This window comes from Ahaetulla prasina, chromosome 3 (assembly GCF_028640845.1).
Source record: "Ahaetulla prasina isolate Xishuangbanna chromosome 3, ASM2864084v1, whole genome shotgun sequence".
Taxonomy (NCBI): Eukaryota; Metazoa; Chordata; class Lepidosauria; order Squamata; family Colubridae; genus Ahaetulla; species Ahaetulla prasina.
Genome location: NC_080541.1, coordinates 121,706,664 through 121,956,986, shown reverse-complemented (window position 1 = coordinate 121,956,986; position 250,323 = coordinate 121,706,664). Strand labels below are relative to the sequence as shown.

Genomic DNA, 250,323 nt, shown 5'->3' with positions numbered 1-250,323 from the left:
CACACACACACACACACACACACACACACACACACACACACACACACACACACACACACACACACACACACACACACACACACACACACACACACACACACACACACACACACACACACACACACACACACACACACACACACACACACACACACACACACACACACACACACACACACACACACACACACACACACACACACACACACACACACACACACACACACACACACACACACACACACACACACACACACACACACACACACACACACACACACACACACACACACACACACACACACACACACACACACACACACACACACACACACACACACACACACACACACACACACACACACACACACACACACACACACACACACACACACACACACACACACACACACACACACACACACACACACACACACACACACACACACACACACACACACACACACACACACACACACACACACACACACACACACACACACACACACACACACACACACACACACACACACACACACACACACACACACACACACACACACACACACACACACACACACACACACACACACACACACACACACACACACACACACACACACACACACACACACACACACACACACACACACACACACACACACACACACACACACACACACACACACACACACACACACACACACACACACACACACACACACACACACACACACACACACACACACACACACACACACACACACACACACACACACACACACACACACACACACACATACCTCTGGAGGGATGACCCAGCGGGCGCAGATATTCATGGCGCCCCCATGACGATAGCGGCTCCCTGGGGAGCCGCTCAAGAGATCAAACATTGAAATATAAAGACAAAGAAATTGTTGTGCTGAAACAAGTACCAAGAAGAATAAGAGAACTAAGAAGAGAATATCCATTCCTGTCCAAAATATTGTTGCAGAAAGGTGTGAATTATAGATGGTTGGCACCAGAGGGATTATTGTTTACATGGCAGCAGCAAAAATATAGAATAGATACAATTGACAAAGCCAAGGATTTCTATGCCAAATTTTTTAAAGAGAAAGGAAGTACAAGTGCTGATGTCTCACTGATTGAACTACAAGAGTCAGAATTACTAGCTCTCCTTGAGAAAGAAGGTGGTGCTGTGGAAGGTGAAATTGAAGTTAAACCACGTGGAGAACCTAGATCTACCAGAGCGATAAATCCTAACTACAAAGCATAGAAATAGAAAAGAGAAAATGGATATCAATAAACATAAATGGACTAAATTCGACTACTAAGAGGAGGAAAATATTTGAAAAATTGAAATTGGATATAACATGCTTGCAGGAAGTACATATTAAAAAACAACATGAACAAATATTAATTCAACCTAAATTAGGGAAAGTATTTACTTTATTACCACAATGTAAGAAAAGAGACATAGTTATATATATAAAAGAGACACTTAAGGCAAAGTTGATATAATTAGATGAGAATGGAAGAATTTTAATGCTGGAAATAATAGATGACAATACAAAAATGCTCTTAATAGCAATATATGCTCCTAACGAAAATCAAGAAGAATTTTATAAAAAATTGCACATGAAGATACTTGAAGTGGATTATGAGAATAATTGTATCCTTGGTGATTTTAATGGTGTAGTTCAGAGGTTCCCAATCTTTTTCGCCCGCGGCTCCCCTGGAAATCCGACCTGCAACTGCGCATGCGCACCAGACGCTCCAGAAATGGCGCATCAGCGCCAGACCCAGCGGGCGCAGATATTCCGCGGCGCCCCCATGACGATAGCGCGGCTCCCTGGGGAGCCGCGGCTCACACTTTGGGAATCACTGGTGTAGTTGATGTAAAAATGGACTATAAAACACAAAAAACAACCAGGCAAAATAAAAAGACGCTTCCGAGATCCTTTTTTAAAATGGTAGAGGAATTGAACTTAAAAGATGTGTGGAGAGAAAGGAACCAAGAGAATAGACAGTACACTTTTTATTCTAATAGACACTTGGCATGGTCCAGAATAGATATGATATGGATGACAACAGAAATCAATCTTAATATAAGAAAAGTAGATATAGAAACCAATATCTGGGCAGATCATAACCCCATGATGCTGATATGGAAAGGCCAAAGGAAAATATCTAGTTGGACCTTAAACACCATGATTTTAAAAGATAAAGAACTTGTACAAAGAATAGAGAAAGAATTGACCTTTTTCTTCAAAGAAAATAAAAAGGAAGGTACCTCAACTCAAAACCGTTGGGATACGATGAAAGCTTATGCAAGAGGTTTGATGATAGACTATGTAAGGAAAAGGAATCGGAAGAAACAACAATTTTTTAGAGTATTAGAAAATGATTACAGGAAAATGGAACAAGAATTACAAACTTATCCAGAGAGAAAAGAAATTAAAATGAGAATGGCTTTAGTTAAACACAAAATGGCCTTGACTGAAAAGGAAGAGTTAGCACAAAAATCAAAGGGGCAAAACAAAACTATTTTGAAAATGCCAATAAATCTGGTAGATGGCTAGCTTATAAGCTTAAAAAAGAGAAAGAAAATCATAGAATAGTTCAATTGGAAGATGACGAAGGCCAAATTCAATTTATGAATGAGGAAAAGAAAAAAATGGCTCAGAACTTCTACACGCAACTATATCAAAAAGAGGAGATTGACGAGGAAGAAGTGAAACACTATTTACATAAAGCAAATTTACCCCAGATTCCTGAAGATATCAAAAAGATGTTGGAGGGAAATATAATAATGATGGAATTAATGCAAGCCCTTAAAAAACAAAAAGTTATCAAACTGGGAGAAGATAAAGAAAAACCATTTCTTGAAAATCCCAACTTGGGTATCATCTATTGAGGCATTCTCATATTAAATAACATTTAGAAAGGAACATATTGTTAGATATAATGAATTGTTAAATGGACAGGGTGAGTTAAAAGCTAAATCAGAATTAGAGGCAGAAGGTATAATAATGAATTGGTTTTCTTACTTGCAAATATATTGGGAAAATATATACATATTGGGAAAATATATACATACATACATACATACATACATACATACATACATACATACATACATACATACATACATATTGGGAAAAAGAACCCTAACTCCAAGTACAAGCTTGATGGACATTACCTTAAGATGACCCCCACCCTGTTTAAGACCTTGGAGTTTTCATATCAAATGACCAAAGTGCCAAAGCCCACTGCAACTACATAACAAAAAAAGCTCTAAGAGTTGTAAACCTAATTTTACGCAGCTTCTTTTCCAAAAAATCTACACTACTAACCAGAGCATACAAAACATTTGCTAGACCTATTCTTGAATACAGCTCATCTGTCTGGAACCCATACCACATCTCAGACATTAATACAATTGAACGCGTCCAGAAATATTTTACAAGAAGAGTTCTCTGCTCCCCTGAAAACAACAAAATACCTTATGCCACCAGACTTGAAATCCTGTAACAGAGTTGTTAACGCTTGCAACTCACTACCTGACTCTGTGGTCTCATCTCAAAATCCCAAAATCTTTAACCAAAAACTGTCTACTATTGACCTCACCCCATTCCTAAGAGGACTTTTGTGCATAAGAGCACAAAAGTGCCTACTGTTCCTGTCCTGTTGTTCCCTTTCATTATATCAGATTAATACTTTGCTTATATATTTTCTATTTTATATATATTTTAGCCTATATATATGTTTATATGATATGTTATTGTCAATATTTGCGTATACTGTTGTGACAAAATAAAATAAAAAATACAATCCAGATATGATAAAGATGTTAAAACAGAAGGCTTTTATAATAATATAACTGCTTTTGATAAGGTTTTAACAGATTCTGATGACAATTTGATTAAGAAACTGTATGGATATTTATTAGAAGAAAAAATGGGAGAAGAACAAGTAAAAGAGATTATGATTACTTGGGGGAAGAATATTGGCCATGGGATAGATTTAGATGCCTGGCAGAAACTATGGATGTATAATTATAAAATGACAATGTCTACAGCATATAAAGAGAATTTGTATAAGATGTTTTACAGATAGCGTTTATCCCTGACAAGAATTGCAAGAATGTTTAAAGACAAATCCAAAAAATGTTGGAAGTGTCATCAGGCATCTGGATCATATTTCCATATGTGGTTGACATGCGTTGAAGCGAAAAGATATTGGACTAAGATACACACATGATTGGAGAAAATGATTAAAAAACACATAGACTTTAAGCCAGAAGTTAAGCTGAAAGAAAAAAGAAAGAAAAGAGCTTGGAACGGACCACATAATACTGTGCTACATTATGTCCTGCCAAATGACCTCACCTAATGGTTTCATCTACTGCTGGTATTAAAAAGGAGCAGCCATGAACCCTGATCCTTCAGACCATGCTATTCATGTGATTACACAATGCTTGAAGGCTGTGAATTTTGGGATAGGGAGAAATGAGGTCTACTTCAACCCTAATTCTCAATGGGGTAAGTGCTCCCTGAGACAGGTGGTGTGCAATTTGGGTTCCCTCTGGACTCACAACTGTTGCTCGAGAAGCAACTGATAGCTGTAGCTAGCTGGCTTTGCACAGAGCCATCTCCTGCATCAACTTTGCCCATTCCTAGACTGAGAGGGTTTGCTCACAGGTACTCACAATTTGATCCCTTCACAGCTGGACTCATCTAATGGGCTGTACAGCTAATCTTCTCTTGGCTATCATGCTGCATGGACTTTCAGTTTTTTTCTCAGGTTTAATACAAAGTGCTTATTATTGCTTTTCGAGCCACAAATAGCACAGGGTCAGGATACTTGCAAGACCTCTTTGGGTACAAGCCCATATGACCGAGCCAGATAGAGCGGGTGCCTCTAGGTATCCTTGCTTAGTTGTTGTCAACCAGTAAGACTTAGTTAGCGCACCTTTCCCATAGCTGCCCCTGCCAAGTGATATTCTATGAGTTCCAGCATCCTCCCTCCATCCCCTCATTGCGTGATAAGGACCCCGCAAGCAGCTGATTCTTCCTCCAATACATGGGGTAGGTTGAGACTAGAGTTCAGAAAGTGTGGAGGGAGAATGGTTTTGCTGGTACGATATGCTGTACAGTTTGTGGTTACTATAATTTTGTTGGTTTTTAAATTTTATTGTTATGCACTGACCCTCCCAGGGATGTTGCCTATAAGATGGGTCTCCTCCTCAGTCTCAGTAATCTTTGGACCACAGGACTGTTCTCTTCAGGAAGGAATGCAACAGACTGAACAAGTTTTGACACTGTGAGAACCCTTCCTTCTGAAAAGTTTGTCAACCTCTTATTCTCCACCAGGAGGGCCTGCAAATTTTATATTTGAGTTTAGGGGCACATATGCATACCTTTCCATACAAGCGCTAAAAAACCTTCATTATCCACGCTCAGAGCCTCTGAATTATTCCAAACGTATCTGGCTGTAAGAAGCTGATGACTCTGAAGGCAAAGATATCTTGCTCCCAGTTGAGGAAGAATAGAATAGAATAGAATAGAATAGAATAGAATAGAATAGAATAGAATAGAATAGAATAGAATAGAATAGAATAGAATTCTTTATTGGCCAAGTGTGATTGGACACACAAGGAATTTGTCTTGGTGCATACGTTCTCAGTGTACATAAAAGAAAAGATACACTCTTCAAGAATCATAAGGTACAACATTTAATGATAGTCACAGAGAACAAATAAGCAATCAAATCATATTAGGAAACAAGTCAATATAAATCTTAAGGATACCAGCAACAAAGTTAGTCATAAAGTCATAAGTGGAAGGAGATGGGTGATAAGAATGATGAGAAAATTAATAGTAATGCAGACTTAATAAATAGTTTGATAGTGTTGAGGGAATTATTTGTTTAGCAGAGTGATGGCGTTCGGGAAAAAACTGTTCTTGTGTCTAGTTGTCTTGGTGTGCGGTGCTCTGTAGCATCATTTTGAGGGTAGGAGTTGAAAGAGTTTATGTCCAGGATGTGAGGGGCCTGTAAATATTTTCACAGCCCTCTTTTTGACTTGTGCAGTATACAGGTCCTCCATGGCAGTCCTCAAAGGCAGTGCTAGAACCAAAGGTTTCAGCTGTTGCAAGAAAGGGCGAACATATAACTAGCAGGCAATGCGGTGTCAAGGGCTCTTGCACACTGAAACTGTAAAATTTGATAATAACGGTCTCTTGTTGAGACAGGTACTCTGCCAATGGATATGCAGAAATCTAACAGATCTCCAAAGGGAAAAGGCCAACTTGTTTAGAAGTCCCAAAAGGCATTTTATGAAAAAACCTCAGGAATGACGCCCTTCTCCGTCTTAATGAAGGCAATAGCTGAACGCGACCACAGCACAAAGGCCAACCCCAACGGATAACCAGAAATTCTAGGCCTCTGGGTGTCCGAAGGCCACGCAAACTGAGCCTAGGAAAGACTAGGGCTTTGGAAATGGAGGAGTTTGCCGATGAGAGTTCGTCCTTCCACGCAAGTCGTTGTCGTGCAAGGAAGGCGAACCCCCCCAAGAGCACCGATTCAACCGGTCTGACAGTTTGTCTCACAAGCGCGCGACACACCACCTTTCCTCGCGCAGCCCCATAGTGGTAGCGAGGCGGTTCTTCAGCGGCGCATGCCTCGTTATTAGCCCCGCCTCCGGAGTGCAGGATGTGTGTCGGTAAAGTTCGACAAGCGGCAGGCATTTCCCCGCCCCTTTTGCTTTCGGATGGGAGGTGGAGAACCAGCGTGAGTCCGGGAACCAATCAGATGCGACGTCCTGGCTTCCTGAGGCGGGACGACAGTGAGAATTTTTATTTTCTCCGTACAAGCTTTATTGTTCCTCTCTGCCCCCAGTTGGTTGGTGTTGCGGGGGGCGGGAGCGATGCATTGATTCGCGAGGAGGAAAGGCCCGTCTTCGCCGCCGTAGCTGGCCCAGACAGGCCTCGGCAATGTCCGGAAGCAGGCCGTCGCCGCAGCACCCTCCGGCCGGGCCGGGTGCTGCGGGCCCTCCCGGCTCCTCCTCGACCTCCTCGGTCACCACCTCGGCCTGCTTGGGCACCACGATGGCGACAGGCCCCGCGATGGCGTCGGGCTCTTCAGCCGTCCCCTCGCGACCCGTGTTGGTGGCGCCCGCCGTGTCCGGATCTTCCTGCAGCGGAGGCCTTTCTCGCCTGGCGGGGACCCGAGTCGGGAGCGGCAGTGGCGCAGCTGGCAGCGGCCTCAGGAAGAGGCCGCTTCTGACTCCGCTTTGCAACGGCCTTCTGAATTCCTACGAGGACAAAAGCAACGATTTCGTCTGGTGAGTGGCGCTGGACGGATGGGGAAGGTGCTGCTACTCCCGTGTGTTTGGGGGCAGGGCGGGGGGGGGTCGTGCGGTTAGGGTTAGGCTGGCGAAATCGTTAGTGTAGCTCTGGGCATCTCTCAACGTTGCTCTTCCAAGTGCAACACTCTCCCTGGTTCCTAATGCCGCCCTAAGGTTGCGCCTTATAGCTCAGGACTGTTGCTGGCTTGCTAGGAGGAGCGTTAGCTCATCTAAGTGCCTGGGAGCTGCGACCGCATCAAAGCGTTGGGCATGGAAGGGAGAAGGGAATGACCGCTCGGCGAACTCATGGCTGACGTAAGATTTAAGCTGTGCATTTGGTAGCTTGTGATTTTCTCCCACACACGTGCACACGATTTAAGAATAAGTTCTGTGGAGCTAAGGGGGGCTTACTACTGCAGTCATCCTGCAAGCTCCTGGTCAGAAAAGTAGATGGTGAGGTTTCAGCTGCCCTGCATTTGCCTGACATCAGATTATTACAAATCAACCAGGATTGAAATATCTGTGTTGGTAGCAGGAATCTGTTTTGATTACTGGGTGAAAGGAAGAAAAATTGTTTTGGGCATTTTAATTTTCCATTGTCTTTTCTGAAATCAGCATAGAAATCATGTAGTGGGTTCATAGCACTTCACCAATTAATTCAGTGTGTTTACCTTGGAGCACTATTCCAGCAGAACCAGTCAACAGGACTTCTTTAACTACCCCAGACAAAAGAGGCTTTAATCCATATTTCTTACAGAAGATGCTTGTGCAAGGAATGTGCCTCAAACTTCTATCTTTTCTTCTAAAACAGTATCTCTAAATTGGGCAATATAAATTAGATACATTCTTTTTAAAGAAGTTTTTTAATTCATGGAATAGACATTTTAATTTAGGTCCCCAAGTGCCTGATCAGCAAACATGCTTTCTGCCTTTTGGGGATTATTCAATTTCTCTTCAAGGTGCATCATTCTATGTATCTATACTATGTACTGAGCCTTCCCCCACCCCCATTTATTTTCTTCCTTGCATAGTTGCTCCACCTAGGTCTAAACAACTAAGTTGGCCCTTTCTGGATCTATTTCGACATTGTATTTTGGAAGTTGTGTAACCAAAACTGTCAACAATATTAATGTTGAATCATGGAATTATAATACGATGTTACAAAATTTATTGTAGGCTTATTTTGCAATAATCTACAAAAGAAAACATTTACATAGTAGCTGTACTGTCATCTGCATCAAGTCATCTACCACAAACCTAATATCTTTTTTCTGGTTAGTCATCACCAGATCAGACACTATCAATTTTAGAAGGTTTAAGATGTTTTGCTGTAATGTGAAAGTCTTTATCCTTACTTGCATTTCATCTTAGTTCCTGTTCCTCTAATTTGGATCTACTATTAATCACTTGACCAGCTTACCTCCAGAAGTTGTGATGCTGCATCACTGGATGTTTTTAAGAAGAGATTGGACAGCCATTTGTCTGGAATGGTATAAGGTCTCCTGCTTGAATAGCAGACTGGACTAGAAGACCCTTCCAACTCTGTTATTCTGTAATCTGGAACTCTTTGCTTATTGTTCTAAATAATTTTTGTCATGCAAATTATTGGCTGCCTTATTTTTTGCCTCTTAACATTTTAAGAATGTGGGTTTTCAAAGACCCTGTTGCTCACATATGATTTACTGTTCTTCAGACTATCAGAAAAAATCTGGCAGCACCTTTTCCAACTAACACATTTTTAAAGACATAAGCTTTGGAAACTAGTTTCAGGCTATTATGCCTGTTATCCTCCAGTGATATTCAGACAGTATCTAAACATAAGAGAATCTGCACTTCCGAGATGGTTAATTTTGCTCAAGGGCCTTTGGTATGTGAATTCTTAAGAGTCTAGTAAGAAGAAGTGAATCCTTCAGATCTAGAAAGAAGATCCCCACTTTCACATGCTTGCTGATTTTAGCAAAGAACTTTAAAACAAATGTAACTTGTTTTGCAGAAAAAAGTTTCTTCCTTAAGAAGACTTGTTATTTTATGTGTTCAGTGTGTTTAATTACTTTACATTTAGTAATGTTTTCTTCAAACTTACCTAGAAGAGATTTTAAAGCAATCAGTTATTTTTAACCTCTTTCTTCAAGCCCTTCCTTAAAGTTAAAAGTTCTTAGGCAAAGATGTCAATTTTAAGGAAAGGTTTTCTGGTTTTGATTAATGATTCCTTTCTACTTCTTTGAAGGTGTATTTATTTAAATTTATTGTTTCTGGGAAATTAAGTCATTGTTTAAGATATAACTGCTGTTCTCATTTTGTTTCAGATTAAATTTCATTTTAAATTAGATAATAACTTGTTGATTTAGTAACACAGGAAATGTGTATTTGTAGCTTCATGGTTTTTTGTCATGCTATATCGGGAGAACAAGGATCACCAACTTACCCTTCCATGTTAAAATTCTATATTTTTGTTTTCTTTGAACAATTAACCAAAGCAATATTGCAGCAATGTGTGGTTTTTAACTATTAGCTTTAATTTATTTTCTTTAATCTAAATAATTTCAATGACATCAACCTTAAAGTTATTCATAAGCTACTTTGTAAACAAAGAGGACCAGAACATTAAGCTCTGGGAAGGTAGATACTATTGAGAAGAGATTGATTCACTACTAGGGTATAAGAAGGCTGGCAGGAGAAGCACAGGCTTACAAGATTCTGTTATTACAGCCTGTCTCAATAAAGCCATCCTATAGACACTCTTTCATGATCTGGTCTACCTCAAAGGGCTGATAGGTTCGTTGTACAAATACAGTTGCTAGTTACCAGTCTTCTTCCCTCCCTGTAAAATAAATATGAAGTTTCTTATTTTTTAGATTTATATAGCTACTCATCTCAAATGCATGACTTTTTAAATATAATTAAAAGGTGCTTAATTTTATATTTCTGAAATGTATTTTTATCCAATGCTTTAAGACAATGTTCAATATAAACCTTAAATATTTTTTAAAAACAATAGTTACTTGTTCTTGAGTGTATACTTGTATATTGTCAAATTAGAAAAAATAACTGAAAAGAGACATATTTTATAAATTTAGTACAGTATGAAGTAGTAGAAACTTTTCTCTCATAAGTCTAGAATATAGTATTGCAGTATACTACCATCCAGTAAAGCTAAATTATAGGAGATTCAAAAGGTGCATGTAAGGAATGTACTATGCAACGTGGTAATGTCCATCACGTCGGAAAGCTTGAAAAGGAAAGTTCCTGTTCTAAAGTCGGGAAAATAGAGGTTAAATTCAATTACTGAAGGAGCATGTTTTATAGTTGGAAATTAATACAGAGGAAGTCCCTTTTTATTATTTGTGAGCATTGGGTCTTTGAGAATAAAGATGTCTTAAAGAAGTCTATCTATTAACTTTAAAGCCTGCTTAAGTGCATAGTTAGCTGGTAGTTCCATGACCTTATGTGAAGTTAAATCACTTTAGATCTTTAAAAACGGGTGTAGACTTTGGGGCAACATGGGACACCTGAAAGCTTTGGGTGCAATTCATAGAACCTATCTAGAAGTTAACAACAAAGTCATCACTTCTATCTCCTCTGGATTATATTTCACTTATTTCATCTAACTTATTACTAAATGCAAGCAACAGTTAAAAGATTGAATTAGTTATTTGGAACTAGATGACAAAGTATAACAATGTATTTTAAATATATTGCAGGCATCTTACTCCGTACTTCTAGGTTTCTTATCATTAGTAGTTTTATGGAGGTATTAAATGTCACAAGGACAAGATGGAACTCAGTGTTACAGCATAAACAAAAATTTTATTTATTGAACTGCAATCTCTAGCTGAATACCATCTGGCAAAAATGATCTTAACCATTGCAAAAATATCATAGTCCTTGCAAATGCCTTGTCAAAAGTACTGAATCTCTTCTAAGAGATTCAGAATAACCAGTAGAGGCATTTCTGTTGTAGGTCAGCCATAAAGGTGACCATAATAGTCTTGGTCTCATATCTTGTCCAAAAGCCCAGTTTAGATGGATTCAAATGATCAGTATGATTCAGATATGTCTGGAATTATAAAACTACTACCATCTCAAACACTGTAAGCTTTATTAGTGAATTTGAGACTTTACAATTTTCCAATCCCTTTTTTTGTTGGCAGACTTAAGGTTGCAAAGTAACTATCAAATGTTAATACAATATTTTAAAGTGTATGTTGCACTCCCAGAGTGATTGGAGGAACATTTCAGATCAAAGTCTTCTGTTGATTTTGTATCTGCAAATATTTGTGGTTTTCTATCTAGCTGGTGTGATTTGGACTTAAATTCCATCACATTTTTTCTTATATTTTTTCTTTAAATTAATTTAGAAACATGAAAAAGCCTCCAAATTAAACTGTCTGCAATTATCTGCTCAGTTTCAAATGAGATGAAATTCAAGATGAGATGTAGACCTCTAAAGTAGAGTATTCATAGTAATGTCAGAGCACTCACAGTCAAATATAGGTAAATTCTTAATTTAGAAATCAAGACAAAAAGCTGAATATCAAAAGCAAGATCCAGAAGACAAATAAAATCTTAGATCTAAGGAAAGATCAAATAAAAAAGGCACAAGATCAAGCTATTAGAAAAGTTGCTCCAGCATGTTTATATTTGTAATGAAAGGACATTATGATGTAATACAGTTAATGTATTTTGTATGGAATATATTATATTTCACACTAATGTATTTTGTAGTTTTGAGATCTAAAATAGATCTATTATATACACTTTTTATCTAAATAGTAAATTAACCGTTCAATTTATATGATTTGTGCTATTATTCAATTAATATCACTTGACCCAAGTGTTTTCAATTGAGATTTTACAGACATTCGGATTTATGCACCTGTTCCCCCCCCCCCCCCCCAAAGTCGGTTATTACTAATGAAGTAAAATCCGCAGGTAGACCTTTCTCCTACACACACACACACACACACACACACACACACACACACACACACACAGAGAGAGAGAGAGAGAGAGAGAGAGAGAGAGAGGTTTAGTCTTGATCCTTGATCACAGAAGACTGGCTGAAAGTATTTCTGGATATTTAAAAACACATGTTTAAGTTGTTGAAATTGTAAGCAAACTAAGATGTTTGGCAAAATTTAAAAGAAATACTTGTTTATATTTCTTTGAGTGGGTGTTTTTGCTGTTTCTGTACTACAGGAGAAAGTGGCCCTTGCTGTTTTATATTAGATTCTGTTTTTGTTGAATATAGCTTTGATAGAAATGCCATCTGGAGTATTTCTGGAATGTGTGAAGAAATTAAAATGAGAATTCAGGTTTTTTTTAAACTGCAATATTTTAACAATTTGTGCACTTAGAAAAAAAAAACTGTTACTCCCTTTTCAGATTTTAAAATGATAGTTCTGAAAGGAAAAAATCATCTTAAATTTTTAAAGAGGAACACATATATAAATGAGTGCTTTAGAGTTTTTCTGATTTTTCAAAATGAATTACCTCATCAAAGATTTCAACTAGTTCTTGACATTGACCTGGAAAATTGGGTTCTTTTTAGTATATTTTTATGTAGTACCATTGTTATGCAAAAGGAGTGTTGGATATGTTTTCTGCCATAATTTTAGTAATTTAATATTAAAATTAAATTTAAATAATTTAATTACTTTTAAAAAGCATCTATTTCAGGGGTAGTCAACCTTTTTATACCTACCGCCCACTTTTGTATCTCTGTTAGTAGTAAAATTTTCTAACCGCCCACCAGTTCCACAGTAATGGGCCGTTTATCGTTGTCTGCACATGCCTCTCGCACATTGTGGATTAGGTTTGGGGGGAGGGGGGTGCCGGCTACCAGCTCTACTTGTCTGTTACAGCTGGGTGGTGGTGGTGGGAGATGCGCGAGCTATTCTGGGACGAGGCTCTTTTGTTTGCGGTCGCACTATAGCGCCATTTAGTTTCACTTACGTAATTTGAACTAAACTTAAGCGCGGGCGATACAAATAGTATATTTTCAGAAATTTAAATTGTCGTGGGAAATTTTATGAAAACCTGATGAAAATGTTTTTAAATAATGCTATGAAATTTTTTTAAAAAATCAATTAAATTAAAAAAAAAGGAAAGCGCTTCAGTATTGGACAAAACCCCTTCTGCCCACCATGAAAGCTGAATAGCCGACTAGTGGGTGGTAGGGACCAGGTTTTATTTATTTATTTATTTATTTATTTAATCACATTTTTACACCGCCCTATCTCCTGAGGGACTCCCGAGGTTGACTACCACTGATCTATTTCCTCATTTTTAACCATTTCCCTATTTAAATTTTAAGTATAGTACCTGAGATAACTTCTATCAATTACTTTTTCCAGATGTATACATAAAGAAGTAACTTGGATGTATACTTGAATGTCTTTTGTATCACATCTTTTATGTCTTAACCTATTTTTCTAGATTTTTCTTTAATAATATAATAATAATAATATTTTAATTTGTATACTGCCCTTCTCCCGAAGGACTCAGGGCGGTTTACAGCCAGAATAAAAATACAGCAATACATACAATATTAAAAACAAACATTAAAAAACTTATTCAATTTGGCCTAATATTAAAATACAAGTAACACTAAAATTAATAAAAAATTAAAACCCCATAAAATCAGCTAAAAATTGAAATTAAAATTCAAGCCAGTCCAGCAAGACGAAACAAATAAGTCTTAAGTTCGCGGCGAAAGGTCCGAAGGTCAGGTATTTGTCGAAGTCCAGGGGGAAGCTCGTTCCACAGGGTAGGAGCCCCCACAGAGAAGGCTCTTCCCCTGGGGGCCGCCAGTCAACATTGTTTGGCTGACGGCACCCTAAGGAGTCCCTCTCTGTGAGAACGCACAGGTCGCTGGGAGATACAAGATGGCAGTAGGCAGTCCCGTAAATATCCCGGTCCTAAGCCATGGAGCGCTTTAAAGGTGGTAACCAGTACCTTGAAGTGCACCCGGAAGATAACAGGTAGCCAGTGCAGTCTGCGCAGGATGGGTGTTACATGGGAGCTCCGAACCGCTCCCTCTATCACCCGCGCAGCTGCATTCTGAACTAACTGGAGCCTTCGAGTGCTCTTCAAGGGGAGCCCCATGTAGAGAGCATTGCAGTAATCCAAGCGAGAAGTAACAAGAGCATGAGTGACCGTGCATAGGGCATCCAGGTCCAGGAAGGGGTGCAACTGGCGAATCAGGCGAACCTGATAAAAAGCTCTCCTGGAGACGGTCGTCAGGTGATCTTCAAACGACAGCCGCCCATCCAGGAGAACGCCCAAGTTGCGCACCCTTTCCATCGGGGCCAATGACTCACCCCCAACAGTCAGCCGCGGCTGCAGCTGACTGTACCGGGGTGCCAGCATTCACAGCCACTCCGTCTTGGAGGGATTGAGCTTGAGCCTGTTCCTCCCCTTTAAAATCTAAAATCCTTTAGATTTTAAGACTAACTTTTGGTCTTTGGGCTTTCTATTAAGATATTAACAGAGGCTTCTCAATGCTGGTGATGTAACAAGAGTTTTATCAACTATTGGGTTCATTTCCTTCTCTCTAAACAAAGCAATGGTGTTTATTTAAAAGATTCCATTGATATTTATGTGCTTTTCTTTCCCTTTCAAGCCCCATCTGCTTTGATATGATTGAAGAAGCTTATATGACAAAATGTGGACACAGTTTCTGGTAAGGTTGCTTGATAAAACTGTTTCGCAAGAGATATTTAGTTATAAAATGAAAATGTTTGAACTAAAGTTATTTTGTTAGATGCATCTTTCTAACTCAATATCTTCATTGGAGATAACCTGGGATAACATAAAACATCTTCTATTTCTGAATGGTAACACTGACATAGCTTTAAACAAATAACTATTAAAATATATGAAAACAATTTGATGGATGAAGCAGGACAGGACACATGCATCAGATGCTTATAAGTGACTATGAATTCTTCAACGCCATTAATGGTTTTCAAAGTTCTTACTCTTAAAAGCTTATTTTTTTTGAAGTGATATGTCTCATCGAAAGTTTGGATGAATACAATTCTTTCTCCACTTTTGTATGTTATAAAATATCTTTGAAGATGATAAATCGGTGTTGCAGGCAATCGTATTTTAAAACTGCCTATTAACATTCAATATTTTGTTGCTTTTTGTAACAAGGTAATATTAATTATTCCCCCCCCCAAAAAAAAATTGCCCAGAACTTAAAGATGCTTCATTGATTTGATCTGTCTTTAATACCCAACCACCTGGTACCACAGCTCCAATTCCTTAACTAACAAACAGAATGTAACGTATCATATTCAAAAGCACATCTTAATAAATTTCTGCAGTATTTTTCACTGTTCTGTTACTTTTCTTGAACAGTTACAAATGTATTCATCAAAGCCTGGAAGATAACAACAGATGTCCTAAATGTAATTATGTTGTGGATAACATTGATCATCTATATCCCAACTTTTTAGGTAAGTTATAGTGTTGAGTAATACAGTCTTCAATCATATCTTGGTAACTTTCTCAATAACTGAACATTTATTGCTAGGTGTTTATTTCTTTATTATGTTTCACATGCTTCTGTTGATTTTGTACAACATAGACTACATTCCTGGACATGTAATATCTGGATATCTATCAGGTATTCAGTGATATAAAAATCACTCTACCTTTGCAAAACAGTAAGTGATAAAGTTGAGAAAGTCTATGGTGGACCGTGATTGTGAAAGCAACACATTGAAAACTATTAGTAACCAAATAATTTAATAATTCTTAATCATATTTGATTTTGAGATGTGAAGAGAAAAGGGTGAAATCAAAATAGGCCTTATGCTAAATGAATTGTATACTTGCCATAAAATCTTCTTAAGTCATAGTGCCTATGACTCAATTCTCCTGCCAAGATAGGTTTACAAAACTTTTTCTACTCTTTTCTTGGAAATAGTGGCATTTGTATAGTGATTTGATAATAGTCTTTTCTGATCTTGGACTGTTTGCAAGTGATCTTGCAAGCTCTCAGATTGTTGATCAATAATTTATTTTAAACATTTATGTTTCATGTAATGTTAAATTGGAAGTAGGAAAAAATAAAACTGAATTAGAGTTTATTCTTCCTTTTAATTTTGTGTGAATAGGAGAGAGACATACATGAAACTAATATGGACAGTAGGAAAAAGTGCAATTATGTAATTTTGTTGTATATCGTGCGAATAAGTCCATTTAGTACATTTGACAATAGTTACAGACTTACTAAAAGAGCAATTTTAATGACCTTCTGAATATGATTGGAAAATTGTGCTTATGGTGTATATTTTAATATAGGTAATGTGGATTGGGACATATTCCTTGAAATGTGATTCATGTTCAAATGCTTAGTTTCATAAAATTAATTAGTAACATAATGAATAAGTCACACTGAGCAACTGAAGTTGTTAAAATATAAACGAGTTAACATCTGCTATAAGTAGACTGTTGTGTACAATAAAATGTAGCTTTTAATGTTCCTACATATTAGATGAGCTTCAATCTCCTCCTTGATTTACTCATATTTGTACTTGTGCTGTATTTACAACAACACATCTCTAAATGTCATTAGGGATAAATCCTGTTAAGTTTTAGCTATTGATTGTATTTTATATTACCCACTAAAAATGATTCATGTTAGTTTGCAAAAGGTAATGTCAAAAAGCAGGAAATCACAGTACTACAACAAAATCCAAATTCTAGAATAGGCATGGCTACCATATTATTAAACAGCCTTCAAGTGTTTATTAAAACAAGATTGCTTCAGTGGCCTTCTTGAAAGCTAATAATGGGGGTACCAAATACGATGGACGCCATCAAGGAAGAGGGCTGCCTTAGGGCCCATGTCTCTTTGCATATTTTTAGGGATGAGATTTTCAGCATCCTCTCCCTGTAAGTATTGAGCAGATTCTGCGGGGGGGGGGGAATGACTCCCTGGAATCAAACCACTTAGTCAAAAGCAGCACTTTGAAACCTACTGACAACCAGTGTAGTGAATAAACTGTAAGCCGCCCTGAGTCTTCGGAGAAGGGCGGGGTATAAATGTAAACAAAAAAAACAAAAACAAAAATAAAGGACAAGAGTAACATTTGCATAATAGATATCACATTCTTTATCAATGGTAGCTTTGGTATTTAAGTGAAAACTATGTAGAATGCTTACAGTAATCCAAAGTTGTGATAACAATGGCATGATTTATTTTCACCAAATATTTTTTATTTAAGTGCACTACAACTATGAAGTTTAAGTCATTAATAGGTTAGATGAGGCTGGATACCCACAAATCTGAATGCATGTAATGGTCACATTTGATGAACCCATTACAGAATGGTGAAGATGCATCTTATTTTGATGTACTTTATAGTTTGCTGAAATAAAATGAGTGACTGTGTTCATCAATACTGCTGTATAAATTAAAAATACTGTATGTACAGTATTCATATTCCAGAAAAAAAATGAAAATCTTTTTATTCTGATTGGCAAGTGAGTAATAATATTTGTTGCTCTTACTGAATTAATAAAAGTGCAGTGTTGAAGTTTACTCCTTTGATTTCCTTAGTATGCATTTATTTCTAAGATAGTTTGCCTTTCATCTCTCATCTTAAAATGTACTACTTAGATCTTTTTTGCCCTGTAGTGAATGAGCTCATCCTTAAACAGAAGCAAAGATTTGAGGAAAAGAGATTCAAATTGGACCATTCAGTGAGTAGCACCGTATGTCCCAATCTTCTTTCTTTCATTTGCTTATTTGGGGGGCGGGTTAAGGGATGGAGTACATGTATTCCTATGTTCTAAGCATTTGACAATGTCTGTTTGTTTAGCAGACAGCTCAAATAATCTTTGTAAGCGAAGTGTTATTTGGGATTTTCATTATACAGTCTAACTTTACTCTTTAATATAATAATGGTTTTGATAGATTTGTGAATATAGATCAGGGTAGATAAAAATTGATGATTTTTAAAAAAAAAAAGTCAATGATTTTTTATTTAAATTGGATTTTTTAAACTTTTTATCAAATTTATTTTAATAAAATGCTTTTGGAGTAAAAATCTATCTAAAGATAGTTTTCTATTTAAGGTACATAAATAATTTAGTTTATTCAGCATGGAACGGAGCTTAGTTATGTAGCATGAGGCTGTATATTCTGCAACATTGGGACTGTCAGTAAGTCAATAGTGGGTCAGAGGAGTAGCAGAGATGACAGTTGCTCTTTAAAAATTATGATTTAAATCCTTTTGACTAGCCTTTTTACTAGTCAATTTAAATCAAATCCACCCTGATATAGATTCAAAATGTTCTGTATTTTCCAGTGCAGTTTGTAATTATTACAAGTTATGACAATGAGATAATTGTGAAAGTTATGCTTTATAAGACTTAGATAAAAGTATTAAAACTGATACTACACTTCTCATTCACATAGTCAGATCTTTTTCTGTGAAATTCAAATTGTCTATAGGAGATTGAAGTCTTGGACTATTCCAGTTCAGATCATTATATAATATAATGGTCCATGAGTTAAATTCCTGATTAAGCTTTGGTACCCATAGGAAATATCTGGTGGTATATGCCTGAGAAGTCACATGCGGCATCATGGTGGCCAGTATAACTGCAAACATTAGTCATTATAACATGTATAAAGAGGGAAATCACATGAAACTTAATGCATGGGAACATATCATAACACAACATCTATATCTTTCTTTTGAGAACTTAGGTGAATGTGGTGTGCTTATGCCATTCCGATAGTTTTCTATTTAAGGTACATAAATAATTTAGTTTATTCAGCATGGAACGGAGCTTAGTTATGTAGCATGAGGCTGTATATTCTGCAACATTGGGACTGTCAGTAAGTCAATAGTGGGTCAGAGGAGTAGCAGAGATGACAGTTGCTCTTTAAAAATTATGATTTAAATCCTTTTGACTAGCCTTTTTACTAGTCAATTTAAATCAAATCCACCCTGATATAGATTCAAAATGTTCTGTATTTTCCAGTGCAGTTTGTAATTATTACAAGTTATGACAATGAGATAATTGTGAAAGTTATGCTTTATAAGACTTAGATAAAAGTATTAAAACTGATACTACACTTCTCATTCACATAGTCAGATCTTTTTCTGTGAAATTCAAATTGTCTACAGGAGACTGAAGTCTTGGACTATTCCAGTTCAGATCATTATATAATATAATGGTCCATGAGTTAAATTCCTGATTAAGCTTTGGTACCCATAGGAAATATCTGGTGGTATATGCCTGAGAAGTCACATGCGGCATCATGGTGGCCAGTATAACTGCAAACATTAGTCATTATAACATGTATAAAGAGGGAAATCACATGAAACTTAATGCATGGGAACATATCATAACACAACATCTATATCTTTCTTTTGAGAACTTAGGTGAATGTGGTGTGCTTATGCCATTCCGATAGATTCTAAGGTTCTTCCAGGAAACATTTATTTGTATATTTATTTAGTTTGGCCACCTATCTCACCAAGTGACTAATAATTATTAGTGACTAATGACATTAAAAAATATGTAGGAGCCAATCACTCATTATAATAACTAAATTAACCATAAAATGGGTCTGCACATACTTGGACCCCCCAGGCCTTGGCCCAGACAAAAAGCCAGCAAGGGGCCATACTGAATAAATCTGTCATGAGATCATAGCACATTGAGTATATTATTGAACTAGTTAATTCACAAATGTAAATATGGGAACAATTTTTGTTGAAATTCAGGTGATAATCATAAACAGATGCTAAATATAATTGTATAGCTATGGGCTAATGCTAACGTTACTGTATTTGGACTGTTAATATTGTATTTACACAAGAAATTGAAATAGTTTGGTTAAAAGATTTCATTTTCATATTAAAGTAAACATATATACAGTTTCTGTTAAACTTTTCTTTGGAACAAGAGACCACATTCTTTTGTTTCATGTTGAAACAGATACATTAACATTTCATCTGAAATATCACAATTTCCACTACATATCTAATTACCCGAATTAGTTACCCAAATAATCTATGGAACATTCTGCACATGCCGCTGGGCTTTCCCCCCTTCAGCATGTGGCTGTTCATGCCCATTCATCAATCTAGCTGTACCTGGGAGTTTAAGCATAGTATTTTGTATGGGATGGCAAGTGAAACTGGAGACATGAGAGAATCTGTCAGATGTGCGTGACTTTAGAGTCCTCTCTGGATCTGAATTGGATAATTGAAGCTCTAATAACAATTGAGTGTTCCAAAAATATTTTGAGGGCACGGGAGTGAAGGAAGGAGGTGGTATAAGTTTGGGATTATATTATTCAGGACTCATTGCTACAGCAAAGTGTGAGATTCTGCACAACTGCAGTAATGCTTGTCCTGACTCACCTCAAGGAGATTGGACATTGCTTCTGCAAATAGTGAAAAAGAAAAAAGTAGCCTGAAATAAGTTTATCCTTTCCTTACAATTTTTCTCAGAATGGTATGCTTCCATTGGATTACTGTGATCGCTTTATTTTATTATGAAAAGTCTAAGCTATATTGACTTAAGGCTCTGAAACATATCTTGATTATTTGTTTCCTTTTTTTTCCTCTTTAGAATGGGCACAGGTGGCAAATATTTCAAGATTTGTTGGGAACAGACCAAGACAATCTTGATTTGGCCAATGTTAACTTAATGTTGGAACTTCTGGTGCAGAAGAAAAAACAATTGGAGGCAGTGAGTTTTTTTCTAATCTCTTAGTAGATATATATTATAAAACAATATATTTCTTTTAATGAAACCTAACACCTTTTTTGCCAGAGTTTGGTTGATGTACCAATATACAGATCAGTAATTTAGTGCCTAAAGGCCCTAAAATGGCCTTTGAATACCCAGTCGATGGTCCTACCATCATCAGAATAAAATGCTTTACTTAAAAAAAAATGCATTAAGAGATTTTGATGGCTTTATGTGAGACCGTTTAAAGTAGCAGGGTGTTCTCTAGTTCATCATACAAGGTTATTACATGGCTGAGAAAAGTTAACACCCCCTTCATTATTCAGTTTTAAATGAAGACATAATATGTTGGCTTTCATAAGATATTTTAGACATGTAGTAAATGCATTATTTCACTAGGTTTCAGATGATGATAAAAATATTTGAACAAATAATTTCAAGCATATATTGTATTATCAATATCTTCAGCAGAAGGCCTCCTGTATCTATAGACCTCCAAAAATTGATGAGTGCATTCCCAGCTTTCCCATGCTGTCTGCGTTATGGTGTGTTGTACTTTAGCAAGGAATCCTGGAATGGATTCCTTGACAATATCCAAATGAATTTGTACTTGTCTGTATACGGCTTATGTTTCCCTTTTTGTTCCATAGGAGAAAAAAAAATGGTATGAAAAAAATATTATGCCATAAGTTTTATTGAAACATTTTGTAATGAATGGTATTTTCACAAAATACATTGGGTGCACAATTATTAGACAAGTTGTATTTTGGAGGATTAATTTTATTATTGAACAATGACAGTGCTCTTGGTCAATCCAAAATGTTAATAACCTCAAACTTGAATATTTAGGAAATTAAAAGTGAGGTTTTGGCTTGCTTAGGAGAGTATCAATGTGTGCACAACTATTGGGTAACTATTAGTGTGCAGAATTATTATGCAAGTAAATGAAAAATGAAAATTTGCCCATCTCATTCATTTACATCTGTTAAAAGAATAATAATCCCTCCAAGACGGAGTGGCTGTGGATGCCGGCACCCCGGTACAGTCAGCTGCAGCCAGTTGGGGGCGAGTTAGTGGCCCCAAAGGAGGTGGTTTGCAACTTGGGTGTCCTCCTGGATGGACGGCTGTCCTTTGATGAACATCTGGCGGCCGTCTCCAGGAGGGCTTTCTACCAAGTTTGCTTGGTCCGCCAGTTGCGTCCCTTCCTTGACCGGGATGCCTTATGCACAGTCACTTACACTCTGGTCACGTCTCGGTTGGATTACTGCAATGCTCTCTACATGGGGCTGCCCTTGAGGTGCACCCGGAGGCTACAGTTAGTCCAGAATGCGACTGCGCGAGTAGTAACGGGAGCCGCTCGTGGCTCCCATGTAACATCACTGCTGCGTAGTCTGCACTGGCTTCCTGTGGTCTTTAGGGTACGCTTCAAGATTTTGGTTACCACCTTCAAAGCGCTCCATGGCTTAGGACCCGGGTACTTACGAGACCGCCTGCTGTTACCCTATGCCTCCCACCGACCCGTACGCTCTCACAGAGAAGGTCTCCTCAGGGTGCCGTCTGCCAAACAATGTCGGCTGGCGGCCCCCAGAAGTAGGGCCTTCTCTGTTGGAGCATCGACGCTCTGGAATGAACTTCCCCCTGGCCTACGTCAAGTGCCTGATCTTCGGACCTTCTGTCGTGAGCTAAAAACATATTTATTTATTCAAGCGGGACTGGCATAATGGTTTTAATAGTTTTAATCTTAAATTGGGGTTTTTACTGGTTTTTTTAAATTTTTTATAATTTGAAATTTAACCTTTTAATTATCAGCCTTTTGTAATTTGCTAGGTTTTAATTGTTGGTTTTAATTGTATATGTATTGTGTTTTATCTTTGGCTGTACACCGCCCTGAGTCCTTCGGGTGAAGGGCGGTATAAAAATTCAATAAATAAATAAAATAAATAAATAAATAAGCAAACAACTCAAAATCTACAAATAAACATTTCTGATATAAAAAAAAATCCAGTGACCAATAAAGCCACCCTTCTTTTCAATAACAGTCATAAGCTTTTCATTCATGGAGTCTGTCAGTTTCTAAATCTGCTGATGATCAATTTTTTGTGCAGTGACTTCGGGCTGATGTTGCGGCGGGATCTCTGCTCTCCCGTGCCGAGTTCTTCCCATTAGTGGGCTCCAAAAGGAACCAAAGCCACCCTGTAGGGGTGGCAAAGCAAATAGGGGTGTTTGTGAGGTCATGGCGAACCGCATCTCTCCTGCCTGGCCTGTGGCTTTCTTTTCCCTCTCAGCCACGATGAGGAGAAGAGGCAGCCCAAAGATGGCTGCCATGAAGCTGGGCAGCTGACTGGTGCTGGAGCAGAGTTAATGAACAGTATCTGGAACTGGGTGAGAAGATTCTTTTTACTCAAAATCTAACCCCAAAAGGAAAAATTACTAGATTGGAACGAAAAGATCAAGGGAAGAAAACAAAAACGTTTTTAAAAATAAAGGAAATTGGATTCTGAAATTGGGAAGGTGTTTCGGGAAGGCATTTTAAAATGCTGGAACTATTTACTTCAAAAGTTAACTGCTTTTATAAATCGAATTAAAATCAAATTGGATTGGAACTGGTTCGTCACACAGTAACATTGAAATTTAAGCTGAGAGCGCCACTTGCCGATGAAAGGAAATACAGCATAAAATTTACAAGCCTGGCAAGACTTTGGATATGGAATAAACAATACTTATCTGGAGGATTGTGAAGATATTTACTGAGTTATAAACATCTACTTTATTGGAGATTTAAATGTGAGAACAAGGAATGTCTAATTAAATGACCCCTGAGTGTTATGATACCTGATTGAATTTATAAAGAAGTTTTAAAGAGACTTTGAACAACTCCCTGGACTATTTAAAGGGGATTGAGGGATTAATTTTAGGTTTGAATACATGGTTCCTGGACTACTAGGTAAGAGTGGGACTTATTAAAATAAGATGAGACTCTCCATCAGGGGAAAATGAGTGGATCTTTGGAAGATACGGCATTAATGTATCAAAGCATAAAGGACATTATAATAAGGAAACAACAAGGAGATTAAGGAAATAATGCATCACATAGAGGGAAAGCTGGACAATATAATACAAGGGGCAATGAGTAAAGATTAAGACGCCCAGGAAAGGGAGGAGCCAGCAGAAAGTACAGAGAAAAAAACAGAACAGACGAACCTGCAAATAAAAGAAGAAGATAAGGAGACAATAAAAACAACAACGACTGATGAAACAAGACAAGAAGAAAATACTTTAAGAGTTTTAAAAGGAGATTTGGAGATGCAGGAAGATATTTTTGAAAAGGAGACGGGTATGGGTAGTTACTCTGAAAAGTAGACAGTGAAAGAGGGTGAGAAGGGAGGAATATTCAGATTGAATAGTCAGGATGTGGATGCAGGCAGAAACAAAGATTTAAGAGGAATATGGGATGCAAGTCAAAAAATGAGTAAGAATTAAAATACTAATGCAGGCAAGAGATGATGGTTAGAAAGGAAATGTCTTTTAATATAAGGGTGGCATGACTAAAAGCTAGAATAGAGAGAGAAATAAGAAGATGGGGAAACATACACTTTTATATAATAAAATATAATCAATAACAAAGCAGGAAAATTGGAGATTAAATGGTGTTATTAGTATGTATGTTTAAATAATATGATTGGTATTGGAATAATACTGAAACATCAAATAAGTAATGGAAAAGCAAAATTTAATATAAATATGTCTTTTAATATTAGAACTACATTAGCTTGATGAATGCAATGAATATGATTAATATTGTTTTTTATTAAAATGAAAGTGAAAAAGAATTAAAATATTAAGCTGAATAAGAGATGAGGGGTAAAAGGAAATGTCTTTTTTTAAATATAATGGTGGCATGATTAAAAATTAGAATGGAGATAGAAATAAGAGGGAGGATTATTAATATACACATTTTTATATAATCAGATAAAAGCAATAATTAGAGGGAAGATTAAGAATTGAATAATGGAATTATCATGTAAGTGTAAACAATATTGTGATTGGCATTAGAATAATATATTGAAACATTGAAAAATTAAATAATGAAGGAGTATAATTTAATACAAATATGTGTATTAACATTATATAAGTTTGAGGATGTAACAAATGTGATTAATGTTGTTATTCTTATTTGCACCAAAACGTATGCTACTCAGGTGCCATACTGTCCACGCATTGATGTGCATATGTAAAATAAAATTAAAAAACTTGGGGGAAAAACTTTTTGTGTAGCAGCAACCATAGCTCTCAGACACTATTCAGAGAGGTGTACTGTTTTCCTTCACCATAAATCTCCCATTTAAGTAGGGCCCACAAGTTCTCAATAGGGTTTAGGTCAGGTGTGGAAGGGGGCCATGTCATTATTCTTTCATCTTTAAGGCCTTTGCTGGCTAGCCATACAGTGGGGTACTTTGATGCATGCGATGGAGCATTGTCCTGCATAAAAATCATGGTCTTCTTGAAAGATGCAGACTTTCCTGTACCATCGCTTGAAGAAAGTCTCTTCTAAAAACTGGCAGTAGGTTTCGGAGTTGATTTTGAGTCATCTTCAACTTGGAAAGGCCCAACTAGTTCATCTTCAATAATACCAACCCGTACCAGAACCTCACTTCCACCTTGCTGGCGTCTGAGTCAAAGTGGAGCTCTGTGCCAGTTACTGATCCAGCCATAGGCCCATCCATCTGGTCCATCAAGATTCACTCTCATCTCATCAGTCCATAAAACCTTTGAAAAATCTGCCTTCAGATATTTTGTGGCCCAGTCTTGTGGTTTTAGCTTATGTGTTTTGTTCAGTAGTGCTTGGGTTTGGCTATTCTTACCTTGTGTTTATGAGCACTGAACACCTTGTACTTCTGGGCACTCCAGCTAGATTGCAATTCTGGAACATGACAGCACTGGAGGATAATGGATTCATAGTAGTTTCACATTTGATTCTTCTCAAATCTTTTGACAGTTAATGTGCATCTTTTTTTCTCAACACATTTATTGTGATCCTGTTGACTATTTGCAACAAAATGTTGGATGGTTCTGTAATCATACCCCAATATTTTAGCAATTTCAAGAGTACTGTATCCCTCTGAAGACTTTTTTTTACAATTTTTGGCTTTTCAGAATCATTTAATCTCTTTTTGACTCATTTTGCCTGAGGAAAAGAAGCTGCCTAATAATTACGCACACCTTGATATAGGTGTTGAGCCTTGTTCCAGGGGTTGCCATACCTGTGTTGATCTCCTTAGGCCACACCCTCCCTCATTACACAATACACATCACCTGATATGCTTTTGTCCACTAAGTACTTCATACAGCTTGGAGGTGGAAAATATGCATAAAAAGGATGATATGGTCAAGTTACTGTCTTGCCTTATAATTGTGTATATAATGTACACAGTTTTTGGCTAGTACAGAATATTATTTTCTGTTTTGCTTGGTGTTTTTCCTTATTGCCTCTACTATTGGTAAGAACCAGTTAGGGGAATGTGAGCTTCTTCACCAGTGTTTTGAATTTCTTAGAGCAGATTCTCCACAAACATGATTTTTTCATAATACAAGGTCTGAAACTCTGATCTGAAGTGGATTTTTAAGTTGTTTTCTCAATGTCACTACAGTTAGCAGTTTGTGATTCAGATATGTATATATCTGTACTTAAATATTGTACATAGAATGCCAGTGTCTTAAATGCCTCTTTGCTTACCAATTTCCTTTTTCCACCTCTTCCCCTGTTTATTGCAACTTATTGTTACAGGAGTCCCATGCTGCCCAGCTACAGATTTTGATGGAATTCCTCAAGGTTGCCAGGAGAAATAAGAGAGAGGTAACATGACTTACTTTGCTTTATTATTATTAAAAACATCTTTCCATTACTCTCTTAAATAATACAGATTGGTTTAACACTTTTTAAGAAGTGTGGGTAGTGGCAATTTATTTCAAGCACATAAACCTGAAGAATTTTAGACCATGCCAATTAGAGGTTTTGACTTTACTTCTTTTGAATTGAATTCCATGATTGTTTTGCTTTACTTTTCATACCTTTGAGGAGAAAAGTTTGTTAAAGTTATTTGTTGGAAGTTATAACAAATTCTTGAAATAAATTGTAGCTGGCCTGAACTTTGTGTAACTTTATTTCAAAGGCCTATTGCAAATAAATATGTCTGTAGATTTTGGTGATAGAGGGGTATAATGAAATAATGATTAATCAACTGGAGGACATGCAGAATTTCCCCATAATTGTCAAAATGATTTAATGTGGGAGAAGGGATATATCTTACAAAGCACAAGTTTTATCTATTTGTATAAATGCGTAAAGAGAACCCAGCCTGGAAAAACCAGTATGAATATTTGATCTTTTTCAAACTTAACAATTGAACATAACTCAAAGAAATAGCTGTACATGGATTTACAGCCCATACTGTTACAGATTCCTTTCTTATGTTTTGTATATGAAAATTACATGTGAGTATCATAGCCTTATATTTAAACAAAATCAGTTTTATTCTTAAATGCATACAGAGCATTGAAAGATTTAAAGTTATTTTTAGAATGGCCCCTAAAATTTTGCTGCTTGGAAAAAATATGTATAATCTCAAAAGATATCTCTCCAATATTGTCCCATCAAATTTAGATTTGAAAATTAGTTTTCACATTTAGAATGGAATAAACTCTTATTTTTTTTTATTTTTTTATTATTTTGATCACATTTGTATACCGCCCTATCTCCCGAGGGACTCAGGGCGGTTAACAGGCATATAAAAAGAACATATAAATACAGATTAAAACACTAATAAAAAACTTATTCTAACCAGCCTGATTACCAAAACCAATTAAAATCAATATAAAATTTAAAATTTCAAAAATTTAAAAATCTAAAAAACCTAGTCCAGTCCTGCGCACCTAAATAAGTGTGTTTTAAGCTCACGACGGAAGGTTCTAAGGTCCGAGAGTTGGCGAAGTCCTGGGGGGAGCTCGTTCCAGAGGGCGGGAGCCCCCACAGAGAAGGCCCTTCCCCTGGGCGTCGCCAGACGGCACTGCCTAGCTGACGGCACCCTGAGGAGTCCCTCTCTGTGAGAGCGCACCGGTCGGTGAGAGGTATTCGGTAGCAGAAGGCGGTCCCGTAAATAGCCCGGCCCTATGCCATGGAGCGCTTTAAAGGTGGTCACCAACACCTTGAAGCGCACCCGGAAGGCCACAGGTAGCCAGTGCAGTCTGCGCAGGATAGGTGTCACCCGGGAGCCACGAGGGGCTCCTTCTATCACCCGCGCAGCCGCATTCTGGACTAACTGCAGTCTCCGGATGCCCTTCAAGGGGAGCCCCATGTAGAGAGCATTGCAGTAATCCAGGCGAGACGTCACGAGGGCGTGAGTGACCGTGCATAGGGCATCCCGGTCCAGAAAGGGGCGCAACTGGCGTACCAGGCGAACCTGGTAAAAAGCTCTCCTGGAGACGGCCGCCAAATGATCTTCAAAGGACAGCCGTTCGTCCAGGAGGACGCCCAAGTTACGCACCCTCTCCGTCGGGGCCAATGACTCGCCCCCAACAGTCAGCCGCGGTTGCAGCTGACTGTACCGGGATGCCGGCATCCACAGCCACTCTGTCTTGGAGGGATTGAGCTTGAGCCTGTTTCTCCCCATCCAGACCCGTACGGCTTCCAGACACCGGGACAGCACTTCAATAGCTTCATTGGGGTGGCCCGGTGTGGAAAAGTACAGCTGGGTGTCATCAGCGTACAGCTGGTACCTCACACCGAAGCCACTGATGATCTCACCCAGCGGCTTCATATAGATGTTGAACAAAAGGGGCGAGAGAATCGACCCCTGCGGCACCCCACAAGTGAGGCGCCTCGGAGCCGACCTCTGCCCCCCCGTCAACACCGTCTGCGACCGATCGGAGAGATAGGAGGAGAACCACCGATAAACGGTGCCTCCCACTCCCAATCCCTCCAACCGGCGCAGCAGGATACCATGGTCGATGGTATCCTGCTGTGGTTCTAAGATAAAATGTGGATTAATCATAGTGTTCACCTTGATATTGTTACATTTATAGTTCAGTACTATAATTTGAACTGATAATATATACACTGAGGGGCAGCTTGGAATTTTTATAACAATAAACAACAAAAGTTCAAACAAGAGGCAAGCAAATAGTGCTTTTATAATTATGTAAACCTTTCCAAGCATTTGTATTGGTGATTATATTTGCTTACATTACCATTGCTTACATTTTCCTACCAACATTTCTGCAAATAGCTTTTATGCCTGCTGAATAACGTCATCTTACTATGTAAGGCAATATACATGTATAGTATTACATATCTATGAAGGATCTTACTATTTTTTATAAATAGCTAATCAGTCGCTCAATTTAACAATCATATCTAAGCAAGTATGGTAATGCATGTTGCCTGATGATACAGTGAATATGTATAATTTTGTTTGAAATTATGTTCAGTCTAGGATCCTTGGTTGTTTATTTTCCTCACAAACCACAAATATAGGCCATGTGCAGTTTCTTAGTTTGCAGTTTCTGGAATTCAGGTTCAGACATAATGTTAAAGAAATCTTATTGGCGTCTTTGGACAATAGGAGTAGTTAAGACAAAAGAAGTATGATTAGACTTGTATCCGTACTTGACTATACTTAAGAAAACTCTCATTGAAATAAATGAACTTTAAATTAGGCATGACTAAACTGTCATTAGATCTATTCTAAGTAAGAACAGTTATACCAATTACTAATATATGTTGTACAACTAATATATGTTGTAAAGTGTTACATATGGAGCAGCAAACTCTTCATATTGCTAGATGTTTTAAATGTACAGTTGTGTATTCTAAAGTACAGAGAAATTAATCCTGGATTATAAATTCTTGCCTCATGTATTATGCTTTATATTAAGTAATAATTTCCAATTCTGCTTGCCAATTCAGTCTGTCTCAATATTTGTATTTCAGAACCTGACTATTAGGCTCTGACCTGGAACTCAGTAATACAAGTTATTAGAGACCCAGATTGTTTTTAAGAAAATTAATTAAACCATAAACTATGGTTTAAATAAATTATTTTTTCACCACTTTAATCTGATATAACCGGGAATAATCTTTGTATTACTGCAAAATGCTTTAATCTATTCTTCCCTTTACCAAGCCGTTCTTTTAAGTTTCAACTTTGGGTTACATGTTAATGAATTTGACTGGATAACACACAAACACACACCAGTCTATATAGTAGTTTAACTTTAGTAGAGATAAACTTTATCTCTACTGAAAGAATTATAGGACACTACAGAGAGATGATAAAAGCAATGAAGAATTCTTCATCATAGATTTGAAAATCATATACATATTTAAATCCAAGCAGATAAAAAAGTGTGCATTTCTTTGGGATTTATGAAGTTTATAATATAACTTCATCAGATATTTAAATAAATAGTCATATATTTTTCTGCCTCTGAGTTTCAGCAGCTGATACTATGTTCTTATAAGCACAACAATAAATATTAGATTCTACTTTAAAAATAGAGAATGAAGAATCTAAATTCTTGAGAAACAATTTAAAGATATGGAGAATTAGATGAAACCTCTTCAGTGGGAATCACACTGATTTGATAATTCATCTGATCAGCAGCTAGCAGGGTGCTTTTTCTTGTTTACTAGGCAACATGCCAATTGTGAGTCATTGAAATTATATTACAGAGTTCTGACTCTGTATTTTTTCAAAGGTATTAGGGCACGTTAATACTATCATCTTTGCTAATTCTAAAGTATCAGCATACTGTATGTATTGCTAGACAAACAATTTCAGTTGAGTTCAATTAGCTTACTAAATGTCTTAAACTAAGAAATGAATATTCAGGTGTCTCAGTACCAGTTGTTGCTCCTATCAGTGACTTCCTATTACTTGAAGTATACTTGGTTTTTAAAAAAATGACTTTTAAGAAAGGCAAAATCTGTTTATTACCATTGACCATACTTGTGTGCTGCTGGTGAGGAAATATTTTTATATGTACAATAGCAATAAAAGATGATAATATGAAGTTCCTCCACACCGTCATTCAAGAAGCACTCTTTGCTGATCACTCTGCACTCCTGGTACACAAAGACAGTGATCTACAGTTGATGCTGAACAAATTCTTGGAAGCTGCTATGCTTTTCAGCCTGATTATTAGCCTGAACAAGACTGAAGTACTTCACTAGCCTATGCCAAATAACAAGCCCATAGAACCAAAATTTACTGTTGATAACACCCAGTTGACAAATGTAAACAGATTTAAATACTTGGGAAGCATCATCTTGAGTGATGGATCTTTGCACAACGGCACTGAAGTGGTTGCATACTAGAGTGCGCAATCAACAAATTCTACAGAGCTGAGCTGTGGTTATGCCTTCCCTTCTATATGGATGTAAGTCCTGGACTCTGTACTGAAGGCATAGCAAATAACAAGAGAAATTTTGGACGCATGCGCTCCACTCCTTGGTATTCATTCACAAAATCATGTATCCAACTTGGAGAGTCTTGGATTGTGCAGAGTCCACCAGCATTGAACCCTGGTTATCAGAGCTCAGATTAGGGATGAGGGAAGGGATGTATCTCATCAGTTGCTCTACAGTACATTGGAGTCTGGGAGGAGACCTTGAGGTCGACCATACAAGCGCTACAAAGACTCTGTGAAAGAAATCCTATGCGATTCTGATATCAAGCCAAAGGAACTAGAAACTGCAGTTGCTGACAGAACCTGCTGGTAAGCCCTATGCTGTGGAGCCTAATAGAAAACCATGAGCTGTGTCATAAAGTAACACCCATAGTTACTGCGACAATGAAATTCCACTGCTGTGTGCTAGATTCTGTGCTTCCAGAGTGAACTGCAGAACCATGTCCACAGATGAACTGCAACAACAATATGTCTTCTTTAAATCCGAAGGACTGCCATATTACTTGTGTTTTTTTTAATGGCTGTTAAGCAAATTTTATTTATTAATATTAAGGATTAAGGAACATAATTTTTGATAATATTTCTTCATTTCGATACTGCTATCAGGCTACTGGTAGAATGCATACCTAAAATTATATTAGTGCATTTTGTTCTTTTACCATTTATTGTGCCCACAACCTCTTTTTTGTCACAAGTAATTTATGATAGTCCTGCCAGTATAACTTATATTTTTAAAATCTTTCTTTTAATCTACAGCAGTTAGAGCAAATCCAGAAGGAGCTGAGTGTTTTGGAAGAAGATATTAAACGAGTAGAGGTAAAGCTCTTCACAATCATTGCAACAAGCAGGTTTTTATTTTAATGTGTATCAAACTGATTGCATCATGTTTGAAGGCAAGTATAAAGGTGGAGAATTAACTTTTTATGAGTTTACCATACATCCACAAATAATGCTGTCAATTATAAAGCTTTATCTCCAGAGTTAAGTAATTGCAATTTGGGTGCTTGACATCTGGCTCATATTTATGATTGTGGCAGCATCTTGCAGTCACATCATTATAATTTGCAACCTTTCCAGCTGGCTTACGACAAGCAAAGTCAATTGGAGAAACTTAACAACCATGTGATTCACTTAGCAACCATATGATTCACTTAACTACTGCAGCAAAAACAGTTGTAAAATCAAATCTGGCATGTTATGATTTGCTTAAAACTGCATTACTTAGCAACTGAAATTCCAGTCCCAACTGTGGTCATGTGTTAAGGAATAGTTCTAAACTTATGACCATAATTGGGACTTGAACGTCTGTTGTTAAGTGATACACTGGCTAAATAAGTCATGTCATATTTGATTACTGTTGTTATTAAATGAATCATGGTCGTTAAGTGAATCATCTCATTAAACAAATCCAACTGTCCCCACTGACCTAGCTTGTTGGAAGGCCTCTGGGAAGATTGCAAATGGCAATCAAATGACCCTGAGACACTGCAGTTGTAAATACATGCTAGATGGAATTTTGATTATATGACTGGGGATGCTGCGATGGTTGTAAAATGAATGCATTAAATCAGGGCTGTCAAACTCACAGCTTGGATGCGTAACGGACTGGCCATGCCCACATCCAGTTTAGCGAAGGGGGAAAAAGTCCCAATACGTCATGTGACACTGCCATGATGACACGAGTCTGACATCCCTGCATTAAATAATCATTAGTTGAGGACAATTTGTAGTTCTAGTGGATTATCTGAAAGCTTTAAAAATGATAGCATAAATGCCTTTTGTAAAGTTATGACTTATGGCTGGTTGAATTTATGGCAGACCCACCTTTGGACTACTTACAGTCCAGATGCAAAGTTCCAATGGTTTCCCCCACCTCTGCAGCCACATGACTAAACTTCATGAGCTTAGCAAAATGGCTGCATTTATGTCCATTTTCAGTGTATCACAGTTGTGTGACCATGTTTTACAATGTTTCTGCTGAAGACTGGCACTTTCAGGTTTTGACAAAACATAGCAAGCCATTGGTTCATTTAGCAACCATCACAAAAAGGTTCGTAAGCTCAGGTTGATCACATGACTGACCAGTATTACAACTGTCACAACTTAGGACTGTGATGGGAAGGCTCCATTACAGTTGTAAGTTGAGGAGTACCTTTATGCAACCACAGTCTTCTCTATGCACCCACAATGGTATGATATTCTATCAACATTACATGACCCCATATGATTGAAACATCAAAAAGTCATAAGGTCTTAGTTGTAAAGACCTTTGTGATCGGTCTTGCACACGTGGTATGGATATCTACATACAAAACACAGTCATATAAAATTACATCACAAAAAAGTTACAATTATAGGCACACATTAAAGAGGCATGTAAATTAACTGAGGAACACTTTTTTCCTGTGAGAGAGATGTAATTTATCTAATTAAGCTTTCCTAAGTTTGTGTAGTATTTTACCTTCTCTGGAAAAAATGATGAAAATAAGAGCACTAATTCTAATTCAGGTTTTATTCAGAAATTCTTGTTTGATGACAATAGCAGAATGAGCTCTTCCATCTATAGTCTTCCATTGGGCTGAAATCTGGACTTGTATATTGGATAGTTTTAGAACAGGCTGTCTCATGGCCCACGGGCCGGATGCGTCATGGCTAGCTATGCCCACCCCCATTTTAGCAAAGGGGGAAAAAGCTGCTATACATCACATGACAACATGGCGTCGTGAGTTTGACACCCCTGTTTTAGAGTTATTTGAAAGATATACTGAGATGAACAGCAAATAAGAGAAAATAGTGTCATTGGTGTGAATTCAGTTTGTGACTCTTCCAGTGTAAGAGTGCTAAGTGTTCATTCAGTTAGGCCTAACCCTAACCCTATAAATTTCAGCAAACTAAGCAAACCTATTTATTTTCTGATAACATTTAAGTATAATTTTTGCATTAACATTAATTATAAATATATTCAAGGATTAACATTTCTGCATTTGAAATGGTACTGTCCAACTTGGTTATTTTATTGGTTTTAAACAACTCAGGTGGGAGTTTTTCTGGCCTCCTTTTCAGTAAATTCTGAAGGAAGCACAGTAATTTTCAACATTGCTTTGTTAAATATAAAAGGAGAAAATAGCTAAATATCTATGGAGATTCTCAGTTATCCAGGTCACAGTTGTCCCAAAGGTGCTTGGAGGTTTATCTGTGTTCTCAGGGTCACAGACAGCATAGACTCATCCCCAACAACCTGCGCCTCTGTTCAACAGTGAAGGAACATCTGGCAGAAAACATCCTGTACCCAAGAAGGCTCCACACCCATTTGTACTACTCAGGTAACTCTGAGGACACAGATAAACCTCTAAGTGGCCTCAGTGACTCTAAAAGAATGCAATGGCCAGCTGCCTGCAAGGAATATAAATCCTTCCATTCCACACCATCCTGTCAGAGCTGAAGAAGTTTCTTGGATGAGTAGCGTAATATCTTCAGAGAAAAACAAAGTCCAGTTGCGTCTTGAAAAAGCACCTTTGGGAAAAAATAACTGCAATAAAAATGAGTATAATGCTTTGATTTTAGAGACATCATGCAGAGACATCTGGAAAAAAGCTTTAAAGCTGGTAAGGGTAGAAGGAAAAAGAATAGCCAGGTGGAGTGCTTAAATTGTTGTGGTGAGTGGTACACCATTAGAAGACTTGAAAGGCCAGTTATCATGGAGAAAATCTATATGTGTGGTCACTGGGGTAAAAATAACTTGATGACAAGTAATAAATACTTCAATAAAAATTTAAAATTAATGAAAGGATATAAATATCAAATTGTTTATTGTGGTGTGGCTCTATATTTATTCTAGGAAATGAGTGGCTTGTATTCACCAGTCAGTGAAGATAGCACTGTGCCCCAGTTTGAAGCGCCATCTCCTTCACACAGGTAACTAAATTTCAGTTGAATTAAATGTACATACATTTTTCAAATGATTTAAAAAATGAATGCCTGCACCTCTCTGCTGTTTATTAAAACAGGCATGCAAACCTGAAAAAAGATCCTCTTGCTTTACATGTTCTTTTAATGATTTATGAGGATCCCTGACAAATGGTCGGCTGTAATGGTGAAAAGTGGTATGCTTGTGCTCAGTCCAAGTCTAAAGTAATATTTCAAACCATTTTTGAAGTTTGTACAGAATCCATAAAAAATACAGTGAAAACCACTTTACATCTTTTTCCCATCTTTCCATCCTTGTACTCCACATTAACCTGTCTTAAAGAATAGTTTATGTAGAAGCAAACATTGATAGAAATTACTTAATACAAAGGTAATAAATCTATAACACTGTAGATGTTTTAAATCTATAAAGTCTGGGATGTTTCACCATAGGCTATTCTATATGCAAAAGCTACAAGGCAGGAAATTTTGCATGAGTGAGTACTTTAATGTCATCTTTAATTTGTTTTCTTCAAAAATTAGATCACTCAGTTAAAAGGTGGGACCGGAAGTTGGTAAACGGGCTGTTTCCAGCCTCCAAAGGGCCTCCAGGGAGGTGGGGAAGGCTGTTTTCGTCCTCCCCAGGCTTCTAGAGAGGCTCTGTTGCCTGAGGAGAGCAAAAAATGGGCCTGCCGGGCCCACCATGCCATCACATGCCAAAAATGGGGGAGAGCACGGGTGGTTGCGTGCGCGGGGGCGGCTCGCATATAATTATGGGTGTGGGCACGCGCGCAACCTCCCCGCCCTGTGCTCCCCCCACTTTTGGCATGCGATGGCAAAAAAGTTAGCCATCACTGCCCTATAAGTATAAAAATAAAATAGAAAAAAAAATAAGTGGCAGATATGCCCACCTCTCCTGCAACAATTTTACTAGTTTTAATTAGTAGGACTATACAACAAGATCAGGAAAACTTAATTATTGTTATTATTATTATTATTATTATTATTTATTATATTTGTATACCGCCCATCTCCCGAAGGACTCAGGGCGGTTCACAGACAAAAAAACAACAGAAAACTTATAATAGATAAAAAACAGCTAAAGAATAGATAGTTGAATTCAATTGATGCTCTAACTTTTGAATACAAATTTAAAACCTCATTTAAACCCCTTTTTTAAAAATCCCAATTTAAAAAACTACATTCAGGCTAGTCCTGCTCTTCGAAACAGCAACGTCTTCAGCTCGCGGCGGAAGGACTTGAGATCGGGGAGTTGACGAAGCCCCAGAGGGAGCTCGTTCCAGAGGGTAGGGGCCCCCACAGAGAAAGCCCTCCCCCTAGAGGTCGCCAGCCGACATTGTTTAACTGACGGTATCCGGAGGAGTCCCTCTCTGTGAGAGCGCACTGGTCGGTGAGAGGCTAATGGTGGCAGTAGGCGGTCCCGTAAATATCCCGGCCCTCGGCCATGGAGCGTTTTAAAGGTGATGACAAGTACCTTAAAGTGAACCCGGAAGACCACTGGGAGCCAGTGCAGGTTACGCAGGAGGGGTGTTACATGGGAGCCAAAAGGTGCTCCCTCTATCACCCGCGCAGCCGCATTCTGGACCAGTTGGAGTCTCCGGGCACACTTCAAGGGGAGCCCCATGTAGAGAGCATTACAGTAGTCCAGGCGGGATGTAACAAGGAATGGATGAGTTATGAATGGATCACTAATAAATTAGGGCTTTGTAATAATACTGTCTCAGTGTTCTGACCCAGCCTTAGCAAGTAATGATAAGGTGCTTACTTGTGATTAAAACAAAACCCTTTTCAAATAGGGTAGGAACACCTTTTATTCACGTGGATAAACAAAAATGTAATTAGTCCCAAAAGATCTGGCCAAGAAATCCGAATTGCTTGCTGTATCCTAAAAGCGAATGGGTTGCCTCTGCCTCTGTCAACTGGTCACTCCCAAACCCCTACTATTTATTTCCCAGCCAGGGAGGGGCTGGCTAGCGTCCATATCTGCTTTTCCTTGACAGCCGGCTTATTGCTTTCCTTTGCTCTCCTCTCTTTTCCTCTCTGTGCATACATGTACCTGGGATGGGCCCCATCTGTTCCTCCCCCTCACTTAGCTCAGGCCCTGAAGACAGCTGCCTCTCCATCTGGGGGAGGACATAAGGCCCTGGTTCTGCCTCTGATGCTGTTTCCTTATCAGAGCCTCTGAAGCTGGCCCAGGCTCTCCCTCCACCTCCTTCTCGTCTGACTCTGCAGTTAGCTCTGCTGGCAGCTGATGAGACACAACAGTCAGCCATTTTCCAGGCCTACCTTTGTTGGAGTATTGTTTTTAATGTTTATTAAATACATTGTTTAAAAAGATAACTGTTTTTACCTACACTGAGAAAGTGATAATATTATGAGTTATAAGGTAATATTTGCAAATGGATTGATAGTGAGTAGCAGGGAGTAAGATGAACAGAACCTCCACTAGCAAAAAGACTCCATTCACTTCAGCAGCCAAATTTTGCCTCTACAAAATTACAGGTGGTTGTATTGTTCACAGTCATATTTAATAGTAACTTGATTATCTACCCTAATACCTCAGTATAGAATTGCTGTACAGGTACTCCTTGATTTGCAACCATTCATTTAGTTTACTGTTCAAAGTTACAGTGGCACCGGAAAAAGCGACTTATGACGGGGTTTCACACCTACAGCCATTGCAGCGTCCCCATGATCACGTGATCAAAATACGCACGCTTGACAACTATCGTGTTTACGACAGTTGCATTGTCCTAATGTCATGTGATCAGCATTTGTAACTTTCCCAGCCAGCTTCTGATAAGCAAAGTCATTGGAAGAAGCCAGATTCACTTAATGACCACATGATTCATTTAACAACTGCAGTGATTTTCTTGACAACTCTGGCAAAAAACTCACCTAACAACTGCCTTGCTTAGCAACAGAAATTTTGCACTCAGTTATGGTTGTAAGTTAAGGATGACCTATTATTCCAATCTCATCTCCAAAAAGACTAGCAATAGCAATAGCACTTAGACTTTTATACCCCTTCACAGTGCTTTCCAGCCCTCTCTTACAGAATCAGCATATTGCCCCCAACAATTTGGGTTCTCATTTTACCCACCTTGGAAGGCTGGAAGGCTGAGTCAACCTTGAGCCTGGTGGGATTTGAACTGCCAAATTGCAGGCATCCGGCAGTCAGCAGGAGTAGCCTGTAGTACTGCACTCTAACCATTACATCATTGCAGCTCACTAGGAAATTTTCCTCTTTAGAACTTCCAATAAAACTTTTTTTCTTAGTCATATTATTAAATAAATTAAAACTCAATTTTTTTATTGTTATTAACTGTTCATGTATATTCTGTTTTTTGTTTTTTTTTACAGTAGCATTATTGATTCTACAGAATATAGCCAACCTGGATTTAGTGGCAGTTCCCAGGTATGAGAATAATCTTCATATATGCAGATATGCTGATAAATATTGCAGATACCTTTTTGAATCTGGAATGTTCAGAATATTTTCAGTGAAAGATTTGTTCTATTTTTCAGTGATTAAATCAAAGCAGCTAAACTCTTCCAATATATACATGCTTAATTATTTGTAGACTTTTTTTTCTGTTGCTCTATGATGCAAATAATCCCTGATGGATATGTATTAGCTTCTGTCTTTTCATTGTTCATATCTTGACCAGTCAGTCTCATTTTCATTCTTGAAGAAGTTGTTTCTGCATGCCCTAAGGCCGTGATGGTGAACCTATGGCATGCATGCCACAGGTGGCAGGCTTAGCCATTTCAGCTGTTTCCTGCCTCCAGAGGGCCTCTGAGTGGTGGTGGGGAAGGCCCGTTTTTCTTTCACACCTGGCTCCAGAGCCTCTCTAGGATTCTGGGGAAGGCAAAAATGGTGTTCCTCACCCACCCACCCCCCGGAGGTCCTCCGGAGTCCGAAAACGGCCCATTTCTGGCACCTGGAGGACCTTGGGAGGGGGAGGCCATTTTGCCCTCCCCAGACTTCTAAGAGGCCCTGGAGGCTGGGGACAGCAAAAAACGGGCCTTCCCGTCCCACCGGAAGTTGGCAAACGGGCCATTTTCAGCCTCCGGAGGACCTCAGGGGCAGGGGGGAGAGGCTGTTTTTGCCCTCCCCAGACTCCTAGAGCCAGGTGAGAGAGAGAAACTAGCCTACCAGGCCATCTTGTGTCAGCAGCAGGGGGGGTATCACATGTGACTCCCCCCCCCCCCCTCTGGCAGGTGATGGCAAAAAGGTTAGCCATCACTGCCCTAAGGGTAACTGTTATCATCTTCCTGAACTCCCACCCCCATGCCATGTTTTTTAAGTCAGCATTGAAAATGGAGCAAAAAAACCTCATCTGAATTATTGTTATATGGGAGGAGTTCCTCAATTTGTTTGAATTTACTGTTTAAAAAGTTTCATTGAGATAAAAACGTAATTTACTCTCAGGAAAACTAGGAGCTTTTTGATATTAGTCTGTGAAGTAAAGACCATTCTACACTATTGAGGGTTTTGTATCAATAACATAACCTAAAACTTGCTTTTCTACAGTATTTGACCTCAAAATAAATTTGAGAGTAAAAAATACCCAGTTTTGTCAACAGCTATATAGGTAGGAGTGCATAAACAGCAAGTATATGTACATGATTCAGTTTTCTGGTATTTAAAATATTGACTGACACCCTGCAACCACCCCTCCTTCACTTGTTTCCTAAATTTGGTCCATTTGTTCCAAATACCTGAAATTTCTTTGTTAAAGAGCTGTGGTGGTGCAGTGGTTAGAATGCATTATTGCAGGCTAACTCTGCTCACAGCCAGGAGTTCAATCCTGACCGGCTCAAAGTTGACTCAGCCTTCCATCCTTCTGAGATCAGTAAAATGAGGACCCAGATTGTTGGGGGCAATATGCTGACTCTGTAAACTGCTTAGAGAGAGCTGTAAAAGCACTGTGAAGCAGTATATAAGTATAAATTCTATTGCTTTGCAAAACTTTTCAGATAATCTCCCATCAACAATAGAACCAACATGATACTTCTTTCTGGAAAGGGCTGCCAGCCTCTCAGATTGTCTTTGGTTTGCTTATAAAGAAACATATTTATTTACTCATTAAATTTGATTTACAAGTCTGTCCATTTCACCAAGGAATCCGGTGTTTTTCTATCTTTGGTTTTGAATAGGGTTCTGGCATTGCCTAGTTCAGACTTATCTAAGGGTCCTTCTGGAATCACTGCTTGAAGGGCAATGGCAGCTCTGGCCAGGGGTGTCCCCATTACTGGATCAGGAGATTTGCTAATCAGTTGCAACTTATTCCTCTCCCAATTGGCCTTTTGCAATATGGTATACCTATGGCTGTCTTTGAAAACCATCCAGAGGCTTCCTTTGGGCAAAATGCAATGGTTTAGGTAGTTTATAGGTGCTATTTGTTATGCCCATGTGGCACTACAACTCTGCAGAGTTGTGCCTTAACTCCCAATAGACTCCCTGGTGTTATGAATGGACCACTAATTAAGGGCCCAGTTACCTTCTTTAAAGCTCTACATGGCATAGAAACGGGTGACTTGTGTAACTGCCGTCTTCCAAGAACATCCACCTGCTCCACGCAATCGTAGGAGGAGCTCTCTTTTAAAGATAGACAACTTGTGTCTGAATGCATGCCTTCTTGGTGGCTCCTCCAGTTCTTTGAAATACGTTCCCACAATATATTCAACTCTGCTTGCCTTTAGAAAAGTTGTTAAGATTGGCCTTTTCCCCAGGTCCAGTTTAGTGGAGAACCCTCTTGGTTATCACATTTGGTCACCCATTTTATATTTTATGTACTGAGTTGTATGGGAGTATTTCCCCTGACAACAGACTGTAAATCTTTGGAACAAGATACATGGGTGGTGCTAATGTTTATTTTCTTAACCTGCCAGAAGATCTAGGTTCAGCATTTTTTTTAGTTTGTAGTGTCCAAACCATATTGGTGTGAGAATAACTTAAGAGAGAGTACCGTTAGTACTGTGACATTTGATTTTGTTATTGTTTTTTGAAACTTAGTTATATATATAACTGTAAATTTGGTGAACTTCTCCCTTCACCTGTACATTACATAACTTTAAAAAATGAGATAAATATCTATTTGAAATACCTTAAATACAAATTTTAAAATGACGAGTATATTCAAAATAGTTGGACTGAGTTTGATTTATGAACATAATTTTTATTTTTCCTTCATTCAGACTAAGAAACAGCCATGGTATAATAGTACTTTAGCTTCAAGGAGGAAGAGACTTACAGCTCATTTTGAAGATTTGGAACAATGCTACTTTTCTACCAGGATGACTCGTCTATCAGGTAGAATGCCTATTAGCTTCTGAATAAAGTGGTTTATCATGCCTCCCAATATCATCCTTTTGTTCTGCATCATAATTTGCTATGGTTGGGACAGGACAAGACAGGACAGGACAGGACAGGACAGGATAATAGACATCTGCAGCCATAATATTATTATATGATTCATCCTTTTCCTATATTCCTAATATTGTTTACTTCAAAATGATGTTTCTTATCTCTAAGCGACACATCCTGGTGAGAGAGAAGTTCCCTGAGGATGGGTTCCAGCACAAGTCCGAAAGCTCAGAAGACTAAACCTCTGGTCCCGGTGATAGACCCAGATTGGATCCTGAACTATGTTGCTTTTTTTCTTGCTGTTTGCTTTCTATTTTTTTCTGTATATATCTCAGGGTTTTATTTTTCTTGAATGTTGGAGTGCTTGTTCATAGGTGTTACAGGTAGTACTCGACTTACAGTCATAATTGAACTCAAAATTTCTGTTGTTAAGTGAATTTTACCCCATTTTATGACCTTTCTTGCCACATCTGTTAAGTGAATTACTACATTTGATGAGTTAATAACCTGATTATTAAATGAATAGGGCTTCCCCATTGACTTTGCTTGTCAGAAGCTGCAAAGTTCATAACTGTGAAAAATGGTCAGGTCACTTTTTTCATTGCTGTTGTAACTTTGAAGAGTCACTAAATGTACTGTTGTAAGTCGAGGACTACCTATATATGTATTATCCTGGAGACCAATGTCACATCTCAGTCCCCTTCCATATGGTTAGATTTCCACTACAGTGTAATTCAATTCTTCTGTAGCTCACATCATGGGACATTCCTCCTCAAACCACTGGACCAGGGGTCCTCAACCTTTTGGACTTCAAGGAGCACCAAGTTCATAATTTTAAATCCTGCAGACCACTAATACGAATCCAGCGCGCCGCTTGCTGAACCGCCTGGACATCCAGTGATGGGATGGGGTCCTTCAGGCACTCTCCATCCTCTCTTTCCCTCCATCTCTCTCTCTCTCTCTCCCATTCTTTCTCATTCTTTCTCTCTCCGCCCTCTCCTTTCTCTCCCATTCTTTTTCTTTCATTGTCTCTCATTTTGTCTCTCTCTCTCTCATTCTCTCTTTCATTCTGTCTCTCCTTCTCTCTCCTTCTCTCACTCTCTCTGTTTCTTTCTCTCTCCTTTCATTCTGTCTCTTTCTTTCATTTTCTGTCTCTTTCTCATTCTCTCATTCTGATTCTCTCTCACACTCTTTCTCTGTCTCATTCTCTCTTTCATTCTGTCTCTCTCTTTCATTCTCTCTTTCGTTCTCTCTCCCACCTCTCTTTCTCTCTCTCCCTGACTCTTTCTCTCTGTCCCATCTCTCTTCTCCCTTTCTCTCTCTTATCTCTGTCCCCTTTGTTTCTCTCTCTCTGTCTCTCTCTTTCATTCTCTTTCTCATTCTCTCTCTCTTTCTCTCATTCTCTTTCTCTCTGTCATCTCATGACCCAGCCAGTGTCTTGAGGCTAAGAGGAAGTCAAGCATCTCCCTGAAAGACCTAAGTATGCACTGCACCAACAAGGGCCGGAAGAAACGGCTGTGAGATCCAGCAAGAGATGAAGCTTCACTCCCACTCTGGAATATGGAGCAAATCTCCATTCCCCCCTCCCCTCCCCTTGCCAGGCAAAGAGTAAGTGTGAAGGGAGGGTGAGGGGCGGGGACAACCACTGGTGGGTTCAGCAGGATGCTACAGCAGGGGGAAGAAACAGCCCGGCGTTGCCGCCACCTGTTGCTTCAGCCCACCTGCACTGCCACCCCCCCTTGCACCATTACCTCATTCCGGCCGGCAAGGGCTGCACTGCAAAATTGCAAGTTACACGAACATCCCTCAATGGCGGAGATTTACATCCCCACCAGGAGCTGTCTGGCCAGTCCCATATTCCAGAGCTCTAGTCACAGGACTGGCCATTGATCGTCCCGGAACAGCTCCTCCACCTGGGTGTGCCGTGGACCACCAACATTTTCTTGCGGACCACCAGTTGCTGACCACTGCACTGGACAGACTACCTGTTTTTCTCAATATCCAGGAGACATTTTTCATGACCCATCTTTGTCTCTCCCTAGATCTATCATGTACAAAATAACAAGAGTTTTACACTGATTACATCCCAGCTTTGTAATAAGAAAGTGCCTTTTTAAAATATCAATTATAATATAATTTATAACATCCATTGGGATTTCTGTTCATATTATATAAATGGGTATGGAGTTATATTGCAGCAAGTTTGACGGGATGCTTTTCTCATGTCTTAAATAGTTGAAAAGTTATTTTCCCTCTCAAACTCTATTTGCTAGTTTTACTAAGATTTAGAATTAGGCAAACTAATAGAAGACTACTTTTACATTGTATGTATTTTCCACAGAAGTACTTGGTTATGCCCAAATCATGCTTGTGGGGGATGACATCTGTGTGTACCTACTATATCATCTGATAGGCGTCAGGCTGGGAAAGGATGATGAAAGATTGTATATGACTTTCAGGTATTCTGCTTAAATTCTGTATTTGCTGTGTACTGCAGAACATATTTTCAGATCTTAATGGACTACATATGTAACCATTCCTATGCTAGCCCCACAGATTAGAAAAAAAAATAGTATTTAATTGATCTGTAAATGTATAGTGGCAGTTACTGAAACTATGTTTACTATTTTTCCCTTCTTGTAAACTTTTAAACTGCATTCTTTCCTCCTTGCTTTTCTCATCTAGATGATAGTAGAACCTCAAACCAGCTGGATGAATTTCAAGAGTGCCTGTCTAAGTTTACTCGCTACAATTCTGTTCGACCTTTGGCAACACTATCTTATGCAAGTGATCTCTACAATGGATCAAGCATAGTCTCAAGGTAATAAATACCTAGTTGAGTGCTATAAATCCTGAGAATTTATAATATGACAAAACTCTTCATTTATTTGCAGACAGTTTTAATAAGAGGACTTTGTGAAGTTAGATGTTGTTTATATTATCTTAATATTTGCTTTTTAAAGCTTATTTTCATTCTTTACAATTAGCATAAGTCACTACACTAGTTTTGAAATAATTAAGAGATGAAATAATCCATCCATCATTTCTGATCTGTTGTTACAATAGTAATAATAAGTTGAATACTTTTTTTTTTTTTTACATTTATATCCCGCCCTTCTCCGAAGACTCAGGGCGGCTTACAGTGTATAAGGCAATAGTCTCATTCTATTTGTATATTTACAAAGTCAACTTATTGCCCCCCCAACAATCTGGGTCCTCATTTTACCTACCTTATAAAGGATGGAAGGCTGAGTCAACCTTGGGCCGGGCTTGAACCTGCAGTAATTGCAGGCTACTGTGTTCTAATAACAGTTCTAATAAACTAATAACAGTTTCATATCCATATTTATATAAATATATTTAACTTATTTATTACATTTAGTCTACATAAAATGGGGAGAGTCTCACAAATGCCAGTAGGAAATCATCTATTTTATAGAAGTACAACATAATATATTGAAGTCCAATACTTTCATTTCTAAAATCAGAATGGGAGAAGAGCCAGTAAAAATATTTTATTATATTGAAGCCCAGAGTGTTTTGGATAATTCTTTTATCAAAAACAGTGTGCTTACCAGCTAAAACATAGGCAAAAGAATTTTCTTCTCAGGCAAGTAAATATAGTAGTAGTAATTTACCAAACCACAAGGTGGCAACCTTAGTTTACTTTATAGGTAATGTTGGTACTAACAAGATCTGTAACTGTTCCATAAAGTAATTCATTGGCAAGATCTGTATTCCATCTATATTCACCAAAGGAACATATGAAGTATTTTCTTTATTTCTAAATGAGTGAAATTTTTCAGAACTTATGAGCCAATATTAACATTTCAAAAAGTAGAACAGCTTTTAATTTAATTTGTGTGTGTGTATTACATAGTGTTAGGATTGTGTTAGCAAACTGACCAGCAAACTTGATAAGCTAATTGTTATTTTCTCAAAATTGTGGAAAAACAGATACATCCTACATTTTACTTTTTAAAAATGTCAATACTTTCTGTCCTGTTGTTCTCAAATGTTGCCAAGTCCTTTATTTAAAAAAGTACTCTCAGTTGGAAGCACCAGACAGACAGAAACACATTTTACTACTCCAGAAATTGAGAGAATCATGTTATATGTGTGATATAACTTAAGATGAAGTCAGCTTGCAGCCTAAATTTAGTATCGCAAACGTGGCTGAATATATAGATTTCAAACGTAGACTTGTAAGAATTAAATGTGCAAACCCCTATACTTGTATGTTCGGTTTTGTGCTCTTGATATTTACATTGTTAAAGTTTTCCCTTTCAGTTATGAAGGATTCTAGATTTCTAATTAAAATTTAAAAAACAAAAATCAATTTAAATTGCCATTTTTATATATGTGTGTTGGTTTTTTATTATTATTATTATTATTATTATTATTATTATTATTATTATTATTATTATTATTATTATTATTATTATTATTATTATTTATTAGATTTCTATACCGCCCTTCTCCCGAAGGACTCAGGGCGGTGTACAGCCAAAATAAAAACAAACAATACAATATACAATTAAAACAAGAATTAAAAAACTTATTACACAATTGGCCTAAAAGTTTAAAAACGTTTAAAATTCTAAAAACCCATTAAAATTCATAATATAAATTTAAAAACCAACAAAATTTAAGCCCGCCCCACGTGAATAAATAAATGTGTTTTCAGTTCGCGGCGGAAGGTCCGAAGGTCACATATTTGGCGCAAACCAGGGGGAAGTTCATTCCAGAGGGTAGGAGCCCCCACAGAGAAGGATCTTCCCCTGGGGGCCGCCAGCCGACATTGTTTGGCGGACGACACCCTGAGAAGTCCCTCTCTGTGTGAGCGTACGGGTCGGTGGGAGGCATGAGGTAACAGTAAGCGGTCCCGTAAGTACCCAGGCCCTAAGCCATGGAGCGCTTTAAAGGTAGTAACCAGAACCTTGAAGTGCACCCGAAAGACCACAGGCAGCCAGTGCAGTCTGCGCAGGAGTGGTGTTATATGGGAGCTACGTGGAGCTCCCTCTATCACCCGCGCAGCTGCATTCTGGACTAGCTGAAGCCTCCGGGTGCACCTCAAGGGGAGCCCCATGTAGAGAGCATTACAATAATGCCTTTTTCCAGCTTTTCCCATCCTCCTTTTTTCCTTTTAAAAAGGAAATAGTTACGTATTAGTCTAGTAACCAAGAAGGCAGCAGCATTTTTATGTGATTGGATTCGCAGTTAATGAAACCAGTCCTAAAGAAGAGTGCATTTGCTTTTTTCTGAAGGTTCTTGTTCAATCATTTTTTGAGTGGCTCAGTAATCACTCCATAACAGATTATCCCTTAGCAGGAATATATAAGTTTGTTTAGTCATTATAGAGAAAAATCTTTCAAAGATTTTCAGTTTCAGTAGTGTGATGGCACCCTTTGACCTATCTGCACTAGTAGACTCAAGATGCAATTAGGAGGAATGCTTACATCATTTGGGAATCCAATTCCCAGGAACAACTTGATGGCATCAAGATGATCACCTTGACTTCCATCATATGATAGATTAATTTAAATAGTTTTAAAAACTCATATTGCAGATTCCTTGATTTTTCCCGTGGGACTTCAGTAAAGTTTCATCAACAGATATGGCAGCCTCATGTCGTAATTGTATATACCATCCTCTCAGATACATGGTATGATGTATTCCTTGATCCCATTATCTATCACAGTGGTCCCCAAACTTTGCGGCTTGGCGGCCTGGCTGGGTGGGAAAGGGGAACTGGGCCATGGTTCAACTCACGCAAGAGAGAAGAGAAGCCCGAGAAGCCTTTGGGGTGTGGTTTGACCCTCTTTCAGGCTTCTCCACACCAAAAGTTTTTGCAAAGGGACAGAAGGCCTGAAGCAGGTCAAGATCGCTTCTTCAAAGCCTTTCATCCGTTTACAAAAGCTTTTGGCGCGGAGAAGAGAAGCCTTTGGAGGTGCAGTCTCATGCTCCTTCAGACTCACCAAGGTTGCCTGATGCTCTAGAAATGGATCCGATGTCCTGCGCAGCAGCTTTTGTGAGTCAGCGAAGCTGAGCAGGGGATGCTCATCCCTCTCAGCCTCTACTCCCACCACTCTGCTTTTGGAGCATCGGGAACAGGTGGCTTGGCAGCCCAGCTGGGAGTGGAAGAGAGGGAAACGGGGCTGCATGAGTGGAGACTGACGTGTGTGTGCAGCTCCACTCATGCAACAAAGAAGCTTTTGGGCCACAGCTCGCGCAAGTGGAGCTGCACACACTGGCCCGCTTCTTGCACGGCCCGGTTCCAAATAGGTCACCTCCCGGTAATGGGCTGTGGCCTGGGAGTTGAGGATCCCTGATCTATCACATACAAATTTTCTCATTCTTCTTGTATTCATGTAGCTTTAACCATTGTGTCTTATTCCATATCATCAAGGAATTGAAGCAGACATCTTTCTACAAGCTCACCATGGTATATGTGACTTGCAGCATCATTTCATTTTTGAATGGCTGAAATACTTTAATATACTGGGAAAGAAACCATTTGATCTCTGTTCATTTGTTTTACCTCTAAACTAGGTAGATAGAGTTATAGTGGTGCTTAAAGTTTGCGAACTCTTGAACTTTCAGTATTTCTGCATAAATAAGACCTGAATGTTGTCTGTTCTCCATATGTCCCAAAACTAGATAAAGCAAACCCAAGTAAACAAATGAATCAAAAACATTATATTTGTTCGTTTATGTATAGAGGAAAATAATCCAAAGGTACATATTTGTGGCAAAAGTATGTGAATCTTTGCTTTCAGTAACTGGTCCCTCCACTCCCTCCCACCAGGCAGCAATAAGTGCAATTAAGCATTCCTGAAAACTGTTGATCAGTCCTGCAAATCAACTTGGAGGAATTTACCCCACTCCTCCTTACAGAATATCTTCAATTCAGGGACCATGTTGGGCTTCCTTAAATGAACTGCCCACTTCAGGTCCTTCCATAACATTTTTGTAGCGTTTAGGTCAGGATTTTAACTTGGCCATTCAAAAATATTAACTTTATTCTGCTTTAACCAGTCTTTGGTCATACAACTTCTGTGCTTTGGGTTGTTGCATGACTGATTTTCTCTTGAGCTTTAATTCATGGACAGATATTCTAACCTTTTCTGCTTCTAAAATTTGCTGGTACAATTCAGAAGTCATAGTTCAATCAATCAGCAAGGCAGATCCAAACTATACTTTCACTATGTTTCACAGATAAAATAAAGTTCTTATGCTGGAATGCAGTGTTTTCCTTTTACGAAACATAACACTTTTCATTCAAGACAAAAAATTCTATTTTGGTCTCATTCTTTCGATATCCTAGCTTATCCATGTGGACTTTTGCAATCCTGTAAATAGGTAGCATTGTTCTTTTTGAGAACAGTAACTTTCTCTTTGCAACCATGCCATGTACATCATTGTTGATTAGTGTTCTTTTTTTTTGTAAAAAAAAATATTTTTTAAAACATACACAGTATATTTTTTCTGAATAGAGTATTGACCGAGTCAAAATTTACAGCTTATAACATAAGTACTTTCCAAATATAATTTATGTATTTCAATTTCTGCCATATTATTTACTTTTTTATTTTTCATCTCTACTTAATATTTAATTTATAATCAATATTATCCGCCCTAACCGCCAATCTTAATCTTATTTCATTTCATTATCTTATTTCTCCATTTATCACATATATTTCTCAAAATCACACATTTGTAAATTATCATCAATTTGTTTCCTCTTATTTCCTTTTTTCTATTGAAACCCTTTAATTTAAACAGTCATTTCCGACCTCAGTTTCTATTTTTTTTAATTATAGCTTGATATTTCACATTTATCTCTTAATGTCAATTATTTTCTATGGTGGACCAATTTATCATTTCTTATTTCCCTATTAATCATTTTACCATTTTACCGAAAACAATATTTTTCTTCAGTTTTGTTTTTCACATCACTTTTTTCAAACACAAACATTATCTTAATCTCTTAATCATCTTCTTTTTCTTAATTTCTATTAATATCTTATTCAATTTCAATTTCATTTGAAGTTTCATATCTTAACCCCTTCTAAATACATGAGATCATATTCTCCCTTCTACCATTCTTTTTATATTTCACAATTTATATCATATTTCCATTTTTACAATACTGAAATTAATAAAGTTCATTTGATTCTATAAGTATATTGCATATTTTCTTCCCTCCTTTCCCTTGTTTTTCTCTATTCTACCATTCGTATTACACAATATATTTTGTATTATGCTCTCAAATATTAATAATAATAATACAGTTCACTTGTAACTATAAGTATATATAACATTACCCTTCCTCCTTTCCATTAATTACTCCTTTAATCATTTTCTCTTGGTCCATCCAGCAATCCACCTCTTAAAATTTCCTCTCTTTATCCCATTCTCTCATTTTCTTTTTTTTTCTTTTTATAATTATTATATATTTTCTTCTGTATCCTTCTTTTGACTTTTAATTCCTTTACTCATCTAATTTGCCTTAAGTTCCCATCTGATCTATTCCCCTTTTCTCCTCTCACTTTTCTTATTTCCCCACTGTTGATCTCAGTGTAATCATTAAACTTTTTTGTGCCTGGTCCTTTCCCCTTTTCTTTTCTCTTTTGTTTGTCCTATCCTCTCTATTTTTGCCACTGTTAATCCCAGTGTAATCATTAAAAATATTTTCCTCTACCCTTTTCCCCTTTCCTTTTCTTCCCTTAGTTTGCTTCTTTTTTGTAGGTTGTTTCCTCCTATCTCTTCTTTTTTTCATTGTTCCTCCCAATGTAATCATTTAATTTTTCATCATCAATGTCTTTATCTTCAGTACTGTTTTCTTGCTTCTTGTTCTTAGCCTCTTTATCCAATTGAATATGTTCTTACACAATTTCTCATTTTTTATCAAGATTAAATGAAACACGCATCATTTCAACCATCTATTATTATTATTATTATTATTATTATTATTATTATTATTATTATTATTATTATTATTATTAATCACATTTATATACCGCCCTATCTCCCGAGGGACTCAGGGCAGTTCACAGGCAAGTAAAAGACATATAAATACACACTAAAACCACATTTAAAAAACTTATTCTACAAAGCCGAATTAAAAAGCAATATAAATAATAAAACCCATTTAAAACCAATATAAATTTAAAACTAATCCAGTCCTGCAAATGAATAAGTGTGTTTTAAGCTCATGACGAAAGGTTGGAGGTCCGGAAGTTGACGGAGTCCTGGGGGAAGTGCGTTGCAGAGGGTGGGAGCCCCCACAGAGAAGGCCCTTCCCCTGGGTGCCGCCAGACGGCACTGCCTAGCTGACGGCACCCTGAGGAGACCCTCTCTGTGAGAGCGCATGGGTCGGTGAGAAGTATTCGGTAGCAGTAGGCGGTCCCGTAAAAAGCCCGGCCCTATGCCATGGGGCGCCTTAAAGATGGTCACCAAAACCTTGAAGCGCACCGGAAGGCCACAGGTAGCCAGTGCAGTCTGCGCAGGATAGGTGTCACACAGGAGCCACGAGGGCTCCTCTATCACCAGCAGCCGCATTCTGGACTAACTGAAGCCTCCGGATGCCCCTCAAGGGAGCCCCATGTAGAGAGCATTGCAGTAATCCAGGCGAGACGTCACGAGGCGTGAGTGACCGTGCATAAGGCATCCCGGTCTAGAAAGGGGCGCAACTGGCGCACCAGGCGAACCTGGTGGAAAGCTCTCCTGGAGACGGCCGCCAAATGATCTTCAAAAGACAGCCGTTCATCCAGGAGGACGCCTAAGTTACGCACCCTCTCCATCGGGGCCAATGACTCGCCCCCAACAGTCAGCCGTGGACTCAGCTGACTGTACCGGGATGCCGGCATCCACAGCCACTCTGTCTTGGAGGGATTGAGCTTGAGCCTGTTTCTCCCCATCCAGACCCGTACGGCTTCCAAACACCGGGACAGCACTTCGATAGCTTCGTTGGGGTGGCCCAGTGTGGAAAAGTACAGCTGGGTGTCATCAGCGTACAGCTGGTACCTCACACCGAAGCCACTGATGATCTCACCCAGCGGCTTCATATAGATGTTGAACAGAAGGGGCGAGAGAATCGACCCCACAAGTGAGGCGCCTCGGGGCCGACCTCTGCCCCCCTGTCAACACCGTCTGCGACCGGTCGGAGAGATAGGAGGAGAACCACCGATAAACGGTGCCTCCCACTCCCAATCCCTCCAACCGGCGCAGCAGGATACCATGGTCGATGGTATCAAAAGCCGCTGAGAGGTCTTCCTCTGAGAGGGCAGAGGAACATCCCCTATCCCTGGCCCTCCAGAGATCATCCACCAACGCGACCAAAGCCGTCTCAGTGCTGTAACCGGGCCGGAAACCGGACTGGAACGGGTCTAGATAGACAGTTTCATCCAGGTGCAGGGGAAACTGATATGCCACCATACTCTCTCTACAACCTTCGCCGCAAAGCGAAGGTTGGAGACCGGACGATAATTACCTAAAACAGCCGGGTCCAGGGAAGGCTTCTTGAGGAGGGGCCTCACCACCGCCTCTTTCAAGGCGGCCGGAAAGACTCCCTCCAACAAGGAAGCGCTCATAATCGCCTGGAGCCAGCCTCGTGTCACCTCCTGAGTGGCCAGCACCAACCAGGAGGGGCACGGGTCCAGTAAACACGTGGTGGCATTCAACCTACCCAACAACCTGTCCATGTCCTCGGGAGTCACAGGGTCAAACTCATCCCAGACAATATCACCAAGACCACCCTCAGACGCCCCATCTGAATCACCGCAATTTTGGTCCAGACCGTCCCGAAGCTGAACGATTTTATCGTATAGATAACCGTTAAACTCCTCAGCACGTCCCTGCAACGGGTCATCCCGCTCCCCCTGGTGAAGGAGGGAACGGGTCACCCGAAACAGGGCGGCTGGGCGGTTATCTGCCGACGCAATGAGGGAGGAGACGTAGCAACGCCTCGCTTCCCTCAGTGCCACTAGGTAGGTCCTAGTATAGGACCTAACTAGTGTCCGATCAGCTTCTGAACAGCTAGACCTCCAAGAACTCTCTAGGCGTCTTCTCCGGCGTTTCATCCCCTCAGCTCCTCGGAGAACCAAGGGCGGCTGGGCGGTTATCTGCCGACGCAATGAGGGAGGAGACGTAGCAACGCCTCGCTTCCCTCAGTGCCACTAGGTAGGTCCTAGTATAGGACCTAACTAGTGTCCGATCAGCTTCTGAACGGCTAGACCTCCAAGAACTCTCTAGGCGTCTTCTCCGGCGTTTCATCCCCCTCAGCTCCTCGGAGAACCAAGGAGCCGGTTGGGATCTACGCCGGGTCAGAGGCCGCAGAGGCACGACATGGTCTAAAGCCCCAGCCGCAGCCCGTTCCCAGGCTGCGGCTAGTTCCTCTGCCGTGCCGTGAGCCAGACCCTCAGGAAATGGCCCAAGCTCCGTCCGGAACCTCTCCGGGTCCATCAGGCGCCTGGGACGGAACCAACGTAGCGGTTCCGTCTCCCTACAGTGTTGGGTAGCGGTCAGAAAGTCCAGGCGAAGGAGAGAGTGATCTGACCATGACAAAGGTTCTGTGACTACATCTCTCAAGTCCAGATCCTTCAACCACAGACCAAAGATAAAAATCAGGTCCAGTGTGCCTCCCCCGATGTGAGTGGGGCCATCCACTACTTGAGTCAGGTCCAAGGCCGTCATGGAAGCCATGAACTCCCGAGCCACTGTTGATGGCGAGCCGGCAGATGGCAAGTTAAAGTCCCCCATGACTAAGAGTCTGGGGGTCTCCACTGCCACCCCAGCAAGCACCTCCAGGAGCTCGGGCAGGGCAGCTGTCACGCAGCAAGGAGCCAGGTACGCGACTAGCAAGCCCAATTAGTTCCTGCCACATTTTGACGTTCTGGTTTGTTTTTAACTCCAATTTACGGTTTTATTGTTTTCCACCTCCTTTGGTTGTCGAGATCAAACAGCTTAAAAGAAAACAAATCCTCCTTCAAACTTTTCACAGCTCTTGTAGCTCAAGGTCACTGTAATATTTTCCAGATTTCAAATTGTTCGTTGTAGTGCTTTTTTTCCGCCAGCAGATGTCTCTCTCCAGTCCACAAGTTTCAAATCAACGAAGTTGCAAAATATCCAATTTGTGTATTAACTCCGCTTATCAAATGTTTTTCTTAATTTTATATATCCCAAATTCCAGTTTAAAATCCAATTTCAAATCCAATTGAAAAATTTCCTTTACAAGGCTTTTCTATTTTGAATTTTTCTTTGTTCTTTCTTCAAAGTTCAAAACTTTTAAAATTATGTCCAATCTTGTTCAGAAACTTTTTTTTTTGGGGGGGGGGTTCTTTTTCTTATAATAATTTTAATATCTCCAAATCCAATTTCCAGTCCAAATATCAAGCTTTTCTTGGGCTTTAATGCTTTAACTTCCATTTTATTCTTCTCCCTTCATTAACATTCCAATGCCAATTAGCTGCTATTTCCTCTCCGGGACTTCTTTAAAAAATTTTAAAAATACTTCTTTTTTACCTGTGAGTTGGCCAATCACTCACCCAGTACCAATACTCCGTCCAAAACACTGCACCTGCACAAATCTTATTCCGGTTGCCCCAGCTTCATGACGGTCATAATGGCTGATGCGCCCGCCGTCGGATCAAAGAGTTTCCTCCGACCTCTGAGGAACTTGCCTGTTCCTCTTGGTTGTCCAAGGTGCCTCTCTTTCTTCACTGTCCCTACAAGACGGATTTGGTTCAAAGATCCCCTGACAGTGGATTGTCTGGCTGGATTTTCACAAGGCTCATTGGAGCCTGCTATTTTCCAGCCAGTCTCACCACAACGCTTCCAGTTCTCCCCCTTTGTTGATCAGTGTTCTGATGGTGGTTTCATGAATGCTGATATTCACAAATGCAGGAGAGGCCTTTAGTTCCTTAGGCATTACACTGCAGTTCTGTAAGATCTCCCAGAACAGGGGTCTGCAAACCTGGCTCATTTAAGACTTGTGGACTTCTTTGCTAGCTGAGGAACTCTGGGAGTTAAAGTCTACAAGTTTTAAAAGAGCCAAGTTTGCAGACCCCTGTCCCAGAGTATTAACATGCCTTGCTTTTGGCATGATCTTGGTTAGTCAATTTCTCCTGTAAGTAGTAGTAATGGTGTTGAATTGGAAGTGCTCAGAAATCTCCTTTGTTCAACCTATGAAACACTTCCATATCCTTGAGTAGTGGATCTCCAGAATTCTGTTCTTTATACAAGGCAGGACCTCCCACACACAATCAAGTATCACCTTGATTGAAACACCTTTAAAAAGGTGTTAAATTCTGCTTCAGATGAACTGATGATCCTAGAGGTTCACATACTTTTGCCACACAGAAATAAGCAGTTTTGGGTTACTTTCCTCAATAAATCAATAAGTATAATGTTTTTGACTCTTTCATTTAGCTGAATTCTCTTTTCCTCATTTTAGGAGTTATATGGAGAACAGATCACATTTTAAATATTGAAAATGCAAAAGGTTCACAAACATTTTACCACTGTAGATAAATGTTAACGAAGACATATCATTTAGAAGAGGTAGTGATAGATTTTTATTGTTAAAGGAAAAAATAGAGTTTATTTCAGACAATTATAAAACTGTTGATGGAATAGCTTTTATGCCATTTATAGTCTAAATTTTGATGCAAATTTTTGTGCAGAGAAAATGTACCTTATATTGTGAAAATGTGTGCAACAACAGTAAACAGAATTTATCTGCCCCTGTTTTTGGACTTTGTGAATTAGATACATGTACAGAGGAGCAGGCAATTTCTGAAGAAATAGAATACTTCTGTCTCAGAGAAACTGATATTGGTATTCTCCAACAGATTTGTTTAATGGAGGAGGTGGCAAGCTTTTGGTGTTATAAGGCACATTTGGAATTCTGAGAGATCTGACCATAAAATAGAATATTGGCAAAACCTGACTAGCTGTCAGGAAGGCACAGCTGTTCATGCAATATGCATGAAAAGCCAAAGACCAATATATCCTGTAAGTGGAAACCATTCCCATTTAAAAATAACTGGACTCTATAAATTCAGTAGTTGCTAATCAAGTATAAGTAATGGATTTCTTTTCTCAGAAAACTAGGTGGACAAGTAAAAGCAGGCTATATTCCCCATGTACAAGAAATTCAGCAAACTAAAATAATTAGCTTGAACCCACTTTGTTTTAACAAAATATGTGAAAGCTCTTCGTATAAGGAATAAATTTATCTGTGTAAACCGATGGATTACATTGATTAGTTGCACTGAATTGGTTCAGCTTTGGTAACTGAACAGAACTCATATCTTGACTTATAGCTATTCCAAGGACAGCAAGAGTATCCTGGGGAGGATTGGCTATTTTAATTAATTTAAAATGGCAGCATGAGATCGATAAAATCCACATTCAGTTATCTCTTTTATTCAGTTTTTCCATTGTTCTTCCCTCAGCCTTTGCAAATATCTATTTTCCTAGTTTATCATGTGCCCTGAATATGTGAGTTTCTGCTTGCTGGTCATTGCTTCAGGCTTTATTTGATTATGGACAGATTGATTTGCTCTTGCAATGCATGACACCCTTGCTAATATTTTCCAACTGCATAATTGGAAAGCATTTGGATTCTTTCTCTTTCTCAGTGTCCAGATTTAACTGCTGCGCATTATCCCTGGGAAGACCACTGTTTTAATAGTTCTGATCTTTCTTGTTGTTGAAAGGTACTTTTCTTTGATGATATTGTCTAAGATTGCCATTCCGTCCCCTAGGATTAATTTCCTCTTTACTTCTCCAGCGATCTCCATCAGAGAGAGGTTCAGAGTTGCTGTCTCTGACTCGAGGACACTGCAGACTTAAGAGCATTGCAGTGGTCTCAGGTTGCCTTTCTTCCATTTTCTTACCCTGTAGAGCCGTGATGGCGAACCTGTGGCACGCGGAACCATATTAGTGTGCACATGAGCGTTGCCCTAGCTCAGCTCCAGTGTGCATGTGCACACTGGCCAGCTGATTTTCGGGCTTTCTGTTCCCACAAGACGTTGTGAAACAGGCCATTTCTGGCCTCCAGAGGGCCTTGGGGGGGGAGGCTGTTTTTGCCCTCCCCAGACTCCTAGAAAGGCTCTGGAGCCTGGGGAGAGAGAAAAACAGGCCTACTGGGCCCACTGGTAGCCTTTTTGCTAAAAGTGGGGAAGCGTGGGGGTCCACGTGCACATGTGCAGGGGTGGGGTGCAGGGGCATTGAATTATGGGTGTGGGCACATGCTTTTGCAACCCCCCACATGCTCCCCCAGCTTTTGCTACACGACAGCAAAAAGCTTAGCCATCGCTGCTGTATAATATTATGTCACCAGCATGAGGTTCCTAAGGCTATCCCATGGGGACTAACATTTCTGTAGCATTGGCATCTTCCCCGTCAGTTTAAACATGCAGACTCCTGCCATATGGAAACCTTTGGATTTCTGTTATATTTTGTAAAAAAAAAAAACCTGGCTCAACTGTGTAAGCAAAAGGGATGTAAAAAAAAATCTCCTGATGCTCCAGCTTATTCTGGATTTTGACTATGTATACATGTGTGATACAAAAATATTGCATTGAAATATTGCTATTGGAATTTCAGTCAGCCAGAGTATTCTGGGTTTTTTTTTTGTGCTTGAGCATTTCTGAAAACCATTCATTTAAATAAAACTTACTATTCTCCCTTCTTATACAAATGAGTGGTGCTTTTTAATTGTTTAAATGAGATCCACATTTTGTGTGTGTTTGTGTTTGCTATTCGTGTGCAAATGTGGATCATGCTGATGCTTTAGTGTCAAATACCAGAATACCAAATGTAGTACAATCAAGTGAGAGAGAAACGGGGCCAAAAAAACCCCCCTCCAAAAATGAATGGTACAGATTGAAAATCTTATCTTCCAACATTTCTGGAATTAAAGCTGAGTTTTCTTATGGCAAACAAAAAGAAAATTTGGCAATCCTCCAAATAATACTAGGATCAAACAATTATAATGATTGCAATACTGAAGACTTTTTAATAAATGACCAGTCATAAGTTGAAGACTACCTATATGTTGAGCATCTTTGATTTCTTGCCAGAATCACTGCAAGCTGCTCTCCCTGGTTCTTGCTCCTGGATCTGAGAGATTCTCTGTGGATTGCTCAACCCCTGATTCATTTTGGCCAGGGTCTTAGTATCTCCATTTTGTCTGAGCTTTTGAATGGTTGTGGAATCTCACTGCAAGTGCTTATGTTGTTCATTGTTGAGTTTTAATTCTAGGCATATTTCCATATTCTGAATATGGAAATTTGCATAGTCTGAATTTGGAAAACTCAGCGAAAGTTTCTGAGTTACCAGTGGAACTTTTTGTAAAATTTAGTATTAATAAATAATGTTAAACTTCTGATATTTTAGAGATGTCATTGTAAATGTTGATGATATATCACACAAACACCTTAAACACCTCTTCAGTTAACAAATGTAGTTATTTTTATCTATGTAACAAACAAGACTGTAAGCATGCAGTATATCTGTAAAAGCAGAGAAGAAATAGCAAATTCTCAAGTTTTTTTGCTCTATAGTTGCAGATTTTTCTTTAAGAAAACATTCTATGCTAGAAGTGTGAACTAATATGAAACTAATGTGAATGCTTTATGCTCGTACAAATAAATTGTGTGTGTGTATCTTGAGAAGAATTCAGCCCAAGTATATTTTTATAAACTACTAATTCATGTGATAATAATGATAAAATGAATTGTATATTACTATTACAGTTATATATTAATACTAAAAATGTATATGACATTAACCCTTGTTTTCTGACATGCAATAGCCCTTATGGCATATATTATTTGCATAGTTTGGAAGTAAATGTGCTATCCATGACAGTCGATGCTAGTTGATGAACAGGGATTCAGTAACCTAGTATCATTAGTTTATTCCATATCAGATGGAAATGGAGGTTTTAATATGCTAATATGAGTACAGAAAAGAAAGTTTGTAATCTCTTTGAGTATTTGAAGACAGATGTGAAAAAGTGTCACCAAAAATACTAGAAAGTAAATAGCAAGACAAAAAGTAGCCCAAATTGCTTTTTTGCCTATTTAAGTGTGACAGTTTCCTAATGAAATCTTATATATATTTGATCAGTCTGAAGCAAAATATCTCTTTCAGGATCAAATTATGTTATTAAAATAAAATGCATCCAAAAAGACTAGTTTGGAGATAAATATAGAATAATATTTAATAAAATAGAAATCAGCATTGTATCCAAGTTTTTCCTTATCTCTTGTTTTGTTTTTATTTTTCTTTTATCTCAAAAAGAAAACTATTACTTGATTTCATATAATTGATCCATATAAAGATCCAGCCAAGAATCTTTTTAGAATAAAATAAGAAACTTTTGTTTGAGGAAACAGTGTATAGCTATTGAAATTGGATGTGGACAGATTATCCTCATTCTTGCTGTAATAAACTACATAACTCATTGTGCTCATTGATTTATGCTATTGCAGAGATTTGTTTTGTCCTAAGTAGCTTTTTCATACTCATAAAATAGGTTATTGATAGGGATGATGTTTCAATAGATGAATCTGGATAATACATTCTAATTTCAAAATTATATTTCTTTGTAGTGCCAGATTAGCCGAACAGGTGAGGAATTTCAAAAATTAATATTTGTCAATGTAGTAACAATGTAGTGTGATGTAAATTTAATTGTAAGGGGAAATGCAAAAAGTTACTAAAATATTTTTATATAGGTAAAATAAAAATTATGTACCTTTTACGTAGGTAAAAGTTATTTCTTTTATTAGCTTTTTGCCTTTCCCATTACAATGAAACACAAGTTGATACAGCAATTCAGTTAAGATTGTTATGGAATAAATTATTGATTGTAAAACCTTTCTTGAGACAGACCAGAAAACAGATTACGAGGCAATAAAAGTACAGTAAAATAAAAGTGCAAAGTACAGTTCTGTTTGGAAGCCTTTATGGACTATTTCTCCTGTTTAACTTTCTATAAATTGTAGTTATTTTGGTAAGATAATAATTTTTACTTCAAAAATAATACTAGACTTGTTTAGCTCACTATTTTAGAGCAAATATTTTAACTAGGGACTCGTGGACATGTAGCCCTAGAATTTTATAACTGGAATTTGATTGTCAACCATCCTGTTGGCATGAACAGCAAAAGAAACTCCTGGGGACATTTTTATTACCAAGAGTAAAACTTTACTGACAGACCCATACAGACGGAGAAGAAGCGAAGCCAGTTCTGAAGTTTTGGCATGAAGCGCAGTATAATGAAGCCCCCTTTTCCTTCCCCCAGGCCACCCAGTGTCCACTGTCCACCAAATCCAGATTAAGCATCTTATTTTGGGAAAACAATCTGCACCTTTCAAAAGTATTCAGCTCATGACCTTGGGGTTGTAAGATTTTCTCAGGCTGCAAACTGCTCACATAGAATCCTTCTCTCGCTCCCAGCTTCCCACACATTCCAATCATACCCCTCCCTGCAAGCAGAAAGAGGACTTTTGCAAGTCAACGTTGACATGGATTTTAATTTGTCTTATAACATATGAAACATAATTAGATCCATTATATTTTGGATATATTTAGTAAGTTCATATGTTTAAAAGCAGGACAATTCCAATTAGTGTAATAGATAGTGGGGCCCTATCATGTCACCTCACCCTCACATTATCTGTGAGATCCAGTAAACATGAAAAAGAAATTGATTTAGTTTCACCTTAAGATATAATAAACATGCTTAATATTCTTTAACGCCTTAATCACTGATTTGTTAATATAAACTATTCCAGTTCTTCATTAGTTGTTTACAAACAACTAATGTTGAATCATAGAATCATCCAAAATTTTAATACTGATAATATCTCAGATGTTTTAGATGCTGCTGAGCTTCTGAACCAAATGTGAAATCAAGAGATGATTAACAGTATTTATGTACTCCATTGGTACAGCCATCCATCTAACACCAGTGGGTGGAGAACAATTATAACAATTAAGGAAGTTAAAACACAGCACAAAACAGAAATTAAATACAAATAGCAGCCAAATAGCATTATAATCTGTTGATATCAACATAACCAGGAAATGAAACCCTTCACATACTTGGGACCCCAAGTCCAAACACGTAGCCAAGTCTTCAAGGCCTTCTGAAAGGCCAACAGGGTTGGGGCCCATCCTAATTTCAGGAGGCAGACTGTTCCAGAGGTCAGGCACTATGGCAGAAAAGGAGCATCTCCTGATTCCCATCAACTGACATTCCATGGCTGACAGGACTTGAAGCATGCCCATCCTGGCATACTGGATTGGTTGGGTAGAAAGTCCCTCAAGTAACCCAGGATCAAGCCATAAAGGTATTTAACGATGGCACCCAGAAACAGTGGCAGCCAATATAGCCTTTGAAACGGTGTTACATGTGTCAAATAGCCAGCACCATTTAAAAGCCACCAGCTGAAGTTTCTGAATGCTCATCAAGGGCAGCCCCATCTAGAGCGCATTGCAGTAAATATATTGCCACATACTTTAGGCAATTCAAATGCTTCCCGCAATAACCGGATATGCAATATGCAAAAGAAAGATCCATGTGGGAGCACCTGGCAATATTCATAAATAGTTGTTTTGCACATATATTTCAGTAGAGCTACCTTTCCCACATAGGTGGCAATTAAAGCAATTGCAATTGGTCACAATTTTGGGGAAAATATTCATTAAAAGGAGTCACATTAATAGTTAATTGCTGTGTTTATAAATGGGAGTCTTGTTTAAAATGATTATCAAGTGTTTGTTGTAGTCATGGTTCATCTTTGAAGCATGGCAGACTATTACTGTGCAGTCCCAGAAATAAAGCAGTAACTATATTACTGCCTATAGTAGCTGTATATGCTCTGCTAAGAATAATAAACAATCTGATGGAGAAAAGTAAATTAAGTGGATTGTAAAAGCAATAAACATAAAGTATCCATACAAAAATTCAAATATCTACAATTCAAATTCATAATAATAATACACAACCATTAATAGTCCCCATGTACATCTCAGATACATACATTCACAACATCTCACAACAACATTCACAAATGTCTGCCTAGATGCACATTTGATTGGGATAAACTCCCTTTCCAAGTTCGGTTGTTTAAGATTATATTAGTGACAGACTAATGAGAACACCATCGATGTACTTAACTTCAGATCCATTAAGATCATCGTAGTCAATCGTATATTCACTCTTATGTCAAGAGAGAGCAGGATCCCTGTGGGTTGTACATGGTCCTTACAATCATTTTTGTGATGCAAAATTCCCTAGGATTACAATATATATTACAATATATATATTACAAAATAATAACACAACGCAGGGCATTTTCTTTTATTCTTTTATCAAATGAATAGCTCTAAATATGTATGTTGTGCCTCTGGGTAAGCTTCACACTTGTTTTGAACATCACTATCCTATCTCCTTTCTTCCCAGAGGTCAGAACAAATATATGGGAATATATATGGGAAACTTTTTGAAAAATTGCCACATTTGAAATTTTACATGTTTTTTTTGGGGGGGGGGATACTGTGGAGGATCATTTAAGATTTGTCCCTCCATGGTACAATCACAGCTACTTTATGAATGAATAAAGTGGCTGTGATTGTACCATGGAGGGACAAATCTTAAATCAGGACAGGCACAGAGCCTAGAGAATGCCAACATAGAATTCAGCAGGAACCCCAGAAATAAATGAATTGTTTGCCATCTAAGCAGTATGGAAGAAGATTGGAATATAGATAAATATAGGAAATAAGTAGAGCCAGCCCTGTAATGGATTTTTAAAAGAGGATTTTGAGCATGAAATTTCAGTTGTACTTCAAAGGGCCTCTGGTGGCTCAGCAGACTAAGTCTGTCTGTTATTAACACAGCTGCTTGCAATTATTGCAAGTTCGAGTCCCACCAGGCCCAAGGTTGATTCAGCCTTCCATCCTTTATAAGATAGGTAAAATGAGGACTCAGATTGTTGGGGGCAATAAAGTTGACTTTGTATATAATATACAAATGGATGAAGACTATTGCTTAACACAATGTAAGCCGCTCTGAGTCTTCGGAGAAGGGCGGGATATAAATTCAAATAAAAAAAATGAATGGTCTAACACAGTTTGGAGGGACAGAATTCCTTACATTTAAGAGGCATAGGTATTCTGCCTAAAGTCTGTTCTTGATCTCCCCTTAAAGTTTGAAAAGTAGTAATTAAATGAAGCTGCTCAAATTGCATTTTTAGATATTGATCTTTTTAAGAACAGTATTTTACTCTCTCTACCTATAGTATTTCTAAAGATGCATTTTGGTGAGATCTTGAGTCCTTGTCTTGAAGATTAATTGGAGTATGCAAATGTATAGCTAACAAAAACAGTACAAACTTATCATCCTAAATACAGCTCAGCCCAGTTAGTTCATTCAAATGTGAAGCTACTGTTGTTTTCCCTTTATTCATCTGTTTAGTGTCCAGATAGAACACCAAATTGTTTAATTTTTGAAACACCTATGGGATCAAACTGGTTTATTAGTTTAGTTGCTTTCACAAGCTGGAGATGCATGATTCTCCAAATTTATTTCTAGTTATTTATGAGTGTCTGTATAGGGTGCCATTTTATGATACTCATCCCTGTGTCATTCTGGCTGGGTATTGTGCAAAACATGGAAGGATATAGGACTGGTGATCTTACATTTCATAATATGAACTAGTCTTTGGGTGAAACTTCCTTTCCCTTTGGATATATCTAGTTAAAACAAGAATCTTGATTTGTGTTTCTATTCATAATTGTTCAAAATAATCTAGAAAATGGATGATGCCAGTGTTTTTAATTTATTAAAATTATAGATTTATGAAGCACAAATGAAGTTAGAGATCTTTATCTTTTTTCCCCTACTGCTCTACTTGAAAATAAACTTAACTTGTCATAAGAAGATAAAGGCTTTCTCTTCTGGAAAATTTAAAAAGTATGATGTAAAATCAGAACCTGAGGGATTTCCAGAACTTTAGAGAAAATAGATGATAAATGATAATTTAATGAGAAAAAAGATTATTGTACAATGTCTAATAAAGTGTTGTGATCATTGTTCTTCTGACATAATGTAAAAATACCTTCAAAATCTGAAGCTACCACAAATTTGCCAAGTTTTAGAATTAGAATTTATTTTTTTCATGTCAGAACAACTTCTGTCATAATGGTTGATATAGTGACAGTGCAGTTTTCAAGTATGAAATTCAGCTAATTCAGCATCTGTAAAGTTCCAAGTCATGTTATACTTTTTGACCAGAATTTGGATATCAATTTGGGGGTTCTTTGATATCTTCAAAAAAATGATGTGGTGTTTTTTTTTAAAAAAAAATCTGATTAATGTGATATAGCTAAATGATACAGGCCTATATGGAGAACAGGAATTGTGATATCACAACCAACATTCCTTCCAAAGCATTCTCTTAATCTAAACCTTTGTGGTGGTGTTGTTAGTTGCAAAGTCGTGTCCGACCCATCGCGATCCCATGGACAACGTTCCTCCAGGCCTTCTTGCCCTCTACCATCCTCTGGAGTCCATTTAAGCTCACGCCTACTGCTTCAGTGACTCCATCCAGCCACCTTGTTTTCTGTCGTCCCCTTCTTCTTTTGCCCTCAATCTTTCCCAGCATTAGGCTCTTCTCCAGTGAGTCCTTCTTTCTCATTAGGTGGGCAAAGTATTTCAGTTTCATCTTCAGGATCTGGCCTTCTAAAGAGCAGTCAGGGTTGATCTCCCTAGGACTGACTTGTTTGTTCGCCTTGCAGTCCAAGGGACTCGCAGGAGTCTTCTCCAGCACCAGAGTTTAAAGGCCTATGTACTTCTCTAAATTGAGAAATGTGCAATAAATTTTATTTCTAACAAACACATGATTCTCAATGATCTGCAAGCTTTGGTCTACAAAACCCATTATAAATATAACCCAGCACTTGACTTTTCAGACTTTCCTCTTTATCACCAGTTGTGCCCTTTTATTCAGAATTCTGCTTCCTTCCCAGACAAATTTAACAAAATAAGCCCTTCTATTTTTTTTTATTTCATATAGAGCAGGAGTGGATAACTGGCCCTTTTATGACTTGTGGATTTCAACTCCCAGAATTCTCCCAAAGGTGCACAAGTCATAACAGGAACATAGTTAGCCAACTTTGATATAGATGAACCATGCCACATTCTTCCAGTCATCAAGTGTAAGTACAGTCTTCACATCTAGGTTAAATGGATCACAGAGCCTGTGCAATTGTTCCATGTTCTCATAATATTTGAGACTTCATTGTTTTCTTGGGTACTAACTTTCATAGAAATTATTTTAATTCCATTCTTTAGCATACTGCTGTCATTTTCATAGACATCTATAAAATATTTTTTCAGCATTTTCTTGCTTCAGTTGTATCCTAAGCCATTTTGTCAGTTGTATTCTTAATATATTTTGCTCTGCTAGGGACACATCTTTCAGCCCATTCTTCAGCTCCAAAATGAAATCTGGACCAGGGTGGCTGAAGCCCCTTTTGGGGTGTGTTTTTGTATTGCTGGTCAGATTTACCATCTTGTTTACAGTTTTCTGTGTGGACTGTATATTTTATATGTTGTACCGTGAATCGCCCAAAATCAATAAGGAGTCAGTCAGACAGTACTAAATCAAATAATTAATGGTTACTTCCATTAAAATCACTCAGAAAGTTCTCTGTCTTAAATTTAATTATTTTTAGTGCATTCTTTGCAAGTACGTTTTTAGGATGAATACATTACATCCCTTACTTCCCACTGTATTCCTGATAGAGAAAAGGAAAGGATAGCCAGCAATAGACAGACTCAACTTATTTTAGTAAGTAAGTCATAATTACACACTAACTCGGATTCAAAAACTGTGTACTATTCTCAGGTTTTATGGGTAAATTGTTCTCCTTGTCATTGGGATTGGTAATGTGGCAATTTGAAAGAAATAGCCAACCTGGCTCCGGTGTATTGTTTTACACAATGCTGAACAATTCAGCAAGTCCATCTTTTGCATTTAAAAAAAAATCAGGAATAATATTTACTTCCACACACGTTTTTCCTTTTAATTTCTCTTTTCTCTTGTTTTAATTCTGGATTAAATTTCCTTTCTTATGTTCATTTTATTCTACCCAGTAGAAATGAATCAACAAGACAGAACATTTAGTGAGAAGGTAGCCTTTTGCAAACTTAAAAGGTAGAAATTTTGGTATCTTAACCTGAACGTCGGAGATGGTGTTCTTCTGAAAAATAATATGCATCATCATAACAAAACAATGTTATATTCATAAGTTTGTGTCTTCTGTGTTTTTGTTTCTTAGTATTGAATTTGATCGAGATTGTGACTATTTTGCTATTGCGGGAGTCACAAAGAAGATTAAAGTCTATGAATATGGCACAGTCATCCAGGATGCAGTTGATATTCATTATCCAGAAAATGAAATGACATGTAATTCCAAAATCAGGTATGTGTTGCTTCTCTTCTTTGATTTTAAAAAGTAAGAGTGTCTTATCTCCTGTACTTCCATATTTGAGTACAGGTAGTTCTTGATTTACAATCATTCTCTTCTTTAAAAAAAACTACTTAACATTATTAAATGGTTCTGCAGAAATATTATTCAGTGACAAGATGACAGAATTTACTGTTTAAATGTTTTGGTAAACAATTTGTCATACAGAATCCAAATCTGGTTAACTATTTTTAGGACACCACTGATGATTGCTTATTCTTGGATACTAGCATTCTAGTAAGGATAGATGTATTTTACTACTACTGTAATTTGCCTTAAAATATTAATGGAAATAAAAGCAACAAAAATGAATGCCAAGACAGTATATGAATGACTTTCTGTCTAATATAAGATTCATTATTATTTTCACTTTGACCTATATACAAGTAGTAGTTTATGACCGCAATTGAGCCCAAAATTCATGTTCCTAAGTGAGAAATTTGTTAATTTGCCCCATTTTACGACTTTTTTGTCACATTTGTTAAATGAATCACTGCAACTGTTAAGTTAGTAACACGGTTGTTAAGTGAATCTGTCTTCCCCATTGACTTTGCTTGTCAGAAGGTCGCAATATATATGACCCTGGGACATAGCAGCCGTCATAAATATGAACCAGTTGCTGAGCATCTGAATTTTCATCACTTGATCATGAGGATGCTGCAATGTGCTTCTGAAGAGAAAATTCCATAGAGGATTCCTGGGACTTTAAATGCCTAAAATGGAAAAAGCAAATGGTCGAAGTCTCTCAGGCCCCTTTAGCAAGTATGTGCAGCTCAGCTGGACAGGCTACAGGAGCTGTCTATTAAACACCTGACTTTGTGCCTGTGGAATTTTTCTGTCCTGTGGAAATGGGACACCGGTAAACCTCACATCAGTGTGAAAGTTGGTCATAAGTCACTTTTTCAGTGCCATTGTAACTTTGAACGGTCATTAAGTGAACTGTTGTAAGTTAAGGACTACCTGTATTGCTAAGTTAAAGTTTGAAAGTTTTTTCCCTATAAGATCTGACATAGGACTCTTGCTTTATTTATTTAACCTAACATTTTATTTACTAAGGGTTTACTTTTTTAAAGTTGGGTTTTTGTCATGACATCTTTACAAGCATGAGTAGACAGTGACATGTTATATAAACAAAATTATTTCAACAGATGGAATGTATAACATATTCATTAATCTTTCCATTAATAACACAAGCTTCTCAGCATGCTATATGGAAACATATCTTCTAATTTTTAACTTAGAACATTTTTAGAAAATGAAGAAAATTCAATACATTATGTGACAATTCATTTTGAAATTAAAATAGAATTAAAATTTATGTTGTGAAGAAGTTTAAAGAGGCATTAATTGGATATTTAATGAGTGCAAAGTACAGGTGGCCCTGCTTGCCTGCTGTTCCATTATCCCTTGTTTCATTTATCTTAAGTTAATTTTAAAAAGCCAGACTTCGGTATCAATAGTAAAGTTTTTCATCTGTGTTTTGGGACTTGTTTTTTTTTTTTTAATCTTTTTGTTTGGTTATTTTATCTAGGTGTAAAATAGCTAGAGAGCATTTTTTTAGGGTTACACTGCAGCTGTTAGGCTAGTATTCAATATCAGCAGTCACGGTATACCATTATACCTCTTGGCTCTTGATCTTGACAGACTTGAACATTGGGCGCTATCTTAACAAAATGAAATTCAATGGTGAAAAAAGCAAGGTTCTACATTTAGGCAAGAAAAGCAAAATGCACAGGTACAGTATATGTAGTACCTTGCTCAATAGTAGTAATTGTGAGAGGGATCTTGGAGTCCTAGTGGACAACCATTTAGATATGAGCCAGCAGTGTGCAGCAACTGCTAAACAAGCCAACAGAGTTCTAGGCTGCATAAACAGAGGGATAGAATCAAGATCACGTGAAGTGTTAATACCACTTTTTAATGCCTTGGTAAGGCCACACTTTGAATACGGCATCCAGTTTTGGATTTCTGAAATGTCCTCTACACTAGGCTGTTGCCGAAGGCCAATTAGAATGCAACAGCATGAGTAATTTTAGGCGTACTTTAGTTTGCCAATGTGACAGCTCTACTTCACAGGCTGCACTGGTTTCCATTTGGCTTCCAGGTGTAATTAAAAGTGCTGGTTAGCCACTTATAGACCTTTCAAGGTTTGGGGTTTTGATGTCTAGGGCATCTCTCTGGCTTTTGTCTATCTGTTAAGATCTTGCAGGATCAGCACGCTGTTGACTCCATCTATGAAATAGTATCATCTTGGGGGGTATCCCATAAATTCTTCCTTTGTGATTGCTCCTCCCTCCTGGAAGTATGTATGGCACCAACCATGCTGGCCTTCAGAAGAGCATAAACATCTAGCTTTTCCAGTAGACCTGGGGCAGAGTCTTGTGTACCTGTTTCTTACATTAGTATATTTTTATTTATAATCCTTCTTTTCTTGTATAGTGTCTAGAGTTCATTTAGTTGAGGTAGAATCATTGTAGCATGGAGAAAAACATTTCCTTTGTGAATAGCATGAACGTAACTTCACATAGTACTCATTGGGAAAGAGAAGGCAAAACGAGTCTCTTGGTCTTTCAGTGTCTACTACCAGTAATGCTATCATCCGAAGCAGTGATGGACTTTATAGAAAAATAGACACCCCCCCCAAAAAAAAACCTACAGTGGAAAATTTTACCTTAATTTATGTGCTTGTTGAGTGAAAGTCCTTGCATTTATGAGCTATCCAAAAATTGCTGAGCTGTTGTGATATGTTTGTAAACATTCTAAGTGTTCGTAGAAGTTTAAAAGAATGTTAGTAAACCATTCTTAGAAGAAAATTATTACTTTAAAGGAGTACGATTATCATTTTCAGTAATGTAATTTATTTTCCTACAATAACAAATTTACTAAAGTAGCCGATGAAAGCATTAAAAATAGTTAAACATTTCCAAAATTTCAATTTGTCTTAAAAAAGAAAAATATTTTCTTTCTTATTTCAGCATTTCTATCCAATCTGATTCCTTCCTTTACAGGTAATCTTAGATTTACAATCACAATGGATTGGAATCTCAGTCATTAAGCAGTGCGGTCATTAAACTCACAGGACCACATGATCATTTCACTCAACAACTGCAACTCCAGCTCTCGCAGTTGCGGGTCATTAAACGAGTGCACGGATCATTAAACAAAGCACTGGGGAGAGGGTATTCTCTCCATGCTACCATGCCTGGGTCCACTTATGCCTTTTTATATAGCTGCAGCTGAACCCAGCTGATGTAAGGCACTACCTTCCTACCATGACTGCCTCATGCCATCCTGCATGCAGGCCCTACTGGTATGATACTTGGAAGGCTCTTTCTCCAAATTGTCAAGGCCTTCCAAACAATCCTGGGAATAATTGCATTTGCTAGCTGAGGAACTCTAGAAAGCTAGCAACTGCGACCATTCTGAAGGATACAAATCTTTCTAGCCTTCAGAATAATGGCATTCATTGGCGTCAGTGTTTCTTCCATGCACAGAAGAGAATGCCTCTGTGAACCCTGTTTCCACAGCCCAGCAGCTTTTTCAGTCAGCCCCCAAAGTTAGGGGAGAGTCCACTCAGCAGGTGGCAGTAGCTTGCAAACTTCCCTTCCTCATTGATTTTTTTTTTGAGAGAAGCTGGCAGAAAAGATTGCAAATGGAAATCACCTGATTGTGGGGTGCTTGGCAATCAGTCAAAACAGGTCTCCAAGCATCCAAAATGCAGCCATGTGTCTCTAGGTGGGATGGTGGTGAAATATTTTACAACAGCGAGAAGTGTTTTTTTTGTACTGTAAAGCAGAGTTCCTCAACCTTTCCAGCTTTGCGGACTGGTGGGGGAGGAAGGGGAGAGGGGTTTTTTCCCGCGTGAGTGGTGGGCACAAATGCAGTACGTGCGCACTCGCCCACTGCTCGTGCAAGTGGGGACATGTGCATGCAGTGTTATCCGCCACTTCCGCAGTCCAGTTCCAAATGGACCCCTGCTGTAAAGCATCCTTTCTGAGCCTGTTCTAACTTCAAATGATTGTCAAATGAGTAGTCATAAGTTGAGAACTGCCTGTAGATAACGAATCTAGAGGTGATCCAAAATAGCTTAAAATTTTATGCTAGGCAGGAAGTATATAGATCAGGTTTTTGCCCTTCATTGAAAACTATACGAATATGGTGGAAGCAAATACCGATTTCAAGAATAAAAAGAAACAGAGAAGTACAGTGAATTGTATTGGTGTAAACTGCATTTAGCTATATCTATTTTTTTTTTATCTCATGCCTTTAATTTTGTTGGCTTACTGCCTGTTTCTTTTTTGCTATGCTCTACATATAGTTGCTTATCTTGAAAGGGAACACAGTGATAAATACATATGTATTACATACTGTACCTTCAAGAAAGTAATGGGACATTTTATTATAGAGCATTTAGTCACTTGGATTCTAAAATCCCTTCTGCAGTGATCTGGAGTGAGTGAAATAGCAATGTAGATTAAATAACAGATAGGTTTAGCTGAGAATAAATTATTTTTGGTACATGTTAGTAAGACATGTTGAAATAGTATAGAATGGGAAAATAGATTTGGAAGGTACTAATGAATAGATTTTGTACCATACTGGTATGGGTTTTTCTGTTTTAAACTAGTTAAGACTTAGATGCCATGCTCTACATTCTGTAAGCCCTAATGACTATTCAAAACCTTGTGCTTTAGTGCAGAATAAAAAAATGTCATTAGGCCATTAAATTTGTTCTGTTGACATCTAAAACAGGAATTTATCGAATTCAATAGTTGGTTAAAATATAATGACAAATATGGCATACATTTCAAATATATTTACACTTAAGAAACAATTGATTATGTGTTGTTAAGTCATTTTCAGCTCTTTCTGACCATATAGTTAGATTTTTCTCCATGGTAAATCTATCGCTAACATGGTCTTTCAGGTCTTCCAATGTCATTGAAACCTAGTCCATCCACCTTTTTGCTGGTCATTCTCTTCTTCTCTTTCCTTCTGCCTATCCCAGCGTTAAAACCTTTCCAGAGGGCTGGGTTTTCGCTTAATGTATCAAAGTAGGATGATTTGAGTCTGGTCATTTGTTCCTTGAGTAAGAATTCTGAGTTAATTTGCTTGCTGATCTACGGTACTGCCATGGTATTGTCATGAATCGTCTCCCAGTTCCCCCACCCAAGTTCAAAAGCATTAATGATCTTCCTATCCGACTGCTTCAAAGTCCAGTTTTTGCGTCCATGGAATGCCATTTAAATATTTTTTCCTGGGTCTTTGTAGCTCTTCTACAAAGTGCTAACTTGAAATGCATTTTTGATGGCTTGTTCTTTTACTGTTGATGTTTGATGTGAAAAGGCAGAAGCTATCCCCACTTCAATATCTTCATTTGTAAATTCTAAGACTGGTTGTTCTACCTATTGTCATTGATTTGGTCTTCTTTACATTTAATTTTAGTTCCTTTTTTTCACTGTGCTTTTTGTCTTTTATTATTAAAGTTTGCAGATCCTTTGCAGTTTTGGCTATCAAGATAATATCATCAGTATAGCATAGGTTACTGATGTTTCTTCCCCCAGTTTTAAAGCAATGTTCTTCTTCCAGTCAAGCCTCCCTTAATATGTATATTCAGCATTTATGTTAAATAAATAAAAGGAGACTACGCAAATTTCTCACATTCCTTTGCCAACCTGGAACAAGTCTGTTTTACCATGTTCTGTCCCTACCGTGCTTTCTTGACCTGTATATAAGTTTCTTATGAAGACAATGTGACGTTAGGATTCCTATTTTCTGAACACATTACACATCTTGATGTAATAGACACAGTCAGGCCTTTTTATAATCAATGGAGTACAAACTGATTTCTTTTTGGTATTTTTTTAATTTTCAGTTACTCAGCATGCATCATCATACTATTCCTTAGTCTTTTCCTAAGCCAATTTGAACATCTGGCATCTTCTTTTCCATGTAGGGTTGTAATCCACGTTAGATGATCCTAAGCATTATTTTCCTAATAGGTGAAATTAAGAATATTGTATAATAGTTTGCACACTCATATTAAGTCTCTTTTTTTGTGCAGATGACCTCTTCCAGTCATTTGGATAAAGCTCTCTCTTACAACTCTAACAAAGAAAGAATACTTTCAACTTAAACTTCTTAAATATATATTTCTTGAAATAATAAAGTCTAGTGACACCAATAAATTTAGCTTTATTTAGCTTTATTCCATTTGAATTTAGAATTTTGACCTAATGTAAATTAAATACCCTTAGGCAAGGCAAGTAGGATTAAAGCAGTAGCCAGAATGCAGATTTTAGCCAATACACAAGTGTGAAGATGTTTTCTTTACCAGCTGCCCTGAGAACTGGATAAGCATGCATTCCCATTGCTATCCTCTGTTATCCTTTAGAGTGAAACAGCCCACATGGCCATCATAAACATTCGCCAAAGGTAAGGAAATCTCAGGGCGCTTTGGCTCCAGGGTATAGATTGTTGACACCTGTTGACACATGCAGTGCTAATAAATTGAATCCAAGCCCCCCCCCCCTTCTCCCATTTGAATGGCAGTATCACTTTTAGGGATCTGACACGTAAATAATAACCAGGGGTTTGGAACTAGCAAATCTGCAGGTGATGCATAATAATATAATAATAAATAGGAATATGAAAACAAACCTGCAGGTGATGCATAAAGTAGTCTGAATTATTACATTATCTAATTTACAATACCCATAGTTGTAGAATAAAATGTTTTAGCATTTCTATTACCTCTCTTTTTCAGCTGTATCAGCTGGAGTAGTTATCACAAAAACCTTTTGGCCAGCAGTGACTATGAAGGAACAGTGATCTTATGGGATGGATTCACAGGGCAACGTTCAAAGGTCTATCAGGTAAAGAAATGCTGGTTTTGTTATGGGGAATTTGATCAAAAATATTACCAAGAAATAGAGTGAAGAGAAAATGATTGCAGATGAGACAATTTGGCCTGTATGAGAAATAAATGAGTATCAGAGAATAAGTGGTGTGCATGTACATGTGTGCAAAACAGAGAGGGATGTAAAAGAAAAAATGGGTAAATATGTTCTTCTGTGTATAGGAAATGAACAAAATAGTATTATATGAATATTTGTAGGAGTGCGAACATGTTTGATGTTCGCTCTAATAATGTGTTCCTAAAATCTGAAGAGTCATAGTTGCTGCATCCCAGTTTCATTTCTTAACCCAAAGACTTGGCTCTTCTGTTATAGCAATAGCAATAGCACTTAGACTTATATACCTTATAGTATAGTGCTGTACAACCCCTCTAGGTTGTAGCTCCCATTACTTGTGCCAACCTAGCACTTCAAAAGCACGTAAAAAATGCAAGTAGAAAAATAGGGACCACCTTTGGTGGGAAGGTAACAGCGTTCTGTGCGCCTTTGGCGTTTAATCATGCCAGCCACATGACCACAGAGACCTCTTTGGACAGCGCTGGCTCTTCAGCTTTGAAATGGAGATGAGCACTGCCCCCTAGAGTTGGGAACAACTAGCACATACTGTATGTGTGAAGGGAACCTTTACCTTTACCTAGGGAATTTATAGAATCAGCATATTGCCCCCAACAATCTGGGTCCTCATTTTACCCACCTCGAAAGGATGGAAGGCTGAGTCAACCTTGAGCCGGTGAGAATTGAATTGCCAAACTGCTGGCATTCTAAATACTGCACCACATAGCTCATTGAAGATGAGTGTTTTGCATTCATCTTCAATGATTCATTGAAGATGAATCATTTGCTTTTATGGTTTGGCATTCCAGATGCCAGGACCATTGATATTTACATGTGATAAATCTGTCTAGTATGCTGCTTTCAATTGATGTCCTTTTTAACTGTTTCATCATGGATAAAATGAAAATGTATTAGCATTCTTGTTGAAAAATTCTTATTAAATTCTTGTTAAAAAGAAATCTAATGAGTCATGATTTTTAGCATTCACAAATAAAGCTTATAAATAACCACATGCTTTCAATAAATGACCTCTTGAATTGTTATTTCTGTTGCTTGACAATAAATCTACTTTGTTTCCCCGAAAATAAGATCTTATCTTATATTTTTTTGAATCCTGAAATAAGTGCTTGGCCATATTGCTATGCACTCAAAAGCCTGATTGGGCTTATTATCAGGAGAGGTCTTATTTTGGAGAAAATAGGGTAGCAGCTAGTCATTCGCACCCAGAATCACTTTCGTATCTTTCTTTTTTTTTTAAAAAAAATGGCTTAGAGAAAACAGGGTTTTTAATGGTTCTGATATTGACAGAACAGTTGCTACTAAAGTACTGAAAAAGAAAACTGCAGTGGACAAAGCATTTAGAATCAGGAATTAGTTGATGAAAAAGGAGGCTCAACAGTATAGAGCGGGATATTGTTTAGGATTATGAGGAAATTTATGTATTAATGTTTCAGTAGAATTTTTTAAATTTATTATTCAAATAAACTATTGCAATAATTTATATCCCAGTTGCCCTGCCCAGAGTTTGAAATATTTGATTCACTAAGTCAATTGGTAGTAGATTATCCAAATAAAAATATAGGAGTAAAAGACCTTGTACAAGCCAATAGGCTTGCTTCTTAGAATTCTAGCTTGGAGACAACATTCAGATTCTTATTTTCTCAAAAAGTTTTAGTTTGCTTCTAATTGAAATCTGGGTAATAGAAGTTATTAAACTGATTTTTTTTTTTAAAAAAACCCTGACTTTAAAATGTCCAATCCTAAATTAGAAACTCCAGCATATGTGGAATCACGTTTAAGGAGACTAGAGATACTGAAACGGATGTGCTAATTATAAAGTTCTTCTGAGAACTGAGTCTATAGAGAAACAAACTGCTTGTACATCCTGCTAAGTGGCTAATTTGTTTTTAGAGGTGAAATTTAGCAGTTGTCTCTTCAGAAACTATACCATTGTAAGAGTAATGTAAAGGTCTTCAAAATTTAATTTTAAAAAAATTAACTAGGTATCAAGATAGCTCTTTTTGTGTCCTTGCTGAGGCTGCTATCAAACAGTACAATCAGTTATATTGGGTAGAAGAAAAACAGTAAAGTTTTATCAATAAAATTTTAACAAAAGTTCTATGTATTTCATCATTACCCTGATTATATTGAAGAAGTAATTTTCTGTCATTCTATTTCTGTTCCACGTGACAAACAGGAGCATGAGAAAAGATGCTGGAGTGTGGACTTTAATTTGATGGATCCTAAACTCTTGGCTTCAGGTTCTGATGATGCAAAAGGTATTGCTCCCCCCCTCAATCACTATGCCACAGCCGAATTAATAGCTGCAGTTTCTACTTGTCTTTTCTTTAACTGTATGTATCTAGTTCTTAGGGGGATGAGTTTTATTTACCAGCTGGTTTGTTGCAGGACCTGACTCTGAAAGACAGTGACAAGGTCCCCCATCTGGTTTCTAGACATAAGGGAAAATTTGGATTTTACCACTTCTATTTCAGCACCTAAGCTACTACTTCACAGTGGCTTTCAATTCTATAGGGTTTTTTATTTATTAGTTATCTTATTGCAGACCCTGATGCTGATTTAGGCTGAGAAGAAGTCACTGACCCCCAGTCATCCAACTGGTTTCTATGTCTGTAGAAGGACTAGAACCTGAGTCTCTGACAACTACACAACATTGGCTCTCTAAGCACAAATATATGTGAAACCTTTTGATAATAAAATAGGTCTTCTTTAGTCCCAATGACTTCCTCTTTTTGTTTCATACTTTAATCAGCCTAATGAAAGTAGTACTAAAACAAAATTAACTATACTAGTCATCATTATGACTTTTGAAAGTTTAAATTTCAGAGGAAATAGGTTCAATGGAACTTCTTTCCCAAATATGTGTTTCAGCTTTGTGTGTGAAATTGTATTGCAGTCACAACAAAGTATCTCTTTAACTTGCTTTTTTTTGGTCTTTTTCTGAATAGAATATTGACCCGGTCAAAATTCATACAGCTTATTTCCCCCAAATTTAATTTATATAATTCAATTTCTGCCATTATATTTTTCATCTCTATTTTCTATTTAATAGATAATCAGTATTGCCATCCGCCCTAATCCTAATCTTAATCTTCTTTCATTTCATTCTTTTATTTCTCCCTTTCACATATATTTTTCAATATTTCTTTATTCTATTGAAACTCTTTAATTTACACACAATCATTTTGATATTTCACACTTATTTATGAATATCCATTGTTTTCTAAAAGTGTACCAGATTATCATATTTTATTTCCTTATTAATCATTTTACCCTTTTAACAATATATTTTTTCAATTTTATTTTCCACATCATCTTTTTAAGTAAAAATATCTTATTCCATTTCCCTTTCATTTAAGTTTCCATTTCATCTTCTAAATAAATCCCTTCTACATAAATCATTTTATATTTCACAATTTATATCATTTCCAATCATCTTCCCCTCTAAGTAAATACTTTCAAGTTATCATTTTCCATTACCTTAAATTCAATTTTTTTTCAATCCTACTAATACAATTCATTCAAATCTATACATAATAATAATACAATTATCATTTCAATTTCATTTAACTTTCCATCTTAACCTCTTTTAAATATATTATTTTATATTTCACAACCATTATTTTTCTACATTCTACCATTCATATTAAAGATTATATTTCAAGTTATTCAAACATTACAATCACCAATATTAATCATAATGCCATTATTACCATACTTGTATATCATATTCCTTTTAACCATTTTCTCCTGGTCCATCTAGCCAACCACTTCTTAGAATTCCCCTCCTTTTGTTCCATTCCCTCATTTTCTTCTTTTTATTTTCTTTATTTTTATAGTTATTATATCTTTTCCCGTTTCCTCCCTTCAGCTTTTAAGTCCATTACTCGCTTATTTTGGCCTATATTCTCATCTGATCTATTTCCCTTTTCTCTTTTTCCCCACTGTTAATCCTAGTGTAATCATTTAAATTTTTTGTCTCTAATCTTTTCCCTTTTTCTTGTTTCTTTTGTTTCTCTCTACCTTCTCTATTTTTACCACTGTTAATCCGAGTGTAATCATTAGAAATGTTTTTCTCTAATCTTTTCCTCTCTCCTTTCCTTCTCTTAATTTTCTTTTTTGTTGGTTATGCCCTCCTGATCGCTCTCTTTTTTTCATTGTTACTCCCAATATAATCATTTAATTATTCATCAGTATCTTTATCTTCAGTGCTGTTTTCTTGTTTCTCGTTGGTAGGCTGTTTCTCCAGTTGAATATATTCTTCCAAAATTCTTGATTTCTTTCTGTCCAAATCAAATGATACACGTACCATTTTAACCAACTAAATTAATTCCTGCCACACTTTGACGTTCTGCTTAGTTTTTAGTTCCAATTTAAAATGTTATTGTTTGTCACCTCTTTTAATTATCACAGTCAAAGAGCTGAAAAGAAAGTCCTCCTTAAACTTCTCACGTTGATCAGGGTCACTGTATTTTTTCCCCCAGGCTTCAAAATGTTCAGTGTAGTACTTTTTTTCCACCAGTAGATGTCTCTCTTCAATCCACAAGTTTCAAACCAACAACTTAACAAAGTATCCAATTTGTGTATTAAATCCACTTACTTAATATTTCTCTTATTTCTTCTTTCTCTTCTTAATTTTATATGTTTCAAATCCAAGTTTTACATATTCAAATCCAATTTATATCTTGTATCTTTACAAGGCTGTTTTGTTTAAGTTTTTCTTTATTCTTCCTTTAAGGTTGAATTTTTTTCTTAAAGTTTATATCCAATCCTTTACTCTTTTCTTTCAGTTTTCTTTTTCTTGTAATACTTTTAAACTCTCTAAATCCAATTTCCAAATCCAAATATCAAACTCCGTTTTGGGCTTTAGTATTTTTACTTCTGCTTTGTTCTTCTCCCTCCATTAACATTCCCCAGTGCTAATTAGCTGCTATTTCCACTCTTTTCAAAGATTTCAAATTGTTTCTTTATTATCTGTGAGTTGGCTAATCACTCACCCAGTACCAATACTCTATCCAAAAGGTCGCTTCGGCTCAATTCTTAGTCCGGTTGCCCCAGCTTCATGATGGTCGCAATGGCCGCTGCCATCGAATCAAAGAGTTTTCTCCAACTTCCCAAGGAACTTGCCTATTCCTCCTAGTCGTCCGAGATGCCTCTCCTACTTCACTGTCCCTTCAAGACAGTTCCGGTCCGAAGACCCCCGACAGCAGTTTGTCTGGCTGGATTTTTGCCAGGCTCGTCGGAGCCCACTACTTTCCAGCCAGTCTTATTGCAACGCTTCCAGTTCTCTCGTCTTTAACTTGCTTTTATACCTCCAGTTCCATTATTTCTATTTTATGACTAGTTATGGCACTAGAGCAATCACTTTCTGAATGTTCTGTTATTTATACAGTAACCATAGCATCATGCCATGTTTTTTAACTTTGAAATCTAAGCAGTAGGCAAAATAATTGGCACTATAATTGAACAACCATTTTATGAATAGTAATTAAAAGATAAATAGACTGGTTTTGTATAAAAGGGTTCTGACTATTGATTTGTGCAGGAAAATAACTTGATGTCTACCATATTGTAAAAAAAAACCTGATTGCTTTTGGAACTGTGATTGAAAAGGGTTTGGGAAAAATTTATCAAACTGTATTTTCCTTTTTTATCAGTTTAGATCAGTTAATAGGAAAGGTGACTATAAGTTTTGAGTAAACATTAAACTAAAAAAGTTTGAAGTTTGAAAGAAAACAACTTAATTCAAAAATGTTGCTAGTAGGTAATACTTTGTAGAAGAATAAAACTCAAAACTATTAAACAAAACTCAGTAGAAATTAAAAATAAGTCTCTTGTGCTTTGGTTTTATATTAAGGCCACATGTTGGTTTATTGCATTACATCCCAAGATAGTTTAGAATCTCTGGTGTTTGAGTGCTGTCTTTCTGCCCTGTCTGGAGTGCAGGGAATGTGGCTGGTGATGTCATCATGTAGTGTTTTTTTTAAGAAGTCTTGCAGAGCATTTGGAATTCCCACTAATCCATTGGGAAGATTGCATGAGATCCACATGTAAACATTGCTTCCGATTGCTATATTTCTATTTAGCAATGAAATAATAAAAGGAAAAAATATTTCATGTGAAAATCCCAGAAAAGCAATTGCAGCTTAATCTACCCATTTTGCTTGTGTTTCTTTTATCTTTCCTTAGTGAAGCTGTGGTCAACCAACCTGGACAATTCAGTAGCAAGCATTGAGGCCAAGGCAAATGTGTGTTGTGTAAAATTCAGCCCCTCATCCAGGTATCACCTTGCTTTTGGTTGTGCAGGTAGGTGAAACAATTTGCTCTTATTGTGTGGGACAAAACGAATAACTTGAAAAATAGGGTAGAATTCTTTATATGTTCATGTGTAAGTGTTTTTGGGTATCCAGCCATTTACCGTATTTTTCGGCATATAAGACGCACCAGAGTAAGACACACGTTAATTTTTTTGGGCGGGGCGGGTGGGGGAACAAGAAAGAAAGAATTTTGCCTCTACCTATCAGCATCAGGATCAGCCATTTCCAGACTTCCACTTGATTTTGATAACGAGCAGCACAGTTATCTGTTTAAAACAAACCTATAACTCTACATGCATTTAACTAGAATGAGTGGGGTGGGGGATAATTTTCTTTTTTCTTTTTTTAGAATTTAAGTTTTATTAATTAGGCAGTACAGTGATAAATTACAAATATATCTTAGCATTGCAAACATCTTTAGTCCATTATCCATTGTCAGGTCAGAATCCTAAAGTCAAATCCATATTATGAAACAAAGTGCATAGCTAAATGCAACCTCAGCACACAAAGTGCACAGATCAAACAATGTATTTGAAACTGTAGGTGTTGTCGCAAGATAGTCTTTTGCCTTTACAGCGGCCACATAGCTCTTGCCAATGGGGTCTCTTGAGGTCAATGTGCCTTTTTTTCTGGGGATAGCTGATGTGAGACAGCAGTGCCTTTAGCTGCACTCGCTTGTAAGGGTTCAAATAATCCGGCGAAGACACTGGAGGAGTTGCGGAGGGGGCTGTGAGCACCCCTCAGTAGAGATTAGAGATGCCGCTGCACTTACTTTGCTTCCAGCTTGGCTGCTTCTGCTTGGGCGGTAGCCTCGAGGCCACGTTGTGGCTTGGGGTAAAGCTGGTTTGATAAACGCTTTGGTGCCACCGCCTAAGCCCTTTCTATGGCCAGGAGCTGAGCTGAGCCGAGCGGGAGCCGTGAAACGTCCCTCCCAGCGCTGCCCATTGGCCTGATTCCCCAAGGCAAATTTCAGAGCCGCATTTTAGGCGGTGGCTAGTTCCCTTGCAATGGGCAGCGGGGAACCGGGAACCCTTTTAGATTCGAGGAGGAGATCGCAGCGCTTCTTCCTGTTGCATATTGCAGAACCACACACCCTCGTCCTCTTTCTCAGCAGACTCACCTCTTTCCCAAGGAGCACTTTTAGGCGGCAGCACTGCGATCCCCTCCTCAAATCCAAAAGGGTTCCCGGTTCCCCGCTGCCCATTGCAGGGGAACTGGCCACCGCCTGAAACACGGCTCTGAAATTTGCCTTGGGGAATCGGGCCAATGGGCAGCGATGGGAGGGACATTTCGCAGCTCCCGCTCAGCTCGGCTCGGCTCCTGGCCATAGAGAGGGCTTAGGCAGTGGCTGCAGCAGTGGCTCCTCACATTGGTGGGGAGTGAAGTCATTGCAACCATTGCCTGGCCTGAGCTGCCTGCTGGGCAGCTAGAGAGGTGACTTGCCGCGAAGCCGCGGGCAGATTCCCCCCCCCCCCACACACACAAAGTGTTCCAAAGAGGTTTGTTCATCTTCAAGACAGGCTGTGCCCCGGCCCAGATCCCCGCTGCCTGGAACTGCCGGAAAATGTTCAAAGGGTGGGGGCTGGGGGCTGGGCGGGGCTACATTTGGCATATAAGACGCACCCAGATTTTCACCCTCTTTTGGGGAGTAAAAAGTTGCGTCTTATATGCCAAAAAATACAGTAGACAATGGTTTACAATAACATAAGGCCAAGTGGTAGCTATAGTCACTTATCTAGAATTAGTCATTTTTTAAATAGGATGCCACTGAAAATGCTGGAATTCTTCTGCTTTCTGTTGCTTCAAGTAAATGCTGGAGGAATGAGAATTTCAGTTCTCCGTTGCTATCTTTTGGAAAAGAGTATTAGAAGCTTTCCAGTATTGTTAAGACATGAATTGGGCAGCAGACCAAGAAATTTATAACCAAGGAACCTATAGGCACAGTCCACATGTAATAAGTTAAATTGTTGGGAGGAAGAAGTCCTGGAGCGAAAACAACAAGAACTTGTAGGAGCTAGTCATTCTTAGAAGAGCTGATAGATATTTATCTGTAAATGTTGTATTTTGCCTTCTTTTTTAGGAGACATTTTAGATAGATAGTATTCTGAAAATAATAACTCAGTTTTACCTATTGAATCCTCAAAAGCTAAAGTAATTGCTTTCTGTCCAGGAGGCAGCTCTTTAGGGCCAATAACTCTTTCACTTAAGATGGAGTTTTCGATTTAGTTACAAGGTTTACAAATGCCTAACTCCACAGAACTCTGGATATTGGATAATAAAATACCAGAAAAATAGAAGAAGAAATTATGTACAAAACTTCCTATTATTTTAAGCCTTTCTTAGTTTTACAACCTAAAGCATTTCTGGGCCAATTAAGTTACTTTTGTAAATAAAAATGAGATACAAATTACGTAGATAAAAGTCAAAAGATGCTACCATAAAAATATAATGAAACCTATTCTTGGCATAGAAATTAATAGCAAAAATTATATGAGAAATAGCCATTTAAAGAAATAGTAATCACCACTAAATATTAATGCAAAAGAACACTTGAATATATTTTTAAATGATTAATATCAAGTTTTAATTCTTGACAAATATTAAAAATTTAGTCACTATAAAACAAAAATAATTGGGAGCTGAATTTTAGTTATAAATCATTGCAGTCATAAGTTGAGGCACCCACAGGAATGAATTTTTTTTACCATTTTCATTTCAATTGGTAACTGAATTGCACGGTTGTTAAGTGAATCCATTCACTTAACCTGAGTGAGCATCTTTTTGCTAGGAAATGACAAAAATGCAAGCTATGGATATATGAGCACAAGATATTGTGGCTGGTTATAAATGCAAAAGTGCCCTATATGTGATCATGTGACCATTTTACAGTGTCCAGTGCTTTATGAGCCATAAGGCATCCCTTTTTGAGACTGTTGTAACTGCAGAAAATCATTAAATGACTGTTGTAATTCAAGGACTATTTTTGTTACATAATTATAAAGAAATAATGGAATTATAGTGTAAGATAAATAATAACAAATATTTGTTCAATGTACTTTCCTTTTAAAAGCAAAAATGTATTTAATGTACTTAAATATCATTATTTATTTATTTATTTATTTTATTTATTTGTTCGTACTTTTATACCGCCCTATCTCCCTAGGGACTCAGGGCGGTTCACAGCCAAATAAAACATAAATATATACAGAATAAAACATTAATTTAAAAAACTTATTAAATAGGCCGAATATTTAAAAATAGACATATAAATAATAAAACCCCATTAAAACCAGATTTAAAATTTAAAAATTCTAGTCCAGTCCTGCGCAAATAAATAGATGTGTCTTAAGCTCGCAGTGGAAGGTTCGAAGGTCAGGAAGTTGGCAAAGTCCAGGGGGAAGCTCGTTCCAGAGGGTGGGCGCCCCCACAGAAAAGGCCCTTCCCCTGGGTGTCGCCAGTCGGCACTGCCTGGCCGACGGCACCCTGAGGAGTCCCTCTCTGTGAGAGTGCATGGGTCGGTGAGAGGCAATCGGTGGCAGCAGACGGTCCCGTAAGTAGCCCGGCCCTATGCCATGGAGCGCTTTGATGATAATTACCAAAAGCTTGAAGCGCACCCGGAAGGCCACAGGCAGCCAGTGCGGTCTGCGCAGGAGAGGTGTTACGTGGGAGCCACGAGGGGCTCCCTCTATCACCCGCGCAGCCGCATTCTGAACTACCTGGAGTCTCCGGGTGCTCCTCAAGGGGAGCCCCATGTAGAGAGCATTGCAGTAATCCAGACGAGATGTCACAAGAGCATGAGTGACCGTGCATAGGGCATCCCGGTCTAGAAAGGGGCGCAACTGGCGAACCAGGCGAACCTGGTAAAAAGCTCTCCTGGAGACGGCCGTCAAATGGTCTTCAAAAGACAGCTGTCCATCCAGGAGAACGCCCAAGTTGCGCACCCTCTCCATTGGGGCCAATGACTCGCCCCCAACAGTCAGCCGCAGCTGCAGCTGACTATACCGGGATGCCGGCATCCACAGCCACTCCGTCTTGGAGGGATTGAGCTTGAGCCTGTTTCTCCCCATCCAGACCCGTACGGCTTCCAGGCACCGGAACAGCACTTCGATAGCTTTGTTGGGGTGGCCCGGTGTGGAAAAGTACAGCTGAGTATCGTCAGCGTACAGTTGGTACCTCACACCGAAATCACTGATGATCTCACCCAGCGGCTTCATATAGATGTTGAACAAGAGGTGCGAGAGAATCGACCCCTGAGGCACCCCACAAGTGAGACGTCTCGGGGCCGATCTCTGCCCCCCCGTCAACACCATCTGCGACCGATCGGAGAGATAGGAGGAGAACCACCGATAAACGGTGCCTCCCACCCCCAATCCCTCCAACCGGTGCAGCAGGATACCATGGTCGATGGTATCAAAAGCCGCTGAGAGGTCTAATAGGGCCAAGGCAGAGGAATAACCCCTATCCCTGGCCCTCCAGAGATCATCCACCAACGCGACCAAAGCCGTCTCAGTGCTGTATCTGGGCCGAAAGCCGGACTGGAATGGGTCTAGATAGACGGTTTCCTCCAGGTACCGGGGAAGTTGACGTGCCACCACACTCTCTACAACCTTCGCCGCGAAGTGAAGGTTGGAGACCGGACGATAATTACTTAAAACAGCTGGGTCCAGGGAAGGCTTCTTGAGGAGAAGCCTCACCATCGCCTCTTTCAAGGCGGCCGGAAAGACCTCCTCCAACAAAGAAGCATTCGTAATCCCCTGGAGCCAGCCTCGTGTCACCTCCTGCGTGGCCAGCACCAACCAGGAGGGACACGGGTCCAGTAAACATGTGGTGGCGTTCAACCTACCCAGCAACCTGTCCACGTCCTCGGGAGCCACAGGATCAAACTCATCCCAAACAGTCTCAAAAAGACAGCTCTCTGACATCTCACCTGGATCCACCCAATTTTGGTCCAGACCATCCTGAAGCTGAATGATTTTGTCGTATAGATAACCACTAAACTCCTCGGCACGTCCCTGCAACGGGTCATCCTGCTCCCCCTGTTGAAGGAGAGAGCGAGTCACCCGAAACAGGGCGGCCGGGCGGTTATCTGCCGACGCAATGAGAGAGGAGACGTAACAACGTCTCGCTTCCCTCAGTGCCACTAGGTAGGTCCTAGTATAGGACCTAACTAATGTCCGATCAGCCTCCGAACGACTGGACCTCCAGGAACTCTCTAGGTGTCTTCTCCGGCGTTTCATCTCCCTCAGCCCCTCAGAGAACCAGGGAGCTGGTTGAGACCTACGCCGGGTCAGAGGCCGCAAAGGCACGACACGGTCTAAGGCCCCCGCCGTGGCCTGTTCCCAGGCCGCAACAAGTTCCTCAGCCGTGCCGTGAGCCAGATCCTCAGGAAACGGCCCAAGCTCCGTCTGGAACCTCTCCGGGTCCATCAGGCGCCTGGGACGGAACCAACATATTGGTTCCGTCTCCCTGCGGTGTTGAGTGGCGGTCAGAAAGTCCAGGCAAAGGAGAAAGTGATCTGACCATGACAAAGGTTCAGTGACTAAATCCCTCAAGTCCAGATCCTTCAACCACTGACCAGAGATGAAAATCAAATCCGGTGTGCCTCCCCCAATGTGAGTGGGGCCATCAACTACTTGAGTCAGGTCCAAGGCCGTCATGGAAGCCGTGAACTCCCGAGCAACTGTCGATGACATGCCGGTCGATGGCAAGTTAAAGTCCCCCATGACTATAAGTCTGGGGGTCTCCACTGCCACTCCAGCAAGCACCTCCAGGAGCTCGGGCAGGGCTGCTGTCATGCCGCAAGGAGCCAGGTACGTGACAAACAAGCCCATCTGACATTTATGACCCCACCTCACAAAGAGGGATTCACACCCGGCAATCTGAGGTACAGTGGTCTCCCTCGGCTCTAGACTCTCTCTAATAACAACCGCCACCCCCCACCCCTACCCTGGGCCCTCGGCTGATGGAATGCTTGGAAACCCGGTGGGCACATTTCAACAAGGGGCACGCCCCCTTCAGTGCCCAACCAGGTCTCCGTAACGCCCATAAGGTCCGCGGCACCCCCCTGAATAAGATCGTGTATTAGGGGGGCCTTATTGACCACGGACCGTGCGTTGCACAGCATCAGCCGAAGGCCCGGGCTCTAAGGATCTTGACCATCCGGGAAACGGGAAAAGTCAGAGGGCTCGGGGCGCGCGATCGCCTGCAAACATCGAGCGTGCGCCCCCAGAGAACGATATGAGCCCCCACTTCCGCCATATCTGCCCCTCCCACTTACCGTACAAATAGGACCACCCTCAGTACACGGAACGCGATCCTCCCCCGTAACCTTCCAACCTATTAACTCACAGCCACGAGCACACGCAGGAACTGGACCCCCTCCCGACGGGCTACCCCCAACACCCGCCCTTACCCTCCTACACCTTAAAAATGCCCTATCTAAAAAACCCCAAAGGCTCTTTATATATAACCATCTTGTTCCTCCTTCAATGATAAAGGACCATTTTTTGGAAAGAAATTTGCACCTTGTCTAGTACATCCTGAATTAATGTAGAGTCCAGCTCATGTTCTGCATTACCCAAATCAGATTACCATTTTATGATCCTGTGTTTGGACTGTACCATACCATTGTACATGGGAAATAGAATAGAATAGGAATAGAGTAGATTAGATTAGATTAGAGTAGAGTAGGTTGGGTTAGGTTAGGTTAGGTTAGGTTAGGTTAGGTTAGGTTAGGTTAGGTTAGGTTAGGTTAGGTTAGGTTAGGTTAGGTTAGGTTAGGTTTGGTTTATTGGCCAAGTGTGATAAACACACAAGGAATTTGTCTTACATTTTTTTTATTTTCAGTTGATTCAACAGCAGCTATGTTACAGTTCTCATAGGGTCTTCACAGTCGTTCAGGATTAATTCTTTGAGTGACTTCTTTCTAAGCACTTAAATCGCTACCTGATATTTTATTCAGTCAGTTAGGATTCATAGAAAACTATGTTTTGTCAGGTCCAGAACATACACTCTACTTAGGTTGGTTTATACATAGTGGAAGAGAAAATTAAAGATAAGCGGGTAACATTATTTTGTCAAGAGAAAATGTGATGTATTTACTGTACTTTTTCTTCATATGAACTTTATTGGAACGGCGGCTATAGACAGAGAGATGATCTTGTATATACTGTCTTTCAGTACTTCGCCAGCATTCTTTGGATCTTGATGTTGATCTGTATAAATAGCTGCTTCTTTTTTGTGTTGTTTAGAGGAGACATAAAAGAGACAACCGTGCAAGAAATCCAGTAAAATTGACAGCCAAAAATATACTCTGGGACTACAGAGACTATGTTACATTGAAATATATAAAGATGTTACAGGATTTCGGAAGAAAAATATTAATTTTTATGGATGCTGTCTTTAAAGTTTTGTTTTATAAGATGTTTCCAGAAATCTCATATAGCTGGATGAATCTTTAGATTCTTGTTTTTGGATTCCCCCTGCTGTTGTAGTCCACTGGCAGCCTGTGGAGCTGGCAGCGGAGTCGGACAGTGAGGAGACTGGGGAGGAACATGGGCCAGTCCTGGAGTCTGGGGAAGGCTCGAATGAGGGCTCTGCATCAGAGGCAGAGATGGGGCCAGGGCCATCTGGGAGTTATGTGTGGACTCCGGAGCCTCCAGAGTCAGACATCAGTGAGGCAGAGGATCAGGGGGAGCCTGTTCCCAATTGTTGTGACCTAGGCCTAAGTAGTTATTACCAAATACAATCAGTCCTAAACAAACGTATTTTATTAGAACAGCTGAGAATTACTTCATTCTCAGCTTAGTCCAAATTAATTCCAAAACAAATCCTTCAGAAAAAGTCCTTCGGCCTTATCACAAACCTTTGTCTTCTTTGCCACCCTGCCAAAGGCTTTTCTTGGCAAAGCCCCATGAAATTCAGAAAAAAGAGATGCTGACTAGAAACAAATGTAGCAATGTTGCTTTCCTACAAAGAGCCCAAGAGCCATTGCTGCTCTTTTAAGCCTTATAGGAGGGGGCAATCATCTCCTGGCCTTACACCCAAGTCATCCTTTTTGCTTTAGCTGCTCTTGCTTTCTGGCAGCTCTTCGCATGTGTGCACTAGGAACAGGCTCCTCCTGTTCCTCTGCCTCTCTGCTGTCCACCTCTGGAGCTTCCGAGTCCTGCATTGGTCCCAGATGGCCCTGGCCCCATCTCTGCCTCTGATGCAGAACCCTCGTCTGGGCCTTCCCCTGACTCCAGGACTGGCCCAGTGTCCTGCCCAGCCTCCTCACTGTCCGACTCCGCTGCCAGCTCCACAGGCTGCTGGTGGATCACAATACCAGTGCGCTCATGCGCAGAGCTGCCAGAAGGCAGGATCAGTTAAAACAAAAGGGATGACTCAGGAGTAGGACTTGGAGATGATTGACCCCTCCCATAAGACATAAAGGAGGAGCAAAGGCACATGAGCCCTTTGCAGGAAGCAACTGTTGTTGTGCTGGCCGGTTTCAAGACTGCAGCTCTGTGTTGACTCTGCGTTCCATGTGCAAAGTTAATTGCCAGTTAGGTCTTGGCAGCGTATCAAGGGAGATAAAGGTGGGTGTTTATCACCATTATCCCAAAGAACTGTGGCAGATTTCTGTCAGACTCTTTACAATTATTTGGGACTCCTCTGTGAATGAACAGATTGGGAATGAACAAGCACTGAATGAGCAGAATTCACAGCCATGGAAATAAAAAGAGGGTTTTGGGGACTCATTGTGTGCTTTTATTTTATAAGGAAGCCTAAGTCAGAATACCTGCCCACTCTTCTTTGCAGAACTTTTCTAACTCAGGAATGTTCTTAAGTGTCCTTGCATATGATGTCTTGGATAACAAGACAACAGTCTAAATGTATCTTCAAATCAGCTGTGATACATTTATTGGGGGGTAGGCACAGATTTTGGAATCACTTTCACACTTCTCAGAATTGAATATTATTTCTCTTTCTGCATTCCATTAAAATCAGGATGTTATATTACCTAAATTTATACTTATCCTTTCACCTGTTTCCAAATATTTCATAACATGAAATTTACCTAATGCTTTATCCATCCAAAATTAGGTTGAAATTTTAATTGTACAACCATCCACCATTCTGAAATCCCTTTATTTATTTATTTATTTATTTATTATTCGAATTTATATACCGCCCTATCTCCCAAAGGACTCAGGGCGGTTCACAGGCATATAAAACATCAATATACAAATTAAAATAATCCTTAAAAAACTTATTCTAACGCCCAAATTATTAAAAATATAAATATAAATATAAAATATAAATATTAAAATCAATTTAAAACCCCTCTAAATTTAAAATCTAAGCCAGTCCTGCACAGATGAATAAATGTGTCTTGAGCTCGTGACGGAAGGTTCGAAGGTCAGGAAGTTGACGAAGTCCTGGGGGGAGTTCGTTCCAGAGGGTGGGAGCCCCCACAGAGAAGGCCCTTCCCCTGGGCGTCGCCAAACGACACTGCCTAGCTGACGGCACCCTGAGGAGTCCCTCTCTGTGAGAGCGCACGGGTCGGTGAGAGGTATCTGGTCGCAGTAGGCGGTCCCGTAGATAACCCGGCCCTATGCCATGGAGCGCTTTAAAAGTGGTCACCAAAACCTTGAAGCGCACCCGGAAGGCCACAGGTAGCCAGTGCAGCCTGCGCAGGATGGGTGTTATGCGGGAGCCACGAGGGGCTCCCTCTATCACCCGCGCAGCCGCATTCTGGACTAACTGCAGCCTTCGGATGCCCTTCAAGGGAAGCCCCATGTAGAGAGCGTTGCAGTAATCCAGGCGAGACGTCACAAGAGCGTGAGTAAGTTACCCCAGGTCCCCTTTGACATTAGCATGTGCATAGATATTAGTTGATAGATTTAGCTCTTTATTTTTGCTTCAACATGCATCCACTTTGCAGTTGCTTACATTGAGTTCTGTTCTGCCATTATGAAGTCATTAAAGAATTTTAAGATACATTTTGAAAGAATCAATGTGTTATAAGTTCCATAAGTGCATTCATGGATTCATGAATGGTCAACCCAGTTTGAACCTTGTTTCTCCTGCCTGCTGTTTGAAATCTGAACTGAATTTTCATAGCTTTTAGGGATGCTGTTTCTGAACTTATAGACATCATTTCTTTCAAAACTTTAAAACTTCCTTCCAAGATACAGTTGTCTCAGCTAGAAAATGGGTACAGAACTCAGGCCCCTGTTTTAATCAAACGTTGCCCTTTTCACCTGTTAGAATGATTTTCCATACTTCACATTTTTATTTACTTCCAATTTAATTGTGTATAAAACTTCAATTTCTATAGTTCGTTGAGGTTTTACATTTACAGGAGAAATTGTACTGTTACAAGCCAGACATTCACATTTCTGAGGTTGCATATGGTTGTGCCTCTCTTGCTGCACTGTCTTTCTATATCAGCTAACAAAAGATCCCCAGGTCAGTCACTTCAGCTAAGAGACTGCATCATTTTGGCCCACAGTATCCATCTAGGCATTCCCAGTTGACAGTACATCCCATTCCTACAGAGGAGTCACTACATCAGTTGTTTTATTGTTGGTTTTCTCATAGCAATGATGATTGCAACCTTTTTTTCCCTGGAGGATAAAATTGAGGGTATTGAGCCTGACCTGCATCAATTCCAATACTGGTTCAGGGACACCAATATATATGATAAATTCTCTTTCGTTTGCAAAATTCATAGTGAAGTTAATGGCTGCAGCTGTGTTCAACAACTCTCACAATATTACAAAACTCTGCTGTTTCACAAGCAGATATTTAATTCTCAGTTACAGAAATTAAAATCTGTTGATTTTTGTGTACAAATTCAAACATCAGTTTTTTTCTAATCGTGAATGGCTTAAAACCATTTTAAAACAACCTTGCATTCAACCTTTTCATCTTGGCCAATTACATTTTTGAATGAGATTAGTTTTATGTTTTTGGTAGAAATATATTTAATAGAACTTCTGCAAGCCATTTCATGACAAATATATATCAATGTGAAAAAGTCCCTGATGTGTGAAGTCTGATTTCTATCACTTGATGAATGTCATCTGTAACCTCAAGCTATATGGAAGCTGTTTAATTCAAAAGTTTAAAAGCCTGCCTGGCGTTCATTTTTAGGCTACCTTTTGGTCTACCTTACAGATAAATGGTATTATTAGACATCCATTTAAAAATAATGTAGTAAAGAGCTGATGGGGTGCAGTATTGTAAGAAGTTTGATTGCAGAATCATGTCTCACATAAGATAAATAGAAGAAATTACCCATTTAAAATAGATAATAGTTTTAATACTTATAAACCAAATCTGTAGATTTTCTTGGAGGCGATCTAAAATATGTTAAGGCTGTGAAAAAGCCTTTATTCCCCTTTAGTTTCCCCTCCTTGCATTTTCACAATTTTTTCCTACTTTTTAAAAATAATGTTATTGAAGTTTTTAGTAAATGTAGCAAAAACTATTACAAATTAAACTATAAGAAAAAAGTAAAAAAAGAAACGTTTAGAAGATGTAGGGGGGGAAATGAGAAAAAAGTAACAGGGTAAAGAAAAAGAAAGCATATGGCAATAACGAAGAAGTGCCTTCCAATCTTCATCACACCGAGCATAAGCTAATATAGTAAGTTTTTCACTCTCTTTTAAAATTACAAATGAAAAATGCTTCCCATAGCTTAACCTACCTATGTGCAATCCACAAATTATCTCTTTTCAGTCCTGATTAGGGTTTACCAAAAATGTTGAATAAATATCAAATAATATAGCTTTTTATTCGTCTTTTTGCTCTTCACAATCTTGACCTTCAAACATTCCAATGGCATCACGGGATTTGATATTTCCTCAATTTTTTGACTTTCAAAAGGTGGCTTCAAAGGTTTCACAAGCCTACTATGTAAATCCTATAAAGAGGTTTGACTTCATTCAGGATTTCTTCTTGCAGCTGTTCCTTGCTCAGATCCTTTTCTTGGTTTGACTTTTGTAGTCCTATTGTGGGAATCACGATTTTGTTGTCTTCCATGCATTCAAATTCTATGATGTCTGTGTTACATAAGAGTTGTCTTCTTAAATTTTTCTCATCAAAGAAAAAGTTAACCATTGAAATCTGTAATATCTGAAATTTAAGATGTACAGGAAATTATATCAATCTTTGTTATGTTCCTAGACTAGCTAATATAAATGTTGATTTAATATCCCTCAAAACATTTTAGCTGTTTCCCACCATGAAAGTATCTGCTGCCTGTCATCTAGATTAAAGAGAATATTGACTGGGTTTAATGTGGTTTAGCCATCATTCTATTGTACTGTGGCAAGGAGACTAAAGAATTAAAATTAAAAAGCATTTATCACTGTTTCCTTGGTATGCTCTTAATTCTTGATATTACTGGAATTATCTCAATTTTTAGAGCATCTTAAATCTATAGTCCAAAAGGGATAGAAAGGCCCTAAACCAGTGGTCACCAACTGGTGGTCCGCGGACCACTGGTGGTCCACAAGAAAATGTTGGTGGTCCACGGACCACCCAGGTGGAGGAGCTGCTCCAGGATGAGCAATGGCCAGTCCTGTGACTAGAGCTCTGGAATATGGGACTGGCCAGGCAGCTCATGGTGGGCCTGTAAATCTCTGCTGTTGAGGGAGGTTTGTGTAATTTGCGACTTTGCAGCACAGCCCTTGAGGTAATGGTACAAGGAGGGGTGGCAGTGCAGGTGGGCTGAAGCAACAGGTGGCAGCAATGCCGGGCTGTTTCTTCCCCCTGCTGTAACATCCTGTTGGCTGAACCCACCAGTGGCTTTCCCGCCCCTCACCCTCCCTTCACACTCACTCCTCACCTGGCAAGGGAAGGGGAGTGGAATGGAGATTCACTCCCTATTCCAGAGTGGGAGTGAAGCTTCATCTCTTGCTGAATCTCGCGGCCGTTTCTTCCAGCCCTGGTTGGTGCTCTGCACACTTAGGTCTCTCCAGGAGACGCTTGACTTCCTCTCAGCCCCAAGACACTGGCTGGCCCATGAGATGACAGAGAGAAAGCGAATGAGAGAGAGAAAGAAAGAGACAGAGAGAGAATGAGAAAGAGAATGAAAGAGAGAGAGAGAGAGAATGAGAAAAAGTGGGGGAGAGCGAGAGAAAGAAAAGGGGAGAGAGATGAGAGAGAGAGAAAGGGGGAAGAGAGATGGGTCAGAGAAAGAGTGAGGGGGGAGAGAAAGAGAGATGGGAGAGAGAATGAGAGAGAAAGAGACTGAATGAAAGAGAGAATGGGACAGAGTGTGTGAGAGAGAATGAGAGAGAGACAAAATGAGAGAGAAAGAATGGGAGAGAAAGGAGGGGGGAGAGAGAAAGAATGAGAGAGAAAGAATGAGAAAGATTGGGAGAGAGAAAGAAAGAGAGGGGGGAGAGAGAGAGAGAGAGGAGGGAGAGAGAGAGAAGAGGGAGAGTGCCTGAAGGACCCCATCCCATCACTGGCTGTCCAGGCGCTTCAGCAAGCAGTGCGCTGAATTCGTATTAGTGGTCCGCGGGATTTAAAATTATGAACTTGGTGGTCCTTGAGGTCCAAAAAGTTGGGTACCCCTGTCCTAAACAGTATTAGCTGTGACAATACCATCATAAATCATTTTGAGAAGCTTCTGCAGTGAGTGGAGTACCTGAGATTTTTATAGTTCTTTCTTACAGTAAAAGCAATAACTTTGTTTCTTTAATAGATAACACTTTTATCTTGTTCAGCAAAAGGTTCATATGATCTGTTGTGGGTTAGCGTAGATGTTGTATTTAATTATTTAACTCACCAGGGAGACTCAATTTCTAATTCCCTCTCTCAGCCATACAAATTCACTAGATAAGTTTGAGCCAATCATGTACATAGAATAGAATAGAATAGAATTTTTATTGGCCAAGTGTGATTGGACACACAAGGAATTTGTTTTGGTACATATGCTCTCAGTGTACATAAAAGAAAAGATACGTTCATCAAGGTACAACATTTACAACACAATTGATGATCAATATATCAATGTAAATCATAAGGATTGCCAGCAACAAGTTATAGTCATACAGTCATAAGTGGAAAGAGATTGGTGATGGGAACTATGAAACGATTAATAGTAGTGCAGATTCAGTAAATAGTCTGACAGTGTTGAGGGAATTATTTGTTTAGCAGAGTGATGGCCTTCGGGAAAAAACTGTTCTTGTGTCTAGTTGTTCTGGTGTGCAGTGCTCTATAGCGTCGTTTTGAGGGTAGGAGTTGAAACAGTTTATGTCCAGGATGCGAGGGATCTGCAAATATTTTCACGGCCCTCTTCTTGATTCGTGCAGTATACAGGTCCTCAATGGAAGGCAAGTTGGTAGCAATTATTTTTTCTGCAGTTCTAATTATCCTCTGAAGTCTGTGTTTTTCTTGTTGGGTTGCAGAACCGAACCAGACAGTTATAGAGGTGCAAATGACAGACTCAATAATTCCTCTGTAGAATTGGATCAGCAGCTCCTTGGGCAGTTTGAGGTTACTGAGTTGGGCCAGAAAGAACATTCTTTGTTGTCCTTTTTAAAGATGTTTATGATGTTAGCTGTCCATTTGAGATCTTGCGATATGATAGAACCCAGAAATTTGAAGGTTTCTACTGTTGATACTGTGTTGTCAAGTATTGTGAGAGGTGGAAGTATGGAAGGGTTTTTCCTAAAGTCTACCACCATTTCTACGGTTTTGAGTGTGTTCAGTTCCAGATTGTTTTGGTTGCACCACAAGGCTAATCGTTCGACCTCTCATCTATATGCGGATTCGTCATTGTCTCGAATGAGACCAATCACTGTTGTGTCATCTGCGAACTTCAGTAGCTTAACAGATGGATCATTGGAGATGCAGTCATTGGTATACAGAGAGAAGAGAAGTGGGGAGAGCACACAGCCTTGGGGGGCCCCTGTGCTAATTGTACAGGTATTTGATGTGATCTTGCTTAGCTTCACCTGCTGCTTCCTGTTTGTTAGGAAGCTTGTGATCCACTTACAAGCCTGTTCCGGTACCTGTAGCTGGTTTAGCTTAGTTAGGAGAATGTCTGGAATGATGGTATTGAATGCTGAACTAAAGTCTACAAACAGGACCCTTGCATAGGTCTTTGGAGACTCAAGATGTTGTAGGGTGTAGTGCAGAGCCATATTAACAGCATCATCTGTTGATCTATTTGCTCGGTATGCAAATTGCAAGGGGTCTAACAGCGGATCCGTGATGGTTTTCAGGTAGGAAAGCACTAGCCTTTCAAAGGTTTTCATGACTACAGATGTTAAAGCAACTGGTCTGTAGTCATTCAGGCTTCTTCGGCACTGGGATGATGGTAGAGCGTTTGAAGCAAGAAGGAACATAGCACATCTCTAGTGATTTATTGAAAATATGGGTGAAGATGGGGGCCAATTGGTCAGCACAGACTTTTAAGCAAGAAGGAGTTATCTTGTCTGGGCCTGGAGCTTTTCCTGGCTTTTGTCTGTGAAATAGGTCCTGCACTTCCTTTTCTGTGATCACTAGGGGTTGTGAACCCAATGAAATGGGGTCAGTTGTAGGAGGCTTGGCTGTTGTTGGTGTGTCTGAGATGGGGGTTGTGGAGATAGGTGGCTGTAGTTTCCTTTCAAACCTGCAGTAATACAGTAATACAGTAATGCAGTAATACAGTCTCCCTATGCAACCTATTTTAGTAGGTGGTTGTGATGAGGAAAAATTGTGGGGGGAGAATGGCATATGTGTTGCTTTTAGCACTTGGAGTAAAAGGCAGGATAGAAATATAACAAATAAATATAATGAGTCTGATAAAACGTTTAAGAGCGAAACATAGCACACTGTTCAAGCACTGTTTAGTGTGATGGGCATTAATCTTGATGTAACTACTCAAAAATTGCAATTTTGAATGGATAGAAATAATAATGACAGCTCATTTGGGCAGGGAGACTACATTCTAAAATAATAAATTATTGAGTGACTAATTTAAGAGCACAATAGCTATTCTGATATTAATCAGAACAGGAGCTGATTGATAGCATATGCTACATATGCTGGGCTGGAGCCATATGCCTTCAAGATTAGTTGTTTATTGCAGTATTTGGAAGAAGAATTCAAAGCTGCAAGCAGATGTTTTGGCTTGCTTCATTTATTCCCCAGACTTGTCATTCTTCCTGCCATAGATTAATATATTGTCCATATAATTTAAAATGTGGCTGTTAATATAGTTTCTAGCTTTTTAGCTGAAAAGAAAGCATCAGTTAGCAAATATTTTATTATTTTGCATTTAAATGTTATTAAACCTTTTTCCAGAGAAATGTTCATTTTATTCTCTTGTAACTACAATATAAGAGTGATTTTAATAAATACTACAGGCAGTTTTGTTGAGTCTGAAATGATCTACAGTCCACTTTGGCCAGCTACATTGAACACTTTGGCCAGCTACATTGAACATTGCCACAAAAACTCCTATGCCCTTTTAAACCAATGATTTTGTCTGAATCTGTAGATCAGTTACAAATTCACAGAATAGTTTTAGACTATTTTTGCTGATTGAGGAGACCCATTTCATTATGCGGTGCTATGTTGTGTAATTCAAGTAGTTCTCAACTTATGACAGGAAACTTAGCTACTGTTTGAAGTTACAATTTACCTGAAAAAGAGCCTTAGGAGCCAGATAAGAAATTCCAGCAGTCCCCCCCCTCCCATGGACACGTGACCACATTTTGGGCACTCAGCAACATTGCTGCATTTATGGTGGACTGCAATGCCCCATGGTGATATGACATGTTTCAGCAATGTTTTTGCTGAAAACTAGCACTTTCATGGTTTCAGCAAAACTGTGCCATGGCAAACAATGGATTTGCTTAATGAACACTCTAAAAAAATGTGTGATTTATGACCATTTTGACTTACAATTGTAATAGGCAGGCTCCATTTTGGTCATAACTTGAGACGGTACTGTACAGTATTACTGTTAGTCAAGTACTGTTGGTCAAGCATAATAGATAAAATTTATTACATGGAAGCATTTTGAGAAATTGGGTATCTCAGATAAACTGAGCTTGATCAAACTGGTCAAGTATTTCTTCCTCTTTGTATTTAAGCAGAAATATCCAGTTGACCTACAATACTTATTTGTGGCAGTTCCAGCTCCTAGCAAAGTGATTCTCTTCCAAAGCAGGAGGTTGGACTAGAAGACCTCCAAGGTCCCTTCCAACTCTGTTATCCTGAATAAATCAGGGCATTCTGAATAGTGAAGCAGTTTCTGAACAGAAATAGTCATTTCTAGGGGTCAAAATCCAGCCTAGGATTGAAATCCATGGGATTTAAGCAGGGTCGTGATGGAGGACTTTGAATTTGAGGGTGCCAAGCAGCATTTAACTCATGGCAGATGTAAAGTTACGTGTGAATGATCTTGGGAAACGGGAAAGGGATAGTTGGGATAAAAGTGAGATAAGAAGTGTCCTAGCCCACAGAAGGTATCTGGGTGTGGCAAACGACTTGGAAGGGACCACACCTAGTTTCTTGGGCTATAAATGTGACAGTGGAAAAATTTACATTCAGACTTGCAAGATTCTATTAATGTCACCTTACACTAAAGTAGAATTAGTTCATCTGGGCATACTTTCTATCTGGATTACCTTGCAAGACTATGTAGCCTTATGTTCAGTCTGTCTTTACATTATTCTCTATTTTGACTTGACTAATATCTTTGTTTTTTTCCTCCACGTTTCTTCAAAGATCACTGTGTCCACTACTATGATCTTCGGAACACTAAACAGCCCATTATGGTCTTCAAAGGGCACCGCAAAGCTGTTTCATATGCAAAGTTTGTTAGTGGAGAAGAGATAGTCTCTGCGTGAGTATTGTAAAAAGCTTCTACACTTTCTGATTCTTGGTGAATTTCAGAAAATCAGTATTTTGCACAGTTTATGAGCTAGATTGTATGCACATACTATGTGTTTATGTGAACTGTCAGCTTGCACAGCATATTCTAGTGCTTTTATTAGAATAAAAATACAAAACTGTTTCTCACTTCTTTTGAATCCAGAGTGTCTCATTAGTGGTGAAGAAACTGAGAAAGATATACCGGTAGCTATATAAGTAGTAGGTTTTTTGTTTTGTTTAGTTCTTGTCTGTTCAGCCACGCTTTTAGGAATTGCCAACAACATACTAAACAAATACTTAGTTCTGTGAAAACTACTCATGTTTCTCTTTAGTATAGTAATCACTGAAGAGGTAATATTTGATTCGATTGTTTTTCTGAAAGGTAGATTTTTTACTTGCAGATGTTCTAAGAATTGCAGGAGTGCCCTTATATGATAACACACAACCTAAGAGTTGCTGCATTTGAAGAGTTGAACTTTGGAGACTTAGGCAGCAATCATTTGATCAAATTAAGGAGTAACCAATTAGCAGAAGGCAATTTATGTAATGGTTAAACTACATTTGGAATTTAAAAATACTCCAGGCAAAATCTTACCCTTTATTTTAACTTAAATGTTAGTTTAGAAGACTGAAGAGAGGCATATCAGTTTTTATGTATATGAATGGAAGCAATAGGGAATTTTTTTCTGTTTTGCCATTGCCTGCTTTCTAGGGTTGAGAGTGACTGGCTAAAGGTCACCCAGCTGATTTGTACTTACGGCAGGGCTAGAACTCATGGCTTCTTAGTTTCTAGCTTGGGGCTTTAACCACTACACCAAGATGGCTCATAGGGATGATAGTTAGAACTAACTAGAAATAATGGCTACAAGTTGCAGCTAACTGTAAGCAAAAATGCGCTGATGCTCAGATCTGTACAGGTAGTTATGGTGGTTAGAATACGGTATTGCAGGCTAATTCTGCAGTTCAACAGTTTGAGTCTCACCAGCTCAAGGTTGCCTCAGCATTCCATCCTTCTGAGGTGGGTAAAATGAGGACCCAGATAGTTGGGGGCAATATGCTGACTCTGTAAACCACTTAGAGAGAGCTGGAAAGCACTGTGAAGCCGTAAATAAGTCTAAGTGCTTGCTATTGCCTTGATTTATGACCATTTGTTTAGTAACTATTCAAAGTTATAGCAGCACTGAAAGAAGGGACTTAAGACCAGACCCTGAAGTTATGACAGCTATGGCTTCACCCTGCATTGCAGTTCAGAGGCTTCTTGCAACCCCAGAATCATGGTGTGCCAAGAAACTCAAGGGTCAGAACCTACTCTTTCCATGGCCTCCCTGAACTCATGCCGCACTGCAGCAGGACCCCAACTTGCACACGGCTTGCACTGGGCCTCTGAAGGCTTCCTCTTCACCCCTGCAGCAGCCTCCATGCTCTCTCTTGCTTAATGACTCTATGTCTATGGTGTTACAAAGGCAACTAGGACTGCTATGTTTGCTGTCGCTAAGTGATGTGGTCATATGGCATTGGGTTTTATGACCATTTTATGTAGTGATGGAAATTCCAATCCCAATTGTCATACATTGGGCACTACCTGTATAATAATGGAATAGTGTACTATATACATTTGGATTCACTAACTAGAGATTTTTAAAAAGAGTCTGGTCAGTTGTCTATTGTGGATGGCTTAATTGGTTTTACTCACGTTAAGGAAGGTTGGAGTAGATAATCCTTAGCATCCCTTCCAACTCCACAGTTCTGTGATTCTATGTAACGTATTCTTTGGATTCATTCCAGTGGCGTAAGCCTCAATGAATTAAATGTAAAAGTAATGTTATGTAAATTTCAGTAAATTTAACATGGTTTTACAGGAAAATGTATCTTGGGATTCTCAATGACTTTTCATTTTTCTATGAATATGTATTGTTTAATAAGTTACAAGGCTATTGATGCTAAAGTTGACTTCTTTACTTGAAACAAGTTTTCCTTACCCCTTCCCAAAGGAATTAAAGTGTTTTTGTTTGGAAAACAAACCTTTGCAGAACCCAGGGAGTGGTTTCTATTCAATGCAGCTTCCCTCTTTGTTTGCATTGTCCCAGACACAGATGGTACCACAAATCTGTTTTCTGCCTAAATTAAGTTTGATACTGTGTTGATTTTGCCTACCTGGGAGTCTTCCCTAATTTCCAATTTATTTGTAAGTTTGTATCTCTGTCCTCAGGTCAACAGATAGCCAGCTAAAGCTATGGAATGTAGGGAAGCCACATTGTTTGCGTTCTTTTAAGGGTCACATCAATGAGAAGAATTTTGTAGGCTTGGCATCTAATGGAGACTATATTGCCTGTGGTAAGTGAACAGCTGTTTGAGCAAATAAATGTAAATATACTGTCAAGTTTAAGCATTTATCAATGTCACGTTTATGACAATATATTACAATAAAACTGAATACGCTATGAAATATCAGCAAAATCATTGAATGGTTCCATCCCTTTTCTTGATAAAAAAGAAATTCTTATGTTTAAAAATACGCCTAACAGCTGCCTGCCCATCTGTGTTCAAGAAATGTAAAAGAAGGAGGTTCAAAACTTTGAGAACATACTTAGAAAATGTTTGTTTATCCCAAATCATTATAGTTCAAACCAACTGGAAAAATGAGTAATCTCAAACTTCAAAACGACAAGGAAAAGAACTATTATTCAATTTTCCAGTCACTAACATAAAGTAATCTATACTACAATAATAATAGCTTACTGTTCTTTTCAGTTGTGAAAAATATCCCCAGTCCTTCAGCGTAATCTCCTTTGGTCTGTAGGCTGGACTTTTTATCACTTCTTATCTTCTAAATCCTGTTTGGTATTTCAGAATTCTCCTTGAACTCTAACATCTAAAGCAGGTCATAGAAAATATCTTCTGGCATCTGGAGTCATGCTGTTGCGCAAAAAAGTTGAAAACGTTACAACTTCAGATGTATGTTTCTTAAATTGTATTAACCTTGGTAGTTGCCACCTTCCATTCACTTTCTGAGTATTGAATACTTGGAATCAGTTAGTTATATCAAATTATACACCTTATACTTAATCTAACTCCAATATTAGAGTTTTCTACTTTAACCAGTGGAAAGTTTAGAAATAAATATTGTAAATCAACCTGTATTTTTGTTTTTGGTTGTAGGAAGTGAAAATAATTCACTTTACCTGTACTATAAAGGTCTCTCAAAGACACTGCTAACCTTCAAATTTGACACTGTCAAAAGTGTCCTGGACAAAGACCGTAAGGAGGATGACACAAATGAATTTGTCAGTGCTGTATGCTGGAGGGCACTACCAGATGGGGTAAATATCTTGCTAATTTTTTTCTTCTTACTGAGGAGCAAAATAATTTGCAGGCCATTTATTTGGATCAACCTCAATCTAGTTGTGAAAATGTCAGATTAATAGAATTTTTCATTTTGGATCCTTAAATGACCAAGATTAGGCTTTCTGTAGAATAATAACAACTACATCTACTTAGAATTACCAGTATAGATAAAGGAATATAAGCAGATGTTAAAGGATTATCCAAACAGATATCACTGGACTATTATGCAACAAATCTTATCTTTGACCTGTATCGAGCTTTGCTACTTCAGAATTCAGTAGCTTTCCTCTTTCAACAAAGATTGTGTTTAATTTTTTCTTTGTATAGTGTTATTAGTGTATAGATAACTTCATAGCTACGACCTGGGACCCTTTTACTCCTAACAAATGTAATGCCTCTTATTGTTTCTCAGCCCAAATAGATGCCTGTTAAGCATCCCTAGCCATCATAAATGGTTGCCCCCCCCTCCCAATCACATGGCTGCATGTCAAGAAGGTCAGCTTTATGATTGGTTGTATTGTTGTGTGGTCACATGACCTTGATTCACAGTACTTTTTGCTGATTTCCAGCAAAAAATGCTCATTGAAATTAATGGGTTCAATTAAAAACCATCACGTTCGCTTAACAACTACTATGAAAAAGTACAAAAAATTACTTCCGGTCAACTGGATGCCTTGACTTATGACTGCAGCAATTCATAGACTCAATTACGGTCATAAGTCTGTAGCAACAGAGCTTATCTGAGTTCATGAAACTTTAGAATTCTACGTTATTACAAATTTTGCCTTTTGCTCTGAATGTCATGTTTTAGTAAGTGGACTGGGAAGGATACTTCGTTTTCTATCCATTTTCTTAGCTTTCGCTGAAATTATTATTTTCCATTTTCATATGGAATATTGCATCTTCTTTTTGGTTGTGCTAGAAAACAATCTTTGCAGGTTTATGTTGTTCAGGAAGTATGCTGTGTTACTTCAGTGCTCTGTTATTCCCTTTAATTATAGCAACTAGTTTTCTCTTTCAACATCATTACTCATTTTTGCCTGCTTTTTAATGCTGAGGTCCACAGAGTAGAAGCTGGAGGTGAAAACCTTTTCTGTCTGAGTTTCCACATACTGACCTGACCTCATGCTTTGGACAGTAGCTTGGTAGTTCCTGTTGACACGATCAATCCTTTGGAATGTTTCACCTGGTATGTGAGAGAAATAGAGCTTTCACACTCTTTGCTGCCTTTCTAGCAATTAAAGGTTAAAATGCAAAAGTTGAAATCACTTTTATAGTATCACCTCCATGTCATGTAGCATAGAGGTATGTTAGCTAGAGATTTCAACCTTTCCCCCCACCCCCCCAGGGAGTAATAGAAATAACCCAGCCATTAAAAAAAGATAAAATGTTATTTCCTAATCTCCACGCTTTAAAAAATATATACAAACAATCACTGTAGGGAAAGATAATTATACTGTTGCCCAGATCATGGTAATACAACAACTTTCAAATTAGTAATGAAAGAAAAAAACTAAAGCAAATGTAATTTTCAGTCTGCTGCCAATAAAGAGGTCACAAGAAGTGTCTAAAAAGAGTCTATTAGTGATCCATAATAGTGAAGATGTTGGACTAGATCTTTGAAAGCTTGGATTCAAGTCTGTCGTCAGGCATTGAAGCTTACCATGCCTTTGGGCTAGTTATGCTCTCTCAGCCTTTCCACTTTCCAAACAAAGTATTGGTTCAATTATTCACTATTTTAAAAAAAAATTAAGAGTGTTTCTAGGGCCTGTGTTGGGCCTCTCATAATTGGAAATATGAAAATAATTAAATCAACTGGGGCATACAATCTATTGGAAAACTAACAAAATATTGAGAAGATTAACACTCCTCATCCATTGTTTTGGGGAGAAAGTTCCAGGGACATTAGGGAGGTCAAAAGACGCTAGAAACCCCACCTTTGCATTAATTTTGCATGCAGTGACAAAGGTTTAGGGCTTCAATCTCATGTCATAACCATCATCTTGAATATTTTAATATATATGCCAGGGATGCCTACAATATAGACCTTAAAGCATCTTTGGGGCAGTAAAGACAGGTAGTCCTCAACAACAATTGGGACCAGAATTTCCATCGCTAACTGATGTAGTCATGCTACCACTAATGTAGCAACAGCAATCCCTGGTCCTATCATTAACTAAATCCGATGGTTATTAGAAAAGGAAACCTCTTGCCAACTTCTCACAACCAAAGGCATTGGGGAGGCTGAAGGAAGTTCAAGTCCCAGGGCTGTAGACAGATAAGTGACTGCTGCTGGATGGGGAAGGACCAGAGAGGGTTAATGAGGCTGTATGTAAAGGCATGGTGTAGTTTGGGCCAGGAAATGTACAAGAGGAGTGCATGGTCAGGGATAATATGAGTGGGTGTGCTAGGGCGGGTGGCATGCAAGAGACATGGTGTGGGTCCAGGAAAGTGTACAAGAGTGTGACGGAGGCATGGTGCAGGTCAGGGAAGGGTTGTGGAGTGTGCAAGGATGCAAGAGAAGTATGTTGAGGGTTGGGAAGGATGGGTACAAATGGCTGGCATAAGCACAGAGAGCATGGGGGGGGGGGAATGTGTTACCCCACCGTAACTTGGAAAGCTTGCTGCCGCAGTGGTTGTATGCCAAGGATTACCTGTATTACTTAATCATAAACCCACAATGAAAACTGAGAATATGAAACTTAGCAATACCATTTTGAGAGAGCCAATTTAGTATAGTCACCAGACTACAGGCAAGGAGACCATGAGTTCTAGTTCCACTTTACACACAAAGCCAGCTTCGGTGACCTTGGCCGAGTCAACCTGTCAAACATTTCCCAAAATTTGCCAAGAAAATTGTAGAATCAAATCCAGGCAATCACCAGGAGTTTGACTAAAGAGTGACTCTAAGGACACCTCAGTCATGATGCATCTTGGAACTGGGATATGGGTTTCCAGATGCATTAGATTGGATTACATTTGAGCCAAAGTCCTATTATCGGGTGGGTTTTGTCCAGTTTGTCCCGGTTCAGGTGAACCAGTAGCAGCAGTGGCGGGCAGCTCCACCCACCCACCGATATGTCATTAAAAACACTCTGCGCATGCGCAGAAACACTGCACACTACCGATAGCAAACCAATAAACACAAGAACAGTTTTTCCCCGAAGGCCATCACTCTGCTAAACAAATAATTCCTTCAACACTGTCAACCTGTTTACTAAATCTGCACTACTATTAATCTTCTCATTGTTCCCATCATCAATCTCTTTCCATTTATGACTGTATGACTTTGTTGCTGGCAATCCTTATGATTTATATTGATATATTGACCATCAATTGTGTTGTAAATGTTGTACCTTGATGAACGTATCTTTTCTTTTATGTACACTGAGAGCATATGCACCAAGACAAATTCCTTGTGTGTCCAATCACACTTGGCCAATAAAAAATTCTATTCTATTCCATTCTATTCTATTTGAATCCCATCTCTGCCTATTATGCTTCTGCTGATGTTGCTTTAAAAAAGAACACATAGGCATTAACTAAGTGTATTGTAAGAAAACTTATTTTGTTGTTGCTGTTCGGTGTACAGGCATTATATATAAGCCATATGATTTCATAGATTATGCATAGCTTCAATTTATTAGCATCATTATAAAAGTCATTTAATCGGTGTGTTCATTGTAATATTTTAAATAGGTTAGCCTGGAAACAAAGTAGAATTTAAGTGTTTTAGAAAACTATCTGGAAATGAAGATAAGAGAAAATAAAATGCAAATTAGTCTTAAAAATATCTAGAATCCTTTCCAGAGAGACGCTCTGAAGTAATGGTAATAGGGAATTGTGGAAAACTCATCAATTTCAGTTCTACTGAAGGGGCCAGAATTATTGGTTTACTTAAATCAAGTTCTGTTAATTGCATAGTTATTCTGCATCACTGAAAAAGTATTCTGTTAACAAGCACGCTAAGAAAGCTGGAGCTGGAAAACTACCCTGTTCCATGTTTTATAATGTTCAAGAGAATATAAAATAGTAGTACTAGGTAAAAATATCTTGTAATTTTATACCTATATGTTCATTTGCTCTTTATTGCATTTTATGGAGAAATGGGGCTAATTTGAATTTATTGACGCTTTGTAATTGTCAGTAAGAAGTGATCTGATCCTCAACTCTTGGACAAATAATATAGGAATGGAATATATTCTACAGATTAGTGTAGAAATCAGATGAAACAGACCTGAGAGAAACATGATATGGAGTAGAAGAATACTGCCTATCTGCAATTGATTTATTTATATTTTTTTATAAATTCTAAATTCACCATGACAGTAATTTTTAAACTGATTTAATTCAAAATTAGACATTGTAAATGGGGGGTGGTGGTATATGTCTTCTGATTATTAACTTCTGTTGAGTCACATTCTAAAGACCACCTGGATTTCATTTATATTACTGCTTCAGAAAGCCTTTAGCCATAATGAAATATTGGAGTCAAATCATCCCTTTAGCAATATATGACATCAAGCTCCATATAGAAGAAAGAATTCTGGAACATTCTTTGACTTCTTTCAGCTAATAAAGAGCCACTTCATCTACACTGAATTTTGTTAACATAAAGACACATTGTATACAACAGTATAGGAACTAATAAACTTTTTCTTTAAATATAAGGAATGTCAATTCATTTTTGCTATTATATTAACTGAGCAAATTCCTAAAATGTTTTTCAACAACTACTTCAGTGTCACCTTTGAATTATTTAGAAATTGATTTTATGTACTTCTGTTCGTCATGCCTGTAAGGACCAAAACAACTGTACGGCTGCATCTGGTCGTTGTCACCCATTTAACACCACCCAGGGAGCCACGTGTAGGTTAAGGAATGCCTTACCCCATATATAATTTCATATATAATTATGTGGACTGTGTATATATGTTTACTTCTCTTCTGTCATGTTCTCAGCATATGCTAAATAATAATTTTGAATAATCATCGATCAATGAAATGTGAAAGGCACATCTGTGACAATAAATATTAGACTTACTATGAATTAAAGGCTAAGTAAATTCAAACATTTTAAAAATGCATATTTCTACTGTCCTTCTATAATCATTAATTTTTACATCTTTTATTTTCTTTTGCCCAGTTTCTACACAATCTGCTATCTATGAACACAGTCTTTATTTTTTTTTTCATCTATAGGACTAGCAGATTATCTCTTCCTTAGTTTGAGCTCTAATATTCTCAATTGTACAAGAGTCCACCTTAGTTTTAAATATGTGTCAGGGTTCCAAGTAACAGATCCAATGCAATCAAAACTCTGAGGCCAAGGTGCTCCTCAAAGTCCAAATTTATTAAGCATGTCATATTGGCACATCTGGTGAAAACCCGACTCTGAAGGTCCCGAAGTTTTCACCACCCAAATTAAAAATCAAAGTTCTTCTCCCCAGTCCACATGTCCATCATGTGGTCCAACCAGTCCCGACTCCATTTGGTTTCAGTCCACGCCTCCCCAGCACCTATAATCTATAATAATAATAATAATAATAATAATAATAATAATAATAATAATAATAATAATAATAATAATAATAATAATAATAATATCAGAGTTGGAAGGGACCTTGGAGGTCTTCTAGTCCAACCCCCTGCAGAGGCAGGAAATCCTACACCATTTCAGACAAATAGCTATCCAACATTTTCTTTAAAATTTCCAGTGTTGGAGCATTTACAACTTCTGCAGGCAGGTTCTAACTGTCAGGAAATTTCTCCTTAGTTCTAGGTTGCTTCTCTCCTTGATTAGTTTCCACCCATTGCTTCTTGTTCTTCCCTCAGGTGCTTTGGAGAATAGTTTCTCCCTCTTCTTTGTGGCAACCCCTGAGATATTGGAACACTGCTATCATGTCTCCCCTAGTCCTTCTTTTCATTAAACGAGGCATACCGAGTTCCTGAAGCCGTTCTTCATATGTTTTAGCCTCCAGTCCCCTAATCATCTTCGTTGCTCTTCTCTGCACTCTTTCTAGAGTCCTGGTGAGAACGTCCTTGGTTCTCAGGAGTAAGAATTTTATTTTGGCTACAAATCCCCAGCTATCTCTACTCCCCATTTCCATTCCCTCAGCTCCAACCAGCCTGGCTGTGACAGCCCTGAAGACACTCCAAAATGGCTTCAGGGTTGACAGTAAGATTAGAAATGCTATCATTTATTTAACATAAACTGACATATGTATTTTTAGAAACAAATTGCTTCATACTAAGTGATTTTTAAACAGTTTTGTAAAGGAATTATAAATTGTGCTTATTTGCATTTACATATAAAGCATATGCATTACAACCTCTGCTATATTCCAGGATACAATAGCAAATATCATTTTACATGAATAATTAGAAAAAGTGGCCAGTTTAGCAACTCCTTTACTCATTATTATCACCTCAACAGTAACACTCTTGAGATCAACATTAATCTGTCAAGCTGTTATTATTAGTGGCACAATTGCCAACTCAAAACCTTAGTGTTTTTGACACTTACTTTCTTCTGAAAGTTTTTAGAGAAAATACAAAAAAGGGAATTTAGAATATGTTTTCCTTTCTTTTCTTCCTTCCTAACATACATACATACATCTTATCTAGAAAGCTTTTTCACTTCATGCAAGAGAATTGCTATGTCAACATTCCTAGATCCCATTCATTATTCTTTATGGGTTCATTGTACTTATTAGCCTTGTGTTTCTTTGAGGTTCAATAGTCTACTTTTGAAGAGTGTTCTCCTATGCAGCTCTCCATTATATGGTATCTGCAATATCAAATAGCATTTCATAATATTTTTCTCATGTGTGAAATTGGTGAAAGAACACCCTAAAAATGAATGGTATCAGAATTTTCAGAGTGAAAATAATTATGTTTTTACTGTCTACTGCAGCACACCTTAATGCAATGTTACATTGTTCATTCTGTTCTCACAATCTTGTCTTGTTGGATTATAGATGTGTGATTCAGCAACAGCAACAGGGTTGGAAAGGACCTCCGAGGTCATCTAGTCCAACCCCCTGCTCACGCAGGAAACAAACATTTTGGAATTTTCTAGTTTTCTACTTGGCAAATTGAAGGAAAAATTACTTACATTAATACATTCCATGTTGCACTGATCACCCAGAAAAATCTTAGTTTGGGGCATAATTGATCAGGCATATCTGTTTGAGAGGAAGGGGGAAAAAATGAGGTAGCTGCACTAACAGAGAACCAGAAAGAGGTATAGGTGCAGCATATAAACCTTCAGTCTTTTCTAATCTTAGAATCCTAGATCAATACTGTTTTTACTATAGCTGTTGATCCTTAGTTATGCTTGATGGATTTTCTGGAGCTATTGATTTTCTTGGACTTGTTTAATTTTCAGAGAGCTCAAATATGTTTTCATTCTGTTCTACCTAGTAGAGGTGCTCATTCAGAATATTGTTTGACCTGTAGTTCCAGTCATTCTTTGTAAATTGAACTTAGAAGACATTGTTGGAAAATCTTTATATCCTGTGGATTCTGACCTATAAGATATCACCCCCCTCTGTATGTGTATCTAAGCATATGTGTATAATACACACATATATATGTACATAGACACATATACAGAGATTATTATTTGTACATAGGTGCCAACATATGTAAAATCCATACACATACATTGCTTGGTGAGACTGTCTAATAGTCAGATTTGAATTCAAACCAATTTTTTCTAACTGGGTAAGATTCCAAGATAACTCCAAAAAAATAAATAAATCACAATTTTATAAAATATTTGTACTGATAATACCAGACTGGGAATATAAACTTGAACAATATGCAGTAATGAAAAAATTAACATATATTCACCATAGATGTTTGAGCAAACACAAGCAAAAATACATTTTATGTACCAAGGAAGATTTAAACATTTAGAATATGGTTTCTAAAGGGCAAAAGAATTGACTAAAGAACTGAAATCAGAAATATATGGAAATTTTAGATGTATTGTATTGTATATTGGAGCACAATAAAAGGGAACTTAGAAACTAAACATTTATGCATAATGTTTTCAATAGTCTTTCTTTTTTCTTTCACTTGTTCTTGTTTTTTCTTTTTAAAAAATGTGAATAAAAAGAGAATGCAGCAAAAAAGAGAATGATAATTCTAGATTGAGTTTAAATTTGAAGAAGCATGTATGAAGCTTGGAGGCATGTTTAGATTCAGAATTTTCATTAGATATGTATGTCGAGTTGTTAGTTCTCTGCATCAATTTTCTTGCGTGCCCCTTTTTCTAGACTCCAAATAAAATCCCCCCTCCCTAAAAAATGAGGTATTGCACTCAGGGAGGCAGACAAGAGATTGTGTGATTCACAACAGACTACATTGGGTGTCAGCAACCTGCAGCTCTGGAGCCTCATGCAACTCTTTTGTCCCTCTGCTGTGGCTGCCTGTTAGCTGGCTGGCTCTGCCCCTCGCCCTCCCCTCCCAGTCGTTCCTCGCGTGGCCTGAGAAGGTAAGGGCGACAGTGGGGATGGAGACTCACTGCATATTCCAGACCGGGAAGGAAGCAGCCTTGTATTTGCCTCTCATCCTGCAGGAGCTTCTTCCGGCTCTTATTGGTGCTGCGTGTACCTTGGTTGCTCGGGGAGACGCACGACTTGATCTCTGCCCCAAGACACTGGCCCGGTCCGGCTGTGGCCAGTGCTCCACATCGTAATGGGCTCCAGGAGGAGGAAGGGATGCCATCTCCCCCATTGTGAAGCGCACTAAATTTAAGTGTGCTGCTCAAGGCGTTGCAAGAGCAGTGAGCAGACCATGGAGGCAGCAAGAGCATGAGAGAGGGAAAACAGGGAAACAAATGAGAGAGAGAAGGGGAGAGAAAAAATGAAAGAAAGAAAGAGGGGGGGAGGGAGGGAGAGAGAGAGGAAAAAGAGAAAAACGAGGGAGGGAGGGAGAGAGAGAGAGAAAGAGACCCATTTCCCACAGAAAATACAGGGACCCACAAAACCCGGGTAGGCCTGGCTTGGGGTGGTGTCATGTGACTGGGTGGGAATGTTGAATTGGCCATGCCCACCCAGGTTTTGTGGCTCCCAGTGTTTTCTTTTTTGTGGAAAACGGGTCCAAATGGCTCTTTGAGTGTTAGGTTGCAGACCCCTGGATTACACTCATCAAATCTGATACCAGCAGCTTTTCTGAGTAGTTTTTTCTTCTTATTTTTCTCTACTCTCTTAGAGAAAAAATCCATAACGTAGACTCCTTATTACAGTAAGTTTTCGGAATGCACAGCTACTGAAGAATCTAGATTTGTTATATTCTTAGTTCATTTAGGATTGATGACAAGAATTAACATGCCAGGCTAATAATATCCTGTTTAAAAGATAGTGTAATTTTTGAAGAATTCTTAGAATACTCTGCAGTGTATTGAAAAGATATACTTCATTTGAAAAATAATCAGTTTTAAATCATTAGTGTTGAACATTCCTCCCCCTCCTCTCCAAAAACCCCTAAACTTGACAACATAGTTTACTAGTTTTCTAGGTAGTTAAATATTTTCTGTAAAATTGGAGTTTGAAGAATTAGTAAGAACATTGATATTGATTATCTGTTTGACTAATGAAATCTCTTGGTTACATTTGCCTTTCTTGTTCAAGTAAGATTTATAAAAGTGTCTAGCCTGGGACAATTAAAATAAACTGTTTTGTTGCCTCTTACCCACCCACACCAGAATTCAGATTATACATGTTGTGGCTGTATCCCTGAAAACAAATTTTACTAATTGATAGGATATTATATATATAAAATAAGAGCAGTGTGGTGGACTGTGAAGATACTCGTCTGAAACTTGGAAGGTTCAATCCTAGATAGTAGCAGATGTTTCTTTCTCAGAGCACAAAGAGAAAATAACTGCTGTGAACTCCATGTAGGCATCAGGACAGACATCCAGCCAGTAAAGGCTCAGTTCCATTCAGTCACCCTGACTATGCCGAATTAAGGGATTATAGGGTTGTATGTTTTATATGTATAAAATTGTTTTATATACATAAAATATATGTATATAAAAAATGTTTTATATACATAAAATATATGTACATTGAAACGGAACTTTCTATATAAGACTCTTTGTAAGAAAACATGCTTTTTACATGTACTATAGTTTTTATACTTGTTGCACAAATGAATCTTCCCAATTGTCTCATTTATCCAGTAAGGAAGAACAATTTCACTTGCTTTATAAATTCATTTTAAAGAACATCTCATGTAAGGAATATATAAAGAACATACTTTCATTCATTATTAAAGTCACCATTTTTTTAATCCTGGATGGGAGGGGAGCAAAATTGTGACACTTAGTACTCGAAACTCTTTCATTTGCTTTCCCATATGGCATATGTCCTTCTGAGCTGTCTCAGGAAGTGATGCCTTATTTTGTTTATCTATTGATGAAGAGAAAAAGTATTAAATGTTATATTATCAGTGTTGATATCAACCTATTGCAGTGATGACTAACATTTTTCCCATCATGTGCCAGGAGGGGGGCACACACATAATTCTATATGCCCTGCACATGTGCACGTGACCACCACCCTCTCCTGGCACGCGATGGCCCGGTAGGCCCATTTTTCTCTCTCACCTGGCTCCAGAGCCTCTCTATGAGTCTGGGGAGGGCAAAAATGGCCTCCCCCCCAGAGGCCAGAAATGCCCCATTTACCAACTTTAGGTTGGGCAGGAAGTGACTTTTTTGCTGTCTCTAGCCTCCAGAGACTCCTAGAGAGGTTCTGAAGGCTGCGGACAGTAAAAAAATGTAACTTCCTGTCCAACCAGAAGTTGGTAAACAGGCCATTTCTGGCCTCCGGAGGGGCTCCGGGGGTGGGGAGGCCATTTTCACCCTACCCAGACTCATAGAGAGGCTCTGGAGCCAGGTGAGAGAGAAATATGGGCCTTTCCCACCACCACCCAGGCCCTCCGGAGCAGGAAACAGCCTGTTTCCCTACTTCTGGTGGGCCCAGAAGGCCCGAAAATCAGCTGGCCAGTGTGCACATGCGCCCCGGAGCAGAGCTTGTGTACCCACTGATACGGTGGCACGCGTGCCATAGGTTCGCCATTACGGACCTACTGTGACACAGCAAGCAAAATAAATAGCATGTCACTAAAAGAAAAAGTAATCTCAGTAGAATAGATTCTATGAAACGGTTTGAATCATCAAAGTACAATATATGTTACACTGAACATAATGTCATTACATCTGTAAAATAGTTTGGAGTTTGTCTAATTTTGAACAAAGTTTCTAAAGCTTCTAAAATGAAAAATGCAAATAACTTTTTTTTAAAAGTGATTTCTAGCTTTTATTGGTGCATGGATTTTTTTTAAAAGAAATACCGTATATACTCGAGTATAAGCCGAGTTTTTCAGCACGTTTTTTGTGCTGAAAAACGTCCCCTCGGCTTATACTCGAGTATATACGGCTTATACTCGAGTTTTTTTTCTTCTTCTTTTTTTCACATTATACCGGATGGTGCAAACTTGGCGGGCTTTTGCATTAGCGCGGGGAAGCCCTGCCGGTGCAGTGAGAGGGCGGGGCGGGGGAGCCGCCAGCCTTCTCGGCTGAGGGAGGGAGGCTTTCCCTGACCGGTAGCTGCCTCATTTCCCTCCCTCGGCTTATACTCGAGTCCCCAGTTTACCCCAGTTTACCTCGGCTTATACTCGGATCGGCTTATATTCGAGTATATACGGTAAAAGTAAATCCTGGTTTCAGAGTCCTTAAAACTATTGGAACTATAGCACATAATTCCAATAACTAAAGGAGGAATTTCTAAACTTTACAGTATAATTAGACAAATTTTGAAGGGGGACAGTGGTTGCAATCTAGTGTTTGTATTTTTAGTAGACCATACAAAGGTTTTTAAACTGTCCATCACCAAAAAGAGATGAATTAAAAATCTGGGGCACATTTTTTTTTTATTTGGACTGTAGATGGATGAGATTGGAGGTGGGACTGAGAGTATTCTCATCTCAAAACCAGTCCAGTTGTTCTGGATCATTTTTATTGGTTTTAGCTGTTTTATCATAAGCCTCCCAGAATAATTTGATAGAGATGGGTGTCCATATATTTTAAATTTATTAATTAATTAAAATGATTATACTAAAACCCAGCTATTTTGCTGTAGAATTTTGGCAGTATTTTCTTGAGATGCTTATGAAGCTGCATTGTGGATTATTTGTGCAATGTTTCACATAAACAGTTTTTCTAACCCTTTCGACTTCTAACGCTATTTTTAAATTTTTATTTCTTTCCCATCTGCTCTGCTTCATAATAGAATACCTAATTCAAAACTTGTGAGGTTACTAAGAAATAGCATTCCGCAAGTATGTTTATGGTAAATGTTCAAGTAATTAATTCACTAATTTTATTAGTGAGTATAATAGTAGACTTTCTCACTTAAAACTTGTCTGACATCTGTGTGCTACCAGAATTTAACAAGCTATATTAGAGAATTCTGTTTTCTTTTGTAATAAAGAATCCTTTCTAATAAGGAAGTGAAAAGCATGTCCCAGCAAAGTAGTCCTCCTCAAAGCAATATAGGCAGCCATTTTCTCTGGAAGGCTCAAACTGTTGCTTCAAAGGCTGGGGCTATAAGTATGTGTGTATGCACATCTCTTTTTATCATTGATGGTTCCAGCAGAAATGTTATCTAGACATTCATATACACATATAAAAGACTACTATAATCATTGAAGGAACTCCATGCTTCTTCCAAAAGATTTGTCTGCTTTACTGCTTCGCAGATATGTTTTTTTACTAGAGTTAACATTTTACTAAATGGCATTTTCAAACCTTTGCACATTCCCATTTTCCTGAATAAACACATATAGTGATTAAGGTACAAAGCCAGAAACCAGGAGACCATGTGTTCTAGTCCTTAACCATGCTGGGTGGCCATAGTCCAGACACATGCTCTCAGCCCAACCCACCTCACAGGGTGGTTGTGGGGAAAATAGAAGGAGGAAGATGTATTGGATATGTTTGCCCCCTTGTTTTTGTATAAATAAAGACGGGATATAAATAGATCATAAATATCTCTGAAAAACACACTCTAGTATAGTACTCACAGCTGCCATAAGAACATGATTTAAAAAACAGTGTAGGAAATGGCTTCAGGGTCCAGAAGACAAATATGAAAAATCATTTCTTTATTTTAGAAATCAATTTAGCTAAAATTTTAGGTAATTGGCCATTTCTGATCAGTTAAAAGTTCTTGAGCATTGCCTTAGATGGGAAAAAAACCTGAGTTGCAGTAAGATTTACAAATAAATCTATCCAAAAAAATTGCTTTTCTTGCCATTTTTTTCTAGTAGTTCCCCTCAAATTACTTGTATAAATACTTGTGGTATAAATGAATTAGTGCAGGTCTAGAGCTGTTCTTACATTTCTCTTAAGTCAGAACATGGGGAAAGGAAATGTGTAGTGAAGGAAATATTATTTTCCTCTTGACAAGCCATTATGTAGAGCCAAAAAAAACCAAAAAGCTTTTTGACTTTATAGTTGGCATAAACCATTTTTAATCCCTCCATAAGGAGATTTTCAGATTTTGGCTGGTTGATTGATACTTAATTATTTGATTTCACGATTATGTTAACATAAATGATATTTTTATTTTAAAGGTTCTAGCTATTGTAGAGGAAATAGGACATGATATTTTCTACCTTACGTACTTGAATTAATCCCAGTCAGAATAATTGAAATAGTGTCATATCTCTGTGGAAAACAGCAATCAGAGGATTTCACAGTTTGCCCTTTCCTGTCTCCTCTAATTCCTTCTTAGCTTTGTTAATTACACTTCCATCCTATTATGAAGATCTTGGTGCAAGCTTTAGATTGACTTAACCTTGACATTAATAATGTACATTATTAAATTTTCATCCCATCATGTCAATAAATCAGTTATATGTGCACATCTAATTAACTATTCACCCAGTAAAAATAATACTTAAAATTATTATATTGCATTTCATCAGTAGATCTAAAGTTAGGTAGTCAGAGGTAGTTAAGCAATATTGGGCTTTAGAGATCAGCACACTGGCTCTATTTCTATCTTACATCTTACATATAAATCAAGAATTATAAAGACAGCAAATCTTGCGAGAGAACCATGGATATTCATCAAAAAGGGCCACTGGTAGAGTATATGAAGGTTTTATAGCTCCATCTAAGTCAGATTTACTAAGAACAACATGAGGGATTTTTGCTTGCTGTGCCTACTATGAAAAGTCGTGAATGAAGTTATTGTTATTACTCCTGTATTCCAGAAAAATGCCACATAGTGTTAAGTCAGTGTCACTTATCTTTTGATAACTGCAGCACTCCTTTCTTAATTAAAATTGTAAGCATGTTCATACCTGATATTGATTTGCATAGGGTGGGAAAGTGGAGGAAAGCATGGTTAAAATAGCGAATCATGGAGCAAGTAGCCTCTCTTGCAGGTGGACATTTTGATTCAGTAAAACTATTTGTTTAAAAATATAATAAATGTTATGTGATGACTTACATCTGGACTTCACTGTTATAAACTAACAAAAGGGCCCAGTCTTTTGGTATAATGTGTACAGGTACAAAAATCATGCAAGTATTTGCTACTGTATTAGGGAGGGGAGTGTAGGAAAACTTAATTAAAAGAAAATGCAAGTCATATTGCCAGATCTCAACTTTAGTGCAGCATAGACATAAACCATTTCTACAATTTCAATTTTTGTGCTTGCTTATAATTTGGCCTGTGCATTAAGCTTAGAAGTAGGTAGAGTAGTACCTTAATGGTTCATTGCATACTGGGAGGGAAAATTAAGGTTGGGAAATGTGTGCCATTTCCTCTCCCAAGGATACTGTAAACTGTTAAGTAATTGGGCCTTAATGTACTTCAGGAGGAGAGAGTGCAATTTCAATTAAAATAATAGTTTTTTATATTGGCTCCAATTAATTAACTCCAAAGGCTTAGTTGGAGTACATCTTTGGTTGCATTTTGGAATTATGAGCATTCATTGTTGACCAAGGCCAGTCACAAAATAAGCATTTTCAGATGATAGAAAGGTGTGCCCAGGATGCTTTCTATTTTAATTTGATTATTTAAATCAGGTGGCCTTTCCATTAAAGTACAGGGCTGAAGCTGGTTATTTTATTTAGGAGAACATTTCTAAGTCAAAAAGCTAGAAAGTTCTGGATTCAAATACATACACCGAGACAAACCATTTTAAAGATTCATATACATTTGAAACCAGTTGTTTTTCCTTTGGGATAATGGACAAACAGTTATGGAACATTGTTTTTGTACATGATAACTGTAGTGAGATCATTGTATGCATAAAAATGGAAAGATTCAGCACTACCCACTAATGGAGGAATAGTTGGTGAAGATGATAGGACTTGCTAAAATGGCTAAATTAACTTCTGTTAAATTCTTTGATAAAAGAAAAGACGACATCTACATGTATTGCTGACTGGAATTCTCTTATGAACATTGATAAAACAGAAAAATGAACGTATGATTTATGGTTTTGATGATGAACCAGTATAGAAGAAAGTTCTATTGTAACCATAGTGTAAGGGCTAAATTTATGATTATACCTATAACTGCTGTAAAGAAGATCCAAAGCTACTTCTTTGTATCTTTTTTCTTTCTTTTCTATTTTTCTTTTCCCTTTTTGTTCATTTTTATCAAAAACACTCTACATTTTATGTCTTTTTACTCTTAATCATTCTTTGCTATCTTTGAATACATTATTTGTAACTGTCTTTTTCGTACAATACAGATTATAAAATCATAGAATTGTAGAGTTCAAAGGGTCCATAATAATCATCTAGTCCAAATCTACAGTGTGCAGGAAACTAATTAAATGATTCTGCAGAAGTGGATTTCAACCCATTTCTTAAAATCTTTAGAGATAGGCAACACACAACCTCTATAGATAGGTTGTTCTAGGGTTGTACAGATCTTCCCAAGAGAAAATTTTCATTTTTTCCTTTTAAATGAATGCAAGGTAGTTGCAACCTCTTATAGCTGGTTCTAGTTTCTGTTCTATTCTGAAAATAGTTCTTGGCTATCTTCTTTGTAGCTTCTCTTTACATGAACATAGTTATGTTTCCCAAGTTTTCTTTTCCCCGCACCAAACATCCCAGTTTCCTTTATAGGGCAAGGAAATTCTTGCATCATTGCAATCCTCTATACTAGTGTTGGCAAAACTTTTCGGCCCTGAGTGCCGAAATGGAAGTGCTCATGCGCGAGAGCACCGGAAACCGGAAGAGCAACAGGTGACAGCTGGCGTGCCCGGAGAGTTGGCTCTGCGTGCCACTCCTGGCATGTGTGCCATAGGTTTGCCATCACTGCTCTATACCTTCTCTAGCTTCCTGGAATGGTATTCAGTGATAGTGTTCTTTCGTTTTCATTTTTGCCACATTTTCTTGTTTTCTCACCCACAGCTTTTCTCATGTCTTCACTGCACCAAATATGCTTTTAAATATATCCTGTTATTATAACTCCACGTGCTACTCTGGTATTCTGTAACATTATCCTTTTTACTGTGTCCCAAGCAGCTTCCAGATCTACACTCCTTTCATTGAGTTGAGAGATAAATCTATCTTTTAATATTTTTTCTTAGAGGACATCTACTCTTTCTTCCTTCAGTCATCCTTATTTATTTATTTATTTGTTTGTTTGTTTGTTTGTTTGTTTGTTTGTTTGTTTGTTTGATTGATTTTTATACCGCCCTTCTCCCAAAGGACTCAGGGCGGTGTACAGGCAAAATAAAACAAACAATACAAAGTACAATTTAAAATGCGATTTATATACTGCCCATCTTGCCCAGAGGCAACTCTAGGCAACTTACAACCAAATAAAATCAGTAAAATTACATGTGAATATTAAAGTAATAAATATTAACATTAAAATTTGCTTAAGATTAACAAAGCTGCCAAGGAAGGGAGTAAGATGCATATGGAGTGGAGGTGGAGTCTTATCTCAGTCCATTAACCACTTTCAGCATGATGAGGGCTCCAGGCCAATTGGCAGAGCCAAGTTTTCAATCTCTCATGAAAGGGCAAAATGTGGGTAAGGATCTCACCTCAGGGGACACAGTGTTCCAGACGTGGGAGTCATGGTGAAAAAGGCTCTTCTCCTGGACCCCACTGGCTAGAATTTCTTGATTGACAGAGTCCACAGCATGCCCCTTCTGCCAGCCTGGATATCATTCTTCCCATTCTGCATTCTTGACACTACTAAAATAAAAAGGTTTGTCTGGCATTCAGAATTACTCCTTTATCCTTGTATCATTCACCAATTTATCTTCATAAATAATCAGATTAATCATGCTTTTTAATACATTCATTTTCCTTTTGTATGTATGCCTAAATCTCATATTCAAAGCAAACAGATTTTTTCAAAGTCTGCAACTGTCACTACTCTCATTTACTTGTAGGTTTCTGAATTGTCCAATCATTTTGTTTTTATTCAGCTATTCATATTGCGCATCAGAATAATTTTTTCACTTATATCATTGCAGTTTCCCCCTCAATTCATCTCTGATACTTTCCTGATTATCTAAAAGCACCATCAACCAATGTGTTTCACTTTCACTTCCCTGCTTTTATTAATTAGTTCAACTTCAAGACTTGATCAGATCTGTTACAACCTTAACTTTTCCCAACAAACTGTATTTTTTTCTCACCTTCATTTTGTTTGTTAATTTATGGCTTTTACCATTTACTGCTCCTTCCTTTTCATTCTTCTGTTTTGGCTGTGAACAGATTGGCTGATAAAATATTGGCTCCCTCATCCATTACCATTTTGAATTTTCACATATGCTTTTTAGTAAGAGAGGAGAGGAGACAGAGGAGAGGAGAGGAAAAATAGCAGAGGTTACTAATCTTATTTGTACTCATGTAGTACTGTATCAGTTTGGGCACTTTTTAGCCAATATTCTCAAATATGAGCCTCGGTGGCGCAGTGTTTAGAGTGCAGTACTGCAAACTACTTCTGCTGACTGCTGGCTGACTGCAGTTTGGCAGTTCAGATCCCACCAGGCTCAAGGTTGACTCAGCCTTCCATCCTTCCAAGGTAGGTAAAATGAAGACCCAGATTGTTGGGGACAATGGGCTGACTCTGTAAACCACTTAGAGAGGGCTGTGAAGCATTGTGAAGCAATATATAAGTATAAGTGCTATTGCTATTCAACCACAACTTAGTTGGTACAAGCTGCTTTCCACCTTGCAAGCCATCATATTTTTCTCAGATTCCCTCAACTGGGAGAGTACATGCAGTTTACCAACATACTTGGAATGCATGTTATTTTTAAAACATGTCCTATATATTATGTAACATAACATAACATAACAACAGAGTTGGAAGGGACCTTGGAGGCCTTCTAGTCCAACCCCCTGCCCAGGCAGGAAACCCTACACCATCTCAGTCAGATGGTTATCCAACATTTTCTTAAAAATTTCCAGTGTTGGAGCATTCACAACTTCTGCAGGCAAGTCGTTCCACTTATTAATTGTTCTAACTGTCAGGAAATTTCTCCTTAGTTCTAAATTGCTTCTTTCTTTGATCAGTTTCCACCCATTGCTTCTTGTTCTACCCTCAGGTGCTTTGGAGAACAGCCCGACTCCCTCTTCTTTGTGGCAACCCCTGAGATATTGGAACACAGCTATCATGTCTCCCCTAGTCCTTCTTTTTATTAAACTAGACATACCCAGTTCCTGCAACCGTTCTTCATATGTTTTAGCCTCCAGTCCCCTAATCATCTTTGTTGCTCTTCTCTGTACTCTTTCTAGAGTCTCAACATCTTTTTTACATCGTGGCAACCAAAACTGGATGCAATATTCCAAGTGTGGCCTTACCAAGGCATTATAAAGTGGTACTAACATTTCATGTGATCTTGATTCTATCCCTCTGTTTATGCAGCCCAGAACTGTGTTGGCTTTTTTAGCAGCTGCTCCACACTGCTGGCTCATATCTAAATGGTTATCCACTAGGATTCCAAGATCCCTCTCACAGGTACTACTATTGAGCAAGGTACCACATATACCGGTGCATTTTGTTTTTTTGGCCTAAATGTAGAACCTTACTTTTTTCACTGTTGAATTTCATTTTGTTAGATAGCGCCCAATGTTCAAGTCTGTCAAGATCTTTCTGTAACTTGAGCCTATCTTCTGGAGTGTTGGCTATTCCTACCAGCTTGGTGTCATCTGCAAATTTGATGAGTTCCCCATCTATCCCCTCGTCCAAGTCATTGATGAAGATGTTGAAGAGTACTGGGCCTAAAACAGAGCCTTGGGGTACTCCACTGCATACTTCCCTGCATGTGGATGTAGTTCTGTTGAGGACTACACGTTGAGTGCGGTTGGTCAGCCAGTTACGAATCCATCTGGTGGTGGTGCTGTCTAACCCACATTTTTCTACTTTATCTAGTAGTAGGTTATGGTCTACTTTATCAAATGCTTTACTGAAGTCCAAGTAAATTATATCGACAGCATTCCTCTGGTCTACTAATTTTATCATTTTGTCAAAGAATGTGATAAGATTAGTCTGGCATGATCTGTTTTTGACAAACCCATGTTGGCTTTTGGTTATTACTTTGTTTACTTCTAGATGTTCGGTGATCCGTTGCTTGATTATCTTTTCCAGTATCTTCCCCGGTATTGAGGTCAGGCTGATAGGTCTGTAGTTTCCTGGATCTGTTTTTTTTCCTTTTTTGAAGATGGGAACTACATCAGCTCTTTTCCAGTCCTCTGGCAGCTCCCCTGTGCTCCAGGATCTTTGAAAGATATAGTTCAGTGGTTCTGAGATCACGTCTGCCAGTTCCTTCAGAACCTTGGGGTGTAATCCATCCGGTCCTGGTGATTTGAACTCGTCTAGGGTAGACAGGTGTTCACTTACCATTTTCTTCCCTATTTTAACTTGTGTTTCTAATCTGTTTTTTGTAGTGCTGTTTTTGATAGGTTGGATTGTTTTTTCCTTTTGTGTAAAGACAGATGCAAAAAATGAGTTAAGTAGATCTGCTTTCTCCCTGTTGCTTGTCATCTTCTTGCCACTTTCTCCCAGCAATGGGCCAATTGTTTCCTTGACTTGAATTGTTTCTTGTTTTTAACATGTTGGAAGAAGCTTTTTTTGTTATTTTTTACTTTTGTCGCTAGCCTTTGTTCATTGTGAGCCTTAGCTTTCCTCACTTCATCTTTACAAGCTCAGGCTATTTGCTGATATTCGGCCTTAGTTATTTGCCCCTCTTTCCACTTTTTACATTTGTCCTTTTTGTCTTTCAATTTGTCAGATAGTTCTTTATGCATCCATGCTGGTTTCTTTTGAGATCTATTATTTTTCTTCTTCATTGGTATTGTGTTAGACTGCGCTTTTATAGTCTCATTATTATAATTTTATAATAATGTGTACATCCTCTGAATATTTGAAAGCATAGAACTTTCAAGGCATAAATTTTTCTTTACTACTTTGGAATCTAATTTTGTGTCAGTAGGAGGAAACAGTATATGCAATCAACATGCCATCATCCCTTCAGCTTAATTGATTACAGAAACTTAATCCTAAGGATGTGCAAAACATTTAGTTTTGAAACTTTTCTAGTCAGTAATTCTACAATCTGTTCCATTTTGAGTGTGACATTGCTGTTTTAAATATGAAATTGGGGTTCTGAGGATTTTGGATTTTTTCCTAGCATAGAATAGAAGTGCAACAAACTATTTTGGACTTGGAACACTTCTGAAATTCTCATCAGCTGTTAAGAATTGAGAGAAAGCATATTTAGAAGCATTCTGAAAAATTGGACATCTTCAATATAACTACAAATATTGCAGTATCATTTGATTACAACTTAATTCAAGTAACTAACTTTCTTTGCACCTCTGGATGTTTGCTTGTTTTTTATTTCTAACCTACTAATAAATTAACTGAATTTAACTTTGTTAAAGACTTAAAATTACGTTTGGCTCATATTATCTATCAAACATTGATAGATAATATAAGAGAAGAGATAATATATTTAGAGATAATATAAGATAGATAATATATTTAGAAGAGATATGCGCAGGAGAAAAAATTATAAATGAGTAATGCAATTATATTTTCAAAGTTTTTAGACTCCTTCAGTAACTGTTTTATAGGCATTGATAAATTAAGGCAAAAAAGCCTTGTGAAACAAAATAATTATAGATGTAGGAGATAACTCCTTTTAAAATTTTTAGTTGAGATAGACATGTCAAACAGGGAGCAAAAAGACATTCCATACAATAAAGTTTTAAACAAAAGTGTCTGCATATATTACCTAGTCACAAAATTCTTAATATGAAAGTGTTAATTTGTGTCCAAATGCACAGTGTCCAAATGCATAGATTCTGTTTTTCAGAAACTTAAGAATAATAATTTCATAGACTTGTGAAATTCTTTTTACAATCAAAATTGTTCTACATTTGTTGATCTTAATATTTCCCATGAATCTTTTCCCCACATTTCTGCTTTTCTTTCTTCAATTTATTTTTCATATTTAAGTTTGCTCTATTATAAAGCATATTTTAATTAAAATTAGTTATTAAAATATACAACTGACCAGAAATGTACTGGAGATGGACTCCAACTTTATGTTTGCAAAACGGAATACAATGATTGAGTTTGGTAATGATAACCTTTTATATAATGAACTGTTACTTCTTGAATAAAAAATACATTCCTGGAACACTAAAGATATTTGATCAGATTATATCTAACCATCTAAAATCTTACACATTTTATTTAAAAATGACTTGTCTCATATTCTTTATGTGGTAATCCCCGATACAGAAAAATAAATGTCTTTTAGATTGATTTTTTTAGCATTATAATGCGACCCACAGAATTCATATTAGAATTAGGAAATGTCTCCAGACTACTTCACCAAAATCACTTATGTCCTTCAATGATAATGTTCTGTTTAATAGTTCTATGATATTATTGTCAACTTCGTTAGGAATATCAGGCCTTGTTTCACAGTAAATAAATATCTGATTATTATTTATTGTATCAAGAAGAACTTTTATTCAGTGAATGTCATTAAATAGATTTCAAAAAGCAAAAACAATTCCAATTATGTGGAATATATTGGTGTTCTTGTTGGTTGGTTCTGTTTTGCAACCTTTGACAATTTATTGCTTGTCAACAAGTTTCAAGGTTAAAATAGATGATGGATTGGAGTCCTGTTGTGCTAAAACTTCATTCTCTCTTGAGAAGTGTTTTTGGCTGGAATTCCACTTGCAGCTTTCAGCACAGAGACATGAATGTGAAAGTTGAAATACTAAGCATTTATAAAGATAATTTAGAAGATTTCTGTACTATGTTGTAAGTTATTTTGAGGAAAATCAGTGCAATAATGTGAAAAAACCTGGGGCTCAATTTCATTTTAAGTACCGTATATACTCGAGTATAAGCCGAGTTTTTCAGCACATTTTTTGTGCTGAAAAACGTCCCCTCGGCTTATACTCGGGTCTATACGGCTTATACTCAAGTTTTTTTTTTTTAAAGCCCCTCGGCTTATACTCGAGTATATACGGCTTATACTCGAGTTTTTCTTTTCACATTTTACGGACTGAAGCCCTGCGGTGCAGTGAGAGGCGGGCGGGAGCCGCCAGCCTTCTCAGCTGAGGGAGGGAGGGTTTCCCCAACCGGTAGGTGCCTCATTTCCCACCCTCGGCTTATACTCGAGTCCCCAGTTTACCCCAGTTTTTGGGGTAAAATTGGGGACCTCGGCTTATACTCGGATCGGCTTATATTCGAGTATATACGGTAGTTGCAAATATAAGAATATTTTAAAAATCTGAAAATGGATAACTTTTCCTGAGTGAATATTCTCAGTCTTAGAGAAGTAGGATATTAATTATGGTGTGGATAACAGTGTGAATTAAAAGAAAGATTGAACAAAATATTATAAAGAAAGGAGGACAACCAGTCTGATAATAATAGCATAAAATCTACTATTTGGAGTATTATCTTCAGGTTTGTCAAGCAATTAAAAAGTTTTTAGTTGCTTACTTTTAATTACTCGCTTCAATTAAAGTGATTCTTAATTTCAAAGTTTATTCATATCACTTTTTAAAGAGATTATAATTTAATACAGAAAAGATAACATTTATGATAAGGAAAGTAAGGAGCATCACTAGTGTCAAGAAGCAATCAAGTATTGTACCCTGCTAAAGCTAACTCCTAATTCTTAGAACCTTAATTTACTTTTTTGATATATATAACCAGATAACTAGAGTTCCATCTCTTGATAGTATCTAAAACAAACATGAAATAAATGGCTTTTTAATTAATTGCATTTTTACAATAGTAATGTAACTAAAGGATATAGTTTTTAAACATTTTTATAAATTAAATAATATAGTTCTAAACATATTTCTCCCTCTTTATATTATTTGGCCTCGTGACTTTCAAAGTATTTTAAGGCTTCTGGTCTGCTGTGATTGCATTTTCCCATGCAGTGTTAATTTAATAATGGCATGGGGCCAGAGGGTACCACTTATTTTATTTATTTATTTTATTTTATTATTTCAACTTTTATACCGTACTTCTCCCGAAGGACTCAGGGCAGTTTACAGCCAAGTAAAAAACAATAATACAAAAGTTAAGAACAATTTTAAAAAACGAATTTTAAATTGACCAAAATGAAAAATTTGCTAAATCCCATTAAAAAACTAATTAAAGCTATTAAAAAACTATTAGGCTAGTCCTGCTCGATGAAATAAAAGAGTCTTCAGCTCACGCTGTAAGGCTCGGAGGTCAGAGAGTTGGCGCAACGTTGGAGGTAGTTCGCTCCAGAGGGCTGGGCCCCCCACAGAGAAGGCCCTCCCCTTGGGGGTCGCCAGCTGACATTGTCTGGCCGACGGCACCCTGAGGAGACCCTCTCTATGGGAGCGCAATGGTCGATGGGAGGCCACTAGTGGCAGCAGGCGGTCCCGTAAGTATCCCGGTCCTTCTTGATTACATCCGCCCATTCCATCAAATCCAACAGAGGGGCACATGTAGTAGGTCCCATCTAATAAGGAGTTTTGGGACCCAGGATGATAGCCTTTTTCTGCCATGGAACTTGCCTTCTGGGTCATCCCCCTGAGGTTGGATTGTCCCTGCACCAACTGGCCTTTTAAAAGATCCTGATGACATGATTTTGCCATCAAGTTTGGGGACCCCATGGAGATATGGAGCTTGTGAGATGTTTGTAATCTGCTGCTTGGTACTCTCACACATTCTATGTTTCTTTTAACTTGTTTTTAATGTTATTTATTTATTTGGAAAATTTATATGACTTAAATTTAATTTTGTTGTTGGACTTTGGTTAGGGTTATTTATTACATGTGTTCTGATTTTTGCTACTTGAACTGTGGGCTGCCAGAGTCACACATGTGAGACCAACAGCTAAATAAATTGAGTGCATAAAATAAAATTCATTTGGCAAACCTACTATATATGTTTTGATCATCAGTGTTCTTGTTCAGTCTTAAGCCAAGCATTGACTTGGCCTCCTTTACTGCTTCTGCCTCATGTGCTCTTCCTTCGCTCTCTGGCATATTGTAAAGAGGAGATTAATAGCTTTCATTTGCCAATTAATTTTATTTTTAGCCACTGTTAATTGCTGTTCTTGGATTTAATATTATAATACATTATACTTTAAAGTGTCCCAAAGGCCATATATACTCCCCTTAGCCCACATTTTGTCATCTTTAGAGCATTCCAAGAGAGCATTGCTGAAATTCTGCAAGAAACTTTACAAACATGTTACAATGAGTTTGGGATTTTTGTAGGGGCAAAGGGAATAAAATATCCGAAATAAGTGTGTTAACATTCAGGCTTAATGTGCCCATTTTTCACTTTTAGCACATCGCCCAACAATTGGGGGTGGGGGAGAGAAACCCTGAAAGTTATCACATTCCTTGAGGAGTCTCTAGGAATGCCTTCTTGGTTTCCAGGCTGAAAAGCCTTGCCCACCTCTGATATGTATGTGATCTGCCCTTGTTCAATATCAGTCATTCACAAGATGAGAGGGAAAAGAAATTCACAAATCTAAGTTGAATATCGCTTGGAAAAAATTGATACTATTTTTTTGCACAAGACATGGTGCCAGGCTATTTCTTGCCTTTACTTGTCAAGTTTCTCCTCATTACTTTCCAGTAATGAAATTGGCTTTGAATGAAAGACGTGATAGGATATCAATTTTTATTTCAGCTGACATTAGACCAGAGAAATCTGGTCTTCTTATGGTCATATCCAACTAATCCAGGTAGATAGCAAATCTTTTGGGTCAATTCTTTGTACTAATGTTTATTTCCTTGCTGGCAGGAATCTATATTTGTGATTTAAGTTTTGGTCCTCTCTGCAAATACTTTTTGAGTATATTGAACAATCACTACCAAACACAGACATTTTATTGTCTGGCAAAATTTATTAAAGATGTTAACAGTTACATCAGAATAACTCAGGCTAGCCAAGAAGACAAGTGGTAGCTCCCTTGATCCTCCATGAATAAAGTATTAAACACAATCATGGGTTCTCCTTATTGAATTTGTCCTTTAGATTTAGTCTATATAATCTGCATGATACTGTTCTAGATCACTCAAACTGGCACTATACATTTCTAAAGCAGCAGTAATGATTATTTCTGATTAAACCTATATGTCTTCCTCAGGTTAGTTCCTTTGACATTCATAACAGAGCAGAGAAATTCTATCTACTCCTCTTTCTGACTCTTTTGTTATACAGGGACCCTCTTCCTGTAAGATGATGTAATCCAGATGGTATTATTCAATTTAAAGATCAATTTAGATGAAGTTCTAACTTCAGTGAGAAAATTATAGCTGTATTAAATAACTAGCAGATGCTGAATCAAAGATTTTATTTATTTATTTTATTTTATTATTTAAACTTATATACCGCCCTATCTCCCAAAGGACTCAGGGCGGTTTACAGGCATATAAAAAACATCAATATACAAATTAAAATAATCATTAAAAGACTTATTCTAATGCCAATAGTTAATAATACCAATTGTTAAAAATAGAAATATAAATATTAAAATCAATTTAAAACCCCTCTAAATTTAAAAATCTAAGCCAGTCCTGCACAGATGAATAAATGAGTCTTGAGCTCGCGACGGAAGGTCCGAAGATCTGGAAGTTGACGGAGTCCTGGGGGGAGTTCGTTCCAGAGGGTGGGAGCCCCCACAGAGAAGGCCCTTCCCCTGGGCGTCGCCAGACGACACTGCCTAGCTGACGGCACCCTGAGGAGTCCCTCCCTGTGAGAGCGCACGGGTCGGTGAGAGGTATCTGGTAGCAGTAGGCGGTCCCGTAGATAACCCGGCCCTATGCCATGGAGCGCTTTAAAGGTGGTCACCAAAACCTTGAAGCGCACCCGGAAGGCCACAGGTAGCCAGTGCAGCCTGCGCAGGATGGGTGTTATGCGGGAGCCATGGGGGGCTCCATCTATCACCCGCGCAGCCGCATTCTGGACTAACTGCAGCCTCCGGATGCCCTTCAAGGGGAGCCCCATGTAGAGAGCGTTGCAGTAATCCAGGCGAGCGTCACGAGGCGTGAGTGACCGTGCATAGGGCCTCCCGGTCCAGAAAGGCGCAACTGGCGCACCAGGCGAACCTGGTGAACGCTCTCCTGGAGACGGCCGTCAAATGATCTTCTAGAGACAGCCGTTCATCCAGGAGGGCGCTAACTTGCGCCCCCTCTCCATCGGGGCCAATGACTCCCCACCGATGGTCAGCCGCGGATTTAGCTGACTGTACCGGGATGCCGGCATCCACAGCCACTCTGTCTTGGAGGGATTGAGCTTGAGCCTGTTTCTCCCCATCCAGACCCGTCGGCCTCCAGACACCGGGACAGCACTTGATGGCTTCGTTGGGGTGGTCCGGTGTGGAAAAGTACAGCTGGGTGTCATCCGCATACAGCTGGTACCTCACACCGAACCCACTGATGATCTCACCCAGCGGCTTCATGTAGATGTTGAACAGAAGGGGCGAGAGAATCGACCCCTGCGGCACCCCACAAGTGAGGCGCCTCGGGGCCGACCTCTGCCCCCCTGTCAACACCGACTGCGACCGGTCGGAGAGATAGGAGGAGAACCACCGATAAACGGTGCCTCCCACTCCCAATCCCTCCAACCGGCGCAGCAGGATACCATGGTCGATGGTATCAAAAGCCGCTGAGAGATCTAATAGGACCAGGGCAGAGGAACAACCCCTATCCCTGGCCCTCCAGAGATCATCCACCAACGCGACCAAAGCCGTCTCCGTGCTGTAACCGGGCCGGAAACCGGACTGGAACGGGTCTAGATAGACAGTTTCATCCAGGTGCAAGGAAACTGATATGCCACCATACTCTCTACAACCTTCGCGCGGCGGGTTGGAGACCGACGATAATTACCTAAAACAGCGGGTCAGGAAGGCTTCTTGAGGAGGGGCCGCACCACCGCCCCTTACAAGGCGGCCGGAAAGACACCCTCCACCAAGGAAGCGCCCGCAATCGCCTGGAGCCAGCCTCGTGTCACCTCCTGAGTGGCCAGCACCAGCCAGGAGGGACACGGGTCCAGTAAACACGTGGTGGCATACAGCCTCCCCAACAGCCTGTCCCTGTCCTCGGGGGCGACAGGGTCCAACTCATCCCATAAAATGTCGCCAAGACCACCCTCAGCTGTCTCACCCGTATCACGCAATCTTGGTCCAAACCATCCCGAAGCTGAGCGATTTTATCGTATAGATAACCGTTAAACTCCTCAGCACGTCCCTGCAGCGGGTCATCCGCTCCCCTGGTGTAGGAGGGAGCGGGTCACCCAAACAGGGCGGCTGGGCGGTTATCTGCCGATGCAATGAGGGAGGAGGCGTAGCTACGCCGCTTCCTCAATGCCACTAGGTAAGTCCTAGTATAGGACTTCACTAGTGTCCGATCAGCTTCTGAACGGCTGGACCTCCAGGAACTCTCTAGGCGTCTTCTCCGGCGTTTCATCCCTCTCAGCTCCTCGGAGAACCAAGGAGCCGGTTGGGACCTGTGCCGGGTCAGAGGCCGCAAAGGCACGACATGGTCTAAGGCCCCCGCCGCGGCCCGTTCCCAGGCCGCAACAAGTTCCTCAGCCGAGCCGTGAGCCAGACCCTCAGGAAATGGCCCAAGCTCCGTCCGGAACCCCTCCGGGTCCATCAGGCGCCTGGGACGGAACCAACGTATCGGCTCCGTCTCCCTGCGGTGGTGAATGGCGGTCAGAAAGTCCAGACGAAGGAGAGAGTGATCTGACCATGACAAAGGTTCAGTGACTATTTCCTTTAAGTCCAGATCTCTCGACCACTGACCAGAGACAAAAATCAGGTCCAGAGTGCCACCCCCAATGTGAGTAGGGCCATCAACTACTTGGGTCAGGTCCAAGGCCGTCATGGAAGCCATGAACTCCCGAGCTGCCGTCGATGACGAGCCGGACGATGGCAAGTTAAAGTCCCCCATGACTAAAAGTCTGGGGGTTTCAACTGCCACCCCGGCCAGCACCTCCAGGAGCTCGGGCAGGGCAGCTGTCACGCAGCAAGGAGCCAGGTACGTGATCAGCAAACCCATCTGGCACCTATGACCCCATCTCACAAGAGGATTCGCACCCGGCAATCTGAGGTACAGTGGTCTCCCTCAGCTCTAGACTCTCTAACCACAACCGCCACCCCGCCACCCCTACCCTGAGCCCTCGGCTGATGGAATGCACGGAAACCCGGCGGGCACATCTCCACAAGGGGCACACCCCCTTCCGTGCCCAGCCAGGTTTCCGTAACGCCTATAAGGTCCGCGCCCCCTGGCTAAGGTCATATATTAGGGGGGCCTTATTAACTACGGACCGTGCGTTGCATAACATCAGCCGCAGGCTCAGGCTCTGGGGGTCTTGGCCATCCGGGAACGGGAAAGGGCGAGGATCGGGCGTGCGACCGCTTGCAAACATCGGGCGCGCCCCAGAACGATATGATCCCCTTCCGCCATATCTGCCCCTCCCACTTACCGTGAAAATCGGGCCACCCTCACCAACAGGAACGCAATCTCCCCCCCTAACCTCCGAACCTATTAAAAAACCGTCACGAGCACGCGCAAGGACTGGCTCCCCTCCCGACGGGCTACCCCCAACGCCCGCCCTAACCCTCCCACCCCTTAAAAAAGCCCTATCTAAAAACCCCCAAAGGCTCTTTTTTTTCGCATGCCACCTCTGTGGGTCCCAAGACCCGTCATTGAGGCCGGCCCTTGATAATGCGGCGGGCCATTCCTGCGAGGCGGAGACCTCATATTGCAATTCAACTGAAACATATCTAATTTTCAGCATAATCAATCATGTGCATTACGCTCAGGTGACCATTGTATGACAGCCCAAAAAGATCAATATAAAAAACAGATGGCTTGATCATGACTATAGGTTTCAGTGACAAGCTTCAAGAAAGATTCAAAGTAGAGTTAGGAAGGATAAATGTAACACTCTAATTCAGCGATTAGTTCCAATTTTAATTCCAATATAAATAATTATTAAAATCCAAACATTTCTTATGTAGCTCAATAAAGTGGATTTCGGCCTCAGTATAATTCACCACTACCACCCCAAAAAATGAGAGAAAAATTCCAGAAATTAGTGACTAATAACCTGCCTATGTATTATATAGCACTTTATCAACAATAGTTTACATAGAACTCAATACATTACCAGAGCGGTCACCTGTCTCGAACTAGAATGCAAATAGATGATAGCATTGGCTCTTGAAAAGTCCCTGGAGAATATATGATATCCCCAGAGGTATATCAGCAGAATCTCCACTGATGAGTCCCTATTCTAACTAAATACTCTTTAAGAAATAGACAAACTATGTTAGATCTAATAATTGAAAATTGAAAGGATTATACGTCCCAATTTTTAAAAAGACAGCAGGCAATAATACCTCCTAGACTTTTTGGACATACTCCAAACTTTAGCCTAATGTCTTCTGAATAAACTGGAGGATTAGGAGGAAGCAACAAGCTGTATACATTTAGAACAGGTAGAGTTTCATAAAAGCTAGAGCACATAAATCACTATGTCACTTTGAAGGTCTTAATTCAACAGTACATCAATGGATTCAGAAAACAACTTTATGTAACATTGGTTGATTTCACCTTTGTCTTTGATGTAATAGATAGACCTTGATCATTCATCATTCATTCAATTTCTACAGCTGCCCATCTCAAACAAATGACTTTGGGTGGCAAACAATCAATTAAAACCAAATACAAACACAAACACAATACATACATATAGAAATAAAATAAAAATCATAATTATAGGTATTAATATAACCAGGAAACTGTGCCCTTAACATGCACTGTTATAGATATTAGGATTATTACTTTAACTTGCAATTTCCTTGTATAGGGTACCCATTCTTGCTAAACCAAAGGATTTGCTTTAAATACTTGAATACTTTTATTGCTTCTTGAATCTATTAATTGTTTTTTATCTGGTGTAATTTATGCTTTTCCATCCAAATATTTTTTGCCTTCCAATGGTAGAGATTTTGGCTGGTTTTTTAAAAAAAACTTTGGAGAGCCTCAACATAGCAAGTTGAATTGCTGTGTTGAGCATAAAGAAACTTACAATAATAAAGGATCAGTTAGCATATTGGAAGACACTACTAGACAATCCAGGTTCCATTGGTCATCGTTTCAGAGATATTTCCTCATCTAAACAGAGAAATAAAATAACCGCATCCATAAATAAATAAATAAATAAATAAATAAATAAATAAATAAAAATAAATAAAGCAGTGGGAATGGAATGGAAGCAAGTCCAACTTCCTGCAGGTTCAAGGCTAGCAGGCATATGGGGCGGGAAGTGAGAGGTACATGAGTGTATGAGAGGTAGCACATATGTTGGGGGAGTGGCATTGGTTGGGAAAGGTATAGGTGCTATGAGGGTCAAAGAAGGTGCACATGGATAAGTTTGTGGGGATGTGCACGAGGTATCACACCAGCTGAGGAAGATGCAGAGAGAGGGTGTGAGGCAAGATGATGTGGGACAGGAAGGGTGCAAGGCAATTCTTCCCTGTTTTCCTCCCTTTCCCTTCCCAACATATATACTGCTGGGTGGGAGAAGCAGAGAATGAGGGATTGCATGAGTGGTCACAAAACTGTCACAGAATTGTGAAAATGAAGATTTTCAATAGCAGGCTGGCAGCACAGAAACATTTATTTATTTATTTATTTATTTATTTATTCGTACTTTTATACCGCCCTATCTCCCTAGGGACTCAGGGCGGTGTACAGCCATATAAAAACACATAAATATACAAAGTAAAACATTCATCTAAAAAACTTATTATATAGGCCAAAATTTAAAATAGACATATAAACAATAAAACCCAATTTAAAACCAAATCTAAAATTTAGACATTTAAAATTTTAAAAATTTTAAAAAAATCTAGTCCAGTCCTGCGCAAATAAATAGATGTGTCTTGAGCTCGCGGCGGAAGGTCCGAAGGTCAGGAAGTTGACGAAGTCCTGGGGGAAGCTCGTTCCAGAGGGTGGGAGCCCCCACAGAAAAGGCCCTTCCCCTGGGCGTCGCCAGTCGGCACTGCCTGGCCGACGGCACCCTGAGGAGTCCCTCCCTGTGAGAGCGCACGGGCCAGTGGGAGGCATTCGGTGGCAGTAGACGGTCCCGTAAGTAACCCGGACCTATGCCATGGAGCGCTTTGAAGATCATTACCAAAACCTTGAAGCGCACCTGAAAACCACAGGTAGCCAGTGCAGTCTGCGCAGGAGGGGTGTTACATGGGAGCCACGAGGGGCTCCCTCTATCACCCGCGCAGCCGCATTCTGAACTACCTGGAGTCTCCGGGTGCTCCTCAAGGGGAGCCCCATGTAGAGAGCATTGCAGTAGCCCAGGCGAGATGTCACGAGAGCATGAGTGATCGTGCATAAGGCATCCCGGTCCAGAAAGGGACGCAACTGGCGGACCAGGCGGACCTGGTGAAAGGCTCTCCTGGAGACGGCCGTCAAGTGATCTTCAAAAGACAGCCGTCCATCCAGGAGAATGCCCAAGTTGCGTACCCTCTCCATTGGGGCCAATGACTCGCCCCCAACAGTCAGCCAAGGCTGCAGCTGACTGTACCAGGATGCCGGCATCCACAGCCACTCCGTCTTGGAGGGATTGAGCTTGAGCCTGTTTCTCCCCATCCAGACCCGTATGGCTTCCAGACACCGGGACAACACCTCGATAGCTTCGTTGGGGTGGTCCGGTGTTGAAAAGTACAGCTGAGTGTCGTCAGCGTACAGCTGGTACCTCACACCGAAACCACTGATGATCTCACCCAGCGGCTTCATATAGATGTTGAACAAGAGGGGCGAGAGAATCGACCCCTGAGGCACCCCACAAGTGAGGCGTCTCGGGGCCGACCTCACAATTTTCATCAAGGTTTGAAGGTTTTGTGATGTTTCACAAAACATCACAATTTTCCCAAGGGAAGATTGATTGATTGATCAGTCAATCAATTTTTTACACTGCCCATCTCAACTAAGTGTCTCTAGGCTGTTGGGTCCAAGCATTCTGTAAGTTTGCTTGTTTGAAGTACCTTTGTTGACAAAGTTTTATCCTATGATGCACCAATTAAAGGTTACAGACATAAGAGTTTTATTAGTACATAGATTACAAAATTATGGTTAAAGTTAATCATTCTCTATTCTGTTACATAATAAAAATAAAAATTCCTTGTTTAGTTTGTTCCAGTAGTCAGTGATAAGAGTTCAGTTGAAGCACTTTTGAATTTGAATTTGAATTTCTCACTTATTTCCCATGTTCACAGATCTCACAATGATTTTATATATGTCAGATGGCTTGAAATATCATGACACCAACTGGTGGTGTTCCCAAACTATACAGACACAGCTTCTCAAAACTTATGTCAAATTCTACACGTCTCTTGAATGCTGGAAACAACCATATCTGATTGTTAAGGCAAATAGCACCCAATTTGCTTGGTTTACTGCCTGCAGCATAATGCCTAATAGTTTTTCTTCTTTTGCAGGAGTCCAACGTATTGATTGCTGCTAACAGTCAGGGTACAATTAAGGTAAGTTTTAAAATGTTGATCGGGGATAGCAACAAGGTTACAGAAAATTAGAAGAGGCATTTTCAAGAGTTCCATTTTTGTACAGCTGTTTATAAATTAAAATTACTTATTTGCATCTACTGAGGAGATGGGAGTAATATCAGCTGTAAATTGATGCTGTCCAGTTAGGAAAAAATGTGGAATGTAATGTATTTAGCAGGCACTGGTTTTCAAGACATGTATAGAAAACAAAAAGCTGCAACTAAAATATTGTACACTCCATAGTCAAAAGAATGAAGTTATGCTTAAGTTTGTGAACCTTTTTAAATGTTCAATATTTCAGTAGAAAGTATAACCTAAAATATTATCTGTTCTCCACACAAGTTCCAAAAGTAGATCAATAGAATTCAATTAAAACAAATGAGTCAAAAACATTCTACTTGTTCATTTATTAAGATAAATAGCTACATAGCAACATATCTGTGTATGGCAAAAGTATGTGAACCTTTGCTTTCAGTAACTGGTGAACTCTTAGGCAGCAGTAACTGCAACTAAGCATTCCTAAAAACTGTTGATCAGTCCTACACATTGACTTGGAGGAACATTAGCCCATTCCTCTTTACAAAACACCTTTAACTCAGGGATGTTGCTATACTTCCGTGCATGAACTGCCCATTTCATGTCCTTCCACAACATTTCTATAGGATTAAAGTCAGGACTATAACTTGACGGCTCCAAAACATTAGCTTTTATTTGATTATATGATTCATATTTTGGAGATTGTTGTCTTGCTGTGTGACCCATATTCTCTTGAGCTTTTGTTCATGGACAGATAGCCTGATTTTTTCCTGTAAACTACTGGTACAATTCAAAATTCAGAGTTCCATCAATGATAGAAAACTGTCTTGGTCCAGAGACAGCAAAACAGGCCCAAACAATGGTACCTCCACCACTATGTTTCACAACATATTTGTTGCACACAAATCAATGAATAAGTATAACATTTTTCACACATTTGTATAATTGGTTTGGTTTGTTTATCTAGTTCTGAGAACATATCACATCTTAGATCATACGTATGCAGAAATATTGAAAATTCAAAAAGATTCACCAACTTTTAAGCATCTCTATCACTGTTCAGTTTCATATGAGATGTTCGCTATTGTTTCTCCAGGTAGCACTCATAAATGGCTCAATTTTTCTGGCCTTCATGAAAAGGATTGGGAATGTTTAGACATCTCCCTTTGATCATTAAATAAGCAAAAATTAAATTTGTTATCTTCTCTCCTTGAACCTTTCTGATGTACACCTCAATAGCAGCACTTTGAACATTGAAGTTACTTTATTTTACTAATTTATCCATCAATTTTTATAACATCAACTATCAAAATATCATGACGATTTACAGTAAAAACAGTCACAGTTGTCTTTTCCAAATTAAGTGTTAAAAATTAAGCTAAAGCAATTAGCAATTAAATGCCTATTCAGAACTTTTAAATCTCTCTAAGGAGAGCTGTTCTGTCAATTCTACATTGCCCAGACTTAATGAATTGGCGGAATTCATAAATAATTGTAGGAGTTGTAGGAGTTTTGATGGCCTCCTAACAACCCATAAAAATACACTACTAGTTTAAAGGTACAATATATACACACATAAAATAATGAACATCCTTTTGTGGATATAATCCTCCAACTTGTACAAGATGCAGAGTTTAGAAATGTACTGACATTATTTCCTGTGGAGGAAGTAATTTCAAAGTGCACCCAGCTGGTCAGCTCCCTCAGTCATTTAAACTGCCAAGACCATCTCAATCTAATTATTTTTTTTCTTTTTCCACTACATTATTCAGTTCAGTTGTTAGAGTCAGAAGCTCTGTGGCCAGACTCAGGAAGTTAACTGAAGACACAGCAAGAACTGCTCAATTAAAGTAGAAATCCAGCATGGTTGGTGTATTTACAAATTGCTGGAAGAATAAAAAGAGATCTTAAGAAAGAAGGAAGGACCTTGAGAAAATTGATAGAATTGAAACATTTATACAAAATCAAGGTCACCTGTTAGGATATATGCTGTATATAAATTGTTACTGAATTACATATGGAAAAGGAACAAATTAAAAATTTTGTTAAAGTGGATGCAAAATTTTTAAAAAGTAGTCACGAATGAGAAATGCTACGGGGAAAAAAATCAATGTATATTTCCTGATACAGCTTAAGGAAAAATTGGGATAAAGTATTTATAGGTATACTGATGATGTTATCTAGTTTGATAGTGAAATGTCTGCAAGAAAACAGCCAAGTTTAGAGAGCACCAAGGACCTGATGATATATAACTCCATAAGTAATTACTAAGTTAGACAAATCATATAACAATAAATGTTGGAAATGTGAGAATCAATAAAAAATATGGTGATCTTGGGAAAAAAAACCTCAGAAGTACTAGAAAAATATGTATCAAAATATTCAGAAAATTCTACAAATAAAATTTGAATGGAAATGACAAATATTTTTAATTATAACATCCCACAAAAGATGAAAAAATATAATCTGATACAGTACATGTTGATAACTTCAAGAATACATTTGGCACAGCATTGGAAAAATTAAATGTTGTTTACCATACAAGATTGGGAAACTAAAATGGGAGAATATATAGCAATGGCAAGTGATAGTTGTTAAGATAAAGGTTTAACTAAATTTAAGCAGGAATGGCTCCATATATACTATGTATTATACAGCAAGGCAAATACAGAACTTTGAAATATGGGGTCTAGGAAAAGAGTCTTGAGACCAATTAAAAGCAATAGAAGAAATCACTTCAACAAATGCTAGCAATAATATTAAATGTACCACATTTAATGTTAAGTGCAAAGATTTAAGTTGTAATTAGCAGTTAGGTAAATAATTGGGAAGGAAGGAGATAGCACATCATTAATTTTTTCCACAAAAGTTTTTACTTTTGTTTTATTATTGGCTGTTGGTTTTAGTTTTTGTATCTTTATTCATGTGTATTTTTCTTTAAAAGTTGCGATAAATGAATAAAATGGATAAAATTTGCTCCAGGGCTAGCAAATTCTGAACATATATTTGCTGATTTGTACACACGCTGTGATTTTTCTGATAGCTGAGGCTGAGCAAGAGGCTTGATCCCCAGTAGTGAAGCATCATAGCCCCATATCTCTGTGCCATACTCTTCACAGTGAATTGCAAGTGAATCCTTACCCATCTGGAAAACCTCCAGATGTGATCATGGAATAGCTGAGCAATACCTTTTCAATGACACACCCATGAGGGATGTGAAAGATGAAGATTATAGGTAGTCCTTGACTTACAACCACAATTGGGGCCCAAAATTTTGGTTGCGAAGTCAGATAGCTGCTAAGTGCGTTTTGCCCCCATTTTATGAACTTTATTACCACAGTTATTAAATGAATCGCTGTAATTGTTTTTTTTTTTTATTCAAAAAGTTTTACAAAAATTTTTCCCCCTTCCCCCTCCTCTCCCCCTCCCTTCACAACCCCCCCCCCGACTTCCCGGAACGAACACAAGGTATAGTTAAAAATAAAACAAACATATGCTAAAAAAATTTCATCCCAACTTAATTATACCCCTACAATCATCAATTGTATGATGATTGTACCCCTACAATGACATAGTGTAAGCCGCCCTGAGTCTTCGGAGAAGGGCGGGATATAAATGCAAAAAAAAAATAAAAAAAATTCCTAACTTTCCCCGAAAACAATAAAAAATAATACATCATAATCATTCAAAAACAGTCTGATAACTCTTAATCTGATATCTACGTTGAATATAGTCAATCCATTTTTTCCATTCCTTTAAGTATCTTTCTTGCGTATTGTCTTTCAAAAAGGCTGATATCTTCGCCATCTCAGCCAAATTGGCAACCTTCAATATCCATTCTTCTATTGTAGGTACTTCTTTTTTCTAATTAATTTCTAATTTTAGAAATTAAAATAAAATCAATACGTGAGAAGGATTGATGCCTATCAGAGAAAAAAGTATAGTCTCTTTCCTCCAAATTCCGCAGTCTCCATACATCTCTCAACTCAAAATCTTCTATCATGTCAAAAAAGGATTTAGGCAGCTTTGCATGTGCAGGTATCTTCTTAGAAAAAATTATCTTGTCCTTTCGTGTATCTATTACTCCATTCCAATCTCCCAATATAATACACGATTTATAATCCCATAGAATCAACTTATCATACAACATTCTATAAAATTTTTCTTGTTGCTGATTGGGTGCATATATACCAAACAAGAGGGTCCTTTTTGTTTCTATTGTAAGTTCAATAGCAATATATCTTCCGTGAATATCTGCCTCTATTAACTTGGCTGGTATATCTTTTCTCAAATAAACCACTATGCCATGTTTTTTCTCCAAAGCTGAAGCAACAAAATGTTTACCTAACTTTGAGTTTATTAAGTACTTTTGATCTGATAGTTTAATATGCGTTTCTTGTAAGCAAATCACATCATTTTTAAATTGTTTCAAATAATGAAATATTTTTCTTCTCTTCTGAGCTGAATTCAAACCATTGACATTCCAGGTCAAGATTTTATTTGCCATTACTGGCCTGCTGAAGCTTTTGAGCGATCAGCTGAAGATCGTCCTCCCGTATCTTCGGCCGTGCTCCTCCCACCGCTTCTGTAGCAGAATCCTGAACTTTACTTTGAGTTTGTTGCTCCTTTTCTTTACGCTTAAGGGCTCCCCTCTTTGTTCTTGTGGTTGTTCCTCAGATGGTAACATCACTGGAATCACCTCAGCTTCCACACCCATTTGAATCTCTTGAATTCTTTTTTCTATTATTTCTACTTCAAGTTTCAGCACGGTAGAAAGAAAGAAAGAAAATCTTTGGCCTTAAGCACTGTATCAATACACAATTCACTTAACAACCATTTTTACCAACTTAACAATTACAGAATCGCTGTAATTGTTAAGTTGGTAAAAATGTTTGTTAAGTGAATCTGGCTTCCCCGTTGGCTTTAATTGTCAGAAAGTCGCAAGAGTTTATCATATGACCCCAGGACACTGCAACTGTTGTAAATATGGGGCAGTTGCCAGGGGTCTTTAAGTTTGGTCATGTGACCATGGGGATGCTGCAGTGGGCTGTGGAAAATAGTCATATGTTACTTTTTCCAGTGCCGTTGTAATTTCAAACGGTCACTAAACAAATGGTTGTAAGTCAAGGACAGTACTGTTTTCAAGCTCTCCACCGCAGTGGCCTGTTGAGGAAAATAAGAAAGGAGATTGGAAAATGGTACTGAATGAGGGAGAGATGCCCAGTCTCCTTTATATGACATACTACTAGACACCACCTTCAGGACCAATCACACAGGACAGGAGCTGTCCCTAGATGAGAAAGAAGCTCATCAAGAAAGATGTGAAGATTTCCAGAAATACGCAGGGAAATCTGTAACATTTTAGGCCTGACGGAACCAGAACAGTTCTTTCCCATGGATCTCCTGTTAGATTTATTGGCAGTAGAGACGGTCCTGGTATCTAACAGTTCTACCATATACTTTCCTTTTCCTGATGTATTTAAGTTCCTCAGGTCAGAGTGGAGAGTCCAAAACAGCAAAGGGTAACATTTCCATAGCTGTTGTATTTCTTGCAGTCAGTATTAGTTTTCCATAACTTCTTCTTAATGGACAATCCTGTGGCAGTACTAATCTCAGAGGTCATTCTGAATAATGACAAGAAAGATGGCTGAGGCCTTGAGATAGCTATCACAACTTAAAATCCAAGAGCAGAGGGAACTCAGCAGGAAGAAAGTGGCCAAGACTGTTGCCTTCATGGCAGATGCAAGCTGAAACACCATGATAGTTAGCATAGATTATGAATACACTGATCTATTATAGAAAAATGATATCTTGGGATATAAGAATCTGTTTTCTCCAGCCCACTCAGGTTTTGCCAACAAAACTTACATTGCGCTCCCTTATGCCTATATTTCCTGTGGCAGGGGGATTGCTTGTTTGCTTGATTTTTTTTTCTTTTCTCTTTCTGGCTTCTAAATTTGGGGAAAGGAGTTATCTCCTCCAGAGGAAGAATCATCTGAACATTTCTACGGCTTGCTTCCAGAGGGAGGGATATACCCATTATAAAATGCCACCCTCTCCTGTAGTCATACAGATTCATAGTAAATTCAAGATATTGTTTGCTACACATATTACAGTTAGGTAACTGCATGTCTTTGACTCTACCCAAGCCTTGGATAATATGGAGGAATATTTCTTTGTTGTCCTTATCAGATAGATTGGTAATAGACTTTTGATCCTGTAAATGTTTCCTCCATCCCAATACTACATTTCAGGTCAATAATACTGAATCAATTATTTCTATTTTTGTCTACCTTTGCTCTGAAAAGAATAAGTCTTGAGTTAGAAAACAAACTGGGATCTATTTTACATTAGCTGGGATAAATTATGGAGCTAGTTTGAAACTGAATGAACCTTCTGATCATCTGCCATTTCTCCTGACTTGCTGCAAATCAGCTTCAAATAAAGCTGATTTCAAAATGAAGCTGCTTTAACATCCCCATCCCTTGCTTTTGAAGGATTTCATGTTCAAAGGTGATATATTCTGAGTTGCTTTCCATATCAATGCTGGAATGATGGTTATTAACTTAAAACTTTTGACATTAAAATTACCCCATTAAGCCTGAAGTTACAAGTAGAAGAATCAGCTGTGAAATGATTTCTCTGCCACTGGTTACAAGAGTCCTTTGACACTGGTTCATAACAGAGCTCCCTATTCTATTGAACTGGAGCCTATAGTGGTGAAAAAGGCACCTTTTGCTTTTAAAATAAAACTAAAGTCAGCCATTTATTTTTTTTTCAGTTCCCACATAAAGCTAAGTGTAGTATTATAAGTAGTTTTATTATTAAACACAGTGCTGCTCTGCCACGTTGTTTGTGATACTTGGTAACTGAACAAGAGGGAAGAGCAATTAAGCAACAGTTACAATGCACAAGGGAGATGTATTCTGCTCACCAACTTCACATATGTTCCTTTGATAAAATATAAATATCATCCTGTATTATACTTTCAGACATGTAAAGAAAAACTCCAGCTGCCTGTAGCACATCTAACCTTGGTTAAGAAAAGGATGTGTGTGTGTGGGGGGGGGAGTTATTTTCTGTTTCTGGAGCTAATTTTTCCCCTCTTTTTTCCCCCACCAGGTACTGGAACTGGTATGAAAGGTTTTCTCTCTCTCTCAAGGAGTGGAATACTTGATACAGCTTTCATCTGAGGTTCTCAGTGGGGCACAAAAATGAAGATAATTTGCTCTTCCTTCTCAGAGTGGTCACATTTTGGGGTGGGTGGGAGTTCTTTTCTTTTATGGATACCCTTAGGGCAAGTTGGGATTCTGAGAAGTACCAGTGGATTCAGAATTCAGAACCATCAACATTAACTGCACAGACTCACTGCTGCTGATTTTATTGCTTACCTGATTTTTATGATGGGGTGGGAGGAATGAATGGATTCCTTTAAATAAAAGCAGATGCTGATGCAGGAAAGGAATGGTGAATATTCATTGAATTAGACATAGAAACAGGATGTCCCTTTGTTGATAGGCATGGTAACAGATTTGCCTTGTTGAATGATTTCTGTGAGAACTATGCTTTGAACCATGTTCTGGATTATTCCTACTGGTCTTTTTTCTGTTTAGTCCAAAAAGTCTGGTAAACTGTCTAATCCTGACTGGAACATTGTGAGCATGCATCTGACTTGAGACCCTTGAGTGAAATTTTATTCAGTATTTTTTATTTTATTTTTCAAATGATACATTCAGGCCATTTTTTTACTATTCAACTATTGAAGCTCTCTGTACAACTAACTTAGTGCAGACTCTCCAGTCTGAGGGAGGGCATGTAAGAAATTTTATTTCCAAGCCCATCTGCTCCTTCACCAGCTCTCATGCCTGCCAGCTATATAAGGATCTCATCTGTGATGTAGACATGTGTTGAATGAGAGCAGATGTGACACGACATAGTTATCCCTATACAAGCCACTAAATTGTCAGTAACTAATGACTTTCTGTCTCTTCTGGTTTGAGTGGCTATTGAAATTGCTTCATGAAAGGCAACAGTGCCTATCCACACATTACTGTCCCCAATTTGTTCATTCCAATCATCTCACTATTTGTGTCATTTGTAAAAGCCAAGCATTTTGAATGTTGTAATATATTTTGGGACAGGCTTTGGTAGCCTTATTTTTTGAATAAACATGCATATTCTTAATTGTACAAGTGAATGGGAAATAAACTGATTCCAAATATTTCACATTGTTAGTTTGTCATCCCAAAGTAAGACTTGTTTGGGGGAAAGGAAGTGGGCTTCTTAGTTATGATGGCAGTACTATTTCCTTTACTGTGACATGGAAAAATTTACCTATATTAAGGGAAGAAAAATGAACTGAAGACAGAGCCAACAACTGATGGAAGGAAGAGCCATCAATTACAGTGGCTCTTTATTATTCCGCTCTGGATCAAAAAAGGACTTGAGATCACTCACAAGTGCTCTTATAGTTTTGGGAGCATGAGGCAATAGTCATCTTGCTCAAACCACAGCCAGCACCTTTAAGAACTAAGTTTGGATATTTCTTGTTTCTAACTTTGTTTCCAACTTTCAAAAATTGCTTGTTGACTGCTTTTCAACTATGAGGGAGCCTTTGATTGACTAGTCTGAAAACACTGGGTGTTTTCTTTAGTGAAAGAAATTTTAAATACAAGTTTACGGACTTAATTTTTTTTTAATATAAACCACAAAGGACAGAAAATTACAAATGGACTAAGGGTCCAGATAGATTTGAAATAAGATTTTGGGATAAGAATCCTTCATGTGGGAAAATATTTTATTTATTGCAGTATCCCAAGATAATGTGATCACCTTTTGTGACCTTCTGACAAAGTCAATGGGGAAGCCTAAAAGCGCTAAAAAATAAATAAATAATGGGGAAGCCGGATTCACTTAACAACCATGTTACAAACTTAACAACTTCAGTGATTCACTTAACAACTGTGGCAAGAAAGGTCATAAAATGAGTCAACATTTACTTAACTATCATCTTTCTTCGCAATGTAATTTTTGGACTCGATTGTGGTCATAAGTTGAGGACTAGAAATAGACATAGCACTTAGACTTATATAGAATAGAATAGAATAGAATAGAATTTTATTGGCCAAGTGTGATTGGACACACAAGGAATTTGTCTTGGTGCATATGCTCTCAGTGTACATAAAAGAAAAGATACGTTCATCAAGGTACAACATTTACAACACAATTGATGATCAATATATCAATATAAATCAAGGATTGCCAGCAACAAGTTATAGTCATACAGTCTTTACAGCCCTTTCTAAGCAGTTTAAAGAGCATATTGCCCCCAGCAACCTGGGTCCTCGGAAGGATGGAAGGCTGAGTCAATCTTGAGCCTGGTAAGATTCGGTCTGCCAAACTGCCGGCAGCAGGTGATCAGCAGAAGTAGCCTGCAGTACTGCATTCTAACCACTGTGCCACCGTGGCTCAATTACCACGACTACCTGTATTATTTGATTGAAATGGACACTCAATTCACAACTCTGAGCAGCTTACAATTGAACAGAATCAGAAAAACAACTAAAAGCTAAATAGAACAAACACCCAGAACCAAAGAGAAAAAAAGAGAGTGAGTAACAAAATAATAGAATAAACAAGGCCAGATTCTACATTATTCATTTTTAAAAAAACATGATTGATGGATTTATCTTATGTTCTCCACCAATGTCTTCAAAAGGCCAGCAGGGTTGAGGCCAATCAAACCTTGAGGGGATGATACTCCATGGGTGAGGCATACTTCCTGGATTCCAGTGGATGACATTCTTTTATAGAAAAGACCCAAAGCATGGCTACCCTGCTGGATTTCATGGGATGATCAAAGGAAATTTGAATGGGTGGATCAGCAAATAAGAGCCCTGTGCCATGAAAAGCTTTATAGGTGTTCATTTTCTCTGGGGCCCTTGTAATGTGGGTGTTTTTTGGCTGCATTGATTGTGTGTGTTTGCTATGCATCGCTACTTTATTGTTGTGGTGTTTATTGTTTTTTATTGTCATGCATTTGAGATGGGTGATCACATAAATTGAATGAGTGAAAGCATGAATGAATAAAATTAAATATGACCACATAATGTCCCAGAAACTGTGATTCACTTTCTTCTTGAAGGGCTTAGCAGACCATTTTTCTAACAAAACAGACAAAGGAATAAGGAATGAAAAAGTTGCATAATGTTCTGAGGCAGATCCTCAAATTAAATGGAAAATAGCTATATTTTCAAATATTTCATTTCTCTGCTAAAGAACATTCAAATTGCCTAGCTTTAATTAGAAATTTAGAACTCTCTGAACAAAGTGATAAAAGAAATTAGAAGTAGCTACTTCTGTATTTACAGCCACTTAATTCATTTTCTTTCAGGTAAAGTTTTCTATGTATATTCCAGCTGCTGAATTTAAGGTTCAGTAGCTTATTTTGTCCCATCATTTCCTGATTAACATCTGTTACATTCTCCATGTATTAGTTCTATGAACATTGATTCTAAATTTGCTCTATTTTTCAATGATGACATGCAAACTACTGTACAAATATGCAAAGATATTGAGTACAGCTTTTACTTCAAAATTAAAATCAAAATCAATATAGTGGATGAACAAATTACCAAATAAATAATTTTTCAAGCATTGTTCCCATAATATTCATAGCCCTTAGAGCTAATTAATTGCCAGTGCTTTCAACTCTTTTTAGAGATGAATCATAAAAATTGGTTGATTCTTCTCAATCCTTAACTATAAGGTATCTCCCGCAAGCAGCCTTGCTGACCACCTCTGTGCTTCCTTCCACTGTGCTCTCCTCCTTGCCCGGGAATTGGGTGGGAAAGGCAATTATTCCTCATCAGAGGTGATTTGGAGCCTGTCATCTCTGCTGGTCGTCTGCAGCTGCTCCACTCCTGCAGGTGGCTCTCCATCCAGTTGCCCTTCCCCCCCCCCCACTGCCAGACAGCCCTGGCACTGCCTTGTCCTTACCCCCTGGACTCTTCGGAGGGGACTGTGTCCTCTCCATCAGATGGTCCGGGTAACAACTACTCCTCTGAACCAGCATCCGACAAAGCCATGACATCACCTTTCCACAGTTAGACACTTTATTTGCTTATTTTTAATTTAACAAACAGCCAGGACAATAGTGCATTATTCCACTGTCTCCCATCTCTTCTGAGCATCTTCTCTCAATGGAGCTTGTTGCCCACCTTCTGAGTGGCTACTAGAATTTCCCATGCATCTCACAGTACAGTTAGGAGGATCCATCTCATTCCCCTCACTGACTTCTCCCTTTTCTCTGCTACACTCAAAAAGCCTGCAAGCACTTCACTACAGCATGCTCAACCAAGCCAGATTCTGTATTGAGCCCAGAGGTGACCTTGGAAAATTGTGCACAGGCAGTTTCAACAAAATGTACTCAAGCATGCTTTAAGGCTGGGAAACAAAATATTGGGAAGAAACACCATCTTAATTCCTGGGGTATAAGAAGAAAGGAAGAGAAAATGCAGTCAGGTGTTTGAGATTCTGCTATTATAGCCTATATCAACATAGTATATTGCCAGTGAAATTTAGGGAGTTCATTTCCTGGCCTGACCTATCTCAAAGGGCTGATAAATTCCCATAACCATGAGGAAGGGGCACTCAAAATTTGATTCACTGGAGCCCAAGTAGTGATATTCTTCACCCTCTCTTCTATGGCTCCCCCCACCCCCAAAAAAAGCCATTGTTTCAAATCCCATCCTTGTTGCCAAATTATGTATCGGCACCCTGGTGCCAATCAGGAGCAGATTGATACTACTAAGATTTGAAGGCAAAAAAGGATTTTACTGAGTACTATGAAAATTTACAGAGAAAAGTATTCTAGTCCCCAGCCTTTCAGTATGTCAGGGACCCCAAAAATGGCAGCAGAGGAACTCTTTGAAGCTGGTAGTTGTGCAAATAACACGTGGAGATCAATTTGTTAACTGGGCTCTTCATATTATTTTATTCAAATGGAAATTGTCTAAGAGATTTAATGTCCTACTCTGCAGTATCCAAGAGAAGGATCCTAAATGGGAAGGGGATACAAAATCACTACATAAAACATTTTTGATAGCTTAACAGAAGACCTCTGATCTCTCTTATGAAGGAAAGCACCAGGGAAAAGACTGACAGATTTTGCCTACAGTTTATGACACTTGTCTCTTAAGTTCACATATAGAACATATACCTCCCATTGCATATTTGAATGTCTCAACATACATCCACAGCTTCATTTGTTAAAATCCAGAAGAGTTTCTTAGTGCTAGCAGTGCCTGAAATATCTACAGAAGTTTACTTCGATTTGATCTCCAAGAGAGTGTTGGCGATAAATATTCGAAAAAGAGAGATTGAGATATTAAGTGGCCTTTGGAAAACAAGCAGTTGTAGAGTTTTAAGGAAGCACTTTAAAATTATCCAGCTGGTGTTTACAGAGTTTCAGGAAAGCATACAAGACAACCATTTCCAGATAAGGCATACATACAGAACAACAAACATACATAAATAATAAAGCTAATCAGCAAGCCTTGGTAGAAACACACATCAGAGCTAAACAAGTACAGAAAGTCAACTTGTGACAGATTTGTTAAACTGAACATTCATCTAGGATTCAGTGAGTGCACCATACTCAGTTTTCTAGATATATTTCTTTCATTTTGGACAACCAATTAGAGTGTTTACTGAGTAAGAAACATAAATCTTGCAAAGTTCATGTGAAACAGCTATTATCTCAGAGTTATCATGCACAAAGCAGCCTCAAACCTTGCAGCAGCAAGCTACATTTCTAATCTTTGCCCCATTACCAATGATGATTAGGAGGATCGCAGGATAATGAACAGAAATATCTAGCAGCATCTATTCACATTCCTGAACTTGGTCAATCTGGCCATCTAGGATTGTGAAAAGCTTTTCAGAAAGGAAACCTCACTCAAGAATCAACTGCCCATCCTTGTATAATAGATTTCACAGGATGGACTGGTTATGGTGGTAGTCGGTGATAGTCAGAAAAGATACTAAATGTGATTGTCTCCCTGCAGAGGAAATCTATTCTGAAACTTGAAAGTTTTCCTGGTTCAAGAAAGCAAACATGGCGGCTTCCAGTGGCTTCCGTCTTCCCTGGAGGACACCTGGAAAGGCGCCCTGAACCGAGACCCCGTAAAAAGCCGGCGAAACAGTGAAGAACAGCTGTTCGCCGGCTTTAAAGCTTTCCCTGGGAGAAAGGGAATAGCGAAGAGCGGCTGGAGAGCAGAAGATCTCCCAAGGGGCTCTGCTTTGTTTAGCGGAGCCTTGGAGGGGAGCCTGCCTAATCCAGCCCAGCTCCGGATTCGGCAAGATCCTGCTTTAGGCAGGACGAGAGGAAGACGTCCACCTCTGCTCAATTGATTCCGTTTTGAATACTGGATGCAGACTGGACAAATACAAGCGATCACTCATTGGGGCAGCAAGAAGAAAGCTGACTTCTACTCTTTTTTTAAAAGGAGAGAACTTTTTCTCACTTTAACTTAGTGAAGTAAAAAAATGGCGTCTGAGAGGAAGTGGATTGGAAGCTGCTTGTAAGTGAAAGTGAAGTGCGTCTTTGTGGATTCCAGCAGAATTGAAGCTCTCCATAGGAAACAAGGTGAAAGTTTTCATTTTATAATCTGAATTTAAGACTTTATTTAAATCAGAATGGCTTCTAAGCCACCTAAAGTCCCCATAATGAGGAGGGGGTCTGAATCAAATTTGGAAGATATGTTAAAGGAACAGAACAGAGTTTCTGAGGAAAGATTTAAGGAACTTATGAATAATATTTATGAGGTGAAGGACCAGCTTAGAGAGGAAATTAAAGAGAATAATAAAAAAAATTAGAGAAGATTTATTGATGGCATTTCAAGGTTTGGCAAAAAATTTGGAGGTAATAGAGGATAAAGTGGAAGTAATTAGCCAAACAAATCAGTATTTGGAAAATAAAGTGGGAGAACTGCAAAATAAAGTGGATAAAAATGAAGATCATGTGGTGGTGTTACAATACAGGGCATTGGAGAAGGCCTTGAGAATTAGAGGCCTTCAGGAACAGAAGGAAGATCTTTAAAAAGTTATATCAGAAGCTCTAGCTGAAATGTTCGGATTGGACCCTCGAGATGTTGTTTTTCAAATTGACAAGGCATATAGAGTTAATTCATGGGTAGCGAGGCAGAAAAAGCTTCCAAGAGACATTGTAATTTATTTTTTGACTACCACAATGAGAAATCAGATTCTGCAAGCTACATATCAAAAGAAATTACAAATAGGAGAACAGGAGGTGTTGGTCCTGAAAGAGATCCTTGCTAAAATGCTAAAGGATAGGAAGGATTTTAGATTTTTTACACAAGAGCTCAAAAAACATCAGATCCAATACAGATGGGAGGTGCCAATTGGTTTAACAGTGTTTTTTCAGGGCAGGAGATATCGAATTGATACAGAGCTAAAAGCAAAAGATTTTCTTTTTAATGTGTTGAAAGTGGATGTAGAAGAAGTGGATAAAAGCCTTCAAGAGAGACAAATGAGAGAGGAAGCTGAAATGGCACTTGTGATGTCATTATCTCAAGAACAACCTCAAGAACAAAGAATGACTATTAGGCGTAAGGAGAAAGAGGAACAACTACAAAGAAAGGAACGGGATATTACCTCTGAAGCTTCAGATCAGAAATATATGATTAACTCAAAATTAGGTAAACACTTTGTTTCTTCAGCTCCGAATAAGAAAAATGGTATAGTGATATATTTGAAAATAAATATACCAGCCAAAATAATTGAAGCTGATATTCAAGGAAGATATATAGCTATTGAATTGACATTAGAAGGAAAAAAGACACTTCTGATTCATATATATGCATCTAATCTCCAATGATCCATTTGTTAAGCTACTGAAGTTCGCAGATGACACAACAGTGATTGGTCTCATTCGAGACAATGACGAATCCGCATATAGACGAGAGGTCGAACGACTAGCCTTGTGGTGCAACCAAAACAATCTGGAACTGAACACACTCAAAACCGTAGAAATGGTGGTAGATTTTAGGAAAAACCCTTCCATACTTCCACCTCTCACAATACTTGACAACACAGTATCAACAGTAGAAACCTTCAAATTTCTGGGTTCTATCATATCGCAAGATCTCAAATGGACAGCTAACATCAAAAACATCATTAAAAAAGGACAACAAAGAATGTTCTTTCTGCGCCAACTCAGTAAGCTCAAACTGCCCAAGGAGCTGCTGATCCAGTTCTACAGAGGAATTATTGAGTCTGTCATTTGCACCTCTATAACTGTCTGGTTCGGTTCTGCAACCCAACAAGAAAAACACAGACTTCAGAGGATAATTAGAACTGCAGAAAAAATAATTGCTACCAACTTGCCTTCCATTGAGGACCTGTATACTGCACGAATCAAGAAGAGAGCCGTGAAAAAATTTGCAGATCCTCGCATCCTGGACTTAAACTGTTTCAACTCCTACCCCCAAACTGACGCTATAGAGCACTGCACACCAGAACAACTAGACACAAGAACAGTTTTTTCCCGAAGGCCATCACTCTGCTAAACAAATAATTCCCTCAACACTGTCAGACTATTTACTGAATCTGCACTACTATTAATCGTTTCATAGTTCCCATCACCAATCTCTTTCCACTTATGACTGTATGACTATAACTTGTTGCTGGCAATCCTTATGATTTATATTGATATCTTGATCATCAATTGTGTTGTAAATGTTTTACCTTGATGAACGTATCTTTTCTTTTATGTACACTGAGAGCATATGCACCAAGACAAATTCCTTGTGTGTCCAATCACACTTGGCCAATAAAATTCTATTCTATTCTATTCTATTCTATTCTAATCGACAACAAGAAAAATTTTATAAATTGTTACATGAAAAATTGACTTCTTGGGATTATAAAACATTTATTATATTAGGAGACCTGAATGTGGTAATGGATATTAAAAAAGACAAAAAAAACTCTTTCTAAGAAAATTCCTACGCGTGCAAAATTGCCCAAATCTTGTTTTGAGATGATGGAAGATCTTGAGTTGAGAGATATTTGGAGAATACAGAATTTTGAAGACAGAGATTATACTTATTTTTCGGACAGACATCAATCTTTTTCATGTATTGATTTTATATTAATTACTAATGACTTGCTTTCTAGGGTTAAGAAAACAAAGATATTTCCAAGGTGTTTAACTGATCATAGTCCAGTATGGATGGAATTGAAACAAGAAGGAGGCAGAAGATCATGGAGAATAAATGAGAATTTGTTTAAATATGAGTATAATATAAATCAATGTAAAAAACAAATGAAAGAATTTTTTGATTATAATTTAAATAAGGGAACTTCGATAGAACTGGTTTGGGATGCTAGCAAGGCTTTTATGAGAGGAATTTTAATATATATGAACAATAGACAGAGGAGAAAATTACAAAATTACAAAAACGGCATAGGTATTTAGAAGAGGAAATTCAGAGGAAACAACAATTATTGGTACATAATCCACACGACTCAAAAATTAGGGATGCAATAAAGATATTACAGAATCAATTTAATATGTTAATGGCAGATCAGGTGGCAACAAATATACAATATGCTAAACATAATACTTTTTGTAATGCCAATAAATCAGGGAGGTGGCTGGCTTATATGTTACGGAAAAAACAGAAAGCACGTACTATTGAAAAAATTGAATATAAAGGTAAAGTGAGATTCCAACAGGATAAAATTAAAATTAAAAAAGCTTTCTTGGAATACTATACAAATTTATACGCTAGAGATACAATATTGAATATGGATATTGATATTTATTTGAAAGAATATAAGGTTAAAGGTTTAACTAATGAACAAAGGGAAGAGTTGAATCGGCCTATAACTTCTGAAGAAATTATTTTGGTAATAAAGCAATTAAAAATAGGGAAATCCCCTGGCACAGATGGACTTACAGCAATATACTATAAAAATTTACAGGATGAGATAGTTGGCCCACTTAAGAAGTTATTTAATCAGATACAGATGGGAGGAGGAGTGCCACCATCATGGAGGACTACTTTTATTTCATTGATACCAAAAGAGGATCAGGATTGTATTAAGCCTGGGAATTATAGACCGATTTCACTCTTGAATAATGATTATAAGATTTTTGCGAAAATAATGGCAAATAGGTTAATGGAAATTGTACAACAAAGGATTCATACTGATCAGTCTGGTTTTATAAAGGGGAGACAAATGAGGAATAATGTTAGGCAGATCGTGAACTTATTGGAATATTTGGAAAAGAAAAATCAGATTCCAGCAGCGTTTATCTTTCTGGATGCAGAGAAAGCATTTGATCGTTTGCATTGGGAATTTTTATTTAAATTAGCAGAAAAAATGCAATTTGGAAATGGTTTTATAAGAATACTTAGGGCAATTTATGGAGAGCAAACAGCTCAGATAATAATTAATGGTAGTTTGACAGATAGTTTTAAAATTGCGAAAGGAACGAGACGGGGGTGTCCTTTATCTCCTTTATTGTTTATTTTGTCTTTGGAACCATTATTGGATAAGATAAGAGAGTTAAGGGAGATAGAGGGTATTAGAATTAGAAGACATGAATATAAAGTCAGAGCATTTGCAGATGATTTGGTGGTTATGTTGAGTCAGCCTACAAATTCAAGTGTATATTTGTTGGAAGTAATTAATCAATATGGAAAGGTCTCAGGGATTAAAGTGAATCAAAATAAAACAAAAGTGATAACAAAAAATATGACTAAGAACCAGAAAGAAAAATTAGAGGAAATAACAGGATTTGAAATTGTAAAAAAGGTTAAATATTTAGGAGTTTTTCTTACCTCATCAAATGTAAAATTGTATAAGAATAATTATGATGTGTTATGGCAAAAAATTCAGAAGGAAATGAATATTTGGAAAAAATTACAATTATCTTTGTTGGGGAGAATAGCAGCTATAAAAATGAATGTTTTGCCTAAATTCTTGTTCTTGTTTCAGATGATACCAATAATTAAGAAAGATAAAAATTTGGAAGAATGGCAGATCGGAATTAATAAATTTATATGGGAAGGGGGAAAAAACGAGAGTTAAAATGAAAATAATACAAGACACACAGGAAAGAGGAGGATTAAAAATGCCTAATTTAAAATTGTATTATGAAGCAGTTGTTCTTTCTGTATTGGTTTAATTTGACGGAGGAAAGGATCTTGAATATAGAAGGTTATGATTTATTATTTGGTTGGCATGCATATTTATTGTATGATGAGAAAGTAGATAAAGCTTTTAAGAATCATGTGTTGAGAATTTCTCTTTTGCATGTCTGGAAAAAATATTATTATAAGTTAAATTATAAAATTCCTATATGGGCAAGTCCTCGGCACGCAGTAGAGAATATAAATATAGAACAGGAACAAGAAATGATTATTTATAAAGATCTTTTATATAATGAGAGGGGAAATTTACAACTAAAATCTTTGCATACATTAAAAGAAAAAGGGATGAATTATACTTGGTTTCAATATGGACAGTTAAAGGCTAGATAGAAAGAAGATCAGAAAATTGGTATTATTCAAAATGAAGAAAATTTGGTTATACAAATTAGAAATCAAACCCAGGGGCATATAAAGAGATTGTATAATGTGTTGATAGAAATAGATTCTGAAAGAGATTTAATAAACAATTGTGTGATAAAATGGGCACAGAATATTCAGGAACATGGGAGAAAATTTGGATTACAAATGTTAAATTTACACAAGCACAGAATTTAAGGGAAAATTTTTATAAGATGTTTTATAGATGGCATTTAGATCCTAAGAAATCATCATGTATGTATCCAGATATGCAAGCGAAATGTTGGAGATGTAACTGTGATGATGCTACATATTTTCATGTATGGTGGACTTGTAAGAAAATTAAGTCTTTCTGGATAAGAATTTGGTGGATTATGCAGAATGTTTTGAAGAAGAAGATAAAGTTCCTGCCGCAATTTTTCCTTTTGGGAATAATAACAGATTGTACAGTGATTGAGACTAAATTGATTTTGAATTTAATAACAGCAGCAAGACTGTTGATTGGACAATATTGGAAGAAAAAAGAAGTACCCACAATAGAAGAATGGATATTGAAAGTTTCTAATTTGGCTGAGATGGCTAAAATCTCAGCCTTCTTGAAAGACAGTACTCAAGAAAAATATCTAAATGAATGGAAGAATTGGATTGACTATATTCAAAATAGATATCAGATTAAGAGATTTCAGATTGCCTTTGAATGAAGGATGTTGTTTTTGATTTTAATGGAAGAAGTCAGGTTATGTGAAAGAGAAGGATTATAATTGTGTTAGATTCCAAAAATTTAATGTATGAATGTTTGTTTATTGAACTATACCTTGTGTTTGCTCCGGGAAGTCAGGGGAGGAAGGGGGGTTTTGGAGGGAGAGGGGAGGGAGGGGGGAGGGGGGAGGGGAGGGGGAAAATTTATATGTTTTTGTAAAACTTTTTCAATTAAAAAAAAAGAAAGAAAGCAAACATGGCCAGGAGATAAGTTGCAGGACATTTGGGATTTCACTAAACCTGAGCAACAGTTAGAGCCATCAGTAAATATGCAGCTTTAAATCTGTTGGGCTTTTTGAGTTGAGGATATGTTTCTAGTCATTCACTTCATTACTTTTGAAGATACAGAGCTGAATAGGTGTAACATGGTATTTTTTATGAAGATGGAATATTGATCGTTGGGACTCTTAACTTCCATCTTCATTGATTTCACATTTCCTTAGCAAAACTATACTAGTTTAGACCAGCATTGTAGCATACCTCCAAAATAATGAAATCTCTATCTTAACCTGAGCAGACATTTGAAATACCCTTTTGGAAAGTGTTCTTGGAAGTGACCTTCATGCTTGCAAGTCTGGATTTTGTTTTTGTTTATTTGTGTGTTACATTATTGGAAATCATGCTTCCTTCCCTTTGTTCCCTCAAAAAAATCTTTGTACTATTATATGTCTTACTTTTCAATACATTTGGATCATTTTCAGTTGCCCTTCTTTCAGACATACATACTTTGCACTTGAAATGTGTTCCTTCTACCTTGACTCGGTCATTTAGCCAGATTTCAAAGTATTTCCAGGAAAGAAACATGCACTCATTTCTTTTCTTCTTCCATTCAATCCAATTCTGGAATTTTTCTGTGCATTCATAAACAGGCTTGCTAGGTGAATGGGATTAACCTTCCTTTTCCTTTCTACTCTGCCAGCGCTAGGGTAATTAATTTAGATATTCTTGTACTCAACCAGCACTTGTTTCTACAAACATACATCCGTAAATACACATACAATAAAGTTTCACAGGCAGATACTAAATTTGTACAGCCAAGCAAGGTTTATTGGCATTTCTGGTTCATTGGCTTTCTCATATCTGAAGCCAAAATGGCTATGGATACTCATGAATGTCCAGATGTCTTTGAACTGCAAGGTGATTGTAAAACACTTGGTTGAACATTAGAAAAAACAGAAGAGAGTATGAAACTACCTCTACAGCAAAAATATCACAAATGGTCATAGTGGTTTCATTTGATCTTGGTGAAAGCAGTTGATGAGACACATCGTAACAAGCAGGGGAAAGGAAATGAGCTGTTTGCTAAATGCAACATGCCTTAAATGGTCCTTTCACTCTCTGCTGTGTATTTAACAAAGAGAACAGAATGTATATAGTGCTGCAAAGGAATTCCCATCCAGTGTAAAAGTTTCCAGGACTACAGATATTCCAGTAAGAGGGAAAGAAGTAGCTCTTATGAAAAATGTGTCTTTCTTCCTTTGCAAGTGAGACTGGGGCGAACCTTGCAAAGGAATTTGTTAGGCCTGATCCTCAGTTTTGGAGTCAACACCCCCATACATTTGATTATCTTACTGTGGTAAGATTGTAGGATCCAGCACCATGCTTCTTTCATCGCAATTATAAAATATGATTATCCATCTTAGATGTGTAGATGTTGCTGTTTCTACACATTGTTCGTAACAGCACTGTTCAAATAGCCTGTCTGAAATCACCCCCTGAATTTTTCCTTCTCCCTTTCCTAAAGATAGGACTTTGATTGACTGCCAGATGAACTCTAAAATGTCACACATGAAGTTCACTACCTGATTTTTGCATGGTAATATCTTCCACAAAAATGTTCCAGTGCCACTGAGTTCCCTGAACACAAGAGTTAACACAAATTCTTCCTGCTCCTTGGAGCTTGGTGATATCTGGAAACTAGTTTTCATTAGGTTAAAAAAAATATCAATAGCAGCATTCTGATCATTTGGGGCAGGATTTCAAGCTGTGTATTTAGCACTTGCCTGATCCTCATTTCTGGCATAAATGGAAGCAATGGTGGAAATCATTTTGGCTCTTTAAAAACAAGTTACCATATGTAGTATAAGATCAATAATACACATTTTCTTAAATTGCATATTTAATCTTACTTAGTTTGTTTCTTTTATGACATGCCTGGTGGGGCTATTCACTCATCTTAGAAAATTATCCTTCCCCACAGCTCAGAGAGACACAAGGTATTCCATTCTGCTAATTCCTGTGCAATTTGTATTTGTGTATAGTGCTTACTCCTTTTTGCTGAAACAAGGAACTCATTTAAACTGCATGACTGAACTTAGATTAAAATAGGAGAAATAAAACACATTTCTACCTTTTTGTTGTACTCTGAATCGGTCATCAGATTTGTCAAAGCTGGATTTCAGCAAGGTGCAATTCTTACTAAATTTATTTATTTATTTTTTATTTATTTATTTTGTCACACAGTATATATAAGCATAAGCATGAAATAACTATACAATATATAAGCATATATATATAAGCATATGTAATAACTATATGTAATATAGTATGTAATATAGTATGTAATAACTATATTAATTGGATATAATGAAAGGAAACAATAGGACAGGAACGGTAGGCATGCTTGTGCTCTTATGCACGCCCCTTACAGATCTCTTAGGAATGGGGTCAGGTCAATAGTAGACAGTTTTTGGTTAAATTTTTGGGGATTTTGGGAAGAGACCACAGAGTCAGGTAGTGTATTCCAAGTATTAACAACTCTGTTACTGAAGTCATATTTTCTGCAATCAAGATTGGAGCGGTTAACATTAAACTTAAATCTATTGTGTGCTCGTGTATTGTTGCAATTGAAGCTGACGTAGTCTTCAACAGGAAGGACATTGTAATAGATGATTCTATGAGTTAAACTCAGGTCATGTCAAAGATGGTGGAGTTCTAAGTTGTCTAAACCCAGGATTTCAAATCTGGTTGCATAAGGTATTTGTTGTATTCAGAGGAGTGGAGAACTCTTCTTGTAAAATATTTCTGGACACGTTCAATTGTATTGATGTCTGAAATGTGGTATGGGTTCCAGACAGTCCACGTCTTCAACTACTGGAACCATCTTAAAAAATAAACTAATCAATTGAGTAATTTTGGACTTCTGATAAAGATGGTAATATATCGTAAGGTAAGGTCCTATCAACTCACATTTGAATAATCTAGTTTTGCTATGTAGTGCTAGGAAAGACAGAAGTGAAAATGTATCTTATGAAGTAAGTTCTAATCCTTTTATCACCTCATGAACTATAGATGAGAATGTGGAAATGCCAAGTTTATTATAGGCCAGATGTAGTTTTTGCCTTACTTCTATTAAGTATAAAATAAAGGATGGCTATTTCCCCTTCTGACAGGAGTCTCCAAAGGCTTCATGAATATCACAGCCTGTTACACACAAAATAACATTTCTTGCTGCTGCCTCTGGCCTACCTAGATGATTTGGATAACTTCAGTGACTAAAATAAACTTTGACTCTGCAGACCTGATAAGAAGCAGGTTAGTCAGTAGGCTTCTGCAGAACCACATGAATGGCTGTGGAGAATGATCTTCTTGGCCATTGCCAAAGAAGGGGCAGCTGATTTCCCCATCATGCAATACTTCAACAACAAGTAACCTCATAACTGCAACTCAGAAAAGAAGCATAGAAAATAAGTATTTTGGGATTGTGTTGTCATTTTCTGGGGATTTGGGTGGAAAGAGACTGATTCCACAGTTTGCTCTTTATGTGGAGGACATCTCATTCTTGGGCTTCTATAAATGTCCCTCAGTGGGAGGGGGAACTGCCACTTGAAAGCAATATTTGCTATTCCAAAAGAACAAAGATAAGAAAATATGAAAATGCCCCAAAGGGTTGAATGGTTTACAATCCATCCTAATATTTTAAATGTTTTGCATTTAAAATCCTTTGAAGTTGCAATGACCTATTTTACATGCATCAATGTCTGGGAATTAAAGGATACATCAACATAGTAAGTTTTGTGGAGTCCAAACATCAAGTCAAATAAGTTGAATTAGTTAGAACTGAAACAACTCTACTTTCTGAAATTATTCCCTTTAAATATTGAAATATTTAAGTATTAAATAGTAAAAAATGCTAGTTATTTCTAAATATTTGAATATTTACAATATAATTTGATAGCAAATTATATTTGGGTGTCAGATAGCTGGTAAACAATTCATGTTGTCTATGGGACTTTTTATTCAAGTGGTTCTGATGTTGGTTAACACATATTATTGCAGTAATATAAGAAAGCTGTTTTTAGGTTGCTAGCTTCTAGATCACGGGTGTCAAACTTGTGGCATCATGTTGCCATCACGTGATGTATCGCAACATTTTTCCCCTTTGCAGAGCTGGGATGCTCATGGCCTGCACATGACACATCCGGCCCATGGGCCACCAGTTTAACATCCCTGTACCTAAGATGTAGAATGTGTACCCTTATTTATTTTATTTATTTATTTATTTGATTTTTATACCGCCCTTCTCCCGAAGGACTCAGGGCGGTGTACAGGCAGAATAAAACCAACAAAGAACAATATACAAGGTTAAAATATCAATTAAAAACTGATTAAATGAGCCTGGAAAATTTAAGAAATTTACCATAAAACCAAAAACCCCATTAAAATTGCTAAAAATTTGAGTTTAAAATTCCATTCAAGCCAGCCCCGCGCGAATAAAGAGATATGTTTTCAGTTCGCGACGGAATGTCCGAAGGTCAGATATCTGGCGTAAGCCCGGGGGGAGTTCGTTCCAGAGTGTGGGAGCCCCCACAGAGAAGGCCCGTCCCCTGGGGGCCGCCAGCTGACATTGTTTGGCGGACGGCACCCTGAGGAGTCCCTCTCTGTGAGAGCGTATGGGTCGGTGGAGGCATGTGGTAGCAGCAGGCGGTCCCGTAAGTACCCAGGTCCTTCTAGATGATGCCAAACTATTACATCCAGCAGATTGAGTGGGCCTGAATACTGAGGAAGTTTACGGTCACCATCATGAAGTCTCTAACCTTTAATCTAGTGACGAGAGCTGTGATATCATAATGAGCTCTAAAGAGGTCACAACCAATATCAAGTGCAGATTGTGTCAAATTTAACACATTTTGAAAAGGGTCCTAGAGAAACATGTGAATGTGTGTAGAGAGATTTTAAATGTGTGTCTAGGCTTATAACCTGAAACAACTGTCACAAGACAAAAGGAAAAAGGGAATGTTGTCTGTTTCAGTAGGCACCTATAATGTAACTTATAATGACAGAAGATGCAAAGTTCTGTTTGAACCAGGAAAGTGAACGGAATTGAACTGGGATCCACCAACCAGAGCTCACCCTGATGAATTGGCCACCCCTATGGCATGTGATCAATTTATATAAAAGCCATCTTAAAAAAAATCGTCCAAAAGATTACCCCCCCCCCTTTATTGCTACCCCTGCTGTTGCTGTGATGCATGTTTCAAAGTGGACACTGGCGGTAGTAAGGGTGACAAATGAGATATCAAAAACTGATTAAATAGGCTGTGCAGGTGACAAAGCAGAGAGAAGCTAATGAAAAAATTACATATAATCAACAAGGGAGATGAGAGAAAAAGCAGCAAACGAAAGTTCCAGAATATGAATTTGTCTGCCAGGACTTTGTTTAAATAAGTGGTTTGTCTTGATTATGGCATCTAATGTAAATTGTCAAAATCCCCATAAAACAATTCAGGTGTTCAAGGAAGAAAATAACAATGAGACAGCTGCAGAAAATTGTAGCCAGTTGGGAATAATTGCCAGGACTGTTTAATATAGAAAATGGGATGGAGGATATTTTCACATCTTCAGGACTGAATTCTTCTGTCAAGTTCAAAGATTTTTCTGATGGAATTTTATCCCAGCAGAAACTTCTGGTTGTTCTAGTTTCAGATTCAGAATGGAATACAGGAATATATGCTGGGACTTTGAGTCATTTAAAGACTGATCTTCTAAACCAATACAGCCTCTCAAGAGTTCCAGTTATAGAAAATGTCTGGATGTTCAAAAACATTTTAAGTATTTGTCCTCTTGTGCTCCAGCCCTGAAAATACCATCACATACAAAGACTCAGGTGACTCTTGTGTGTGCACAATGATATGTGTCAAGGTCTCCAAACCTGCAGTGTCTCTTCCAGATAGATTCTGTCTTGTCCTTCCCATAGAGTAAAGTTACAGGGAGATTCCACTGCCGCTAACAAAGAGTAGAGTACAGCTAGTCCTTGACTTATGGCCATAATGGAGACCAAAATTTATGTTTGTTCTGTCCTCCCCACCTCAGTTTGGGAAACACATGAACTGACTCAATTAGCCAGCAATGTAGTCCACGGCAGCTATCAGCTCTGGCAGCAAACCAGTGATCGTCTGCCAAGGTTTTCTTTATCTTCCCAGATGCCAGCGTCACAGAAGCTTGTTAATGGAGCAACCAGGGAGTCAGGAACAAACAGCAATTCAGGCCAAATGCTCAGTCAAGTAGTTCAGCTCAAGTTTTCTCCAGTCAGTTCATTTTGTCCATCACGAAGTAGTAGAGAAGCCCCTCCTGCTTTTATACCCTGTGGGGTGTGGCTTCGTGACTCAGCACTTGTAGGCCTGCCCCACCCCCTTTTTTGTTGTTCCCGCCTCTCTTGTCTATGAAACCTGGGATCTAACCAGGACTGATTGTCCACAGCTGGGTCTGGAAGCGTTGCCTGGGGGGAGGCCTCGTCACCTCCTCCACCTGGCCTGCCTCTGGCTCCTGGAGCTGAACCAGAGAGGCTGGCCCTGCAGAGGGGAGCCCTGACGGCCCTTCCCCCTCACTCTCTGAGTCACTCTCTGGCAGGGGGCCAGGCCCGGGGGTGGGGGGCTGGAGCCACAACAATGTTGCTAAATGAGACAGTTGTTAAGTGAGTTTTACCCCATCGTATGACTATTCTTGCTACAGTTATTAAGTGAATCACTGCAGTTCCTAAATTACTAACATTCTATTAGTTTAGAAGAGAAAGGAAGAGGGGGAGAATAAATCTATCCTCAGCCTCTTGGGAAAGCCAACATCTTGGTCCTCTTTTTCTTTGGGGCTTCTGGACTGATCTCTCCAAATGCAGCTTTCAACAGCTAGTCTGCTCTGCAGATTCCCTTTCTGGTACTGCCAGCAGCTTTCCCCTTTCTCCAGGGGATCCTCTTTCCAACTCTGTGCCTGTTTTCTTCAACAGTTTTAGTCCTTGCTCTTTGATTCATCTAGCATAAACAATACCCTCAACCACCTCATTTTTTTTTGTCTAACACAGGGGTATCAAACTCAGTTTCATTGAGGGCTGCACCAGAGTTGTGACTGACCTCAGGGGGCCAGGGTGGATAGCCAGCTCAACATCACTCGTGTTGGGGGCACCTATGATGGCCCAAGCACTCTGCCAGGTAAAACAGGTTCCTGAGCTCTGTTTTTGGCTGTAATTTATTTATTTATTTATTTATTCAAATTTATATACCGCCCTATCTCCCGAAGGACTCAGGGCGGTTCACAGGCAAATAAAACAGCATATATATACAAATTAAGAAAATCATTAAGAAAACATATTCAAAAAGCCTGATTATTAAAATAATATAGATATTAAAACCAATTAAAACCCCTATAAAATTTAAAAATTTTAAATTAGAAAATTTAAAAAAACTAGTCCAGTCCCGCGCAGATAAATAGGTGTGTTTTAAGCTCGCGACGGAAGGTTCGGAGGTCTGGAAGCTGGCGGAGTCCTGGGGGGAGTTCGTTCCAGAGGGTGGGAGCCCCCACAGAGAAGGCCCTTCCTGGCGCCGCCAGACGGCACTGTCTAGCTGACGGCACCCTGAGGAGTCCCTCTGTGAGAGCGCACGGGCCGGTGAGAGGTATCCGTAGCAGTAGACGGTCCCGTAAGTAGCCCGGCCCTATGCCATGGAGCGCTTTAAAGGTGGTTACCAGAACCTTGAAGCGCACCCGAAGGCCACAGGTAGCCAGTGCAGTCTGCGAGGATAGGTGTCATACGGAGCCACGAGGGCTCCTCTATAACCCGCGCACCCGCATTCTGACCTAACTGCAGTCTCCGGATGCCCTTCAAGGGGAGCCCCATGTAGAGAGCATTGCAATAATTCAGGCGAGACGTCACGAGGGCGTGAGTGACCGTGCACAGGGCATCCCGGTTCAGAAAGGCGCAACTGGCGCACCAGGCGAACCTGGTAAAAGCTCTCCTGGAGACGGCCGCCAAATGATCTTCAAAAGACAGCCGCTCATCCAGGAGGACGCCCAAGTTGCGCACCCTCTCCATCGGGCCAGTGACTCGCCCCGACAGTCAGCCGTGGACTCAGCTGACTGTACCGGGATGCCGCATCCACAGCCACTCTGTCTTGGAGGATTGAGCTTGAGCCTGTTTCTCCCCATCCAGACCAGACGGCCTCCAAACACCGGGACAGCACTCGATAGCTTCGCTGGGGTGGCCCGTGTGGAAAAGTACAGCTGGGTGTCATCAGCGCACAGCTGGTACCTCACACCAAGCCACTGATGATCTCACCCAGCGGCTTCATATAGATGTTGAACAGAAGGCGAGAGGATCGACCCCGCGGCACCCCACAAGTGAGGCGCCCGGAGCCGACCTCTGCCCCTGTCAACACCGTCTGCGACCGATCGGAGAGATAGGAGGAGAACCACCGATAAACGGTGCCTCCCACTCCCAATCCTCCAACTGCAGCAGGATACCATGGTCGATGGTATCAAAAGCCGCTGAGAGGTCTAATAGGACCAGGGCAGAGGAACAACCCTATCCCTGGCCCTCCAGAGATCATCCACCAACGCGACCAAAGCCGTCTCAGTGCTGTAACCGGGTCGGAAACCGGACTGGAACGGGTCTAGATAGACAGTTTCCTCCAGGTGCAAGGGAAACTGATATGCCACCATACTCTCTACAACCTTCGCCGCGAAGCGAAGGTTGGAGACCGGACGATAATTACCTAAAACAGCCGGGTCCAGGGAAGGCTTCTTGAGGAGGGGTCTCACCACCGCCTCTTTCAAGGCGGCTGGGAAGACTCCCTCCACCAAGGAAGTGCTCGTAATAGCCTGGAGCCAGCCTCGTGTCACCTCCTGAGTGGCCAGTACCAACCAGGAGGGGCACGGGTCCAGTAATGGCTTCCTGCAACTCTCTGCCAGCGAAAACAGAGCTCAGTGTGGGGCCGGTGTGGGCAGCCCTCCTGACCTCTATTTTTGCTGGCACAGAGGGCCACTCCTTTGCTGTTTTCAGGGCAGACCCGTGGGCCAGATCTAAGCACCCTGTGGGCCGGATCTGGACCCCGGGTCTTGAGTTTGACACCCCTGGTCTAACAGATCTGACCTTCATATAGTTTCCCCTAAAGGCAGCCTTAATCAATCCAAGCTGCTTCTACAGTAGATATCAATGTAAGATTTTACCCAAAGTGGGACAGCAGATAACACAACCAATCTTTGGATCAAATTACAACTCCAGGCCCATTAGGCCAACTTATCCTGCCATAGGCATGTACCAATCCATAATTTCCAGACATTGGTTTTCAAAATTGGTTTTTCTTTATTCAATCTGGATTGGACTGAAATGATGCATACACATCCAGTCAATACCCCAAATGATTAAGTGTGATCAAAGATCAGTGTCACAGCTATACGCTTTAGTTGCTTATTTATTATAGCATTCTATTTTTATGCTATGGAAATATCAAAGCAATATAATCAATATTTAATAAAATTTATCTGCTGCCAAAAATAGGAAAAAGTTAGTGACATTAAAAAGTAAAGCAAACAATAAGCATTCAACACAATTTTTTAAAAATGGAAAAATATGTTCTGGAAATAATTGTATTTATAGACAAAACAGCAAAAGAATGGGAACTCTTGGGTAAGAGAGATGGGAGTAAGGCTATCATTGTAAAAATGCCATGCCCTGGCAATTTCATATCCACAATTCAATAGATAACCTTATTGTGGTCATTAACTAATCTAGCAATTTAGCTAATATACATTTTGAAATGTTGATCTTCTTGTTGCAAATATGAGCAAGCTTTTTAGCATATTTTAATATTGTCTTTTAGCCAAACCTTTTTTGTCTATATGTACTTTTTCTATCTATCATGACACTGTCAATTTAATTTGAACTAAATATTTGAATATTAATTCCCTCGTTTATTTAATGACCACAATAAAATTATCTATCCACTACTTTAATAAACCCTAAAGATCCATTAAGAATGGTAAACATGGATCCACGTCTATTGCAAGTATAATACTTTATCAGGAAATAATTTCTTCTAGTTATGATAAGCACGATGCGTTTGTGGAATTTGTATTCTTACTGACAGCAGCATGTGTTATTCTGAAAATCTAAGCACTAGAAATAAAAGCCTCTCTTTGCAGATTCAAAGTAAGATGAATAGCCAAGCTCCCACATTTTTATGCCTTCAGATTACTGTCTGAGAGACTGCTGTGAACAAAGCAAACATCTATTCACCAACTCACATCATCATAATTGTGCAAATACATGCTATGGTGAGCCTAGGAAAGCAGTTTTCCTTGAGGTGCCAGAATTGGGAGGAATTAAGTGTTCAGGAAAGTATCAAGCTGATCTTAACGGGCGGTGTGGAGGTGGTGGTGATGGAAGGGCACCTGTTTGTGCATGAAAGCTAGAAAAAATATTGCTAACAAAGAGGCTGCCATTATGTTACAGGATACTGGGGACATCAGCAGGATGGATCTCCATGAAATCTTTACAATGGTTGTGATGTATAATGGAACCCTTTAAATGTGAAATGATTTACAGGTTTATAAATGTATTGTATGAATTTGATTTCCAGCAGTGTCACTTCAACATGGAAAATCTAAATGTTGGACTTCCTAAAAACGTTGATAGTACCTTTCCTGGAGCAACTTCTGGCTTAATATACACTGTGTTATTCATATTTCAATTTAACAAATGATCTGAAGTCCTCTAGAAGTAGAGGATACATTATTCTCCACACTAAAATAATTAAAAAATTGTTTTTAGGGTAATCATAGCCATATATGCCTTTAATTTTGGCTTCATGATGCCTCAAAAAACATTGCTGAACATTCTCCTGCATAGTTCCTCTCATGTCCAGCCTGAAGCTACAGTCAACTTATTTCAATGTTTTCTGATCTGGTGTGAAAGTGGCATTCTTCATCTTCTCCCAAGAGAAGACTTGCTACATGTACTGTACAATCTATGGTGCCTTAGCAGCAGTGGTGGACATATTGCTGATGGATCTAAGCTCTGATTATCTCCTATATGCCATTTTTAGCAGGTTGTACCATAAAGGTAATTCAGACAGCCTCTACCATCAAGTAACCTGCCTGCTTCTACTTTTTTAACCAACATTGATACCAGTTGAAAAATATGTCCCACGTGAAAAGTAGGTTGCTCTGTTGGGCAGTGTTTGCCTGCCATATGCTATGAAAGAGCTTTACCTGTTAATTCATACCTACTGCAGAGATTATATACACCTGGTCCATACAGGAGAATAACAGAGCTTCCAGGGAAAGCAGAACCAGCCTGCCTCGCAAGTTGGGTACAGACCTGCTGGTGAAGCAGGTATGGAAAGCCTTTACCCATTTTGCAGATCAAGCTCAGATGGCCAAACCTATTATCCATTGCATCTTCCAGCTGCAGCCATTAAGGAGAGCGGTTTTCTATCATCAGGAAATCCTCCAAGAACCGTTACAAGTTTACTTCTCCCATTGAACACTCTTAGGATAACACCGTGTGCCATTGTACCAGCCTTGTTACTGCAACAGAATAAAGATTGGCTTAAGGTGGGGCATATTATGCTGTAATATTATATTATATTATATTATATTATATTATATTATATTATATTATATTATATTATATTATATTATATTATATTATATTATATTAATTACACGATTTCTGTATTTCTGGAAGAAAGCACTTTAAACTGACTATTGGAAGTACCCATAGTATGCCAAAGAGGTTGAGCTGCCAATCAGAACACCTATTTCAAATTGTAGCCTGCTAAAGGGCTTTAGCAATTCTCCATTGTTGAATCTTGCTTCTTCTTAGTTGACAGTTTGCAGAACAAGACTGACATGGGGGTCCCCGGCAGGTTGTTTTCCTAGTTATCTTTGACATCAATGGATGTTCTATGAGCTTTCTTAAATGTCTCGGGGACAGTGCCTGTTTAGTCTTGCAATTATTTCTCCCTCCTTTAATTATAGTCACATTTTGAATACATCCTTGCATTTAAAAGAAAGTGCAAACAGGTAAACACATTAACACACCAGAAGGTTTTGCCCTCATCCTTCCCTCTGACTTGCCAGCTTCGTATCTGCAGGGATAGGCTTTGCTTTTCACTTTTAATGGGAGTAATGGAGATGCATTAAGCGTGCGTAGCTTCCAGGGACCAGTTCAGGCTGTACAGAATCTGCATAGCCAGCTTATAGTAATAATAGTGATTAAGCAATATCACTTTTTTTACAAAATGGTTTTGCTCAAAGGCTTACAATCTAAGAATATAAAAAAGAGAGTGCAAAGGGGAAAAGATTAAAAATGGAAATGAGACAGAGTAAAAAGCTGTACTGAGTAACTAAATAGGCCAGATCTCAACAGGTATGGGGTACCAAACAGAAGAGGCTGCAATAAACAGGACAGGCTGAGGTAAAAGTTTGAAAACTGAATCCAGAACATGATTAAACATTTCAAGGAGCCAAGGAATGTGCACTACGTTGAAACAGATGTGCTTTAAAGCAGGGGTCTCCAACCTTGTCAACTTTAAGACTTGTGGACTTCAACTCCTTCAACTTGCTGGCTGAGGAATTCTTGGAGTTGAAGTCCACAAGTCTTAAAGTTGACAAGGTTGGAGACCCCTGCTTTAAAGGCAATGCAGGTTTGAAATCTTCTGAGCCACAATCTATATCCTTCAAAAATTCAGGGGCCACAAGTTCTCTTTACGTTTGCATGTTACAGAAATAGTATGAAATAATATTTGCCTTGTTACAGGAAATTAACAGCGGGGACTTTACAGCTTTGCAGGGTTGTTATAAATATTTCAAAGATTATTTAGTCAGAGAAAATCTATCAAGCATGTCTAGATGGGACATCTAGATTCATGGTGGAAGTCATAGTGGAAGTTCATTCCTCTACTCCCTGTGAAAAGGATAAAGGTCTCTGAGGGGCAGATTGACCACCTTTCTCAGATGATATTCAAATTCTCACAAAGGACCATTTCCAAAAGAGTTTATAAGTAGCCTTTTCGTCTCACTCTAGGTTTAAGATTATTGATTATCAGCTGAGGTTTGTTCCTTTCCTTTCCCTATTCCATTCTGTCCTACAATTTTCAGCAGCTAAGGTCCCCTTCCTCTTTTACTTGCTAAGTTGACTTCTTTTTGGCAGCTGTTTCTGCCTCCTTTCTCTTCTCTTACCACTGTGCAGTCCCAACTAGGTGGTACCGTATAATGACTTGGGTTTATTTTGCTAGTTAAATCAAAAAGGGAAACAAAAAAGAAACCATTGAGAATAATGCAATGATAAACTACTTGCATGTACCTATTTAAGTCACTAAGAGTCAAGTTCAACTTGAACATTTCTTTACTTTTATTTCCAAAGGGACGCGGTGGCTCAGGGGCTAGGACATTGAGCTTGTTGATTGAAAGGTCGGCAGCTCAGTGGTTCGAATCCCTAGTGCTGCCGTGTAACACGGATGAGCTCCCGTTACTTCTCCCAGCTTCTGCCAACCTAGCAGTTTCAAAAGCACGTAAAAATGCAAGTAGAAAAAATAGGGACCACCTTTGGTGGGAAGGTAACAGCGTTCCGTGCGCCTTTGGCATTTAGTCATGCCGGCCACATGACCATGGAGATGTCTTCGGACAGTGCTGGCTCTTTGGCTTTGAAACGGAGATGAGCACTGCCCCCTAGAGCTGGCAATGACTAGCACGTATGTGCGAGGGGAACCTTTACCTTTACCTTACTTTTATTTAGATGTCAAAAGTTACTTCTCATCAATGATGCTTGCTCTTAAGAGGCTGTGAAAGACAAGGAGGACTTTATAAAGAAACAAAATATACAATAACTTTTATTGGTTCAGTAAGCACAGTCGGAGTATCAAAGCCAACATGTCTTTGACCAAAGCCATGAACCATACTGAATTCAAGGTGGAATTCAATATAGTTCAGCTACACTAGAATACTACCAAGAATAGCACATCTTTTTCTGAGTTGGTGGGTACTTCTGACTTATGAAAGTTACAGCTGCCATAGAAAGAGCTTACTTATTCACAAATTGCTGTTGTGATTGTGGCAAAGTACACAAGCAGTAATTCCTGCTTTTACACAGAAGCTTTCCTGGACTTGTGGAGATGGCTGTCCCTGAGATACCCCAAGCAGAATCTCTTTAGCACTGTTAGTCACTTTTAAAGGCTTGCTGTCAAGTCTTTGACCAGCAGGGCAGTTTTAAGAGCCATCTCCCTTTGTAAGTAAGAACAATATCAAATGGGTTGGTTATGAGAAGTCATGAACAACTTCCCTACTGTATTTGCATTAAAAAGAAAATAACCACCAATATAGATAGTATCACATAAATACAAGAATAACTTTAAACAAGGGAAAACTATTGAACTATAGAACATTTGCTAGACCAATTCTTGAATACAGCTCAACTGTCTGGAACCCATACCAGATTTTTGACATCAATACAATTGAATGTAAAACAGAAACGTTTTACAAGAAGAGTTCTCCGCTCCTCTGTAAACAACAAAATACCTTATGCCACCAGACTTGAAATCCTGGGTTTAGAAAACTTAGAACTCCGCCACCTTCGACATGACCTGAGTATAACTCATAGAACCATCTGTTACAATGTTCTTCCTGTCGAAGACTACTTCAGCTTCAATTGCAGCAATACACGAGCACACAATAGATTTAAGCTTAATATTAACCGCTCCAATCTTGATTGCAGAAAATACGACTTCAGTAACAGAGTTGTTAATACTTGGAATACACTACCTGACTCTGTGGTCTCTTCCCAAAATCTCCAAAGCTTCAACCAAAAACTGTCTACTATTGACCTCACCCCATTCCTAAGAGGTCTGTAAGGGGCGTGCATAAGAGCACAAGCGTGCCTACTGTAATGTATTTTGAACTTTGAGAGGGAATTTTGGGCGGGAAAATTGCACGTTGCTGATTGGTTGAAGCCTCAGCCAAAAGAGTATTTAAAGAGGGGTTTTTGCCGGTTGTCTTTTGCTGGGTCACAATAAACTAAAGAGCTGTTGCCATTCATTGGTCTCCTGCCTCTTCATTGCCCGAACATAACACCTACCATTCCTGTCCTATTGCTTCCTTTCGTTATATCCAATTAATATAGTTATTATATACTCATGCTTATATATATGCTTATGTATTGTTTAGTTATTTCATGCTTATGCTTATATATATTGTGTGACAAAATAAATAAATAAAATAAAAATAAACTAAATTGGATTCTTCTGCTGAGGTACTATGTACAATGCATGCCTCTTATATATACAGATACAGCAATCTGTGCTGTTTCCTTAAAATACATTTACACAAGCCAACCTTCCCATCTCTCTTACAGAATGTCCAAACCAATAGCTGAAAAATATATAGAAATTTTTCTTATTCTCCTATGCTTGGCTGTTTAATCTTTCCTTCTATTTCAGCTCCCCTCCATCCAGGTCCATCTGATACAGTTCACCTCTCCTCCAGGCATTCAAGTCTTGATCCTTCTTCAGTCATTTCATGGGCAGTTTTCTTGCAGGTGAAACTATCAGGTGTTCTCTTCTTGTAATAAATGACTCATTTTCCTAATTCTTGAACATCCCTCACTTGAGCTGTTCTTCTTGTTAGCTGCAGGGAATGGAATTCCATCTGATTGTAGCACTTCAGGGAGGAAATTTCATTAGAGGCTTGGTGTGTTCTCTCTTTTACCTCTTGCTTGTTCCTATAGTCTTTGGTAGCCTTTCTGCTTCAACTTAAAGCCTTAGCTAACTCTTTCCTTTTGCTCCTTATTCTAGATATTTAAGTTTGTAAAATGCCCAGAGTTACCCTGTAGTAAGATGGGCAGCCAATAAATTTTTACATAAATAAATAAAATATTGTTCTAGATTTTTCTGCTCTATCCCTTTATCTTCTTTTTTTTAAATTTATATCCCACCCTTCTCCGAAGACTCAGGGCGGCTTACCTTGTGTAAGGCAATAGTCTCATCCATTTGTATTATATACAAAGCCAACTTGTATTGCCCCCCCCCCAACAATCTGGGTCCTCATTTTACCTACCTTATAAAGGATGGAAGGCTGAGTCAAGCTTGGGCCTGGTGGGACTCGAACCTGCAGTAATTGTAATTGCAGGCAGCTGTGTTAATAACAGACTGCATTAGCCTGTTGAGCCACAAGAGACCTTCTACATATGTGATGGCTCCACCCCTTTATCTTCTACCTATATCCTTCTTAATCTTAATCTTTGGGATAAAGAATGTCTCTCTGGCCGGGGGTCCTTTGTTCTGATTTCTTTATTGTTACTTTTCCCAACTGCAAAACTTTGGGTCAAATTCTTGATGCTCAAATCCCTCGCAGTTCTTAACCAACTCCTATTAATTTTCACCAAACTTTAACTGCTTTAATTATTTCTCAGCTCTACTGAAACTCTATTCAATAAAGCTGTTTTCATCACCCCTCTATGCCCCCACCCTGTTCCCCAATCCCCAATTGCTTTTTAGCATTTTTAATAAAAAAAAAAGACATTTGTTTCTACTTTTTAAAAATGCCTGTGGGACCCTGGAGTCATTCATGTAAATAACCATCATGATAGAAGCTGAGACTTTGCAGCATGACAGTTTCCCATTTCCGTGTAATTAAAATACTTCTTTAAAAATTAAAGTCAAATGGATAAGAACCTACAGGGGCACTGGTTCCCAAGAGCATTTCTTTCCCCCTAGACGAACCCTCTCAGTAGTGGATTTAGAAAGGACTTCAGAATGATAAATATGCAAGATTACTTTGTATGAAGAACTTGGGAGAATAATGCCTATTATTTACACAATTGCTTGCCACAGAAGAAGGGTGTGTGTGTGTGGGTGTACCAAGATAAATCTGCAATGCAAAGCACACTTATGTGGAGCTGCAGCTTGACTCATTTATAAATGCGCCCCTGGAGCCTGCAGAAGGGAAGGAAGGTAGAAGGGAATTTTTTCTAACTGGCTTCTTCTTTCTTCCTTAAGAGATTAATGGCAGTACTTTGCCTTCCAATATGACGGTAGTTTATGAATCCCACAATTTACCTTCCCTCTTTAAATTATCTACACAACACAATATAAACTTAGAGATTTGATCTGCTTAGATATAGCTAGAGGGAAGGAGTGATGGAGAAGATGCTACTGTGCCTGTCTCTGGCCATTTTTTCTCTTCTGATTGGGCTGCCCCGAACTCTGCCAATAGTCTTTGAAAAAGGATTGTAACTATCCCCTAACTTCTTGGGATGGGCCCTTTCTTGTAGGATACAACTATAGTAAATGGTTTGTAATTATTTTGACAATTTGAAAGCAGGATGGAATTGGCTCCATATCTTGCCCAAATCCTGGAAAAAGGATGGAACATACAGTGAGTGCTATAGGATGTGCAGGAATATAGAAAAACTGGCTCCAGAAAACTTCCTAAAATGTAGATTTGTTCCATCCAATCCAGCAGCCTGAGGCTGCATTAAACCCAGGTATTACCCTTTTCATTAATCAATAAGTCTTTTAACATAAGGAGAGCCCCCCCCCATTGCATCACGCGTGACAGTCCCATGGTTGGGCTTCCCTCAGGTGGCAGTTCTAAAGATCTGCTGCTCCTTTGCTACCACTGAAGCTTATATTCATACTGTGTATCTGACAGCAGTCACTTTCTCTTTATTTGTTTGTTGCTGGTAATCCTTATGATTTATATTGATATATTGACCATCATTTGTGTTGTAAATGTTGTACCTTGATGAAGGTATCTTTTCTTTTATGTACACTGAGAGCATATGCACCAAGACAAATTCCTTGTGTGTCCAATCACACTTGGCCAATAAAAAATTCTATCCTATCCTATCCTATCCTATCCTATCCTATCCTATCCTATCCTATCCTATCCTATTCTATTCTATTCTATTCTATTCTATTCTATTCTATTCTATTCTATTCTATTCTATTCTATTCTATTCTATTCTATTCTAAGTAGTTATATATCAAGGCTACAAACCAGACCAGGGGTTGTAGTTCTGCCCTTCCAGGAAGATGGCAAGGTCAAGCCACTTCAAAAATCTTGCCAAGAAAAGTGCAAGGACTAGCCCAAGCAATCACCAGGAGTTAAGACAGAACTGAACATAAAAAAAACAAAATAAAATAAAGATTTTATATGAAGACCTTTCCCTCCTTTCTGTTTCCCCCACAGGGAGAATCCCCTCTGTCAAAGGCCAACAAAGACTGCCCAAGTTGCTGTACAAGGAAACATTCCCAGTCACAATATTCTGGTGGAATTTTTAAATGCTCAACCATTAAATGACTATATATCTTGTTTCAGAGTACTATGCTATTGATATCTGGAAGAGACTAACGTTAGACACTTATATTCATTAGATGTGCTCTATCTAAAATGTTATTCAATAGATGGAAAGAAAAAGAGAGGGAATGTAAGAAAAAAAAGTGTCCAATATTTACTACATCTTTTTCACTCTTAAAATAAATTACAGTGGAAGATGATCTATGGCTTTCTTTAGACAATAAGGAAAGGATCCCTAACTTTTTTTAAAATGGTGGTCACACTTCTGATTTTGAGAGTACAGTATGCCATAGCATGCTCATAAATTGGTTGCCATTGTGAATATGCCTGTCAAAGGCACCGATTTTCCAGAAAGCAAATTCTAATGGCGAGGAGGGAACAATGATATTTTGCACAGAAAGAGACCATAAAATCTCTCTGGTGAGACTTTTATTGTTTAAGGTAAAATTTCTCTCCTCATTAAATAATATTTCCCACTGTGACATTGATTGACTTTGCTATCTAGAGTCAACTTGGTTTATTTCCTCTTTAGACTTCTATTCCACTGACCAAGAGATATGTATATTTTAACACAGGATGGAAACCTTGATAACACCTTCACTGGGTGGGCTTCAATCCCCGTCATGCAATAGGGTGCTAATGACACTGGCATCACCAGTTATTACAAGATTTATTGATATAACAACAGTGACATTCTTTGGACACTTTAAAGTGCTTCACAAATGCTCTCTCTCTATGTCAGACTCCTTGGGTTGCTAGCATGTCTTCTGCAAGGCTAATGCCTGTCCCAGTTCAAAGTACAGAGCTGGCTGGAGAAGGGGTGCTGTGCTGCCATTGGTGACAGATTTCCCCCCCTCTAAAATGCTATCCCTTTTATCAACCTTGTCTGATCTGTGATATTATTGTATCTGTATGCCCGGAAAGAACATTCATTTTTCCAACTACCCAAGGCTGTCAAATTTTCATTTGGCAATATTGGATTCTGCAACTGAGTATAGGTTTTAATTGCACTAATATGCCCTTTAATAATGCTGTAACATTTCGGTGAATTGCCCACGATGATAGTAGCACTAAAAAGGGTATGCTGGCACTTTTGGAAATGAATGTACTGCACTCTGCTGAATACTGATGTTCCTGTGGGGAGTTTGACTACAGTTTGAACCTGCTCCTTTCAGTCATCATTTTTATGAAGTCAGTGCTTGACAATGCTGAGTATTTTACATTCAAGCTTGAAAGTAAGGGTTTGTTCCAGACGGTGGAACATCTCTGACAATGGTTCTCCAAACATTAAAACCAATAGATAGAACCATCAAAAATATGGAAATGAAAGGGAAATATTTGCTACCACACAAGATAACATCAACCACTTGTCTTTATTTGTGGAAATATTTTCTCTTCATTTCTCAATTGCACTCACAAAATGAACCCTGGCATTGAACACATTCCAATTCTCATTCCCCACTGCTCATCATCCTCCTGTCTTCATTTTTAATCTTTGGTTCTCCTTCTGCCATCTCATCTTCTCCAGCCTGTTTGTTGCTCTCTTTTGCTTCTTGCTCTTTCACTTTTCACAGGAGAGTTTTCCTTCTTGCCCTTTCACTTTTCTAGACAGCCTCTGTCCACTTTGCAACACGTATTTGTTTATTTCTGTTATACCTCACATTTACATCAAGGTTTCCCTCCTCTTCTGCCATGATGTTTTATGGCAGAAATAAAACTTCTAAATAACTGTAAGATGTACCATATTTTTCAGACTATAAGATGCACCAGTGTATAAGACAACCAGCGTTTTTGTCCTCCCCAGCCCCCAGGAGCACTCTGTAGGCCTCCCAAACCCTCTGTGCACTGTTTATTGCACTGTTTTGCAATAAACAGTCCCATTTTTCGCAAAAATGGGATGAGCGGGGTGGGGCTTTGGGAGTCCAAAAATGGCTGTATTTGGTGTTTAAGATGCACCAACATTTCCAACCACTTTTAGGAGGGGAAAAAGTGTGTCTTATACTCCAAAAGTGTTTAAAAGAGGCAAATAATGTGAATACAATTTGTTCTGGATCTCTTTGGTTCCTGACCTTGTCTCCACTCCTAAGAGTCTGCGAAAGCAACTGGACCTCCAGGCCCCACTCTCATATTTTTATTTTTTCTTTGATAAACCAGGCAATCAACCAATTGATTGGTCTCCCTATAGACATTAGTGCTGCATCATAGGGTTGACTGCTTGACAATAGTGCAGTCAATGGCACTAAGGAGAGAGGAAAAAACACCAGGCCTAATTGATGACTTTTCATGTACTCATTTTAATTAGCTACCGATCATGAACCTTTGATTTGGGTGCAGCAGACCTGAAGTAATAGTGGCCCACAGCAGACCCATACAGACTGCACTATAAGAGTATGCTTTGGGGGGCAGCCTGATCTTTAGGATAGCATAGTTTCACTGTATGGCACAGGATGTCATAGTTGGGTAACTGTGTGGATTTCTCCTCTAGGCCACCCTATGAGTTTTGTGAGTCTCGGAATGTATTCATTTATTTATTTCTTAAACATGTTTCCATGTGACCACAATCCAAAAGACTCAGCAAGTGGATCTCAGACTTTGTCCATATCACTCTAACTACTACACCATCCATCCACCTGTCCTTCATGTTCCGTAGCTTCTTTTTCTTAAAAGATCTCATTCTTCACTTCCATTAAAATTTTCTCTCAAACTCTTCTCCTATTCCTAACCCACTGCTTCCTATGCGTGGCTTATTTGCTCTCTCTTTGCTCTTGTCTTTGTTCCTAAATTGCATTCTGTTGTTCGGTTTTTTAGCCAGTTTAGAGTTTATTTCTTTGTTTGTTTACTTATTTATTTATTAGATTTATATCCCATTTTTTTGCACAATGATGTCCTATTTTTGTCATAAAAGTAACTAAATTCCTCTGGGTAGTAGGTCGGGCTGAGAAGAAGTTACTTGTCCAAAGTCTCTAATGAGGTTCTATGGCCCCGACTCTGGCCATCATACCATTTATTCTTAGGATGAATGGGAGGGGGAGAGTTTTAATGTTTGTATCTCTTCTGATCTAATGACCTTTTTTCTTGTAATGAATTTCATCATTTTCTCACTCCCATGCATCAGTCTCTCATGAGTCAACCTTCTTCCATGGGTCACTTCTCTGAGGACGCTTTTTGGTTCTGCCTTTTTGCACAAGTGGGTCAAATTTCCCCAAGTCCCCTCTCCCTCTTTCTCCCTCTCCTTTCCTTCTGGCTGTGAGTGACCTTCACAAAGTTCAATTGATCATCTGATGCCAGTCCTGAAGCTTTTATTATTTTTGTCTTAGCTCATCCAATGTGGATTTATTGACAGGGCTGAGACCACCCCAGGGCTTTTCCAGCAACCTGACTGCCGCATGTGGAGAAATAATTAGTTGTTGAAGAGCCAGGAACAGATGTTGAGCTGACATCTCCTCTTCGTGGGTGTCAAAGCTGGCCATTCGCCGCTTCTCCATAAATTATCACTGCCTATCTCTGATGCTGCATTTGTGTGTCATTAAAGCGAGAGCATCTCCCACGGAACAGCATGACATTTCTCTTGCCGTTCTTCCTCCTGCTCCTTTGCAGTCCCGATTTCCCTTCTCAGTTTCATATTTTCGGGGGGGGGGGAGTGTTCACATTGACATTAGCTTAACTAAGCTTTATTTGAATTTCTTTCTCTCTCAGGCACCATCTGAATATGCTAATCAATTAACAGCTTGGAGAACTTTCAGCTTAGTCAGATCTCTATTCTGCTGCAAGGAATAGGCAAGGGGTGTCATAGGTTTTCCTGATGCCCAGTCAAAAAAACAATCAAGATAGGAGCTGGGACTGCAGGATTGAAGCTTTGCTCCTTTTTTATGGGTCTCATGGGTCAAAGATTCAATTATGCATGGCAGTCACCAATTTGACCATTGCCCCCCCTCCCCCGATGACCCTGGATGCTCTTTTGCTGGTGCATCCTTTTCCAATCTTAGGAATGGATAAGATCAGTTGATATTTAATATGCCCAAGCATCTGAATTATACAGAATATACATTGCGCAAAAATATTTTTATTTCTTTAATTTTATTTATTTATTTTTGTCACAACAATATATGTAAGTATCATACAAAAAAGATTATATAGTATATAAACATATATATGAGTAAATATTAGGAGGAATATATAGGAAGAAGAAAAGAAAAACAATAGGACAGGAACGGTAGGCACGTTTGTGCTCTTATGCACACCCCTTATGGTCCTCTTAGGAATGGGGTGAGGTCAATAGTAGAAAGTTTTTGGTTAAAGCTTTTGGGATTATGGGAAGAGACCACAGAGTCAGGTAAAGTATTCCAAGCACTGATGATTCTGTTACAGAAGTCATATTTTCTGCAATCTAGATCAAAGCGGTTAACATTAAGTTTGAATCTATTGGTTGCTCTTGTATTATTGCAATTAAAGCTGAAGTAGTCTTTAACAGGAAGGACATTACAATAGATGATTCTATGAGTTAAGCTTAGGTCTTGTCGAAGGTGACGAATTTTCCCCATACATGAGGTGGGAGTGGAAGTTATGTAAAACCTGATATGTGAGGGCATGTTATAATCTTATATCTCTCTGCTCTGGGAACTTAAGAAAAGGTGAACTGTAGTTAACATTCTGAATGAGAAAACAGAAGACATATCATGTAAAGCTATGAAACAAAAGGCATAGGAAACTTGGGAGAAAGAAGCAGCAGCAGCAGCAAAAGATATCACTCATGTAATAAGGTAATTTACACAATTGCCATGATTTATGTGCCTGTGGCATGTATGTCTTTATTTTGGTATCATCATGATATGTTGAGAAACAGGCTTCTAATATTGGCCTGAAGGTTGGACAAGCTGATTTCCCATGTTTTTTCAAGTCTAGGATAGTATAGGAAAGTATAGGAAAATATAAATATGAACACTATAGTTAGATCATACAATATGATAAAATGAAATGTGAAGTTATGCACAGTATTCATATAATTTGTATACCCCAATAGACTAGGATTTAATGAGCTGGCATAGTTCCCATGGTCAGCCAAACAAAAATGATCCAACCCTATTTTAGCCTAGTATGTTGCATATATCCAGCCTATGTACTTAACTGCATGTTAACTCTGTGTCTGTGTGATAATTGACACAGTGATAATTTGTGAGATTAGTTATGCTCATAGATAGCATCTACCTCAAGAATATTTTATAAGTCTTAGCAGACTAGGAGTCCAAGGTACAGATTAGACAAAGATGAAATGTATATTGTGACACATACTTCACTCACTTCTTGTTTACTTGTATTTTTGACATCACATGGAAGTACATATGGGGCAGAAATTGTGACATCTTGACCATTTTTATTGCTTTGCCGTTAACTGTGCAGTCTATGCTTCTCAAACTTCTGAGGACCTTTTTAAATATGCCATTCTGATAGTACTTATAAGCATCATGTGTTACTCCGACTGTTGCTTTACAGCAGGAGTATCAAACTCATGTCGTCATGGCGGTGTCATGTGACGTATTGGGTCTTTTTGCCCCTTTGCTAAACCTGGCATAGGTGTGGCCAGCGGGTGATGCATTCAGCCCGCCGGCTGGGAGTTTGTCAGCCCTGCTTTACAGCATTGTCTCATGTGCTTATAACGACAATTTCCAAAGAGAAAAGGAAAAATCTTAAAAAAGGACAACCATTACAAATATAACTGGGCAGAGTTCTCCTTAATTATGCTTGGTGGAAGGTTCAGCCTAAAGGTGCTTCTGGAAGAAAATTATTAGGAAGCAGCAGATGATTGGATCATTTGTAAGTCAATGGGATCTTTTGGTTAATGCAAAAATAAAGACAAAGGAAGAAAGTGGGAGGAGGTAATGAAGAATGGAAGGCAAACACAAAGCAGGACAGAAATTGTCTTTCCCAAAACTCCTATCTGAATTGTTATATGTGTGAATTCATTTCTCTTTTATTCCTCAGTCAAGCTTGGTTCTTAAATAGATCTATGCATTATATTGTTGTGCTTTTTGGCCCAAAAGAAATAATAAAGGTTTTTAAAACAGAATTTCTTTTTTCTTTCTGTAAGGTGTTCAATTATATTTATTGCAAGTTAAAAAGTATTTCTTTTGAAAGGCAAATACGTTCTTGTCTCTCATTCACACAAAACTGGAAGATGAATTAATGCATACAAATGCAGTTGGGCTTCATTGGTGTAAGAACTGTTACAGTTTATTGGTATAAGAAGCCAATACACAAATCACATGAAAAAGTTATGTGTAGAGGGCAATAGGTTAGGGAACATTGCTTCCTACATGTGGTTTGCATGTTTATTGAACAAACATGGTAGAGGTTGATGATATTATTATAATAGCAGTCTTCTGTCCCATCCAGTGCTCATTCATTAATATGTCTGCAAAGAGCCTTGTCAGAGTCACTACCTCATTGAATGTACAAAGATCATCAAATAAAGACTTAACACAATATCATTATATAATATAACCATGTTGTCCCTCCTTCAATGATAAAGTACCATTTTGTGGAAAGAAATTTGCACCTTGTCTAGTACATCCTGAACTAATGTCGAGTCCAGCTCATGTTCTGCATTATACAAATCAGATTGCCATTTTATGATCCTGTGTTTGGACTGTACCATACCACTGTACATGGGAAATAGAATAGAATAGAATAGAATAGAATAGAATAGAATAGAATAGAATAGGCTGGAAGGGACCTTGGTGGTTTTCTAGTCCAGTCTCCTGCTCAAGCAGGAGAACCTATACCATTTCAGATAAGTGACTGTCTAGATTCTTCTTAAAAACATCCAGTGATGGAGCACCCATGATTTCTGGAGGCAAGTTGTTCCACTGGTTAATTGTTCTCATTGTTAGGAAGTTTCTCCTTAATTCCAGGTTGCTTCTCTCTTTGATTAGTTTCCATCCATTGTTTCTTATCCTGTCCTCTGGTGCTTTAGAAAATAAGTTGACCCCCCCGCCCCGCCCTTTCTTTGTGGCAATCTCTCAAATATTGGAATGCTGCTGTCATGTCCCCCTAGTCCTTCTTTTCTCTGGACTAGCTAAACCCAAATCCTGCAACCGTTCTTCACATGTTTTAGTCTCCAGGCCTTTAATCATCCTAGTTGCTCTTCTTTGTACTTTTTCCAAAATCTCAACACCTTTTTTGTAATGTGCTGACCAAAACTGGATGCAGTATTTCAGATAATACAGTTCATTCTATTTTCCTTCCAGCTTGAAAAGATAGATACCCTGTTTTCCTCAAAATAAGACATCCCCTGATAATAAGTCCAATCAGGCTTTTGAGCACATGGCAATAGGCCAAGTGCTTATTTCAGGGTTCAAAAAAATATAAGACAGGGTCTTATTTTTGGGGAAACACGGTATTAAAAAGCTAACATTATTAAGAGACTCAAAGAGAAACCTTTGATTAAAAATCAGGCAGGGGAAAATGTAGTCTATCGGCAACTAAATTTTCATCTGGAATTATTGTTTAATGGAAGCATCTTGGGTAGTTACTATATACAATTTCTCCTGAAATAGTTTTCCAATTTTTCCCACTAATTTTGGGAGAATTTGGTGTGATTCAGAAAATAAGTTGTAAAAACAAACTCTACAATTCTAGTTTCCTGCTAAATTCAGCTAGATATTGCTAGACTGACTATATCCTTGAAAATCTTTATTTTCTTCAAAAGCCACTTATTTTTGTAAGGGACATCAATATCTTTAGTGAACAATATTGGACTGGCTGATGAAAGGTCAAATTCCAGAAACCACTAGGTTAAATTATTCAAGTTAGAAAACCAAAGTAAAATAATTGGTGCATCTATTTTTTTTAGTGGTAAAATATAAGAACAAAAGTGCAAAATCTTACTGCAACAAGAGAAGGACATCAATTAAAATGTAGATTGGGTCTTCACTTGCTGAAATTACCCTACCTTTCTAAAATTACAAAGAATTTAAAGTTTCTTGCTTACAAATCCCTGCTTGTCAATTTTTTCCTGTTTGGATTTATTCAAACTCTGTAACCATAAAAACAATTAGGGTTTTTTGAATTGATATTTTGCTTTTCCACACCCAAACATTATTCATTTTATTTTATTCTTAAAAACAATATATTTCAGGTGAAGTCACTAAAGTGATTATGTTAAGGAAAAATTTGGGATAAAAGTCCTAATCAATGGAATAAAATTGGAGGTCCCAAAACTCAATCAGAATAGAACAGAAAGGGACCTTGGATGACTTCTAGACCAACCCCCTTCTCAAGCAGGAAACCTTATATCATTTCAGACAAGTTGCTGTCCAGTCTCTTCTTAAAAACCCCCAGTAATAAAGTACCCACCAGTTCTGAAGGCAAGCCATTCCTCTGGTTAATTGTTCCCACTGTTAGAAAGTTTCTCCTTAATTCCAGATTGATTAGTTTCCATCCATTGTTTTTTGTCTTGCCTTCTGGAAAATAATTTAGCAGGGTCTTGAATTGACCCACAATAAACAAATTTATTTGTCCAAAAATTAATTTGAAAGGTAGATTATAATGTTGCAATGCTAAACCCACTTATTTCAGAGGAAAATCTGTTAGACTTAATTGGCTTAACGTTGGGTGTATCTGCATCGGTTTTGTTTGTTCTAAGGTTACAATTCTGGAAGTGAAACTTTTGTAATAATAGGACTTAGTTCTGAGTAAATATACAAAAGATTCTTCTACATGGATATGTTTCAATATAATAGTACCCTGTAGAGGATTAATTAAAATATTGTTAAAAGGCAGACCATTGGGTATTTTGAAAAGAAAGAATAATTAGAAGCAAGAGAACTCAAAGGACACATTTCTGATTTTCAGATCCTGTATTTTACTTAATAGGCATTATCACAGACAATACGTCCAATCTTGACCACTCTTAGAATAACCAAGGAACACATTTTCTGTTACTCTATGGCTGTCTTTATAATTCTGGGAGTTAAGTTCACATATTTTGTTCCCAAGTTTGAGAAACATTGTACTTCAACTTTTCTTACTTGGTTATATGGCTGTCGTCCATTCATTTTTCTTGCATTTGGTATTATATGGGCTTTATTTGTTTGAGACAAGCAAACTGAAAATCTCACCAGGGAAGGATATAGTCAGGCCTAGTAAATCTCAAAAAGAAATTATTACAGATTCCTGGTTTATGACCAGATAAAACCAGATTAGTGTCATAGATAATGCTGAGCTTTAAAGATCTGATTGCAGCTCCCTGCTTAGCCCCAGAGTTTGTCAGATGCTTTTAGCCAGCCAACTCTGGATTCCAGTGGTGGGTTTCAAAATTTTTTACTACCGGTTCTATGGGCGTGGGTTGGTGAGCATGGCATGGCTTGGTGTGCATGGCTTGGTGGGCGAAGGGGAAGGATACTGCAAAATCCCCATTTCCTCCCAATCAGCTGGGAATTGGGAGGCAGGGAATAGATGGGGCGGGGCCAGTCAGAATTTTACTACCAGTTCTCCGAACTACTCAAAATTTCCGCTACCGGTTCTCCAGAACTGGCCAGAGCCTGCTGAAACCCACCTCTGCTGGATTGCTGGCATGTTATTATATCTGGGCTACAGAATGCTGGATGACCACTAGATGGCAACAAAGAGGCACAAAAAAACTACATGTTTGCTGCCAGCTTGTGATCAATTGAGTTTTGCAGCCTAGATATATTAAAATCTATCTTGGTAGGATAAAAATAATGATACTGTTACCACCTATGCATGCAACACTGAAATCTCTTGGAAGAAAAAGTGTTGCAAATGCCGTAATAGTAATTTCTTCTCAAGAAGTACACAAACATCCTAATTAGTTCCAAGCTTTATAGAAAGTTTTCCTTTTGCTCCACTTTCTTGCCTCAGTCTTTCAAGATCTGACCTTGTTCTCTCAGGCCTTGTTGATTATGGCTTACAGACTACTAAAAAGGAGATTATTTTTCACACACACACCCCAAAAAAGTACCAAAAAGAATGCAGATTAGCTTGTGCTTGTTCATATTATATATGTCAGGTCTGCCATCATCAGCATGCTTTGCTGCATCCTGTCATAAAATGCAGGGAGGGGGGAAGTAGAAGGTAGGGAGGGGAACAAGAGGGTGACAGGAACCAGAGGTGTTCATCCAGAACAGACTGCCCGATTAAGGATGGAACCATAAGAATAGAATGCGAAACTGCACCAAAGAGGCGTCAAACCACAAAGCCATTTCCAAAACATCTAATTCGAATATCATTGGACACTGATGGTCTGATTAAGGGGGGAGGGCCAGGGAAGAGAGAAAAATGCAAGCTTTGTGTGCATATATTCAGATCCAGCTTTGTTTATGCTGTAACCGCTTGACTTTGGTAAAAGTAAACCTTTCACTTTGAAAATGGAGTTGAGGGTCTTTCTTTTCTAAATGATCAAGTAGGGACAAGTCTGACAATATGCCAACTATTATGTTCTTATATTTATATGTAATTACTGTAATTTTATTTGAAGTAAATGACCATTAAAGGGGGGATAGGAACAGCTATGTGAGCATCTGCCTCCTTGATGAGTGTCAACATGCTAAATATCAGTAGGAATCCTTCATTCCCTTCTTTATTGTTAGACTAGACTTTCATCAAACAACTGGGTAAGTAGAGGAAGCTTTCACTGTAGGATTGTTTTCAAATATTCCTTCAATCCATCCATGAGCCATGGCTTCCATAACGGTCATTCTGTTCTTATTTGAAGAACGGATTCTGCCTTTCATTATTTAATTCTCACTCTTCCAGTCTGTCCTATACTTCTGCTCCCCAGCAATGCACATTTTCTCATGCCTCTATCCCCTAAAAGAGTCCATTTGTCTACTCCTCATTTTACTCTGCTTTGGTCTCTTTCCTTTCTTTGAGTCTCCCAGTCGCCTGGTTTCTGGGAGATAGCCTGGAAAAACAATGAGGCTAAAGGATCAGAACATGAGGCAAAGGATCTTTTTAGAGATTTTTATACGATAAAATCGTTCAGCTTCGGGATGGTCTGGACCAAGATTGCGGTGACGCGGGTGAGATGCTCGAGGGTGGTCTTGGCGATATTGTTTGGGATGAGTTTGACCCTGTGGCTCCCGAGGACATGGACAGGTTGTTGGGTAGGCTGAATGCCACCACGTGTTTACTGGACCCGTGCCCCTCCTGGCTGGTGCTGGCCACTCGGGAGGTGACACGAGGCTGGCTCCAGGCGATTACGATCGCTTCTTTGGTGGAGGGTGTCTTCCCGGCCGCCTTGAAAGAGGCGGTGGTGAGGCCCCTCCTTAAGAAGCCTTCCCTGGACCCGGCTGTTTTTGGTAATTATCGTCGGTCTCCAACCCGCCGCGCGAAGGTTGTAGAGAGTATGGTGGCATATCAGTTTCCCTTACACCTGGATGAAACTGTCTATCTAGACCCGTTCCAGTCCGGTTTCCGGCCCGGTTACAGCACGGAGACGGCTTTGGTCGCGTTGGTGGATGATCTCTGGAGGGCCAGGGATAGGGGTTGTTCCTCTGCCCTGGTCCTATTAGACCTCTCAGCGGCTTTCGATACCATCGACCATGGTATCCTGCTGCGCCGGTTGGAGGGATTGGGAGTGGAGGCACCGTTTATCGGTGGTTCTCCTCCTATCTCTCCGACCGGTCGCAGTCGGTGTTGACAGGGGGGCAGAGGTCGCCCCGAGGCGCCTCACTTGTGGGTGCCGCAGGGGTCGATCCTCTCGCCTACTGTTTAACATCTACATGAAGCCACTGGGTGAGATCATCAGTGGTTTCGTGTGAAGTACCAGCTGTATGCGGATGACACCCAGCTGTATTTTTCACACCGGACCACCCCAACGGTTATCAAGTGCTGTCCCGGTGTCTGGAGGCCGACGGGTCTGGATGGGGAGAAACAGGCTCAAGCTCAATCCCGCCAAGACAGAGTGGCTGTGGATGCCGCATCCCGCACAGTCAGCTAACCGCTGCTGACCATCGGTGGCGAGTCAGTGGCCCCGATGGAGAGGGTTCGCAACTTAGGCGCCTCCTGGATGAACGGCTGTCTCTAGAAGATCATTTGACGGCCGCTCCAGGAGAGCGTCTACCAGGTTCGCCTGGTACGCCAGTTGCGCCTTTCTGGACCGGGATGCCCTATGCACGGTCACCCACGCACTCGTGACGCCTCGCCTGGATTACTGCAATGCTCTCTACATGGGGCTCCTTGAAGGGCATCCGGAGGCTGCAGTTAGTCCAGAATGCGGCTGCGCTGGTGATAGATGGAGCCCTCGTGGCTCCCGTGATAACACCCATCCTGCGCAGACTGCACTGGCTGCCTGTGGCCTTCGGGTGCGCTTCAAGGTTTTGGTGACCACCTTTAAAGCGCCCATGGCATAGGGCCGGGTTATCTACGGGACCGCCTGCTGCTACCGAATACCTCTCACCGACCCGTGCGCTCTCACAGAGAGGACTCCTCAGGGTGCCGTCAGCGAGGCAATGTTGCCTGGCGACGCCCAGGAAGGGCCTTCTCTGTGGGGCTCCCACCCTCTGGAATGAACTGCCCCAGGACTTGACAGCTGGACCTTCGGACCTTCCGCCGCGAGCTTAAAACATATCTATTTAATTGCGCAGGACTGAGTTAGATTTTAGTTTGTGGGTTTTATCTTGGGTTTTAATTTTTATATTTTTAATTAAGGCTTTTGAATAAGTTTTTTAATTGTTTTTAGAATTGTATTTATTGTATTTTTTGTTTTTTAAATGCCTGTAAACCGCCCTGAGTCCTTTGGGAGATAGGGCGGTATATAAATATAAACAATAAATAAATAAATAAATAAATAGAGTCACAGAGGTGCTTAATCTGGTCTGCTCTAGCACAGTATCTTTCCATGTGGGGCAGACTGAGGGTTTAATTGTATGAATCACTTACAGCATGAGTCCCATTTTGAAATGGAAGGATGCAAAATGGACAGAGGGAACTTCACTTTTCTTTCCCTCACTGCAGTCTTAATGGTATAAAAATCAGCAGACTGTATCTGATTTCTTTCCTCCCCCCGCCTCCCTCTCTCCTGCTTTCACATCATTTAGATCTGAAGCCAGAAGGCAGAGCTTGTCATGTTCTTTATTCGTCTGTAATCCTGAAGATCAGATTTAAAATGTCTCCCCTTCACGCTGCAATTATAGAGTTGTAATTGTAGCATGGTGATGGCAGAGGAGAGATGTTTTTTGGTAGAATTATGGCAGGAAAAGAAGGGTTATACTTTCCCTCTCTGGGTAATGTAGTTTCAAAGGGGAAAAAAAGGATACATGAAGCCTCAGGCAATGCATTTAACATCACATAAAGTTAGGATCTAACAGTGGGCACCCAAAGTCATAATAAATCCATTTTGAAAATACATGAGAAAGAAGGCAGCAGCTCTGCTCTGGAGATCAGTAGGGTGAAGCTTGTGAGTTTTAAAAAGGATTTCCACCTTCCTTCAGGTTTTGTCAGTTGCCTGACAGGTCATAGGCTCCTCGGGAATCGTGAGAAACAGACAAACCTGGAATCTGGGCTTCCTACTCAGGATCCTGCCCCGCGATTAGGAAAAGTAAAGCAGTGACATTGTAGGTTTAATGAGAGGATAACTAAAAATTAATGACTGCATTTATGATTAATATACAGTATTTTTGTACTCAGGAGGGAAGAGCTGTTATATACGCTAACGGCAATTATTCCTACATCATCAATTAGGAGAAACTGGCTATAAGTCACAGGGAGAACAACGATATAGGCAAACTGCTGGCTTGCACAAGCTCTCCAGAGTACCAAAATAGTCAAGGCCAAAGGATTGCATTCTGAGCAGGTTAAACTGCAAGGCCTTATAGCCCTCTGTGTGTTTTGGATCCAGGGTTGAGTGAAAGAGACGAAATGTGATCAGGAAAAAACAATTAGTTTCTGAGGCAAGCTATGCCTGGTGGATGGTCTGACAGGCAGATTCAAGGTTCTCGGGATGACTGGATGCCAAGGATGCCCACTCAGTTTCTAAGTCTGTTCATGAGATCCTAGCATGGGCTATCAGTATCAGAGGCTAAAAGCCCCTCAGATTTTATTTGTTTAGGTCTTGATATTTTCATTCACAAAAAAAAAAAATGGAAAAAACATTGCCACCTGCCACTACAAAGCCATTATTTCGACAGGCATACATTCTAGGGTCCTGGGTTTTTCCTTGTCCTGATTCAGATCACCAATCTGAATGACCCTAACCTGGGGTTAATGCATTTGGGAGCTCCCTAATGTGCCCATGTTCCCAGCCAGTCCCTGAATCTGGTTTAGAACATGTTTGAAACTAGGCAGTGTGGCAAACTATATTTGAGCCTTTGAAAACTTGTGAATTGATGGGCATGTTAAGCAACATATTTTTCCCAAGTGCCGTGCTCTCTGGCTTTGTATAGAGCACAGCCCGGTATCTGCCACATCTCAGAGCCCCAGGAGTCTGCTTGTCTCCTGTCTCTGCTTTTAAGGGCTATTTATTTTGATGGTGAGGTTGCTGTCTGCTAGAATGCTGTCTAGAATGGATGAATGCGCTTGGAGGCGCATCATGGTGACAGCAGTTTAATGGTGATGCAGTATTAATATTAGCATTGCTTATCCAGGCCATTTTCAAGATGAGTACAGGAAAAAAAGCTTAACTAATTCAGAGAAAAACAGCAAGAGACTTGCATTGCTCTGTGTCACAAGGCTGCTATATCACCATGCATAACTTAATATATGTATATTACTTTCATTTCGAACATCTCACTTGAAAATGACCCAATCTGTAGATGATAATAGGTACATGTTGATACACTTCATATTTCTGTTTTCTAGTGATGCCCTTCTCTGTAGCTTTTGTTTTCCATTGTTTTGTTAGAGTAGACCTTCTTTGCAACTAAAGGGTTAACACATACCCATGAAACTAAGAAGGTAAATCTCATCTTTTCCATCTTCTATTGTTTCCATGTGATGCTCAATTATTACATTAATAGATACAATGATGGGGAAATATTAAATATGTCAAACAAATTACCATGAACCCATCCATACACTCACTATTAAAAAAAAATAAAGTGTCAAATCTAAAGTTGTTGACTACAGGATCTGACTTTTATATCAACTTTTAGTTAGCTTACATGTTTAGCTCCAAAGAAAGAGTAATGGTTATGCAAATTAAGAATGATAGACACTGTAATCCAGCACATCTATGGGGACGGTAGGTTAGAAAATACTGGAATATAGTGTCAGGGCTTCTTGAACAAATCTGCAGTGGCTTATAGTTGAAAAGACTACTCAGATTTTCAAATCCATCAAGCTGAGGTAAACAGAACAAGACTACAGTTGATGAATGAGAATCAACACAAGGTGGCATATGTAAATAGACACGCCATCTTACGAATATACTATTTGTTCTTCCACTTTCAAGCAGAACCTCAGAAGAAGTGAATTATTTGGATCCTGGTCAATTTGGGTTTAATTCTGGGTGTAGAATGGAAACTCTATTGGTTGCTCTTTTACCCATAAGACCTGCAATAGGATCTCAATGGTAGGGAATGCAACTCTTCTGGTCTTGTTAGACCTCTCAGTGGCTTTTCATACCATTAACCATGATATCCTTCTGGGTTGTCTACAGGAGTTGGGGATTGATGCCCTGTTTTGCAATGGTTCTGCTCCTTCCTAAACAAGCAGTTCCACTCAATACTGAAGAGGATTTTCTTAGAGTTCAGGTTCAGTCCCCTCCATGTTGGACAATTATATAAACCATTGGGAGAAGTCATACATTATGCAGTACGCTGATGACATTTAGTTGTACATTCCAGTCAGAAGTTGAACCAGAAAAGGAGTTGCCTCAACAGAGGACTGAAAGCATCTGATACCTTTAGAAGACTGGCAAAGTTTTACCTTCTGTTGATTCCATTTTTGCTAGATGTTGACTATAGTTCTTAAATACTGTATGCTGAGGGTGGAGGAACTGCAGAAATGTACATTGCTAATAAATCCCCACTGCGGTTTAGTTTAGTTTAGAGTTAATAGATAGTGGCAGCCCTATCTCCATTGAATTATTTTACAAAACCGCCTAATCCACTCCCATCACAGGTCTTAAAATGGTGAGTCCCATCACCGCACATTCATTCAATCCAGCTGCTAAATTTTGTTTAGTGATCTGTTTGGAGTTTATTCTATATACAGTAGACTTCTGTCAAATCTCCACTTCTTTCCTCCATAGAGTCCTCAAGCTGCTTTCATCTTCCCTCACTGGGAAGGCGATTCTTGTTTGCTTGCTTGCTTGCTTGCTTGCTTGAACTGCCTTTCCAGCATATCTTCCCAGAGAGAAAGCAAGGGGTTACTTGGCTTATTGCAGTGATCGATTCTGACAACCCTCTATTTGTAAGAAGCTGAAATGGTCTTGGGCATGATTGCATGAACCCTGCATGCATTTCAAAGTCATAACAAAGTATTTTTCCATTTTTGAAAACATAAAACTTCAGTAATGATACCAATCATTGATGTCTGCTCTATCTCTCTAAAACCATGAATATTTAAGTTCCATCTGTAAAAGGTGATGGCAAGAAAATAGGAGGCGGCAATATTAGGGATGGAGTCTAGTCAAGGGATTAAAGTTTGCCTGGGGATCCTTTCTCAGTGAAATTCTTCAAGACTGCTGATCTAAGGAGAAAGGTCTGAAAAGGGTTTCTCATCCATTCCCTTCAGTTTGATTACTGGCTTTCAAATAAATGCCAGTGTGAATGCCAACCTATCACCACTCCCAGTTTAAAGCCTTCCTGATCAATGCAGAAAGATCAGCTGCTGAAGGCTAAACCATATGATACATTAATACATTGAAAGCAGCTGTTATTATTTTTTTCTGACAGAGCTCTGACCTTGAACATGAGTATTCTCTCTCTCTCTCTCTCTCTCCCTCTCTTCCAATATTTTTCAAGCTTGGTAATTTTAAGATGGGTGGACTTCAATTCCCAGAAATCCTCTGCCAACATAAATTGCCAAGTTTGAAAAACATTGATTCAGTTGTTCCCTTTCCAGCCACTTGGAATATATAAAGGTAAAGGTTTCCCCTGTCCAGTTATGTCCGACTCTAGGGGGCGGTGCTCCTCTCTGTTTCTTAGCCAAGGGAGCCAGCATTGTCCGAAGATTCTTCTTCCGTGGGCATGTGACCAGCATCATTATATGCCAAAGCTCACAGAATGCTTTTACCTTTCCATCTATTTATCTACTCACATTTGCATGTTTTCAAAGTGCTAGGATGGCAAGAGCTGGGTGGGGCAAGTAATGAGAGACCCAACTGCCTCTCCCACAGCACCTGGGGCTCAGACCCAGACTGCCAGCTTTCCAGCTGATAAGCTCAATGCCTTTAACCACTGAACCATCACACCCCTAGAGAATACTGTATATGTTATATATATATGGAGAATATATTATGGTGTGTGTGTGTGTGTGTGTGTGTATGTGTGTATGTATATATGTGTGTGTGTTTGTATGTGTGTGTATATTATTTCTTTATCTATTATTCCTTTATTTCTTTATCAGCAATATATACATACATACATACACACACACACATACACACACACACATACAGTGGTGGGATTCAAATAATTTAACAACTGGTTCTCTGCCCTAATGATTTCTCCCAACAACCAGTTTGCTCAGAAAGTTAACAACCGGTTCTCCCGAACTGGCTGAAGCCCACCACTATATGTGTATGTATATGTGTGTGTATAATGTATAACACATACACATATGCATAAATAATATATGTTTGATAGATAGATAAATAGATAGATAGATAGATAGATAGATAGATAGATAGATAGATAGATAGATAGATAGATAGTGAGAGAGATAAATGTTGCAAGCAAAATGAAGAGATAGATTTTAAAATCTCATCCACATATGATGATCTTAACTTGTTCCCTACGCCACTTCCCCATCTTATAATACTATCAGGGAAGAGTAAAGGGGCTGCTTCATGCTATGTACTTAATGATCTGTACATTTATAGTTTAGCCCTGAGGAAGGGGAGGCTATGGCTTATGTTCATGTCCACGTGTCCTCTCCATTTTTAGCTGCATGAGAAACATCACATAATGTGAGCTCTTTATGCCACATCTGTAATGAAAAAGTCCAGATGATAACTGACTGGAAACAAAGAGATGGAAAAAAATAAGTTTAATCAGTGGACACTTGGTTGGATATCTCAAAGGGCTATGACTAGACGTTTTAGCCTTTCCTCTGTTCCTTGGAAGATAAACCAGTACTGGAGAAATAAGTACCATAAACGCATATTTTTAAACAAGCATAATTACAAAACTATTTTTTAACTTTAGACAAAAGATGCAAATTTTCCCCATTAATGAAGATAAATATATGGTTGCCTTGATCAAGGTCAACAATGAAATAAAAAAATCCACAGGATAATACAAACGATAGGCAGACTACAAGATGGTGCTGGGCTGCTAAAAATGAGTGGGTGTGGGGAGAGAATCACTTTCACTGCAGTGAATTCAACTTATTACTTCAGGATACAAGATTTTGAAGAAACATTATAACTCCATGAACATCTTACACAGTTTTTTATTATTAAATTTATATAGCCATTCATCTCATTGCTGTGACTCTGAATCGCTTACAAAGTTAAAAATCTAGAAAACAATAAAAAAAAAAATCCAAAAAATAAATGCATTACCAACAAATTACTATTTTACTGTTAAAAATATAATCAGCGGAAGAGTGCCGTTCATTTTCCTAAAAGTATAACCACCTAGCAGTCTCTCCACAAATTACTTTGTGCATAGAAATGTAGGTCAGGAATCTTTAGCAAAGCACAAGAAACAAAAATTGAACCTAACACAATATTCCTAGCTAAACTTATAAATTGCATTTCCAGAGATAGCAGATATTTTCTCTGTCTTAATCCTCTGTCGTGGACTTCCCATTTCCCAAGATGCCAATGAATTAACTGAGTGTCTTGGAAAATAGGCAGAAACCTGGTCCATTTTCTCAGCTTCCATTCCAAGTTGTGTCTTATAATTACCAGTTCTGCCTTTTGAGTCTACCCTTTATTCCCCCCCACACACAAAGAGCTCAATCATTCAGTTTCCCAAAGGGAGGGATAAGGCATCTCTTGGGGTCTATATAACAAGCAACATTTCTGCCTTGAGAAGATATTGGTCTTATTTCTGTGCCTCTCCACAAAGGTCAGTTTTTGTAGCTTGCCATTCACAACCTTCTGAATCTTATGACTCATGGTTGTTTACAGGACAACCAGGGCAGAGAGAGAATCAGCTGTTTCTGGATAAACTGTATTTCAGCGGTATTAAGCTTTAGCTTTCAAGGATCTTAGCTGATTCTTAGGAGTGCTCACATTGGCTAGGATATATGGGAGTTGTAATCCCAGCCCATTGGAAAGGCACCAAGTTGAAGAATGCTCTTCAATCCAAACTTAGTTATAATTATTAAATTTCTAATTTTTAAGTTTCTTTCCTAATTTCAGATTCTGGGAAAAATGGATGCCTTGGGAACCGTTTACAAAATGCCGAGAACCTAAAAAATACTTGCAATATTCAGATATTTTTGGTAGAAAACATGTAGCAATTGACTAATTGTAAAGCAATTTAACATATTCATAATGTAGAAAAGCAGACCAATGAGTATGGCACTGTTTAAAACAATAAACATTCAGACATAGATTATATAAATTAATTCAAATGTTTCCACTTTGAACCATACATGCTTCTCCTATTTTTTCTTGTCTCTAAAATAAAATGCAAGATTCTCAAGTTACATCTGGGAACCATGTACTTCTGTTTGTATCTCATTCAAAGGGAAACAGACAAGACAGGTTTTATTTCTTTGGATTCAACTGCAGCCTTAGAGCTGCACCTGGAGAGATAATAAGACTATATTCAAGATACCATTATTGGAAAGGATTACTGAGATTATATACAGCAAATATTGAATTCAAGGGAAAAAGAAGTTGATGAACGCTAATTACAATTATGATTAACTTATGCCTAGGGTTGTGATATGTAGTTAACTATGTATTTTAATTAATTTATTCTAATATTTGATGGATTAAAAAAGGCAACTGATAATCAGGCAGCAGCTTTGCAATGCTCCATTTTTAAAACGTGCAAATGGAAGATAACTGCAACCCAAGAAAAGGCAGAAGTTCACTGCGATGTATCTAAAATGTGCTTTCTTTTCAGAATTATTGCTTAATTCAGAATTATTATTTCTCATTTTGTGGAGAATTTGGAGTGACACAAATTTGTTTCAGTTTCAGGGTTGTTTGTTTGTTTTTTTGCTTCCTCTTAATCTGTTTGTTAAGGTACCTGACCATAATCCTCATTTGAAGGATGAAGAATATACAGTATTCACTGGCACTGAAAATCTGGTGGGAGATTTTCACAAGTTACAACTGGAAGAAAGATCTTTTGATTCGCTTCTGTTTTGTTATTTGCCTAAATCTTGGAGACTGTTGGTTGAACACACTACTCCTAACAGGGCCATGATCAGTTAAATCGCCAAATAAAAGAAAGAGAAGCAAATTTGAAAGTATATTTTATTTTGATAGATTTGCATCCTGCCTTTCATTAAGTAACTCAATACAACATTAAATATATTCTATATTCCAATTTTTCTCCTATCCTGTAGTAAATTGAACTGAGTGAGCATCACTCGCCCAAAATCTTACAATGAACATCTATAACAATACCTAGTGGCATTGAGGGATGCGAAGCGTTCGTACGTTTCCTCCCTCATTGCGTCGGCTGATAACCGCCCGGCCGACCTGTTTCGGGTGACCCGCTCTCTCCTTCAACAGGAGGGGCGGGGGGACCCATTATCAGGGCGTGCTGAGGAGTTTAACGGTTATCTATACGATAAAATCGTTCAGCTTCGGGACGGATTGGATCAAAATTGGGTAGATCCGGGCGAGAGATCCGAGGCCCATCTTGTTGAGGTTGTTTGGGATAGTTTTGATCCTGTGACTCCTGAGGACATGGACAGGTTGCTGGGAAGGTTGAATGCCACCACATGTTTACTGCACCCGTGCCCCTCCTGGCTGGTGCTGGCCACGCAGGAGGTGACACGAGGCTGGCTCCAGGGGATTACAAATGCTTCCTTGCGGGAGGGGATCTTTCCCACTGCCTTGAAAGAGGCGGTGGTGAGACCTCTCCTCAAGAAGCCTTCCCTGGACCCAGCTGTTTTGGGTAATTACCGTCCAGTCTCCAACCTTCGCTTTATGGCGAAGGTTGTAGAGAGTGCGGTGGCATGTCAGCTACCCCAGTACCTGGATGAAACTGTCTATCTAGACCCGTTCCAGTCCGGCTTCCGACCTGGATACAGTACTGAGACGGCTTTGGTCGCATTGGTGGATGATCTCTGGAGGGCCAGGGATAAGGGTTACTCCTCTGCCCTGGTCCTATTAGACCTCTCAGCGGCTTTTGATACCATCGACCATGGTATCCTGCTGCGCCGGTTGGAGGGTTTGGGAGTGGGGGGCACCGTTTATCGGTGGTTCTCCTCCTACCTCTCTGACCGGACGCAGATGGTGTTGACAGGGGGGCAGAGATCAACTCCGAAGTGCCTCCTGTGTGGGGTGCCGCAGGGGTTGATTCTCTCACCCCTCCTGTTCAACATCTATATGAAGCCACTGGGTGATATCATCAGTGGCTTTGGGGTGAGATACCAACTGTACGCTGATGATACTCAGCTGTACTTTTCCACCCCGGGCCACCCCAGCGAAGCTGTCGAAGTGCTGTCCCGGTGTTTGGAAGCCGTACGGGTCTGGATGGGGAGGAACAGGCTCAAACTTAATCCCTCCAAGGAGTGGCTGTGGATGCCGGCACCTCGGTACAGTCAGCTGCAGATGCGGCTGTCTATCGGGGGCGAGTCGTTGGCCCCGATGGAGAAGGTATGCAACTTGGGCGTGCTCCTGGATGGTTGGTTGTCCTTTGAAGATCATTTGACGACCGTCTCCAGGAGAGCTTTTTATCAGGTTTGCCTGATTCGCCAGTTGCGTCCCTTCCTGGACCGGGATGCCCTATGCACGGGCACTCATGCTCTCGTTACTTCTCGCCTGGACTACTGCAATGCTCTCTACATGGGGCTCCCCTTGAAGAGCACCCGGAGACTCCAGTTGGTTCAGAATGCAGCTGCGTGGGTTATTGAGGGAGCATCACAGAGCTCCCATGTAACACCTATCCTGCGCAGACTGCACTGGCTACCTGTGGTCTTCCGGGTGTGCTTCAAGGTATTGGTGACGACCTTTAAAGCACTTCATGGCTTAGGACCGGGATACTTACGGGACCGTCTTCTGCCGGCTTCAATCTCCCAACGACCGGTGCGTTCTCACAGAGAGGGTCTCCTCAGGGTGCCGTCTGCCAAACAATGTCAGCTGACGGTCCCCAGGGGGAGGGCCTTCTCTGTGGGGGCTCCTACCCTGTGGAACGAGCTTCCCCCTGGACTCCGACAACTGCCCGACCTTAGGACCTTTCGCCGCGAACTTAAAACCTATTTGTTTCATCTTGCTGGACTGGCTTAATTTTTAAAAACTTTTAAATAGTTTTATTGGGGTTTTTAAATGTTAGTGATTTTATAGGGTGTAATTGTATTTTAGCTTTGCCAATTGAATAAGTTTTTTAGGGGTAGTTTTTAATTATTGTATGGGTTTGCTTTGTATTTTAACTGGCTGTTCACCGCCCTGAGTCCTTCGGGAGAAGGGTGGTCTATAAATTAAAATATTATTATTATTATTATTATTATTATTATTATTATTATTATTATTATTATTATTATTATTATTATTATTATTATTATTATTATTATTATTATTATTATTATTATTATGGCTGAGGCTGGATTTGAATCTAGAATTTCCCAGCGTTGGTCTAATAGTTTAATAGCTATAATATGGTGGCTCCTGTTTTTAAGAGTCCTTCACTTAAGGGCCACCACTATAGCCACAAATTTAACATTTATTTTCTTTTCTTAATATATTTCAGTATCAGTCATCAAACTTTCTTCCACATTCTTGAAGAATTCCAAAACTGTTTTGGCATTCCCTAAATATTCCCTTGAAATCCTTTTATGTGTAATCTTCCTCTGTGTGAAAATGTCCATTTGGGTAATCTTTGACTTACGACCACAATTCACTGTTGTTAAGTGAGACATTTGTTTAAGTGAATTTTGCCCCATTTTATGACATTTCTTGCCACAGTTAACTGAATCGATGCAGTTGATAAGTTAGTAACACGGTCGTTAAGTGAATCTGGCTTCCCCATTGACTTTGCTTGTCAGAAGGATCCAAAAGGTGATCACATGAACCTGGGATTCTGCAACTGTCATAAGTATAAACCAGTTGCCACGTGTTTAAATTTTGATCACATGATCATGTGGGGATGCTGCAAAGGTTGTAAGTATGGAAAAAGGCCATAAGTCTTTTTTTATAAGCAATAAGTGCTATTGCAACTTTGAACAGTCACTAAATGAACTTTTGTAAATTGAGGACTACCTGTCAGCCTCCACTCCAATCTTCGTATACTTTTGTACAATTTATATCAGTGGATAGAATGTGAAATGTTTATTATAAAACAGTTAAGGAAATGAGATGTATCATAGCACCATACAGGGTAAGGGAAAGGGGCCTATTAAGAGTGTCGGCTGACATAACAGTGTGGGAGGGGTGATTAACGGCTGAGTGTTAAGAGCGCGGGCTTTTCCAACAGAAACTGCATTCCTAAGATGATTGACAACTAGAGACCTGTGGAAGAAGATTACCACGAGGGGCCGAGAAGGAGCTGGCATTGGACCAGACCAGCCTGACCTCCTGAAGGAGGAGGGACAATTGGGGGGATATGATATGTTAGCCATATTTTGTCTCAGATCCAACTTTACTAAGCTGCTATCAAGACTGTAACTAGTAAAAGTACTTTTCTTTATTGCAAATGAAGTCAAGGTGAATTCTTTCCTAGTTATAATCAGAGGCAGTCTGACACTACCTGTACTTTATTAATAAACTATAACTATATAAGCATTGCTGTATATTTACTTCTTTACACATTTATCAAAAATATACATACTTATCCAATTCTTTACACTAGGAAACACCCATGAGGCAAATTCAGCAGGATTTCTCATGATTAACAATATGAACAATCTATTTTAATTCATCCACAAGCAGACTATAAGAATTTAAAGTATTTTCATTTAAAATATTTTAACATCTATTGCAATATATTTAAGTTCCCATGTAATGTCTATCTTGCTTTTGTTTGCACCCGATTCTTTTCTTCCTTTTGACAGGAATTTATACATTTATGGTTGTTTGGTTTCTCTCTAATAAGACAAGCTAAATTTAGCAGGTAGAACAGAACATTCCTCAGGGAGAAGTTATCATTTATTGCAATGACATATGCAAGAGTTACAATTTCCCTTCTCATCTCTTCCCTTTTTTTCCTTTCCTTTTTTATTTTCTTTTTTCTTTTTGCAACATGTTTTTTTCTACAAAAATACTGCAACTCTTTCAAAAAATGTCCACCAAATTTGTGGCTACAGAAAGTGGTTGTGGTGCTGTTTTCACAGGAGAAGAAATACTTGGATGTCACTTTGATGTTGTTCTGTCCCATTCCTGCAGGCTAATGATTTACTGCTAGAAAATGTACTCATAATTTTTTTTGGAAATAGTAATCCCTCTACACTTATGTGTAAGTATCAATGACAGTTAAGCAGATAGAAATATCTTGTGGAAAGACAAAACTGTCACAAAGTTTTTCTAAAAAATATTGAAAATAAAGGAAAGGTGATGTTACCTAATTTGGGTAATGAAGTCCTAGTTGGATAATTTAGAGCTCTGAATTAAGAAAGTTCAGAGATATCTCCCTCTGATTCCAGACTATCAGCTGCAGAGGGAGCTGGCCCAAACTAGCATCAGCTTTGCCACAACAGCTAATCATTAAAATCAGGAAAGACTGTGGCATTGTGCTGCCTGGACCGTACCATTTCCTAGGTTGGGGCAATCAGGTTCATTAACTCTGCATAATGAAAAGCAGTCACACCTTTGCAATTCCCCTCTTCAATCTAATCATGGGTGTCGAATTTGCGGTGTCACGTTGTTGTCATATGACGTTTCGTGACATTTTTTTCCTTCATGGAGCTGGGTGGGCGTGGCCTGTGTGTGATGCATCCGGCCCGCAGGCCACCAGTTTGACACCCCCCCAGACTCTAACTTAATATTCTAACATTCTAATAAAGCAAAAAAAAAAAAAGGATTGTATGGGTTTGTGAAATTGTTCACTGTTCAGTGAAATCTTGGATGAAGCCCTCTCTCAAAGCCAAGTTGCAAGTATCATGGGCTGAAGTTGGACCTCTGAGGTAAGGCTGTTACAGATTGGCCATGGCTAAATGCTTCACAAGATGCAGTTTGCCCCAACTACCATTCAGAATGATGTTGCTGGTGTTTCTTTTTATTTCTTATACTCAGGAACTGTCTTCTTGTGCTGATTGCATCTAGTACAACAGTCTTCGTAATGCTTTTGATCCCTCACAAGCAGCCACTGAAGCCAGTGAGATCCCCATTATATATCTCAGTAACTTGTACTTGGAGGCACAAAACTTTCATTTAGTCAGTCCAGCCACTGATAACCCCTCTTTCCAGCCCCAGACATAACCCTTTCTGTATTAGTACCATTGGCAGTGATGTTGTACTGTTTTCTATGCAGTGTTTTTCTTCCTCTGCAGACATGCCTTTGGAGACACTCAGTTCTGTCAGGGCTCCGTTGGGATTATTAATTTGTCTGGGCTGTCACTTTTGATGTCATTCCAAAATTCTGTTTGGGCTGAGCATTAGGGAAGGGAACTTTATTTAAGGAAAAGAACTATCTTTTGGCTGGTACTGTAAACCTACCCTTTTAGCTTGAGAAGCAATATCTAGAACTGCTGTTCTACTGTGGCTTCCTCTCAGCTCCTACAGTTCTTACTGGTATCAGTACAATAAATGGAAAATCCTCCTGGTGGAATATATTCTTTCCTACCTGCTAAATTTAGCTTATCTTGTTAGAGGGAAACCAAACAATCACATCAATGTAAATTCCTGTCAATAACCCTTACACAAGTAATTTGAGTTTGAGCAAGTAGCAAACTGCTCAAGATCTCATTAACCTTTCTTTCTCTGAATCTTCAACAACTTTGTTTACCCTAAAATTTTTATTCGAAGGAAACTAGTCATAGGATGTGCATTTTGGTGAACCTCTTTTTAATTATTTTTGTTGGTTGGGTGTATGCAGGTTTTTAATGATTATTTAAATCGTGATAATAAAAAGCAAATGTAAGTAACTTTATGGCACAAGCACAGTATTTTGTCTTAAAGAGTAAGTAGTTGCCCAACCCAATCTACAGTGGAGACCATTGCCTCAACATCTATTGATTTTGCCACAGTATCAAGCAGATGGTGAACCATAATTCACAGTTGGTAAATTTCACGCACTTTCTAGGTTTTAAATAACACATGGCTTGTGGCCAGCCTTCAATGCTGCTTTTCCCCAAATTGTCCCTAACTATCGTATTGCTTGCCAGTAAGATATTTGAGAGATCATAAGGCTCCCTGCCAAGAATTTGATGTTGACTCTTCAGTAATTTTTCTCTTCTTAATTGAAAGGTTTTTCAAGATCTCAACAGAGATTTCTATTCTTTGTGCAAATTCTGTAAAAAAAGAGTATTTAATTAGTTGATTTGACCAAATCTGTGGCCAGGAAATACTTTTTTCTATTGTCATCCTACTTCTGGGATGTAGGTATACATGTATCTCACAGAACCTAGCTTCTCCCAGGTACTATCCTCTCTTTTCAATTTTTAGTTAACACATTTATATTGGATACTTATCATTCACAAACACGGGCTTCTAGGCGAGTGTAATTCTTGTGCAAAAATCTCCTCTAGGTTTTGCAAACACCAGCAGAAGCCAAAAGGAGGCTGTAAGATTACACAAAGCGCTTTACTGAAGTGTTCCTTGCATTTCCTCTTCACTGCAATGAGGCAAATTAAATTCACTCCATAAAAGTATTTTATTTTGATGAATGAAAATTTGCTTTAGAAATGTTTTCAAAGGCAAACATTTCAAAGACATTTTCATAGATAAAGTGTGGATGTTTTGCACTTATTTACATACGAGGTGGCCAAAACAATTATGTGAATAGGCTTTTTTTTTCTTTCACTATAAACTCTCTGCTTGTCTGCAGCCTTTGTGTTTGATATGTTCTATTCAATCTTAAGAGAAGACAGGAGAATTCTTTCTACTGGACTTTTCCAGTAATGGTGGCACTACAATTGCTACAGGAGACATTTTTCTTTCAAAAATTGTTGGAATATTCTTCCCTTGAAGAACTTCAGTGTACAGTCTATTTTTCAGGTCACAAATCTGATAGAGAATTTCAAATGGTCATTTGTGTTCCACCCTAATGATCAAATTATTGTATATGATACGCACACACACACACACACGTGTGTGTGTGCAACTTGTATGAGTTTGCCTCTATAGCCATCTCCTCCAGCTTAATAGATTTCAGATCAATTAGAACAGTAACAGAAAATGGGGATTTGAAATTCCATTATAGCTGGCAAGTGTTGCTAGAACAAGTGGAATAACTGCCTACCGTTGCATATATTCAGTACACATTTTTGCGTTATTGCCCAATGCTTGAGTTGTTTGTTCCTTAATTGATATTACAACTGAGTTTAGGTATACTCTGCATCTGGAGGTACCACCATCATTGAACCCAAGTTGCCTCAGATGCTCTTTTGTGCTAATGGAATGAATGCTCCCATTTCTTGCACTCTTCCTTGTCTCAGCAATAGGAAGTGCCAGGTCTAACTATTTACTTGGCTAATAAGTGCAGTGCAAGCAGTAGTGTGACTGGCATGGCACTACTTCATCGGACTGACTCTTCAATATTTAGCTTGTAGCTCTGAAGCAATGCTGTGTCTTTATCGTGGGCTATATTAGCTCCTGACACAGAAACTTCTCTTTGCTGAATGTCATTAGCAAACTCCCAGAAATGCTTCCGTCTGATCATCCAGTTAGATTCAATTTTGTCTCCAGCTAAACCCAGGAGACTCAACATGTCTGCTGGGAGCAGAATACCATTGTTCCTTCATCTAATGCTTGCCACATATGAATATTGTCCATCTGCTGGTAATCCCTTTTAAAAATATAATCAACAGCTTGTAATGAAAACGACATTTATTTTTGTAGATTTAACAGCACAAAAACAATACACTTCCCTTTCCCACCAGAGATTAAACTATTCTTCCTCAGCATAATGCAAACATTATCTAGAGTCCATGTTTGGAAAAGATGGTAAAAGGCCTCTCTACCTTTTAGGTGCAATTTAATTAAGAAAATCATGGGGTCAGTGAAGATTATTATTATTATTATTTATTATTTATTTGATTTTTATACCGCCCTTCTCCCGAAGGACTCAGGGCGGTGTACAGGCAAGATAAAACAATACAATATACAGATTAAAATACCATTTAAAAACTTATTTAAATTAGCCTAAAATTAAAAAATTTCCATACTAAAAACCCCGTTTAAAAATTGATAAAAGATAAAATTCAATTTAAGACAGCCCCGCGCAAATAAAAAGATGCGTCTTCAGTTCGCGACGGAATGTCCGAAGGTCAGGTATTTGGCGTAAACCCGGGGGAAGTTCGTTCCAGAGTGTGGGAGCCCCCACAGAGAAGGACCTTCCCTGGGGGCCGCCAGCCGACATTGCTTGGCGGACGGCACCCTGAGAAGTCCCTCTCTGTGAGAATCGGTGGGAGGCATGTGGTAACAGCAGGCGGTCCCGTAAGTACCCAGGCCCTAAGCCATGGAGCGCTTTAAAGGTCGTAACCAGCACCTTAAAGCGCACTCGAAAGGCCACAGGCAGCCAGTGCAGTCTGCGCAGGAGCGGTGTTATATGGGAGCTACGCGGAGCTCCCTCTATCACCCGCGCAGCTGCATTCTGGACTAACTGAAGCCTCCGAGTGCACTTCAAGGGGAGCCCCATGTAGAGAGCATTACAATAATCCAGGCGAGAGGTAACGAGCGCATGAGTGACCGTGCACAAGGCATCCCGATCAAGGAAGGCGAACTGCCGAACCAGGCGAACCTGGTGGAAGGCCCCGGAGACGGCCGTCAAATGATCTTCAAACGACAGCCGCTCATCCAGGAGGACACCTAAGTTGCGCACCCTATCCTTTGGGGCCAATAACTGCCTCAACAGTCAGCCACGGCTGCAGCTGACTGAATCGGGGTGCCGGCATCCACAGCCACTCCGTCTTGGAGGGATTAAGCTTGAGCCTGTTTCTCCCCATCCAGACCCGTACGGCTTCCAAACACCGGGACAGCACTTCAACAGCTTCATTGGGGTGGCCCGGGGTGGAGAAGTACAGCTGGGTGTCATCAGCGTACAGCTGGTATCTCACCCCAAAGCCACTGATGATCTCACCCAACGGCTTCATATAGATGTTGAACAGAAGGGGCGAGAGGATCGACCCCGCGGCACCCCACAAGTGAGGTCCTCGCGGTCGACCTCTGCCCCCTGTCAACACCGTCTGCGCCCGGTCAGAGAGATAGGAGGAGAACCACCCATCTACGGTGCCTCCCACTCCCAATCCCCCCAACCCGCGCAGCAGGATACCATGGTCCATGGTATCAAAAGCCGCTGGGGGGTCTAATAGGACCAGGGCAGAGTAATAACCCCTGTCTCTGGCCCTCCAGAGATCATCCACCAATGCGACCAAAGCTGTCTCCGTGCTGTACCCGGGTCGGAAGCCGGACTGGAACGGGTCTAGATGACCACTTCAATAAAGTTTCTGCTCTTTAGTGCTAGATCAGCTGCTGATTAAATATCTAAGAGTTGAAGCTATATAAATGGCATGGAGCTTGGGTAAATCCTGGGTAAATATCTGACCTTGCGTAAAGTAACAAGACTTACCCAAGATAAGTAGGTGCAGTTCATGTCTCCTAGCCTTAACTAGAAGGCAGCAGACTTGTATTGAAAAGATGGTGTTATGAAAGATTTATGGTCAATAGGAATTCTATATTACTGAACAGGTTTCCCAGCCAATGTTTGTAGACTTTGAGTGCATATTGTTGGGTGCTGGTGACAGAAACAGAATACCACCGACTCTGCTGCCTAATAGACACATTTCCTGAGCTCCTTGGAAAAGATGGTAAAAGGCCTCTATCTTTTAGGTGCAATTTAATTAAGAAAATCATGGGGTCAGTGAAGATTATTATTATTATTATTATTATTTATTTGATTTTTATACCGCCCTTCTCCCGAAGGACTCAGGGCGGTGTACAGGCAAGATAAAACAATACAATATACAGATTAAAATACCATTTAAAAAACTTATTTAAATTAGCCTAAAATTAAAAAATTTCCATACTAAAAACCCCGTTTAAAAATTGATAAAAGATAAAATTCAATTTAAGACAGCCCCGCGCAAATAAAAAGATGCGTCTTCAGTTCGCGACGGAATGTCCGAAGGTCAGGTATTTGGCGTAAACCCGGGGGAAGTTCGTTCCAGAGTGTGGGAGCCCCCACAGAGAAGGACCTTCCCCTGGGGGCCGCCAGCCGACATTGCTTGGCGGACGGCACCCTGAGAAGTCCCTCTCTGTGAGAATCGGTGGGAGGCATGTGGTAACAGCAGGCGGTCCCGTAAGTACCCAGGCCCTAAGCCATGGAGCGCTTTAAAGGTCGTAACCAGCACCTTAAAGCGCACTCGAAAGGCCACAGGCAGCCAGTGCAGTCTGCGCAGGAGCGGTGTTATATGGGAGCTACGCGGAGCTCCCTCTATCACCCGCGCAGCTGCATTCTGGACTAACTGAAGCCTCCGAGTGCACTTCAAGGGGAGCCCCATGTAGAGAGCATTACAATAATCCAGGCGAGAGGTAACAAGCGCATGAGTGACCGTGCACAAGGCATCCCGATCAAGGAAGGGGCGCAACTGCCGAACCAGGTGAACCTGGTGGAAGGCCCCCCTGGAGACGGCCGTCAAATGATCTTCAAACGACAGCCGTTCATCCAGGAGGACACCTAAGTTGCGCACCCTATCCTTTGGGGCCAATAACTCGCCTCCAACAGTCAGCCGCGGCTGCAGCTGACTGAATCGGGTGCCGGCATCCACAGCCACTCCATCTTGGAGGATTAAGCTTGAGCCTGTTTCTCCCCATCCAGACCCGTACGGCTTCCAAACACCGGGACAGCACTTCAACAGCTTCATTGGGGTGGCCTGGGGTGGAGAAGTACAGCTGGGTGTCATCAGCGTACAGCTGGTATCTCACCCCAAAGCCACTGATGATCTCACCCAACGGCTTCATATAGATGTTGAACAGAAGGGGCGAGAGAATCGACCCCGCGGCACCCCACAAGTGAGGTCCTCGCGGTCGACCTCTGCCCCCTGTCAACACCGCTCATGCATCGTCAGAGAGATAGGAGGAGAACCACCGATATACGGTGCCTCCCACTCCCAATCCCCCCAACCGGCGCAGCAGGATACCATGGTCGATGGTATCAAAAGCCGCTGAGAGGTCTAATAGGACCAGGGCAGAGTAATAACCCCTGTCTCTGGCCCTCCAGAGATCATCCACCAATGCGACCAAAGCTGTCTCCGTGCTGTACCCGGGTCGGAAGCCGGACTGGAACGGGTCTAGATGACCACTTCAATAAAGTTTCTGCTCTTTAGTGCTAGATCAGCTGCTGATTAAATATCTAAGAGTTAAACCTATATAAATGGCATGGAGCTTGGGTAAATCCTGGGTAAATATCTGATCTTGCATAAAGTAACAAGACTTACCCAAGATAAGTAGGTGCAGTTCATGTCTCCTAGCCTTAACTAGAAGGCAGCAGACTTGTATTGAAAAGATGGTGTTATGAAAGATTTATGGTCAATAGGAATTCTATATTACTGAACAGGTTTCCCAGCCAATGTTTGTAGACTTTGAGTGCATATTGTTGGGTGCTGGTGACAGAAACAGAATACCACCGACTCTGCTGCCTAATAGACACATTTCCTGAGCTCCTTGGCTCAGTAACCATGATGAAGTTGCCAAACCAAGGAGCCATATAACCCTAAGCATGCCTCAATATCTGGCCCCCTACATGCCCACTCTGCATGATTTAAGGTGAGGAGCAAATTGTTCATTCTGTTGTCATTGACAGATGTTATTCTGGTCATCTCATTGAGAAATTTTGCTGGAATGAAGTAAAGCATCAAATTCAGATGTCTTGTGGTTCTGAACGCCCTTTTGTTCTCATGAAGTCAAATAAGCCTTATGATATGCTAAAGAGCTGAAAGCAACACAGTTGACAACAGAAATATTGGGGCAAAGCGAACTGAGAGCAAATGAAGACCTAACTGGTATCAATTTTCACAAGCACGGATGCAGTGGCAGTTACATAGTTTTCTCTTTGTCTTCAACTTTTTTTCAGTGGTTCATTGTAAATAATTTGCACATTGAGCCAGTCAGATCTGCATTCTCTTAGATTGTAGTGTTAGAGCAGGTCTAACAGATGTGAATCCTAGAAGATGTGAATCCTGGCAATTACTGGCTATATAAATGTTTTTAAATAAATAGAATTGCTTATCTTGCTATTTGGGAGCTTGTTGTTCTCAGAGTTATGGGCAAAATTCCCAAACAACCATTAGATGACAGCAGAGAATTAAAAAGATTTATTGCTCCTTGCTGCCATCTAATGGTAACCTAGTTTGGGTAGAGCCACCAGACAGTGTGTGTGTGTGTGTGGAGAGCTGAAGGCTGTTTATTCAACCTTTGTCCCTCCTGGCTAAGCAAAGATACCAGACAGGACTGGACACATAGTTAAGGGACCTGATTAATGTTTCTTCGTTGGGAGTGTTTATCCCCACTGTTTCAAGCAGGTGGTTATAGGACCATTTTTGAAGATACCGGGTTGGTTAAAGAGGCATGTAGAGGGAAACTGAGATAAAAGTTTGCAAAGAAATGCCAAAAGCCCTTAGCAGAGAAACAAGGAAACAAGGATGCAGAAGGAAGTCTTAAAATAATCCCACTTTGATTCTATATGACAGTGATGGCTAACCTTTTCAGCACCGAGTGCCAAAAGTGGAGCATGCACATGCGCGTGCGCTGGAGTCCAGAAGAGAGCAGCTGGCCAATGCACATGCATGTGATGGCCAGCTGCTCTTCTGGGTTCCATCGCACTCATGCATGACGGACAGCTGGTCAACCAGCTCTCTTCTGGGCGCTGGTGCTCTGGTGCACATGCACGCACGTGCTCCACTTTTGGCACTCAGTGCCGAACCCAGAAAAGCAGCTGGTGACTGCGCATGTGCCCACAGAGAGGGCTCTGAGTACAACCTCTGGTACACGTGCCATATGTTTGCCATCACGGCTATATGATATAAGACAGGACAGAGGGAGAACCTGGCAGATTTTTAAGTTTGTGTTATTATACTGTACAACAATAAATCAATGCTCCAGTTGCCCTTACAGTGTCTGTTTTTAACCTGGTCTACTTCAGATTTGATAAGAAATTAAAGGCTGTCCTGAAGCTTTAAATTTCTGGCAATGTGATCACAACTTCAAAACAATCTGGATTATGGAATGCACTTTTTTTAAAAAAAATTTGAATTTATATCCCGCCCTTCTCCGAAGACTCAGGGCGGCTTACATTGTGTTAAGCAATAGTCTTCATCCATTTGTATATTATATACAAAGTCAACTTTTATTGCCCCCAACAATCTGGGTCCTCATTTTACCTACCTTATAAAGGATGGAAGGCTGAGTCAACCTTGGGCCTGTGGGACTTGAACTTGCAGTAATTGCAAGCAGCTGTGTTAATAACAGACTGCTTAGTCTGTTGAGCCACCAGAGGGCCATACTAATGCTTCTTCATGAATTCTGCTTGCACTCTACTGTGGTTTCAGAAAACCTCTAAAGATACCTTTCTTCATTCCAGATTTTACATGCCAATGTTTTACAGTTGCTTAATTTATTATTTTTCAGTTTTGCATTTTAAATAGAAAACCATCATAGATGTTCACTATGAAAAAAAACTCAGCACATAAACTAGGTGAATAAATTCTCTCTCTCTCTCCCCCTTTCCCTCCCTCCCTCCTTCCCTCCCTCCTGACAACTTAGGTCAACTTAAGAAAGAACAACATGGCACATGACTGTGTGCAAGCTCATTACTTTGATTTTAAAAAAATGAAAAGTCACTAGAAAGCTAGGAAGATCTTTTCTTTCTCTGAGATTCTGAAATGAATTGTTGCATTTTACTTCTTGCTACACTATGGCTTTAAAATGGAACAAAAAGTTAACACAGCATTACTAACAGCCATTGATAACTTTCTCCTCCATGTTTCTAAGTCTCCTTTGAATGATGAAAGTTAGTAGCTGTCACTACATCTTGTGATACTGAATTCATTGTTAACTTTGTGCTGTGTGAAGAAGCACTTCCTTTACAATCTTCCATCATTTATCTTCTGTGGATGATTAATCAAACATTTTTCTCTCTCTCCTTTCTCCAAGTCAGGCATAATTTTATACGCCTTTACCAAGCCTCACCACTTGCTCATCTCCCCACCCCCATTAAGAAGCTCCTTAATCATTTTTGGTTACTCTTTCTTTAACCTTTCCGCCTCTTCAGTATTGTTTTTGAAAAAGAGAAAGCAGAATTCTGCAGGGTAGGCCAATTTTAGTCCACTCTTGAATTTTATAGCAATGTTACGATATTGGCAGTTTTGTTTTTATCTTTCTTCCTAACGATCCATACCAAGGAGTTCGCCTTTTTCACAGTAGGCCTATATTAAGGCATATCTTGGAACTCTATGATCTCCTTTGTTTACTTCACCTTAGTTTATAGCATGAATTCAAGGCTCTTTTCCAATCCTTCTTTCTGAATAATTTTTTTTATCAGAATATACCAGAGATGCAAAAACATGAGATGCATTATTAAGGTATGATTCTTCTTGGCATTCAGTACTTTTTTAAATACACAGTTTTATACAGGTAAGTTCAGAAAGTTCACAATTGCAAGTTTGCAAACATGCAAGAATAACAAAATAACATAATGAAACACTTCAGTAGTACCATTGCATTATAATACTACCTTTTAAAGCTTTATATTGTAATGATATAATCCAATTTAAGTACATAACATCATTATTACTTTTCATTGTTAACTAAACATCTATAGATTAGGCATTTTCATAATCATTTTAGATGATTTAGAGTCAAAACATCCTCACACCATGAAGTCACCATATAATTGGAAAAATGTGCTAGAAGCAATAGATAAAATAGGCATTGAAAAGAAAAAAAATCATTTGAGGAGAACACTTTTGTCTCCTACCTCCCCTCATCCGCACACTTTACTAATACTAAAATATTAATTTTGTTAACATTTACCACAGTCCTAATATAATCCAGTGGAAGAGTTCTATTCATGTCCAGCTGATAAGATCTTAGGAATCTCAGTAAATTTGCTATTAAGTAATACCTCTTACTAACTCAATTCCTGTGACATCAGAGCTTGATCCTGATTTTGCTGCAAGTTCTTACTAGCCATTTCAGTTTCCTTTCAGAAGAAAATGTGGAATATAAACAATTTCAATGGAATCTTTTTTAGCATATTCAATTACAAAAATGTAATTGATTTTTATCTATTAATGTATTGTATTTTCATTAGTATAAATTTCATGTTTTGTCTTTTATTATTCAAAAGCTTTTTTCAAATAATTTCTTCTATCAATTTGGCTAAAATTCTGCCACATAACTTTCTTTTGTGTTTCTTATGTTATTCTTTAAAATGTGAATAAATTAATGGTTTATCTGAATAAAGATAATTTCAAAGTTCAGTTATAATATAATAAGAGCTCCAAACTGTTTGTAATTGTAAAACCTGCTCCTGGATTATTCATAATTAAGTTTTAAGAGGTGCTTTAATATAGTGACCACCTTAAAGTATTTAAGGCATCAATCCTTTTAGATACATCTCTGTTATCCTCTTTCTCTTTCATATGCATACTCACTCTCCCATTTAGCTATCTGGAATAAATGGATAAAAATACTTTCCTTGTAAACATTAATTTGGATTCAAATATTAATTCATTAGATTCATAACATAATTTTTTCTCCAGAGGGTCAGAGTGTTAATGTACAGAGCATTCAGAAAGTATTCAGACGCTCTTCATTTTTGTCAGTTTTGTTATGCTGCAGCTTGATTCTACATTGTTGACATTCATTTCTCTCTCTCTCATTACTCTGCATTCAGTACTACATAAAGACAAAGTGAAAACAGACTTTTAGAAATGTCTGTAAATTTATTAAAAAGAAAAAAACTGAAATATCACATTGGCATAAGTATTCAGACCCTCTGCTACAACATGTGAAATTTAGCTCTGGGGCCTCCCATTTCTCTTGATTGTTGATGGCATGTTTCTACACCTTGAATTGAGTTGACCTGTTGACAAATTGACAAAAGTGAAGCAGGGATCTGAATACTTTCAATGCATTGTATGTATATACCTGTATATATAATAGTCCCTCCTTCAATTGTTTTCACAGCAATACCCCTTACTGTAGGGTATATTGGGCTGATTGTTCCAAAAGCCAACAAGAGGATTTCCATTACTGAGTATGGATTTCCCAGTGCCGAAGAAGCCCACCATCAAGGAACTGAATGACTACAGACCAGTTGCTTTAACATCTATAGTCATGAAAACCTTTGAAAGGCTAGTGCTTTCCTACTTGAAAACCATCACGGATCCACTGTTAGACCCCTTGCAATTTGCATACCAAGCAAATAGATCAACAGATGATGCTGTTAATATGGCTCTGCACTACATCCTACAACATCTTGAGTCTCCAAAGACCTATGCAAGGGTCCTCTTTGTAGACTTTAGTTCAGCATTCAATACCATCATTCCAGACATTCTTCTAACTAAGCTAAACCAGCTACAGGTACTGGAACAGACTTGTAAGTGGATCACAAGCTTCCTAACAAACAGGAAGCAGCAGGTGAAGCTAAGCAAGATCACATCAAATACCTGTACAATTAGCACAGGGGCCCCCCAAGGCTGTGTGCTCTCCCCACTTCTCTTCTCTCTGTATACCAATGACTGCATCTCCAATGATCCATCTGTTAAGCTACTGAAGTTCGCAGATGACACAACAGTGATTGGTCTCATTCGAGACAATGACGAATCCGCATATAGACGAGAGGTCGAACGACTAGCCTTGTGGTGCAACCAAAACAATCTGGAACTGAACACACTCAAAACCGTAGAAATGGTGGTAGACTTTAGGAGAAACCCTTCCATACTTCCACCTCTCACAATACTAGACAACACAGTATCAACAGTAGAAACCTTCAAATTTCTAGGTTCTATCATATCGCAAGATCTCAAATGGACAGCTAACATCAATAACATCATCAAGAAAGGACAACAAAGAATGTTCTTTCTGCGCCAACTCAGTAAGCTCAAACTGCCCAAGGAGCTGCTGATTCAGTTCTACAGAGGAATTATTGAGTCTGTCATTTGCACCTCTATAACTGTCTGGTTTGGTTCTGCAACCCAACAAGACTCAAGCGGATAATTAGAACTGCAGAAAAAATAATTGCTACCAACCTGCCTTCCATTGAGGACCTGTATACTGCACGAATCAAGAAGAGGGCCATGAAAATATTTACAGATCCCTCACATCCAGGACATAAACTGTTTCAACTCCTACCCTCAAAACGACGCTATAGAGCACTGCACACCAGAACAACTAGACACAAGAACAGTTTTTTCCTGAAGGCCATCACTCTGCTAAACAAATAATTTCCTCAACACTGTCAAACTATTTACTAAATCTGCACTACTATTAATCTTCTCATCGTTCCCATCACCAATCTCTTTCCACTTATGACTGTATGACTGTAACTTTGTTGCTGGCAATCCTTATGATTTATATTTATATATTGACCATCATTTGTGTTGTAAATGTTGTACCTTGATGAAGGTATCTTTTCTTTTATGTACACTGAGAGTATATGCATCAAGACAAATTCCTTATGTGTCCAATCACACTTGGCCAATAAAAATTCTATTCTATTCTATTCTATTCTATTCTATTCTATTCTATTCTATTTGACATATAAAATATCAGAATTGGTACCTTATTGCTTAGTGTTCCACTTGGAATACTAGAAAAAGAACTTTGATCTATCTGGGGAATAGAATCTATTTATTTATTGGCCATTCAGTGCACAGTCTACAGTATAACAAATAAGGTCAGATATTGTTATGCTTGACTTTTTTTTTTTTAAAGAGTATCTTCCTTTTTAGCTGAGTTGGTTCCCTGAATTGTTTTATCTTGCCAGTGAGGTAGTTTTAACATGACACCTTTAATTGTTTCAAATGTCAACTTGCTACTATTTTGTTTACAGGGCTGTGTGGAACCCCTCCAGGATTGTGTATAAGAGGAATGTTGCAGGAAATTTTCCCTTTCAATGAGGTGTGAAAATATACAACAGATGAGTCGCAGCTGGGTGTCATTGCCAAATCGCCCATTGTAAATTAAGCTGCTTTTATGAGGAAGAAGGTGTTTCACTACTGGACAGTTTTAGAGCCATGTCTAAGAGATTGAGCTATTTTTTTAAAAAAAAAATCTGATTTCAATTTAATTTCTTCCACGAACTCTCTAAAGAGCCTTAAGCTCCCATCTCTTATCTGCAAAATAGGATTATTAAACATATCATCAAAATATAGTACATAGCAGGAGTGCATTGAATACTGCAAATGTACTGCACTGAAGTACATGATCATCAAGGTTGTAATATTTGAGAGAATTCAGAGAGATTGGTGTATGGGTTAAGGTACTGGCCCAGAAAAGTGCTACACAGAAGTACATCATCATGGTGGTTGTAACATTTGAAATAGGTAAGAGAGCCAATACTGTCTATTGATTAAGGCACCAGGCTAGAAAGCAGGAGATCATGAGTTCAAATCCTTCCTTAGCCATGAAAGCCAGTTGGGTGATCTTGGGCCGGTCACTCTCTTTTAGCCCACCCCACCCCACATGGTTATTGCTGTGGAGAGAATGATGAAGAGGAAGGAATATTGTGCATATTCACAGCCTTTAATTACTTATAAATTAATAAAATGACAAGACATCGTTTATCTACTTACTTTAAAAACGTAACTCATGAAATGCCAATTATAATTAAGAATGGGTGATATCAGTAGAGTTATTAATGTCAGAATGAAATTAGGTTATTGTACTGTAGAATTTTATAAGTTGGAATCTCAAATTGAGTGTTTCTGTACATGAAAAATAAAAATAAGTGGAAATAGAAAAATAGAATGGCACAGAAGAAAGCCATAAAAATCCAGATTTCTGATTTAGTTGTTAATGCACAAGTAGAGATCTGAGAGGGTCAAGTGGCATGCTGTGACACTATATGGGTAAACAATCATCCAGCTCCCACTCCACTTTAAAGGGCATCAAAAAAGAAACTTTCCAATATTAAAGACAGAAGTAATTCAAAATATCATCTCTATGCACTAAGCTGAGTGCCCAACAGATATCTGCTTTTTAAAATTTTGCTTCTTCTATATCTTTGATCCACTGTAGATTTGACTGTATGGAAGATGAGTTTTGCAAAAACAGAAAGAAAAGAAAAGAAAAGAAAAGAAAACTTCAGTTCTGGAAAAACTTCCCATTTGGTTGAGTCAAGTGCTTAAACTGAAGCTGAATATTCATAGGGTAGGATGTGAAACCCAACAAACCTGAATCAGGAGATCTGAGTAGTTTTGGGGCAGACTGGACAGCAGAGTATATTCAGAATTTCTCTATCCAGGAAATTTTGGGAAGTCCTTAGGTATCTCAAAGTGTGTGACAAGAAAAGTAGCAAAAAATATGTTGTCCACAATACACATGAATCTGCATGGCAGATCAAGACAGCAAATCAAAACATCTGAAGTTAATGGGCACATAAATAGGCAGGTGAGGTCGGAATTACATGCTTTGAGTGAATGCTGTTATGTTTTTGTTTTTATGTATGTTAGACTGTTGGATTGCTTTTCTCTTTGGCCACTAGGTGGCTTCTTGCAAGCTAAAGCCAAAGTGGTGTTTGTGCGTATGTGTGCTGGGGGTGGGGGGCACCTCCAAGCTGCTGAAATTGAAGAGAAAGGAAACACGAATGCAAAGGGGTGAGGATCAAGTAGCTGCATTAAAGCTCTTGGCTCAACACAATGATCTGAGAGGAGAAATATGAAGCAATGAGGGTTTAGAGGAGATTTGTCCCAGCTGAGAGAACTGGCTGACTCCTACACTTCTCATTTACCTGATTCTGCTCCCCCTTATCCCCGCCTCCAGCTTTGCTTCTTGCCGGCTTCTCTCTCCTTCAATGGAGAGAAGACGAGTGGTGGGTTGAAGAGGACAGCCCAGGAGCTGGGTGATCTATCAGTCGTGAGACTCTATAGACAGCCGGACAAGGAGCACTCCTGTTCTCAGCTGGGCTCGGCGCTTCTCTTTCCAACCTCGGTAAGTCCACTGTCACTTGTTATATTTTGCATTGCTTGGGGTTTGCTTGTTTCAGCACCAGGGAGAGCGACGCAATGGGTTGCCGGCGCGCTCTCTCTCTCTCCTCCCCAGCTTCCTTTTAGGATCCTGGCAAGCAAGATTGCCCTTGCTAGCTGACGCAGGATACCAGAGGCAGGTGTTTCTGTGCGTTTCTGTGTGTTCCAAAGGAAAAACGGATGTGTGGGAAACTGTCTAGGATCTCCTGGATGTGGAGGAGAGACCTTCATTTAACTCCTCCTGAGGATGAAAATGTTACTGGGTTCAAGTTCAGCTTAGATCTAGGGGCTGATTTGTATGTGTGTGTGTGTTGGTTAGTTCACGGTTTTTCTGTATTGCCCTGCTGATGAAGTAGGATGGGAAGTGTCCAGATTTTCAGAACTCCATCCTCCGTGTGCAGAGTTGGCAGAAGAAGATAATAGGGAATGCAGTGAAGGAGTAATCCTTCTGGTGTGCAGATTGTATAGGTGGAGAGGGAGTTGTAGGGCACTAGTTACTGAGGAACACCTGTATTTTTCCCTGGAAATGTGAGGCCTTGCTGCACTTTGTTTTGCCTAGTCTTGTTAAAATAAGATTAAATTAAGTCAACTTGCTCTCAGTGCCTGCTAGGAATGCAAAAAGCATCAGGGAAAATGCCATTTTTTGCATGCTAAATGGGCAACATAGTCTAAGAAGGATACAATAATCAAAGGCTATCTTCTTTGCTATTTAATTTTGAACTCTGCTGTTATAACTCTTGCCCTACTTTCTGTCATATGCTTTCTTAAACCTCATTTCCCCCAAATATTTATGCTTGCTTGTTCTAGAAGAAAACAATAATATTTTGCAGATAAATGGACTGATAATTTGTAGCTTTCTTTTCCTCTCCCCCTCCTTTCATAAAATGATCTATATGAAGAATCAGGTTTAAAAGAGCTTTTACGTTCATACAAGGGAAATGTTTTTGTTCCTTTAAATTGCTTCTTCCCATTCATTCCATGACCTATGCTATCTTTATGGCTTCTCTCAATTCCAAATGCAATTTCCTATGTGGCATTCATAGGGTCTGCTGTCCAAGAAAAATGAATCTGAAACTTGGGCTTTCAAGTGTTATTTCACAGTTCTTCAGATATTGTTTTTGTTTGTCCTGTTAACTATTACCAATTGCAGTAAGGAATCTGCAAATCAACTTGTATTGGTTTGAAACTTTCCTCCTTCCCAATTTTGTTTTCTGAGTTATGTACCTTAGAAATCATGATATAGACTCAAATATCAATTTTCCTGATTTATGAATATGAAATTATTCAATTCTACTATCCCTTAGCCAGATCCTTCCTGTTTCTTATTGCTTGTTTTTGCACAGAGAAAGCTGCACTTCTTTGATCAATATTTATCTCTCATTTGTAGTATGTCTTTTCCTGAAACAAGGTGCTCAGAATGGCAATTGACTTTGTGGGATTAAGTCCTATTTTTAAAAGAAAAAAAATTAAATCAATATTTTTGTGTTATTACTATATCTGAAGTCTTGATGCAGCTTTTTTTGTCATCATGTTTGTGACACAGGTGAGGTCTACAGCATTTCAATAGCGCTTTCTTCCTTGTAAATACTCAAATTGGTCATATGAGACCTTTATTCTTTTCAATGTATTAATAGGTGGTACATTTCTGAGATGCAAAACGATTTTTGTCAGCAACAGAAACAATATACTGTACTCAGAAAAGTGCACAGCCATAGCAAAGGTTGAAGGAAAAGTTCTATAGAAATCAAAAACTTGCTGTACTAGTCACAAGTTTGATCTAAGCTGACATCTACTGAATCCATCCTATTGATCATGTGAACATGATAGGCACAATGAAATGAATCATGATTTACTGAATTTACCTAAATGCCTGTGTTTGCAAAAAGATATCAAACAATAACATAACCACATTGAATGGGCTGGATTTACATAAACTAGCACATTGTGCAAATCCAGTCAGTAGCAATTGATAATAGGAGTTAAAACCAAATGTTCTAAGACTGTTCTATAAGATAACATCATATGCTACCTACTGGGTCCCTTTACTAATAACCACTACTTCGTATTTTATCAATATTCATTGTGGAATTTAAAATAAATCATCTCCTATATAAATAAATCATTTAGAGGTGATTTAATTTTGTTAAAATGATTCCATTTTCCTTTTGACGTTGTTCTGTCAAAGCAAACTGAACAGTCTCAGGGCTTCTTAAATATGAGCAAAAAATGAAGCTTCAATTTCATCGAAGAGGTTAAAGGAGTGATTGTAGCTTTGAGACCAATCACCAGTTTCAGGATTCTGGTGTCTTGATTCCTTCTTCGTTGTAATATTAAACCTTTTCTGTTCTGAAACTTCCCTGATTATGTATGACCCACGGTTACTATAAAAGCAAGCTATAGCAAAACCCTGAAAACCAAGATGATCAGATGAAGAATACAGTAGATTGAGATAAGAAGCTGACTTGTTCTTTAAAAAATTAGAAATATAAATAGCTTTCAGCACTGTGTTAAGTCAATATTTAGCAACAGAATAAGAGATGTGGGATATAACTAAAAGTACATTTTGAAAGAGAGGTTTCATAACAGTGGTAAAGGAGAAGCTTTCAACTTGTGTGCTAGTGAACTGTAAATTCTCTGGAAGCTTATCATGTACTCATACTCAAAGAACTAAGTGGAATATCCCTAGATATCCTGTATTTTGTGATAAAATCTGTAAAGGGGATTTATCATCTTAATGAAACTACGTTGTATATTTATTTATATTTATGCATTGGCACAGCCTCTTCCTTACATCATAGCCCCTTTTTTCTGTTTTTCCTGTTGTTTTTCCCATGCACTTTACTGTGCTTCCCGATGTCTTTCAAAGTTTCTCCTTCTTGTCTAAAATAGTATGAGAAACATATTAAATATTGTGTATCTTTACATAATACAAGTAGTATCAGTTGGTCAGATTATCTGTTCAACAGAATTATGAAATATTAGTGTCTTGTATTATTTGTATATACTATTGGTTTTCTGATTTAATTGCCACAAGTTGGTTTGGAAATCAATGTTTGGACACAAAGCGCAGTCAAACTGTAACTAATTAATATCAGTAATAGCAAGCAAGCTTCTCTGAGAAACAGCTTGCTAATAACCTCCATCTCTCTCTGCAGTGCCCAACTACAAAAGAAAATTACATTTACATTCATATGTGGTAGCTGTAACTCATATTTTTTGATGAGTGAGAGACTGTAACATACTTTCATAATCATCTGCAAATCTTAAACTTTCCATGGAAGTTGTGCACAGATTTACATGAAGAAGTGTATAAAAACTAATAGTTCAGGATGCCTTAAAATGCATTAACCTGGTTTTTGCTAGATTCTAATTCTGTAGCTAAGTGGTACAAAATTCAACAGCTTGAATCTTAGATGAGGTAAAATAAGAAAGAGAAATTCTGTCCAACTCAATCATCCTAAAATGATTGGTGTAATCAATAGTACTTTCTGAGATATTTGAAACATGAACATGGGAAAAAAGTTTTTCCATTTATGTGGAAATGCCTAAAATAGAACTCCAAAAAATCACAAATGAAGTTGAGATTTATTTCTCTTTCTTATTTTACCTCACCTAAGATTTAAGCTGTTGAATTTTGTATTACTAAGCTACAGTATTATAGATTTTCGCAAAATAAATGTTAATGCATTTTAAAGCATCCTTAACGATTAGTTTTTATACACTTTTTCTAGGTAAATCTGTGCACAACCTCCATGGAAATCTTAAGTTTTACAGGTGATTATGAAAATATTTCATAGTATACCTGTTTTAAAGTTTGTGCATCTGAATTAATATTAAATGACTTTATTTTTTTAATTCTTGGTTTCCCAAGAAAAAAAGAGGGAGAGAGAGGAGACAGAAAAATATACGGGCACAATCACATGCACATAAATACTTCAAGATTTCCCTCCCTAGAATTTTGCTCTATTTGATTAGCTTAAGTAACAGACTTCACATTTTATCTGTTTAATCTTCAGATTCCTATCACTGGAGTAAGCAATGAGTTTTGGGAAGTGGAGTGCTGTTATAAATGACTTAAACTCACATATGAATGCAGCTATTCACTGACCAAACTCTTGGCAGGAAGTAGCAGAGTATAAAGCATTTTCCAAAAAAAAAAAAAAAAGAAATGCTGTCATCGGGCGTTTTGGATTGGTGTGCATATGTGTTCAGCTTCTTTTCTTTTCCATCTTACTTTTAAAGATATATCTTTGTTCTTTTTTTAATCTGTGTCTTCTCAAGGGGGGTTCTTTTCAACTCCCACATTACACAGTAAGTCTAATGAATGAGTGGTGTGTTGACCTAGTGATAAAGACACTCACCTCCCACTTGGAAGATTGAGAGTTCAATCGTAGGCAGTGGCAGATGCTTCTCTCTCAAGGCGCAAAGAAAAAATATCTGCTGCAAACTGCACATAGGCATCAGGAAGGGCATCTGGCCAGTAAATGCTCAACTCCATTCAGTTGCCCTGATTCTACCCTGAATTAAAGGATTACAGGGTTGTGAAAAGGGAATTTAAAAAGGGAGGAGGGCTAAAGAACATCACAGACTCTGTGTTTTAAGTAGAAGAATTTTTTCTACAACATCTGTACTTTATTCTAATAACCTAATGAAGATTTTTCTCTAACTCAGCCCCTGAGTTTAATAACCATAGATATTACTTTTACACTGAAAAACTGCCATGTATGATGATTAGCTTGGCTTGTGTTTAATTCCATATATAAAATGTGGATTGCTGCAATTCATAACCACCTACCAGAACATAACCTTGCTGAACAAGCAGATGTCTAAGGCTATCATTATACAATACATTATAAATCTGGGTGATTGTAAATCTGGGTGAGATTTAGCAGAATGGAACTGTAAAACATATTTAAGATATATGCTATGTTTCTTGGACATTGGACAATTCTTTAAGAAGAGGGTGAAAAGAAAGGAGGAATAAAATGATTTCTTGCATGGCTCATTAGAATTTGGCACAACTCAAAGCTAGTTCTCTAATTATGGTCCACTTGCAGCTGAAGATATAGGCAGAAGTTTGTGCAAAATATTCCATTTACTTCCAACATTACTTGTTCCAGAAGAATTTAATTTTGTATAATATTTCAGAGGGTGTCTATATACATCATTCTTCACATAATATTTATGTGGTCTTCGTCTATACACTATAAAAACTGAGCCAATGCATCCTATGATGGGGAAATGGAATATTCCAAATCTTTTCAGACTTTTTGAACTTCATTGAGACGTGAAATGTCTTTCTTTCTTTTGATATTTAATACACTTAACAAATGAGTATTTAATTAAGATTTTATACAATGGCATTAAATGTATAATGTTATCTAGAGTAACATTTGACTATCTGTTTTTATAATTCTTGTATTACATTTTATGATGTTTTCATGAAAATATTTCATGTTCTGCTATACATAAACCATGTTGGAATACCATTCTAAAGACAAGTTTATAAATCTAGCAAAACAGCATACAACAATCAACAATATAAGCAATCTCCACTTTCCAATATCAACCCTGAAATAACACACAAGGTTGCCAAGCTTTGCATGCTGGCATGCAAAATCAGGCAAAGAATAATTGAAAACAATTACGGTAAACCTGTCTGAGTATAGATAGCCAGAAATGGCTCAGGTTCAATATTAGCCATTTGCTTTGGGATGTATATACCATGTCAGCTACTAAACTGTATTTTTTTCAGGTTTGATAGGCGTCTTTAAGAGAAGTTATAATTTTTAAAACACGTTTGGATCATTTTACTGTTTTATTTTCATATATACATGTGTTTGCGTGTGCATAGTATTTATTTATTTATATTTCATATTTCTAAACTGTCCATCTTCCTCAAAGAGGGGCTTGTTGATTTGATACTGCTATCTCAAAATTTATGTTATCCAGATTGCCAGTTTTAATCTCTTTTCTTTTTGTTGCACATGTGAGCAAGCTACACATTTTTGATTTAATATTGTATTTTAGCCAAATATTTTGTCTATGTGTTTCTTTCTTAATCCTCCTGATACTGTCAATTTAGTTTAGATGTTCTGAAAATTTGAATACCAGGTTTTTTTGTGCTGGTTAATGACCGTAATAAAGTTAAGTATAAGTTTATGAACCTTTGAAATATATGAATAAATAACTGAATAATCAGATCCTGCTTTTCCTTGGCTGACGTGGAACATCAATTCTAGACTACATACAAAATAATCTGTGTCAATGATTATAAGGATACCCTTCAAGTAGCTTTTAAAAGTGTGGGAGAAAATTTTCAATAGTTTTGTGTTTATACTTTGGTCCAGATTCCATTCACTGTGAGAGGATTATAGTATCTTTCTCAATTCTGAATTCTTTAAAGATCTGTCATTTATAATGGCAACTGTTGTTTTATGATTGATGTTAGGTTTTAGCCTATGTATTTCTGATCAGAATCTTTGGAATAGTGCAGGCTATACATTGTAATAAGTAAACAAATAATGATTATTGGTTTTCTATTAACACAACCATTGCATTGATAAAGAGTTTGCATAGCAATGTCAGATATTCCTGTAAACTTGTAAGGAGGCAGCTGACAAGAACTATAGTATATTCTGTCCCAGACAAGAATTATTCTGGGATGTGCTGCCGCTATTCAAAAATCTTCATAATAATGGTATTCCAAACTACAATTTCAAAAAAGCCAACTATGACCTTATAAACACCAACCTCTCATCTCTCGACTGGCAAAATCTATTCTCAACCTGTATCACTGCTGAAGTCCACTATAAAGTTTTCCTACTTGAAGTCAGTAGAGTCATTAAACTATACGTACCACAAACCACCACCAAAATCAGAAAAAACAAATTACCCATATCAATAAAAAAGCTCCAATCCAAAAAAAAATAATCCCTCTGGCAAAGAAACAAAACTAGTTATGTAGCCAACTTCAGAAACAGCTACAAAAATATATGCAACCAAATAAAAATTGAATGCACTAATTACCACACCAAGCAAGAAGAAGACCTTCTGCACACAAATTCCAATCGTGCTTTTTATAATTTTGTAAACAACAAACTTAAAGACTCGAGATCCATCCCACCACTAAAAGAATCTAACGGCAAAGATGATGATGAAACAGTTAAAGCAAACCTCTTTAACACATTCTTCCGCTCAGTCTTTGTTAACAGTAATGGCTTACACCCAATATTCCCCAGTCGTACCAACAATGAGTACAATGACCTAATACAAATAGATTTCGCAGAAGACAATGTTGAAAAGGCCCTTCGCAAACTGAAACCATCTCAATCTATTGGACCTGATGGCCTATATGCATACTTCTTAAAAAAAACTTTCCACTAATATAGCAGAACCCCTAAGCATAATCTTTGAAAAAGCTTTCATGACCAGCTCACTTCCCAAACTCTGGTCACTAGCCACGGTCATCCCTGTCTTCAAAAAAGGAGACCCCAGCCTAGTTGAAAATTACAGACCAATCTCTTTATGCTGCGTCACCTGCAAAGTAATGGAATCAGTCATCAACCAATCCATTATCCTCCACCTTGAAACAAACAACCTACTCTCTAATAAACAATTTGGTTTCAGAAAAAACTTATCCAGTAATTTACAACTTCTGCACTGCAAAAACATATGGACTACAAATCTTGATCAGGGCAAAGCAATAGATGCTATTTACATAGACTTCTGTAAAGCTTTTGACTCTGTGGTACATGATGAACTTCTCCTAAAACTAAAATCCTATGGCATCGCCGGACCCCTCCACAATTGGATAACAGCATTCCTGTCAAACAGACAACAAGTGGTCAAAATAGGCAGTGCCCTATCAAATCCTGTTCCTGTCAATAGCGGCGTTCCCCAAGGCAGCGTTCTTAGACCAACACTCTTCATATTATACATTAATGATCTTTGTGACCATATTATAAGTAATTGTGTTCTCTTCGCTGACGATGTTAAACTATTTAACACTACCAACAATACAGCTACCCTTCAAAAAGACCTTGACTTTGTGTTGGAATGGTCAAAAACTTGGCAACTCCAAATCTCAACCAGCAAATGCTCTGTCTTACTCATTGGAAAAAAGAATCCAAACACTAAATACAAGCTCGATGGACATTACCTTGTAGATGACCCCCACCCCATTAAAGACCTTGGAGTTTTCATATCAAATGATCTAAGTCATATCAAATGATCTAGTGCCAAAGCACCAACTACATCGCAAAAAAGGCTTTAAGAGTTGTAAACTTAATTTTGCATAGCTTCCTCTCCAGAAACACTACACTACTAACCAGAGCATATAAAACATTTGCTAGACCAATTCTAGAATACAGCTCACCTGTCTGGAACCTATACCTCATTTCGGACATTAATACAATTGAGAGTGTCCAGAAATATTTTACAAGAAGAGTTCTCCACTCCTCTGATTGCAACAATTTTTTGTAATCATTTTTTTGCCACCAGACTTGAAATCCTGGGTTTAGAAAATTTAGAACTCCACCACCTTCGACATTACCTGAGTTTAACTCATAGAATCATCTGTTACAACGTCCTTCCTGTTGAAGACTACTTCAGCTTCAATCACAACAATACACGAGCACACAATAGATTTAAGCTTAATATGAACCACTTCAATCTTGATTGCAGAAAATATGACTTCAGTAACAGAGTTGTTAATGCCTGGAATACACTACCAGACTCTGTGGTCTCTTCCCAAAATCCCCAAAGCTTTAACCAAAAACTATCTACTATTGACCTCACCCCATTCCTAAGAGGTCTGTAAGGGGCGTGCATAAGAGCACCAACATGCCTACCGTTCCTGTCCTAATGTTCCCTTTAATTGTATCCAATTTCATATAGTTATCACATACTTATGATTATATTTATGCTTATATATCATATAGTTATTTCATGCTTATGCTTATATATACTGTTGTGACAAATAAAATAAATAAAAATAAATAAATAGGATTACATGTATATCTGATAACCACTGAGAAACCTGTGTCCTATGTTTTTAGTTAGTGCAATCAGAATTGTTCCATGTTCCAACAGCCGCTCAGTGGTTATTGCTAACACCTTCAGCACCTAAGTATGTAAGCAGAGAGAAGAATGAATGTTACATGAAGGTTTAAAGCTTACTTCACCCGTAACATTTTGCCAGGACAGCAAAAATGTTTCTCAGTCCCCATCTACGTGATTACATTTTAAAAATATACACATTATTGGAAGTTGCTTCTAATAATGAATCCATATAATTACAGCAACAGAAACACCTGCATGATTTTCATGCATCACAGTGTGAAATTAATTTGTGCAGAAAAGTTGTCATGTGTAAAGCAGCCCAGATTTCTTTAATCAATCATTCATGCTAAGCTTCCTATTCCGTATCTTGTGGGACAACCTTTTCTTTGATTGCCAAAGAAAAATGCTGTGGCAAATCAAAAGGGAGCCATAACTCGGGGGATGAATTTATGAATTGTTCAGGGTATGTTATAGAAGCAACCCGCCAAATTTCTCCAAGATTCTCTAGCAGAGAATTTTTATGGTTCATTCATAAAAGAGGCAAGAAGAAAAGAAGAAACCTCAGCATTTTCTAACAACTGACATATCTCCTCTCCTGTGTCTATTAGCTTGGGTCTAATAAATAAATAAATGAATGAATTTAAATCTAAGAATGTGAGTCCTTCAGAAAAATGACCTCACTGAAGTGGGTCATCTTATGCCTGGATTGAACCATTTCAGCAGAAAGAAGCTTGACATAATTAAGTATTCTCCTATTTTCCCATAATACAATAGCAAGGCACAAATCCACAAACAGCCATTCAATAACAGCATCAGCAGCAAGAACAACAATACATTGTTTAAGCACATAATGATAACATAATGCAAATGCAGCTGCTATTGACATCTGTGAAATTAGGTTAGATGCAGCATATTACTGAGTAATGATGCGGCCACCAATTTCTAAATGTATCAGTAATATGTTCTGATTAAGTGACATTTTCTAGCTTTTGTTTTTTTTAATATTGGAAAGCAGACCCACCCCATTGGTGCTGTTTTCTATCTTGGGCCAATATATTGTAAAGTTATGTTTGTGCTTGAGTTGGTCATCGAGCATATGCAGGGGCCAAACTATTCCAAAGTAAAGGGGTTGTAACAGGAGTTCTCCTGCCATAGGTTTTGGTAAGTGGGACCTTAGCTGGCACTCCTGAAGTGTCCAGATAGTTAATCTTAACAGGACATGCAATGTTTCAGATAACCATTTTCTTTGCCCTACATGCAGGTAGTCAGCCAGAACTGAGTCCAACATTTCTGTGGCTTAGTTAAGTGAATTACTGCAGTTGTTAAGTTAGTATCTCAGTTATTTATTTTATTTATTTATTTTATTTATTTATTTATATTTATATACCGCCCTATCTCCCTAAGGACTCAGGGCGGTTCACAGGCAGTTAAAACACATATAAATACAGATTAAAAACAACAATTAAAAAACTTATTCTATAGCCTAATTTTTAAAACAATATAAATAATAAAAACCCCTTAAAACCAATTTTTTAAAATCTAATTGTTAAGTGAACCTGGCTTCCCCATTGGAAGATTGTAAAAGGTGATCGCATGACCACAGAACAGTGCAGCCACCATAAATACATGCTAGTTGCCAAGTGTCTGAATTTTGATCAGATGCTCACTTATGCAACATTCATAAGTGTGAGAAATGGTCATAAGTCACCTTTTTCAGTGCCATTGTAACTTCGAGCGGTCACTAAACTCTGAACTGCTCTATCTGTACTATTTCTGATTTTTTACTGCTATTTTGCACTTTAAAAAAAATCCTTTGACTGAATTATTATCACTCAGCACATCATGCAAATTTCAGGATACCTTTTTTTTAAAAAAGCTTATTTTAGCTATCTATGTAAATCCTGTATTTATCATGTCCTAAGTCCAACAGCATCAAAGTTTCTGTTTGGTTAGACTGAGATTGGGACATTTTAAAAATCATTATTATTGTAGAAGTTATTCTAATTTTGATATTGTTAATTTAAAAAAAAGCGCACCAAAAGTAATTATTAATGGTGGACCATTGGGATATGGCATCTCTAGGGAGAGGAGAGATGCCATATTTCTTCTCCATATTTCTTGCTATTTTTCTTAAATGGACACTGGTTTCAGGTTCACTGCCATGTTCCATTTTTGTGAATTTTGCGAATTTGTGAATGAAATTTTCTGCTATATTTTCCTAGGTGCCTCTAAATAAATTATGTTAGAAAGATAGAATCCATCATACTTATGCTTTTGGAAACAGAAAAAAATATGTTTCTTGAAATGAAATGATGTGACCATAGATGCTGCCATGAAGCCATTCCCTTCTCTGAGGAGAGCAGAAAGAAGGAAAGCCCCTGCCTCCACCCAACAAAGATAGATCTGGAAGTGACAATTATAATATTAATAACAAATTTGGCTTCATTTGGTGCCAGTGTGAGGGTACATAGGGATGTATCAAGAGTAATGATCTCTTGATCTGAAGGAGAATGGAAACACTTCTTTGAAGTGTCCCATTTATGTTATAGATAGGAAGATATTAGCCAAGAGAGAGAAGTCACCTCTCTCTTGCCTGTTTGTCTTGGCCCAGGAGTGGCTGAGAAGACCAGAGATGGCTGAAGATTTCTCTCTTCCCTCACTTAAGACCAGATCTTGCCACCTTGTTTTTAAGCTCTTCTTAGACATGGTGTGTGGCTATTGCTTATGCAGTTATTGCTTATGGCATGTCTCAGCTTCTATGGGTATTAAGACTGCAGCTGGTGTTACTACACAAGCTGCCATCTCTATTTCCCTGCCATGGGTATTGAAGTCTGACTGATCTCTGATATAAAAATTGGCATTTCCAAAACTGAGTTTCTGTTCGTCTGGCACTAAGGTCTTCCTGCATGGCATTTTGTACATTCTTTGAATATACAGGCAGAATTGCTTGACATCTTCTATCTTTGATGGCAGGATTAATCTAGGCTAGTGGGAGGGGGAAGGAGCAGATGGCTCACAGTCAGTCTGCTTGCTCTCCTCAATCCTCATTATGTTTCTGCTTTCTTCTCACAGACAACCAAGTATGATGGGGACTCATACAGGAGCAAATATTCAGTGCTTATTTGAATGTCTGTCTTTCTGTCATCTATCTATCTATCTATCTATCTATCTATCTATCTATCTATCTATCTATCTATCTATCTATCTATCTATCTACATTATCTATCTCAGGGGTCTCCAACCTTGGTCCCTTTAAGACTTGTGGACTTCAACTCCCAGAGTCCCTCAGCCAGCTTTGCTGAGGGACTCTGGGAGTTGAAGTCCACAAGTCTTAAAGGGACCAAGGTTGGAGACCCCTGAGATAGATAATGTAGATAGATAGATAGATAGATGACAGAAAGACAGACATTCAAATAAGCACAAATAAGCACCCCAAAGGGACCAAAGTTGGAGACCCCTGATCTATCTATCTATCTACAGTATCTATCTGAAACTGGTGATACCATCTATTTTTGTTTGATTCTGTTGTCGGCACTGCTTCCCCTCCTTCATTTCCCCCCTTGAATTCTTTGGTTTCCTTTGCCCTCACTATGATTTAATTGCATTGGCTATAATGAGAAAAAGAGTTGATGGTATCCCTATAGGAGACCAGTCCTCCAGAGACCACTTTGGGGGAACTATAGGGAATGCTGCTTTCCTGTTGGTTTTTTTTAATATAGGTACATTCATGGATATTCCCCAGTGACAGCTGGAAGCTTCCTCGAGGTGGAACAGTGCTGAGTTCTGCTCTGAGAAAGTGCTTTGCTAAGATGTAGGGATACAATCTTACTCACCTGAAAACCTCTCCAAATGAGACAGTCTACAATATCTTTCACTTGGCTGTAGGATAATGAAATAGATTGAATGTACTGTTGATGAACTCAACCATTCTTCTGGCCAAGAGCTGGCCCAATTGTCTCAAGTGTAATGGTCAAAAATGTCTGGAGGGCTAGTCTGCTGTGCTATCTTAGCAGGGTCATTTCAGGATTTCATGCTCCCCATAATGAGTCTGCCTCGAACTATTCTTGCATCAATGCATATGCCAGGATAAAACCTAAACTTAGTACTTGTTTCAGCTTGAAAGGGAAGTAGTCTGGATAATGGCAGCTTATCTCCACTGCAGGTACAAGAAAACTATTAAAATAGTTCACTTTGGAAACTTAGGAAATCTTATGTTGTTGTTAGTCACAAAGTCATGTCCAACCCATCACGACCTCATGGACAACATTCCTCCAGGCCTTCCTGTCCTCTACCATCCCCCGGAATCCATTTAAGCTCATGCCAATCACTTCAGTGACTCCAACCTGCCACCTCATTCTCTTTCATCCCTTTCTTCTTTTGCCCTCAATCGCTCCTAGGATTAGGCTCTTCTCCAGTGAGTCCTTCCTTCTCATTAGTTGGCCAGAGTATTTCAGTTTCATCTTCAGTATCTGGCCTTCTAAAGAACAATCTTATAGATTCCTGAATTAGAATTAAGTCAAATCTGATCCTTCTACTGAGACTCTTATTGATCTGAGGAATGGGATCACACAATGAACCACTTAACTATTATCCTAAGAGCCTTTTCTGGTAAAATGATAAGATTTTTTTCTGGTTTATTGAGGAGTTCTGTGCAATAAATAGGCTCTAGAAGGCAGCTCTGTCAGGAGGCCAACTTGAACCACATTAGTGGATGTAATCATTTCACTGGCATGTTGCTGAAGGCTACAAAGAAACTAGCTTTCTTTGCATAAAACATGTTGGTGTCCTCTAGAATTGCTATTTTTTACTGTAAAATGTTTTGAAATGCTTCTGTACAGGAAGCAGGATATAAATATAGTACACTATATAAAATAAATACCATCCTATTGTAATATAATGAAACAATTAACTTTTGAAACAAAATGATCTGGATGATCACAGACAGGGCGGCTTTAATTGCTCTGTAAACAAGTGAGAACAAGATCAATAAAAGAAAGGTGAAAAGTGATTGCTAGAAGTTGTCCTTGGCAGAATAAAATGTCAGGAAAAAAACTACACACAAATACACACAAACCATTTCAAACAAGCTGAGGAGGGGATTGCTCATTTATAATGTGAATAAATATGCTACATTTAATATTAGAGATGCAGTTTAGTGTAATGATTAAGGCACTAAACTAGAACCTGGGTGGCCATGAATTGTTGTATTCCCTTCGTCATAAAGCCAGCTGGGTGCCCTTGGGACAGTCATCTTTCTCAGGCATAGGAAGGAAGTAATTGCAAACTACTTCCAAACTCCTGCCAGGAATACTGCAAGGACCTGTCTGGGTTGTCACCAGGAGTCAATAAGCATTTGAAGACACAGTCATGCTTATAAATAACTGGTAAATATCCAAGGATATATGACAGTTGATTAGGCATTTTAGAAGAATCTTGGCAATGCACTGGTTTCAAATCCAGTTCATTTTCATACCCTTGTTGCTCTGTGAAAATTAGGCTTGTTTTATATTAGCATAAGATTAATTTCAAATGCAAATTACATGCTTTTCATCAGAAGCCAATATGACCTATTTCTGAGTAGAGTTGTGGCATATTCCACCATTAGTTCATGAGAAGTTACTATTCAAACACTGATGCCATCAAAAGGCACTGCATTTCAAACTAGGTGAGCTGATATATAACCTGTACCTTGCCAGCCTATACATGAGCCATCTATACTATTCAGTGTATGCAGCGTCATACAGTGAAAAACAGCATCTACCTGTGTTCTCTGAAGCTAAGCATGTCTTAGTCTAGCCAGCGCTCTGTTGAAATTCTATGAAGGACAAGAGCAATAGCATAAGCCCTCTACCAACTCAACTCTACAATACACACCTGTACCATCATAACTTTTCCCTGATACTCAGGGAATGTTCAAGATATGGCTATTTTTAGAACAATTTCTTCTACTGTCCTCCTTCTACCAAATTTATAATGTGTTATGTGGTAATTTAATTTGATTTATAATACTACCATTTTAATATTTACTTTGTAGTTTACCCTCAAAGTCTGGATTGGGGCTATATGCTAAGGTACACAATGTAAAAAAAAGTCACACTGAATTCTCATCTACTTGTGCCACATAGTAGACAATTCTTTATGAGCCATGAGCATTGTATTGGGCTGTTTGGTTCCATATTCATTCATAGAATAAAATAATTTCAGGTGATAGTGAATGTCAATAAGAAAGAAAATCATTGCATGAAAGGATTTTCTTAGCTTATTTTAGCAAGAATTCAGCAGTAACTTCCTGATTCCATAAATCATAGGTTTGGAAGGAAATCATCTAGTTCAACCCTCTGTTCAACCCTCTATTCAACACTGCAGCAATGTTTCTCAGCCTTGTCAACTTTAAGACGTGTGGACTTCAATTCCTGGAATTCCCCAGCCAGCATGTCCAGACATCTTAAAGTCAACAAGAATGAGAAACACTGCACTACAATATTGTTGACACATAACCATTCAACTTAGTTCAGCCTGAACAAATGCTTGACTTTATCCACACAGGGACCATCCCATTTTTCTCAGTCCAAATCAAATCAGGATGATACATACATACATACATACATACATACATACATACATGCATGCATACATATATGTTGATGATACATGTGGGTATATGTGAATGTTCCATTGTTGATTGCTTACCAAATTCTGAAAGTAGTATATGCTTACATATAAACATAATTTGATCAAGTTTGACCTTTTATCTCCTTTTTTTCCAACTGCAAAGAAACAAACAAAGAAAAAAGGCAAATCTTTTGTAGCTTGACCCAGTTCCAGTGCATAAAGGCATAATATTTCTGGCTCTTGGATGCTAAACATATATATATATATATATATTTATATTTAAAACATCAGCCTTTAGGCTGAAAAGGCTTTCTTTTTTTAAAATAACATATGCTTTTTTCTGCCTCTAAAGTCACTGGCTGTGTATTGTTTACTCTGGTTGTAGAAGCAAAATCCTTTATTTGGGATGTGTCTGCTTACCCTTTCTGAAGCAGGACAATTTCACAAAACCTTGGGCACAGTTTTTACAGTGAACCCTGCATTTACATGCCATCCATCAGCATGATAAGTCTTTCGCTTGTGGCTTATAATAGGCTGCCTTTTCAGCCAAACAAAATTTGTATCCCAAATGGATGGAACTTATGAAAGATGCAATAAAGCTTCCATTCAAAGCTACACAGATATTTATAGACATATAAATGAGGTTTAATACCATTGAGAAGTCACCATAAAATAGCAAAAGACTTTATCCAAGTCTATACATCATGCATAGATCAATGTGGCAGGCAACAACCCTGCATTTTGGCAGCAGATAATGTGGGTGTCTGCGCTTTTAATATACAAAACACGAACCATGATGGAAAAAAATAGAGTTGGAACAGGGAGTGGTAGAAAAAATTTCATTGCATAAACTCTTCCAAGTGGTTCTTTCAGAGAGGAATAACAGACATTTCATTTGACTTTTTAAAAAAATAAAATAAAATGTAGGTTCTTTGCTTTTTGTGATCAAACAGCATCATCTAAAACAGCAGATTTTATATGGTGGAAACATAGTGAAGAGTTTCTCTGATTTTGCTATAATCAAGAGTTTGTATTTGTTCTTTAGATATTGATGTGTTTGTTTGGAACGATAGAAAATACTTGCCTCTAATGATAGGTTTGACTGCTTGCATACAGTATGTTGCCACTAGAGCAGGGGTCTCCAAACTTGGTCCCTTTAAGACTTGTGGACTTCAATTCCCAGAATCCCTCAGCCAGCTTTGCTGGGAGTTGAAGTCCACAAGTTTTAAAGGGACCAAGGTTGGAGACCCCTGCACTAGAGAGTGCTTGTAATTCTCCAGCCCACAAACAAATTCACACATTTCTATAAATAGGGATACTTGAGGGCACCACACAGAAGTGGGAACAGTAGGGATCCTTAAAGCTTCTCTGACATATCCTCTGTTCTTTTATCTGTGAGTTCAAATTATTTATTAGCCTTTATAGGATATCTCCTTAAAATCTAAGTAGGTTGAAATTCAGACGTTGCCTAATTCTTTTGATCCAATAGTTATAGTTCAGAAGATTTGGCTTAAGTTAAAACCTGTTGCTTTTCACTTTGCCCTCCATACCCATCTGTTAATTTCATTTGGAGGCATCTAATATAGCCATGCTTGCCTGGCCCACGCAGTGCTATCTATCATCTCTATCAGGCTCTGTACCCTTGAGTCTTAGATCAAAGCTAACTCAAATCAAACAACCTCTGTGACCTACCTGTTTCTCAAAAGTTATAGGCTGCCATATATATACTGAGGAAAATGTCCTGGGCCACTTTTCCCCCTGGCTCCAGGTTGTTTTTTTTGTTTACATTTATACCCCGCCCTTCTCCGAAGACTCAGGGCGGCTTACAGTGTATAAGGCAATAGTCTCATTCTATTTGTATATTTTTACAAAGTCAACTTATTGCCCCCCCAACAATCTGGGTCCTCATTTTACCTACCTTATAAAGGATGGAAGGCTGAGTCAACCTTGGGCCGGGCTTGAACCTGCAGTAATTGCAGGCTTTTGTGTTCTTAATAACAGGCCTTACCAGCCTGAGCTATCCGGCCCCTGTTAACATTTGTTTGACAGCAACTAAGCCTGGAAGAAACTGGCAGTTGTCTTCAGCTCCCAAGAGATGCCTAGAATTTGGCAAAGCCCAGCTCTCTGAACTGAGGAAAGCATGGTCAAGCCAACTCATCATATCAATAAATGTTCATATGGATTAATTTCTAAAAATCATCAGCTGTGCTCTGGCCTATCACGCAATATAAACTGAAATGTGCAATTTTCAATCCTATTGTTTTTATTTTGGTTTTGACAACACTACCAGAGAATTAGAATTTTCACTCTCCTTTAGTTTCCCCAGAAATCCACATCAGTAGGGTTTTAAAATAAAAACATAAAATCAAACACACATTGTGTAGGAATCTCATGTATTTTGTTTTCAAGTCTTCTCAGATTTTGGGTGACTTGATTCATTGTTCAGTTTTAAGGCATTTGGAGCATGTAGAACAGAGTTCCCCAACCTTTCTGGCTTTGTGGACTGGTGGGGGGACGGGAAAGGGGATGGTTCTGTATGAGTGGCAGGCACATGTGCACACCCACTGCTCGTGCAAATAGAGCATGCGCTTGCCCACTGCTCACGCAAGTAGGGATGTACATGCCTGTGCTCACCCACCACTTCTGCAGACCAGTTCTGAACTGCTCAAGGCACAGTAGTGGGCCATGGCCTGGGGTTGGGGACCCCTGATGTACAAAATTCCTGCTTTAGTGGAGGTAATTCCAGACAAAAAAATGGCATCAGAAATATACAGTAGTGGCCAAAATTGTGGAAACCTTTGGGTAAAAGTGTATTTTTGAGGTTTGATGACTAATTTTTTGTTTGGAGTTTCAAGATAATCATATTCCACTGCTGGAATGGCCTGGGAATAGCCCAGATCTTAACCCAATTGAAAATCTATGAATTCAACTAAAGAAACTTGTTAGTCAGAAGCGACCCAGCAATAAAATCCAGTTAATAGAAGCAATCATTCAATCTTGGTTTCACATTATAACAGAAGCAGAACTAAAAGACTTGGTTCACTCCACGGGAAGACAATGTAAGGCTGTATTTCATGCTAAAGGTTACCCAGCTAAATATTAACAGACTTGATAATTTCACTACACACCAGAACAACTAGACACAAGAACAGTTTTTTCCCAAACGCCATCACTTGCTAAACAAATAATTCCTTCAACACTGTCAAACTATTTACTAAATCTGCACTACTATTAATCTTCTTATCGTTCCCATCACCCATCTCCTTCCACTTATGACTGTAACTTTGTTGTTTGTATCCTTACGATTTATACTGATATTGCTTATTGGTAGCCTATGACTATCATTAAGTGTTGTATCATTAAGTGTTAAATTTGTACCCTATGACTATCATTAAGTGTTGTAAGTGTTGTACCTTGATGAAGGTATCTTTTCTTTTATGTACACTAAGAGCATATGCACCAAGACAAATTCCTTGTTTGTCCAATCACACTTGGCCAATAAAATTCAATTCAATTCAATTCAATTCAATTCAATTCAATTCTATTCTATTCTATTCTATTCTATTCTATTCTATTCTATTCTATTTCTTGGTTTTTCTACCTATTTCACTTTTCTCCTTTATACTGTAACTGCTATTCTAGTGGCAAATCCTTCATACAAGTTATTGCATTACATTCTTGTTTAAATTATCTTTCCATTGATATATAATTTTATGGTACTACTTCAAAAATAAGTTGTGTTATTAGCTAGTTTTAGAAAATACACTTATCCCAAAAAGGTTTCCACAATTTTGGCCACTACTGTATAGTGCTATGTCTTCCACAAGGATTAACAGGTAGTACAAGTGAGGATGTTGCATGATAAGTGCTTCTGCCCTGTATGAGGTTCCAGAGCCCTAACTTTTCAGCTGTTTTTTACAGTAGTCAAGAGCCAAAGGCTTATGGCATGCATTCTACTCTTAAAATACTTCCAGCCCCACCAAATCCTCAGAGTAATGGGTAATGAGAAGGAGCTATTACTCTCTGTAGCTTTTGGGGGACCAAATAATAGGAAGGAGCAGGGGGGAGGGGAGGAGGAGGAGGAGGAGGAGGAGGAGGAGATTTTCCTCTGCTTACAAGAGAGATCTGAATCCACTCCAGGAAAGGGGAGGGATATAAAGTAAGGCAAGAAGAACCAAATTACTCTCTAGAGTTCTCTCCTCCAGACTTTTCCTTTCAAAGCTCCCCCCCCCTTTCACAGGAAGAAACAGTGTATTACATGAAGGGATGGGGGTCAATCATTGAGGCATCTCTATGAATAGAGAAGAACTCAACCTACAAAAAGTCTGCCTTGAAAAGGGGAATAGAGTCTGTCTGGGATGTATCACAGAAATCACACTTCTCAGGAGGTCATAATACCTCTATCCAATGTCCTCATTAATTCTGTCATTCCTTTTTATATTGTTAGCAGCTGTGGAGAGGAAGAAGCTTAAATCAGTTCCATGGCAAGCAGGGGGGAAAGGTTAGGAGTGGGAATTTGTTCTCTCTTCACACACACACACTGCCTTCAGCGATGGAGTACATTAGCTAGGGGAAAGGACTCTGCACCAAAGAGACTGGATATGTGTCCAAAAGGAGGGCACAATTTATCCCTAGTCGAGTCTGATTCCGCTTAACCGTGGCTTCTTTCAGCAAGGATGGGAATCCTTCATGCCCTCAGACATTGGGAGATGTCCTCCCACAGGTTAATTTGCCTACATTTCTTCAGATTCTTGTTAGCTATTTTACTAGTACATTCCTCACAGGTGGAGTTAAGATATAATGGTGAACATTTAAATGAAGGGAAATGCATATAATTATTTTATTTATTATTTCTCTAAATGCATCTCTTTGTTAAAAGCAGTACCTCATTGTCAATGCAAAGATTTTTTTTATTTTTTATTTTTTTACAGAAAATGGGTGTTCATCATGCTGTTATATGTGATACCCCAAGCATTTCTGAGCTTCTGAATTTCTGGTTTTTATTTAATAGTAATGCCAGATGGAGTGTGTTCAATATTGATGTATTACATATTTTAGTTCCATATTTGAGTGTGATAATAACAACAACAACACAACAACAACAACAACAGAGTTGAAAGGGACCTTGGAGGTCTTCTAGTCCAACCCCCTGCCCAGGCAGGAAACCCTACACCATTTCAGACAAATGGCTATCCAACATTTTCTTTAAAATTTCCAGTGTTGGAGCATTCACAACTTCTGCAGGCAAGTTGTTCCACTGATTAATTGTTCTGTCAGGAAATTTCTCCTTAGTTCTAAGTTGCTTCTCTCCTTGATTAGTTTCCACCTATTGCTTCTTGTTCTTTGGAGGTGCTTTGGAGAATAATTTGATTCCCTCTTCTTTGTGGCAACCCCTGAGATATTGGAACACTGCTATCATGTCTCCCCTAGTCCTTCTTTTCATTAAACATCCATTTATCTGGTCTACCTTACATGATTCCAGCTAATGGAAAAAAGGTAGCTTTCTCAGAAAGATCCTTGTACTTCCTTCACTTGATTTGCTTCCACTAACACTGAGGTGGTTTCCATAATGTGGGAATGATACCATTACATTTTGAGCCAATAAGAAGGCTCTGAGGGGTCCTTGGTATTCTCTGAGCTTGGTTGTTTTCTTGCAAACGTTTCAGTATCCAAACTAGGTAACGACATCAGTGCTGATAATGTTGAGCACTGATGATATTACCTAGTTTGGGTAATGAAACATTGTTTCATTGTTAATACTTGGAATATACTACCTGACTCTGTGGTCTCTTCCCAAAATCCCAAAAGCTTCAACCAAAAACTGTCTACTATTGACTTCACCCCATTCCTAAGAGGTCTGTAAGGGGCGTGCATAAGAGCACAAGCGTGCCTACCATTCCTGTCCTATTGTTTCCTTTCATTATATCCAATTAATACAGTTATTAGATACGCTTATATATATGCTTATATATTGTATAGTTATTTCATGCTTATGCTTATATATACTGTGTGACAAAATAAATAAATAAATAAAAATAACAACCAAGCCCAGAGAGCACCAAGGACCCCTCATTTCAACCCTAAACTATAAACATTTTCCTTTATAAGAAGAGCTCTATATGAAAAGTTGGTAGTCACCACAATTGAAAAATGGACCTTGATTACTGATTAATTCAGACGTAGCAAGATGGACTTCTCTGCACTGTCTAGATCTACAAATAAAAATTAAACAAGGATCAGCCTGTGGTCATACCGTAGTGAATTTCAGATGGGTTTGTTGTTGTTAGTTGCGAAGTTGTGTCCGACCCATCGTGTCCCCATGGACAACGTTCCTCCAGACCTTCCTGTCCTCTGCCATCCTCTGGAGTCCATTTAAACTCATGCTTACTGCTTCAGTGACTCCATCCAGCCACCTCGTTCTCTGTTGTCCCATTTTTCTTTTGCCCTCAATCTTTCCCAGCATTAGGCTCTTCTCCAGTGAGTCCTTCCTTCTCATTAGGTGGCCAAAGTATTTGACTTTCATCTTCAGGATTTGGCCTTCTAAAGAGCAGTCAGGGTTGATCTCCTGTAGTACTGACTTGTTTGTTCGCCTTGCAGTCCAAGGGACTCGCAGGAGTCTTCTCCAGCACCAGAGTTCAAAGGACTCAATTCTTTGGCACTCAGCCTTTCTTATGGTCCAACTTTCACAGCCATATATTGCAACTGGGAAAACCATAGCCTTGACTATACACACTTTTGTTGGCAGAGTGATGTCTCTGCTTTTTAGTACGCTGTCTAGATTTGCCATAGCTTTCCTCCCCAGGAGTAAGCGTCTTTTAATTTCTTGGCTGCAGTCCACATCTGCAGTGATCTTGGTGCCCAGGAAAATAAAATCTGTCACTACCTCCATTTCTTCCCCATCTATCTGCCAGGAATTGAGAAGGCCAGATGCCATGATTTTAGTTTTCTTAATGTTGAGTTTCAAGCCAACTTTTGCACTCTCCTCCTTCACCCACATCAAGAGGCTCTTTAGTTCCTCTTCGCTTTCTGCCATTAGAGTGGTATCATCTGCATATCTGAGGTTGTTGATATTTCTCCCGGCAATCTTAATTCCAATTTTTGATTCATCTAGCCCCGCCTTTCTCATGATGTGCTCTGCATATAAGTTAAATAGGCAGGGCAACAGTATACAGCCTTGCCGGACTCCTTTCCCAATTTTGAACCAATCAGTGGTTCCGTGTCCAGTTCTCACTGTTGCTTCTTGACCTGCATATAGGTTTCTCAAGAGACAAATAAGATGGTCTGGTACTCCCATCTCTTTAAGAACTTGCCACAATTTGTTGTGATCCACACAATCAAATGCTTTAGCATAGTCAATGAAGCAGAAGTAGATGTTTTTCTGGAAACATCTGGGGATTAGGAAAAGACAATTTGAAAATACCGCAATTTCATGTAAATGTGTAACATACAGGCTTGGAAATGAATAGTCTGGGGAATCTGTAATACTGAAAGTGGAAGGGAAAATGCAAAGTGGTGCAACCAACTCATGAAGTGATTGTTGATGTCACATAAGTACTGCTTGTCTTTTCTTTGCTAATTGCCAGTATAGTAATAACAGACCTCTTATGTTGACTGAAGATGGAACAAATGTGAGTCAGGAATGAAATGGGTACCTGAAATAAGAGAGACAAACAATAAGGAAAGTTAGTAGCAGGGTGCACTCAATATTCTGTATTTTCCACAGTCTTGTCATTTCTGCAAAACAATCAAAAACAAAATATGTTTAGGGCAGAGGTTCCCAATCTTTTTCGCCCGCGGCTCCCCCGGAAATCCGACCTGCAACTGCGCATGCATGCAGATCGAATCACTGGTTTAGGGGATTTCATTCCAGTGGCTAAGCAAGAAGAGATAAGGTCAGAGGAACAGGGTCATGAAAAAACTGGGAATTGGACAGGCTGTAACCCACAAGCAAACAAGGGTGCTTCACTTTTAGATTTAAATAGAATGGAAAGGAAAGGAAGGGAAGGGAAGCTGGGAGGGACCTTGGAGGTCTTCTAGTCCAGCCCCCTGCTCAAGCAGGAGAACAAGAAAAGTGAGGAAGGAAGGAAGGGAAGAAGATGCTTTTTAAAAAATCTTATTTTTAAAGATAGTCTCCTCTTGACATAAAAAAATCACAGTTCTTATGTGGGGTCTCATCCCTCCCCAGTTAAGATAAAATGGCAATGCTAAATTTTATACATTGAAATTCTTGGTGTTTTTATCAAAGGGACAAGGGGTATCCATAGTGTTTCAGTGTATATGTAAAAAATTATCAAGATAAACAAATATTTACCACCCACTTTAGCCACCCATTTGGCACTTGGGGTGGCAGACATCATTAATAAATAACTATTCAGTAGAGTAATTCAGTAAATTTACAATATAGTACTTTGGTGCTATGGTTTAGGCATCAGGCTAGAAGCTAGGAGACTATGAGTTCTAGACTAGTCCTGAGGTAAAAAGCTCACTGGGTAACCTTTGGCCATTTGGTCTCCCTCAGCTCTAGGAAGAGTGGAATGGCAAATCACTTCTGAAAAACCTCGCCAAGAAAATTTAGAAAATTAGCCAGTCACCAGGAGTCAATCCTGACCTGAAGGAACAACCCCCCCCCCAAAAAAACCCATTAAAGAGAGGGAGAGAGGGAGCTTGCCAAACAGAAAACCATAAAGTACAGGAAAAATTCATCCAACGGGTCCTACTCCTCCCAGACTGGGAGTGGGGAAACAAGATTCTCAAAAGGTAGGGAGTTTTGGGCCAGCTGAATGTCATAGGGGATACTGTTCCAAAGGGTAGGTGTCATAGGACCTTGGGTTGCACCATTTGCTGTTTATGAGGAAACACGTTTTGCTGTAGAAATACATTCAAGGGAAATTCATGGAGAATATGGTGATACTCCTGAGTCTTAAAGTTGTGCCATCTGCAGTTGATAAGGTGGACAGAGAGATTGGCATGTCGCCACTGTCAGCTTTGGAAGCCATACTAGGCCAAAGGCTTCCACACGCTGCCACTTTCTCCTGTGTGAGAAAGTAGGGGAGGGGGTGGTGGTACAAGGGATTATTAGACATAACAACATTCTTCCTGCCGGTCAAGGTCAGGTGGGCTCGCATCTGGAGGAGTGGCCGGTGTGATGTCTCGAGATGGGATGGTTGAAGATTGGAGCATGTGATCAGCAGAGGGGTCATGAAGGTGGGGATTTTGGGGTTTGTATTACTGAGGGAGGAACCCAGATCCCCAGATTCGGATTTCCACCAACTGTGCCAGCTTACCTATGTTAGTAAAAGAACTTTGAAAGATGTTTGCTTGGGAGTCTTTTCTGCAAGGAGGGTTTTCTGGAACGCTGACAGCCACTTTATTTTCTTCCCTTTATTATGGCTCTGGCTTCAGTCTCCACAAGGCCTTATTTTAAAGGTTTCTGAATTCAAGGTTTCCAACTTGGGAAGCAGCCAGGCATTTAGGTTGGCAACAGGGGCATCCATGAGAAAATAAAAACAAATGGCCACAACTGAAGCCCTGGACTTTTCCTTTTTTTTAGTGTGTAGCGCACACGTCATATGTGACGCATGTAAAAAGGGGTGGAGCTTTGACTGAGTGGTCATGGCTGCCATTTGACTTTTTTGTTACTCTCCTCTGTATGTCGAAGGATGGAATTTGTTCTTGCAATTTTCCACACAATCCTGGAATGGAATGTTGAATAATGGTTAGAAAAGTTTGAAGAGAAAAACCATACTTTTTAATAGCAGCTGCCAAAAAAGCCAACACAGTTCTGGGCTGCATAAACAGAGGGATAGAATCAAGATCACGTGAAGTGTTAATACCACTTTATAATGCCTTGGTAAGGCCACACTTGGAATATTCAGTTTTGGTCGCCACAATGTAAAAAAGATGTTGAGACTCTAGAAAGAGTGCAGAGAAGAGCAACAAAGATGATTAGGGGACTGGAGGCTAAAACATATGAAGAACGGTTGCAGCAACTCGGTATGTCTAGTTTAATGAAAAGAAGGACTGGGGGAGACATGATAGTAGTGTTCCAATATCTCAGGGGTTGCCACAAAGAAGAGGGAGTCAAACTATTCTCCAAAGCACCTGAGGGTAGAACAAGAAGCAATGGGTGGAAACTAATCAAGGAGAGATGCAACTTAGAACTAAGGAGAAATTTCCTGACAGTTAGAACAATTAATCAGTGGAACAACTTGCCTGCAGAAGTTGTGAATGCATCAACACTGGAAATTTTTAAGAAAATGTTGGATAGCCATTTGTCTGAAATGGTGTAGGGTTTCCTGCCTGGGCAGGGGGTTGGACTAGAAGACCTCCAAGGTCCCTTCCAACTCTGTTATTATGTTATGTTAATATGAAAAAAAGTTCCTAATGTTTCTAACTTTCTTCTGGGAAAGTAATAAAACTGACAAAGTAGTAGTCAGACTAAACTGAACTGTTTTTTTCTTTTTGACAAGAGTTTTTTAATTTTTATTTTTACGGTACGATTAATTTATGCATTACACACCTAGAAAACCTGCAGAAAATCTGAAAGTCTGCTTCAATGCAATTGTGTTCAGAGCCCCCAGATAAATGAAATATTTCAAAAGGTATAGTAGCAATATTTATGGAAAAATTCATCATTTTTCAACATAAAGCAAAATTCAAACTGACTTCTGCTCTGCTATAATTCATCATCCATTGTTTTTGCACTAATAAACACTATTTTGAGAAGGGTGACTATTCAGTGGATAAATGAATTTCCCTCTCTTTAAAATCATTTTTTATTCCATCATTCTTCATTCAGCATAACTCTTCTCATAATGGATTCTTTATTCTTCTTTAGCATCACATGTATCCCCGTTGCAATATATCTCCAGGAACTGCATATAGTCTGCACCAGCCAATAAAGCAAAATGTAACATTGTAGCATATTTTTATACTTAAGAAATATGTCATTGCTTATTCCGTCTTTGTATCAGCATTGCCCAAACAATTATGGAGATCAAGACAGCAAATTGCACGCACACTAGTTTGGTCCGCTTACACGATTATGTCACAATCATATCGTTGGCTGCCAAGTGTAAAACACATCCAGGTGCCAAGGTAGATGAGCATATCAAGTCAACTTTTTAATCAATCCTGAAAATAAAAAAAGGTTAATTTTGGGTAGCGATAAAAAGGAGTGTCAGTCTGAGCCAGTGCTCTCTGCTCCACTTCTGATAAAATAAAGCTAAAGAAATTCTGCCACCAAATAATAGATGTAATTTTCCCTATTTTCATGCAAACCTATCTGCCCGTGATGTCTTGGCAAGGTCAATTCAAAGCTGTGGGATAACAAAGACAGAGGTGAAAGAAGTTGTGTATAATAAAGAAAAATGGTTTGAAAGCCCGTCTGAGGTAGTGTGGCTCTGAAGAATGTCACAAGTCGTATTTAAAACTGCCTCTTCAATTCATTCTACATATTTTTATCTAAAAAAAATTTCCATCTTAAGGTGCTTTTTCTACACCAACAAATTCATTGTACCTGACTCAGTAGTTCAATACCTATATACATATTTATATCCATGTCAATATATATATATAGAAAGAGAGAGTGGGGGGAGGGAGGGAGGGAGAGGGAGACATTCAATAAGTATTTATACTGTTTCTGAGCACCTATTATGGGGGTCCCTTCCTTTGGGACAACTTTTTTCCCTGAAGCAAAGTGGTCTGATATTCTCATGATTTTCCAAAGGCTTTTAGAGATCTGGCTGCAATGGGTGCTGAACTATGATGTTGGTTGTTTGGTTTACATCTGTAGAGTTTTATTATTTCTTAGGGGTGCCACCGTTGCTCATATGAACATTGCTTTAAGAGTATTTAGCCTGAACAGTATTCAGGCATTATAAATAAGGTTCAGTAAATGCTCTCACTTTCTTTTCTCTTTCCTCCCATCTGATATTTCCAGGTATGGGAAATAGCCAGCATAATGACACTGAAATCGGAGATAGATTATACCACAAATAATGGGGAAGCCCAAAATTATTCTTATTCTTAATCTTGTGCATAAAAGTACTTGGTTCACATCATATTCAAATCCATAATGTGGCTTGTCAGCTTTAGCACTTTCTGTTGCATACACCCAGGAGTTGTTTATACACATATCCCACATACACAGGAAGTCCCACAGTTCCTCCTGAGATTTCTCATCATTCATATGCTGCTCTCTGCTATCCATATCCTTGTGGGCAAACCAAACTTGCCTACTCTGCAATCTATTGAAATGAGATTATTTTCATCCAGCATGACTCTTGATCATTTGGAAAGCAGTCATGTGTCCATGTCTTAGTGCTTTGCTTTATGTTTGGGAATACAGCTCTTTGGAAATGGTGGCTTTGCTGGCACATGCTCACATGTATGTGATTCAGACTGGTTTTAAGGAATATGTGGAATAGCTAGAAAACTATTAGATGGAAGTACTACAGGTTGACTGTACCAAGCTAATTGTCGCTTGATAGTTAAACCATCACAGCTCATTGCAATGTGTGAATCCAGTCACCTTGGTCTGCATTGTCTGCAGAGTCAATGCTATCTATATTGACTGGCACTATTTCTCCCACGTGTAAGACAAAGCTCCAAATCAAAAATTTACTTCAGCCAATGTAATGAAATGTAATAAATAAAACTTGATAGAATAAATCTTCCAACAATTTTCATATGTAAGCAAAATTATCACTGCAGGTGGTAGTGCTGTCAAACGATGATGACTTACTCCTGGCAGATTCATGTCATGAAGCCCTGGAAAAGGTTTACCTATGAAAATATAAATATTTTGCAGGTGCAAGCCTTTTTATTTCCTTCACCACTTTGGAGATCTTTGCTACATGGTTGTGCCTGTTCTATGAATCTCTATTGCCAATCCACTGCATAATTATTTCCTTTTGCTAAATTAAGAGGAACTCAGAATACAGACAAAAGCCTTTTTCAACTCATTCCAATGAGGTCATTCGTTGCTTAAAAATGGAATAAAGCAAAAAAGGGTTTATTTTGTGATTCTGTTCCACATACATACACTCTCATTTACACTGGAAGCAGGTTCTATCATCTTCCATCTAACTCCCTCCCTCCAAACTCTGCTTTAGCTTATTTCCATCAGGCTTGGAGATTACAACAGTAAGAATTGAGCATATTTTCACAGAAGATTTCAACTGCCTTCATCATCATTGCTTCTAACCTAGAAATTCAGGCAATTGTATTTTGTATTTAGATGATGTTATCAGCCACAGGCGGAGGGGGGAGCTTTAGCAGAAATAACTGCTAAGACTTTGACTCATTATATTTGTCAAGAATCTTTCAAAGAAGCCAAGGCAAAGTGGCAGAAAAACTGATAAAAGTTTAGTGTGTGGATGTGACCTTTATTTTTGCTCTCTGAATAACATGTCCGTCTTTAAAACAGGCAAAGTTTGCTTTTTTTCAGCTGGTTTTTAAATGTTTGAAACTTGCCTTGTTCCCAGGATTAGATGGACTATTGTTTATGTTAATGCAGTTTAGGATATCCATAATAGTTGACTCCTAAATCCTGCTGAAAAAATGTCTATGAAGAATGTAGGTTACTTGCATGGATTCCTGCACCTCAGCCAAATCTGATTTATATCTGTGGATCCCCTTAAGATTCTCTTTTTCTTCCTAGCTCCAGAACATACCTCAGTGATGGTAACAGAGCAGAGAACAAAAAGGAAGGGTGGGGGAAAACCCAGCACATTTCCTCTTTATTATTTTTATTGAAAGTTTTTTTCCTTAATACAAAATACAGATAGAGAAATAAAGACAATGGAAAAAGGAGGAGAGGGAGACATTCAATAAGTATTTATACTGTTTCTGAGCACCTATTATGGGGGTCCCTTCCTTTGGGACAACTTTTTTCCCTGAAGCAAAGTGGTCTGATATTCTCATGATTTTCCAAAGGCTTCTAGAGATCTGGCTGCAATGGGTGCTGAACTATGATGTTGGTTGTTTGGTTTACATCTGTAGAGTTTTATTATTTCTTAGGTGTGCCACCGTTGCTCGTATGAACATTGCTTTAAGAGTATTTAGCCTGAACAGTATTCAGGCATTATAAATAAGGTTCAGTAAATGCTCTCACTTTCTTTTCTCTTTCCTCCCATCTGATATTTCCAGGTATGGGAAATAGCCAGAATAATGACACTGAAATCGGAGATAGATTATACCACAAATGGGAAGCCCAAAATTATTCTTATTTTTAATCTTGTGCATAAAAGTACTTGGTTCACATCATATTCAAATCCATAATGTGGCTTGTCAGCTTTAGCGCTTTGTGTTGCATACACCCAGGAGTTGTTTATATACATATCCCACATACACAGGAAGTCCCACAGTTCCTCCTGAGATTTCTCATCATTCATATGCTGCTCTCTGCTATCCATATCCTTGTGGGCAAACCAAACTTGCCTACTCTGCAATCTATTGAAATGAGATTATTTTCATCCAGCATGACTCTTGATCATTTGGAAAGCACTCATGTGTCCAAGTCTTAGTGCTTTGCTTTATGTTTGGGAATACAGTTCTTTGGAAATGGTGGCTTTGCTGGCACATGCTCACATGTATGTGATTCAGACTGGTTTTAAGGAATATGTGGAATAGCTAGAAAACTATTAGATGGAAGTACTACAGGTTGACTGTACCAAGCTAATTGTTGCTTGATAGTTAAACCATCACAGCTCATTGCAATGTGTGAATCCAGTCATCTTGGTCTGCATTGTCTGCAGAGTCAATGCTATCTATATTGACTGGAACTATTTCTCCCATGTGTAAGACAAAGCTCCAAATCAAAAATTTACTTCAGCCAATGTAATGAAATGTAATAAATAAAACTTGATAGAATAAATCTTCCAACAATTTTCATATGTAAGCAAAATTATCACTGCAGGTGGTAGTGCTGTCAAACGATGATGACTTACTCCTGGCAGATTCATGTCACCAAGCCCTGGAAAAGGTTTAGCTATGAAAATATAAATATTTTGCAGGTGCAAGCCTTTTTATTTCCTTCACCACTTTGGAGATCTTTGCTACATGGTTGTGCCTGTTCTATGAATCTCTATTGCCAATCCACTGCATAATTATTTCCTTTTGCTAAATTAAGAGGAACTCAGAATACAGACAAAAGCCTTTTTCAACTCATTCCAATGAGGTCATTCATTGCTTAAAAATGGAATAAAGCAGAAAAGGGTTTATTTTGTGATTCTGTTCCACATACATACACTCTCATTTACACTGGAAGCAGGTTCTATCATCTTCCATCTAACTCCCTCCCTCCAAACTCTGCTTTAGCTTATTTCCATCAGGCTTGGAGATTACAACACTAAGAATTGAGCATATTTTCACAGAAGATTTCAACTGCCTTCATCATCATTGCTTCTAACCTAGAAATTCAGGCAATTGTATTTTGTATTTAGATGATGTTATCAGCCGCAGGTGGAGGGGGGAGCTTTAGCAGAAATAACTGCTAAGACTTTGACTCATTATAGTTGTCAAGAATGTTTCAAAGAAGCCAAGGCAAAATGGCAGAAAAACTGATAAAAGTTTAGTGTGTGGATGTGACCTTTATTTTTGCTCTCTGAATAACATGTCCGTCTTTAAAACAGGCAAAGTTTGCTTTTTTCAGCTGCTTTTTAAATGTTTGAAACTTGCCTTGTTCCCAGGATTAGATGGACTATTGTTTATGTTAATGCAGTTTAGGATATCCATAATAGTTGACTCCTAAATCCTGCTGAAAAAATGTCTATGAAGAATGTAGGTTACTTGCATGGATTCCTGCACCTCAGCCAAATCTGATTTATATCTGTGGATCCCCTTAAGATTCTCTTTTTCTTCCTAGCTCCAGAACATACCTCAGTGACAGTAGCAGAGCAGAGAACAAAAAGGAAGGGTGGGGGAAAATCCAGCACATTTCCTCTTTATTATTTTTATTGAAAGTTTTTTTCCTTAATACAAAATACAGATAGAGAAATAAAGACAATGGAAAAAGGAGGGAGGAAAACAGAGGGGTGAAGTGATTTTTTAAATATTTATTTATATTTGTTCCAAATTCTATGGATGTCACGCCGAAGACTCTCAAAATCCACATTTATTTTAACATTATCAGCCATGGATAAACGTGCCATCCAAACCTCAATTCATGACCTCCCAAATCCAATAACCTCTTATTCTTGAGTCACTCATTATTTCATCCAAATCAAACAGCATCCCTCAAAATATAATTTTATATCTGGAAGACCCAAATCTCTTTCTTGGGCATCTTACAATTATTTATACTTAATTCTTGGCTATTTTCCTTGTCAAATAAATGTCCCTTTGCCATTGCTTAAATGGAACCTTAGTCATCAATATTGGCAGTGTCTGAAATAAAAAAATAACATTTATGGTAAAATACTCATCTTGATCACAGAGATCCTGCCCAACAAAAATAATTGCATTTTTATCTCAAGGTTAACTTCAGACCAACGATCAAGTAAACAACAGCCCAATCAAGAAACTGCCAAAGAGCCATCAGTAAATAGTCCAACCAAAGAATCTCTAAGACCCCCCACCCACCCACTCAAACAGACAGGCAAGACATCAGAACATAAACTGACAGCAAACAGCATTCCTTAGTAGCACTGATGATGTTACCTAGTTAGGATAATGAAATGTCTGCAAGAAAACAAGCAAGCTCAGAGAGCACCAAGAGCCCCTCAAAGCTCCAAAGTCATTCAACTTCTTCAACAGATCATCCAAAGTATTTTTGGGGTCCATTCAGCTTCAGGCTTGCTTTCTTAAACAGACAACTGTAAATATGCATTTTTGTTTGCTGAAACACTGTGTTACATTTTTAAAAAGCTGCATTTTTCATCACCTGAAAATAAAAAGGAAATTTTGGTGAAAAGGGGAATTAAAATGATTATTGAACAGCCAACACTTCTTATATGAACACTTGCACCAGTGCATCAATGATTATGGCAACATTTTCAAGTGCTATCAAATAATTTTGTGTGATGGTATAAACACTAAGTAAAATCATATTGGAAAAGTGACTGAAAGAGATTAAATCATATATACACAGAGACACATACACATATGCACACACTCACACTAACATACATATATTTGGTGTCTGTGTGTGTGTTAGAAGATATGTCACCCGGTGCCCCATGTTATAGATCCTACATTATGGTATTGAGCTAGAACAGGGGTCCTCAAACTTTTTAGACAGGGGGCCAATTCACAGTCCCTCAGACTGTTGGGGGGCCAGACCGGTTGTATGGGCGTGGCTAGGTCATCATGCGACTGGTGGGTGTGGCCAATTTAGCTGCTCATTTTGTCAATTTAGCAGTCCATTAAACAATACACAGCAGCCCCCTTTTCTATTCTTCTTTTTAATACTGCATGAAGTTTTTGCTCTAGGTTGCTTTTTTTTTTTTTACTGGAGGGAGAGGTTGGCAATGCCTGGGGAAGGAAAGGCATGCTTTCCACAGGTCTCATGGCTATATTTAAAGGGCCAGCTAATGGTGTTGGGAGATTCATTGGTGAGGTGATAGTGACTGGATGTGCAATGTTCACTGGTGCAGTAACTGGAGTTGGTAAATTGTCGGGTGTGGTGAGTGTTAACAGAGAACTCATTGGGCTGGAGATGTTAACCATTTGTAAAACATTGGCTGGGCTTCTCATATTCATTGCAGCAGCCACAATGTGAGGAGCTGCTCCTTTGGTACTCTTCCCCCATTGTCAGCAGCTGCCCACATGATGACCTAGCCACGCCCATACAGCTGGTCCAACCTGCCAACAATCTGAGGGACCATGATTGATCCCCTGTTAAAAAAGTTTGAGGAGCCCTGGTTTAGAATCTAAATATATTGGAAATATAATTTCTTCCATTCTTGTTCATTAATGAAATCCTTAAAACATATTGAAATGATTGAATAACTTCCACCACAAGTATACCTATAAACTATCTTTATCCATTATGAGAATGAACTTTACTTTCTTTCAGGTTCATATTTCCTGCCTTCTGTTCGTAAAATTTGGAAGAGGAGAAGAAGTTCTAGTAATATTATTTGCAGTTTCTCATGTGATTTGAATATTTACTAACTCTGTTTAATCATAACTATCTTTTCACGAACAAATATTAATATTTTGTGATATTGGACTATTTCAACAAACCATAGTAAAAATTAATGGCAGACCAACTGAGGTTTAATTTGTGTCTAATCATAAACTGAGGTGAAAGAGTAGCATAGGAAACTTTGGAGACCAAGAAAAGCCGAAGTTTATTCTTTTATTTCATTGTCACAATGAAATAAATACTAGATTGTCATAATGCCTCCGTATAGGAAGAAGGAATGATGAGTTACATTACCCACTCTCCCATTCTCTTTCAGGAGAAGAATCCAAAGTAATCTGAGGTAGCATAGAATAGACTACATGGAAGTTTTTTTTAAGAAAAAATAATGTATACCTCAAGGGTTATTAAAATCTCCAAAGAATAATGAAAAAGAGCAAGAATCCAGCTTCAAGCAACTAGTATACCAATATGATAGAATACTTTGGAGGAGGCTTTCAAAGAGATAAATATGCATGACTAAAACCGTTTCTATTTTCAATGTCTCTTTATTTAACACTACTCCAAAAAGCACATACATTCAAAGGATTAATATTTGGGGTATTGATGGGGTCAGAAGAATAATTTGGGGTTCCAGCTCAAGCTGGGGTTGTGCAAGAATAAAGAAAAATTAAATCCAGACAGCTTTGCGAAGGAGAAATATAGCTGCAGAGAAAATGGGGTACAGAGGCAGGGATTAGGACGTTGAGCTTGTCGATTGAAAGGTCGGCAGTTCAGCAGTTCAAATCCCTAGCGCTGCGTAATGGGGTGAGCTCCCGTTACTTGTCCCAGCTTCTGCTAACCTAGCAGTTTCGAAAGCACATAAAAATGCAAGTAGAAAAAATAGGCACCACCTTTGGTGGGAAGGTAACAGCGTTCCGTGCGCCTTTGGCGTTGAGTCATGCCGGCCACATGACCACGGAGACGTCTTTGGACAGCGCTGGCTCTTCAGCTTTAAAACGGAGATGAGCACCACCCCCTAGAGTCAGGACATATGTGCGAGGGGAACCTTTACCTTTACCTTGTCCAGCATGTGGAAGTGTGTATGTGCTGATTCCAGGATGACATTTGAGGGCCGTGGGTATGTGTAACTATGTGTCATCTATGATGTTTAATCTTGTGAACATGCAATTCTCTAGGAGACTATTTTAATTAACTCTATTTGTGTTTTGCAGATCTTCTCCTTTGATATATGGATTAGATTTGGTAACTTACTTGAGGTTTGAAGAAGCTTGATTTTTCCGTTTGCTATTTTTCTTTGATTAGCTTAATTTCAGCTTGACTGTCACTTATCTAGTGGAGACACTGATTCTCAGTCCTCAGTATAAGGAATGAAATATAGGTTGATATAAAACTTCCCACAATGGTTAGAGATATTTGTTACCGAAACATGATGAGCAACAAAGATTTTAAGAAAGTCATTTTTTGTACTTTAAAAAAAGTACACTCATAGGCTTCCAAAGTGCTGCGTGAAAAAGAGATACTTTTCACAGTTTGTGAACAATAGCAAGGGGAAGGCATCAGTAATAAAGAAAAGTAGGATGCCCAATTTTGACTTTGATTGATTGAAGTTGCTGGAGAGTGTAGAAGGATGGAATTGATGAAAAAGAGTATCCCTTTAGAACATGGTTTAGATCTTTTTCCTTTCCAAAAGTAATGGTGGTAACCTCCGTTTGCATGCTTTGTACTGAGTGTGTTTCTAATTGATTGATTGATTACTGTATGTGCCATCAAGTCATTTTCAACTTCTATCAACCACTTAGATAGATTGTCTCCAATCTATCCCTAACCCTGTTTTATCAGGCATCCCCACAGTGTATTCATCACCACCATTTTTGAGTCCATCCACCTTTCTGGTGGTTATCCTCTTTTCTTTCCTCCACCTTTTGCAACATTATCTTTTTCAGAGAGCCAAGTCTTCAATAATGTATCCAAAGTAGGATAATTTGAGCATGGTCATTTGTGCCTTGAATGAGAACGCTGGGTTGAATTGTTCAGCAACACATCGGTTTATTTGTTTGTTTGCTTGTTTTTCGGTTATCAATGGTATTCTTGGTGTCTTCTCCAATACCAATGTTAAAATACATCAATACTCTTCCTATCCTTCTTTAAATTCCAACCTGGAGGGACATGGGTTGTGTAATTCTGATCTTTGTAATTATAGGCACATCACAGCGTTTGAATATCTTTTCAAAGATCTTCTTGGAAAGATCTTGGAAAATTTTTATTTTCTTGACTGCTTTTTTCCTTTATTGTTGATGGTTGATCCTAAAAGGCAGAAGCTAACCACCATTTCAGTACCTTCATTGCCAGTTTGAAGGCTGGTTGTTCTACTTGTTGTCCTTAGCCTTTTTATATATAAATTTAGTTTCACATTTTCTCTGTGCTCTTTCACTTTTAGTACCAAGCTTGTAGATCCTTTGCATTTTTAGTTGCCAGGCTAGTGTCATCAGCATAGTATAGGCTATTGATGTGTCTTCCATCAGTTTTAAAACCGTACATATAGGTTGAATAAATAAGAGAAGAGTATACATGCTTAGTAGAAGGAAAGCAAAATCTAGAGTAAATATTTTAAATGCTAATTCATCTTCCAATCTCTAAAAGCGACAATGTCCAGTTAGAATCCCTACAGCTTTCTTGTTGTTATTGATCAGCAGCAAAATCAGAGACCATTGTTCTTTGTTATTAACTACATTCAAATTGTCCAAATATTTTCTTCCAGATATTTTCTTCAAGAGATGAGGCACGGACACATTTTAGTAGCTGATACCCACCAGTTATCAAGGACCATTAAGCATTCAATCAAGCTGTACAAAACTCTTCCTTATATGAATGAATGTAGTAAAGCTACAACATCTTTCTTGCTGATATTGCAGCTTTAAGCTGTTCAGCAAAAATCTCACAATAAAGCAGGGAAGTTTTGCAACTTACTGCAGAGTAAATATTTGTGCCCAGCATTTTATACAGAATGGGATAACTTAATTTCTTCAATTTGGGGAGGAAAAATAAAAGACATTTTATATATTTTATGCTTTTCCTCTAGAGCAGGGGTGTTTTGAAGGCCACATCAGGGTTATTTTTGACCTTGGGGGGGGCAGGTGCTCTGTCAGCAAAAACTGGCTCACAAGCTCCATTTTCAGCTGCGAAGGCCTCCTGCAATCCACTGCCAGCAAATCCACAGACTGCACACAGCCCTCCCGAACTCTGTTTTCATTGGCAGAGGCACTGTGGGCCAGTTCTTCGCTGTTTCCAGGGCAGCCCTGTGGGCCAAATCTAAGCACCCCACAGGCCGGATCTGACCGTGGGCCTTGAGTTTGATATCCCTGCTCTAGGGCTTGAGCAATATTGTAACTAGTACTATATAAAATGTTTCTTAGAGAAAATGCATGAAACACTGGTTTTGGATGTTCCAGACCTGAACTGAAAAACACGTTTGAGATATTTTTGTCCTAGTGCAAAACAAAAATGGGACTCTCTTGTTCCGTGTATTAACAAAATGAGACTATTTGATCTGGGCAGAAGTGGTCCAGGACAGGAAAAACTGAGGACATCAGCATCTAAATGGAGACAGGGAAGGGAGGGGGAAGGGAAGAAAAGGAGAATATCCCTATGAAGATTGGCACTGATGAATTATGCCACTCTGGGATATTTATGGTGTCAGTGGAAGCTGAGGCAAGGGAAGATGTTGGGAAGATGAGGGGCAAGTGGGCCATTCAGATATTGCCATGTCAGAACATCAGCAGGATCAGTGATGCTGGATGAGGAGAAGAGGAAAGAGAGGAAGATTAGGAAGAAGATTGTCTGATGGGATACTGTATATCATACTGGGATCCACTGAGGGAATGAGGGGAGAAGAGGTGATGCATGCTAGCTTTGCTCTACCTGCCTATTTGGAATTTACTGTCCACA

At 38.8% G+C, this 250,323-nt stretch overlaps 1 protein-coding gene across 3 annotated transcripts; it reads left to right on the top strand.

The window, feature by feature from the left end:
- The first annotated feature begins 6,821 nt into the window (after positions 1 to 6,821).
- On the top strand, positions 6,822 to 142,314 carry COP1 (COP1 E3 ubiquitin ligase). Of its 3 annotated transcripts, none has more exons than XM_058179173.1 (20): positions 6,822 to 7,345; positions 14,973 to 15,032; positions 15,716 to 15,813; positions 18,003 to 18,079; positions 20,960 to 21,079; positions 26,865 to 26,933; positions 32,300 to 32,359; positions 35,382 to 35,458; positions 38,834 to 38,888; positions 41,675 to 41,789; positions 44,529 to 44,664; positions 66,213 to 66,356; positions 73,168 to 73,276; positions 75,570 to 75,651; positions 79,583 to 79,699; positions 97,432 to 97,549; positions 99,788 to 99,912; positions 100,738 to 100,898; positions 133,990 to 134,034; positions 141,214 to 142,314. In XM_058179173.1, exons 1-20 carry the CDS (start codon positions 6,996 to 6,998, stop codon positions 141,229 to 141,231), a joined length of 2,136 nt encoding a protein of 711 aa, XP_058035156.1. In that variant the 5' UTR covers positions 6,822 to 6,995; the 3' UTR covers positions 141,232 to 142,314. The 3 variants fall into 3 exon arrangements, with proteins under 3 accessions (XP_058035156.1, XP_058035157.1, XP_058035158.1); XM_058179174.1 differs by having other exon boundaries at positions 6,823 to 7,345; positions 18,003 to 18,067; XM_058179175.1 differs by lacking the exons at positions 14,973 to 15,032; positions 15,716 to 15,813; positions 18,003 to 18,079; positions 20,960 to 21,079 and having other exon boundaries at positions 6,987 to 7,345.
- Positions 142,315 to 250,323: the final 108,009 nt, after the last annotated feature.

What these genes read in the sequence shown, in the direction of transcription:
- COP1 (XM_058179173.1), top strand. Translation starts at nt 6,996, where the DNA reads ATGTCCGGAAGCAGGCCGTCGCCGCAGCACCCTCCGGCCGGGCCGGGT. An exon ending in TCTATATCCCAACTTTTTAG is followed by an intron (nt 15,814 to 18,002) that starts GTAAGTTATAGT and finishes TTTGCCCTGTAG; the next exon opens with TGAATGAGCTCATCCTTAAA. An exon ending in CCAGGAGAAATAAGAGAGAG is followed by an intron (nt 26,934 to 32,299) that starts GTAACATGACTT and finishes TTTAATCTACAG; the next exon opens with CAGTTAGAGCAAATCCAGAA.